General features: G+C 42.0%; 3 protein-coding genes and 3 pseudogenes across 13 annotated transcripts; 3 read left to right on the plus strand and 3 right to left on the minus strand.

The window, feature by feature from the left end:
* Positions 1-3590: 3590 nt before the first annotated feature.
* Fam126a (family with sequence similarity 126, member A) lies at positions 3591-119011 on the minus strand. Of its 6 annotated transcripts, none has more exons than XM_006535822.3 (12): positions 118794-119011; positions 88256-88334; positions 80051-80152; positions 76200-76379; positions 75049-75129; positions 74453-74568; positions 74060-74155; positions 71465-71581; positions 68802-68889; positions 67803-67962; positions 54449-54746; positions 49246-53673 (listed from the first exon to the last, which is right to left on the minus strand). In XM_006535822.3, the coding sequence occupies exons 2-11, from the start codon at positions 88304-88306 to the stop codon at positions 54475-54477; spliced, it is 1263 nt and encodes a 420-aa protein (XP_006535885.1). In that variant the 5' UTR covers positions 88307-88334; positions 118794-119011; the 3' UTR covers positions 49246-53673; positions 54449-54474. The 6 variants fall into 6 exon arrangements, with proteins under 6 accessions (XP_017176677.1, NP_001297400.1, XP_006535885.1 ...); XM_011249798.3 differs by lacking the exons at positions 54449-54746; positions 118794-119011 and adding exons at positions 117971-118074; positions 118229-118615; XM_017321188.2 differs by lacking the exons at positions 49246-53673; positions 54449-54746 and adding an exon at positions 3591-3852.
* On the minus strand, positions 98160-98756 carry Gm6745 (predicted gene 6745; annotated as a pseudogene).
* Positions 173559-174069, plus strand: Gm18038 (predicted gene, 18038; annotated as a pseudogene).
* Positions 188880-251684, plus strand: Klhl7 (kelch-like 7). 4 transcript variants are annotated; one of them, NM_026448.3, is made up of 11 exons: positions 188905-189189; positions 215137-215239; positions 215984-216077; positions 216295-216419; positions 223279-223454; positions 226621-226795; positions 229466-229608; positions 237440-237680; positions 245205-245406; positions 246854-246951; positions 247762-249546. In NM_026448.3, the coding sequence occupies exons 1-11, from the start codon at positions 189070-189072 to the stop codon at positions 248043-248045; spliced, it is 1761 nt and encodes a 586-aa protein (NP_080724.2). In that variant the 5' UTR covers positions 188905-189069; the 3' UTR covers positions 248046-249546. The 4 variants fall into 4 exon arrangements, 3 of the variants coding, with proteins under 3 accessions (NP_080724.2, NP_001155272.1, XP_006535816.1); XM_006535753.4 differs by lacking the exon at positions 188905-189189 and adding an exon at positions 189252-189637 and having other exon boundaries at positions 247762-251684; XR_880834.3 differs by lacking the exon at positions 237440-237680 and having other exon boundaries at positions 188880-189189; positions 247762-251684.
* Positions 206102-207042, minus strand: Gm3724 (predicted gene 3724; annotated as a pseudogene).
* Positions 251685-253277: 1593 nt separating the features above from the next.
* Nupl2 (nucleoporin like 2) lies at positions 253278-272328 on the plus strand. Of its 3 annotated transcripts, XM_030254373.1 has the most exons (8): positions 253307-253518; positions 255658-255880; positions 257611-257705; positions 258093-258455; positions 263769-263845; positions 266315-266401; positions 269396-269480; positions 270223-272328. In XM_030254373.1, the coding sequence occupies exons 6-8, from the start codon at positions 266381-266383 to the stop codon at positions 270789-270791; spliced, it is 675 nt and encodes a 224-aa protein (XP_030110233.1). In that variant the 5' UTR covers positions 253307-253518; positions 255658-255880; positions 257611-257705; positions 258093-258455; positions 263769-263845; positions 266315-266380; the 3' UTR covers positions 270792-272328. The 3 variants fall into 3 exon arrangements, with proteins under 3 accessions (NP_694732.3, NP_001333511.1, XP_030110233.1); NM_153092.4 differs by lacking the exon at positions 258093-258455 and having other exon boundaries at positions 253278-253518; positions 270223-272323; NM_001346582.1 differs by lacking the exons at positions 258093-258455; positions 263769-263845 and having other exon boundaries at positions 253278-253518; positions 270223-272326.
* Positions 272329-288358: the final 16030 nt, after the last annotated feature.

The raw sequence follows: 288358 nt of genomic DNA on the forward strand, positions 1-288358 counted from the left end.
GGAATAAAGTTGCCATATGCCTATGATTCATCAAGACACAGAACAGTCTACAGGCTGTGAGTTATTTTTAATGTGAACTGAGTTCACAGTGAGTTAAAGCTAGAATATTTGTATACTTTGGCAGAAGTACTCTAAGCCCCTAAATCTGTGTTGGGTTGAAATTCTTAAAACTGTTCTATGTAGATTGCTGGTATGCATTTGCTCATTTTCTGATAAATCATTATATTATATTATATTAATTTTATGTTAGAAATAACAGCAGACTGATTTAAATCTGTTCTGTTTAAATGGAAAGAGATGAGCTATTAAAATTAAATTTCATTTTTGATGACTTAAAACTCTACTTTCATATGTATATATATTTAATGTAGTAATTCCTTTGGGAATATACTTTATTTTTCACTAATGTAATAGTTGGTATTGATGAGATGCCTGGAGAATTAGGAAGAACTCCCCTGAGTGAATCCGTGACGGAATGTTCAGAGAGGATTAGCCAAGAGACAGAACCATCGTATGGGTTGGGATACCCAGATAAAGCAAAAGGGGATGAGGAAGCCTATCTGTGTAGGCAGTCTCTACCCACCCCAACCTGACCTCCTCTCTTTCTTCTCTGCTTCCTGGCCACTGTAATATGAGCTGTTCTATTCCTCCATACCCTCTCAGCCAAGATGGACTGACACCTCTGAGACTGTGAGCCACCATGGAGAGAGTCTGATTTACAAAGCACATTTGTATAGGAGAGGTACTGCTGTTGCATGACTAAACCTCACTGTGGCTTGGAGGCCTTGAAACCAGTTTGTGAGAGAATTCTGGGAAAGTCCTGAGAAGCATGCTAGGGAAGCCATCAAGAACACTGTACACTCAATTTCATGGTTTATTATGGTGGGAGTTAAGAAGACCAAAATGCAATGTCTATGTTTGTGAGGTTTCAGATAGAAATGAAAACTTGATTAAGAATTGTATTTAGAGGCCATTAGTGTTAGATTCTGGAAAAGAATTTGTCTACATTTTGCTGGTGTCTTGGAATGGTTGGAGCCTTTGAGTTGAAAGGTAGTGGAATGATTAATCTGGCAAAGCAGCATAGAGGGTGGCCCAGCGTTCAGGCTATGGTTTGGGTTTTGTTGATTGTGTTTAACCAAGTTTATAGTGAATTACTTAGTAGTGCACAACATGAAAGGTGTGGAAACTTACAGGGTTCCAAGGAAGGATAGGCAGGGACAGTTGGGGCCAAGGCAAGTGTGGCTGCTGAAGATTCAGGACAACAGGAAGGAGGCCTGAAGGCAACTGTGGGGTTAACTGGATCCCACACATCACAGGTTCAACGTCATGAAAGGTTTCTGCTGCAGTTGGGCTTATTTTATCTCTGTGGAGGGAATTGAGACAAGTCTCACTATGTAGTCCAGGTTGGCCCAGAACTATGTAAGCTAGCCTTATTTATGATGATTTTCCTGCATCATCAGCATGCCACTGAATGACACATTAGAGGTGTGTGCCAACATGCCTGGCTCAAGGGTGTAAGCCTTTTAGCTCATTTGGAAGACTCCATGGAGAAGAGGGTGCTGGGGAGCCCCAATTGCACGTGGACACCTTGAGAATGTATACACAATCCCGTACCCCCTTCTCCATCCAGGCACTCAGAGGCCACTGCAACACCACCCGAGGGGCCCAAGGATTGCTCAGGCTGATGACAGAACTGGGCATCTGAGTGCTACTAGTCTTATAGCCATGGATACTTCTACTCAAAAGGAGACCATAAGGGTCAGGGAGTGTGTGTTTGGGTCATGATCCTTTCATTAGCTCTTGAGAAGTGGCACAGGAAGTAGACCTCAGAGGCCAGGAAAGTGGACAACTTAACCAGGCAAAGACCAAATGTGAAGCTCCCATCATAGCGCTGTACCCACTGCCCACAAGAAGCAGGAGGGCTTAACTCCTGTCCCACCCAGTTTCAGTCTTGCTCTGGTACCATCTTACCCTTCTCTGCCCTGCTGCTCCTTTTTTTTTAGAATGGGGGTGCTTACTTTGTGTCCCATGTGTTAGAAATATGTACCCCACCCAAACACACACATGTGTACACACACACACACACACACACACACACACACACACACACACAGTGTCAAGGTTAAACATTTGCCTTGAGTCTCAGAGGATATTGAACCTGGGCTTTTGAACAGTGTTGGAGTTGTTTAAGGTGATGGGGACACATTTGAAGCCAGACGGAATATATTTTGCATTGTGAGGCTAGTAATTGTTGTGGATAGCCCTGGGGCTAATCATATTTGATGTCAGTTCTGTTCTCCTGTGAGTGGCTGTGAACAAGGAATGAGTCAGCACTCAGGTGATTTCCTGTAAACCTGCTTCCCACCTTAATTTGTAAAATAAAGGAGAGCTGGTGATTGGGCAGAGAGAGAGAGAGAGAGAGAGAGAGAGAGAAGGTAGAACAGAAAGAAAGAAAAGGAGGTTTGAGAGAGAGAAAAGGCAGAGGAGGAGGAAGAAGAAAAGCGGAGCAGAAGCACATGGCCTAGAGAAACCACAAGTTCTAAGGGGTCTCATAGATGTGGAAGATGGTAGTGTAGCGGTAGTAGATCTGCCCAATCTAAGCTCACAGCATGTATTCATATTAACTGTGTTGTGTTTTCATTGCTGGGGGGATATTTGGGAGGAGGTTTACCGCAACAAGTAATGTTAGGTTTTAAGGCGTGGCTTGTGCATCAGGTTGACATTGGACTGAAAAGGGCCTAGGAGATCAGCAAAGCACAACTCTGAGTACTTCTGTGAGTTTCAAAAGAGAATAAAACTGTTGTGAAAGACTCAATCTAAGTGTGAGCAGGACCACCCTCAAGGCAAAGGCCCAGGGAGGGTGAAGAAGAGAAAACCTGCCAGCTGGGGTGTTCTGGTCACTTCTATGTGAGTTGTTGGGTTCTGCCATACTGCCCCCAACATGATGGACAGAGACCTCTGAAGCCAGGAACCCATCATTTCTCCAGGAAGTTGTCTCTGACAGGTATTCTGTTACAGCAGAAACAAGTTTACATAGCAACCAAGACCATCCTTAGCAACGGCAGAAAGAGCTAAATGAGGATGCAATTTTCTTTCTTCTTAATTTTCATTCCAGCAGGATCAGGCTTTGTTAAGCTCTAGTTCTGTTTCAGGTACTTATATATAAACACTATCCCACAAAAAGATTTCCATATGTGAATGTTAGCAAACAGTCCTGGGGAGGGACCAATGTATACTGAAAACTTGGGTGGTCTTTCAGGCCTCAGGCCTGGGATTCCAGGCTGCTGCATACTAAAAGTCTCCCTTACAGGTTGGGGAATCTATGAGGCTCTTTTAACTTCTCTCCTACACCCTACATGGCTTTGAGCCTTTCCCAACTTTTTCCTTATGTAAACCTTATTTTGCCCCAGGGATTGAGGTAAACAACCTTTTGAAAGATTTTAGAAGCATTGTTTTCAGATAGAAACTCATCCTACTTCAGTTGCTGAAAAGCACTAGTCTCTCCCTGGCTATTGGTCATAACTTAATGCCCCTCCCCCTTTAGATCTCTCACAACATATAGATCGCAGATGCCAGTAAACACCAGAGCGTCAAGGAAGCCATATTTTATTACTGTTTCTTTCTCCTGTCACACCAGGAAACCCAGCTAGATGAGCCCGAGGTTTAATGCAAAACGAAAAGATTCCAAGTTCTTCAAAATTGGCATCCTTAGAGCTGTCATCTTGCCTTTCTATATTTTAGAAACAGACTTCTGGACGTTATGATCATATTTAAACCGGCTCTGCAAATTCCAGCAGGTGATTGTGTCCGAATCGATGGTGGGTCGGCTCTGCCGACTGCCCTTGCTTCCTCCTAGCCAAAAAGAGAAGGCATTTTCATAACTCTATCTTTACTTTGAAAACTGTTTAAACATCCAGCATATAGCTAGCCACATTCCTTGCGAGTCATGGTACAGAGGAGAAAAGGATAAACCATGCAGTGCCTGGCAGAGCTCAAGAGAGACTCTGGTAAGACCCTACAGCAATGGGGCAAAGCACGCTTCAATTGGCGGACTGCAACTGTGGCTACTCTAGAGGCTTTAGTTATTTTTCAACTAGCCTGGGACTAACTTGTTCAAAATGCTTACCACAGAGCCTTTTGAAGACAGCAGGGTACACCTAGTGGCATGAAGTCCTTTCCTGTGGCATCAGACAGCAAGGTTGTAGGTGGACTTAGCTACTTTGTGGGTTCTTCTTTCCCCATCCTTTGTCCCGCCCCTGTTTTCACCCCATATCAATAGTTAGGAGAGAAAGGAGAGAGAGAGAGCGAGAGAGAGAGAGCTATGAATCTCATTTCTCTCTTCTTGTTCTTCATTGCCTTTGCTACTTTCTGGATTCTTTTTCCCACCCTTTACTTCACATCCCCCCACCCAAACCTTTTCACCTTGAATCACTAGAGAGGAGAAAAGGATAGAGAGGGGAGAGGGAAAGAGGGAGAGAGAGGGAGGAAGGGAGGGAGGAAGGGAGGGAGGGAAGGAGGAAGGAATGGAGGGAGGGAGAGTTGTCTCTTTTTTGAGCACAACTACTAACAGACCACATCAACATCCCTGAACAACCAACAACCACCCAACCCTGCCTAATCAGGGCTCTAGCATGTATATACCCTCTGAAAAGTTCACAGAATTCTAAATGTCACACAGTTGCAGAAACTACCTGCAGCTGGAAAAACCATGCCTTACTAGAACATGAGGCAAATCATTGACAACTGTTGAGGACAGTCCCTGGGATTAAAACAAAAACACATTCTTATAATCTCTCTCTCTCTCTCTCTCTCTCTCTCTCTCTCTCTCCCTCTCTCTCTCTCTCTCTCTCTCTCTCTCTCTCTCTCTCTCTCTGTGTGTGTGTGTGTGTGTGTGTGTGTGTGTGTGTGTGTGTGTGTGTGTGTGTGTATTTTAAAGAAGCCAGGATTCTATAATCCTCAAAACTTGTCACTACAAAGAGCTTCACCAAAGAGCTTTTCAGGGGCTGCAAAGCCCAGGAAGAGAAGTGGACTTTGGATCTAGTTCCTGTACATCTTTCCACCTTGTCCAGGTATCTGTGCCTTAGACACCTTTTATACAATTCTCTTTGGTTGTTGCACAACTTTTAAGACAATAGGAACCAATAGAGGGAAGGGGAGGGGAGAAGGGAAGGAGAAAGAGGGGAGGGGAGGGCAGAGGAGGGGAGAGGAAGAGAGGAGAGGAGGGGAGGGGAGGACAAGACAATTGTTCTACTGGGCACTTCCAGACACAGAGGAAAAGGCCTTACTCCATTCTTATTTTGTATTCTCTAACTCTGTCATCTCTTTTTAAAAATTTCAGACTAGGAGTTCAGAATATAAATCTACCCCTTGTTATCCTTGAACTCTGATCTCATTTCTCAAATCACATGTATTCAACAGATACTTATGAAGCTTCTATCTGCCAAGGAGTTTGCTAAAGAATGGATACTTGAATACTTCATGCACTGAATTCTCATCAGAGAGAAACAACTCACAGCATAATAAAAAGACCTGTATTATACCGCATGCCACCAAGTGCTGTAAACATGCTCTGTTACAGTGCACAGCACCAAATGCTATAACATGGAGGGCAGAGCCACAGAAGAGAATATAGAAGGAAGGCTTGGTTTGGCTTGGTGGGAAAGGAAAAGCTCTCCAGGAGAGGAGGTTGGTCAGACTCCAAATGAGGAAAAAAGTTGTATCTGAGGGAGGGACAGCAACTGTAGTATTCAAGGTAAGAATAAGTTTATTCTGTTCCATGACAGTGAGACAGCATGACTGGTGTGACACAGTGTAGGCAGATAAGGTCAGATATGTCTATGAAGCCAGGGAACGTGAGTCCTATTGGGCTGCATGGCTCTTCAGGGTATATTCAATGAAGGGAACAAAGGAACTTATTTATTTGTTTGTTTGTTTATATTTAGTGTGTGTGATCCATATGTCAGCATCTGAGGAAGCCAAAAGAGGGTATGGGGGTACCCTGGAGCTGGAGTTTAAGTGGCTGTGAACCACCTACCATGGTTGCTGGGAAATGAATAAATGATCTCAGGTCTTCTGGAAGAGCAGCAGTACTCTTGAGCCCTGAGCCATGGCTCCAGCCCCACCCAGACAATGGGAGGATTTTAGCAGAGGAACTTCATAGTGCCTTTCTGAAGCTCAATACAGTGATAGAAATGGCTTACTCTGTTTAGCAGGGACTCTGGGAGCATTTCACACTTGTTGTTGTTATGTGGATATGATTCTTTTGCCTGGTGTAGATCTTTTCTCTAATCTTTGCCCACTATAACCCAGCAGCAGTAAAGACCCTTTAAGGGAAAACTGGCCAACAGGATGAAACCCTGGGCGGAGACCTAACTACACATAATCAATCTAGTTGGACCAATCACCTGGCCAAGGGATCACCGCTCAGGAAAATAGAATCACTCCTAAGAAAGCAGTCTCACCTTAAGCCATGGTAAAGAGACAGGTGTGTAGTGACAATTTGGAATTTTGGTTTATTTAAAAAACCAGAAATAATATATGTTTCTAAGGTGTGGGATATGGGGCGGCTTCAGATTGTCTACAGCAGTGATTTGCCTTGTGTTCTGGCAGGGGTGTGATTTTGCCAGCTGCAGATAGTTTCTGTGATTGTGTGACGTTTGGGATTCTGGGGACCTTTTAGAAGGTCTATAAGTGCTAGGCCCTGAGAGGGGTGATGGGTTACTGGGGGGGGGGGAGGGCGTTGTTTGCTGTCGGTTGTTGTTGGTCAGGGTTTGTTAAGTAGTTGTGTGCAAAGAAGAAACAAGAAGAAATTATATATCCTGAGAATGAAGGTTAAACTTGCCCCAAGGAACTTGGCTTCCCTAACTATCAGGTCATAGTCTAACAATATCATCACCCCTTCCCCTCTATCCTTCTATCCTTTTTTCTTTTCTATCTGGTGTTAGGGGGTTGAAAGGTGGAAAAAGAGTAGAGAAGGGTGGAAGAAAGAAGAAAGCACCAAGTAGCCAAAGTGCAGCTACACGGGTGGAATAATGATCGCCTTAATGAACTACTGTGCTTTCCCCAACATTCCTGTCCCCAGTGGCTAGACCCTCTATAATGCTCTGTTGGGCTTGCCCACCTTTCTGAGACTTGACTCAGAAATATATTACTTCTTCCTTCTCTTTTTTTGTCTGCTTCCTGATTGATGGCCAGCACCTAAGTATGTTTTTTTCTGGTAGGTTGGGTTCCATCATTCTTTTTGTCATGACCCCTCCACACCGTGTATATGCTGTCTACCATGTGGCTGACTTCCATGCCAGTATAGCTCAAAACCATGGTTTTTGTCCTCCTCTTCTCCACTCCCTCCTCCAGGAAACTGCTGACATTGGCTGGTTGGCCCGGAATTTCTCTTCTGTTCCTGCACCCCACACCGTGTCAAAAGGATTCCAAATATTTTTTTAGTCACATCCAAACATTTCCTCAGGGGCCACAGAGAATCTTTGCATACAAGAAGGTTGTTTGATCAAAAATGTAGAAAATGTATGGAGCAACTGAGCACGGTGGTGTATAGCTGTAATCCTACTACTTGGGAGGATGAGACAGGAGGATTGCAAGTTGGAGGAATTTTGGAGGTTCTGTTGTTGCTCAATTTCAGGCCAGCCTGGAATGATATAAGAAAACCTCAACACAAACAACAAAAAGCAAAGCAACAAAATGTCCCCAGAGCATTGTGAAGACTTGTGTCCTGTGGCTGTAAGTCTGGCCATTTATCAGAAGCAGCATTGCAGGACTAACTCAGTACTCCCTCCAGGAGGCATCTGGCAATATAGGGGGGAACCTGGAACACACAGTGCAGGGGGCCTGTGCTAGGGTTCTAGGTGAGGCAGTCCTGCACAGTGCATAAGCTGGCGGCTCCACAGTATGGCTAAGGGGAAAGTTTTTATTGTAGATTCGAGGGAGAGCACAGCTATAGGCATGTAGGAGAGTCCAGAGCAGAGTTAGAAAGTGGTAGATTGCATATGGCCATGGGTAAGAGGTCCCTCCATTAGGGAGGGAGAGAGGGAGGGATGGAGGGAGAGATGGAGAGAGGGAGGAAGGGAAGGAGGGAGAGAGGAAAGGAGGAAGGGAGGGAGGAAGAGAGAGAGAGAGAGAGAGAGAGAGAGTGAGAAAGAGAGAGAGAGAGGAGAGAGAACCAAGAAAGGGCAAAAGAGAGAGACCAGGAGAGCTCATAGCTGAAACAGCAGGATTATAAGGGAGTAAGGGAACTGGGGGGAAGGAAGCCCATGAGCTGAAGGAGGGAGGGCCAGGATATCAGCATGTGCTTTGGAATGTGAAATGGGTACTTGTGACACTTGGGTCTGGAGGCCATCATGTACTCTGGTATGCTAATAGGCACTGCAGACAGCCATTTCTCTCTTTCCCTCCTCTCCCTTCAGTTAAAAAAAAGGAAGTGGGTCCTTGGTAGAGAGGACCTTGGCTCCACACATTCCTGAGGAAGGCTGCCTTTTGTCTAATTGCCAGGAGTGTGAGGAAATGGAGTTTCCTTAGGACCCGAGACACATCAAATGCTTTTCCCATCTGAAGTTCCCTTGTCATCTCTCTGGGAAGCATGCAGGTGGCAGGAAGTCCTGCGTGTAGGTTGTTCATGTTCCAACTCTAGGGAACCTACAAAGCCTGGGTCCCAGAGGTGCCGGCATGGAATACCGGACTCAACCCTAACGAGGAAGGATGGGAGCTTGAGGGGTTTTACTGTAGCTATTATTTCTGTCAGCTTCTTGACCCATAAAATATGCACTTCTCCCTCTCAACAGCTCTTTGGAATCCAAGGCTGCAGAAATTCGCTAAGATGTGTACTGTGCGTGCTTTTCTTACACTGTAAATCATGAAGCTAAGCAGCTACCCCTCTGCTCATGCAAGCTGTTAACATGACAAAAAATGCAGTCTATGCCCCAGAGAGTTTGTAATTCAATCAGCAGAATTAAAGAGCTACAAGCCTTTATTAGACAACAAAGTAGGAAATCTGCTTTCCAAATCACAGGGCTGTCTACACACCAAACAACTCAGACTTGACTCAGCTTGCTAAGGTCAGTTCTTTTCTTTTTCTGGCAAAGGATATTTTCCCAATACATTATTCATACTATATTAAAATGCACCAACTCAAATATATCCAGGATGTTTCTTGGCTTTTAAGGTTTTTATGTCTTTTACTTCCTTTTATTGCTGTGCTTTTATTGAGAATATTACTATTTCTTGTACAAAAATTAATTTTATTGGGAGAAATTCTGATTTGCTAAAATAAAACTAAACTAATTCTTTACAAAATATCATGGGAAAGCATTGTTTGTAGGTTTGTTTATTTTATTTTAGGTATACGTGTGTGTGTGTGTGTGTGTGTGTGTGTGTGTGTGTGTGTGTATTGTGTATACCACATGCATGCCTGAAGCCTGAGGAGGTCAGAAGAAGGGGCTAGATCCTCTGAAATTGGAGTTATAGATGGTTGCAAACTGCCATGTGGATGCTGGGATCCAAACCTGGGCCCTTTGCAAGAACGTCAAGTGCTTTAGTCCTGAAAATTCATTTTGTTCACAGAAAATAATTGTGCCTGGGTAGATGTTTTTTGTAGTAAAGGTTTGCTATGCAAGCATGAGGACCTGGGAGTATATCTCCAGGGCTCAGGTAAATGGGGCCAAGATTGTCACCCCAGTGTTGTCAGAAACTGCCAGTCACCCCAGTGTTGTCAGTCACCTGTCAGTCACCCCAGGGCTGTCAGTAACTGCCAGTCACCCCAGTGTTGTCAGTCACCTGTCAGTCACCCCAGGGCTGTCAGTAACTGCCAGTCACCCCAGTGTTGGGAGGCCAAGACAGGAATATCCCTGGGGCTTGATGGACAGCTTTCTAGATGAGCCAGTAAGAACTTTATCTCAAAATATAAGGTGGAGTCCAAGTGTGGTCGCACACAATATTATCAGGAGGCAAATGCAGGAAGACCTCTGAGAGTTCAAGGCCAGACTGGTCTCCACATCAAGACCCTGTAACAACAACAACAACAACAACACTAACAACAACAGCAACCCCTCCAGAAAAATAATAAGTTGGAGAAAGAATGAGGAAGACACCTACAATTGACTTCTGACATCCACATCTACAAACACAGACTTACAAATACACACACACACACACACACACACACACACACACACACAATTTAAAAATTTAAAAAGATACTCTACCACAGATAAAAAACAAGCTGTAGTTTGGGAGTATCTGAGCAAAATATAGTAAAATATAGGCTCTATTATTCGAGGAAGATAGCATTCCTCTCCTTAGTCAATCAAATAAATAATTAAAGTAAAATTAAGATGTCTTAAAACATGATGAGGCTGAAAATTCAGCAACGCCATTGCACGCTCACAGCAATTATGGAACAAGGGCAGGCCAGTCAGCACTTCAGCCCAGATGGGGAGGGGTTTGAAGGGCAGACAAATCTCAGCAAAGATAGGATTTGAGTAATCCTAAAACCTACACTAAGACAGTCATATTTAGTATTACATCTTGTAACTGCATAAATGCATATATATATATACATTCACCAAGGCAGAACATTTATTAAACCATAACACACAACATAATAAAAAGAAAATGAGAATCAAAATAGATATCAGTTTCTTAAAAGATATCCAGGAAATCTTAAATATTTAGAAATTTAAAGAAAAATTCGAAGGGAATTGAAAAATTGTTTTGTACAGAATGGTAAGCACGGAATGTGTGATGTAGACCAGGCAAGGCCTGGAGAGCAGCAGGCAGTGCCCTCCGCAGGGTAACCCACCTGTGCTGTGATGAAACACCATGACCACAAGCTACGCGGGGAGGAAAGGGTTTGTTTCACTGACAGTTCCATATCACAGTTCATCATCAAAGGGTAGAACTCACACAGGGCAGGAACCTGGAGGCAGGAGCTGATGAGGAGGCCATGGAAGGGTGCTGCTCACTGGTTTGTTCCCTGGTGCTTGCTCAGCCCACTTTCTTATAGAACCTAGGACCACCAGCCCAGGGATGGCCCCACCCACAATGGCCTGGGCCCCGCCCTCCTCTATCAATGATTAATTAAGAAAATGCCCTACAGGCTTGCCTGTAGCGCAATGGAGGCATTTTATCAGTTGAGGTGTCTTCCTCTCAGATGACTAGCTTGTTGCCATCAAACTAGCCAGCCGAAGCCACAGCTGAGACTCCCTGTGTGCAGACAGAATGTAAATAAGAAATAAGAACAGGACTGAGTTGGATGTTATATCAAGGAGCTGCTAGCTCATGTCAGCTGTGTGTAGGAGATAAAAGTTGGATGAGCAGCCAGCTCACGCCAGCTCTGCAGCTCATGTCAGCTCTGTGTGTAGCAGATAAGAATGAAGTGCTATGTAATGATGTAATGCTAGCTTGTAGCTAATGAAAGCAGAGGCTGGCAGCCGACAGGCAGAGACCTTGATGCTCGACAGTGAAGAGTGTTGTGCTGTCTTGCCCTCTAACCAGAAAACAACTTGTGGGACAGTGGACCTTGCTAGGAAACTCGGTAGAGTGGGTCTGAGTCTCCGGAAACTCGGGGTACACACCTGAGTCCGTAGGCAGCTCCCTGCCAGATTCCTGGCCTGGAACGTGCCACACTTCCCACATAAGGAAACAGATCTGTGGTCACATTGCCCCAGAACAGAGCTCTACTTGCTAATGAGGTACCTAGAGGCCCTGAGGGTTTAGTCAATAAGCTTCCCTTCCTGGATATTCCTCCTTGCAGAAGGTATTTAATCTCTGGTCCCCCCTGAGAAGGTGGTACGCATCCATTTTCCACAATGAACAACCAATAACTAGTTTGGAACCGAGGACTGTCTCTTTCATCCACCATGGGGAGCGTGGAGAAAGCCTTTGCCTGTAGAGCCTCGGCTTCTCTGCATTTCCAGGCAACTGCTTCTACCTTTGCCAATGAGCTAAGCCAAAGTTCCCATCCCTTCCCCCTCGTCGTGGGTTCCCGCTCCTCTGTGTGGCACTCTAGCAGCGATTAGATGTCTTGGGGTTGGGAAATACCAGCTTTGGCTTCCCACATCTCAGACTGTATTCTCCCACTCCCGGAGTCGGAGTGGTGTCTAGGCTCTTCTCTAAAGCCCAGCACTGGGCTTGGGATAAAAGCAGTCAAGCTCCCTGCATTTCACCTCCCCGGTGGCCATGCCAGTGGTGGAGTAGAACACTGACTAACACAACTGACTGCTACCCTGGCTGCACAGAGATAAGAGGATCCAGAGTAAGGAGTCCCTGCCTGAGACACACAGACAACAGACAGATTGCAAGCCTTGCCTGTGAGGCCCCTCTGCCACCTGCTTCTGAGTCAGCTACCCCACGTGTATGTTGTGAACTGATGCTTATTGTAGTGAATAAACCTTGAGATCTAGACTCTGTCTGTCCTTCCCAGCCTTAAGCTGGACATGACTCATGATAGTTGGCATAGTTGACAGGATTCTACCTTCAAGATGGAACCCTGAGAAGAAAAATGAACCCTCTAAGGACCATAATAGTCCTAATTATTCTAAATTTCAGCAAATTGGCAACAAGCCTTTGGTCATACAAAATTAATTGCAGTCCAGGAGCAGAACTAGGCAGAGCTCTAAGGGAGATAGTGAAAGAAGGGACCATCACTCCAAAGCCAGCTGCTGCCTACGACATAGGAAGAGCCAGAAGTGAGGGACTCATCACTACTGTTACCAACACCTGATGCCAACTGCTGCCTATGCCGTAGGAAGAGCAGAAGGTGCAGGGAAACCCACCCAGGAAAGATTGGTTGGCCACAAGCCTGGTGAGAAGGGCAGATAAATTATTGGAAAAAGTAATAAGAAACTCACCCCAAACTAACTTTGGGTGTTATATAAAAAATTTAAGTTCTATACTCCCTAATGTATGTAACACTAGAATGAAGAAACTACTTACTGGCTTCAAAGCCATGAAAGTGAGTCCAGATGCCACGGATCGCACAGAGAGGAAATGGTTTGGAACAAAGAATAAGGCCAAAAGGAAAGCTGGGTTTAAAGAAGTGAAGATTGAGGTCCTTCTAACAAGTCCACCAATAGTAGAGCCACTCTAGAGCATGCGGCTAGTAAAGAAGTGCAAGCAATACTGATGAAAACCGTAGAGGAACTAAGAAATGGGGGTGGCAAACAATCCTTTCAAAGATGCTGTCCTAACCCAGGGCCTGGGCAAGACAGCCATATCCCTCCCAGTGACATCTTCCAAGATTCACAATATTTGGTAACAATGATGAGGAGCATTTTGAGCAACAAATAGAAATGAGACCATACACTCCTCAAGAACTAAGTCAGTCGAGAAAAGAATACGTCCAGATGGAATGGAGGATGCATCCTTTATGATAAAGCTCAGGGGAAAAGGATAGACACGGTCACGCTGTCAGAGTCAGAGGTGAGGAAAATTAAGAATATAGTAGAAACCCAGCAGTGTATGAAGCTTTAGAGCGAGTCCTAGGCACTGCTCCAGGCGATGTACACCTTCTCCTGGACTGGATAACCACAGCCTGGAGATGCGCATTTCCATCTTTAGACCTTACACAACGTGAGGAAGCAGCAAAATGGAACACTTTCCAAGAGGCCATTCAGCTCATGAGGCAACTAGGAGTACTGTGGTTTATACATAATGAAGTAGACACATCACAGGATGCTCTGATTATACCACAATTCAAAAGAATTTTAATTAAGGGGGTACCGCCACACAAAATTAATTTGGCAGGACCACTTCTAAATTGCAGAAATGTTTCTGAGGTAATTGACTTATTTAAAGGTTAGAGGGAGTTAGACCAAGAAAAAGTAGTATCATTAAATGTAAATAGAAATCCATTTAAATCAAAGAGAACACTCAGATTTTTCAGACCATTTACAAACATTAGACCTTTGGCAGAAAACCTGGAATGCTATTTGTAAACAGAACCCCACAGAGGGGTACACAAAATAAGATTTTTTTGAAGGAACAAACCTAAGCCTTTTTTAGGGACAGAAGGCCATCACAAAGGAAATATCAGCACCTCACTATGACAAGGCAAACACATATCAGCACCTCACTATGACCTAATGCAGGGCCTAGGCAAGACAGCCATTATCCCTCCCAGTGACATCTTCCAAGATTCACAATATTTGGTAACAATAATGAGGATCATTGTTACCAAATATTGGTACCTCACTATAACAAGGCAAACACATATCAGTTCCTCAGTATAACAAGGCAAACACATATTAGTGCTTCATTATAATAAGGCAAACACATATCAGCACCTCATTATAATAAGGTAAACACATATCAGCACCTCATTATAATAAGGTAAACACATATCAGTGCTTCACTGTGACAAGGCAAACACGTATACCTTTCATCAGGAATCAAGTCAGGCACCAGTAACACCATATATTATGTTTCCCATAAGAATAAGAAGATAAATGTTAGATGGCTAATTGACAAAGGCAGTGATATTAACATATATACAGGACTGCCAGACACTATAGAAGGAGTTACAGGAGAATCCATAATACCTGTCTGTAAGTTAGAATTAATGGTATATGACAAAATAATTCCCATGGATTTTGCATGTTGCAGTGCACCAGAAAATATTTTAGGCTTCTTAAAGATTTTAATTTTTTTGTGATTTTCTAAATTTTAAAAAGTAAAAGGTAATCTAGTAGGAGTAACAATAGAACCTATAAGACTACCAACAGTTGAACCCTCATTTATGTCACAATGCCCAATTAAAGGAGGAATGAGCAGATATCTGAAACCATTAAACCCTACTAAAGGAAGGAATAATTGAACCAACGCAAAGCTTCAATTTGAAGAGTCCGATTTGGTCAGTTTACCAAATAGTAAATGGTGAATGATGGTAGATTATAGGAGAATTAATGAATTGTTCTCTAAAATGCCAGGACATTTACCAGCTATAGAAGATATTTTCTTGAGGATTAAGAGAGCAGCACCAAGATGGCTGTCAACTACAGATTTATCAGACATGTACTTTAGCATACCACGGCACCCACAAAGCAGAGAATACACCACATTCACTTGGCAAGCAAGACAGTACCAATTTCTAAGACTACCCAATAATTGTCCACAGTGTTCTAAGATGGTGTATTGGCTAGTTTTGTGTCAACTTGACACAGCTGGAGTTATCACAGAGAAAGGAACTTCAGTTGAGGAAATGCCTCCATGAGATCCAACTGTAAGGCATTTTCTCAATTAGTGATCAAGGGGGAAAGGCCCCTTGTGGGTGGGACCATCTCTGGGCTGGTTGTCTTGGGTTCTATAAGAGAGCAGGCTGAGCAAGCCAGGGGAAGCAAACCAGTAAAGAACATCCCTCCATGGCCTCTGCATCAGTTCCTGCTTCCTGACCTGTTTGAGTTCCAGTCCTTACTTCCTTGGTGATAAACAGCAGTATGGAATTGTAAGCTGAATAAACCCTTTCCTCCCCAACTTGTTTCTTGGTCATGATGTTTGTGCAGGAATAGAAACCCTGACTAAGACAGATGGTCACTGGATAAAGTCATACCAGTCCTAACTATATTTGTATGTTGATGACTTTTTGATAATAAAATGAAAAGGAAATATATACAAAAAATCCCAAGCAAACCAGTAGACCAAACCATACAAGCATTGAGAGATAATGTTGGACCATCCATAATAATAAGCTATCAGGACCAGATACAAAGGTTAAGTTCTTGGGTGGTCCACTCCAGGGTCAAAAAATACCTACTGCAGTCATAAGTGAATTACAACAGCTTAAAACCAGCCAATGAAGCTGATATACAACATCTTATAGGATTATTTGGATATCAGAGATAACATATACCACATTTACAAGTCATTTTGCAACCCTTGTATAGTATTACAAGGAAAGCAAATGATTTTATTTGGAATAAACCCCAAGAACAAGCTGTGAAAACAGTGCCAGAGTATATAAAGGAATAGTCTAAGCAACAATACATCCAACCAGAGGATATAGTATATTTGCACATACTGTACCTAAAACAGTATGGGAACTGGAATATCTTTGTGAAAAGTAATGGTAGATAATGGACAGTAGGCTTCCCTGCTTGGAAAACAAATTCTCTCTAGTTGAGAAAACAATTTGAATAACATAGGAGGCCTTAAAAACTGTGCACCACATGCTGCAGAACAGCCAAGTAATACTCAGAACCACCATTCCGACCCTAGTTTGGATCTAGGCACCAGAGGAAGCATGGGCTGGTCTACCCACGGAAGGGAAAGTACTACAATGGAAATGGTACTTGGCTGAGCTCCCTCGCTCTGGTACCCTGTCTGCAAAGGGGTCGGTGCCAAAGGCGTTGGAGTTGGTACTTGTGACCGACTGCCCAATGACCCCACAGGGATTTTCAATCATCCCAAATGCCACCCCTCCCCAGAAACAGGTACCACTAGGAGAGGGGACAGGAGAGTTCCAGCCATCCCTGGTTAATGCCTGGTTTATGGATGACTCCACAACCAGTAAACAGAACATGGTTTTGTGGAAGGCAGCAGCCTACGGACCTGGGGATGGAATGGTGATCATGGAGCAAGGAATAGCTAAATCTGCACAATACACAGAAGTAGTAGCAGCCATGTTAGCAGCAAGTCAAAGCCTCAAAGAGAAGCAAAAGGTACTACATTTGTTCACTGACTCATGGTGTGTAGCCAATGGCACAGCCATGTGGTCAGGAAAACAGAAAGCGAACTACTAGAAAATTAATGGCAAAGAATATATGGTCCAAGGAATTTTGGGTGTAATTATATGATATAGCCAAAGAAGTTAAGGTATATGTATATTATGTGGATGTCCATACTAATTAATAAAGAAGGAGACCAATATGGACATAACGATACAATGGATAAATTACCCAGCCTAGTAATTAGATTAAAACAAAACTGGAGGGCAGAACAGATAGGCTCCAACAAGTTAAGACTTTAAAGCAAAACGGAAGTCAATTAGAGACTTAGAGATTACCACTGAAGAAATATTAAAAGTACATGAGACCTTGGGCATGCAGAAACACATGCCACATTTCATTGGTTTTCAGGTAGAAACGGAAAAGGATTAAGAATTCAACAAACCAGTGCAAATGTTGCCCAAGAGATGGAACTAGGTTCATACACAAGTATAAGGGAAACAGGGCATAGGCTGAATATCAATCATATCTTATAAATAGACATTATAGGACCATCAAAACGATAGAAAGGGGCATATGCATGCATCTTGGTAGACATATGTACTGGATTAGGGTCTGCCAAAAGTGGGTCACACCCAAATCAATCTTTAACCATACTCACATCATAGGATTGGATTTCCCACTATGAAACCCTAAATAGTATGCAACCCGATCAAGGAATGCATTTCATAGGGAGATAGGTTAATTTTTTTGTAAGATTATGAATATACAATGGGAATATCACATGGCCTATCTGCCAACAGCAGCATGAGCCATTGAAAGATTTAATGGCCTGCTCAAAACTAAGCTAGCAAGTAGAGATAAGCATGAACTGAACATTAGACCAAGATTGAATAGGGAATCCCTGATACAAGAGGGAATAAAGTATAACATAGATCTAGAATACCCAATGGAACAGGATAAATTACTAATTAGGGACTACAAATGCATTCACAGGAATAAAATGGGTCAGTTGCTTAAAGTAGCAGAGGTGGTGATCCAAGGGCAGGGGAACACCATCTAGATTACACAAGGTAAAGCAGACCTAGAACTGTCTAGACTGGAAGATAATGTGTGACATACTGTGTGTCTTAGTAGAACTTTATACAAAAGCTTCATATATATACATATACATACATACATACATACATATATATACATATATGCACACACATATATATGTATATGCACATATATGTAATATTAGCAATAGTTATAGTAGTTTATACTGTAGTGCTGATGGTAAATGCTCCAACACACTGTGCAACCAAATAAGTTAAGGGACAAACATAACCAACATGAAGTTGGCAGGAATAAAATTCACCAATTGGACTATTTGCTGGACCGGGTTCCTACATCATCATACAAGTTAAGGTACCCTGGCAATCCTCTTGGTATTGGTATTCACTTCATAAGCATCATACTGGATAACAGCAATACTAATTATAACCTGAATGTGGAAACATCTCAGCATGCCTATCCTGTATACATTCCTGGGAGCAATAGCAGGTATAGCCATAATTACTATGGCCATGGGTGGTTATGGTTGCAAGCATATTAGCACCATTATTCTTGTGGCTCTTACTGTTTTGGGATTATGTCAGGGAACATCAAGCAACAATACAACTGGGAGCACTGAAACCAGTGCACCAACAAATACAGGAGCCACCAGCACCTTAGGTGAACTTTATACAAAAGCTTCTTATATATGCACAATGGTCAGCACAGGAGCCACAGAAACCAGCAGTGCTAGTACTCACTCAACAAAACCAGCCACCACAGTACCAAATGTTGGAACGCACCCACCCTCCCAACATTTTAATGCCACCAGCTGCTCCACTATTACAGGATCAGATTTTTAAAAATTGCCAGGTTATTGGACAGATGAGAGATACTGGACATGATTTATTGGTAGCACCCATTCCATTTGGTGGAAATATGCTTATTGTTTAAATTATGGATGGTTTAAAGGATATGACCAATTCAGAGAAGCCACCAAACCAGCACATCCCTTTAAGACCTACATGTTAGACAATGCAGATGGAAACAATACTAACATTCATGAGCAAAATCCGCTAAAATGCCATTTTAATGAATTGTATACCAATGCTTCCAAAGCTAGAGCTTCAATAACCATTGGAGAAAGCCCTCACAAAATCTATAAAAATTCAAACGGTTATTCAACCACATATATAGGCATAGATACGGAAGTAACCTGTGACTGTGAAGTGGCCATCCACATTCTTAAAGTTGTGCTTTGACCCATAACCAAAGATGCTCTGGAGAACTTGGTTATCAGTATAACAGGAAGATCAGATTTATGAGTATGATTATGAAGAAGAGGGAGATAAGGAGGATGCTGGTGATATAGATTCAACCACACAACCCATAACCACCATAACCATAATAAATCCATGTAAAGAGATGAACTGGATACACTGCCCTAGCATACCTGTTCAACCCTGGCCTTACGATCAGGGATCCCACCTTTGCCCAAGCCATATGGGAACAGATGCCCCGATTCCTTGAAAGCAAAACTAGGTGAAACTTTAAGACAGGAATGGAACACAGCAAATTGGCTCTTTGTAGTACAATTCCCTAATTTACCATGGTATGGCAACCTAATGCCATTCAGTGAACTATCCTTGGGATTATGGTATTAAACCTAAAAAATTCCTGGGGAGTAACTGGGACCAGTGGGACCCAGGCACGCAGGAACTGCACCAGGCCAGTGGCACAGGTTCCTTCTGGTCTGTCTGGGCCAGTGCCCTGAGCAGACCTTGGGTGCAAACTTCGCAGTGAGTCCCACAATAACCAGAAGAAGCTCTACTCCCAGACACCATAACACACCCAGGATCCCAGGATCCCAGGAGCTTGGTCACACCAGGTTCTTAGGGTCCCAGAGGCAGCTTGACTCCCAGGAGCTCAGACACACCCAGGATCACAGGAAGGACAGGCTCCAGTCAGATATAGCCAGGGCAGATAGCACTAGAGATAACCAGATGGTGGAAAGCAAGCATAAGAACATAAGCAACAGAAACCAAGGTTACTTGGAATCATCAGAACCCAATTCTCCCACCATAGCAAGTCCTGAACACACCATCACACTGGAAAAGCAAGATTCAGATCTAAAATCATTTCTCACAATGATGATAGAGGACTTTAACAAGGACATAAATAACTCCCTTAAAGAAATACAGGAGAAGACAAACAGATAGAAGCCCTTAAAGAGGAAACACAAATATTCCTTAAAGAATTACAGGAAAACACAACCAAACAGGTGAAGGAAATGGACAAAACCATTCAGGATCTAAAAATGGAACTAGAACTACTAAAGAAATCACAAAGCAAGACAACCTTGGAGATAGAAAACATAGGAAAGAGATCAGGAGTCGTAGATGCAAGCATCACCAACAGAATACAAGAGATACAAGAGAGAATCTCAGGTGCAGAAGATACCATAGAAAACATTGACACAACAGTCAAAGAAAACACAAAAAGCAAAAAGCTGCTAACCCACAACATCCAGGAAATCCAGGACACAATGAGAAGATCAAACCTAAGGATAATAGGTATAGAAGAGAGGGAAGATTTCCAATTTAAAGGGCCAGTAAATATCTTCAACAAAATTATAGAAGAAAACTTCCCTTACCTAAAGAAAGAAATTCCCATGACTATACAAGAAGTGTACAGAACCCCAAATAGATTGGACCAGAAAAGAAATTCCTCCCATCACATAATAATCAAAACACCAAATGCACAAAACAAAGAATTTTAAAAGCAGTAAGGGAAAAAGGCATATAAAGGCAGACCTATCAGAATTACACCAGACTTTTTACCAGAGACTATGAAAGCTAGAAGATCCTGGGCAGATGTCATATAGACCCTATGAGAACACAAATACCAGCCCAGGCTATTATACCCAGCAAAACTCTCAATTACCATAGATGGAGAAAACAAGATATTCCATGACAAAATGAAATTTATACAATATCTATCGACAAATCCAGCCCTACAAAGGATAACAGATGGAAAACACCAACATAAGGAGCAAAACTATACCCTAGAAGAAGCAAGAAAGTAATCTTTCAACACACCCACACAAACATAATTCCACCTCTAACAATAAAAATAACAGGAAGTAACAATCACTTTTCCTTTTTAAAAATTTTTTTATTAGAGGTTTTCTTTATTTACATTGCAAATTTTATCCTCTTTTCTCATTTCTACTCTGAAAACCCCCCATCCCATCACCCCTTCCCTTTTCACTAACCCACCCACTCCTGCTTCCCTGTCCTGGCATTCCCCTACACTGGGGCATCGAGCCTTCACAAGACCAAGGGCCTTTCCCATCATTTATGTCCCACAAGGCCATCCACTGCTACACATGCAACTGGAGTCATGGGTCTCTCCATGTGTACCCTTTGGTTGGTGGTTTAGTCCCTGGGAGTTCTGAGGGTACTGGTTGGTTCATATTGTTGTTCCTGCAAACCCCTTTAGCTCCTTGTGTCCTTTCTCTAGCTCCTCCATTGGGGACCCTGTGCTCAGTTCAATGGATGGCTGTAAGCATTTACTTCTGTATTTGTCAGGCTCTGGCAGAGCCTCTCAGGAGAGAGCTATATCAGGCTCCTGTCAGTAAGCACTTGTTGGCATTCACAATAGTGTCTGGGTTTGGTAACTGTATATGGGATGGATCCCCAGGTGCAGCAGTCACTGAATGGCCTTTCCTTCAGTTTCTTTCCCAAACGTTGTCTCTGTATTTCTTCCAATGGGTATTTTGTTCCCCCTTCTAAGAAGGACTGAAGTATCCACACTGTGGTATTCCTTCTTCTTGAGCTTCATGTAGTCTGCGAATTGTATCTTGGTCATTTGTAGCTTTGGGGTTAATATCCATTTATCAGTGAGTACATACCATGTGTGTTCTTTTGTGATTGGGTTACCTCACTCAGGATGATATTTTCTAGTTCCAGCCATTTCCCTAAGAACTTCATGAATTCATCCTTTTTAAATAGCTGAGTAGTACTCCATTGTGCAAATGTACCACATTTTCTGTATCCATTCCTCTGTTGAAGGACGTCTGGGTTCTTTCCAGCTTCTGGCTATTATAAATAAGACTGCTATGAACATAGTGGAGCATGTATTCTTATTACATATTGGAGCACCTTCTGGGTATATGCCCAGGAGTGGTATAGCTGGGTCCTCAGGTAATACTATGTCCAGTTTTCTGAGGAACCACCAAACTGATTTCCAGAGTGGTTGTACCAGCTTGCAATCCCACCAGCAATGGAGGAGTGTTCCTCTTTGTCCACATCACTTTTCCTTAATATCTCTTAACATGAAAATTAATATTACCAATATATCCTAATTGATTGAAATTTAAAAATATGAGGAATTAGAAATTTGTTGTCTGTCATCCAGTGGTCTCTCTAATTTGGTAATTGGAGAGATAGGCCCAATATTGTACAACCCATATACACTTTCTGTGTGTTTGTACATGACAGTGTCTTGTTGTGTACCACATAATGGTTTTGAAATCATGGTTCTCCTATCTCAGCCTCTCTATTAGTAGGATTGTTTATTTGATGCTTTACACAATACTATGGTTTTCAGAACAGCTTACATGTTTCAAAATTATTTATGCAGCCAAAAGAAACATAGACAATTAATTTGAGAGGTGGCTTGTAAGAGAACAACAAAGAGTGAGACTGAATAATTATTGTATCAATTTTGAAGAAGAGGACCTTATAAGTTATTCTTTTTCTGAGATGAATGTTTTTCAAAATCATCACAGCCAATGAACCAGAATCTTACCCTCACCTAATAATGTCTATGCTACCCTCCAAGCAGAGCCATTGTTCATTGAAACAGTTGATGAATGACTTCATGGATAGACAATTTTAATACATATGCCATTTCTAAAATGAATGTAGCCTGTTCCCTGTGGGCTGAGAATGACAACAATCACTCAAGCCAAATAGCTTTGACCATAGCAGCAAATTTTTGCCTACAATTCATTCCTTGGGGCAGCAGAACTGTCAACTCTTAGCTTAGCTACTATGGAGGTAAAATCCTTTGGTGATGTGAAGGACGTTGAAGTACAACCTTATCACAATGAACTCCAATGTCTAAAAATTGTTCTTATTTTGGGTTTGTACCACAATAAGAGCCAAGATTTTAAGCTCTACTAAAAGCAAAACAAACAAACAAACAAAAAGACTTTTTCTATTTATGTTCATTTAAAAAAAACTAATAGTGATATATTATTTTAAAATATCATACAGTTAATTTGGAGTTATTTAAAATTTATATTGAGAAAAACAGGTGTTTTCAGTATTGCTGTAGACAAGTATCTGCATAAGACTGTTCAATTGACTGTTGTTTTATATCAAACAACTTTTATAATACTCATTTTTATTGTTACAATATTTTATAAATTTTAAAGAATATGGTAAAATAAAAATAAATAAAAGAAAACTAAAAACTTCCCATACTTAAAACAACAGTGGAAAACAATGGAGTTGGGTGTACAACATTACAGACAGCCATGAGTGCTTACTGACCCCATTCCATAACCATGGACAGCAACAGCGACACCAGGGAGAAAACCACAATCTTGCATGTGTAGCACTACAACACACATGTGCTACCTGGAAGGAGTAGAAGACAACATTGCAGGGACACAGACCACCAATATAGCTTATAATTGTCTGAGTAAAACAGCAATACTGTTGGTTTCCACTTGCCAATGGCCAGATACCCACTATGTGAGGAACCAGTTAGACAGGCACTCCAGTGCACAGTCTCCATTTTTGTAGTCTATACAAACAAAGGCAATCATTATCAATGTGATCTGTGCAAAGCTGATCGTACATGATGGTGAATCTGCAAAAGCCTTGCTCCATGGAGACTGGTATGGAGCTAAATCTACCATAGCACCCCATTATCCAAAAACATTAGAAGCATATTGAACAAGACAACTGATAAAACCAATTTTAGATGAAATCCTGTTTCAACTTAATGCTTATACTACATGGAACCCTCCTCCCCCAGTCACAATTTTAACAAGTGCAAAAGGTGTAACCTACCACCAAACCTGGAGAGGCTAATTAGGCCACTATTCAAGCTGTGCAAAACTGAGTTTACAGAAAATGTGTCGCATGAGTCAGGTACCCCTGGCCTATGTGCCCTTGTGTGTCCCCATGACCCCTTCGAGTGCCATGAGGATTCAGGGGATGGAATGTAGAGAGCATGTAAATAAGAAATAAGAATAGGACTCAGGTGGATGTCACAGGGAGGAGCAGCCAGCTCATGTCAGCTCTGTGTGTATCAGGTAAGCCTGACGTACTATACAATGATGCAAGAGCGTGACTGACTAGAGTGTGGCTGCCCCTTGTAGCTAAGGAGAGCAGAGGCTCACAGCAGGCAGGCAGAGACCTTGATGCTGTGATGGTGAAGACTGTCATGCTGTCTTGCTCTCCAACCAGGGGACAACTGACTGACACCTTGGCTGCAGAGAGATAAGAAGATCCAGAGGAAAGAGCTGCCACCTGAGACACACCGAGTGATGGACAGATTACAAGTCTTGCCTGTGAACCTCTCTGCCACCTGCTTCGGAGTCAGTACCTGATGTGAGTGTTGTAGACTGACGCTTGTCATTGTAGTGGTGAGCTTTGAGATCAAATGGTACCTGGACTCTGTCTCCCCTTCCCAGCCTTAAGCTGGCTGCTACTTGAGACACTGAGCATCAGTAATGAAAACAGGTTAGTACTGGCAAAAGATTGATACAAGGACTGCTAGATCAGAGAGCCTAGAACAGGCCAGTTAGATAGAGCCCCACACAGGGTCAGTTACATTTATTTTTAACACCAAGCCACTTAAAACTCAATAGGAGTTCAACAGAAGGTGCTTGGTATTTATGGAGGGAGGAGATTAATCACTGATTCCTTAAATCATATTCAAAATTAAGTTGAATTGTATACAACAGGCAACTGTAAAACCTTAAACTATAAAACTTCTAGAAGAAAACATAGTTACCTCAGATTAAAAAGTTTCTTGGGTGAAAACACAAAAATATGCAAAGTCAATGGGAAGAACAAGGTATCGGATTTTAGCAGCCAAAGAAAAGAGAGTCTCCGGTAAAGACTGAAAAATGTCATGCGGACATGCAGCAGAGTGCTGCGCACAGCAAAACCACTTGCAATGTGCTGGCCTCGAGAACAGAAGTGTCATCGCTGGCTTGGCGGGCAAGTGGAGGGACTGCCATGGCCTGGGCCAGTGAGGAGCGGGATGGACACTGGAGAACAGCCCAAGACTTCCCAGAAGGACGTTACACAGAGTCCAGCAGTTCAGTTCAAATGAAAATGCTTGTCCATGTAAAAACTGGCACAGAAATATTCATAGTATCTGTGGTTGCCCCCAAATAGAAACAACACAAAATTGGCAAACTCATGATTGGGTTACCAAGAAAATGGTGAGAAAGCATGAATAACTGATACCGAAAATTTTAAAAATCCAAGTTAAAGCCACATTGAATGTTCTATCCACTATCACACAGAGTGAACTCAAGGCCACATGGTTTCAGTGGTGAATTCCTCAATCAAGGAACAAAGAACACTGATTGCCTGTGGAATTCTTCGGAAAATAAAGGCGGAAACACCAACCCTCACACTTGAGATTCAAACTTGCAGATCCTTACAGAGGCCTCACATCGTGAGGTCCTCCAGAGACTGCTCATTTCCTCTCCTGGGGGATATTTCACAATGTGGGAGCTGACAGGAGAGTGGGAGGGAGCCGGACTGAGTGAAGGTATAGACACAGGAGCCATGTTCCTTCACTGTTTGAAGGGCTTTACTTGACTATAAAATGTTGAAGAAAAAAAAAATGGGCGGATTATACTTTCCATATATTCTAATATAAAAAATTTCTACCTAGATGTAGATAGCTATAAAGATAACTTTAAACATATTAATAAAGCTGATAAGATCAACAGCATGGTAAGGCCAGGAAGATAGAAGGTATAAAAATTAAGCCAGGCATTGTGACACACACCTTTAATCTCAGTGCTCAGAGGCAGGTGGATCTCTGTGAATTCAAGGCCAGCCTGGTCTACAGAGAGAGTTCCAGGACAGCCAGAAAAACCCTGTCTTGAAAAAACTAAAACTAAAACTAAAACCAAAACCAAAACCAAAACCAAAACCAATACAAACAAACACACAAACAAACCATAAAAATTGTCACATTATAAAGGAAAGGTATTCCTTTATTCCTGAAAGGCAAAGAGAAAGAGCTCACTGCAGTTCTGGGTGGAAAAGGTCTCATCTTTAAAAGCAGGGTGTTTTGTTTGTTTTATTTTTTATTTTGTTTTTATGTGTTTTGTGTTTAGGTTTTTTGTTGTTGTTTGGTTGGGTGTTTTTTTGTTTTGTGTATGTGCTTTGTGTTTTTTTGTTGTTGTTGTTTTGTTTTGTGTGGGACTTTTTGTTTTTGTTTTGTGTTTTTTCTTTTTGTTTAATTTTTTTGGTTTCTGTTTTGTTTTTGTTTTGCATCCCATTTTAACCTCCACATCTTCACTTACTTATCTACTTATTTATTTTTTGTTTGCTTATTTTGAGTCAGGGTTTCATACATAGCCTATCTTGGCCTCAAACTCTTTCCTCAGTTTCCAGAGTGCTGAAATCACAGGTGTATGCTGTCTTAGTTGGGGTCTCTATTGCTGTGAAGAGACACCAGGACTACAGCAACCCTTATAAGGACCACATTCAATTGGGGCTGGCTTACAGCTTCAGAGGTTTAGTCCGTGGTCATCATAGTGGGAAGCATGACAGTGTGGCAGATATGGTAGAGGAGACTGAGAGGTCTAAATCTAGATCAGCAGGTAGTGAAAGATCCTGGCAGAATGTAAAAGGACACAGAAGCCCTGAAATTGGCAAGATAGACGTCAGTGTTAGCAGAACTAGCTTCACTGATTTAGAAAAATAGAGGTGCACAATGCTCTGGCCACTCCTTGAACCTGTGTGTCTGCCAATGTTCTGACCAGGTGTGTGCCCATTGCTGCACCTTCATTAGACTCTTTCCTTGTACCCCTCCCATACCCATTTTTTGAGAATAGACATTGTTTAGATCTGGAAATCCCCTACTCTCCCCCTTCTCCTTTCCCCCCTGAGGGCCTATAAAAACTGGGACCTCTTTCCCCTCGGGGCCGACTCCTCTACCCCTGCGTGGGATATGAGTCGTCCCCAGAGCTCTGGCTTTCCCCGAATAAAGCCTCATGTGGTTTGCAACAAGCTGGGTCTGTCGTGAGTTCTTGGGTGTCCGCTATTGTCCTGAGGCGTGAGCGAGGGGCTCATCTCGGAGTCTTTCAGTAGCAGCAGGGAAAAGGTGGGGTGGGGGGAGAGAGAGAGAGAGAGAGAGAGAGAGAAGACAGTGGACCTGGGTTGAGCATTTGAAATCTCAACGCTCACTGTCAAGGACATACCTCCTTCAAAGACCATATATCTCCTAATGGAAACACGCTCCTGTGAGCCTATAGAGGCCATTTTTATTCAAATCACCAGATTCCACTCCCAGCCCCCCATAGGCTCATAGCCATGCCATAATGCATGGACAGCATTCAGTCCAACTTCAAAAGTCACCATAGCCTATCAAAGTCTCAACAGTGTTTAAAGTTTAAAAGCTATTAGACTGATGGCAATCTTTTATCTGTAATCCCTATAATCAAAATCAAAAAGCAGATCACATATTTCTAACACATGATGGTGCAGGATATACATTACTATTTCAAAAGGGAGGAGAGGGAGCCCAGTGAGGAAATAAAATCCAGATGGGAAGACTCCAAACTCTGCATCTCATGTCTGATGTCAAAGTGCTCTTCAGATGTCCAACTCTTTTCAGTTTTGTTGACTGTAACACACTTCTTTCTCCTGGACTGGTTCCACTTGCTGTTAGCAGCTCTCCTCAGTAGGTACTGTATAGCTCTGGTATCTCAACATCTTGGGGTCTCCAAGGCAAGCCAGACTTGACCTTCATAGCTTCATGCAATGGTCTTTTCGGGCCTCCATTCAGAGACACCCCTGACATATGCCTGGTTTTAGTGGTTTTCTTTAGTCTCACAAGGAGATTACATAATCCCTTTTTTGTATTCTTGACACTAAAGCCAGAACCATGTGTCTGAAGCTGTCAAGTTCTGCTGCTTGCTGGGGCTGGAATATGGCCCTTCATTCAAATACATTTTCACCAGCTTTATGTCTTTGATTGTTTCTTTCACTGTCTAAGTCTGGCTAGACAGAAACTTGGTCTGTATACCACACTGACCTCAAACTAACAGATCCACTTGCCTCTGCCTCCGAGGGCTGGGGTTAAGGTGTGCACACCTGGTCCTGAACCCTTCTTTATTTCTTTTTCACAAGCTGGAAGCTTAGTTGGGTGGGCTCTTGCCCTGAGATCACTCCCTTTATTACATTTAGCATCAGGCTTTTCTATAAATTTTTCATTTCCTTGAGCACTGGATTTGACTCCATTAAACTTCCTAATACTCCTTTTCTTCTCAAACTGTACATTAAAATTTTTTTTTCTTATTTGGTTGCTCCTTTTCATTATAAATCTGCATAAGACTGGCCACTAATAACCACACAATACAGACAATACTAGACTGTTTTGAAATCTTCTCTGCCAAAGCTGTTAATCCATAACTTCAATTTAGCCTTAGACAGATTTTTCCTCTACCTCCTTAATATTGGGATTTCAGGTATTTGACCAGCACTTAGCTATTTGTTTTGTTTGGAACACTCCTATGTGTCCCATAGCCCATGACCTCAAACTTGGAATCATCCTGTCTTAGTCTTCTGAGAACCAGGGTTATAGGAATGTACATGACTCCTGGTGTAGCTGCTTGTATTATGAATGTTAATTTTGTTCCTCAAAAACCTGCTTGTGCGAGTGTCTGCATGTAGCTTCTAGGAACCTGCTCTTAGCTGGTTCTGATTGGTAAATAAAGGTACCAACAGCCAATAGCTGGGGAGGACAGACAGGCAGGATTTTAGGATTTCCTGTGCTTGGGACCAGGAGCAGGAAGGAGAAGGAAGAGATCCATGATTGTTGGTGGAGAGTGTGGACAGAGAAGTTACACAGAGGCTGTGGTGGGGTAGAAAAGCAAGGAGAGAACCTGGGCTCTGGGTCATACGAAAGTATGGCCCAGAGAGTGTCACAAGTAGGTCAAAAGTGGCCAAGATGGAATATAGAATTAGTAAGTAATAACTTGGGATTAACAGTATGGAGGTTAGGCGTGGCCCAGCTATTGTGTTGCTTAAGGCATATTAAAACATAAAGGCTGTGTGTGTGTGTGTGTGTGTGTGTGTGTGTGTGTGTGTGTCTTTCATTCAGGAACATAAATTGTTGAGGCAGGGAGCAAACCCGCCATCAGGATTAATCGTTTATTGTTACAACATCCTGGCTCTATAGTTTTCTTGAAAGTTCCACTTCCATTATTTCTTCAATTTAAGAAATATTTGCTGGTTGCATGGCCTGGCCTAGCTTTGGTGTAATCCATTCAGCCCCCTGTTACACCACACAGTACGCTGGGCTGATTCTTCCTCCGTCTTCTTCACCAACTCCCTTCTCTTAAGATTTTGGTCTTATTCTTACTCTTCCTGGTGATGTGCTAAGGGAAACAATTATAAAACCACTCCACAAAAACCCATGTGCTAATTTCATGTATACTTTTGAACTGTCTTCCCTCAGCAGCATTTCCCCTTCTCATTTGTTAGCCCACAGTGTTTTCATCTGGGCCTCACTACCTCTCAGCTTCCAACAAGTCAGAATCTTTGGACATAGATGTGGAAAGAACTCATTAATTATCTCCAAGGAAAGATCAGGCCCTGTCCTTAGCTCCTGAAAGGTGACCCCCTAATCCCTCCATTATGTGTTTTTGACCACAGGGTCAGCTCATCCTCCAGACATGCCAGAGGCTAAAGGTCATATGTGGGCAGTCAACAATAGCTATGTAACTGACTGGTAAAAACTCTTGTGTGCTCAGTTTGAGTGAGCTGTCCTGCTTGACAAGTCTTCATGTTGTCTCACACCAATGCAGGAGAAGTCAGCAGTGTGCTGAGCCAACCTAGAGGAGAAAGGAGGCTTCACAGAGGGACTTCTGGACTCTGTGTCCCTTCCACTGGATGGGTTTTAGTGTGTTCTTGTGCTGGAACAAACCACAGCTGTGTGTGTGAACTCCCTGGAGTCCTAGTGACTTACTGAACCTGAAGTTGGTCTTGAGGCTCTCTCACTCTGTACTAAGACTCTCTAACATCAAGGTCTTTCATGCCCCCAGACCTCCACTCCTATAGCTCCTCCACCTACATCTTCTCCCTGATCCTCCTGTCACCGATTCCATGTCTTTTGTGAGTTCTCATTACACAAGGCCAATCTCATCTACATAGCAAGTTCTAGGCTAGCCAAGAGAGTATAGTGAGATCCTGTCTTTAAACAACAACAACAACAACAACAACAACAACAACAACAACAACAACAGCAAATCACCCCATAAATTGTTGCTTTCTTTCATCTGAAGAAGTCAAGCTTCTTCTTCTTCTTCTTCTTCTTTTTTTAATGAAGGATCTGAACAGATAGATACAGTAAGAACTAGTTACCAAAGAGGCACATGTATAAATACAAGGTTTGGAATGCTAAAATACGATGTGAACATGTTACTAAAAGGAGTTAAATTTCTATATTTATGTTCATATATCTGTTCAATTAATTTTAGTAAGAAAATACATCATTATAGTTTCTCATCCTTCTCAGCCAATTAATTTTAGTTAACTCCTAGTTGGGAGTTTCTATACGAAAATACTTTATGAGCAGGCTTTTTTCTTTTGAGATAGAGTTTTTAGAGGAATGTTTACCCAGTAGCATGGCTTCTCTGGCAAGGGATCACATCCAGAGACCTTCTAGGTCTGTGTAATATGGCTGGAATACAGACACATCTGTAATTCCTCTGTCTGGAATACAGACACATCTGTAATCCCTCTGTCTGGAATACAGACATGCCCTTAGCACACACCTTCAATCCCAAACAACAAAGGTAAAGTTAGTTTGTAGAAGGAAGTACCCATATTTGAAAGGGATGTCTAAGTGAGCGGCAGACAAAATGACAAATCAGAGAAAGAACTGACAATAAGTCAGAGACAGGATACACCCAAAACTCATAAGAACAGACAGGAAAGAGAGGAGACTTAGGAGCAGCACAGAGTGAGTCAGGAGTGGAGGGTAGTTTGGTGAGTGCAGTTTAGTTGATTTCAGGCAAGGCAGGTGAGTTCAGTTCAGTGCAGTTTGGTGCAGTTCAGTTGAGTGCAGTGAGTTCATCCAATTCCATTCAATTCCATTCGGTTCCATTCGGTTCCATTCAGTTCCATTCAGTTCATGCAATCAGTGAAGTCAGTGCAGTTCAGTTTGTGGAATTCAGAGGCAGTTTTTCCAAGTAGAGCAATTCAATCAGTGGAGAGGAGCCAGTTTGTACCAGTCAGCTTGGAGAGGAGTTTGAGCCAGAACAGCTGAGTTAAACCAGCCAGCCAGAGTTCGGAAAGAACTAGAAAGGGTGATGTTATTCAGATGTAAGCCTCTGAGAGGACAGTTACATTTGGTGAATAAAAGTTACTTTTACAAGAGTCTTACATTGTAGCCTAGGCTGGGTGGAACTTACTATATATAGTACAGATTAGCCTTAAACTCATGTCAAGACACCTGCTCCAGCATCCGCAGTATAGAAGTAACAAATGGATAAGCTACCATGCTTAGCTTAAATGCTTCTAAGTACTTGTCACCAACCAACAAACAAAACTTACAGAAATGATGATGCTTTCATTATTTTGTGCTAATGTGTATATTTTGTTGGGGTAGGACTTGTCTTTCTGGTCATTTCTATTTTGAGTACTTGATTTTATTCCCACAGACAACAACGTTTCATAGCAGGAGTAAAGTAACTAGTATATAAAGTGTTTGTTTATGACCATTTGGATTTCAGACAGAGAGTCAGACATCCACAACACACTTTTGTGTGACAGCCTTTATAAGCAGCTATTGTATCCAGATCTTAGTGATTACCAATAATTTGGTGGCTGCTCAGAGGCCTTAACCTTAGAAGGCATCAAGAGATCTTGTAATAGAAAGCAGTGTTGAGAAAGTGGAGTTTTGTGTTTGTGTTTTGGCTCATTTGTTTACTGTTAGTCATAAGTTGGCATACTGGGGCTAGTCTTGTTTCGCTTTTATTACAGGCACTCTTTATGCTTCAGACATAAAACTTAGCAGTGGTTTTGGCAACAAGATCATTCACCACTAAAACCACATATCATCTACTGTTTTTATATCTGCCTTCAACTCTAAGTTCCTGGAAAGCTTCTGGTCCCAGCACTACGTCCTCAAGTCTATCCTAACTGAATGTTTCTGGTTACATAGCCCCATTTCAGCAAAGCAGCCACATCCCTATTGTTTTTGTTTGTTCTTTCTCAAAAGGAGGTTCAGATAGCACCTGAAGACTGGATATAGTGATAGTGTCAAAAAGGTCCATCCATTGGTCTCACAGGAGAAGGCCATTGGCAGCTCTCAAGCCCAGAGTTGATGGCAGTTTGTTTGTTTTCTAATCAGATGATGATGCTTCTTCTAGGGTGACAGCATGAGGAATTCTGTGGACCTCCTTCTCAGAAAACTAGTACAGTTAGTGAAAACTACTAAATACTTAGACTACTGGTTCTCAACCTATAGGTCTTGACCCCTTTGGGGGCTGTGTATCAGATATTCTGCATATTAGCTATTTATGATTCATAACAGTAACAAAATTACAGATATATAATAGCAATGAAACAACTTTATAGTGGGGGATCACCACAACATAAGAAACTGAAATTAAAGGGTCATGGCATTGGGAAGTGTCAGAAGCCATCTAGGAAAGGCTAAGGTGTGCAAATGGGCTTACTGGAGATGGCCTACCATTCTGCATGGCCTGTGGTGGGTGAGTTCTTAGAGACGTCATCCCTGGATTTCTTCTCACTGCTAATATGCCTTTTCCTGTCACTATTACATAGCCTAATGAGATTTTCTGCAGATCAACATGAAGATGTATTCTCATGTAGTAATGCTGTGTAAACAAATCAATGATTTCACAATTTCTGATAACGATTATATAGAATTCTTAAGTTTATACAAGTAATCTCAGGCCCTCTGTAGTATAAAAGCTGCAAATAGAGCTCTGTAAACCTTCATGTGTCATGGGCTAGTTGCACTAGAAACAGAAAGCAGGCTTGGAACAAAATTACGATCAAGGAAAACATTTCTTCTAGGTTGGCTGCAAGACTACTGTCTAGTAACTAAAGTCACAAACTGGGAATGGACAATTTATTGTAGCTGCAGGAACAAAAAAATAAAGTATTAACTGATTTATCTATACAAAAATTTAAAACCAATGGAACACAAGGCAGCTGACTTGTCTCGTGACAAAACCATGCTAACTTATGACATAAAAAATGTTGCTTTAAACTTATAATGAACTTATGGGGGGCTAGTAACAGAGAGTGAATGTTTAGTCAGATACTAGTCTTAATGGAAAGACATGCAAAAAAAAAAGCCAGTTACTCAAAGGGTGCGAAAGCACACCACTGTTCTGTGGAATAGCCATCCTTCTTGGAACAGCTACCAGAGTATCTAAATTGGTGGTTCTCCACCTTCCCTGCCAGAGACCAGCCCTGGCCTTCAGCAGAACTGAGGTGTGAAACAGTATCTGAGGAAGGCCAAAGATTGTTTGAGCCAGAAGACTCTGGAAGATTAACTCTTTCTTGCTGTTCTGTGGCTAAAAGCCACGGGTTTCTAGCAATTATTTCCTGCTGTTAACAGCAGGGGATTATCTGGAGATTGCTCACTGTTTAGGTGAGAGGCTCAAGGTTTGTTAACTCTTTGTGAGCCAGAGAAAGAGAAAAAGAAAGTCATGCACAGAGAAAAAAAATACTCACTCACTCTGGATGAAGCAGAAAAAGAGGCTCCAAGAATTTGATATATGTACACACACACACACACACACACACACACACACACACACACACACACACACTTGGTGGATGGAATAAAGCTCCAATGAGAAGGCTCCAACAACTTTTATTGCCTTAATCATCAGGGAAATGCAAATCAAAACAACCCTGAGATTCCACCTCACACCAGTCAGAATGGCTAAGATCAAAAATTCAGGTGACAGCAGAAAATTGGACATAGTACTACCGGAGGATCCAGCAATACCTCTCCTGGGAATATATCCAGAAGATGCCCCAACTGGTATATCCAGAAGATGCCCCTCAACAGAGGAATGGATACAGAAAATGTGGTACATCTACACAATGGAGTACTACTCAGCTATTAAAAAGAATGAATTTATGAAATTCCTAGCCAAATGGATGGACCTGGAGGGCATCATCCTGAGTGAGGTAACACATTCACAAAGGAATTCACACAATATGTACTTACTGATAAATGGATATTAGCCCAAAACCTAGGATACCCAAGATATAAGATACAATTTCCTAAACACATGAAACTCAAGAAAAATGAAGACTGAAGTGTGGACACTATGCCCCTCCTTAGAAGTGGGAACAAAACACCCTTGGAAGGAGTTACAGAGACAAAGTTTGGAGCTGAGATGAAAGGATGGACCATGTAGAGACTGCCTTATCCAGGGATCCACCCCATAATCAGCATCCAAATGCTGACACCATTGCATACACTAGCAAGATTTTATCGAAAGGACCCAGATGCAGCTGTCTCTTGTGAGACTATGCCGGGGCCTAGCAAACACAGAAGTGGATGCCCACAGTCAGCTAATGGATGGATCACAGGGCTCCCAATGGAGGAGCTAGAGAAAGTACCCAAGGAGCTAAAGGGATCTGCAACCCTATAGGTGGATCAACATTATGAACTAACCAGTACCCCGGAGCTCTTGACTCTAGCTGCATATGTATCAAAAGATGGCCTAGTCGGCCATCACTGGAAAGAGAGGCCCATTGGACACACAAACTTTATATGCCCCAGAACAGGGGAACGCCAGGGCCAAAAAGGGGGAGTGGGCGGGTAGGGGAGTGGGGGTGGGTGGGTATGGGGGACTTTTGGTATAGCATTGGAAATGTAAATGAGCTAAATACCTAATAAAAAATGGAAAGAAAAAAAAAAAAGCACTCCCACAGTTGGGACTCAAAAGATGACTCAGAACTTAAGAGCACCTGCTCCTTTTGCAGCGGCCTATAACCCACAACAGACAGCTCAAAACTGTCTATAACTCCACCTCCAGGAGAATCCAACACCTTGGGCCTCCACGGTTACACACACACACACACACACACACACACACACACACACACACACACACACACACACACACACACACTATGGCACCCAAAGGCTCATAAAAAGCGACATTATTTGACAGGATTAGGAAGTGTGGCCTTGTTATTGGGGGTGGGCTTTGAGGTTTCAGAAGCTCCAGCCAGGCCCAGTAGCTCACTCCTCTCTTCCTACTTTCTGAGGATCCAGATACAGAACTCTTAGTTCCTTCTCCAGCATCATGTCTGCTTGCATGCCACCATGTTTTCCACAATGAGGGACTAAACCTCTGAACCTGTAAGTCAGCCCCAATTAAATGCTTTCCTTTATAAGACTTACTGTGGCCATGGTGTCCCCACAGCAATAGAAACCCTAACTAAGATATATGTAATTAAAGAAAAAAAATTTTTTTAAATGTGCCATCACTATTGGGGGGCATGCGTAGTGAGAGTGGTTCTTAGGAGAGTTGAAGGAATAGAGGGTGAGTATGATCAAAATATGATGTATGGAATACTCAAAGAATGAGAGAGAGAGAGAAAGAGAGAGAATAAGCAGAAAAATACTAAATGAAGTTCATCAGGCTAAAATAAAAAAACCCTCAGATTAATATGGGTAATATTAGAGTCCTGTGTGTATACAGAACTCTTCTTTGGTCTTATATCTGACTTACTAAGCCAAGTATATAAAACTTCATACATGTACATGTTTCAGAGCCTGTACTATGGAGAAATGCCAGAACTGTTTGCATGAGAGGGCCTGCACATAGCTTCTGGGAACATTCTCTCAGTTAATTCTGATTGGTAAATAAAGATGCCATCAGCCAATACCTGGTGAGAAGAGCGAGAGAGATGGGTTTTAGTTTTCCTGGGCTTAGGACCTCGAGGAAGAGGAAGGACAGAGAGACACCATGCCTTAGGGTGTTCAGGACAGAGACAAGAGTTGCCATGGGATAGAGAAGCAAGGTGAGCACCCTGGGCTCTAGGCCTAGAGGGCTGACTAACGAGTGTAGAGCAGCCAAGATGGAACATAGACATCAGTAAGTAGCAACTAGGAGTTATCAGTGGAAGGTAGATTCTAACAGCATGGAGGTTAGGCAGTGACCCAGCTATTGTACTGCATAAGGCATATTAAAATATAAAGGATGTGTGTATGTGTGTGTGCTTTATCTGGGAACATAAATGGTCTAAGGCAGGAAGGAACCCCGTGTCAGGATTTATTAAAATTTTATATTACATGAGGTCCTTAATGTAGGACAAATTTCACCTTTAAAAATTAATTGGAGATTCCTGAGTGGAAAAGACATGCTGTTCCTTTAAGATTAGGAGGCAGGGAGAATTGGTTTCTTACTCAATGTAGTTTCTATCCAACCCATGTGGATTCAGAACTAGAACGAAATTCATGCTATTCTGGAACACATAATTCTGAGGTTCATGGCTTAAAACTAAGACACCTGCACCCCAAGTGGATTCAGGCACGCTGGGCGCTGGGCAGCAGGCTAGAGATTCAGCCTGAGTCTTCCTCAAAAGCTTCTAAGCTGCTCAGGAGAGGTTAAGCCAGGGATGCTGACAGCTCCTGCTGGGATAAGGTTATGCAGAGAGCAGGCCTAAATAAGATAGGAATAGAAAAATGAATGGAAATTTAAGAAGTCAATGCTTTGCAAGCAACCAGATTCTTTGAATGTAGATTCTGCAGGAATTCTGGAATTGACAGCTGATATTGATCCATAAATTGGCCTAAAATAGGCTCATATAGAAAATAGAAGGGAATTTAATGAAAGTTAAATACACAGGAAAGGATGTTAATTCATGTTTTATAAAGAGAAAGGGGATATAATTATATATCCACAGATACTAATCTCTTTAGAAGGGAGGACTAAAGGAAAATTGCATTGTTTTAAGGATAGAAGGGAGAAATAATGGTAATTGTTTTTAACTATACGTGGAAGAATAGAGAAATCCAGGCCTTTGATCTCAAATGTAGGAAACAAAGGAATGGAGATAGAGAAACCCTATCTCAACAAATAATAATAATTGCTTACAATTGTTTTTAGTTGTTTTAATTATCAAAATGAAGGTGGTTATAAGTTTGGTGGTGTTAATGACATTACTGATCCCCTGGGAGAGAGGCCAGAGTAGACCAGCATAAAGAAAAGAGGCTGCTGAACTGACTCAATTGATTTCAGGTTGCCAGACCAAGGACACACTATTTTGGGAGAGAGGCTTTGTATTTGTTTAAACAGGAAAGGAGAAAAGACTTTAGACCTCTTCCAAAGGGATCAGACATGACAGAGGAAGACCCCTTGAAGATCTTGGCTTTAGACAGGAAAGAAAAATTCAAGAAGACCAAACAGGACAGATAACATGAATTGCTGATCCCTCTACATGGGAACATTCCTGAAACTGGCTTAGAAATAAAAATGTCTCTAGCCAAAACTTCAGCTAGAATTAGCCAGTAAATCTTGTTGCTTTCAGAATTCTTAAAATTTATCATGCCATCCTCCACATGGCATGGATGAAGACATTACAAATGGTTATTGATCAAACTAACTCATGAAAAAGACAGGTGCCTTTCACCTGTGCAAACAAGGAGCAAAAATTCATCCTTAACTGATATGTGCACTTTGCACAGTCCATACAAATATCTTTATAGAACTAAAAATTTGTAAGATTCATATGTTATAGAACAAAACACCAAGATGCAGCTCTGACAAGATTCACCTTTGGGGATGCTGAAATGACCTGCTGTTCCAGCTCCCTGCCTGATCCTGCCTCACCTGATGCTGTTTCCAGAGACTTGCTTCCAGAACATTTTCAGGAGCAGCTACTGATCCACGATGGCCTTGGTTCATCCAGCCTTTCAGATGGTTTCAATCAGGACTTCAGTCAAGGCTTGAACTTCCAAGCTACGTAGACTGGATAACAAATGCTAACGCTAGCTTTCCTAAGTCTAACCATTTTTTTCCCTAAGTTTCCTGCTCCTCTCTGCCCCTTAAAAAAAAAAAAAAGAAAGAAAGAAAAAAAAAGGAATTCTTCACCCAAATTCAGCAGGAAGAAGTTATGGAGAGTCACCATCCTGTCTGGTTATGGTTATTTTTATAAATTATTGACTTTTTTCATTTTAAGGGGTAATTTGGAAATAATGGTCATAACTTTGGAAAGGAAGGAAACTAAATAGCTTAGACTCTAGGATTTCTATCTTTCCTTTCTTCTTCTCTATCCTTTCTTAGGTAAATGGAAGGGGACTGAAAAGAAAAATGGGGATAGAGTAACATTATAAGAAATTAGATATATGGAAATGGATTACTAAATTTACTTTTAAAGCATTTATAGCCATAATCCTACACTGGAGAAATCTTTATATTTTGATGCAAAATTGAAGTTATATTTTCTTACATTGGTACAGAATTTGTATATTGATACAAGTTTGTTTTCATTGGCATAAATCTTCATATATTAATACAAAATTTAAACTTAATGTTGTTACTCTTAGATAGGCATTGTGCCTATGCAACTCACTTAAGAACACAAGGTTTAATCCTTAATCATCAGGGAAATGCAAATCAGAACAACCCTGAGATTCCACCTCACACCAGTCAGAATGGCTAAGATAAAAATTCAGGTGACAGCAGATGCTGGCGAGAATGTGGAGAAAGAGGAACACTTCTCCATTGCTGGTGGGATTGCAAGCTTGTACAACCACTCTGGAAATCAGTCTGGCGGTTCCTCAGAAAATTGGACATAATACTACCGGAGGATCCCGAAATACCTCTCCTGGGCATATATCCAGAAGATGTCCCAACTGGTAAGAAGGACACATGCTCCACTATGTTCATAGCAGCCTTATTTATAATAGCCAGAAGCTGGAAAGAACCCAGATGCCCCTCAACAGAGGAATGGATACAGAAAATGTGGTACATCTACACAATGGAGTACTACTCAGCTATTAAAAAGAATGAATTTATGAAATTCCTAGCCAAATGGATGGACCTGGAGGGCATCATCCTGAGTGAGGTAACCCAATAACAAAAGAACTCACATGATATATACTCACTGACAAGTGGATATTAGCTAGATACTAGCTTACCCTGTATTAGCAGAGCTTAGTAGTCAACTATCCTGCATCTGTTTGTCCTTTCTGGACAGTATTCTGTCTGCAGATGAAATCAGGGAATTTTTGCCCAGTGGCTACCTTGCCACAATTGGAGCAACTCCACATGGATGCATTGATGTTCAGCTCCTTCCTTGAAGTGGGAAGGGGGTACTGTCAGGAGCAGACATATCTCCTAGTCAGAAAACCTATTAGTAATAAAATTATTTTAAATGCCATATTCTGAAGATCTCTGGTTCTTTTGACAACCATCTATCTATATATAGTATAACTGAGTTGTTAAACATTGATTGTTCTTAGCTATTTACTATTTTAATTATCTTGAAGACACTTTATTGTAATTAAGTCAGAATCTCATATGACCATGAGTTTACTATATGACTATAACTTGTATTATTTAAACATCCTAAATAGTTTATAGAAGCAGCTATTTGAAGGACTGGGTCTAAACCTTGTGTTCTTCTTCTTCTTCTTTTTTTAATTAGGTATTTTCCTTGTTTACATTTCCAATGCTATTCCAAAAGTCCCCCATATCCACCCACCCCCACTCCCCATCCACCCACTCCCCCTTTTTGGCCCTGGCGTTCCCCTGTTCTGGGGCATATAAAGTTTGCAAGTCCAATGGGCCTCTCTTTCCAGTGATGGCCGACTAGGCCATCTTTTGATACATATGCAGCTAGAGACAAGTGCTCCGGGGTACTGGTTAGTTCATATTGTTGTTCCACCTATAGGGTTGCAGTTCCCTTTAGCTCCTTGGGTACTTTCTCTAGCTCCTCCATTGGGAGCCCTGTGATCCATCCAATAGCTGACTGTGAGCATCTACTTCTGTGTTTGCTAGGCCCCTGCATAGTCTCTCAAGAGACAGCTATATCTGGGTCCTTTCAGCAAGATCTTGATAGTGTATGCAATGGTGTCAGCGTTTGGAAGCTGATTATGGGATGGACTCCCTGGATATGGCAATCACTAGATGGTCCCATTCTTACTTTCAGTTACCTTGCCCTCTTTTCTATCACCCCTGTCCTTCCCTGCTTAGCCCCTCTGCCCCCCGTCTCATGTGTTATGTGGTCTGCTGTACCCCTCCATACTCTAACAGCCCCTTTCTGCCTTTCAGACCTTTACCAGTATTCACTGTTTAGCAGACTACTCTAAAGCATGCAGCTAGGACCTGCCTGTAAAGGACAACAAGCAGCACTTGTCTTTCTGGATCTGGGCTACACACTCAGCATAATGTTTTCCAGACCCATCTACTTTCCTTCAAATTTCATACTGTTATTCTTGTTTATTTGAATTAAGTTCTCTGGAACATATGTCACTATCACTGATGGACAAGGCTTGTTCCGAGTGAACGAAGCCACAGTAAACATGCATATGCAGGGATCTGAAGTAGGGCACAGAGTCCTTGGGCTCTATGTCCAGGAGTTGTAAAGCTGGCTCAGTGGCTGTCTTAGCTTTATAAGGATCCATCACACTGATTTCCATTGTGGTTGTACCAGTTTTGTTTTGGATTTGTGACAGGGTCTCAATATGTAATCCAAGTCCACATGTGAACTCACTCTGCAGCCCAGGCCACCTCAACTCTCTATCTCCAGAGTGCTGGGATTACAGTTGTAATACAACATGCCTTGCTCCAAAGGACTTATTTTTTCCTTTTCTTTTCTCTTCTCTTCTCTTCTCTTCTCTTCTCTTCTCTTCTCTTCTCTCTTCTCTTCTCTTCTCTTCTCTTCTCTTCCCTTCCCTTCCCTTCCCTTCCCTTCCCTTCCCTTCCCTTCCCTTCCCTTCCCTTCCCTTCCCTTCCCTTCCCTTCCCTTCCCTTCCCTTCCCTTCCCTTCCCTTCCCTTCCCTTCCCTTCCCTTCCCTTCCCTTCCCTTCCCTTCCCTTCCCTTCCCTTCCCTTCCCTTCCCTTCCCTTCCCTTCCTTTCCTTTCCTTTCCTTTTCTTTTCTTTTCTTTTCTTTTCTTTTCTTTTCTTTTCTTTTCTTTTCTTTTCTTTTCTCTTTTCCTTTCCTTTCCTTTCCTTTCCTTTCCTTTCCTTTCCTTTCCTTTCCTTTCCTTTCCTTTCCTTTCCTTTCCTTTCCTTTCCTTTCCTTTCCTTTTCTTTCTTTCTCTCTCTCTCTCTCCTCTCTCTCTCTCTCTCTCTCTCTCTCTCTCTCTCTCTCTCTCTCTCTCTCTTTCATTTTGGTTTTTCGAGACAGGGTTTCTCTGTATAGCCCTGGCTGTCCTGGAATTCACTCTGTAGACCAGGCTGGCCTCGAACTCAGAAATCCTCCTGCCTCTGCCTCTCGAGTGCTGAGATTAAAGGCGTGCACCACCACCACCTCGCAACTTATTATTTTCTTAAGAAGTGTGCATGTGTGTTTGTGCATGAGTGCATGCACACTTGTACCTGTAGGTATCCACAGAGGCCAGAAGAGGGCAGTGGATTCCCCCAGAGCTGGAGTTACAGGTGGCTGTAAGGCTCTTAACGTAGGTGCTGAGAACTGAGCTCCAGTCTTATGCAAGGGCAATATGTACTCTTAACCACTGAGCCATCTGTAGCCCCCAAATGCCTTTACAAAAACATATTCAGAAAATAAAACAAAAAATCATACTCTCCTAAAATTCCCCATGTGACATCACTCAAATCTTACAGCACAAACAGTTGGGTCATCTGTGGTTCAGCTTCTTTTTGGTTTTGTTTTGAGACTGGGTCTGGCTGTAAAGCCCAGAGTGGCCTGCACTTTGCTATGCAGCCCAGGCTAGCCTGGAACTCCTGATTCTCTTGCCTCAACTTCTCAAATTCTGGGATTACAGGTATGTACCACCACACCTGGCTTTGTTAATCTGTTTTAATTCTGTTGTCACCTCAGTGATTCTGAGGATTTGTAATTCTCACATAATTCTACAACTGTGTATGACACATTTTACAAAAAGGGATTATAGTATGTCCTAGTGAGAAGAGAGTGGGTATGTGTAGATTGCATTAATCTAATCAATAATTCAGTTGACTTGATCCAGGTTGCAACTTTATAATGCTTAATTTACTCTGACCCATCAGTTTCTAGGGTAAAGCTCTTTGGTGTTCTAGGTCTTTCTGTGACCTTGTTGTGGTCTTCTGGTGCTGGGGATCAAACCCAGGGCTTTGCACACACTGAAGCTGTGACTTAGCACCATGCACCCTCTGAGCTCTGAGTGGAAGTGAGCCTTTGAGATATACACTTGTCTCTTCCTCTTGAGGGGTCCTTAAATACAGACTTTTTCTTTTTGCCCATTCATTACTAGAAGCCTGGTTTTCAACCTCTCTGTCTCTGTATCTTTCTGCTTCTCTCTCCTCTCTCATCAGTCTTTCTTCTCTGCGCAGTTGATGAAGACAGAAACACATTCACTTAAGGGGATCGCTATCAAGGCCACACTCACTTCTCTGAGTCTCCCCCTTACTGGAATTTTGACTCTCTCAAGTACCAGCTGGTTTGGTAGCTTTTCATTTGTTTCGAGTTCTTTGTGATGTTGCCCTAGTATGCTTGCTTCTCTGATATTTCACAGTGACTCTTTTCAGGGGCCCTTTGCCCTAATTTGTGCCAAACCCCAGCAAATTCCAAATGGAAGAAATAGCTATGGAATATGTGCCCCTTCCCCAGACTATCCTCTGTACTGGCAGACTCCCACATCTCACAAAAGGGTTCCAAGGGCTCAGTTTGCAGTGGTGCTCATGGTTATGAGTTATTACAGCAGAATAACAGAGAGTAAGGTCAACAAAGGGAATGACAAAGGGATGATGCACTGGGTGAGATCCAGGGGAAACAAGGGTCCAGTGTCCTTTCCACACCCGTGTGCTTGATTCAGCCTGTATCTTGCCTGGCTAGGGATGCTCATTAGTTACTGTCAAAGCTCGTGTGTGGCTTGTGTACTACCTTACTGTATTGCAGGGTCTGTATTGAATGCCCGAAGAAGGTGCTCAGCATAAACTGCACAGCTGAGTATAAGCAGTTGGCAGAGCAGGAAAGGCAGGAGCATCTTAGAAAGCTAAGTGCTCAGACCAGAGCCAAAGCCCAACTTAAAAGTTCAGTGGCCTCAAGCTTGCTTTTCAAGGAATTGCACGCAGTGTTATTTTTCTGAGTGTTACATTGCTATAAACCTTCAGGCTGCTTTTCCTTCTTGCTAAGCACTGTTTTTGAGAAACTGCTACACGATGATGCACTGCTTCATCTCCCAGAGGAGATGTGTTTTACCCGGCAGCTAGAGGTGTATTTGAACCCAGCTTCAGAAATTGGGACATGGGGAGGGGACTGAGACAGTTCTGCTGTGTATGCAGACGTTGCTGATTGTGAACTCAGTGTCTTCCTGCCTCATCCTCTCAAGTGCTAGACAGCAGCACACACCTTCCCTGGACTGGGATTACTGAAGGGTTCCTGAGTTCTGTGTGTCTGTGAGAGAGTTTTAATTTTACTCCATGCTTACTCCTATGGTAGAGATGTTTAAGGCCCTAAGCCAGTGGCTCTCAACCTTCCTAATGCTGTGACCTCCCCTCCCCCAAATTGTTTACATTTAGATTTTTAGATTTATTTGTTTATTTTATGTATATGAGTACACTGACTTCAGACATACCAGGACTAGACATTGGATCTTATTACAGATGGTTGGGAGCAACTGTGATTGCTGGGAACTGAACTCAGGACCTCTGGAAGAATAGCCAGTGCTCTCAACCACTGAGCCATCTCTCTAGCCCATGATGAGACCCTTTAATACAGTTACTCATGCTGTGGTGACCCCACAACCTTAAATTTCTTTTGGTGCTACTTCATAACATAATTCTGATACTATTATAATCATAATGTAAATATCTGATATACAGGATATCTGGTAAATTACTCACAGGCTGAGAACCGCTGACCTAACCTAAGGCATTTTCTCAGGTGTCTCTCATGACTTGGCAGCTTTGTCATCCAATCTTTAGGTTCCTGGATCAATAAGAAGAGCAACAGTAAGCTACATCTTAAGTGTTTCTTCTAGCCCCAGCCAGCATCCCCAGGAGAGAAGTTGGTTTTAGAACTTGGTTTTTGTTGGGCCAGTGAGATGTGAATGGGCAAAGGCATATGATGCCAAGTCTGACCCAAATTAGATTCTTAGGACTCACATGGTGGAAGAGAATCAACCCCTAGGCATTGCCCTTTGACAAGAGTGCGTGCCACATACACAATAAACAAATGTACAGTCTTTTCCTAAGTTTTTGTTTATTATCTAATGGAAGATTTGATGTTAATTACTGTGATGGTTAATTTCCATTGTCAGGATTAAGACTCACCACAGAAATAGACCTGTGAGTGTATCTGTGAGGGTGTTTCTGTAAAGATATCTGATGAGAGAAGGCCCACCCTGCATAGGGTGGCAGGTTTCCTTTGGCTGGGGTGTCAGACTGAGTAAGAGAAAGCAGCAAGCTGGCACCAGCATCCATTTCTTTCTCCTTCCTGGCTGCAGATGCAGTACGACTTCACAGTCCTGCTGCAGATGCAGTGTGACTTCACAGTCCTGCTGCAGATGCAGTGTGACTTCACAGTCCTGCTGTAGATGCAGTGTGACTTCACAGTCCTGCTGTAGATGCAGTGTGACTTCACAGTCCTGCTGCAGATGCAGTGTGACTTCACAGTCCTGCTGTAGATGCAGTGTGACTTCACAGTCCAGCTGCAGATGCAGTGTGACTTCACGGTCCTGCTGCAGATGCAGTGTGACTTCACGGTCCTGTTGCAGATGCAGTGTGACTTCACAGTCCCGCTGTAGATGCAGTGTGACTTCACAGTCCAGCTGCAGATGCAGTGTGACTTCACGGTCCTGCTGCAGATGCAGTGTGACTTCACGGTCCTGCTGCAGATGCAGTGTGACTTTGCGGTCCTGCTGCAGAACTTGCCTGTCATGGCGGACTGCTTCCCAGTCATGACGGACTGCCTCTGGCTTCACGCCAGGGCCAAAAGTAGCCCTTCCTTGCTCAAGTTGCCTTTCTGGGTTATTGTCTGTTGAGTTGTTACTAGAAATGAAACTCCAACTCTCTCTCTCCTTACATATTAAGGTGAGGTTCTTCAGGGACCTTCGGAGAGAACCAGGATGGCAAACACAGTATCAAATGTTGCACATAGAGACATGACATTTGGGGAAGGCAAACCTAAATCCAGACTGTGTGATCAAACATTTTCTGGGAGGACAGACAACCGTCTCTCCTTGACTAGGATGTATTGATGGAAGGGGGCCCATCTTGCTGACATCTGTGCATAGCCTTGATCCAGCGTAATTGGTAGTCTTTCCTCATACTTATATATCTGTTGAATGAACAGGGACACCAAAGAGCACTGACACCCCTACCCACCCTCATCCTTCACAATGGTGCTTGTGTCTAGCATTTATGTTGCAATTATTCTCACACTCTGTGCCCATTTTCAGAAGTCCAATCATACCTCTAGCTCCCAAATTCCGACACTCATCTAGTCCAGAATTCCAGGTCCCCAAGCACTTGGCTGTGTGTAAAGGATGCAGATCAACACCTGAGATGGCTCCCTGAGACGGCCTGCATGTCTCACTCTGCTCCACTGTCCTCTAGCACCAACCCTGAAGGGGCATTAACACCTCAGCTTCTTCTAGTTCATGCCAGCACTGTGTGCAGTATTGCTTGTATGGTTTCTCCTCTTCAGTGAACTCAAAATGTATTATTTCCTATTGCAGGTATAGCTTGTGGCTTTCTTTTTGGATTGTTTTCTCCTTTCAAAGATTTTAGGAATTTCAACTTGACTGGTGCAAATGAATTAAATGGCTTAGAGAAAGAAGTAATTCTCGAAACAGGATTCTGAACTAGTGTGGAATTAACAACAGGAGAGAAAGTGGTGCCAGATTATGGTAGGGGTCTCATTTTTAAGTGGTGAGACAGAAGAAACTGCAATGGATGATTATGTGGAACTCTGAGAGGCTCAGAGTAGAAAGGAGTTGGATAAAGAGAGAGCAAGAGCCTTCAGAGGGTGTTCTCAGGGCACTGCACAGCACTGTACCTAGCTGCAGCCACTGCAACCCAGGCAAGAAGAATGTGTAATATGAAGACAGGGCTTGCCTATTTTGTTGCCTTTTTGGAGTCTCATTATTGCTAAAGTGCACTAGATACACAAGAGAGAATGATGCTGTAGAAAACTTTAAGTTAATGCCAAACAAACCATTCCATCCCACTATAGCTTCGAGGACAAAGAAACATGATGTCACAATTTATGGCGTCTTGCGCAGATCCACATCAACTGATCACATTTCACAGTCTTCTCCTCCATGCAGACGAAAGGGAGGGACTGGTTTTCTGATTTCCCTGGAATGCATGAGAAGGCATACGGAGCCTCTGGTTTCTGCTGCCTTCCTGGACTAGAGTCAGACTCTGTCCAGTAAAGCACACCTGTAGCATGTGTACTAAAAGCCTCACTAGAGAGACCAGGAGCACAGCACATTGCAAAACAACTGTAGTGGAGCACCCAGTTAGGCCCAAGAGCTGCTGGGGTTGGGGTGCTTCAGATGAAACTGTGGGGATCTTCAGGGTGATCCTGAAGTCAGGAGAAACACATGGATACACTCTGCCTACACACTGACTTACCAGTCCTGAAAAGGAGTAGTAATTCAAGTCCATGAAGAAAAGAGTAGAACGGAAACAAATGAAGTCAAAGCACAAAGACTCTCCATTTCACTTCCCACGCACTAAACAGGTTGGAATAATAGCTGCAGTCCTTGAGTCACTCCTCAGTGCTTGGCTTAGCAAGGGTCTTTAGGAACCCTGCCTGCTGCCACCACAAATTCTAACTATTAACTCTTCCAACACCCGCTTCCCACTAGACAGAGATGGTCATTTGCCATGGACCTTACTCCACGGTGCAGATCCAGCTAGAGATGCCAAGGTGACCCTGAGGGTAGGAAGTTCTGTTTTATTTTGTTTTGTTGACTCGTTATCTGAAGTTAAACAGTAGCAGAGATGCTTAAAAGAGACTGTTAACTATTGGGTGTGTACTCTTTTACGGGGAAATAGTCTTTTTTAAAAAAATGTCAGGATGGTTTGTCTTTCGCTACAGGTCTCTGTCAATAAACTCCCTGACATCCGATCTTTGGGAAGCCTCTCTAAGAATACCGAGAACTCTTCTCCTTGAGAAGTCTTTTCTAAGAACAAGCGGCTACCAAATACCTAATCCATTACTGGTAGTTACTAGGCCAGACTTTGTATTAAACTGAGAAACTTACTAGAAATACGGGCTTCCAAATTTCACATACACACAGTGATTATGATACTTGGGAATTAGCACAAGGCCCAAACATCTCCATTTTCAAAAGCATTGGTTTCTCATAATGTAGGTGGTCATTAAGACTTAATTGTGGGTGGTATCTGTGGGGGGCAGGAGTATCTGAATGAATATATGCCATTTGTGTTTGGGTTTCCACAGAGGCCAAAAGAGGGCATTAGATTCCTTGGAACTGGAGCTGGTAGAGCCAGCAGGTGTAGGGATCAGACACAGGCCCTATAGTAGGCAGCAAGCACTCTTAACTGCTGAGCTATTTCCTGAGCCCCAAGCCCATATGTAAGACCACATTTTGAGTAAAACTTCTTCCTTCGTATCAACAAACACACGTATACTGCATATATAGAATATGCATACACATTAACTACTCAACACAAATGTAATTAAATGGGCTTGCGATGTATATGACATATACACACTTGGATTTTAATGGGTATGCCATATTCCAGTATATGGAATAATTGAGACATTTACAAGCAATACTACAATGAATATCTTGCATTTTAATGTTTATTCATATGGGTCAATTTAATGCAAAAAAAAAGTAGAAGAGCTATAGGGTAGATTTACTATGTCAGGATGCATGGGTAAAGGTTCTGCTCAATTGTTCACTCATTCATTTGTAGCAATTTACTTCCCCACCAATTATTTCAGATGCTAATGATTACTCCAGATAAATGCAAATACTAGTTCCAATCTGTCAATCTGAAAAACTAAAGAACCATTTTATTTTAATTTAAATGAGCATACTTTTAGTATAGCAATAATAATCTGATTACCAATGACATACAATTATATCATATTCTACAAAACATAGCATCATTTAGTTTCATGAAAATTGTACTTTATTTTACTTTAAATTTTAACCTTATGAAATGGAATAAAGGAATTTGAAATACATGTCCATTTGACGGTACTTAGGATCCTATTTGAGTAATCGACAAGCAAGAAAGAGTTGTAAGGCCTATGTTCAGGGCATGCTCCCTAGCATCTGGCGCCCACTGCCCGAGCGTTTCAGTTTCCTATTTTGTAAAATGGGGTGCTGTTTCCTTTCAAAGATTGTTTTGAATGCTTAATTTAAGTCACAAATTGGCCTCTGTATAATAAGGCCTACGGTAATAATCCAAGAGAAATTATAGAATGACTACTTATTTATAGTCCTGATTAGTGGTTATAAAGTGTGCGTGTAGATATTAACAGTCAGACTGTACTAGGGGAGCCAGCTACGTGTCAGGGACTCTGCAGTAACTAGGAGTTCAGATTTCACAGACATAGTAATAATCTCTAAGTCGTCAGGCGCTGGTTTCTACAAATCGTCTTCCAAGAGTACATCAGAAAATATTTCCTAACTTACTCCTTTGATCAGCTGGAATTATTCACACAGATAATCAACTGCCTACTAAAACAGTTCCTTTCTAATGGGGTTGGTTTCAGTAAACACATGCAGACCAGGAATGCCACTGTGACCTCCTATAGCCAAGAAATAAATCCTGTGATGTATCCCACCATCTGGAAACTAGCAGCGACCCAATGTGTTCCCTGTCTCCATGCCCCCACACCGAAGGCCACTTTGCTCATGCTTCTGGTATAAGTCAGCCACCACGCCAGGGCCCTGGGGCTCAGCTTCGGATGGACACCAGTGGGGATGCTCGGTTCCAGTTCCTCATCCTGAGACATAAAGTCAGGAGTGAGGGTAACGGCGGGCCAACCCCAGCAGCTTCCTGTGGCTATGTCCACACAAGCTTTCTTCTGCCCCAATAGCAAGCTCACAGATTTTATAGCAGTTTTTAGTGAATAGAATGATCTAGAAGAACACTTTTTTTCTTTTAGTTTTTATTTCAACAAAACAAGAGGAAACACTTGATGTATAAAGTACTGCATATGGAGAACATTTATACAAATGTACAAAACTTCAAAGAACTCAACTCCAGTTTATTTCAAACCTTAAAAATGTAAAGAGCACATAATGATATCCAAGATTTATTCTTAGGAATGTAAACACTAGGCATACAATGACACGTGTATTTGTGAGAAGAGTTTAGCATCACATGATCAGAAGGAAAGGCCAGAGGCAGATGGCCAGTTCCAACAAGACAGACAACTTGGGGCCCAAAAAACACAACTGAGGCCCATGTCCACTAGCACGCTTCTGCAAAAATACAAAACATCTTCAAATTGTTCACGCTCAGTCTTTTTGGATATGTGCAAGTTACAAAGTACAGAAGGCAGCCCACGAGTGCTCTCTGTGAAGACGAGCAGTATTAAAAAGCACACATCTCCATTTCCCAATGTTCTACCACTCAGCAGCAAATGTGCAAGTGTAAACTCGTGCTCACTAAAGGACTGGGGTTTTAGCCTTTCACTCGGGTTGGGAAGACACTATTGTACATTAATTTCTATCTACAGTGCCTTAGTGCCAACATTGTGCGTTTTCGCATTGTCTGTCAGTTACAATACTTAGCACAGGCTTCCTCAGCGTGCTCTCCTTTACTGAGGTCTCATGTGCCCACGGGTGTAAACATTGAGCTGTCTTACTCTAACTCTTTGCTTAAAATCATGTTTTAGAGTGTATATATTTTCCTCCATAATTTACCATTCAACATTTTAACTATGATACTTCAAAATAGGCACAATCCCTTTAAACCGGGATTTTTAAAAATCTATTTTGATTTAAAGACAGATTTCCCTTTAATTCAACTTTTTTTTTTTTTTTTTTTTTAACAGCAGAGTGCTATTTGCAGAGTTGCTGCTTTACAATCGAAAGGGCAATGAAACACTACCTTTTCAAAACAAGCCAGTCATTCTGGAATTCCTGCTGTTCTGTGCTACAGAGATGGGCTTAAAGGGGTCAGGCCGTGTCCCAGCCATGCCAAGGGGCTTTCTCGAGGCTCCAGGAAGTGGAAGGGTAGCAGCACCCGGGCAGCTGGATCCTCTGCTTCTCTCTTCACTTGGATTGCCGAGGTTCATGCCAGGCCCAGTGTCAGAGGCGTGCAAGGGTTGAGTCAATCCAAAGCCCCTATCTAGAGCTAACTATGGGGTGCCAGACCCCAGTTCTGTGTGGAATCCTCTTGGTAAAAGCTATTCCTCTGGATCCATGAGATGACTACACTAGCATCTTAATAGAAACAAGCCTACAAAGCCACACAACTTCTCACCTTTGAAAGATGAGTAGGAAAGTGACTAGAACAGCTGTTGCCACAGGTGACAGCATCCGGCCTTGGCAGCTGGTATGAAAGCCCCTGATGTACACAATCCTTACTTGAAATAGTATCAAAAGTAGTATAAAAGAACTTTACTGTTCATGTAACACCACACCCCAGGAAATCAATTGATGTAAATCATTTGGAGCAAACTTGAGACTCATTGCACTGTGCAAGCTGTTACAGAATTTGTAAGAGGATGGACGTGTGTGCAACTGTTCCTCTGTGTCTCATCTAACAGCTCAAGAGCAAAGAGGGCTTTCCTGCTTAAACCCGAAGTGTCTGCAGCGCTGGGCTCATTTATTGCCAACAAGAGAGGCAAAAGGTGCTGCATTTTTATTACAGAAACAAATGAGAAGTGGGGATTTGAAATGAGAGTCTCTAAGAAGTCACATGTCAATGTTATTAAAAAAGCTACTTGGTTATCAAAACCTATGACAATTGTGACGACCTAGAATCTAATGCCCATGCTTGAGGGCTGTGAGACCACTGAGGACCCTACATTAGACCAGCAGTTAGCACTCTGAAACTGTCTTCACAAAGACAGATGGATACTAGCATCCCTAGTTTAACAAGGTCAGCTCTGATTTACTAGGTCTGCCCCCGAAATTTTGAAGTTTTATTAAGATACTAGGTGATACCAGTGGTCTTTGGACCACACAAGTAGCAAATGTCTACAACAATATCAAAATGAGGTTTCAATATGGTGGCTGAACATTATTCTGATCTCTTGTTTGTGCCAGCTAATGTTTCTTTAAACTTACTCTATGCTTAAGTAAGCACTTCAACTTGCCTAGTGACAATCTTTAAATTTCTTCTTAATAATATCAACACTGTTAGTAACTATGTTTAAGAAAAGTTCTTAAGGAATTACAAAAAGACAACAGGAAATTCACAGTGACATTTTACAAACATTTCAACTGTATAAAAGATTACTATTAGATTATTCCAATTATCAATTTTACTATCTAGTTACCTTAAAATTGATGAGGACAATTTAAGCCAGCAGTTCGTTCTGTTACTGAAACTAAAATAAAATGTTAAGCTCATTTATGCTAAAAAGCATAGGCCTTGGATAATCAGGTTTAAACTAGGAGGTAAGCATTTAAAAAATGTATCTCAAGTGTAAAAATGCTTTGCACTCTGCAACCCATGCAGCTTTCTCATCTCCATGAGCTGGACCCACGTGGTTTGAGACAGGACCACTAGCATGTTCTGTGAGCACAGCGAGAGGCCACCGGTAAGGAGGCCTCAGTGTGCTAAGTCAGGAAAGCTGAGAAGTAGACAGAGTCCCAGGCCTCCCCACTGACCCTGCTCCTCTCATGCCCCAGTGTAGCACCACAGCACGTGCACCTCACAGGAGCGTCAGCCAACTGAGCAGACCACAGGCACCAAGCCTGGGCGTCCATCTAGAGGACGCAGAGTTTAGCTTCTGCCTTACCACATTTCTTACTGCTTGGTTGGCAGGAATGGGTGATAGCTGAATTCTTTCTACAACATAACAAGAATACTTAAAGCTCACAAACAAGAAGTGCACTCTTTCTTATGTTAAATTCAAGAACAAACACAAGCTAATGCACAAATGTCCTCTGCCCACACCTACTGTTTTCTTTCACCACATTTTGTGGATGAAACATGACCTGGTTTCCTTCATTCACAGACATTTACTATTAAATAAATGCTTCATTCTGGTATCTCGGTAGCTGTGCTACAAGATTTACAGGGGTTTTCAGGACGTCTTCTATGATGTGTGCTCTGACCACTAAGATACAAACTAACTAGGATTTCCAGAGCAGCACAGCCCAACAGCTTTGTGGCTGGTTACACTTTAGACACCGAAAGGGACTTTCATGCCTGCAGTCCAGATCACACACTTCAGAAGGTCACCTACCAGCAATCTCACTTTTGCTATTTAATGTTCTAAGGACTGCAACAGAAATTCTCCCAGCTTCCCCTTGCAACTGTCCTGCCAGGCAACTTGCGGTGTGGAGCACACTGTCCCATCCTAAGCATGATGTGGTCACAGCTCGTAGCATCCCCACTGCTCTCACGTGAGGCTGTTTTCTCACATGCCTGTGGAGCAGCATGGCTTCATGGACTCGCTCCTCCCCCTGGGCTCTACAGCCCAGTCCTCTCACAGACTCTCTTTGACTTCCCAGGGCAAATACACAACCACTAAAAAACAAGGTATTAAAAATAACCTCACTGAGGACGTTAACAGTAACAAGTAACAGGAAAGGAGAATACAAGAATAAAGAACTTAAACCCAGGGGAAAAGAGTTCCCAAGAAATAACACGACCACATCTCAGCTTACTGCAAACTAGACATTATTCCCTTCATAGTCAAAGGGGGGCCTTCAGAATTCAAGACCCCAGGCTCCTGCCAGGACCAGGCATGAAGACTCAGTGCTTTCATAAGGGAGCAGAGCCGTCTTTCCAGCTTCACTGGCTCCAGGAGCGAAGTGACAGTTACTCTGCAGACAGAGTGACGCTAATACTAGGAGGTCCCTGCTGGCCGGCTTGACACTTCACTGCAAGTTCAGTCCTTTCTGACACATAAATAAGCTTTTCTTCTTGGAGACTACAGGCAGAAAATCTATTGGCATCTGCTCCAGCAACACAGCCAATGGCGGGAGAAGGGCTACGTGGGACTGGGGCACCACTGACTTGTTCAAAGGATTTACTAAATACAGTGGCCGCAGTCTTAGCCAGGCCTTGGCTGCTGGGCTTGGGCAGGGACTGGCTGGAGGTTAAGGTCAGTCTCTTCAGAGAGAGAAGCTCAAGGTTCTCGCTCTGGGCTCTCTGGGTTTGCTTGCGAGCAAAGTGATCTCTGCAAGACTCCCCTGCAGTTTCTCTCTCCTTCGCTCCAGCTTTGCTTCCTCCCGACCGTCTCTGGTTCTTTCCTACACTTGTCTTGTTACTACAATTGTGACTACTGTTTGATAGACCCGACTGGCTGGTGCTAGACGCAGCCCTGGAATAAAATCCCTCGTCAACTTCAGTTATGTCCATCAGTTCTTCTTGACCTGTTAATTCTGTATCTCCTAAACAAAGAAATGACAAAGATTAATTAACATTAAATATCTTAAGTAACTTTTAAAAGAGTAATACCAAATCAATTACATTGCAATCAATACCTTAGTAGAATTTCTTAAAGCAATAGATTACAGAACAAAAATCAAAGGATAAGTTGAAATATTTTATAAATGTCAAAACACATTCATTGTAATTAAATGACAGCGATTTAGAATATATTAAACCACAAGCATGCTGTAAACTACCCCACTACAGTTTTATGAAGAGTTCTCCTATATGCATGCAAAGAGCAGAAGCAATTAGAAAGGTCAGACATTAAATGCTGGTGATGACCTCTGTATCGTAGCTCCTACTAATAAACTTAAGTTAAAACAGAAATATATGCAGAGAGGTTTTTTTAGGAAGGTTGTGTTCTCCATTCTAGATACTCTTAGTGTGTGTATATATATATATATATACATATACATACATATATACACTGTAACTATCACAAGCTCAAAACTTGTTAAAAGTCTATATACATTACCCTTCATATTTAAGAAATGGAAAAATCATTTTAGTTCCAAAACTTAAGCAGAAAATTACTTCAGAAGCAAATTTCTGCCTCCGTTTCTCTAACAAATTCCTGCTACTACATAGGGTGACCATTCTGAAGAGCATTAAAGGTCGTCGAGAAATTACGATGCAAATTCATGCACTTTATCAGATGACATGCAAATCGTCTGTGACTGTGCAACTGTCGAGCGCGCACATAGCATGCACGGTGCCCCTGCCTCAAGGTACCTTGGGCTGCGGCTACAAAGCGTCTGCTAAAACTGCACTCTGCCAGCTGTGGACATTCCATCCTCCATCATTTTTCTTACAGATTTTTGCCTCCTGAGTTCGGGCAAGCCTCTGCTCTCACTCCTAGGGTCTGTGGCTGTTTCCTGCACACCCTGCATATGCTGGGCGTCAATGTCTCCTAGAGCTCTGCCTTTTTCCCCATTCCCGGTCCTCTCTCCGGACACATGTGTGACACTAATCTCAGGAATGACAAGGATGCCCGCTTCAGCAGCAGCAGCACAGCTGCTCTCAGGTTGCTCTAGGATTGAAGATGATCAGACAAAATGATGGCTGAAGACAGAACAAAAGAAAATGCCAACCAAACAGCAAAACAAAACAAAAAACCAAAGAGAACAAAACTGGATGATTGAATGGTATAACTTAAGGCAAACACGCACACTGTCAGTCCCTTCATTTACAATCCTGCGGCAGCACAGGAGCCCAGTGAGCATCAGTTCACTTTCTGTATTTTCACACACATTTTACATGGAATATGAAACACATTTTTTTCACAAAGGAAAACAGAATGCCTTTTAAAAATATTGTGACCAACTAAGTTTACATAAACTTTAGGTAAAAGCTCCCAAATTATAGGCAAAAACTCTGTCTCTTGTCAACAATGATAACCAAAGTAATTAGAAAGTCCCCTTTGTACACTTCAAATCTTATTTTTTATTAGACTACATCCAGTCTGACTTAATAATCAACCATGATAATTAAGGTACTGCTTATTCAATCATGCCTTGGTGCTTAGCAACCCTTCTTGTCTCACACACTCAGAATCTCAAATATCAGTAACATTTATGTGCTTAAGGTAGAATTAAGCAGTCCATTTCTTCAGGTTCCTATTGAGACTATACATTTTGATGTGCTACAATGAAGAAAAATGAAAACAAGATATGAAAAGCCAACTGGTTCTCAGTTTACCCTGAAAACAGCCTCAGTAATTCAAACAAATGAACAAAACTCATAACTAGTAAATATCTATCAAGATAACTTTATTCTGTGCCTTAAATATAAAAGGTTTTAAAGATCTTAAGTAAATATCTATAATAAGTAGTAAAAATAACATAAATATGTGAAAAATAGACCAGTGGTGAAATTTAAACTCCATAACAACAGACAAAACAACCAAAACCAAGAACACTGTATACCCATTAAGATGTAGCACACAAATCTGTTGAGAAGAATGATTTTGTTTGCGGAGCTAGAATCGTCAAAGCCTTATGAATTTTGCTGAAGTCTGCTAAACAGCATGCCACAGTAAAAGAACAGAGGCCACAGCTGCACGATCCAGGGAGGCCGAGCTTCACTGACATCTGCCATCCTGGAGCCTTCCAGGTGCCCATTTTCACCACAGCAACCTGATTCATCCATAGGATGAAGTAGTTTGGGCACTACACATCTTGAGCTCCCAGGTGACTAGCATGCAGCTGTTTAGAAATCAACGCTCTGCTCTGAATCCTTCACAGTTTGAAAGTGGATTCCCACCCGGGCCCTGCCTGCCACGGCTAGCCACAGGGAACACTTTCCATCTCCTTGAAGCTCCTGTTGCCCCGCATCCATGATCCTAGCCTGATCATGTCTGATTTGCCTCACATACCAAGTTCCCCATTCTCAGGCAGGCTGAGGCTAGTGGGCTTTGGAACCCCGCTGTTCCTGTGTGTGGAACCAGCTAAGCCTACCCCCACTTTCCAACAGCTATTTTCAAAAGTAAGGGCAAATCGGTTCTTATCATGGTGTGTGGCAGAGGTTATAGCAACACAGAGTAGTCACCATGACACTGTTGGGTGGCAGCCAAGACTCGTTCACTTATACTGTAGAAACCACGTCAAGAAAGAAAATTACAAAGACATTCAGTTCAGAGGGAGAATAAAAAATGTTGGCAGTTACCAGGGCATAAAAACAAAAACAACAACAAAACAAATAAAAACCAACCAACCAACCAACCAAAAAAAATCTCCAAAAGTAACTAATATTTAAGCTTTATAAAAAAAAATTTTTTTAAGATACATATAGGTGTTCTAACAGAATAAGGGATACTCAACAGCACTTTTTTTTAAAGCACATTCTTACATATTACTCTATAATATTCTCAAAACAACATGGTAGTGAGACTCTGAAGTGGACCATTTAATTAATCCCCATTTGCTAAGAGGAAACTGCAGTTCAGAAAGCACTAGGTAAAGAAATGAGACTTTTAGTTTCAAATGTCCATCCATCCACACAGTGAATTCTAACTCAATTTGTCAGAACCAGCCTGACGCAAACATTCTCTAACATCTCCCAACAATGTTTAATTTATCTGTCTAGATTCTTGGTCACTTCAAAGAAGGCAAATAATTTACTGTGGCTGAATAAAGAGTCACAGTAAAAACACTCTAGAAGAATACCTGAAGAATTTATAACTCAAGGTCAGTTTGTTTTTATTTTTAATTGGTTTTATTTGTGAAAACATGCTGATGGAAGTTAATGGTTTAAAAATGTTGATTCGCCAATAGAAATTTGCAGGGAGTCAGAAATGGAAGAAGGGTATTTGTAAAGCGAAGCTAGCAGATGAATTGTTAGTCACTCTCAGGACAGAGGTCAGGGGCTGAGCAGAGAGGAAATCATGAAATTAAATGTAACAATAACCTCCAATTAAATTAAATGTGGTTGTTCTAAGGGAACTGAAATGTCTGCGTACTCAGTAAACTAAACAAAAAGAAAAACATGTTATTCTGGAAACAGCAAGAAAGAAAAGACAACTCTTAGGAAGATTAGACAGTGGAGAAACATGATTATATAACCCAAGTATTTAGTACATAATCCTTTCCTTAATGTCTCTTCAGCATTTTCTACTGTGAGACTCTTGTGCCTGAGTCCCTTGTTCCCCAGCGTGTTGGACTGGCCTCCTGGGCTTCCCCAATAGCTGGAAGGCACATCTTACTTCCTCAGAAACCTCGTCAATGAAGACTTCCCTGTCGCCCCATCAAAAGTCTCAACATCCCTACATTTCATATGCCTTCTCTTCTATTCTGTTTCTTTAAAAATCACTTATAACAAGCTACAGTTACCTTGTCTACCTAGTTGTATATTCTACACAGATTAAGTGTTATTTGGCCACTGTTAAATGCCTAATACAAGCTTAGCAGAGACTATTACTGGTTAGTGTCTTTTTTAAATTTTTAAAATGTTTATTCTGTATGTACAAGTATTTCTCATGTACACACACACACACACACACACACACACACACACACACACACACACACACACATATGCACTACCTTTGTGCCTAGTGCTGTGTGGGCTAGAAAAGGGCTTCCAATCCCCTGGAACTGGAGTTAAAAATGGTTGTACTCCCAACCACTGAGCCATCTCCTTAGCCCTAATAAATGTACTTCTTAATTAACTGAATGAATCTCTATTACACGATTATAAATTAAGATGAAAATATAGAACATAGGAAAAAGGTAAGCTTGGAAAATGTTTTTTCCTTTTAGTCAGTCAAGTAACTCACAGCTTAAGATAATAAATATTTTTAGGTGGTAAAAAGAACAAAAGTTTGCCGGGCGTGGTTGCACACGCCTTTAATCCCAGCACTTGGGAGGAAGAGGCAGGCGGATTTCTGAGTTCGAGTCTAGCCTGGTCTACAAAGTGAGTTCCAGGACAGCCAGGGCTATACAGAGAAACCCTGTCTCGAAAACCAAAAACCAAAAACCAAAAACCAAAAACCAAACAAACAAAAGAACAAAAGTTCATTGTTTCAGAAAAATGACATAGGCATTTCTAAATGTAGGTTTGTTACAATGCTTAGGAATATCAAAAATCTTTTATAAACTAGTTCATTTTTATTATGTTATACAAAAAAACTGACATTTATAACTAGAGAGAGATAATTCTTTCTTTAAGAAAATTATATAGAAGATGTTTTAAGGGAATATAAATTATATAACAAAAGAGTTGCTTTTCCTTGGAACTCAAAAATGTATGCAAAAGACATTATGATAAATTTATATCCATAAAAAGAAATATTTACAATTGATTTCAAATAATTTGAAAAAATTTGAAATATCCAAATAGAAATTTCCCCGAGACTGTTTTATTTTATAATGTCTATGTACATAAGCACTCTTCATATACAGAGATAAAGAGAGTTAAAGAATACTTACTTAGGATGAGCAACGCTGCCTTAGGGAAAGGCACTTGCTATGCAAGCCTAAAATCTGAGCTTGAAACCCAGACCCTATGGTAGGAGAGTCAACTCTACAAATTGTCCTCTGACCTCCACATGGGCACTATGGCATGTAAGTTCCCCCTTCCCTCCACACACATGTACATATATATGCAGGTACGCAGGTATGTGTGCACACACACACAGATACTTTATTAAAATTTAAGAATAGCTAAGTTTTTCTTTGTTGGAGTGTCTATTTTAGGACAAAATCTTGCTGTATAGTTCAGGCTGGCCTCAAACTTATGGTTCTGCCTCAGCCTCTGGAGCAGCTGGCGTTCCAGACCATTTCTGGTCACAGACAAGTTCAATTTTATTCTCAAAGGCAACTCAAATAATTTTGTCCTAAACATTTCTTCTGATTTAAAAAAAAAAAAAAGAGGATTGAATTACAAACATTACAAAAAGTATTCGTGAAAACCATGATGTTTGTCAAACATAATTTCACAAGCTCAAATATCTAGTCTACCTGCACCCAAGAAACAATCTTAGGTCCTGTGCTTATTTGCCTTATGGTTGTTCTATTTATTAAAGGTAACAATTTTAATAAAAATAATTTAACTATTTGTAGGACTTACACATTTTGTATCCAAATTACCTTATGAGTTAAAGTATGTCATGAGGCTCCTGAAACTTCTTTGTGAAATAATGAGCCACCGTTTACAGAACCCACTGAGTCACAGAGCTTTGACAGCAACTGTGACAAGTACTTTAAGCCCCAAAGAGCCATACACATCCTTTACAACTAATGCATATGCAGTCAGAAATGGTAGAAGGTGCCTGAGCAACTCCTACTCTTTAAAACCATCTCTTTTATAAAAAAAGATTTATTTATTCATTTAATGTACATGAGTACACTTTTGCTGTCTTCAGACACACTAGAAAATTGCATTGGATCCCATTACAGATGGTTGTGAGCCACCACGTGGTTGCTGGGAATTGAACTCGGGATCTCTGGAAGAGCAGTCAGTGTTCTTAACCACAGAGCCATCTCTCCAGCCATAAAACCATCTTTAATGATTATAATTTATTATACCCAATGGTGATTTTTTTATGTATTTACTAGGTTATACCTTAAAGTATTTGTCTTAGTCAGGGTTTCTATTCCTGCACAAACATTATGACCAAGAAGCAAGTTGGGGAGGAAAGGGTTTATTCAGCTTACACTTCCATACTGCTGTTCATCACCAAAGGAAGTCACGACTGGAACTCAAGCAGGTCAGGAAGCAGGAGCTGATGCAGAGGCCGTGGAGGGATGTTCTTTACTGGCTTGCTTCCCCTGGCTTGCTCAGCCTGCTCTCTTATAGAACCAAGATTACCAGCCCCAAGATGGTCCCACCCACAAGGGGACTTCCCCACTTGATCACTAATTGAGAAAATGCCTTGCAGCTGGATCTTGTGGAAGCATTTCCCCAACTGAAGCTCCTTTCTTTGTGATAACTCCAGCTGTGTCAAGTTGACACAAAACTAACCAGTGCAGTATTATTTATAATAGGAAAAATTAGAAGAAAAGTATTCAATATATGGGTACAGGCAAGTAAATGACAAGTTATCAACTCAATGTAGCATATATATTAGGTAGCCATTAAAATAACTACAGCAGGATTACCAGAAAAACATTTAAACTTAAACAAAACCAAAGCACCAAACATTTAAAATATAGTACGATTATGAAAACAATATACACATATGAAAGCATAGAATGAAAACCTCAACTGACTGGATTATAGATGAGCAAATAACACCCTTCCTATTTCCATAAAACAATCAGAAAAGGGGCAAATCGCTCACCCTGAAACTTTTCCAATCCTCCACTCATCAGCCATGGATGTACTGAGCACCTATGCTGTGTGAGCCATTGTTTTAGGCACTGAGAAGCCAATGGCAAACATAACAGACTCCAGACCTTCCTACTATGCAAGAATTAAGAAAGGCAAATTTGAAAGGGGCAAGGCTACTTCAGATGGGTGGTTTGGGAGGCTGCTTTGTGGAAGCTGAGACTTGAAGGATGAAGGGGTGCTGGCTACATAGCAACCTGGAAGAAGGGAGACTGCCAACTGGTAAGGCCGCTTGCTATTCAAATTTCAGCCAAACATCCCAAAGAGTTAAGTCAAAGGCCCGCAGGCAGAAATGGCTGAATGTTCAGGGTTAGAAGGAAGGACGAGTGAGTCCCAGTGGAAATGCTCAGCCTCGTCAGCTTGCCTGGCAAGCTTTTTACTACTGAGCTGTTTCCCCAGCCTCTGAATCTTTTTATCATCCCCCCCCCACTTTTTTTTCATCTAAGAAGACAGTACTTAATCACTAAGCAAATTATGACATGGACCACTTTTGCTGATATTTTTGTAACATAATTACAATTCTCTTTGAACTATGTTATCTTGCTTAGCTTTAAGTATCATGGTATCCAATAAATAAAAACATTTTATAAGCCAAAATTATATATAAAAAAAGTAAACTGCTTGCTGTAATAACTTGTGACTGTACTTTCTTTGGGCTCAATATATTTAAACTGTATCAATCTGATTCTTCCATAGAGTACAACATTCTAATACTTTCAAGGTATTTGCTTTTGATAATCATGTTAGAAAATGTAAAAATACATATTACTTCTTATTTATAATTCCTTTTCACAACCTTAAAAGCTTGTAATCTTCTAAAATGTATGTCAAAATAATTTAGAAGTAGTGCTAATTGAAAGTATCCAAATATGTTGGTACCTAAGAGGCTGAAGAAGGGGCCTTTTGAGTTTGAGGCCAACCTGGACTACTACATAGCTTCTTCCTCAAATTTAATCCCTCCCACCTCTGAAAGGAAACTAAACTATTGCTAGCATTAAACATTTAGTATGTGCTAGAGCCACAAGCAGGGTAACGCTCAGAAGCTCCACTTTAGAAATATGATTTTCATTCTTTTTTACTGTCAACACTTTCCTGATGCAAACGGTTTTAAGTGTAAATAACCAAGAACACAAGTGGGATCTATTTCCTATTTTGACATTAACAAGATGAAGTAAGATACGAGGTATTAGATAGTTAAAATATACTCATTCTAACAATGACATGTCAAGTACTAGTGGGCACCTCCCACCTCCACAGGAACAGCAGCAAAACAGACATTCTGTCCGAGCTCTGTAACATGTGCATGCGTTCACGCCTGCTAGCACTCTCAAACTAAGCACATTAATTTCAAGTTGAGAAAATTCAAAATTTAAGTTTTAGAAAAGGACTATTATTTGAATGGCAAATTATCCAATTTAAATTTACCAAGAACACAATTGCTGGATAGCTAACAAAGCAATTCTTATAGAACGAAGTCAACCTTTGGCCGATTTAAACTCAGCCTTTATGTAGCACTTCAAAGTATACAAAATGCTCTTTCCTTACTGCCCCCGTGACTGGACAGACACACAGAGGAAAGGGGACAGAGATGACAACGACTTGGGGGTTCAGTGGATCTTTAGATACTAGCTGACAAAGTTTTCCATGCTCATTATTTGCAACCACTTGCCAGTCCCCTAACTTAATTAGGGGACTTAGATAAAATGGAAGTGTGATTTCAGTAACCATTTCCAAAGAATGGAAAATAGCTTATGTTGTTCCCATGTGGGTAATTTTTTTTAAAGTGGAGGAAGAACGAGTCACAATGGTGTTGGTTGTGGTAAACAAATAAAGACAGGAGTTCCGTTTGCTCTGGGAGAGAGAGCTGTGAGAAGGGAGCCAGGTGAGAAGGACAGGCAGTGAGTGGAATCCCAGTGCCTGCAGCTCTGGGGTCAAGGTTGGAGTTGCACATCTGCCGCTAGTTTCACAGACACTCACATGACCACAGAATGAGGTGCAAAGACATGCTGTGTTTTCCTTTTCTTCCTATCTTTTTTTTTTTAAAAGAAATTATTTCCCTCACCCAATACCAGATCAGGTAAAAGCGTCCTATTATGACTGCCTTCTGAAAGACCCAACAAGCAGCTGAAAGAGTCAGAAGGAGTTATTTGCACCCAACCAATGGGCAGAAGCTGCTGACCCCTGTTGTTGAATTAGGTAGGGAAAGGCTGGAAGAAGCTGAGAAGGGCGATTCTATAGGAGGCCCAGCAGTCTTAATTAATCTGGACCTTCGAGATCTTTCAAATTCTGGACCACCAAACAGACAGCATACGCCAGCTGATATGAGGCCCCCAACACACATACAGTAGAGGACTTCCAGGTCTGTGTCCACTCAGAGATGAAGCACCTAACCCTCAAGAGACTGGAGGCCCAGGGAGATTAGAGGTCAGGTGGGGTAGGGAGGAGGTGTGGGATATGGAGCAGTCGGGGAGTGGATGGGGAACAATGGGGAATGAAATATGGAATGTACAAAATAAATTAAAAATAAAATTAAAACATTTTAAAAGAAAATATTTAAGTAAAACTGCCCTTATTGTTTTTTTAAATAATGCTACTGCTTTTATAAATATCTTAGCTTATCTTTCTTATCAGAATTTTCATTTTTTGACTATTTTTATCATTACAACCTATTTATCTTAAAGTTCCTCTCTTTAAGTGTACTCTTATTTTCCTTCTTCTACCTGCCTTTTATTTTCTACATAGCTGTCAACATATAAGTGCTTTAAAAATCTATGTTTGAAAATATACTTTTGCCTTGAATTACCCATCACCACAAAATCCAGGAAACGACTGGCTTGGAAAGTTACATTATCATCAGATAAATAAGGACATTAGCCATGAGGTTATAAAAAGTCAAAGCAGGAACTGTGCACTCTAAGTCCATTTCCACATTTAAGAGCAGACACAGACACTCATGAGTCATTACAACTTTCCCAGAGACTTGAAGAACTTGAAAGACACAACACTGAACTAAACTGATTCATTACAATATTAAATTCACCAAGTAAAAAATGTGGAGATCAGGTCAACATGCAATTAGTTGTGTAATACATTTCTTTAAAAAGAAATGTTACTGTTACTACTCCACTGTGTTGAAATCAGGAGGAATTATGATCATATGTGAACCCCGGGCCTTCAGGCCACTGTGGTGCTGCTGACAGTGGGTGACTGAAGACATCTGGGTCCTGGAATGCCAGCAAATGTTAAGATGAAAGTAGGTGCTGCCTTCATTAGGATATTTCCCATAGCAATATGAGCCGTGGGCAATTCTTGAGGAAAGAACACCACACTCATTTCAGAGCATCCAGAAGTAATTTAAATGGTCCAAAATAAATAATAAAAAACAGACCATGAGTTTGGACTAGAAGAATAGATTGTACTAATAGTAGAAAAGAATCAATGTGATGAATTGCTTAAATTGAATGTCTTTGTTTGCTATGTGTAATCTTTGATGACTCTGATACACATACAAACCACTATGCCTACACAGCTTACCTGAGTGATAAAAAAGGAAGAAAAGTCATAAAGAAAACCCTGTCTGCCTGCTCAGTGGGAGCAGCCCCCACCCACTCCTTCCTCTAGCCTGATGTAAAAAGAGGGATAGACGGCAGCAAGGACAGGAAAGTGCACAACAACAAGCCAAGGTCAGCCACGAGTCACACGTCCATCTGATGAGCTTGAGAGTCACCTGGGACACTGGCCTCTGATGGATGCTTGTCTTCTAGGTTACAGAGTGGAAACCCACCCACCCTAGGTAGTAGCATGCTCTGCACTGAGGCTAAGTGGTGGAAAGAAGAAGGTGAGCGAGCACTCTCCATATGTCTTCTTCCTAGCTGCCTTGCCTGCACTCCTGCTATGTGATGACTGCACCCTCCAACTGTGAGCCAAAAGAAACCCCCTTTCCTTAAATATGTTTTCAGGGTATTTTTGCACAGCAACTGTGGTGTTTTGAATTGGCGGGATGTGGGTTTATGTATGTATGTATGTATGTATGTATGTATGTATGTATGTATGTATGTATGTATTGTTTTCCTTTGGGGGTTGGTGGCAAGGGTAGAAGGTGGCTAAGAACAGACAGGGAGATAATGAAAATAGGTTCATATATTTGAATGCTTGGTGTCTGGTGGGTGGAAAGGTTTGGGATTATGAAGTGTGGCCTTGTTTGAGATGAGTCACTGGGAGTGAGTGGGCTTGGAGGTTTTAAAGCCCATGCCATTCCCAGTAAGCTCTCTGTCTTCCTTCCTTCCTTCCTTCCTTCCTTCCTTCCTTCCTTCCTTCCTTCCTTCCTTCCTTCCTTCCTTCCTTCCTCCTTCCTTCCTTCCTTCCTTCCTTCCTTCCTCCCTCCCTCCCTTCCCTCCCTCCCTCCCTCCCTCCCTCCCTCCCTCCCTCCCTCCCTCCCTCCCTCCCTCCCTCCCTCCCTCCTTCCTTCCTGCTTGTGGATCAGATGTGAGCTCCCAGCTACTCCCCAGGACCTTGCCTGCCTAACCGCTGCCATGTTCCCCATGAAGACCACGGACTTTTGGAACTGCAAGACCCCAGTGAACTCTATCTTCTATATGTGGCCTTCATCATAGCGTCTCCTCCCAGCAACAGAAGAGAACAAAGCTCAACAGAAAAGATATGCTTTAGTCCTTGTCACATGTGGAAAACAGAAGGAGTCAGGAAGACAGAAGCAGACAATTCCTTACAGTGAGTGCTGCTTTTCCTGCTCCATCCAGGCTCCATCACCACTCGTGCATGGTTACAAAGCCCTAGCCCTTCCTCCCATGGGGATGGCTGTGGCAGAGTGGGGAGATGAGCTGAATGGAGCGCTTACCCAGGATCCCATCAAACACAGGCACTCGCAGTCTTCAGTCATGACCTCAAGTGACCTCGATAGTACTATGCTTCAGAAACATGACAATACAGAATGGCCACTGTGGCTCACGCTGGGATCTACATGTCCTTTCATACTGTTTCTTAAGAAATGTTTTACTTTGATTTTGTTACAGAAAATACAATACATAAAATTTTACATATGAAGAAAATTTTAAATCTACTTTTAAATCGAGATTGTCTATATATTTAAGAAGTATACAATGATAACCATCCTCTCCACAAGAAACTACTGCCTGTTCGAAAGCAGAACAATAATATGTCCAGGCAGAAATCACAGACATGCAGAAACATGGAAACTTCCTGAGCAATGCTTCAGGAACGTGTGGTTTCCACGTGGCTTGGGTGCTGGGTGCTAGGTAAGCCTAGTGTGGCAGTGTGTGAGGCAGGGGACCCTTCAGAAGTGGGGCCCAGTGCAAGGTGTTTAGGGTATTTTGTTACTGCAATAGAAACACAGGAAGCCAGAATAAAGATTAAGACTAACTATCCTTGAGAAGGATGCTGCAGCCTACCTATAAAGAGTCAAGTAAGACTAAGCAAGTACCATTTATTACAGCCCAGTGGATGGGAGTCATTCACATCCCAGAGAGTGAGAACTCAGGCGCTGCAGCCCACACTCTAACTGCTCATGAGTGTGCCTCTTTTCTTTTGATAGTCCATTCTCTTTTATATCCTCAATTATGACACTTTTGCTATCATAAACAGGAGGCACTCAAGTGCAGTGAAGCTGAATAAACATAAAGGAACAGGTAATGCAAGGGCTTCTTTAATGAAGTTGTAGCCTGAGACAGTCTGCAAGGGGCAACCAAAACAGATCCTAGATCCACAAGGGCGTCAGAGACCCAATATATGTAAGGACTCTTTTTTCTTGTTTTGGTCATTTTTTTTCCTACAAAATGTTTCTGAAAAGTAATGTCCATCTTGTTAAAGGATATGTATTTCTTTCTTGAAAATCCAAAACTGCGCGTGTGCGCACAGTCAGTCACACACACACACACACACACACACACACACACACACTCGAGGGAGCTTCAATATTTCTCATGTTTGAATTGTGCAACCCACATTCCCCCACCCACTCCCCATGTAAACACTGAGAAGGAAGGCAGAAGCGCCTGAGAACCCCCTCTTACACGCCTCTGCTCTGCAGCAGTAGTTTGGGAGTGCTCTCGGGGCCAGTGCAGCCCAGTCTGCTGCACCTGCGCCTGCTTTCACACGGTGAGGGGGTGTCCACTAAGTTACTTTCCTTCTATAGTTTATTCTCATTTAACAGCATAACTTCACTGAAGAAATGGAAGGATGTTTGGACTCGGCATGTTTAAATGGATTTTGTATGCATTTTGTAGTTGCCTAATAGCAAATATCACAAACTCTTTTATGACTCCCTGTTGGACCTTGAGGATTCACAGAGTAATTTTAAAAATGAGTAGATCAGCAATGGCCCTTGGTTAAACAGTAACATCACCCTCTTTCCCGGCATATTCTTTCAGAGTGTCTGAGGGGAAGTGGCAAGCCTTCAAGGTCAGGATCAGTTTTCTATGTTACAACCTGTGACATCCTTCCCTTTCCCTTTCCTCTGTGGGCCACCGGAGCGCGGCTATGACGCAGTCTCCCAGGCTGAGCTGCCACTTTCACGGCAGTGCAGAGGAGGAAGAAAGCAGAGTGGGTCTCTTAACCACGTGCACGGAGCACGCACGGGGCAAAGCGGTGCTGACGGTCATTTTTGAGGAAGGTGGCGTTACTCGTCTGACTCTCCTCTTGGTTAGAGAGGAGAGAAGGTATAACAGGAAGAAGGGATGGAATAAGGAGGAGATTAAAGGAGAAGAGAGGGAAGTGGCAAAGCACGGGGATGCATGGTGAATGCACTTAACTTCCAGCAACACTTTAATACAGTAAAATAAAGCAGGTAAGAAAGAAAACTAATATAATCTTGAATGAAAATGAATTTGTAAATCAGAAATGTCTAGTGTATCGACAGCATGGCACTCTTTACCAGGGAGTTCCGACAGAGTGGAAGGTCACTGGTGGGTACTTCTACTCCAACACGAAAAAACTTGCATTGTGATGCCTGACTGAGCAAGAGACTGTCTGCGATTGCATACAGCTACCTAAGATTGGCAACCTAAAGTACCTTCCTGCTCTACTGCAATAAGTAAACTTTAAGTATTCTTCATTCATATGCCTAACACAAGAAGTGTCACACTCTCGACTGTGTCCCTGGATGAGAACCTAGGGGCTTTGTTTACTAGGCTCCGACGGTGCTTTCCTAAGGTTACAGGGTCTACCACCACAGCTGCAGAGCGCCATGGGAAAGAGCCAGCCGTGCTCGGACCCGAGGAGTGCTTACCATGTCTTTTCCACCTGTGACCTCGTATTGACATGCTGGTAACTGCATTTCTTGATATTCTAGAGGAGGTTGGTGTGATCTCCACTTGAATACACCTTGTACCTTCCTTACTAGATTTCATGGCACCATGAGGCAATGAAGCCTTTATTGCATTAGCAACCTACAAGGAAAAAAAATCTTTAAGATTGGTAAATAGATGCATTATTTACTTTTAGATAAAATATAAGGCTAAGCATTAACAAATTCACAAGGAGAATATTTCCCCAAGGTATTTCAATATGATGATACCTAACCCTCCTAAATAGGGGGTAAGAGAGCCAGACAGATGCTTATACTTCAAGACACTATGAAGGAATGCACTTTGTGATTCGTAAATATTAAACTAGGTTTCTTTCTCAGTTGCAAATGCTAACTGACAAAGATGTGTTAGTAAGCTGAAATTCTGATAAGCAGAAGAGAGTATGATCAGTTAAATATCTTAAGTTAGTTTAATTAAATCTCCAAATTTTATACAAGTGCTTTTTGTTTGTTTGTTTTTTGAGACAGGGTTTCTCTGTGTAGTCATGGCTGTCCTGGAACTCACACTATAGACCAGGCTGGCCCCGAACTCAGAGGCTTGCCTCTGTCTCCCAAGTGCTGGGATTAAAGGTGTACACCACAAGCAGCTTATACAAGCATACACACACACACACACACACACACACACACACACACACACACACACACACACACTGTCTTCATGCATGCCAGAAAAGGGCATTGGATTCCATTAAATATGATTGTAAGCCACCATGTGGTTGCTGGGAATTGAACTCAGGACCTCTGGAAGAATAGACAGTGCTCTTAACCATTGAGCCAACTCTAAAGCCCCATACAAACACATTTAAATGTGATATTTCTTATTAAAGGCATTTCATATGCTATGAATTACTTCTCAATGCATAGTTTTAAACTAAACAATTATAAGTTAAAAATTGCATAATTAAGTGCAGAACCTACCAGCAGAGGCTCTGGATACAATTCTAGCTGGGCTCTGTATATAATGTCATCCAGTGCTTTCTGAGCTAGATCCCATTCTCCATTGTATCTGCAAAATATGGGAGTTAAAGCATTATTTTTAATTTATCCTATATAACAAAACAAAACATAATGAGGAACTATTTATCTCTACTAAAGAAAGCAACAGACCACATTTGCACATTGCTTAACATTCTATTCTCCTTAAAAATTATGTTTAAAGTTCCTATTATCTGAACACCTATTAATAGCAAATAAAATTTTATACATGTACGTTTCTTCTCTAAGGAACATGAGTATTTATAGAACAGAAATCAAAGAGCTAAGGCAATTTCAGGCATCTTACACTGTCAAAGTAATTCAGAACATAATAAACTATATACTTTAGAATAATTTTCTGAACAATTATGGACAAATTACCATGTAGTTCCCATGGTTTTACTGAGAACCCAAGCCTACCCACTTTCCTATGTAGCTGCTGCTTTGCCTCCTGAAGCCCATTTAGAAAGGAACATAAAGCATGTTGCAAACACAAGAGATAAGAAATTCAGCATGTGTGTATTACATATGTTCAACTTTCAGTGATATATCAAACACATCCTAAAATCAACTGAGTCATCCAAGTCAACAGACATATAATGGTCTCTGTCAACAAAATAAAGACGCATGAATTACATCAAGAGCACAAGAGAGGCTCAATAGTGAAAGCATTATTCCCATCTGAAAGCCAAGATAAACTCAGGTTATCTTCAAAATGGTAACTTTTAATGAACCCATCACAGAGCCGAGGGAGAGCAACCAAACTTCTGAGGCCAAGAGGGGGAGGCTATAAGCATCAGATGGGAAGTAACTTAGCTCTCCAACAGATTCTAGTACAGCACAACGCTGGCTCTGGAGGTAGCAGAGCTTACAACCCCTGGAGCATATACATGGACTGTTCATGGACTTTCCCAGGCCTCCTATATAGGCATCAGCAAGAAACACGGGAAGCAGAATGGGGACCAGAAAAGGTGGCCTTTGATGGTGCAGGCTTGAAGGAGCAGAGTGGCCACTGCCATGGGAAAAGCACAGGCCTGCCAGACACTTTTTTCATATGAACAAAAGTTGTACAGCTTTTGGGGAGAGATGAGCCAATCCTATTACCAGGCTATCTTTCTTTTTCCTTTCCTTTCCTTTCCTTTCCTTTCTTTTCCTTTTCCTTTCCTTTCCTTTCCTTTCCTTTCCTTTCCTTTCCTTTCCTTTCCTTTCCTTTCCTTTCCTTTCCTTTCCTTTCCTTTCCTTCCCCTCCCCCTTTTGTTTTTCCCTTTTCCCCCCTTTCCCCCCTTTTTCCCCCTTTTCCCCCCTTTCCCCCCTTTTCCCCTTTCCTTTCCTTTCCTTTCCTTTCCTTTCCTTTCCTTTCCTTTCCTTTCCTTTTTTTTTTATGTGTTGATTCTCTCTGGATTTCATATCATGCACTCCAACCCCATTCATCTCCCCATCCCTTCAAATCTGCCCTTGCAACACCCTCCCAAAAAGGGAAAAAAAAACACAGAAAACAACAAAACAAACAAAAACCCTATCACATGGTAGAAGCTTCAGTGTGTCACAGGGTATGTCCCTTTGTACTTTTATCCATAGTCTTCACTTGCAAATGTTCATTACAATGAGTCACTGGTCTGGTTCAAGGTCTCTGGCTTCTTCTACACTAGCAATAGAGGCTCCTCACTGGGTCTCCTCTCAGATATCCTGTTGTTGGCTTCTGCTGTGGAGATCCTGCAGCTTTGCACTCCAGCAGCTCATAGATGGGGTGGATGCTGGGTGGGACAACTCATAGTCCTGGATCTGGGCCTGGGTGGTAGCTGAGTTAGTCAGCCTGCTAGATCTCCCACACCCAAGCCATCAGGGCCAGCTCTCCAGTACTGCCCTGGCTAGCTCTTCAAATGCCACAGCCAGCAAGCGGTAGAGCTAGCTCTCCTGTGCTCATGCCCTCCAGGCTAGCTCACCCATGCCCCCCTCCCACCTCCAGGGCCAGTTCTACTGTACCACCCAGGTGAGGTGCAGGACCTGCTCTCCCAAGTGCTACAGTAGGTGAAGGGCGGGCTAGCTAGCAACAGCGTTCTATTGCTGAAGGAGGGCCTAAAAATGGGAGAGGAGACCCCCTCTGAGGGACAGGCATACAGAGAAACCTAAAGGAGGAAAACTCGCCAGCAATCCAGCTCCCACCCAAATACTAGGTAAAAGTAGGGAAACTTGTAGAGGTTACCCAGAATGTAACTATGGCAACAGTATAACAACCCTGCTGACACCATCCTGGCAAGTGCAGAGAGAGACACTTGTGTCCCTCCCTTTAGCTGTAAGCCCACTGAAGCTGTCTGTGAACCCCAAGAAACTGCAATCTCCCCAAGAGCCTCTCGCTGGCAGAGAAGGACTTGGGCTGCAGTGCCTGCTGGACAGGGAGCTTGTCTTCCAGGAATTCAAGTCAATAGTCTGACAACTTGTCACCACATCTTGCAAGAGAGACTGGAGCAGAGACAATGAATGACAGAGCTATGAGAGGCAGACTGTGGCTATGTATCCCTCTTGTCTTTTATAATTTGTTCCTCTCTTCATATGGCTGCATAGAATAGAACTCCTTTTTTTCTGCTTTTTATATGAGACACACTTACATGGCAAAATACACTCCTGTTAGCATCTGCACCATGAAGCCGGATGAAATCGGTATCCTGCTGCTCACACCTCTGTATTTTCTTACATGTTGTCGGGGATAGCCACAGACACATATTCTGGGAAGATGGAAGGAAACGTATTTGTTAAGTGCAGATGATTCTCTAATATCTATGAACCAACAATAGAAATAACAAATCTAGTATCTACAAAACAATCTTCGGATCAGAATGCCTGTAACATTTCCCTGAATATGATATACTGGTAAGAGACGGTAAAGCCCAAGGCAGGCAGTGTACACAGTTGGTGAGTCACACGCTCACTGGTTGGTTTACTAATTTTGATCAACTCAATTATCAGTAACTCTGGGGACATTACATGGAACTTACCATTAACAGATCTTTAGTATAATCTTTAACTCCTGATTAAATTCTTGGTACAAACTTATTATCGGAAAAATTACTATAACCCAGAATAAAGCTTCATAAAATATCCATTACAAATTTCAGACAGATAAAAAATTGTAATGCTCTTCCCAGACATAGGGATGCACACCTTTAATCCCAGCACCTGGTAGGCAGAGGCAGGTGGATCTTTGTGAGTTCAAAGTCAGCCTGGTCTACAGAGTGAGTTCCTGGACAGCCAGGGCTACATAGTAAAAGTCTTGTCTTGAAAAAGAAGCTAAATAATAATAATAATGCTAAAAAACATATAAGAAATAAAGTACAGGCAGTTTTATACTGTTTACAACGTATCTAAACACAACACCCTTGAGAGAATTCTAAACAGAAATCAGCAGGGTTTGCAAGTTTGTTTTTTTTTCCAAAGAAAATAACTTACATAAAATTCAGGCAAACAAAACACTTATGATGAGAAGCAGTGCCAGCGACAAGTGAGCCGTAGCTCAGAGGCCTGCCTCTGAACTACCAACACAGAACCAGTTATATACACTAGTCAGCACACTATAATGCAATTAAACTGTGCTTTTAAAAATCTCCTTAGGAGCAGGGTGGTGGTAGTGCATCCTTTGAGACAGGTGTATTTCAGTGAGTTCAGGCCAGCCTGGTCTATAGAGAAAGGCCCAGGATGGCCAGGGCCATACAAAGAGAGCCTGTCTGCAAAGAGCCTGTTAAAGGAGTGCTTGCCTAGCATGTGTGAAGCCCTGAATTCCAGCCCTAGTGTTTGTGGGAGTGTCTACCTAAATAATGGGGGTCGTGTGAAATTGCAAAAACAACACATGGAGCATGCATGATCTCAGCTTGTATGCAATTAATAAACAGGCACACAATATTTCTCAGAGAAAGCTAGAGTTATGGGATTGCAGACCTGTTTTCCTTCCTTGTGTATATATGTATTGCCTAAAATGTCTATCATCAACACAAACTTAAAGAGAAACAAGAAGTTTCTATTTTTAGGTAACTTACTAGAAAATGGCTGCTTTCTCACTTTGTGTCAGGAGTGATACAGTCCCAACTTGATAGCACATTAATGAATTAATACGACTGACCTCTATGTGTAGACAGCACTACCACCACAAAGTCCCAGGCTGGAGCTGCTGAGTTGGCTCGTCAAGTGGAGACACTAATCACTAAACCTGGCGACTTGAGTTCAATCCCAGCATCCCAAAAGGTGAAGAGAGGGAGGGAGAACTGACTCCTGAGCATTATCCTGACTTCCACAGCCTACCCTGTGCACCTACACACACACACACACACACACACACACACACACACACACACATATGTAAAAGTCAAAATTTCCTGAAAAACATCTCAAATATTAAAAATATTTTCTTTTTCAGACTTATTTTTATTTTTGTGTATGTGTGTCTCTCTGTGTAAGGGCATGTGTGTCTGCGCCCAAGGAGTCCAGAAAAGTGCTTTGGATCTTCTGGAACTGCAGTTATGGTAGTTGTGAGCCATCCAATGTTAAGAAGCACTCTTAACTGATAAGCGATCTGTCAAGGCCCCACAAATGTTTTCTTAAAAGGCCTTTAATTCAAAGGATGAACATAAGATCATTGGACATTGCAAGAAACTCAAAACTCTTTAGTACCAAAAACAAAATAAGTAGGGAAACTGAGGAAAAAATAACTGCAAGTAGAATAAACCAACTTTTACTGCAAACAGAACACCCATTTACACTCATATTTTAGTGCTGCATAATATATCCCAATAACCAACATATTTACCTCTATTTTTTAAATGAAGAAAAACCATAATGCCATGTTTTCTTATTTTTTTGACATAAAACTAGAACACAGTAAATATGGATAAATAAAGGCAAGCAAGATAAAAAGAAATACCCAATCATATTCCACAAATTAAAAAATGATTGCCATGTCATTGTTGTGAAGGTAACATAACCCCTTCTGACTCACCATTACACCAAACACTATTCAGTTGGATAGTCATGCCTGTGCTTTTTGATGGCTACTATTTCTAAACCACTGTCTATGTGCTCAGTAGGCTGCAGTGTACTTTGACTTATATAATGCTTTAAACCAACAATCACACAACAATAACTTAGGTATGCAACAAATTAGTAGTCTTACATTCATATACCCCAGGATTAGAAAGCTAGGACATCTGGTTTACCTTGAACAAATCTGACACAGTGACTGAAGAGAGACACTGGGCATGTAGGTTAAGGCAGCATTGTAACACAGCAGAAGGAATGTCAATACTTCAAACCTGAAGACAAACCAAAGGAATGTTAACTGACCTTGTGCAGCAGAACCAGGCTTACACATTACAGACACAGTAAGGAAACTCAAAGGAGACAGAAGGCTGCAAGTAACAGTCCTGCATCCTCCAAACTCCAGATAATGCCTGCAGCAAAGCACAGGGCCGAATCTAGGTATGTCTGATTCTTTTCTAAAATGGCTTGATATCCACAGAGTTACATTTAACTCACTAAACATTATAAATTTACTGAAACAATTTTTAAACAACTTGGCATGCTAGGAGAATTGTGCCTTTGCAGTATACCTGTTCTGTGCTGTCAGCATCTCCCGTTGAGGATGGGGTCCACTGTACACGACTTTTGATAAGCCATGCTGGGACAGCGCACTCTCCGTCAGCGCCATAGACCCAATGCTGGAAGGCTAGAGAAGAGATGCTGTTTTGTTGAAGGTGATACTAAGAATGCACAAAGCATGGAGAGTGCCTACTAGGTGTACCATTTAGCTTAGGGATATTCAGACTGCCTGTCACATTTCCACCCCAAGATTTAATAACAAGTTAAAACTAAACTACAAATGAAAATCAAAATTTAAATTTCCAAAATTCAATCACAGAGTACACAATTATCCACTCACCCCACATGCAGACACAAATTAAGACAAGCCTTACTCATTATACAAAGATAAAAAGTGCTTTTGATAAGGCTCTCACTGTCAGATCTTAGTTCAGTTCTTTAGTGATTTTTGACTTCTCTTTTGAAAGAGTAAACACTCCATGTGGTGATGATCAATACCTTTTGAGGTACTAACAATTCACTTCTGTGCACAGGTAACTACACCCTAACTTAGGGGACTATTGGAGCTTAGGACCCAACAAATGTACTTTGATAAAAAACTACTTACTTCATGATATACAGATGGTTTGGATAAAGATGGAATTGTAAAACTCAATACTTTACTATGTCCGTGTTTGTCAACTATTTCCTACAAAAGTAAAAGGAAATATCTTAAAAGTCACCTTTTGCATGCAACATTTTAAAAATAAAATTTAGTTATTAGGACAATTTATCCAGGTTTAATTTTTTGAGGTTATAATTACAACATCTCTCCCTCCCCTTTCTTCCCTCTAAGACAATTTTTAAAGACCAGAATTAAAGGAATTTAAAGACAGTTAAAACTCCATTATCAGTTACCATTAGCATCAGTAGGTAACATGTGTACTGTTGCATTTTCAAAACAAAAGCATAGCAGACCACATAGAAAATGTCCAACGACATTAAAGTCCCACTGTTCTCGGGATGGCTGAGGCACAGACAGTGTAGTGACTGTTCTGTACTAACAAGTTATAGTCTCTAAGTCAATCAAACATGCCATGTGTCTACAGAAGGACCTCACCTCTCCTTTCCATCTTAAAGAACACAATCCGTAAGTATTCAGAATGTCAGTCAGAACTGATACTCAGGCGGAGTCACACAAACTGTTAGATACAGTGCACGTGCTCAGGAGACATGGGACTTCCAAGGTGTGACTAGTGAATCTCATCTTAGGTCTTTCTACTGGCTGTGAGTGTGTGTGTGTGTGTGTGTGTGTGTGTGTGTGTGTGTGTGTGTGTGTGTGTGTGTGTGTGTGTGTGAAGGCAAAAACCAGCTTAAAGATGCACTTAAACAGATGTTGAAATTAAAGATTCCACAATAGCAGTAATTAGGCATGGCAGCACACGCCTTTAATCCTAGCACCTGAAAGACAGGCAGGTCTCTGAGTTTGAGGACAGTCTATTTATTCTAAGTAACATGTTCAAAGCCAGTCAGGGCTACACTGTGAGACCCTGTCTCAAAATAAAATAAAATAAAACCAAACCCCACTGGTGGTGGTATTTTTCTCATTATTATTAAATCACTATTACTATTATTTCATTCAACCCATAAAAATTTGTTTAGATAATTATATGTGTGCCCCAATACCCTTAGGTTCTTTGTTCTTTTAAATGAATAGTAGTTTTACTAAAACGAAAAGCAGTTTTCCAAAAAGCACATGGTTACTCTGTGAATACAAACCAGGTTGTAAACCCCCAGCAGGAGAGCCTCAATGCAGCCGCTGCTGTGCACATCTCTGCTGGCCGACACGGCGAGGTAGCACCACATCAGCTCCGGGAGGAACTGCAGAGTGAAGCGCAGCAGCTGCTCCTCCCCACTGCGGTAGAACTCAAAGAGCTGGTGACACACGGGCTCTAGTAACTGCAAGAAGGGGACACGGTAAACATGGATGTGATGGCACCACTGTAGGAATTAAGCAAGGTTTCTCAAAATGGTTTTGTTTGAAATAGACAAATGTTTTAACTTTCTTGAAGTAAAACCAGTCACTGGCCAGCTATCCCAGAAAGTTTAGATTCTAGTGGCGGTACACTGCAACATGTCAGCAAGATGCTCTACCACTGCGAGCTACTCTCTACTCACAGCTACCCTTCCTCAGGCCCTGTTCTTACATCTTGGCTAAGCTGTTGGAAGCCTCTTCCTTACCGCCTTTCTTCTTAATAGACTAGAAGTCAACATATAAGGGTTTGTCTGCAGGGCAGAAAGAACTAAAACGGGAACAAGCCCACAGCTTGCTCCCATGTGTGTGAAGCCTAGTGTGAAGACAGTTACAGAGCCATTACACCCAACCCATTGTTAAAGCCATGGTTACTGTCCCTGCGTTTTATGCATAAATTAAAATCTTCTATAGCCCTTTTCTTTCACACTATACTCCCAATTAAATTATGTTAGTAGCACTAACTATATCTTTATTAAAGACTCTTAAAAACCAGAAAAGCAAGTTAAGAAACTCTCATATCTGTCAAGCGTTCCTTTAAGTCATACATTTCGGTCAAACACAAAACATGGTCGAACGCGTCAGGAGAGTGGCAGGTAGTGGTTTTCAAGGAAACCTGAACAAACTACATATTTCATTAACAAGCAGCAGATTAAATCAAGACACCAAGCAGCTTTCTATTACCAATAATTACAACAAAGAGAAACCAAATGAGTAGTGTAAATGTTTATTTCAAACAGACTAAGTAAGTAGAGTAAGGAGCAAGTTCAACTATCCTCTTCTAAAACCAGGCCTTGGAATGTGGCTCCGACACAGACTGCTTTTGCCTAGCACACCCAAGGCTGGGGGTTCTATTCTCTGTGGCAAAAAAAAAAAAAAAAGCAAATGAGACAAGCAGACTGTTTTTAAAGTGGTGCATGCCTTTAATCCCAACACTTTGGGAGGCAGATGGTGGGGGAGGGCAGAGGCAGAGGCAGAGGCAGGTGAATCTCTGTGAGTTCGAGGCCAGCCAGTGTGAGTTTCAGGACAATGAAGGTCACAGAGAAACCCTGTTTTTTTTAAAAAAAAAAAAAAATTATCTACCTTCTGGCAGTACTCACTCATAGGGTATTTTTTCCACCTCACAGTGGTGGTGGCATTAGAAAGCACAGGTTCGACTGTCTCAAACAGAACAAAGTGGCTCTGCTCTGTGCTCCAATACTCTCTCTGTGCCCCAGCACTCACATTTCCAAATCCCCAAGCAAGCTTGAATTGAATCAATAACGAAGCTTGTTAAGTTCAACAAGCATTTTCAATTATAAACCTTGCTAGAAAATTCATTTAAGACACTCTGTACGAACACATAATCAACTGTAATCAAAATATACTCAAAGTCTTTATGACCAGTTTTAAATCCAAAATTAAAAGCTTTTACCTAATGAAAGCATAATTAAGTGAAAACAGATTTAAAGAAAAGAAAAAGACCATGTTGCAAAAAGATTAAAATTATTCACTTAAAGCCGATACAAATCAACACCAACATCTGTTTGATGTTTTACAGCTTGCAAAGCACTATTTATACAGAAACAGGATCAATTCCCACTCTACTGTAAGTAGACTATGACTAGCCACACTTTTCCATATAAGGAAATGGAGACAGAAAGGCAAGATCATGATGGACAGTACACATAAGAGCCAGAAAGGAGAAAGAGCTGAAGTTTACAAATGTCAGAAAACAATACTATATAATGTGAGAAATACAGGCCTAGGTAACATGAATGTATTTTACGGTGGTGATTGAACATGCTGGGTTGCTAATGGCTCGGTGACATTTTGGAATATATTTCCCTATGAAAACACAGCTCAAACTTGTTGGAAGTTCAGTGCTGCTTCTAAAGGAAGCCTGGGCAACAAGAAAAAAGAGGAAAGCAGCTTGGTGAAGAAAAGACAAGGCAAGCACAACTCTGACTCAATTACTCCAGATGAAGTCTAATGGCCTGTCGGGAAAATCTCTAAGCCCACTAGAATCTCATTCACAGTGAACGCCACAGCACAGTAAGTAGAGTCTAGGCTACTCTATACTCCTGCCAACACAAATTAATTACTCAAATAACACTAGCTCCTGGAGTGCACAGTCTGGTTGCAAAGGCCCATGGATCCACATATGTTACCTACCACTGAATAGAGATTCGTGGCAGGCCAGCAATGCCAGGGTTCAGGAGAGGCAGGGGTAGATGGCTCTCCATGAATTTGAGGCCAGCCTAGACTATATAGTGAGTTCTAGGACAGCCAGGGTTACAAAGTAAGACCCTGCTGAGAAAGGGGGGTGGGGATGAGAGACAGACAGAGAGAGAGACAGAGGCCGATGACAGACAGAGAGACAGAGGCAGATGACAGACAGAGAGACAGAGGCAGATGACAGAGAGACAGAGATTGAGATTGACTTTAAACCTGTCACATCTTTTCCTAAACTCAAAAACAAAAGGAATTATGCAAGTTATCTCCTTTCTATCTACTCCAGAGCTGTCTCCTTCTAGTCCCAGAACAGGAAAGGCACTAGCAGACCAAACGGCAAAATTCAGCGAATGCTTTGCACCTCCAATCTCCTACACTTCCCTGCTGCTAGGAGTGTTTGTTTTACTTGCTACATGGAAAAGCTGTATTTGTCCCTGGCCTGGTGTTTTGGTTGTTGTTGTTGCTATGACACCTGGTAACTTATAAAGAATGCATTCCTTCCCAGCTCTGCAGATTGAGTAGCCTAAGACCAAAACATCACCTCACAACAAAAGACAGACAGGTAAGAAAGCTAAGGAAGCCAAACTCACCTTGCGAACAGCACCAACCCCATATTCGTCCCAGTGTTTTCTCCTGCTCGTTATGCTAACAACTGAACCCAGGACCTAGTGTATGCTAGGCAAGAGCTCTCCCACTGAACCATATCCCAGGCCCATTTCTTTCTCTCTTTTTAAAAAGATTTATTTATTTTTTATTTATATGAGTACACTGCAGCTGTCTTCAGACACACACTAGAAGAGTGCTTTGGATCCCATTACCGATAGTTGTGAGCCACCATGTAGTTGCTGGGAATTGAACTCAGGACCTCTGGAAGAGCAGTGAGTACTCTTAACTGCTGAGCCATCTCTCCGGCCACCAGGCCCATTTCTTAGTATTTGCTACAGTGGTAAGTACATTCCCAGATGACTCTTAGAGGTAACGACCATGCAAACCATAGAAAGACGCAGTTCTGCATGGTTACTCAGTCTCTCTCACCTTTCTCTTATGATGAAGATCACTGCTCTTTGAGCCCCTAATGTCCACCATAGTAATGGCTTATAGCAGGCACATCAATATTTGCTGAAGAAAAAAGATTATTTGCACGACTTAGACGTTCCAAGGCTATGGAGACTCAGAGACATACAGAAGGAGAACACGGAGAAAGATGGATTTGGGGATACAGTAAGGATTCTAGTTTTCATTCTGGAGAATGATACACTGAAATTAATTTTATTCTTGTTTTGCAAATATATACATTTTCTTACCTTACACATGTATGTTATATTTTATGTTTAAATAAAAATAATCAACTGAATATTATTCATACAAACTGTAATGTACTTACCTCACTCTGTGGCTCCTGGATAACTTTATAGAGAGATGTAACTAAAGAACTCTTGTCTTTCAAATTTGTGGCATAATTTGGCAAAGATGTTTCTGGGAGTGTCTAAACAAATTAAAAAAATTATTTTTATGAAATTCTAAATCAGACAAATTCATACAAAAGAAAATTAGTATATATTGGTCATTAACACAGAAGGAAGGAAACAAAGAAAGACTGACTAAAAGACATAGTTTCCAGAATTCCATGCTGGTGTTTGGTACAACTTTATAAAAATATCAAAAGAACAAGAACAAAAATAAATAAAATAAAATTAACCCTGCATTCTCACTTAAGACAGTGAATTTTATGTGATATAGATTATAACTCAACAATAGCAAATTTAAAAAAAAGTTTTATTCTTTTATTACCAATAGGGTCAATCACCATCAGAACTCGTGATTGGAATCAGGGCAATGGCTCGGTACATAAAGCACTTGCTGCACAAGCGTGCAGAGCAGAATTAGGATTCCCAGGTCCCACATCAAAGCTGGGCCGGCATGGTGCTGACTTTAGTCCCAGTACTCTGGAGGCGGGGACAGGACATTACCAAGGGAAGCTGGCTTGCTAGACTAGCCAATGGTGCGCTCCGTGTTCAACCAGAGACCCTGCCTCCATTAGTTAAGTGCAAAGTAATCAAAGAAGATACTCAGTCTCAACTGTGGACCTACACATGCACTCCCACATGTGCAAGTGCACCCACACACATGCAAACACCCATGAACACACGCATGCAGCCCACACATTTATAGACATTCAAATGAGAAAACTTCATCTTTAACTGCCGGTTTAGATCAGAAACAATATTGAACCACATGTAAAGACAGTTCCGCCTTCAGAGCATCAGGAGTGATAGATCTCCTTAGGTCCATGAGGATGTGCTAATGTGTCTAACATGTACACCACAGGCCACCGGGTCCAAATACTCCTGAGTTCCATGCTACTGCCAGAGATGAGTCTAAACTGCAGGTGGGGCAAAATACATAGACTCCTCAGAACTGGGAAACTCGGAACTGTACTTCCACAAATTAATTCTGCTAATGCCAGTTAAAATACAGACCATCAACCACAGCCTGTTGGCACTACTTCTTCAGCTCAGAGAGAGGAATGGAGACAGAGACTCTCAGTAGTAACTCAAAAGCATGGGTGAAAAGGTGACAGGAAAAAACTGAAGAGAAAATTTACTGTAACAATAATAAAACGTATCCTTTAGAGCTTATCTCATTAGCAGTGTTTGTCTCCCCATCACTGCTCACTCACTCCCACAACAGACAGCATCTCAAAGACTCCTAACAGCCATGCTAAGACACGCACCAGATCACACATATCCCATAACCAAGTATTTCATGATTTAACATGGGCTGTGGCTACAATACACAGTTTTACGTGTGCATAAGTATGCATAGAAAATTAAGCTGTATCGCTTCTTACAGCAGGGTTATTTGATTCATTCTTACTTCACTTTCTTCCCAAGGGAAAGCTGTCTTTTCCCCTCTCCATCCCCATCACTCAACAGAAAGCCTCAGCCTCAGACCTTTGCTGGGAGAGCACTGAGGGACAGAAAGAATTGAAACTAACATTGTCTGGACTCTTTAAAACCAGGTCCTATTTTGCCTGAAGACATGTAAGTGACTAGGTCTTTCTGATTTAATAAGGGCTTTGTTTCCCAGCATGGTGAGTAAATGTGAAGCATTTGGAAGCCTGCCACCATTCTCCAGAACAATAGCAGCAACAGCCACAACAGCAAAAGCAGCTCCCATGCCCTGCTCCGGAAGGCAGAGAAACAAAGACCTCCAGGCCACATTCCATTTCTGTCATGTAATCAAGAGTAACCTAATACTGGAGAAATTTATATAACAGCATCAGCTGTCGAATCTCATTAAAGCAAGCCTAAAGGTATGTGCAAAGCACACGATTTAATCTACACAGCAAGTGAAGCACACTATGGAGTCTATGTGAGCACATAAAGTATGAAGCCACAGGCTTCAGGGTTATTATCCTTCCCATCTCCCTCTCTGACCCTGTCCTCCCATCCCTCACCCCATTTCTTCCAACACTAAAGGCCTTTATGGAAACCTACCATAGAAACCTCCTCAAATGTAAACACATACACCTGCATATATAAAATGAGCTACCTTATAATGGAGAATGACGACAGCCCCCTAAGGTGTATGAGCTACCCCCTTTTGAGCTGTTACTTAATAGGGTCACATAGACAACTCCCCTCCTAATTCCAGGGTTAATTTTTCTGTTCTTGGGTTTTTGTTGTTTGTTGGTGGTTGGTTTGGGGGAGGGGTGATTTTTGTTTGGTTTGTTTTGGGGTATGTTTTTGTTTTTTGTTTTGTTTTGTTTGCTATTGCTCTTGGATATCCTCCAGAACTTAAGGTAAAACCCTACTGCTAAAGATACCAGATATCTACATAATAGGACATGGAAAAGCCAAGCTTGTACCATCCTAGATGCTGCCTTACTTCCTAGTTCTCAGTGCTGGAAGGCTTTATGCATCTTACTAGGGAAGTTTTACTTGTGAACACTGTAAGCACCAACAATGACTGTACGAGCCAGAGAGACTGGATGTCTGCAGTGAAACAATATTTGTCAGACATGATGCCTCAGTTGCACATGGGAACTCACAGCATCTGAGACAGCACAGGATTTGCACAAGATCAAGCAGCTGAAGTCCTAGCAGGGAGAGGGAGGGGCCCATGAAGTCCCTCTCCCATCTGAGGAGCAATTAGTAATTAATGGCTGCGGGGTGTGAGAAAGTGAATTTTCTCAGGGATGCTGGCCCTAAGAGGCTGGCTACCTATGCTCCAGTAGATGGTCCCACATCCTACACATATAGGCACAACTAAATGGACCCAGTGAGTATTTCAAAAAAAATTTTAAAGATTAGAAGAAAAAACATATGAAATTAGGAGAAAAAGTAAGAAGGAAGGATAGGAAAGGAACTGCAGGGGAGAGAAGTGGGGAAGGGTTGATTAAAATACACATGCACATATAAATATTAAGTAAAATATTTTTAAAAGAGAAAAAGAAATAGCCAGAGTTAAAAGTACATCTCTTTTCTAAAATCTCAAACTCTGTGAAGCGCAGAATCCTGGGGCTTCTGTTGATAAATAAGAAAAGAAAGCCTTTAAAACCAGTGAGGCAAAACCAGCCATCATATACAGCTCAAAATGCCTTCACTATCTCATGGTTTGTATGTGAGGAAAGTCACCTTTCTACACAAGGGAAGGGTATAACTACTGCGCTTACGGTGCTACACGAGGGAGACAGAGAGATGGCTTAACATAAGAACCCTGACTGGCCTTCCAGAGGACCTGGGGTGATTCCTACTCTCAGTGCCTACACAGTGACTCACAGCTATCTATAACTCCAGTCCCAAGGGATCCCACCTCCCCTTTTGGCTTTTGCAGGTGCCAGACATGCACATGGTACACAGACATGCATGCAGACAAAACACCCATAGGCATAAGATAAATACATAAAAATTAAAACAAAATAAATGGTGCTTTGAAGAACTAATCTTAAGGACCAGATGAACTCAAGAACTGTCGGCCTTCTCAATTACCATGTTTCTTACGCTGTTGAATGCAGAATGGAGACGAAATTTTAAGAAAAAAGTTGAATGCTTCATACTTAAGTACCATTTGGCAGATGGCTTTTAAAATGTAAGGAGGTGACATGGATTGGGTGGAAGAAGACAGGCAGATGGGTGAAGATTCAATAAAGAGAACAATCCCATTCAACAGCTTCATACATGAAAATGGATTTTTGAGCCATATATTGAGTATCAGAAAATTGAAAAACTTAGGAGCCTAGAATCTGCTACATAAAATACACAAAGCAATCTGAAACTTTTTTTTTACAAATAAGTCATTGAAAATATTAATTATTCATGAGACCCTAGTTTAGTCACTTTGTTAGTCTACTTAGAGAATAATACCAACAAGTTAGCTAGTACAGAGACTATGAGTGTCTACTTAGAACATACAACCAACACCTTAGCTAGTACAGAGACTGAATGTTTTTCTCCAATCACAAGATTTTATTTTAAACTCTTACATTTACTTATTATTTATTATTTAGTGTGTATGTGTGTGTAGTCACTGAACAATCAGTGAGAGGAATTAGTTGTCTCTGTGGGTTCTGGGCTCTAACTCAGGTCATCAAATTTGGTGGCAAGTACCTTCACACCCCCCTACCCTCACCCTCCCCCCAAACTATCCAGCCCACTAGAAAAAAATTTACAGGAGTTTATATTGTGTGTACATTTTCGGATAACGTTTTACAGGAAGCAAACTACACTGTCTCTGTGTTTTGGAGGCTGCTGAGTTCGATTACGAAAGGAGGAGTTCAAACTGTGACCAGGGCACAGCACCTACGGCAACCTTTGTAATGCTACTGACTGAGCTGTAATGATTTACTCAGTAAACTGCTTCTAGAACTGAGAACCCATGACCTGTTGCTGACTCTCTGCCCACTCAGTCAGTTACAATGATGTTGCCAAAGATGTGCTACTCAAACAAACAAACAAACAAACAAACAACAAAAACCCCAAAGGGCCAAAAATGGGATTGTCTTTAAAAAATAAACAAAACACAAAAAGGAGAGTGGGCGCTGGACAGACAGCCAGCAGTTAAGAGTTCTTGCTATCCTTCTAGAGGAGCAGAGTCTCAGCCCAGAATCCACACCGGGTCCCAGGAGCCAGCGGTGGCACAGCCACCTCCAAGGTATAAGAAGCTTTTTTCCGCATGTATACATGTACATGAAAATTAAAAATCCAAACAAAATTCCTGTCTTAAAATGTTTAACTAAAACACATAGTATCACATCACAATAATTTGAAAAGGTAGCCTCATTCCAAGAGCACTTAGAATATTTGTTCCCTAGCCGGGCATGGTGGCCCACGCCTTTAATCCCAGCACTCGGGAGGCAGAGGTAGGCGGATTTCTGAGTTCGAGGCCAGCCTGGTCTACAGAGTGAGTTCCAGGACAGCCAGGGCTATAGAGAAACCCTGTCTCAAAAAACCAAAAAAAAAAAAAAAAAAAAAAAGAATATTTGTTCCCACGCATTCTTGTACCTTGTGTTACTTGGTTTACTGCTGATAATCTCGATTTCTTTATCAAACCAACAGCTGAGTGCAACACACATTAACATACTGCAGAATGCTCACCAAATTAAGCAAGGGATAGGAAACTCCTTGACTTGGTAACAATACAAATTTGAAGGCATTTAAACATCATAGCATCACAGAAACAAACTGATTGGAATTTTGGTGAATTTAATTTGAGGAGGGAAGAAGGAATTACACCATTGCTTTTTGTTTCATGTGGCCTAGGATTCCATCAATCCCTCTCCCATTGGAAAAGTTTCCTTATCTTTATATTAAATTTTTAAACTTTACAAAATGTTGATATGCCACAGCAATGCATCCTAATGACAAAGCATTACTTAGATGAAGCCTTTATGCTTTCATACTCTTAGTTTCTTTTAGTGGAAGACAGTATTTAGTAAAGCAAGACTTGGTGCTTGCTATATTGCTATGCGAGAGGGTGCACTACCTACAAGGTCCTCTAAGCACAGCACCAAGAAATGTACACATGCACATGCGTATCTGACACATCTTTAGAACCCATGCTTCCCACCCAGTCTTCCAACTCTGGTCTAACCCCACTCCTTGATTTCTTATCGACAATCTCCGTTCCAGGTTTTGCAGTGCCTTTCTCAGACAAAGCAAAATCAAATTCTCATATCCTTAATATATGTACTTATGTATTCGATGGCACTAATCTGCCAATGAAGCCTCTCCAGCTAGCTCTTGTACAAGTCACCTCTGCATCTTCTTGCTAACCAGACAACTACTCTGTTCCCTCAGACACCAGAACACACAACTGCCAATACTGCAGCCTGCCCTCTCTGTCCTCCCTAGTGCATCCCCTTGATATCTCAGCACTACAGGAGGAATGGGAAAGAATTAGCAGATAGGCATTATCTTAGGGTTTCCTATCTCTGTGATAAACACCACGACCCAAAGCAAGTTGGGGAGGAAAGGTTTATTTGGCTTACACTTCCAAATGGAGGCAGGAGCTGATGCAGAGGCCATGGAAGCATGCTTCTTACTGGCTTGGTCCACATGGTTTGCTCGGCCTGTTTTCTTATAGAACCCAGGGCATTCAGTCCAGAGATAGCACCACTCACAATGGGCTGTGTTCTTCCCCATCAATAACTAATTAAGAAAATTCTCTATAGACTGAACCACAGTCCAATTTTTTTTGTTTTGGGTTGGATTTTGGTTTTTGAGACAGGGTTTCTTTATGTAGCCCTGGGTATTCTGGAACCCACTTTGTAGATCAGGCTGGCCTTGAACTCACAGAGATCTGCCTGCCTCTTGCTTTTTGAGTGCTGGGATTAAAGGCATGAGCCACTAGGCCTGATTCAACAGCCTGATCTTATGGAGGCATTTTCTCAATCAAGGATTCCTCTACTCAGATGACTACATTTGTATCAAAGTGAACTAAACAGAACTAGCACAGGCACTATGGTTTTAAACATTTGTCATAATCATTGCCCCCTCCCCCATGGCCAGTATTTAACACTCTTCTCTGCACACTCCCCTTAAGTGATTCTTAAGGAATCAGTAACTGGCTATGTTGGCTTTTCCACCTTTGACATAAGAATGGTCTACAAAAAAAAAAAAATGGTACTCAACAGTTAAAGCAGAAAAGTTCCATCAACTGGCCCTCACTCCGAAATCATGACAATGTACGCAAAACATATAAACACCTTTGAAGAAGAGGAGAAGCTTAAAAACTCCTTGAATGACCATTACAAATTTGACAAGAGGGATGTACATATTATATTTAATCCAAATATTAAAATTTGCAAAAAGTGTCAAATAGTGTACTTTTCTACATTCCACACTGCTTCGTGGTGAATTGAGAAGTCCAAAGAAGCACACTCAGTTGGTGGCAATAGATTCTAAGAAAGTAACAAAGCCTATCTGGTGTTCACGAGGACTAGACAAAAGCTGCAGATAAAGCCAGCAGTTAACCGGATTCACAGCTTCTCCCATGGTTGCTTAGCACCTGGAGTATAGGAACAACTCCTCTGAGTGACTACTACTGTACTCTTACGTACTGAGAATCCCTGTCTGAAATCACAGACTTTGTCATCTGAACGTGTATCAGTAAGAACGACACATGCCCCTCCTGTCCAGAGTTTAAATCACTGCCGAGGAGGAGAAGCCTTGGTTTCCATCACAGATGAAGGCTTCAGACCAAGACAGCAGGATCCTGAGTCCACTTGCAAGTCCAGACTAGATGTAAAACTCATTACATTACACACAGTCCTGCTTTGGTATGAAACTATCAAAATATGGCTTTATTTAAATTTCACCTAAAATGCCTCTTCTCCAAATGCTATCCAAATTTTATCTTTTCCTTTGTTTGGTGATGTCACTGTTGTTGGGCAATCATCTCCTTCCCTGCAGAAAGCCAGGAAACTTAGTGCTATTGGATTGTAAATCTGTCCCTGATGTCTGGGCTCATTAGTCCAGATAAAATCCACAGGACATTTGCTGCCCAATCTCTTCATGTCTGTGCTTTAGGATTATGAAGTGCCCCACGAGGACAGGAGAAAAAAGCCAGCTGGTTTAAGGAAGACAGTTTAGCTACCATAGAGAAGAGTTCATGAGACCACAAAGCTAATCTTATTTTCTTCACCAATGAGTCAAAGATTAACTCTACTCTCACAGCTCCTAGGTCAGCCTTCTAGAAAAAGACCTCTTGGTGAAGATTAAGGAAATACCTTGCTGCCTTCTACTATCTGTCAACCATGTCCAGTTCCACTACTTCCCTTCATTTCTGACAATGGGTCACTGATGGCCACTAGGGTGACATCAACATTCATGGCCATGGTAATGTCACATGGAAGGAAGAGAATAAACAGATGAATAAGCTCTTTGAGTCACTTGGGAAAAAGGAATTAATCGTCCACAAAAGATTACTATGCAATAAGTGCTCCCTACTGCGACACAGTATAATATTCTTTCCCCACAGATGATTTAGCATGTGGGGCATATAAAATATAAAAACACCATTAGAATTTAAACCCAGACAAAATTTGTTTAGGATAAAATTTCTGTATTAGAAGAGTTGTTATTACCTTAAATTCTGACAGCCATTCTTCCACAACTCCTATCTCTGAGGTGAACATCTTTCCACATTTGTTTCAAACCTTCAACCTGAAAATGAACACAGAAAAGTATGAAATATTTGAATTAATTTTATTTCAGTCTTAATACTTTGTACAGAGTTGTTCCTGCAGCTAGTTACTCCTTACTTGGGAAATTAGTTGCAATGCCCATAGGCAAACCTTAACGCAAAATTCTAACAAAAGTGTAAATAACATAAAATAATAAAACTGCCTCTACAATTTTCATTCAGCTTTCAGAAATGCCAGTTGTAAAATATTCAAACATTCTTTACTTTTGATTGTATAATTTCAAACATGATCATCTTAAACTTGTGAAAAAGACTTCAAAAGATTTGTTAACTACACATCCTATTGCAAGGCACTGTTTCTTGGATTAAATTTTATTCTGCAACTAAAAACACTTATTATGGAGCCTGGCAATAGTGTTCTTACTCAGTAATAAAGAACACCACAAACTCGCATAACCTGGGTCCCACTGTCTTTCAAAGTCTATAGACAACCCTAAAGGAAAAATACATGTTCTTGCCAACAAATAAATTAATCCATGGTGACTTGAGTGATGCATAGCTTATCTTTTAATAAAAAGAAGCCCATTATCAAGTCAAGAGTATCAGAAAAACACACATTTGTACTGTGCCTTGTATTTTATAGAACTGTCTAGATAAGCGGGTTTGGAATTATGTTCAAATATTACCCAAAGCACTGCTAGATCAGATACTGCCTTTAAAAGTCAACAGGGGGCGAGGGGGAATCACATCTTCAAATGTCAAGACTGGGGAAAATTCTCTTTTGACTCTAATAAAGTTGATAGCAAAGTTTCTGCTCTGTCTACCAAAAAGGCAAGTCTCCATTAACTTTATCCTTTGCTTTAGTTAACTACACCCTTTCATGTTGTTGCTGGGCTGTTTTGGTTTTGTTTTGCCTTAGGTGGGTGGCTGGCTGGCTGGTTGGCTGGCTGGTTAGCTGGCTGGTTGGTTGGCTGGTTGGTAGGCTGGATGGTTGGCTAGTTGGTTGGCTGGTTGGCTGGTTGGCTGGTTGGCCAGTTGGCCAGTTGGCTGGTTATTTCTCAGAGAGGGTTATACTCTATAGACTGGCTGCCCTCAGATGTACAACCTTCCTGTTTCAGCAGTGCTGTAATCATAGGCTTTAAGCTACTTTACATTCTTACTCATTTTCTTCCCACCTCTACCTACTGACATTATATATCCATTATATAGCCTTTTGTATTTATTTGTGAAACAGAGGATATGTAGATACAGATGTTTTCTTTTTATATTCTACTGCTTAATAAATAATAAAAAGGTATCAGGAATTGGCCTCAATATAGCATTGCAAATAATAGGGATGGTAAGATTTTCATGAAAATTCAAAAGAAATGCAGTTAAGATTAAGATCAATTTTGATGCTATTAAGAAGATATCAATAGGATGTGCAAAAGGTACAGGATAGTCAAGGCCTTGAAAACAACAGAGCTGGAAGACCTGGACTTCAGATAGCAGAATTTACTGTAGAACCTAACAAACTCAAAATTAGCATAGTGTTCTCTGAGGACAGAATAATATGCTAACAGAAGCAGACCTACAAATACACGGCCATTTGTGAATATCACAGAACACATGAGGACCACAGAATACATGGTCTCAATTCTGTGAGGGAAGGACAATCTCTAAAATAAATGTGGCTAGGCCAACTGGACAGCTGAGTGGGCAGAAGAAGGAAAGAAAGGGAGGGAGGGAGGGAGGGAGGGAGGGAGGGAGGGAGGGAGGGAGGGAGGGAGGGAGGGAGAAAGCCAGTCACAGCTAGCCATGATGGCCTAGATCACATTACATGCAGAGCCCATTTCTAGTTGAACTATAGATCTAACAACAACAAAAGTAAGAAAGGACCTTTATAATGTTGGAATAGGGATAGATCTCCTAAATCAAAGGCACAAAGGACTATCATAGGTGAGAGAAGAATACATTGCATATCACTAAATGTAACAATTTTTTATTCTAATTGAGCAGTGGTGGCAAGCCTTTAATCCCAGCACTTGGGAGGCAGAGGCAGGTAGATCTCAAGGCTTGATGCCAGCCTGGTGTACAGGGTGAGTTCAGAATAGCCAGGGCTACACAGAGAAACCCTGTCTCAAACAAACAAACGAATTATTTATTCCTCAAAAGATACCACTAAAAGGCTCAGGCAACATTATAGAGTAGAAGAAATTATTTTCAACTCAACTCATAATGTACATACGCAACTGAAAGTCCCATATCAGAATATAATAAAGACCAATTTAAGAAAAAAGCAGAAAACCCAATAGGAAAAAAAGACCACCACTTAACCAGGCAGAAACTTAACAAATGAGAAAGGAGTATTCAACTTTGCTAGTCATCAAGGAAGTCTCTCTCTATCCCTCTCTCTCCCTCCCCCCCTCTCTCACACACACACACATACACACACACACCCCAAATATAGCTAGAATGAAAGACTGATAATACCAGTGTGAGTTTGAATAAGATGTTCCCCATAAATCTCTGGCATTTGAACACTTGGTCTCCAGTTCATGGCTGTTTGGGGAGAACTAAGAGGCATGGCTCTGAGGAAGGAAGACTCCTGCCATTTTAAGTTAACTTTCTACTCTTGTTTGTGGATTGAGATGTGAGCTGTCAGCTATTGCTCCAGCACCATTGACTGGCCGCTGCCATGTTTCCTACCATGACTGTGATAAGAGTCCTATATGTCTGAGACCATAAACCCAAAGGACACTTCCTTCTATAAGCTTTTTTCCCTTGCTGTTTATTTCTAAGACAGTGTCTTGCTATGTAGCTCAGACTGGATTTAAACTCATTATGTAACACAGACTGACATCAAACTCTTAGCCATTCTCTTGCCTAAGTTTCCCAAGTGCTGAGATTACAGTGTGCATGACAACACTCAGAACCCATAATAGTTTTATATTACAAAGTCAACCCAGTGCCTGGAGGATACTATGTTAAGAAATAAGCCAACCTGAAGATCAGAAACAGAGTAGCATGGAAATGACCAATGAGGATGCTGGACAAGGAGAGTGCATTCCATCTTTCCACTCGGCATACATGAAAACTGTCAAGAGAGCAGGTATGAAAGGTTCTCACCACACATACAAAAACAAGTATGTGAAGTGGTGCAAGTCTTAATCTGTTTGATTTCATCACTTTACAATGTGGACATGTCAAAATATATTGGTCAACCCTGTAGTACCAGCACTTGGGAGGATGAGATAGGAAAATTCAAGGCCAGCCTGGGTTGCATAGAGAATTTAAAGTAAGTCTGGGTTACATAGCAAGACTTTTTCTCAAAAATAGGAAACAAACAAACAAACAAACAAAAATCAGAAACATAGTATAATAATAAACATGCACATCTTTTTTTTGAGACAGGGTCTGGTCTAGACTGGCCTCAAACTCATAATCCAGCTGCCTTTACCTCTGGAGTACAACATACACAAACTGTATTTGTCAATTGCAGCTTAAGTAAAGCTTTGAAGAAACCAAATGTATACATGGTCAAAAATAAAAAAAAATCCTTTCAAGGTGATTATTTTTAACTTTTGAAAAATTTTGAAATTATAATTCCAGAATTTCTTTTACTTTCCTTCCTCCAGACTCTCCCCTATATCCCTTTCCTTCTTCAAATTCATGGACTCTTCTTTCATTAGTTACTGAATGCATGGATGGATAGATGGATAGATAGATAGATAGATAGATAGATAGATAGATAGATAGATAGATAGATAGATAGATAGATTCTTAAATATAACCTGCTTAGTCTGTATAATGTTACTTGTATGTATGTTTTCTGGGTTCACATTTTCACACTGGACAGCCAATTGATGTGCTCTTCCCTAAGAAAGATCATCTCTGCAGTTCCCATCTTTCTTCAGTTGCCTATAGCCCTTTGTAAGGTTCAGTGAGGCCCTATGGGCTTTTCCCTGCCCACACTGGCATGTCCATTGATGTCATTCTTTTTCAGATCATGTCTGAGCAGTCATGTTGGTAAGCCTTATATGAATGTAGCTTCTGATATTATTAAGAGACACCATCTCACAGCAAACTTCCAGATCCTCTTCTTAAAATCTTTCTACCCTTTCTGCAAGTTCTGTAAGCCTTGGGTTGGGAGTGTTTTGTAGATATATCCATTGGGACTAGGCTCTACAATCTTGCATACTGATGGGTTGTGGTTTTCTGTAGTGATTTCCATGTATGAGAAAGAGAAGTTTCCTTGATGAGAGGTGAGGACTACACTAACTTTATTTGAGTATAAAGACAAATGTTTATAGATTGTTGTTGGTGATTATGCTGGTTTAAGAAAGTAGTGGTTGTGAATCACAAAAGAACACACATGATATGCACTCACTGATAAGGGGATATTAGCCCAGAAACTTAGAATATCCAAGATACAATTTGCAAAACACATGAAACTCAAGAAGAAGGAAGACCAAAGTGTGGATACTTTGTTCCTTCTTAGAATGGGGAACAAAATACCCATGGAAGGAGTTACAGAGACAAAGTTCGGAGCTAAGACAGAAGGAAAGACCATCCAGAGACTGCCCCATCTGGGGATCCATCTCATATACAACCACCAAACCCAGACACTATTGCATATGCCAGAAAGATTTTGCTGACAGGACCCTGACATAGCTCTCTCTTGTGAGTCTATGCCAATACCTGGCAAATACAGAAGTGGATGCTCACAGTCATCTATTGGATGGAAAACAGGGCCCCTAATGAAGGAGCTAGAGAAAGTACCCAAGGAGCTAAAGGGGTCTGCAACCCTATAGGTGGAACAACATTATGAACTAACCAGTAAACACCCCCCCCCAAGAGCTGAGTCTCTAGTTGCATATGTAGCAGAGGATGGCCTAGTCGGCCATCAATGGGAAGAGAGGCCCTTGGTATTGTGAAGATCATATGCCCCAGTACAGGGAAATGCCGGGGCCAGGAAGCGGGAGTGGGTGGGTTGGGGAGCAGGGCAGGGGGAGGGTATAGGGGGCTTTGGGGATAGCATTTGAAATGTAAATGAAGAAAATATCTAATAAAAAAAAAAGAAAGTAGTGGTTGTGGATTTCCCTCTAACAACTGTGGAGTCACTAGTACTTAGTAGTTAACTAGGTGTCCAGTACCAGGCATAGTTTCTCTCTTGCTGAGCAAGTCTTAAGAACACGTAGAAGACTGTTGGTTACTGCCAAGGTAGTGTGTCAGCACTGCACCCTTGGGGTTATCTTGCCATGCTGGTTGTTGATGTAGTTCCTGGGCATTATAGCTGGGTAAGACTGTTGGTTGGGTCCATTATTTAGAAGCTTACATGATGCCTACTGGTTCCATGAAAGATAGCCCTCAGAAAAAGGAGGGATTCAGGTCAGCTGAAGTTCAAGGGTCTCTGGGCTCTGTTTCTGAAGTACATGGTGTCTTCAGCAAAAGAATTTACCTTCTATCTCTGGGAAACAATCAAGGACAATAACAATAGGTTGAATAGTTTAGGAGTGTCTTGGACAGTTCTGGTCAACAATTCAAAAGAGTGTTTCTCATGCCTGATATTTGTGAGGTGGTCTTTGACTCTTGAAGGGAGCACCATTAACCCATATAAGAAAAGTTCATTAAAATTATAGATGATACTAATATACACAATTACATGTATTATAGATTTTTTCCAGGTGAATAGTTAATAGTATGTTTCTGAGTAGCTTTTTCAGTCATCCTTATTGTTATTTCACCTTCCTTTTATATTACTTCCTTTTATATTACTTCTTCCTTTTATATTACTTCCCCCTCCATAAAGAGCGTCCTTTCAGATCATTTTTATCCTCTTCCCTTCCCTCTTGCTAAAGAGCCCTCCTTTCCTATTTCCCTGATCAGATGACTTGAATCCCTGCCATTCCCTCTGTTGTTCCCCAGCCTCTCTAATCTGCAAATGGTTCTGTTTTACTTTCCTGGTTTCTGTACTTACTACAGGTAACTTGCATCTGAAGATTTGGAGCTAGGGACCTCCAGTGAGAGAACTTATCTTTCATGTATCTTTCTAGGTTACCTGGTTCAATATCATCTTTTTCTAGTTCTACCCATTTACCTGCAAAGTTCATTTTTCTTTACACCTGAATAGTATTCCATAGTATGTATGTACCATATTTTCATTATCTATTTTCAATTGAAGGAAAATGAGATTGTTTTTATTTTTTAGCTATTGTGAATAAAGCATTGGTGAAAATGGATGAGCAAGGATCTACAGAACTGGGTGTCTAGTCCTTTACATCCCAAGAATGGTATGGCTGGACCTTGAGGTAGATTGATTCCCAGCTTCCTGAGGAACCACCATGCAGGAGACTCATATTCTGTCTAATGTGGGCCCCATGGAAATTTTGGGTTTAAATTCTGACATGACAAATTAGAAAGGCCTAAATAGGCTAAAATGTGTGTGATTTTGAGTATTGTGGTATTATTGTTCCTCTGGGACAGAGGGCAAGCCACAGGTTTTCCTGGTTTCGGCTGAAGGATATGTGATTTGGGGAAAAGGTTTTGTCTTAGTGTTTTTGGACAAGGTGATTAAGGTATTTACACCTTCCAGAGTTCTATGGATCAGATCTGATAGAGGGAGATCCCCTGAATTAGATTCCAGAGAATCAAACAAAGTTTATCTTGATGATACTAAAATTTTGTTTTGAGATTTATATGTTACAGAATATACAGCCTTGGTGAATTTCACCGTCAGACATACTGAACTGACCTGCCTGAACTCTTGATGTCTTGGTTTTTCATCTGTATCCAGTCAGGACACGGACATCAGAGACTAATACAATCATTGGTGTGGCCTTCTTAAGGCCAACTAACTCCCACATTTCCCTAACCTTTCCCCTCCCTTCAAAAATATCTCAACGCCCATATTCAGCTTGAAGAAGTTATGAAGAGTTATCATCCCAGTTCCCTAAGCTTTGGGGCTAGGGGTGATTATTATAGGTTGTCTTTGATACTGAAAATTTTGAAGTACAGGGCTTAGACCCAGTCCTTCTATTGCTGTGATTATAATAGTTCTGAGATGTTTAAGCCTGTGAGTTAAGAGCCAAATAGGAAATTCATGGCTCTTAGTTTATTGTTAGGGTGTTTTCAGTTATTTAACTAGAAATGGCTGAGTGTAGTTAGATTACTTCACATAGATGGTTGGTTTTCAAAAACATCAGAAGTCCACAGAATGTGACGTTTAATAATGATTTATTCAGTTGTTGTTGAGACAAGTCTGCTCCTGACAGCTTTCCCTGTCTTGGATTCAAAGAAGAAACTGAGCATCTTTGAGTTACTCCAATTGTGGCAAAACAGCCACTAGGCAAGAATTGCCTCTTTTCATCTACAGACATAATAACTGTCCAAAGAAAGGATACAATTACAGGTTAGGACAGCTTGATTCTGCAGAGACAGAGTAGGCTAGTCCTTAATATTCCCGTTTCTCTAAGTCTGTCAGATGACCATGGCCAGTAGGCTGAAGACCGATGCTCCATCATGTTGAAGTAAGGGACTGTCCATGTGATCAGTGGTTTCTATAAATTGGCTAAATTTTGGAAGCTGTGTTAGGCTTCCTATATATTTTCAGTTGAAATCAGTCATTCTTGGATTTCTGATGGGGTTGAAAAACTACATAGTCTCTTAGCCAACCCAGGCTTTATACTTTGAGAGAAACAGATTTGAGAGGATGGTTTCAGATGGCATTCAATCTAAAGACAAGACATAGCCAGGTATAGAGGAGTCTTTAAGTAAGGATAGATGACAGAGGGTCTATTTAATAACAAAGATGATGGACTGGGTGTTAGGTCTCTTGTACTTTATAAATTACAAAATAAGAACAGTTATGTTCAATTATATCTGAGATAAAATCGTCTTTTAATTGGACAGAAAGGGGGAAATGTTGTGGATAGCTCTGGGGCTAATTATATCTGATGTTAATTCCATTCTCTTGTGAGTGGCTGTAAACAAGAGTCAGCACTCAGGTGATTTCCTATAAACCTGCTTCCCACCTTAATTTGTAAAGTAAGGGACAGCTGATGATTGGGCAGATAAAAGAGAAGGTGGAGCAGAAGGTATGGAGAGAGAAGAAAATGGAAGAGGGAGATGTTGCAGAGGAGGAGGAAGACGAAGAAAAGCTGAACAGAAGCACATGGCCTGGAGAAACCGCAAGTTCTAAGAGGTCTCATAGATGTGGAAGATGGTAGTATAGCGGTAGATCTGCCCAATCTAGGCACACAGCATGTATTCATAATAACTGTATCGTGTTTTCATTGCCGGGGCATATTTGGGTTGGAGATTTACCGCAACACCACCAAACTAATTTCTATAGTGACTGTACAAACTTGCACTCCCACCAGCAATAAGTAAGATTTCCCCTTCCCCCACATCATCACCAGCATGAACTGTCATTTGTGTTATTGATTTTGGTCATTAATTTGGCCACTCAATCTCAAAGTAGTTTTAATGACAGTTCTCTAATGAGTAAGGATGTTCAATATCTGTGTTCCTCAGCCATCTGTGTTTCTTCTTGAGAACTTTCTGCTTAGTTCTGTGGCCCATTTTTAAAACTGGACTATTTTTCTTGATGCCCAGGTTTTTTTTATTTTTAATTCTTTATATGTACTTTATATATTCCTATTGCAGTGTATCTCAAACTTCCTAATGCTGTGACCCTTCAATACAGTTCTTTAGGTTGTGGTGACCCCAAACATGAAATTACTTTTGTTGCTATGATCATAATATAAACATCTGATATACAGGACGGTCATAGGTGACTCCTGTGGAAAGGTCGTTCAACTCCCCCAAAGGGATTGCAACCCACAGATTGAGAACCACTGCTCTATTGGATGTACAAAGATTGTTTCCAACTCTGTAGCCTGCTGCTTTACCTAAAGGATGATACCATTTGCCAAACTGAGTATCTTCAGCTTCATGAGGTCCTATTCATTAAATGTTGTTCTTAGTGCCTATGTCATTGGTGTGCTATTCAGAAAGTCTTTTCCGTGCTGATGAGTTTAAGACTAGTCTCCATTTTTCCACCTATAAGATCTAGGGTACCAGGTCTTACGTTGGGATCCTTAACTCATTTGGAGTTGAGGTTTGTGAAAGGTGATAAATATGGACCTATCTGCATTCTTCTACATGCAGCCATCCAAGTGTACCAGTACCATTCAAAGAAGATTCTGGTTTTTCTCCAGTTTGTTTGTTTGTTTGTCTGTTTTGCATCTTTGTCAACATTCAGGTATCCATAGGCCTTCTGTCTGGGTCTGCAATTTGAGTGGATTGATCAACATGTCTGTTTTAATGCTAATAACACACTGGTTTTAATACTATAGTTAGTTCTGTAATACAATTTGAGATGAAGAATGGTGATCCCTCCAGCAGCTCTTTTATCATTCAGGGGCTTTTAACTACGTTGGCTACCTAGACACAACTGTCCTTTCCATCTCTAGGAAGAATTGTGTTGGAATTTGGATGGCCTTTACTAACACTGCAGACTGTTTTTGACTAGATGCCCATTTTCACTGTATTAATCCTGCCAATCCATGAACCATAAGGGATCTTTCCATCTCCTAATGCCTTCATTTCTTTCTTTAATCTTTCTTTCTTCTTTTCTTTCTTTAATGTCTTAAAAGTTTTTATTCTACAAGTCTTTAACTTGGTTGGTTACCCCATGATATTTTTTTTCAGGCTATTGTGAAAGGTATCTGGCTTTTTCTCAGTCTGTTCTGTTTGACATTTGCATATGAGAAAACTAGAGACTTTTGTGTATTAATTTTGTATCCTGCTCCTTTGCTGAAAATGTTTATCAGCTGTAGAATTTTCCTGGTGGATTTCTTTTTTTCCTGAGAAAATTTTATTGGCTTTTTTGGATAAAGTTTATTTTTCAGGAAGGATGATCCCATCATACTCCCGCTGGAGCCAGCTCATGGCCTCCTCTTTGCTGATTCTGAGGCCCCAATGCAGCCTGCTCTGCGCTTCTTGTCTGCGATGCTGAACCCTGGCCTACCCAGCACCACATAGACGTCCAGGATGTAGATCCCAAAGCTTGGGTTATATTTGATGCCCAGGTTAATGTGTTCTTGAATTCCAAAACCAAAGTTTCCAGTATCCGAGAAGTTATTTTTCCGCAACTCATACTCCCGCACCTTCAGGCCTTTCTCCAGAATTTCCTCTGCCTTGGCTCCACCAACTGTGCAGTGAACAGCAATCTTCTCATTTCTCCGGATGCCAAAGAACCTGACAGTGTATCTAGCTTTGGAGAACACCGGGGTCTGGCCTGTGAGCTGCTCCAACACCTTGGCTGCCCGGGTCAGTCTGTCTCCGCTCTCCCCGACGCAGATATTGAGGCAGAGCTTGCGGATGCGCAGTTCCCGCATGGGGTTCTCCTTTTCCCCTTGATCTTGCGCCATGGTGGAGAACAGGAAGCGGTGGACTTCTTTTTTAAGGGTATTTTATGTATAAAACCATATCTGCAAATAGAGATACTTTGACTTCTTCCTAGTTGTATCAAAGTGATCTTTAAAAAATTTTTCCATCATAATGGTGGCGCATACCTTTAATCCCAGCTTTTGGGAGGCAGGCAGATCTCTGAGTTTGAGGACAGCCTGGTCTACAGAGCAAGTTCCAGAAGAGCCAGGGCTACACAGAGAAACTCTTCTCTCATTAAAAAAAAATTCATAAGAAGAAAGATATATTAATACTAAAAATGAGACCTGAATAATTAATATATTTTATAGGAAAAAGTCTAATGTAATTCTATAAAGAAGAGGATAGATAAAGAAACAGAAAAAGAAAAGTCACCAGTATTGGCTGGCTGACTGAAGCTTTTTCTTGTCCCTACCCCACATTTATAGCATTGCTACATCCACTCTAGTAGTGACAAGTGCGACAGGCCCCGAAAACCTGGGCGCTGTCCCTAGGCGAAAAGTTCATGGAAACTTAGTCTCCTGGAATCGTGGCATCCTGTATAAAGAATGCTCCAATGTCCTTGCTTTAGTTAGTCGATGGATCTGTGTGCTTTCCCTTAATATTGCTTTATTACAAGTGCTCCTAAGGATTGATATTTTGACATATAGCTAAGTTAGATTCTAGGCAGTCCTTGATCTGACCTTGGGCATGGATAGCTAAGTCACTGCCCTACACAAATTTACCATTATCTAGGAAGAAGGAAGTTTATGACCTAAAGAGGAACCAGAGTAGATACTTAGAACTATAGATAGCTGAGTTACACCCATACACAAGTATTTAAGGGGGAAGGTGAACTATACAATAGACTAGAGTAGGAACTATGGCAAGGGCATGAAGCCCTTGCTCCTGGCTTCTAAGATCAAGTGGACCTTAGGTGGAGCTGTTTTTGATCCCAGCTGTTAACATTGAGTTTTATCCCAGTTGGTTCCTGCCAGATCTTCCATGTCTGTATTCCTCTGTTTTGTTTAAGAATCCAGTAACCTCTTTGTACCTTGCAGGTGCAGGTGTGTCACCAAACTTCCCTATTTTCTTCTGTATAAAAAGTTTGATGCTCGATTTGACAAATTACATTCAGATCCACACTCTCTCGTGTGGAGTCTGTCAATTCCCACCGACTCCTTGCCCACCTGTGACCAGAACCACACAGACAAGGGACCAAAAGGGTCTGCAGCATAACATTATCTCATTGTTTTAAACAATGTTTTCCACCAGGCCCTGGCTCCAAGATGAGCCATAGTTACAATTAAAAGCATCACTAAAGACTAGGTAGGGAAAAATGGAAAGTGACCACAGAATAAAACAATGGCTTAGAGACTTTCTGTCTACCACCAGCAGCAAGAGACTTTGCACAGTCGCTACTCCATCCACCCCTGCATGTCTACTGACTATGGAACCTAGTGACACCACAGCAAAGCCTTCATTATATAACTGTTGGCTTCCTACAAAACTGGTTATAGCAAGAAGTATTCAAAAATATACTCTTACATTTTTTTTAAATGTTTCATTCTTTTCAAAGGTGAAAGGAACAAAATTAAAATACAAATTCCCTGCTGGGTAACTAATTTCCTATTTTTCTCAAATATGTTCTGGAGCACAGCAGTTAAGATTATATTAGACAGTTCAGTAAGATTCTAAGTAGCATTTAACAAGTGTAGTGTATGAAATTAATTGCTATATTTCTAACAAAATAAAATATTCCCAAATATATCATTGTACTGTATTCTCACTCTATGACCAAAATTCATCATTTAATCTCCAAAAGACATACTACATTGTAATTGTTTTTGCTAATCCCAAAGATATAAGGAGACTAACCAAATCATCATGGCCAAATTAACTGTAGCAAGGAATTAATTAAAGCAAGCTTTAAAAAAAAATAGTGTGCACAGGCTGCCTCCCCCTGCCTTCAAGCATTGAACATGTGTAAGATGTTCATCCAAGGGCTAGAGAAGGTCTAAATGGGGAATTGGGGAGGTGGGGTTACAGGACAGCACAACCAAGTAGTTCTAACAAGGTAGTCATAACAACTTTTTGAAACTAAGACGTGGTTGTCATTTCCTGGGACAGGCACTACAGAACCATTGTTGCTGTTTCCTGCAACAGGCACTACAGAACCATTTGTAGCTAAGGTTATAGGTGGGGCATACATAGCTCAAACCTTGAGAAGCAAAGATTTAATCATAAACAGAAATGAATCTACTTTCTTTTTACTATAAAATGCCTTTCAAGCCTAGGATGGAAGTAGACTAGTTCATCCATCTGAAGAATACAAAAACATCCTGAACTATAAAGCTAATATTTTCTTTATTCCTACTCTAGTTTCCTATAACCCTCATATATAACATCATCAGGTGTTCATTACAAAGTGAAACAAAATCTTTATTTATAATCATCTTATTATTTTGACAATCAATTCATGGACAGTGATAGATAATGAATTTTTAAATTTATTCATTTATTGGGGCATGGGTACATGTGAAGGTGAGTGGACAACTTGTAGGAGTTAGTTCTCTCTACCGGCCTTGTGGGTTCCAGGGATTGAGCTAAGGGTGTCAGGCTTGGAGCACATTTACCCACTGAGCCACCTTACCAGCCCCACATCATTACATTTGAACCGTCTCTCCTGTTAGAAGGGCCAATTGTGACAGCTAATTAAGTGCTGTCAGAATGTTCTCACAGTTACAAGGTGAAATTCGGGAAAACAGAGTAGAGGTAACTGTTCAAATTATGTCACAGAACAAAACTGATTCCAGCTCTGGATATTACAGGTCAGAGTCTGAATAAAATGTATAAAGAAGCAGAGGATGCCATGAGGCTAGCTGCCCATAAAGGAACTGTTCAACACCTAAGGAAAGGCAGGGGCATTCTCTCAGCATCCATTGTGTAAGCCTGGTTTCCCTGTAAGTCACAAATCACCTATCTGGTTACTGAAATTTGAGCATTTTTTTTTAACTCAAGGAAATATTTTTGAATAAAACATTTGCCTAATCCAAGGACAAATAAGAACATGTTGGAACAGCTTGCTATGGCAACCAGCCCTAAGGGTGCCTGTTGGGAAAGACAGGACAATAGAAGGAGAGATGGCGATCCTGCCTCTCATTTCCATCCCCTATTCTTTTCAAATCCTCCAGAACTTCAGAAAAATACCTTGTCCAGGAAGAAAATATCTGATATGAACTCTAAATGAGAAATTAGAAAGAAGTATTTTTCAACAACCATGTTGATATCTGAACTAGTCCTGTAGCTACTTTGACCAAGCCAACACAGTGAACGTGGTACTAGAAGCCCTGCACTTGTACCTCCTCCTGCTGCAACTCAGGTAGCACAGTTAATGAAGCCCAAACTGCCATGAAGGCTGTGTGGGTAGAACTGGAGCCCCTGCACAGCTGCAGCCTTGAGACTTCCACCAATCGTAGATGTCCTCGCCCTGTGAAGCCTACACAGAAGTCCTGCTGGGCTAAGCCAATAAACTTGATGGTGGTTTGACAGGGACCAACAGATAGAGAAATCACTCTCCCTCTCGGTGGCTCTACCCTCCCAGCGAGGACCCCCACTCCTCTCTTCTGTCTTGCTATGCAGCTCAGGCTGGCCTCAAATTGCCAAACCTTCGGTCCCTGCCTCCCAAATGCTGTCTGACACCATGCCCAGCTAAAACACGAGCTTTTAACATTTAGAGCATACCATCTCTGTACAGGAGCCCCAAAACAGACTTTTCAAAGGTCACTACAATATGGAATTCAGGGTTCAGAGTAATTAACAATCATTATTACTGTGATATTTGGTAAAAAAAAAAAAGGGGGGGCATTAGAAGGCTAGAGATGGCTCAGCAGTTAAGAGCACTTGCCTTCCAGGTGACCCTAAGTTCAGTTCCCAGCACCCATGTGAGATGGCTCACAACTGCCTGTAACTCCAGCTCCCAGGGGAGCTAACACTCTCTTCTGCCCTCCATGGGTACCCATGCATTTGTCACACAGAGACACAGAGGGGGGGGGGAGAAGAAGGAAGAGGAGGAGGAGAAGGAGAAGGAGAAGGAGAAGAAGAAGAAGAAGAAGAAGAAGAAGAAGAGGAGGAGGAGGAGAGAAGAAGAAGAAGAAGAAGAAGAAGAAGAAGAAGAAGAAGAAGAAGAAGAAGAAGAAGAAGAAGAAAAAGAAGAAGAAGAAGAAGAAGAAGAAGAAGAAGAAGGAGGAAGAGGAGAAGAAGAAGAATTAGTTTAAACAGCAATTTAAAGAAAAAGTTCTCTTACAATACAGTGAGAGATTTATCATCTGTCTAGTATTGACTAAGTATAACTCATAAGAAAACAGGAAATAAATGAGAAGGTTCTTAGTATCTTCATATTCTATGTGCATCATTAAAATGAGTTGCATAAAATGTGAAATGTAAAAATTCATCACATTGTCTAGACATTGTCAATTTTTAACATCTTAGTGTTTCAGAAAAAGATATATGTGAAAGACTATAAAATCCATATCTCAACTCATACTATCTTAAAAGATGAGTATACAGGTAATTTTCAAATGTAAATACTTTTCCTTGTCTTCTGTTAGTCCATGTTGTTTGCTGTGTTATATTTGCTGTGCTATTTTCTCACTGGCTTCCTAACTAAAGTGTTATTCTATCATTGTGTCTACAAGCACTTCCACATCAAAGCTATGTGTCTCAATTTCCTAATTCTAAACTCTAATTTCCTTATATTGGGCCTGAATACAACTCCTTGCCATCTCAGAGACTAGCTCCCTGGAACAGATAGAGGTTCAACCATGATCCAAAACTTGAGACCAAGGCAAAGACTTGGGTAAATAAAAGTTTGTTTCGAAGAGTCCTTTAAAGTACAGGAATGGTAAACATATCTAGTATTTGTGTAAATATAGTAACCAGGAAAAATCTAACAGGATTCTATACTTCTATCAAGGAAACCTAAAATTTTATAACTTTCCTTAGCAACCAATGCTTCATAGAAAAAGTTCATATTAGGATTAGAATCAGTAAAACCTTGAAGTCTTTAAAAAGAAAAACAAAGGCCACTATTTTCTTATACTTACCTAGTCATATTTTTAAAATTTAAGTTAAAAGATGGCCTTGTTACTGGCTCACACATAATAGGTACATAAATACTTGTTTCATGGATGAATACTTAAACTTTTTCTTTTTCTTTCTTCCTTCCTTCCTTTCTTTCTTTCTTTCTTCTTCTTTTTTTTTTTTTTTTTTTTTTTTTACTAGTTTTGGGCATGGATTCTGTTTTCAGGCTGGCCTCCATCTGGTCTTCCTGTCTCTACCTCCCAGATGGTGGGATTATGGGCTCAAGCAACTACATCTGGTTTATGCTGTGCTGGGGAACAAGCCCAGAGCTTCATGTATGCTCAGAAATCAGTCTTCCAAATGAATCATATTCCCAGCCCCATTCTCACTTCATTAACTAACCATCCCAAGATAGGTGACACCATTGCAAGCAATAAGAGTCATCCTCAAAAAAGGAAGTGTTGCACACATGTGCACTCACACGCATATGCCTGCAATATATGTATGTGACAGTCACAAAACAACTTGCTAGAGTCAGTTCTCTCCTTCTACCATGTGAGTTCAGGAGATCTAACTCAGGTCACTGGGCTTAATGGCAAGTGTTTTACCATACTGAGCCCTATCACCAGCACAGGAATTTCATACTAAAGAAAAAGTAGAGATTATAATTAGAGACACAGAAAATCATCTAAAAATAAGTGCTAGTGTAATAGCAGTAAATGATTTACCCAAACTAGGTGTAGTCCAAGGGAAGGAGGTATCAAACTAAATAAATACTCATGTTAAAAATCCTTATCAAGGGCTGGTGAGATGGCTCAGTGGGTAAGAGCACCCGACTGCTCTTCCGAAGGTCCAGAGTTCAAATCCCAGCAACCACATGGTGGCTCACAACCATCCGTAAAGAGATCTGACTCCCTCTTCTGGAGTGTCTGAAGACAGCTACAGTGTACTTACCTATAATCAATAAATAAATCTAAAAAAAAAAAGAATTTAAAAAAAAAAATCCTTATCAAGCCGGGCATGATGGAGCATGCCTTTAATCCCAGCACTTCAGAGGCAGAGGCAGGTGGATTTATGAGTTCGAGGCCAGCCTGTTCTATAGAGTTCCACGACAGCCAGGACTACACAGAGAAACCCTGTCTCAAAAAACAAAACAAACAAACAAAAATCCATATCATAGTATTGTTAATATAGAAATTAAATAGGGTTTTGTGCTGATGAGAGATCCAGATAGCAATAAAATAGAAATCTCTAAATGAGAAAATAGGGAAAATGTCAAGAGGAAAGCATTTACTGAAAGGACTAGTTCCCTGAAGTTGACGATGGTGATGGCCCAAGAGCATACAATAGAACAATGACAATGGGGTGGCATCAATGGAAGCCAGGTTTTCACTGAGCTCTAATGAGGGACAATAGAAAGCAAGTAAGTTGGAAGTACAATTACAATTATGAAGGTTTATTAGGTACTTTTCTGTTGCTGTGATAAAACACTATGTCCAAGACAGCCTATAGAAGGAGGGGTTTATCTTGGTCTTACAGTTCTAGAGAGATAGCAGTCCATTACTATCATGACAGGGAACATGGCAGCAGGTAGGCAGGCCTGGCACTGGAGCAGTAACTGAGCCCCCAAATCTTGATCCACAAACAGGAAGCAGAGACACTGGGAACCAATCCAGTCTTTTGAAATCCAACAAGGTCACACCTCCTAATCCTTCCCAAACAGTTCCAACAACAAGGGAAGCTCTATGGAGACCATTTTCATGCAAACCGCCACAGAAGGTAAGAAGAATACACTGTTTTTATAGTACTACTGTACTACTGTAAAATGTTCATGATTAACTTTCTCATCAACAAGCCAATATACGTGATTTCTCACATGATGATTGATAACTTCTTGGCCTCATTATGTCCATACGTCTATATCCCAGCATGCAATGATTATATATAAATCAACATTTACTTAAGGTAAACACTTTTATAAGAATGGCTAACACCATTAAGTGGACTCATCCATTTTTTATGTCATTGACTCTAAGCAGAGAAAATTACTTTAAACTTAAAAGGACTTTTAAGTTTTTTTTTAAACTATCCCACAGCTTGCTTTAAGTACTACTCTCCAGGAAAGAACTTCCTTCCTTTTTTCTTTTCTTTTTCATTCTTGCCAGAAGACTTCTTAACTGATTAAGTAGCTGCCTTCCCATTTGCTAATCAAATAAACTATTAAATATTCAGAGAAACGTGTTTTGCTTTCCTTTTTAATTTTTATTTTTTCCTGTATGTGTTGGGGAGGTTGCTCTCAGAGTGAGAAAAGGGCATCACATTCCCCTGAATTGGAATTATAGGTTGCTGTAAGCTGCTAATTTGCATGCTGGAAACCAAACTAAGGTCTCTGGAAGAGCAGCAAGTGTTTTCAACTGCTGGGCTGTTTCTCCAGTCCTTGCTTTTCGTTTTTGAAGGACCTATAGCCTTCATCTAAAAGCACAGGCCTCCAGGAAAAAGACACACTGAGGTTCTACCATAGTGAGTTGTTATTATTATTCTATCAGAGTGAGTTGTTATTATTATTCTTTCAGAGTGAGTTATTCGTCATTTCACTCTATTGTGGATTTTCTTTCAGATTTTTCTGAGCCAGGGTCTTATGAAGCCCAGGCTGGCCTGGAGCTCATGGTGATTCTGTTGCCTCAGCCTTCCAAGTGCTGATATTACAGGACTACAAGTGAGCACTACCACACCTAATTCATAATTTTATTATTTTAATAACATTTTATTTCCAGTTGTTGTTGCTTTGTTGGGTAGTTGAGACAGGGTCTCACTATATAGCCTCAACTGGCCTGGAACTTGCTATGGGTGGGCCAGGCTAGTATCAAACTTACCTGCCTCTACATCCTGAGAGTGTGTTCTCACACTGAGCTAACTAGTACGTCTTCAAATACAAATTATGTAACCATTTTGGGTTTGTGATGTAGCTCAGTTAGGAGACCACTTGCTTGGCATGCACAAGCCCTGGTTCTGTCTCCAGCACCACAATAAAATAAAAATATAAATATAAAATATAAAATTATGTAACAATTTTAGAGCTTAAAATTGTGTTAGTAATTATAGGAAAGTAGGCTCAGATATTATTAGCACAAATTCATACAGTATCTAATAAATATCTGCTGAATAAAGGAGTAAATTTCACCCATCACAATGATGCTTGTCAAATTTGCCATCTGCTCTCCATCTCCACAGCAACTCGGAGAGCCTGTGCTTTGTTGTCTCTGCACAGTTGTTCAAGCAGCATTCCTGCTCCTGGACTCCTCCCTGTGCAGTGCATCATGCACTTGCTGCCATATTGATCTTCCTGAACCAACATACTATCACAGATGGCATCGTATCTCGGGCCCTACACATCAAACTCACCCTACAAGACAGGCATTGTCTACTTCTCTCAACTTCCCTTATCCACTGCGGCCTCTGTGCGACAACTTCTCTCTGCTCTGTCTCTTTTTTGCTCGTTAGCTTTTTACAGTGTGCCCAGAAAAACCTCGGGGCTCATGCTGATGAGGTGTGTGTGTGTGCAAGGAAAAAATGTTAGGGCAGTGTCATGGCACTGTATCTGTGAGCCTCCAAAGCCTTGCTTGATGACAATATAGACTGATTGATTGATATATTTAACCATTTAGAAGATCTCTTATTAGAAATAAAATTCTGTACTTCATTAAACATAGGAACACCATAAATAACATTTTCAAGTATACTATTAGGCAGAAATCTGCCAACATTTTTTCCAAAATATTTGTATCATCTTTCACAAAATATAACTGTTGTACATGTTGGTGATTCAAGTATTGCCTCAATCAAACAAACTTCATTTAGCTCTAATGATGAAGACATAAAAATCTTAAAGGCCGCTGACAGATTTTAAGAGACTGCTGAAAAAAAATGAGCTTCAACCATTATCTGAAGAGCACTCATTGTCATGACTGCTGTGTGGATGCACAGTGAGCAGCACAGTCATTAAGAACGCTTTTCATATATTTACTAGACCAGAGTCTCAGGCTGACAGTTCAGTCATTCAATCCCTGCCCAGCTCACGCAATTTATGCAGACTATAGGCTGGCAGCACCAGAGTAGGAACAAAGAAAGAGGCTATGAATAGGCAAAAACAGACAGCCAGGGGTGTCGTGTTAAGGACTGATGCATGCAATATGTTTATAGCTGCAAAAAGTCAATATTACTATATATTCAAATTGTAACATTAATATTCAACAAGCCCTTGATAGCTTACTGAGTGTAACGCAAGGCTTTTCCATTACTTTGCACTATTGGCAAAAAGACCATAAGGTTTGCTCTGTCTGCCCTTAAGGAGCATACAAAGCAGGCAGCTAAGAAAGGGAGGGGAGTACGTGAGGAAAGAAATCAATTGATGGCCATTTTGTGGCAGGCTAATTACAAGTTCTTAGCACCAGTATCAAATGTTGATCTGTGTATGTGCTCATGTGTATGTGTGTCTGGCATGCAAGTACACACTTGTAATCCCAGCACTTGGCAAGAGGACCCTATCTAAAATACAAAAACTGTTGGCCTTCACCAATGCCTTCTTTGTTGAATGATAAACACAAGTGCGTTCCCTTGGGGACCAAGACTTCTATTGCATTCTGTAGTAAATCACATTCACTTCAGAAGGCTCATAAACTGCCTCCACATGATGAAAGAACTCCTGGGTACATATGCAAAACCAGGTTTTCAGCAAGGAATCTGTAAAATCTAACGAGACACAGCACTATCTGAATAAGACTTAACTAAAAATAGTAAAGAAATAGTAAAAAAAAATTTTTTACACAGCTTTACATAGCATATAGCTAACAATATGTTAGAATGGCGGGTTACATCTCAACAGCACACTAGGTCAAGACAGTTCCACGTGGAAGAGGTTTTATTGGAAGGGAGAGACAAGGTAGTGGCAGAAAGAAAAGAGGGGGGGAGAGAGAGAGAGAGGGAGGGGTGTTCTTATTTATAGGGAGAATGACATACAGGTGAAGGTGGGAGGTGAGCCAAGTGGATGTTGGGAATATGGTGCCTGTTGCCTTGGCAACCCGTCTGCAGGTCGCAGGTCTTGCTGTCACTTATGTGATGTCATAGGTTTGGGAGGTCCTGATGACAAAAGCTAAAGTATGTAACAAAAAATTGATACATGGCTGTGGCAACTTAGTATGCTTGGTGACCAGAGGGTCACAGTCTTCAAAGAAATGGGCCTGAGCCAAAAGACACACCGTGCTGCCTCTGCTGGCTGCACCACAGGCAAAATAAAGCAGATAATACTGAGCTGCAGTAGTAATTACAGTAATGCAATTAGCTCAAATTACCGTCATACTAGACACCACTGCACTGGGTCTTCCTTTTTCTACCTTGAAAACACAACCAGGTCTGTTGGTTGCTGCTCCTGTGCCCTTGCGAACTTAAAACTCCTTAAACACCTTCTCTTTGTCAAACCAAACAAACTCAATCAAACAAAATTTAGCCATTTGCCACTGTAGCACTATACTGGGGAGCTGGCAGAGGAGGCAAATAGCTACTCAGTTTCTCTGCCATATCTTGCCTAGAGGAAACATAAAATGTCTAGGGGGGTTCTTGGGAATAAGCAAGTGACAAATGAAGGGATTTAAGATGTTGCTGTGTACAAGAATATAAGCCATCTCCATTATTTCTTAAGCTGTAGTAACAAAGTAGAACAGACTGCAGGAATTTACATTCTCAAGGTGCTCCAGGCTAGAGTCTGAGATAAAGGTGGGTTCCTGCTGAGAGCCAGGAAACAGGACTCTGCCTCCAGCTTTTCTCTCTGACATGGAGGTAGCAGCCATCTTCACATCATGCCCCTCTTTAATTGCCATGTGCCTGGCTCTTCTTTTTTTGTATTAATTCTTAAATATCATCCACTTATTCAAATTTATTAACTGCCCACTAGGTCCTACTTGCCACAGAAAGGATATGACATAGTAGCTGACTTAAGGGATTCAGTCTATTAGTGCAGACAGTAAACCTAAAACAGCAAAATCGAGTACTCCTTAATCCCTTTTGAAAGAAGTCAAAACAATCAGGGTGAAAGCAATGAAATAAAACAATAAAGGTAAACGCTCGTTATATAGGTTAAGAATAGGAAACACAGAGCAAGTATGTTCCAATCATTTTGCCATCCCTCCCATCCTTCCTCTTACCCAAACATAACAACATACAAAAATGCAGTCTTCAAAGCACAGTTGTTTCAACTTAACGCTTTTTACATTTTAAGTGGCGGTTTTCACTGCTGGGGACAAAAGCAAGAGGGAAATATCAAGAGATCCAAATTCCAATTAACTCGTGGGTTGAAGCTTTGGAGTGAGTCACTGCCCTTTAGTAACTTGGAATGGGATTTAACCATTACAGAAGTCAGCCAGTGGAGCCCAGATGTTCAATCAAAAGTGTTGAGCAATGAGGCAATACAATGAGAAAATGCAAGGACACACTGTTAATGGCATGAATGCCTACAAACGAAGCATAATTTTAAAACACAGCAGATCCAGGTTGCCAGTGTAGCTTAGGGGTGCAGCACCTACCTAACACGTGAAAGACCCTTACCCTAGATTCATTCTCTACCACGTCAGTAGAAAATAGGAGACAACATATCTTTCCAATCAGAAACTTGGTGGTGGGTCTCATTAATACAGATGTTTGTCTTAATAGTTATAGTAATCAAAGCACTATGGCTGTGTTGACAATCAATTTGGTTTAATAGACAAGTATAAAATAATTTAAAAAATAGTCTCCAATAATATTAAGTTTTATATTAATAGAACAAAATGTTGCTTTATCACTGCATAAGAAGCTAAAATTGGTACAGCAAAAGTTTTTATGTTGGCTCCACTCAAAGTGCTTGAAAGTTCTATAAGGACTGTTAATCTCCAAAGTATTTTAAGCATTTCTGTTGTTTCTGAAGGAAGTGATTTTTTTAAAAAAAAATTAAAGCCTGCTCAAATTTTTTTTTACCAATAATTAATTTGTGGTTGGTAGAATTCCAATTCAATAAATCAGGCTATATTATAATTAATTCTTGGAACGTCTATACTATGAAGACATGGAGAATTTCTGTTCCAATTGCTGTTTTACAACCAACTCAGTCTTATTTCCATGTTGCTGCTGACCTTTCTAAGGAGTGACCTAATACTGCAAAACATATTTATAGCTCTCATGGAGAAAACAACATGTTTTACTCTTAGTTTCTTAGTCTTTCTTGGCTGATCCTTTTTCTAAAATCTTCTCAACCTAGCATTAACTAGTGAACTGGCACACTGTAGATGCTCAAGAAAAGATGAGTCTATAAGGTAACTAATATGAAATCAACCATTTGGACAACCAAGAATGTGGTCCAGCATTTAACAGCATCAGAAGACCAACTCTTCCAATTCCAAGGCAACTTCCATCCTAAGTCACTCTGTACCGACATTCTAATGCAGCAGCCTCATCTATTGCATCCAGCTACTTGCCATCAGTTGCTCCCTTAATCAACCCTGTACCAGCTAACTTTGGTTTTCAGCATAAACTCCCACAGCCTCCGAGGTAGCCAGTCAGCCAGCTCCTCTTCCAGGTTCATGCTTTAACTTTGCACCGTCTCCTCCTTCCATGCTGAACTACCTTGACCTCACAGATGATAACACTCTGGTTTTTATCATCTATGTGACTGTTTTCTGTTTCCTATGCATGACTAAGTAATCTGTTTGACTTGCATGTTTTGTTTTGTTTATTAGATTTTTTTAAAAATTTACATTACAAATGTTATCCCCTTTCCTGGTTTCCCCTCTGACAACCTCTACCCCATCCTCCCTCTCCCTGCTTCTATGAAGGCGCTCCCCCCACCTATCCACCCACTCCTACTTCTCCAGCCTGGCATTCCCCTACACTGAGGCATCAAGCCTTCACAGGACCAAGGGCTTCCCCTCCCAGTGGTGTCCCACAAGGCCATCCTCTGTTACAACTGCAGCTGGAGCCATGGGTCTCTCTATGTATCCTCTTTGGTTGATGGTTTAGTTCCTGGGAGCGGGAGCTCTGGGGGGGGGGGGCTGATTGGTTGATATGGTTGTTCCTCCTATGGGGCTGCAAACCCCTTCAGCTCCTTCAGTCCTTTCTCTAACTCTTCCATTGTGGACCTCATGCTCAGTCCAATGGTTGGCTGTGAGCATCTGCCTCTGTTTTTGTCGGCTCTGGCAGAGCCTCTCAGGAGACAGCTATATCAAGTTCCTATCAGCAAGCACTTTTTTTGTTTGTTTGTTTTCTTTTTTTTTCTCTTATTTTTTTTTATTACGTATTTTCCTCAATTACATTTCCAGTGCTATCCCAAAAGCCTCCCACACCCTCCCCCCCCCCCAACTCCCCTACCCATCCATTCCCATTTTTTGGCCCTGGCGTTCCCCTGTACTGGGGCATATAAAGTTTGCCTGTCCAGTGGGCCTCTCTTTCCAGTGATGGCCAACTAGGCCATCTTTTGATACATATGCAGCTAGAGTCAAGAGCTCAGGGGTACTGGTTAGTTCATAATGTTGTACCTACAGGGTTGCAGATCTCTTTAGCTCCTTGGATGCTTTCTCTAGCTCCTCCATTGGGGGCCCTGTGATCCATCCAATAGTTGACTGTGAGCATCCACTTCTGTGTTTGTTAGGCCCCGGCCTAGTCTCACAAGAGACGGCTATATCACGGTCCTTGCACCAATCGCTTGCTAGTGTATGCAATGGTGTCATCGTTTGGAGGCTAATTATGGGATGGATCCCTGGATATGGCAGTCTCTTGATGGTCCATCCTTTTGTCTCAGCTCCAAACTTTGTCTCTGTAACTCCTTCCATGGGTGATTGTTTCCAATTCTAAGAAGGGGCAAAGTGTCCACACTTTGGTCTTCCTTCTTGAGCTTCATGTGGTCTGTGAATTGTATTTTGGGTATTCCAAGCTTTTGGGCTAATATCCACTTATCAGTGAGTGCATCTCATGTGTGTTATTTTGTGATTGGATTACCTCACTCAGGATGATATTCTCCAGATACATCCATTTGCCTAAGAACTTCATGAATTCATTCTTTTTAATAACTGAGTAGTACTCCATTGTGTAAATGTACCACATTTTCTGTATCCATTCCTCTGTTGAAGGACATCTGGGTTCTTTCCAGCTTCTGGCTATTATAAATAAGGCTGCTAAGAACATAGTGGAACATGTGTCCTTGTTATAAGTTGGAGCATCTTTTGGGTATATGCCCATTAGGGAAATACAAATCAAAACAACCCTGAGATTCCACCTCACACCAGTCAGAATGGCTAAGATCAAAAACTCAGCAGATGCTGGCGAGGATGTGGAGAAAAGAGGAACACTCCTCCATTGTTGGTAGGATTGCAGACTGGAAACCAGTCTGGCAGTTCTGCAGAAAATTGGACATAGTATTCCGTGAGGATCCAGCTATACCTCTCCTGGACTTGCATGTTTTAGGTTCTGCTTCTTGCTCCACCCATTTCTAAACCACTGTCACCTTCCCCTCCATTCCCTTAGCAAGGCCAACCTCATGCTTCAGAATCCCCCAGAATGGTCTCCCCTCATCTAAGTCTGTGTGCACTCTCAGGACAATGCCGTCACTCCGCCTAGCACTCTGTCTGCAGCACCCAGCAGCTTACAGATCACTGTGAACTCTGACATCCTGGACAGAAGGGTAAGCAACACATGCAGCTGGCTCAGAGAAGTCTGAGTGGGAACTTCCTACAGCAGATGGGGAGATGGGCGTGGATACTGTCAGAATCAACACTCTAAACTCTTCAGTTATATTTCAAAGTCAGGAGTTTAAAAAGTTCATAACTGTTTGCCCATTAAGCACTTTTAAATCTTAAATTCTTCTCTTAAATTTGCTAGCCGACACATTCCATCATTCTATTGTTTTTGTTTTAAGACAGGGCGCCTCAGTATGTGGCCCAGGCTGGTCTGATAGGCTCAAGTACTAGCTTCCACCTCAGCCTCCAGACTAGCTGAGACTGACTACAGACATTCATCCTAGTGCCTGGCCCTTACACAGACATAAACAAAAATAAATATAAATCTTTCAATAGCTGAAACTCAACAAGATTTTCATAGAATAAATTTAAGAACTCCTACATACTGTGTTTATTAAGTCAAATACAAATTACTGGATAAATTCTTAGCATGAGAATGAGAAACTAATAATGTTCATCAAGTAATCAAAAGATTCATTGTTCAAGAAAACGCCAAACAAATTTAACATTTACTACTGAATGCTACATTGACACAAAGCTCGAAGAGAACAGACATTTGGACCATAGTGAAAAAGCACTATGTTTTCCAAACTCATAGATCTCTGATGTACAATACTTTAACAGTAACCTTCTTAACAACATACAAACAGGACTTGGGAGTACAAATTAATTTTGGGACCCAACAAGTCTGGGTCTTAAGCTTTACTTTTGTCTGGGCACATGGTTTAAACTGTTAAACATATTGTATATGTTGTATACAAATCAATCTTAGTTTTCCCATCTCACCTCACCCACTTCAGAGTCATCTACTACTATCACTGTATTAGGCAATACTCATTAAGAGGAGCAGAAGAGACAATATCGACACAGAAGAGACGAGGAATAATTATGATGGGGGTACAAAAATATAATTATACAAAGAAGAGAAACAATAAGGTTTCACGTACGTGATCATGTTTATTTTTCAATAATAAGAAAAGCAAAAGGTATCTAGTCAGAAACATGCTAGGGAACTGATGTAAAGTGCAAGGACTGGGCAGATGGATGGCTCAGTGGGTCACGTGCTTACTATATGAACTAGGATGAGGATCTGAGCTCGTCTCCAGCATACTCAAGTAAAGACTGGCATGCCTGCGATCTCAGTGCTGGAGGTGGAGACAGGAGAATCTCGAGGGCTTTGCTAGCCTACCCTAATGGACTAGCAGCAGATTCAGCAAGAGACCCTGACTCAAAAAGTAACATAGAGAATGACTAAAGAAGCCTACTGGTGCTGACATCGAGCCTATGGGGGGTTGGGGGGACATATGCAATGCACAGACAACAGAAGCTGTGATTTTAGACAAAAATTGTCTTTCAACTCCCTACACTTAACTTTAGCTGAGACTTAACATCTGAGTCCTATTTTAACTGTAAAATAGGAATGATAATCCCTATTTCATAGAGTTTACAATTAAATTTAAAGTACTTAGAAAAGACTTAAGCCCAATTTGAGATCTCCACAAACACATTTATACAGCTCAACTATTTTCAACCTGCCAAGGGCAGAAGGAAAAGCTCCTCATGTCCTTTGCTCAGACTCTCTCTGTATTCAGAAAACAATGCACTACAAAGCTTATGGGCCGGGAGAATGGTGCACTATGAGATCATCCTCATACATGTCAGAAACAGGCGACTATCAAGAAACTTTATCTCCAGAACAGCACCAGAGTCTACTGGAGACGTCTACAACCACCCATCAACAGGTTAAAACAGCGACACATGCTCATCTCAACATTCTGAGGGCATGTGATCAGATTTAATATCACACCTCAAAAAAAAAGACAAAAGAGCATTTTAAAAACAGATCTTAAGTAAAGTTTTTGAACGTCTGACTATGTAGCCCTAAAGGTTTCTTGTGCACCACGGATTGTCGTCTTGGGATTGTCTAGCCTACCACAGGGTTCATTCTTGGAGAAAACAGATTCCTCCTCTCACAAACACCGACTAATGCCTGTAGCTCTTCCTTCATGGAAGAAACCTCATGAGAATTCCCCCATCCACACTTGACATGTCACTTGGTACAGTTATGTTTTGGTCTGGTTTAGGAAACCATATTGTTGCGATTTCCTGGTGCACACGTGATTTCCATCATATATGGAAGACACTTGTATAGCAGACATTCCAGCTCTGTCCTCTGACTCCTAGCAATCTTCCCATCCCCTCTTCCATGATGTCCTCTGAGCCATAGGTGTGGAGGATATGTTGAAATGCATTAACTGGGGCTAAGCACCCGGGTCATAATCAATTGCTAAATGTCCTTCCTCCATTCAGATAGGCAGCCTAACTCTGGAGGACTAAAAAGAAGCCTTAGCAGCACTTGCATTTCAAAAAGAAGCAACAAACTGCTAATTCCCGTCCAACACAACCCCGCCCCCCAAAAAACCCCTGACAAAGCCTTCCACAGTGATACCACAGGTCTTCTTCTGAAGAACCTCTGTTCTCACAATACTAGGATGCTCTCTTCACTTTTTTGTGGACCTTTAAAGGGCACTTTAGGAAACCAATCTTGGTACTACTGATAACTGACAATTAAAACAAAGAAATACAGTCGTCATTATCTTGTTTCTTATTAGAGATGTTGCCTTCAGAAATGTATTTCTTACTGATCACCGTTGTCTCCGGCTCCCCAAGGACTAACTAGGATTAATCACCTCATACCCACCGGCAGAGGTTTTGCCTTGACGCTGCTCTTTATTCATGCATGCACAAACATGAAATTCTTTCGACCTATGCTCTACTGTGGGGGGCTTCTTATAAAAGACTTACTTTACATGTCTGAGTGTTTTTTTCTGCAAATGTGTGTGAAAAACACGAGTGCCTGGTGCCTCTGAAGGTCAGAAGAAGGCATCTAATCTGGAACTGGAGCTAAGAATGGTTGTGAATAGCAACCATGTGGGTACTAGGAACCAAACCAGAGTCCTCTGCAAGAACAAGTGCTCTTAATTACAGAGCCAGTTCTCCTGCCCCTCAAGTGGTTTTTCAACCATGTTCACACATTAAAAATATCTAGGAAATCAACAATATGTTTAAAAACATAAACTTTACAGGAAAGTATCCAATACCAACAGAAAGTGTTCCCTAAGAATCAGAAGGAAACAAAGGATACAAACAATCTTAGGAGGTGATATGTGGGTTTGTTATTTTAATTGTGGCAATGATTTTATAAATATTAACATATTAAATATTAAGTGTCACAATTGAAATATGTATGTATTATACTTCAGAGAGTTCTTGTTTAATTAAATGCTGTTGTCTAGGTCCTATCCTGCCCTTGCTGGAAACAGGGTGGGGAAGGTTCCTTCTGAGAGTAAAAATTTTAAGTTCTGCAAAATACTATATGTGGCCAAGACAGAGAAATGCTATTCCATAGCCAGCATTTTCTCCTTTCTTTCCTTCCATTTTCTTGAAAAGTCTCACTCACACATCTCTACTTTATTGCCATAAGTAATCTTATGACTGGTTTTGGAGCTACACTCTTAAAAGTCACCTATGAAGATTTCTTAGGCTTGATTACAAATAGGCAACAGGATGCTGAATAAAAGTGAACTAGAAGATATACTTAAACTTATTGTCAAAATTACACCATTCTTTAAAAATGTAACCAAAGGGGATTTTATAAAATAGAAGAATAAAAACAAACAAAAAAGTAGAAAAAGGAAAGCAGGGTCCTTCAGTATGGCTCTGGTGGTAAAAGCTCTTGCCACCAAGCCTGATGAAAGGAAAGACAGAACTCTGTCTGCATTGACCCAACCCAGTCTCCACCTGGCATGCATACCCAGAGACTGTAGCTACTGATTATTAACGGGATTTCTAATTTGTTTCTGGAAATAATGTTAATAAATCAAATGACTGTAAAATGAGTCAATTGTAGAGTCTGGTTTCTAAATACATGCTGGGCTTCCCCCTTACTACTAAAGTGAAATTATCTGAATACTTGATTTTGATACCACTCCTGACAAAGAAACCTTTCCCCTTTCTTGTCCTTCAGTGTACTTCAAAAACGTGATACAAAGAGTCATCTTATAAACCTTAAAATGTATTCACCTAAAGGGGAAAAGTGGTCACAAACGATCGGGGGTGGGGGTTGGGGGGAGGAGGCTGGTGCCATTGGCAACAGAGCAGTCCTAGGAAAACACACCTCCCAGAACTATCGCATTGTTTCAAGGTTACCCTAATCTTTGTGGCTTTATGTAGATAAAAGTTGTAACAACTGAAAACCTCAAACTGCAACGCGTGGCATGAACCACAGGGCTGGCACATCTCCTGCAAAACCTACCTTGTTACCCAAAGGACACCCAGTGTACAGAAAGCCAGTGTTACCCTGCATGCAACCAGTAGCAGTCTCTGTATCGCAGCAGCACTCCCCCTACCTGAGCAGTGGAGCCGCTGCCCGCGTGCAATAGCGTTTTATCCCAGAAGCGATTCAGTGCAGTGCAAAACCACTAGGGCCAAATTCTTCAGGAACCTCTAAACTCTAAAGGTACAAAGCAAACACATGCACGCTGCAGGGCAGAGACCCAGTTTTGCTGAAGCTTGCAAACCTGGGGTGTTTTCGTGCGGGGAGGGGGGGGGCAAGGAAGGAAAAAAGAACGAAAGGAAGAAAAGAAAGAAAAAAGAAAGAAGCTTACAAAAAAACAAAAACAAAAAACCGTTCAGTGGACAGAAAACCCTGTCGATCCTCGAGGGCGGTCACAGCAGCCGCAGAAGAGGCAGAACTCCAGGGTCCAGCGCGGCGCAGGCAGAAGAGGAGCTCTCCTGGTGGTGGACAGACAGACCGGTCTGGCACTCCGAACCCCCAGCCCCACGGGATTCAAGACCCGAGCGAGCACCGCTCTGAAGAGCACCGGGTCTGCGGAGCCAGCGTGGGCGGCGAGGCCAGGCTTTGGGCGGCGCGGACGGGTGGGCAGTGGCCATAGGCTACGGTGGGCTCTGTGCTAGGCCGACCCTGGGGCACCCCCAGCTCATCGCCCAACCGGGAACGGAGCCTCGTTCACAGCGGGCAGCCGGCCGCGGCCAACTTAGGGTTCTCGGGCCGCGCCTCGCGCGGGAGCCGTTACCCGCAACGGGCCGCCGCCCCAGGACGAAGTCCTACCCGCCGCCGGCAACAGCTTCAGCCCCGCTCCTCCCAGACCAAAGAAAGTTCTCGGTCTCCCGGCGCCTCAGGGGCCGGCGTACGGCTCGCGGCAGACTCACCAGAGCAGCTCCGGACCTACCGCGGCCTCCCCCCACGACCACGGCGACCACGGCGACCACGGCGACCGGGCGACTGCGCTCCGCCGGCAGCCGCGCCACCTGCCCCTCTCCTTCTAGCAGCACGAGTCCGGGCGAGCCATCTTCCCTCCTCTCTCTGACTGACAACCCAGCCCGGACAGCCGCCACTGCCGCCAGCCTCTCTGACAGGCACCACCAGAGACCCGTCCCCAAGCAGCCAACCACCACCGTCCCACACTGGATCAGCCTATCACTGACCCCCAGGGTGGGCCCAGAACAACTTCTCCACCAATGAGAATCTGAAACTATTGATGGGGGGGGGGCGATTTGAGTGGGCGTGGTCTGCGCGATGGGCGTGGTCCGGGAACGCCCAGGGGAGACGATTGACTGTGTGGTTAGTGGTGACAACTAAGAAGTTCCATGAAGGTCTCAGGATCTCTCTGAGCCCTTTAGACCTTAAGTCTTACCAGATGCTTTAAAACGTAATCAGAAAAGGACAGCAAGCTGATATTCAATTACTCGAATCATTTCCCAAAAGTATATCAAAATTTGACCGGATTCTGGGGGGTGTGTGTGGGGTGTGTGTGTGTGTGTGTGTGTGTGTGTGTGTGTGTGTGTCTGTGTGTGTGTGTGTGTGTCTGTCTGTCTGTCTGTCTGTCTGTCTGTCTGTCTGTGTCTGTGTGATTTCGGAAATAGCAATTAAAATACTACCTTTTCTTATGTTCATTGCTTTTGACTTTAGCCTTGAAAATTTCAAATATGGTGTCTAAAAGACAACTGAAGAGTTAAAAAAAATATTACTGCTTTTGCACCCATGTGGAAGCTCACAACCTCTATAACTTCAGTCTCAGGGGATCAGTAGCCCTCTTCTGGCCTCTGCCCTCATCCAGGTACACATGCACCTAACACACACACACACACATAAATTAAAAGAATTTTAATAGTAAAAGGGAGGATGGAGAGTTGGCTCAGAGCTTAAGAGCACTTGCTGATCTTCCAGATGAATGGGGTTCAGTTCCCAGCACCCACATCAGGACTCTAGTACAGCAGATCTGACACTTCTGGCCTCGAAGGTATCTGCACACATATGGTACACATACATACATACACACTCAGCCATACATATATACACATTAAATAAATAAATATTTTTCTTTAGAAAAAAATTAAGTATATTTCTCTACTTTTTTCCATAAGCCATTTTTCGTCTTCCACACCTACTTATCCTACAGATAACGTTTTATATATATATATATATATATATATATAGCCAATACAGCATATGCTCCGAGCTCCCCCTATTACAACCCTCTCAACTCAAATCTGGTTGAATTAGAAAGAAAGAGAGAGAGAGAGAGAGAGAGAGAGAGAGAGGAAGGAAGGAAGGAAGGAAGGAAGGAAGGAAGGAAGGAAGGAAAGAAAGAAAGAAAGAAAGAAAGAAAGAAAGAAAGAAAGAAAGAAAGAAAGAAAGAAAGAAAGAAAGAAAGAAAGAAAGAAAGAGAGGAAGAAGGCAAATTTCAACCTGGAAGAAAGGAAGTCATTCTAAGTTAATGCTAGAGATGACAAAATGTCTCCCAAAACACTAAGCAAGTTTTTAAAACATACCAAAGAAATAATAAGCACATATTATATACATATACACATACACATATACATATATATATATTGAACATTGTATATACATATGTATATACATACATGAAGTCAACCAGGCCATGTTGTTAGGCTTCATTAAGCACATTGCAAAAACAAGATGATGGTGTTAAATCCAACACAACCATGCCCAATGGGCAAAAAGAACACAAGGCAAGAAAAATGAAGAGTTCCACAGGGAAGATGTCTGAGTCTATCTGAAAAGATGGGTACATCTGAGATGAAAGGGCAAGCCTCTACTCCCAGCTACCAGCACATGTTTGAGGCTAGCCTGGGCAACTTGGTAAGAGCCCATCAAAATTATTTTTACAAAGGGCAGAGGGTAAAGTTCAGCTGTAGAGCACCGGCTGGTATGTGCTAAGCCCCAAGTTCAATATTTAGTACCAAAAAAACCAAATGTTTTAAGTCAAGGGCCATTTCAGAAAGAGAGCAGCATGCCCTAAGTCACAAAGTGGCCAGGAAGCACAAGAACGAGTGTGGCGAAGGGTGAAAGGTCACACACCAGCTTACAGCAAAACTAGCTATAGGCATGATAAAAGATGCTTACACCAGCACCATTCACAGTGGGGCCTGCAATGCTGGGAGTGGTCTCTATGGCATTGTCCAAAATGGCAACAACTCACTAAATCTGGGTATTGAGCACTTGGGATAGGGTATGGTTTGGGTTTTGGTTTCTTTTTGTAGAGAATCTCTTCTAAGCATCATCTGTCAATAAAAAATGTCTATAGCCAATGAGTTGAGGCAGGAAATAGGAGGTGGGGCACTGGCAAGATGAAAGAGGATTCTGGGAAACAGGAGAGGTATAAAGAAGAGATTCAAGGGAACCGCTGAGGAAGATGCTAAGGAAGAAGCAGGTCTGGCCTGAAGGAGAGGTAACTAGTCATGCAGATAACATAGGATGGTGTGAATGGGTTAAATGAGTTATGAGCTCGTTAGAGAACAAGCCAAAGCATATGGCCAAGGCATTTTATAATAAGTAATTAATCTCAGAGTTGACATTCCAGGAGCAGAGGCTTCAGGAAAAAAAAAATGGATTTTTTTTTTTTTTCAGAAAGGGGAGATTCACCTGCGAATATGTGGTGAGATGGATGCCTGGCACCTGAGCACAGGTAACCAGCCATGTGGCAGAATGTACATTCAAGTAAATGGGTTAATTTAAGTTATATCTAGCCAGAGAAGAGCCTAACTATATGGACAAGGTATTTGTAAATATATTTTGTGTCTGAGTCTTATTTCTGGGAGGATGGGACTAGGAAGAAGAACTAGACCTAACTTCTACATCTTAAAAAATTTATTGGTGTGTGTGTGTGTGTGTGTGTGTGTGTGTGTGTGTGTGTGTGTGTGTGTGTGTGTGTGTGTATGTGTGTGTGCATGTGTGTGTATGTGTATATGTGTGTATGTGTGTGTGCATGTGTGTGTATGTGTGTGTGTGCATGTGTGTGTGTGTGTGATACATGTGCATAGGTGTGTATGTGCTGTGGTATAGAATTGTTTCTCTCCTTCCCTCTCTATATGAGTTCCAGAGATCAAACTCAGGTGGTCAGCCCCTTATGGCAAGTGCCTTAAAGCAGTAAGCCATGATGCCAGCCCAGGAGCTCTGGTTTTAATATAATTTTAATAACCTAGGGTTTATGTTAAGTGTGGGTGGAGGTATTTGTTTGAGGCTTTTAGGAAACATGGTTTCACTGTGTAGCCTTGAGCTGGCTTCCTGCCTCTGCTTCCAGGAGTCCACTCCCCTGTGCCGCTCAATGTGGCCAATATAATGTTGCTTTGAAGGTAAGAATTCAGGCCAAGTGTGGTGGCACACGTGTTTAACCCCAGCACTTGGGAGGTAGAGATAGGTAGGTCTTTGAGTTCAAGGCCAGCCTAATCTACAGAGTGAGTTTCAGCAGAACTGGGGCTACACAAAGGAAATCCTATCTCTCCTCTGTTCCTCCCCCCCCACATTAATTTAGAAACAGTTGTGTCTATTGTGACAGGAATCTTCACAGACCAACCCTGTCTCTGGCAGAGAACTGACATGATCATTTCTGTGACCCTGGGACAGATAGACTGTGGTGAGCCTGCCCAAGGCACAGAGACAGGAAGATCCTCCTCCTGAGAATGACCTCATCATCAAGGCCTGGGGAGTGGGGGTGAAAGGTCAGAGAGAGGAAGAAATCCAAAGACTCAGCTAGGTCATCAACTAGATGAACAAGACAATGTATAAGACACTCATTCCATCAGTTTTACTGCCCATTGGTCATGCTGGTCACTGATGCCCTGATTAAAGGAACCTACGGAAAGAAGGATGGGAAGTGGGAGGAGATCTTAGCTTCTTGAACTGTCCAGGCACTTGATACATCACACACAACTGAATGTTAGAAACCTACAGCACAGATAGCTAAATAACAATCATGAAGAGTCGATGGTAAATGAGATGACACAATCAATTCATTGCTTCCAGCAGAAGAGGAGCAAGCCCTTCAGTGAAAGATGATGAGGGAGGAGGGAGGCTTGTGCAGGAGGTATCAGCTGGGCTGGGTCCTGAAAAACAATGGGAGGAATTTGAATCAGGAGAAAAAGTCAGAGGAGGAAACTCCTGATATGTCTGGGAAACTTAAGAGAAGTGGGCCAGCACAATCAGCGTCTGAGGGCACTGGGTTCAGTACGGCACATTGTACCCTGAGTACAAGTATAAGAGTGAGAAAGATAATATTCTCCCTCTGGTCTCTCTCTCCTCACTAGAATCACTTAGGATGCTTTCCAAAAATACTAATGCTCAACCAACCCAACTGGAGAATTGGGGAGCAGGGATGAGGTCAAGGGTATAACATCGGAGCATCTGTCTAATGCTAAATTCAGACTGTGTGGATGGACTGACCAGAGAGACAATGAAGTCTAAGTATACTTTAAAGACGTTTGTTTTCTTCCTTCAGGAAGACAGGACATAGTATGCTGCCAGACTTCACTTCCTCTTCTACAGTCACCAGCCAATACACAGTCAGCATGTGCCTTCCTCTAAGTCAAAATCAAACCAAAGAACACATTGCTGTTTGCATCTACTTTGCACCACAACTTGTACACATTAGTTTCTAATAATAAGAGTCTGATAATAAGTTAACTGCTACACAGAACCATTTGTATTTTAGTAGCAAAACGGCAGAGGGGAGGAAGCCTAAAAGAACATTCTGTTTTAAAGGGGAAATGCTTTCAACCCACTATATAGAAGTCATCGTATTTCAGGCCCTTCCTGCTCATCTCACCCAGTCTCCAGTGTCTGTGGGGACAAGTTAAGACTATTAAAATGGTTTTACCATCCTGACAGAGGGTCTCTGAGAAGGCCAGTTGAGCATTTCCCTATGGTACTATATCCCAGGAACTTCAAGAAGAGGGGTATCTAAAATATATTTCCATTAAAGTTGCCTGGAAACAAGAAAATGATGTGACTTTTTTAATGAAAAGAAAGAATTTTATTTTGAAAACTGTGGGAAAGCCAGGCATGGTGGCACACACTTCTAACCTCAGCAGGAGGGGGAGGGGCAGGAGAACCACCAGAACTCAGAGCCACTGTGAGTACCAGGTCAGCAGGGGCAGCAAAGTGAACTACTGCATGAAACAACCAAACAAACAAAAGGCAGTAAGTTTTGCTTCAACAGTGTGTTAAACATATTACAGTCTAAAACTTAGTGTGCCTAAGAGGTAATTCAGGGTCTTTACAGTGTCAGAGGCTGAACCAGATTCCCATGGGACCATGTGACCATATGACCTGGGGCAGCAAAACTTAAGAGGTGACTCTATACTTGCACCTTTTAAGATCTTGAATTGACAATTGGAAGTTAAAAATCAATCACACCGTGGGGAGTTAAAGCTAAAACATCAGGGAGTAAAGACTTCAGAAGGCAAAAGAGGGACAAATTAATGAACAAAGTGATGTTGGGAGGGAGAGACGGACCTGTGCAGCAGAGGGCACAGAAGACAGGCAGAGCAAGTCACTGTCATGAAGATGGGGGCACCTAAGACCTGTACCCAGAGACCCTGAGATAGTCTGTTTCCTGTAGCTGTACTGGATCAGTCCACACAGTCCCACCCTGTCTTTGCATCCCACATCTGGGAGGGCCATCTGCAGTTACTCACACAGCCCCTAAGATTCCCATCTCCATCATGTACAGCCCTCAATACAACTCATCCTGGTTGCTTTGGGAGAAAGCAGTAAGTGGATTCCCAGAACTGTGGCCTGTGATATGAAATACATCTGGGGTTTTTCCTCATTCCTGGTTAGTAACTCTTATAATCCTGGTATTTGCCCTTTTGATTTTGGTTCTAAGGCAACTTTGAAATGACATGAGAGGGATAAAGGAGAAAGCCAGTCCCTTGTCATGCTGGTGTGGTTCCCTGGGACTAAGTTGCAGGCTTCAGCAAAACCATTCTTTCTGACCTCGTAGCTTTCATTCGCCTGTTCCTTTCCTCCCAAAGGCCAGCCATACAAATTAGAAACGATCTCTAGTCTTTCCCTGCTTTTCAGTCCTAGAGCTGGCCGTAGGGACATACTCTTACATTCCCTGTCTCATAGCAGACCCTTAGACCCCCATTTTGGAAGGATGTTGTCATACACCTGGGAGAAAAGAGTGCCGCCCAGAGACACCAAGAGGAATCTGAACAGACAGGCTTTGCTGGGTTCCCCCCTCTGTCTGTTAGCAGTAGACCATGCCTGTCCAGTCACACTTCTACATGCCATGACTTCAGTCCATGCTTCAGTCATGCTTACGCAACAGACTCCCATGAGAACCCAGAAGGGCAGGCTTCGGGAACGTCTGGACTGAACGTGTGGAGGCTTGCAGAAGTCTGAGAGAACTCATGCACCCAACTGCAAGGCACAGAGGCTCCTGCCCTGGAGACCAGAGACACCTCCCATCCAGGCTCGTGCATCTCTTTGTCTACCTGCTTATCTGTTTGGCTTTAAATATTCATAGGAAACTAGTAGGCATAGTAATATTAATGTTTCCCTGGGCTCTATGGGTCTTTTAAAGCAAATTAGTCAAACCTAGGAAGAGGTTATGAGAGCTCCAAATGTAAGTCTGATAATCAGAAATTTTGAAGGCCTGTATTTTTTCCTGGCATCTGAGCCTCTCAGCCTTAGGGAGGAAAAAAAAGTCAGAACTGAGGTATAGTAGAAAACGCTCATCTTGTATTTGTCACACAGCTGCTTGCTGGCTTGCTGGCGGGGAGAAGTCCTCACACATTTTGGGATCATGGGGGATGATCTGTGTCATGGGTGTGTAGAAGGAAAACCTGAGTTGTTCTGTCTCTTCAGATGGGTAAGCTAGATGGATCTCATTTTGCAAAGAGAATTTACTCTTCAATGTTCCTTATACATATTCCTAGAAATAATATCCCAGGGAAGAAGAAGAGAGCAAACTCCAAATCTTAAATGGAAAAGAAAAGACCAGTGCTAGGGTGCAACTCAGCGGCAGAGCATTTGTCTGGCACACGTAAAGCCCTGGGTTAAATCCCAGGGCAGTAAGCACTCTTAAGTTAAACTGTCATCATAGGAATTTGAAAGGGAAGAAATTACTTTCTCTTGTCTTTTAGGAAAGGAGTTCACCTCTGTCATACTTATTGATAAGCCATAAAGATACGTCTGAGAATTCAAATGACTCACTCCTCTCAAGTAACTGAAAATGAAAATACCCTTGTTATCTCCTAAGATATGATATTAGCCAGTGTCTCCCAAAAGAATTATTGTTGAAGGAGGACTATCATGTCTCTTTTGTAAGTTGTCTCTTTGGAAATATTTTGTGATCTAGTAAAAAGACATTTTCTTCATCACACTAGAAAGGTATGAAGCTTTATAATAACAGTTATAATAACTGTGACAATGTCACAGTTTCACAAGAAGACAAACCAGCATTGCACAAACATGGAGAAATCACAACCTTTGTTTCTTCATACGTTTTCATTTTACTAAGTGTTCTAAAAGATGTCTCATAAAAGATTTATTTTATTTTTAATTATGTGTATACATGCATGTATGTGTCTGTGTGTGGATATGGGCATGTGTGTGCAGGTGCCCATGGGGGCACTGAATGGCCCTGAAGCTGGAGTTAAAGGTTGCTGTGGGCAGCCTGTGGGTGTGGGAAATAGAACTCAGGTCCTCTGCAAGAGCAGTGTGCATTCTTAACCACTGAGCCATCTCTCCAGGTCACAATGTTAAGTTGTATAATCAAATAAGAGGAAGTACAAATTATTTTTTTTAAGATTAGGCAAAATCAGACTGTACATTGCTGGTTGTTAATTCTTCCTAAGTGAACTTCCATTAAACATTCTTCCTTTTTACTCTTAGCCAATGCATTATTCAAACTTCTCTAAAAGGCACTCCTCCAGCACTCCGGAGGCAGAGACAGAGGCGGGAGGATCTCTGTGAGTTCCAGGACAGCCAGAGCTACATACAGAGAAACCCTGCCAGAGAAGAGAAGAGAAGAGAAGAGAAGAGAAGAGAAGAGAGGAGAGGAGAGGAGAGGAGAGGAGAGGAGAGGAGAGGAGAGGAGAGGAGAGGAGAGGAGAGGAGAGGAGAGGAGAGGAGAGGAGAGGAGAGGAGAGGAGAGGAGAGGAGAGGAGAGGAGAGGAGAGGAGAGGAGAGGAGAGGAGAGGAGAGGAGAGGAGAGGAGAGGAGAGGAGAGGAGGGGAGGAACCAAGGAAGGTGCTCCTGAATCCTACAAAGAAGCTCCTGTTGGTGCATGCAACCAAAAGACCTCACTAGGGAATGTTCAGTATAGAACCGTGAGCCTGTCCATCAGTTTGCATTGCCAGATGAGATCCCAGGCAACAGAAAATATGCTGGTAAATGTGATAAACAATGACTGCCCCAGAGGAAGTTGAACTGTGGTTTGTCTTGAGTCCCCTGCAGTAATAAAATGCTTGGCCCACAGAGGAAGTTCAGAAACACAAATTAAAGGAGCACATAAAATGACGGCAAGCTTTCTTCCCCCGCCTCATTTTGGTTTATGGTTTCTTTTCAGATTTGCACACTTCTCTGCATAGCCACGGGGTACATGTTGGGAAATGGGAGGGGCCCCGTTTCCCACCACTCGCTCTGTTCACAAGAACAATATATTGCAATTATGTTTAGCTTCATATTTCGTTGGGTGCCACCTTAAATATCTCCAAAATACTTAAATAAATATTTCCCATGTATCAGAAAGCAGGAGTAGCAAGGAACACACATCTTTGGTTGCCTTGCTGAGCTCTTTTTAATGCCCAAAGCAACTGAATAAGACAGACACTGGAGGAAGGGTGGGTCATGAGCCCAGCTGCCCAGAGAGGGATGAACAGGATAGTGAGGAGAGGCACACCCCACAGCAGCTCTGGGTTTTAAAGGCCAAGGGAGTCCACCATATGAATAATACTTCCATGTTTTAATTCCGTTCTCATCTGCTTAGTCATCACCACACCCTAATACTTATGCCAAGGAAGTGTCCAAAACAGGGCAGAACATGGCTACAAAATCAGTTACAAAAGCCAGCTTCCGCTTCTCCTTCCACCTGTAAAAGTGACCCGGTTCATCATCACGTGATGTCTCTCAGCCTCTGTCCTGGCAAAGCCAAAGCACACACAATCTTTCACTTTCTCTTTTTACCCCAGCAGAGACATGGTCTGGCTAGCTACTCTGTGTTATTCGTAGGGTGTCATTCTTGAAACCTCTACCCCATAGGCTAGACCATGGCTCCAAGCCTTAAAGTCACCCAAAGATTTTGCTTATGCAGTGTTGGATTTTTTTAGCAAGATCATCTGCCAAAAACTTACAGGAGATTCAATGGTTATTCTTAAGAAAGAATATTGGAAAGAAAAGTGTAGAAATCTGCACTGGATGGGGCTAGAGAGCTCTGAGGACTGTGGACAAGAAGACATGACCCAAGACTGTGAAGAATGAGGGAGACCATTGAAGGAAAGCAGGTGAAACAAAGGATGGAGGTGCGGCAGGCTGTACGGAGCTGGGTTAGTCCCACCAGCTCTGCTACTGTAACATTCTACAGTAGAAATGCAGGGGCTGCAGATGTGGCTTAGTGGTCAAGAGCACCAACTGCTCTTCCGGGGGACCCAGGTTCAAGTTCTAGCACACACATGGCTGCTCACGACCTTCTATAACTCACGTTCTGAGCGATTTGACGCTCTCTTCTGGCTTCTGTAAGCACTACATGCATGTGGTCCGCAGACAAGCAAGCAAGTAAAACACCCATACACATAAAAACAGCAAAAACATCTTTAGAAAATAAGATAATTTTGAAATGCAGTAGTGTGCTGTTCCCTGACAGAGAACGTATTCCAAAACCTTGCCACAGAATGCCTGGGTATATGAGCCCAATATCAAACCCTATACATACTATGGGTTTCTCTCAATATATGTATACCCATGATGAAGTCTAGCTCATAAATTAGGCAAATTGAGAAATAGACAACAATAATCTAATAAAAATAATTTCAGTATATTCTGTAATTTTACTACCACCATCACTATGTTTATACATTGGGGATTATTAAGTAAAATGAATGGTGCTTGAACAAGGCTGTGATAGTGAGACAGTCCAGATTCTAAGACAGCTCTAGGGGCTAATGGGCAGGCAGCACACATGGTGCTGAACAAACAAATGCTTCCTGTTCTTGGTGGTAACCAGCAGACCAGCCTAAGATTTCACTGTGCTGTTCAGAGTGGCTCAACATTTAAAACTCATAGTGACTCATTTCTAGGATCCCCACTAATATTTTCATACTACTATGGACCATGGGCAACTGAAAAGTTAGGAAACAAAATCTTGGGTGAGGCAGGGGGACTACTGTACAACATATATGTTAAAAAAAGTAAAATACCAAAACTACAGTTTACTCAACAGTATCACTGGGGACACTCTGCAACCAAGTTAAAAACCATGCTGACCAACTGCGATCCCAGTTGGATCTATTGCCAACCACCGTCCCGTGTCACCGTCCCCAACCCCACCCCGCCAAATCACTTTAGTTTACCTCTACCTGTTCAATTTCATGAGGTGAAATCATATGGGACTTAGACTTTCAGCTCTGTCTTTGTCTCTCAATATTGTTTTTGCAGACTCCATATGCTTCCTGTAGCTCTGGTTGGTTCATGTCTATCCCTGCATACTGCTTTCCTATATGAATATGCTTTGGCTTCTTGGGCCATTTGAGGGGACATCTGTGTGACTTTTCATCCTTGGGGAAGGCACTGTGACAGAGAATGTCTTTGGGAGCATCCTGTGCACGCCTCTGGCTCACATGTACTTGCACTTTCCTGGTACACGGCTAAGAGTGGAAACACTGGCTGGGGGATCAGCACAATCTCTCCTTTACCGATTCTGCCAAATCACTTTCCAAACTGCTTGTACCTCTTACACACCCACAGTTGCTCCACATTCTTGCCAATATTTGAAGTATCAGTCTTTTAAATTCTAGCTATCCAAGTGGGTGTGTATAACACTATCTCATTGTGGGTTTAATTTGCATTTCCTTGATGACTAATTTCTACCTTTTCATGCTATGCTGTTTTAAAGTATCTCTGCTTGTCTGTGTTATTGCAAATCACTGCTCAGCAGCATTTAGATGCAGAAGCAATAATTATTTATTAAGTCCCAATGGAGAGTCATAGTCTACATGTGTTTAATGCCTGCCATCCGTGAAGCTTCTGAGTGTTTCTTCTTGGTTGGGTCTTGGTTAAGCTGCATGGTATATCATCATGAACATTGTGTAGAAAGTGATTCCAAGTGAAGAATGTCCTAGTAGGGGTGAAGGAAACAGGGTAGGATGGGATTGAGTGTGGAAAGTGGATTTTCAAACTTTATAGGTCTAAAAGAGTGGAGGACAGTTTGCAAAAGCCATAACACAAGAGGGTAATTAATGGTGTTACCAAGAACACCGGTTCTCATAAATGAGAGAACGTTGAACTGGTGTAGGGTGGTACTCAGAGTAAGTGTGGCCTGGGAAGCCCTTGATGGTGAATGACTCCGACAGCTCTGTGGGCAAATCCCTGATAACATGACATACTTTGAGAGCCAGATGTGGTTAACTGGCCTTGAATTCCACCTAGTCGTTTTGTGTAGAGGTGATAGGGAAGCCGATGAGCGGCTTTTAATGGTTTTAGAAGATGCTGTAAATTTCCTTCCAGGGCATCTCAATAGAAAGGCAATACCTCTCTATCCGTGGGGCCTCTCTATGCTGCTTCTAATCCTGGCTGAGCGTGACGTATGAATATTCCATCTAAGATCAACTGACCAGACTGGGATGGGGTCAGTGTGGAAAGAGTAGCTAGAAATGATAATGAAGGAGAACATTTAGGACTATACACTAAGCAAAGGTGAACAGTTAGCTACACCTCCATGAGTGGCCCCACGCATCACATGAACACCCACCTCAGTCAGACAGGGATGGTTTATTGAATGCTCACCCTAAGACTCATTGATCAGGACCATAGCTCACACAGAGGCTGAGCCACAACATTGAACATCTTTCTCTGTCAGCTTATAAAGGAAAAAAAAAAAAAAAACATAAAAGTCACAGTGAGCTCAAATGCAGGTGTAGGAAGTGCTGCCTGGTGGTCGGCTCTGACTCAAGCCATTTTAGACAAAACAGTTCATATTGACCTTAAATTTGATGGGTCTTACGTAAAGCTTTGTGGGATTTCTTAAGATTAACAAACCTTAGAACATACCCAACTTAACAGGGTATGTGGTCAGGATGACCCTGTTCTGAATCAAGTTATTTTTCTGTGTCAATGACTAGCAGGCATATTACAGCCACATGGAACAAAATGGCTACTGCTATGCTGGGGCAGGGGGCAGACCTGAACACCTCTCTTTAGCAGATCCCCTGCTGAAATCTCACTGAAAGGAAAACCCTAAAGACAGGCAGATCTTGACTGAGCAGAGGGCCAAGGGCAGGCTAAAGTGTGAGGGGAAAAGGAGGGATGGACTGAAAGGGAAGAAGGGGAAGTTGGAAGGAGATGAGCATAGAGTCACCCACAGAAGTCATGCACTCCTTGGTTTCCCCTAAAGCCAGCCTTCAACCTAAAGGTCCTTTCTTTCCCCTTGGGCAGCCTGAGCTGTGACCCGTCCTAATGAAACCAACATTTTGCCATCCTTAGCACCCATTCAAATTGCCACAGAGCACCCCTGGGCACATTTAAATGAATCATATTGATCAATCTTGGTGCACCAGTTTGTCAGACGCCCCCAGCTGGATCAAAGAGTAATATTTAGGCTCATGCTGGTCAGATTTGTAGCAGCAAACTGAATACCTGACACAGGCTACTTCAGAAGTTGGGGTTCATTTGCTCATGGATTTGGAGTTTGAACTACAAGCGGCATTGTGCAAGTTCTCATGCTGTGGCTGACACCTGTCTTCACTGCCTCATGACACAGATAGCAATGTCAAGGACAGGTGGGAGCAAGCCATTGCATCAAACCAGGAGCAAAGGCAATAGAGCAGCTGTGTTCCTTCGAACAGTCTCATGACAACTGCCAGGACTGCCTCACTTGTATGGTGACCTGAGCTCCTCTTACTGAGCCACATAGCATAATGACCCCACTCCCTCTGACTAGTACTACACTGGGGACTGAGATATTAGTGAATAAACCTTTGGAGGAAGACAAATAGATCATACACAAACAATAGCTGGCACATTGTGACTTCTGTGGAACGTGTGCCCTGTTATATCTGTAGGAACCGAGGAAGCTGCCCCGACTCCTGTGAATCACTCAGTGATGGTGACTTACATCTACTCGAAGAGGAAATCTGTATCTCTGTTTTTCCTTCTGTAGGGAACAGAGGATCTGAGAGAGTGGACTTTGAGGACAAATAACGACAGGAGGAGGCCTGGAAGGATTTAAGGCAAAGTCAGGTAGTGGAGTAAACTATAGTCAAGACATCACACTCCAGTGTGAGAGTTTGACCATGTGACTGTGCCATGCACAACTCAGCCTCCTTGTCTATACAAGACGTGACTGGACTCTAGTTGGAAAGGAAATAGTTCCTCAGTTGACACATAGGGGTTTTCTCAGAATTTCTCTGAGAGGTTAAAAGTGTGGCAAAGAGGAGACCTGGTGGAGCTCCCTGGGCTCTGGGAGCTGTTTACTCTGTCCTGTGAGGGTCCTCTGTTCTCACTTCCATCTGGCTTTTGTCAATGATAGACCCTTGCCGGAGAGTTGAGGCCCATAGAAGAGGGAGTAAGAATGGTTTCTTTGATGTGAATGCTTGTGTCCCTTTTAAAATCTATTTGTTCAACCCTAATTCCCACTGAGGCAGGAATGAGGTTGTTCTTAGGTAATTAAGTTATGAGTCTGTCTTGCTCTCCCTGCCCTTCCACCTCCTGCTATGTGAGAACACGTCATTCAAGACATTATCTTGGAACCTAAATCACCAATCTGGCTGACCTTGACATTGAACTTCCCAGCCTCCAGCAATATGAGCCAATCAATTTCTGTCCATTGTAAATTACACAATCTGTGGTGTTTTATTACAGAAGAACAATGAATCATGGTATTTGTCCTCTGCCTCCTTCCTGCATTGGTGTCCTACATCTCCAAGGGCAGCATCCATGCAGCCTTTCCTTTCCTCCCCTTGATTGCTCAGCCTAGCAGTAACAACCCCACCTGCTTGTCCTCGGGTACCTTAGCATCCTGACTTGCTCCTTGAACTATGTCCTAACTTCTACAAATAGTCAAGAAGTGGAATCTACTTAAATGTCTCTCCACAAATGAATGGGTTAAAACTGTGACCAAGAGGGGATAGAGGCAGAGAGCGTTCATGCACACACAGGTGCAGTTCAGCATTTACAAATTACATGACCCTGTCATTTACAATAATACAGATGAGCTTGGACAACAGCATATGAAATAAATGCAACACAGGAAGGCAAATACTGCACGATTTCCCTTGTATGTGTAGTGAAGTACTATCACAGACCTCGAGAATGGTAGACTTGGCTATTGGTTACCAGGCAGTGCTAGGGTCATGTGAAAATGCTGGTGGGGTTGGAGCCAGGCTACAGTCAAGTTACAGGGAGCGATAAGTTCTGATGCTCTGTGATACAGTAGAGTGACTATAGTTTAACATATGATTATTTCAAAGTAACTAGCCTTTGAATGTTTAACTAGGAAGAAATTATAAATGTTTAATAATAGATATGCTAATTCCCTTGATTTAATTATTGCACATTGTGTACATGTGCCTCACACTCACCCTGAGCCTACAGTTAATGAAATCAAGTGGGGACTTTGCTTCCTACGGACTCTTAGTGACACAAAGGTCCTTCTCAAAAAGAAAACTTTACAAAGAAACCTTTAGACACCCACCCAATGTGAATGCATGTGTGCACACTCGCATACTCACACACTCACACACACTCATGCAGACACATGCACACTCACACACTCTCACACACAGAGATACTCACACAGAGTCATGCACGTACACTCACATACTCACACAGACACATACACTCACACACTCACTCAGAGATACTCACACACAGACAAATACACACACTCATGTACACACACACACATACCTTAATGATGCTTTCTTTTTGTAGATTGCAATGAGATCTAGAGAATCGTGATGACTTGAGAAACAGAGAAGCACATGGGATTAAATTCCCCTTTCCATTCCTTACACTATTGATTGCTCCCCCTTTTTATTCCTTACACTATTGTCTTCTCCCCTTTCCATTCTTTACACTATTGTCTTCTCCCCTTTCCATTCCTTACACTATTGTCTCCTCCCCTTTCCATTCCTTACACTATTGTCTCCTCCCCTTTCCATTCCTTACACTATTGTCTCCTCCCCTTTCCATTCCTTACACTATTGTCTCCTCCCCTTTCCATTCCTTACACTATTGTCTCCTCCCCTTTCCATTCCTTACACTATTGTCTCCTCCCCTTTCCATTCCTTACACTATTGTCTCCTCCCCTTTCCATTCCTTACACTATTGTTTCCTGCGTGGGATACTTCAGGCAGTAACTGAGGACAGCACAGCCTTACATTTGCACAAAAGACATCTAGGCATGAAAATGGCTGATTTACTTAACTATTAGGAAGGGCCAACCTGCAGGGTGCAGCTTTTAAAGGACACTCCCTTTCCACACCTCCTCTAGCCAGAATTATTGGATACAATTACAAAACGAAACCAGATTAAGCCAGCAGTTTACAAGTTCTCCCTCCCCTCTGCCTCCCAAGATAGATGTGATCCATTACTTTAATCTGAATACATTTGGGCTCAGTCAGGAGTTGGCAGTTTTTCAGGAGGACTGTGCCAAGTTTTCATTTCTCTGCTGAAATTTACATTTTCCATTTCTGGGCCCAGCCTTCCTCATTATGCCCTCTTCTTCTGCCCACCCCCACCCCACCCCCCCAGCCACTGACTGCAGATGGAGGAATCTTAATCGTCTGTGAACCAGAATGGAAATGCCGATCATATGCATCCCAGATCTGACCAGAAACCTCAGTGATATTTGAAACTAGAATCGCTGAATCTGCAGAAGATTGGTGAAGAGTTTGCGATCGTGAAGACAAAAACTGGGAGCTTTTGGAGACTTAAAGGACTTGAAAGGAAAAGGGGAAACAGTGAAAGGAAAACCATCAGAGACAGACATTATGATTCATGCTAACAATCTCATGTCTTCAGAGGCCGAGGCAAGGGGATTATTGCAGGTCTGAGGCCAGTTTGGGCCACTCAGAGAGTTTCAGGCTGGCTTGGGCCTGAATAATACTTAGCTTCAAACATACTTTGCCTTCCACACCATATACTCACATTTTTTAAGAGGAAAAAATATCTTGTGTTTGTGCCTTGATACTCCAGTAGCCTGGATGGCCCTATGGGGACACTGGTGAGGTTTGAGAAATAGTATCATGACTATCAGATAGTCCCAAAGCCGGTTAAAGGCACTGAGAACCAGTGGTAAGGAATCTTCTTTATACCGCTGTAATGTCACACTCCTGTCATCCCAGCACCGGACAGGGAAAAACAAAGAGATCCAAAGTTCAAGGCTAGTGCTTCAGTTACATTGGAGCTCGATGCCAAGCTGAGCTACATGCGTCCTTGTCTTCAAGCAAACAAGTGTGTCTCTTTTCCCACATCTATCTACTTATCTGTGGGTTGGGGCTTGTGCCACTCAGAGGACGACATAAGGCAATGGGTTCTCTCACTCCACCATGTGAGTTCTGGGAATCAAACTCGGGTTGTCAGGCCCCCATGGCCAGCTGAGCCAACTCATAGTCATCTCCAAAATGCTCCTAAATGATTGAACTCTTGCATACTTTTCAAATAACACCCATTTTCACTATAAAGATACAATATGTATCACACCAGAAGCAGAAACTATGGGGCACGTGATTTCTAGCCTCTCCAATGTCTGTCTCCCTGGAAAAATGACTCTTGACCTGGAGTCCCAATCAGACAACTCTCCTTTCTGTCTAGGGGACACTGTAGCAGAAGATATCACAAAGAACACCTCTAATAAATGGGCTGGATGAAATGAGCTGACTGAAATAGTTAACTCAGTGCCTGAGAAGGAGTAATGTCTCAGTGAATGTTATTGCCCGTACTCACCGTGGGCTTTAGCTTAGAAGAAATAGAAAAACTTCAAACGTACTGGGCTCCTTGTAAATGACTTAAAGGCCTGGTACTCTAGAGTTTTCAGAGAGAACCAAATGCTGACAATACAACCAAGTGACCTTTCACACAGAGAAGCCTTACATGACAAGGAACCACAACCACAGGGAAGAAATGTTTGCTCAGTCATAAACAATGAAAGGCAAGTTTCTACAAGAAAGAAGTGACTGTATTCTGATTGGCCTAGTGTTGGCTCCTGGGTAGAAGGCAGATCTAACACGGTATGTGACTCCCCTCATTCCTTTTGATAGCCTCACCATAGATGCATGTGCTTGCAGTTAACAATAGAGACACACCAGCAGCTGGGGAATCTCTTTCACTTCTAATCCTACTTGGACTCATACAACAGAAGAGTTGTGCTAATAAACTGGCAGTAGCTGGTGAGGTGCAAATCAACTCCCTTGGAAGGGATGGATCTCATCCGAGAATTTCAAGTGTTTCCTAATTTAGTAATGTACTGGGCTAAGTTTCTCGCTGACATCTAATCACACTGAATCTTTTGAAAGAGACTTGTTTTTCCTACCTACAGCATATCAAGGAAGCATTAAGAACAGGGCCTTGCCTTTGTAGAGCACGTTTTGTAATTTACAGCAGCACAGAAATAGACCTGCGTTGATACATGCATCAGCTCATTAGTGAAAGATGAAGTTGCCAGTTATGCTAAGAAAAAAGGCTGATGTTATATTAAAATAATACTTATTTTGAATACATGTACCTTTCTTCAGTTAAGTCTTAGGAATTTATCTGACTTTAAGTAGTTACATTTAGCCAAAATCACTGAAGTTCTTGTTTGAACTATTCAGACGACAAGTATCCTTCTACAGTTTATCATATGGGGAGGTGTGCAAGACAATGAAGCCTTCATCCAGGGCTATTGCTGGTACGAAAGATGTGGGCTCTATCCATCTCTCTGCTCTAGCTTTAGTAGCAGCAGCTTCACACTGTCAGGCGGCCACCAGCAAGCTCTAGAACAGTACTGTGCACTTGTCAACAACTGCAGGACAGAGCACATCCCCCAGTAAAGAAATCGGCATCTTGATGGTGAGTTCCTAGCTATCCCTGGACTACATACATCCAGAGTAAGGACTTATTAAAAACATACCTTTATGCAATGCTAGAATCAAACCCAGGGTCTTTGCATGCTAAATGGGAAGTCCACCAATTGAGCTATGCTCATTCTGCTTGCTGTTTTATTTTGAGCGATGGGGAGCAAGCAGCCACTGAATTATAATCTGTTCCCTAAATGGTAATGTGCACTTCTCGGGAGACTTAGAAGGCATTGGTTATAGAGAAGAACATTCTAATGTGAAAACAAAGTGCTGCTGCTGAAACCCGGGTCCTAGATCATCCCTAGCAAGCACTCTTCCAACCAGCCATATTCCCTGCCTGTGAGACTTCCTTTTTTATTTACTTATTTACACTTAATGTTGTCCTCCTTCCTTTCCCCCCCTCTTCATGACTCCCACCCCATCACCTTCCCCTTCACCTCTAAGAGGGTGCTCACCCACCCAACCACCTCACCCCTCTAGCATCCCCCTTCTCTAGGGCATCAAGCCTCCACAGGATAAAATGCATCCCCTCCACTGAGACCAGACAAGGCAGTCCTCTGCTACGTATATAGTGGGGGCCACAGACCAGCTCATGGATGCTCTTTGGTTGGTGACTTAGTCCCTAGGAGCTCTGAGTGGTCCAGTTAGTTGATACTGTTGTTCTTTCTATGGAGTTGCAATCCCCATCAGCCCCTACAGTCCTTCCCCTAATTCTTCCATAGTGTCCCCAGGCTCAGTCCAATGATTGGCTGTAAGTATCTGCATCTGTCTCAGTCAGGTGCTGTCAGAGCCTCTCAGAGGACAGCCATGCCAGGCTCCTGTCTGCAAGCACATCTTGGCATCAGCAATAGTGTTGGGGGTTGGTAACTGTACATGGGATGGATCCCAAGGTGGGGCAGTCTCTGGATGGCCTTTCCTTCAGACTCTGCTCCAATTTTTTGGCCCTGCATTTCCTTTAGACAGGAACAATTCTGGGTTAAAATTTTTGAGATTGGTGGGTAGCCTTATCCCTCAAGTGAGGGCCATGCCTATCTAATAAAGTGGTCTCTTCAGGTCCTATCTCCCCGCTGTTGGACATTTTGGCTAATGTTATCCTCTTTGGGTCCTGGGAGCCTCCCACATCCCTGGTGTCTAGGACTTTCTAAAGATTTCCTCTGTTCTCCACCCCACACTCTGCATATTTCTATTCATTCTCCTGACCCTCTGGGCTTCTCTCCTGTCTCCTCCTATACCTGATCCTGCCCCCCTTCTTTCTCTCCTCCTCTCCTCTCCCACCCAGATCTCTCCCTCTTCCTTCCTCCCATGATTATTTTGTTCCCCCTTCTAAGTGAGATTGAAGCATCATTACTTGGGCCTTCCTTCTTGTTATGGTTCCTATGGTCTGTGAGTTATATCATGGGTATTCTGAACTTTTTAGCTAATATCCACTTATCAGTGAGTATATACTATGTATGTCCTTTTGGGTCTGGGTTACCTCACTCAGAGATATTTTCTAGTTCCATCCATTTACCTGCAAAATTCATGATGTCCTTGTTTTTAATAGCTGAGTAGTATTCCACTGTGTAAATGAACCACATTTTCTGTATCCATTTTCCATTGAGGGACATCTGGGTTGTTTCCAACTTCTGAGGATTATAAATAAGGCTGCTATAACATAGTGGAGCATGTGTCCTTGTGATATGGTGGAGCATCTTTTGGATATATGCTCAGGAGTGCTGGGTCTTCAGGTAGAACTATTTCCAATTTTCTGAGGAACTGCCAGAGTGATTTTCAGAGTGGTTCTACCAGTTTGCAATCAAAGGGCTCAAAGTGGCAAAATTCACTGAACACTTTTTCTCAAACAAAACACACACACACACACACACACACACACCAAATCCAGCACTCAGGAGGCAGAGGTAGATGGATCTCTGAGTTCAAGGCCAGCCTGGTCTACAGAATGAGTTCTAAGACATCCTTGGCTACCCAGAGAAATCTTGTCTCAAGAAATCGAGAGAGGGAGAGAGAGAGAGAGAGAGAGAGAGAGAGAGAGAGAGAGAGAGAGAGAGAGAGAGAGAGAGAGAGAGAGAGAGAAAGAGAGAGAGAGAGAGAGAGAGAAGGGAAAATATCAAAGACTATTGGGAGCCTGCTAGAGCCAGAGAGATCTGAGAACTTTACCTTCTAACTGGCACAGCCATGCCAGCAATTGCCAAAGCATTTTGCTTGTTTATTTTCTTTTGTTTAGGGAGCAACAACTGGACTCTCAGACTTTATTCCTGTATAGCATTTACATTTGAAAAAAAACCAATTGTAGATAATATAGATTTATGTCATTCTTGTCCGCACACGAGTTGGCAAGATTCAACTTAACATGATACTACTTAATTCCTGGATTGGCCCTAGGGTGCAGATAACTCACCCAGGTCTGAGTAATGCTGGTCCCTGCTCTCAGACACTCTGCTCTGTGCCACACTTTCCCACGGTCCACATCAAACCGACGTCACAGCTCTCACATCATGTGGCTCGGCTAACTAAGCCTTCTGTCATGAGGCAGAAGAATAACGGCAAGAATATAGAATTTGATTTCAGGCTATCATTTGAATCTTGAATTAATTAATCACTGTGCATGATTTTGGACATGTTAACTAGTTCCTCTGCAACTTTAATCTTTAATCTGTGAAATAATGTGTTCATGATGTCTGTAATGGTTAAAACATGTAAACGAAGTAGGATGAAACACATAAAGGTATTTCCCACAATGCCAATGAGATGCCAAAGCTTTTAAATTCAGACTCCATTTTAGAGAACCTGACCTAAGTGTGAACTCAGGTAAACTATCAGGCTGGTATCTAGCATTAGTTTCTAAGTTGCCCTCCAACAAAACCTGAGCTTAGCTCCAGTCTCTAGGCCCTCCAACAAGACCGGTGTCTCCAGGTTATTCCCCCAACAAACCTGCACCCCAGGTTACAAGCCCACCTTCTACCTAACGACCATCAATGCAGAAGGGAGCGGAAGTTAAGTTTATGACATGACGCCCAGCACCAGCCAATCATGTTAAAGGCCACAAGAGCTTCCAATTAGATGCTTGCTCAGGTACTTCCTGCTTGCTGCTTACTATAAAACCTTGCCTCATAGACATTCGGGGCTCCACCACCACCAAAACCGTCCTGCATGACAGCAGGCGGGGCACTGGGGTGGGTGGGGTGTGCGAGCTAGCTCGAATAGAATAAAGCCTCTGCTGTGAGTTGCATCAGATCCGCTCCTGTGTGTGTTTGGGGGATCACTAACATTTCCCTGGCTTGACACACAGTTGCTGCTTGTTCCCTCCCTGCCTGCCGCCCTGTGGAGAGTATTATCTGTGAGTGAAGGGGGAATATTTTGGAAATTTTATTTATCTCCCCAGTTAAGTATTTTCACTTGTAAGTGACCTTGTAAAGTACAACCAGAAATAGGAAAAAATAAAACAAATCTGCCTGTGGCCTTTTCCAGACCTAAAACGCAGACAAGGACAACTCTGGAAGCTCTTGTCCTTCTCCCCATGTCTGTCCCTTCTCAACCATTTCATCCCACCGTCTTCATCCAGGAGCTTTGAACCTCTCCCGACCCCTGCTATACCTTTGCCCATGTGGATCAGCTGATCCTCCAGAGCAGCGGGACAAACTGCTGTGGTTTCCCTGAACACTGCTGGCTCTGAGCAACCATAGTAAGGAGGGAGGTTTTTACCACTAAGCTCAGCAGAGTGAAACTGTGGCTTCATGGTTCACTCCGCGGCTTATGAAGAACTGTTTAGGACATTTTTTTCTGTCTCTTTATCATCTTTAACAGTGAGAAATGACAGCATTAGGAAGCATTCACTTTAAACTCTTGGACAGAAGTTCCTAGGTTTGCTTTGAGTTTTAATGTTATAGTTGGTAGTAGGTTATTTAATTTTGTCATCTTGAAGACTAACAGGTACTTTGGAGAAAGTTTATAATAAATAGCTTCTGAAGTTATTTGATGTTCTCTCTCTCTCTCTCTCTCTCTTTTTTTTAACTTTATTTGAGCACAGTGGATGTTTATGGTTTTGTGCTTTATGGGGCTGAGGCCAAAGGCCCTTACAGACAGTTTTTGAAGCAAATATTTGCCATCCACTTAGAGAACGACTCTATAAAATGTTCTTTATTGTAATTGAGATGCTCTACCAATCACAACACTGAATGTATATTATTGCATTTCTGATTCATTGAGAAAACACAAAATAATAAAAGTTTGGTTTATTCCTTCTCTACCACAATGTCAGGAATACCCATGGCAATTTATATTGTTCTTCACGAGCAAAGGAGATTATAAAATTAAGAAAAACATCCTAAATCCCATTTATTTGTGGTCATTATTAATCACTATACTTGAGCTGTTATACATAATTATAATGTATAATTATTCTAACTGCTGCATGAATATATTTTTGATTACTAGAGCGAATGCTGGCTTAATGCCAAGGACCTTGACATTCCATGGGCTGAAGGCCAAGGACACCAGCGGTTTGTTTTGTTCTGTTTTTCAAGACTTCCCCGGAGACTGCACTGAATAGATTCTACTGACCACAAATGAATGTTATATTTTTAACCTCCCTGGAAAGATATGAATATTTCTAGTAACAGGAGTCAAATTACAGACGAGCTCAAGGGCCCTGCTGCCCGTCCCATGATCCCTCGTTAGCTTCCCCTTAAACAAGCATTTGCATACGTGTGGGTATCAGAGCTCTTGGTAAAATTAACTTAGTAAACTAAAGATGTGGAGCAAAGCAGAAACATAGCTGCTAAGGGTCTCTGGAAAGACAAAAGGAAAGAAGGGCGTCACCCACCATGAGCTGGAAGGAAGGAGAAAGACCTGAGGCAGCATCACTCACTTCAAGCCTTGCAACACCATCAGACTAGAGTCTAGATATGTACTCTAAGTATTTCTGTTATAGGAAATATTAAACGAAATATGTACAACACTTAGATTTCTTATTCTGTAGCATTCTAATTATTCAGGTCTATATGCAAATTCTGTATTCATTTGATCCTTTAGCTTGTAAGCAGTCAGCAAAGGATACTGAACAAACCTGCTTAGTCATGGTGCTCAAATGCTGCAACCTTTGCATACATGTTCATGAAATGGCATTGAGATTGACTCCTGCCATAGTGCCCTGGTGGCATAGTCACTTGTTAGTTTATCTACAATTTGTTACTGAAGGGTTACTAGCTCCTGTGGCCCTGAGTGTAGTTATAGATGTTACCAGTGAAACATTTTCCTCCTTCTGTCTTCTCAAGGGAGAGAGCACAGCTAAGAGACACACACAGTCTAAGTGGAGTTTACTTAGCAATGCAAAGGGTATACACTCTGGAGAGAGAAAGCGCAGCAGGTACACCCAAAGGGGGCAGTCGGTAGCCCTCTGGTTCTTTGTGGTGGATTTTTAAGACGTTGTTGTGAATGTTCATGAGACGTGCAGAATATTTATGTAGGAAGGTGGTCCTTTTTCCTTCCCCACACTATGATGGACAGATCTCTCTCTACTAGGATATTTCTTCCCATGATTTTCTTAGAAAGGGAGGAGGTCAAGACCTCAATGTAAATATGGAAACTATATCATAATGAATTCCAGGTCTTTTGCTAGTGCATGTGTGTGCCAATTTCTGGGTTTCTAATACAATAGAAAGAATATAACTGGGCTGGAGAGATGGCTCGGTGGTTAAGAGAACCAACGGCTCTTCTGAAGGTCCTGAGTTCAAATCCTAGCAACCACATGGTGGCTCACAACCATCCGTAAAAAGATCTGCTGCCCTCTTCTGGGGTATCTGAAAACAGCTACAGTGTACCATATAATAAATAAATAAAGAAAATTTAAAAAAAAGAATATAACTGCAACATCAGAAATGCTTAACAGCCAAAGGGCTTTCAGAGGATGTAGAGACACAATTACCAACACACAAAATACAGCTACAGTTTTCTTAGTTCCCTCAAGCTTAATTTGCTGTGTAGATAGTCCAACATAAACCAAACAAGATTTTTAAGTAAGTTAAACATCAAACAAAAGTAAAACAGAAAGAAAATTGGTTCTACTCATCCTTATTCAAGCAACAAACTGAATAAAATAATGTATAAGAGATGGGTGGATAGCTCCATCCATACGTAAAGTGTCTTGCAGACACACGGACTTCAGTTCAAACCCTAGAATCCACAGTAAAAAACAAAACCAGGTGTAGTGGTACATGCTTGTAATCCAAGAGCTGGAGAAGCAGAGACAAATGGTTTCTGGTGTTTGATATTCAGTCAGCCTGGCCTTCTTAGAGTTTACATCCAATGAGACACTCAGTCTGAAAAACAAGGTCAATGGCCCCTGAGGAATGACACCTAAGGCTGTCATTTGGTCTCCACGCACACACATGAACATATGCTCACATGCACATACATATATACATAAATAACATATAAAGAAACACATAAACATAACACATAAAGAAAGTAAAATATGAATATGGATGAAATGTTAAGAAATGTATAGCCTATTTATTTTATTGCAATAATAGTATTATAGTTAGTCACTGTGTTAGAATGTTGAAATGAAGTGACAAGATAACCTGATAACTTAAGTGAGAAAGATGTGTTTTAATTTAGTAAGAGGTTTCAGAGGTTTCAGCCCATGTTGCTTCTAGATCTGTAGTGAGGTAGAATCTTAAAACAGAAGGAACATGAACTCCCCAGGACAGCCAGAAAGCAGAAAAGAGACAGACAGGAAGGGACCAGTAAAAGTACATATTTTAAAGACATACCGTTAAATAACATCCTATGTCCAACAAGGTTCTACCTAATTTCTATCACTTCCCATCAAATTGTGAATTTGCCGATAATGAAGTCAGACCCTCCATTAGCCAGTCATTTCCCAAAAGCCCACTTCCAAACTCTGCTGCAAGGGAAACAAGGTTTAAATGGCACTGGAGAAACACTTTAATACCCAGCTGTGATGGCTAGCTTTAGTTTTCAATTTGATATAATTCAGAAATCAGCTGGGAAGAGAGTCTCAGTGAGGGATTGTCTACACTGAGTTGGCCTGTGGGCATGTCTATGGGGGACTGTCTCAACAAAGTTAATTGATATGGAAACCTCAGCCCACTGTAGGGGGCACCTAGGCAAGGGGTTCTGAACTGCATATGCATGAGTGTTTTGCCTGTGTGTATGTATATACACCGAGTTCATGCCTAGTAACCTAGAAGGTCAGGGAGGGTGTTAGGATCTCTGATACTGAAGTTATGATTGGTTGTAAGCCACTATGTGGATGCTAGGAATTGAATCCAAGCCCTTCAGAGAAACAGCAAGTACTCTAAACAGATAAGCCATCACTTGTGGCCTTCTTTTGATCAGAGTATTTTATAACAATAAAGTAAATGAAACTAGGATGCCAACTATGACAAATATTTTTGTTTGTCTAGAACATTTACCTTTTGAAAGTACATATTTTTTTCAAATGAAGTAACATCATATCTATTTCTACTGCAAAATAGATGAGTAGAAGGAGGAGATGTTAAAGAAATAGTAAGCCAGTAAAAAGGGAATAAGATTGAATGAATTAGTCATTGAAGATAAATGAGGGATATATAGGCTTCATTACATCACATTGCTTTCCCTTTTGTTTATATTTAAATTTTCCAGTAATTTCTATTTATTTTTCTAGGTATGTCTTTAGCCAGAGTGATGAATGAAAATTTCAAAGGCTTTGGAGTCAAGTAAAACAATTACAAAACTTGTTCTTTTCACAAACTAGTTAATAAAAGTCCTGCCTGAGGAAAGATTAGTAAAGTAGTGATTGTTGGGGGTCCAAGAATCACCCCACAAACCACATGAACACCCATCTCAGTCAGACAGGGATGGTTTATTGAATGCTCACCCTAAGACTCATTGATCAGGACCATAGCTCACACAGAGGCTGAGCCACAACATTGAACATCTTTTTCTGTCAGCTTATAAAGGAAAAAAAAAAACATAAAAATCACAGTGAGCTCAAATGCAGGGGCAGGAAGTGCTGCCTGGTGGTCGGCTCTGACTCAAGCCATTTTAGACAAAACAGTCCATATTGACCTTAAATTTGATGGGCCTCACATAAAGCCTGGTCAGATTTCTTAAGATTAACAAACCTCAGACCATGCAGAACTTAACAGGATATGTGATCTGCATGAGTCTGCTCTTAGTCATGTTATTTTTCTTTGTTAATGACTGGCAGCCGCAATATGAAATAGCTGGCAGGCATGGAACAAAATGGCTACAGCTATGCTGGGGAGAAGGGGGCATACTCAACAGTGATACTGACTTCTGCTTCATAGGTATCATGGGAATGAGAAGAAACCACACACAACCCCCTGCAGAGCAGACAAGGAACCAGCCTGCCCCCATCTTAGGTTAAAAGCCATTGTATAGTAAAGACAAAGAAGGTCTAGGCCTGTTTATGATTAATCCTCTATTTCTCAAGAACTGAGCTATGCCCCATTTGTAACCTAACTACAATGGGTCTGGAACGGCAACCATGTCTTTGTTTCAGGAGTTAGTTTGTTTGTTATATCTAACTAACATGAAATACTTATGTTCTGTTCCTGTAACCCCACCTATTTTGCCGGACAACTATTCCATTTGGAAAGTTCCTACCCCTGAGCTATATAAAATTAATGTTTTCCTTACATCTAGGGCTGCTCTCAAAAAATCCCAACTTAAGGTAAGACAGCCAGCCCCAGATGTACCTCTAAAATACAGCTTGCTCTAATTAGATATTCGGGGAATTGGTCTTTCTCCTTAAAACGTTCTGGTTTAACACAGGCATTTAGTAACTGCTGTCACAACTGTAGAAGTTATTGAAGATGTGTGCTTCTTTAAATGTATTTATTTTTATTTTATGTGTATGGGTGTTTTGCCTGCATGTGCATGAAGTTCCCAAGGAGGCCAGAAGATGGTGCCAGATCCCCTGGAACTGGAGCTAGAGACTGTTGTAAGCCATCATCATATGGGTGCTGGGAATCAATTAGTGCTCTCAACCTTTGAGCTAGCTCTCGAACCCTAGAAATGGACTTGTTGAATAAATGTGGGCACCTTAGTTTAAGATTGCAATGAGATTCTCAAAGCAGAGAAAAATAAACTTAGAAAAAGAAGTGGTACCTATCCTTGTACTCAGAGCCTGAGGTTAGAATTTTTCTGCCTAGGCAGCAAGACAATTATTCACACCAAACTAAACGACTCTGCATCTGTCTCATTCCCCAGGAAACCACTGTAGCACTGGGGATGCACTCCGAGCAAGAATTGGTCATGGTCTGAAAGATCTCAGATCCCATCCTGTTTCAGTAATTGAAAAGTAACAAAGAAGGGTGTCCTTGGCAGGGAAAGAGAACAGGATGCAGAAGGTGGGATTTTATTGACTCTAGTTTTCATCTGTTCTGCTTTTAGTCTCTTGTGTGAAAAGTGAATTCTTATTAGACAGCTGTATTTTAATCTTTCCTTTCTACATAACTGAAGAGGTTAGAGGCATCACCATCCAACCATCCAAATCAGAACTCTGGGAGACAGCCCATCCCCTTATCTCCCTGGGCAGATAGATCCCTCCCACACATTTTCGGCTGATCACATCCAGGTATCTCTGGCAAGTGCCTTTTGATCTATATTCTCATAAGCATTGCCTTAAGCCAGACCTCAGTGTACCATATGATAATTTCCATAGCAAGAAGCAGATTCATTTCCTTTATAGTGTCTCCCCTTTTAACCAACATTCCAGAAATGCAGGCAAAATAATCATTTTAAAATATAAATCTAAACACATCTTTACTCTGAGTAAAGCATCCCAGTAGCCCATCCTGTCCACAGAAAAGAGTCCAAAGCAGATGTGCAAAGGCCTTATGGTTTTCCCTTCCCTACCATCCTCAGCCTTTGCTTGCCCGCTCTACTAAAGAAGTGCTTTTTCGGGCTGGTGAGATGGCTCAGTGGGTTAGAGCACCCGACTGCTCTTCCGAAGGTCCAGAGTTCAAATCCCAGCAACCACATGGTGGCTCACAACCATCCGTAACAAGATCTGACTCCCTCTTCTGGAGTGTCTGAAGACAGCTACAGTGTACTTACATATAATAAATAAATAAATCTTTAAAAAAAAAAAAAAAAAAGAAAATGGATACTTCTCTGAGTGTTTTAAAAAAAAAAAAAAAAGAAGTGCTTTTCTCCAATGACTCCTGATAGTCACAAGCTATATAATGCCAGCACCTCACACATTCAAGTTTTCAGGCATTAAAAATGTTTACATGGGCCCCTGAATTTCTTCTACATTAAATTCCTTTTTGGGAATGGTGCACACACCTTTAATCCCAGAACTGGGGAGACAGAGACAAGCAGAGCTCTGTGAGTTCAAGGCTAGCCTGCTTTACCCAATAAGTTCTAGGCCAGCCAGAACTACACATTGAAACTCTTTGTGTTTGTTTGGTTTTGAGTTTTGGAGACAGGGTTTCTCTGTGTAGCCCTGACCATCCTGGAATTCACTCTGTAGACTAGGCTGTCCTTGAACTCAGAGATTCCCCCTGCCTCTGCCTCCTGAGTTCTGGGATTAAAGGCATAAGCCGCCACCACCTGAAACTCCTGATCAAAATAAAACAAGGCAAACCCAAATGTTGTGTTAGTTAGCTTCCCAAAATATCACCCTCTGCATGGCAAACACGGAGTAAAACAATACTGGCTTTATAAAATGCTGATCTTCCTGGCACAAACCATAGCTTTCCAATTCCCCCAGTTACTTGATAAGCGTTTACAAATACTTCTCTTGAGTGACTGAATGAAGAAGGGCCTGCACTGGTGAAGACTATATGGGCTGTGGATGCCTGTAGTGAGCTACCCTTCCTAGAGCAAGTGACTATATCCAAAGCAACAGCTCCTTAGGAACAAGAAAACCCTTCTCAGCCTCAGCATGGTGTAGCTGAGAACAGCTCATTAGTTTATTGGGGTGTTGAGACTAGAGAAAGCATACTGTGTCCAAGTGAGTCTGCTTTTATCTGTGTAATCATTACTTGAAGTTTTGTTTCAGAAAATTCACCCTCACTGAAATATGATCTCATTGTGAACATAATATCAGCACAAATCATGACAATTTAAGGAGCATTAGAGATCTGAAATGCATCTGAGCAGTGAGACAGCTAAGAACCCAGTGGAGGCTCTTCAGGATGCTCAGGCTCAGAGCACAAACAGTAACACATGCTGGGGCAGGAGCTAAGAAGCCAGAATGCTCACTGAATGAGTGCTCACAGAAAGGAAGGTGGTGCAGTTACTTGGGAAGACAGTCTGTTAGCATCTCACAAAATGGTCAGAGGACATGCTCATGGCATGACATTTAAAGCACATCCATCCACACAAAAATATACACAAATATTTCTGTCTGCTCTACTCATAATCACCAATATCTGAAACAACCAATATGCCTTCAAGTAGGTAAATGAGAACAAAAACTGGGGTATATACATCTCAAATGTAGCTAGACAAAGAAAAGAAACCACAAAGTGTTGGAAGAACTTGAAGTGCATGAGGCTCCATGAAAGAGCTGGTCTGGGAAGGTGCATACAATTCTAGACATACACATTCTGAAAAAGACAACACCATGGAGACAGAGGAAAGTCAAGTCGGGAGCTGCCCGGAGCTGGGGGGGGGGGGAGGATGGTGAATGGTGGAGCACAGGCATGTGTGAGGCAGCAAAGCTGCACTGTGTGGGACCCTAATGTGGACACATGTTCTCATACATCTGCCGAAACTCAGAACACCTGCAACACAGCCTGAGGCCTAAGGTGACACTATTAATTACAATACCAAGGTATTCATATCGGTTCATCAACTGTAACAAATATACTGTGCTAACTCAAGATGGCAACAGTGAGGACAACTGAAATGCGGGGAGAACCAGGGATCTATGGAAAACACCCTTTCTTTTCTCTATCTAAATTAGTCTATTAACCTAAAACTAAAAGAAATTCATTCTAATTGCATTGGCTATATTTTAGGGTTTGTTACATCTCTTCAAAAACTCCTGTCAGCTCATGAGTAATGAACTCAACAGATTTACACTTACTTAAATGTTTTCCTCTGTAACAATTTACATGGTACATCGTCTATCACAGGAGGGACTCAAGGCTCCAGCTGCATATGCAGCAGAGGAGGGCCTAGTCGGTCATCAATGGGAGGAGAGGCCCTAGGTCCTGTGAAGGTTCTATGCCCCAGTATAGGGGAATTCCAGGGCCAGGAAGTGAGAGTGGGTGGGTTGGGGAGTAGGGGGAAGGGGTAGGGGATTTTTGGAGGGGAAACTAGGATCTGGGGAGTGCTCCTGTAGCCAAGCCTCTAACAGAAGGCTGTTTTGCCTGAAGGAACTGCAAGGAGAAAAAACTTTGTACTTATTCTTGGATTGATAAAATTAAACGCTTCACTTGGTGAGCTCTTCATTGTGGCATCCCTTAGGACTGGAACCTGCCAGTCCCAGAGAGGGCTATAAATCAACTGTGAATTGCTAGGGTGTTGGAGGACGACTATTCCCTTACAGCTCCTGCCAATAGCTGTCAGAAGCAGCCAGCCAGCTACTGTCAAGAAATGTTTAATGGTGTGGTGAGGAGTTCTACTCCCCAGATGCTGGTGAAAACCAAAACTTATTTCTGGTTTGCCAATTCAATTCACTAGGTAAAAGTCTCAGGCTTTGAAATTGATGACCGTTTCATCCTAGGGAAGACTGGCAGCTTAGTATGTTGTCATGGTCCCTGAAGGTCTCTGTGGGAACCCCAGGCACCTGCTTTCTTACTTTCTATTGCTGTGGAGAGACACCATGACCAAGGTAACTCTTACAAATGAAAACATTTCACTGAGACTTGATTAGAGTTTCAGGGGTTTAGTCCATCATCATCATGACGGGGAGCATAGGTGTGTGCAGGCAGACATGACACTGGAGCCGTAGTTGAGAGCTAAACTGAGGATGACAGATTTCCAATAAGGCCACACCCCTTAATCTTTCTAATCTTTTAAAACAGTTCCACTCCCTGGGGACTAAGTGTTCAAATATATGAGCCTATGTGGGGGTGGAGGGCATTCATACTTAAACCACCACACGTACTAATGCTGAAATGTTGTTAGGCCATCTCAATAAGCCCAAAAGGAAGCAGACATTAGGGTGATGCCTTAGCCATCTTGGGACAGCATTCTATTGTTCTGACCAAGCTATTTTCATGATAAAAATTCCACAGAATAACAACTTTATGGCTTCACTCCTGAAAAGGTCTAACCTTAGCTATCAGGGGGACAAAATCATTGTAAGGTAAGATTACAAACAGGATTTTTCATATTAGTTAGGTGAAACACAGGGATGTTTGGGGCTGTGAAACATTTGTTTAGGTCTAATGCAATTAACGTGTTTGGTGTATGGCTAAGGAAAGACTCTGCTATGGATGAGATCTAAAGCAAAGGGAGTGAGTCCTGGTATCCTCATCATAGTCCCACCTTGCATTTAGCTTGCTCAGCTCCCCCCACCAGAGCATCTGATAACTCTCAACCCAGAGAGCAAGAAGTACCAGCTGTGAGAGTCCTTAGGAGACTCTCCTAACAAAAATCTCTATCATTCTCATATTAAGTATACTTCTTCACCTTAGTTTGAAATTTTCTAACATTTTTAGACATTCATTATAAATGGCAATTATAGAAATCACTTGTAATTTTGGGTGAACCCATTTTCAGAATTTCTTCTCCTGTGGTATCTGGTTAAGAAGAGGGCTCTAGAGAAGCCAGTAGCATATGCTTATAGTCCCAGATACTTCAGAGGCTGAAGCCGAAGGATCATTTTAGTTCATAAGTAAGAGCTAAACTGGGACAACATAGAGACTCCATCTCAAAACCAAATACCCAGGAGGCTTACAAAATAGCTCAACCCACAAAAGAACTTGTCACTAGGAATCACACTGTAGCAGGTAGAAGGAGAATACTGACAGGTGGCCCTCTGCCCTACACACACACTCACACACTAAATAAATAAATACATGTGTCAAATTAAAAACAAAAGTTGAATCCAGAAGCCATTAGTAGACAAATTCAAAGCCCAGCAGTCAGTGTTGTGTTGAATCTCTCCCCTTGAGGTGTTGGTCAGAGGTGTTCCCAGAGACCCTCAAGACAATACAGACTATTGTCATGGCTCTTGGTTACCCATCAGAACTTGATGGTAAGTTAAGTCCCTAGAGATACCACACATTTTGGTCCCAGGATGTGGACAGATCAAGCTGCGACTGCACAGGAGGCTGCCCCCCTGACGGTTGGTTTTCACGGTAGCAGAAGGTGCTACTCAGGCAGCTGAAGGAGAAAATCAGCAGCAGCCATACTGATGCGAACCGTGTGAGCTACAATAATGACTCCTGTGGCAAGATAGGCCTATGGGTGCAATGTCACACAAAAATGTGATTGACACAACCACCTGCTTTCTTCTGGCATTTAAAGCCCAATTCACAAAAGAAAAAAAACCTGCCTGCTACTATAAATGTACCAAGAACCAGTGGCTGGGGAGTTTACAGACCCTATGGGAGAACCTACCTCTATTTTCTAAATGGACATCGTATCTATATGGTGTACTTCTAACTTCATACCTTTGCATCTGCAGATTAGTACAGTTCTCAACCCTCATTAAAGGAGTTTCTTTGTACAGTAGATAGCAGCCAGTGCACAAGTGGTCAAATTTCAGAGAATAAGTGTCTGTGAATGAATTCATGGGGTAGCATTCCACTCCATATATGGGTCATGTGTCACACACCCTAACCTGAAGGCACAGGAGCCACCAAGGAAGAGAGGGCAGAAAGACTGCAAAAGCCACAGGTTGGCAAGGGCTAGACACAAGCAGGACGTAATAGGACCTCTGCATTCACGAACCCATAGCAGCTGTGACTGTCTGCACGAGATCAAGTTAGTCACCATGCTAGCATGCAGGGAGACAAAGTTTACAGCCCTTCCCCCTGAGCTGAGGAGCTACTGACAGTTGACAGGTTCTGTGGGGGGGAAGAATCAGTTTCCTTCTAAGGTCGTCAACTCTGCTCCAGTGGATAGATATCCCCATGTCTTACTTAGGGTTTCTAGTACTATGAAAAAATCCCATGACCACAACTCTTATAAAGGAAAGTGTTTCACTGTGGCGAGCTTACAGGTTCAGAGGTTTAGTCCGTTATCACCATGGCGGGAAGCATGGTGTCAAGCAGGCCTACTGTTACCGTCGTTGCTGCTACTATATCACCGTGATACACTAGAAACTTGCGGCATGGTGCTAAGAATGGTTGCTATTTTAGGTTGTATTTGTGTGGGAAGGTAGTAGTCCAGTACCACATGAGAAGACTTCTTATTCTGCCTTTGAAATCTTTTGAGACTGAATAGTAAGAATTCGGAACAACAGCACATTCTGTGTTAAAACACCACGAACCACAGAACAGCAGTTATCTCTCACAAGTGAAAAGACAAAATCTTTTGAGCCTAACCCTTTCATATGAGACTTGGGGCAGATGACAAGGTCATTGGTTTCTAAGGAAAATTCTCTTCAAGCAAGGTGACTCAGTGCCTTAACTGGCCCACACAAGCCTGCTGCAGGCCTCCTGGGCTCAGGCTCCTGACGTAGACGTTGTAGGCAAGGTGCTACCACTTTCAAATTCCATTACAATGGCAAATTTGTTCAAGGAGCAGGCAGCAATTTGCACAGGGAAAGAAGAGTCTGCCTTTAGGAGTGAATCAGTTGGCTGTATTTGCACGGTGTGATCACATGACCAAAGCTTTAACCAGGGAGAAGGGTGTAAGGGGACAGGACTGCAGCTTTGTGGTAGAGCCTGTCATGAGACCCTGGATTCAGCTCCAACATCGCTAAATACAACAAAAATGAGCTTCAAGCCAAGACAATTTTAAACTGGAAGATCTGACTCTTAACAAGCAATGTGACCTTATGCAAAATATTTTATCTCTATGCCTCGATTTTTAAAATGGGATAAGTAATATTACTTAGTAGCATTTGTGGCAGGGATCAAATATGCACATACAATACATACTCTTTCTTAATTTCCATTCAGACATGTAGGCCCAGGCACATAGGGAAGGTTTAGTGGCCATATATCGTGTATGACATACGGGAGATTGAGCTGGGTAACAAAGGCTGCCTTATGTTAGGGTTGGCCTGGTACTGCTACGTATTCAAATGCTAAATACAGTACGGGTTGCCCCAAGACCAGTGAGTTCTCACTTACACCAGCCTTAGTTGTATAAACCTTACTTCCCAAGTTAGTTGCTCATTAAAAGGCCTGTGATTGGGCAGTAGATGGAAGTAGGTGGGTTTTCAGCTACCTAACTGAGGGTCGCTGGAAAGGAGGAGGAAACAGGAAGAGAGAGAAGAAGGGGGAAAGGAAGCCACCATGAGGGAAATGAACTGTGAGCTTGGGGCCAGGAGAAACAGCAAGTAATAAGGGACATATGGCTGGGAGGTAGTTAAAAAAGCTCCAAAACCTGCCCAATCTCGACTGACAGCTTTTAATAAAACACCTGGATTCTGTGTCTTTTATACGGGCTGATGGAATTTATAATTGCATTCACAGCCTTAGTGCTCCTCCTCTTCCTCCCTCTCCCCCCTCCCCAGTTGAGACATGATCTTGTTCATATCTGCTTTGCACGTACTGCAGCTCACCTGGAGGAGATCCCAGCCTGCCCCACCCCCATCTGGGAACAAAACACCCTTGGAAGGAGTTACAGAGACAAAGTTTGGAGCTGAGATGAAAGGATGGACCATGTAGAGACTGCCTTATCCAGGGATCCACCCCATAATCAGCATCCAAACACTGACACCATTGTATACACTAGCAAGATTTTATCGAAAGGACCCAGATGTAGCTGTCTCTTGTGAGACTATGCCGGGGCCTAGCAAACACAGAAGTGGATGCCCACAGTCAGCTAATGGATGGATTACAGGGCTCCCAATGGAGGAGCTAGAGAAAGTACCCAAGGAGCTAAAGGGATCTGCAACCCTATAGGTGGATCAACATTATGAACTAACCAGTACCCCGGAGCTCTTGACTCTAGCTGCATATGTATCAAAAGATGGCCTAGTCGGCCATCACTGGAAAGAGAGGCCCATTGGACACACAAACTTTATATGCCCCAGAACAGGGGAACGCCAGGGCCAAAAAGGGGGAGTGGGCGGGTAGGGGAGTGGGGGTGGGTGGGTATGGGGGACTTTTGGTATAGCATTGGAAATGTAAATGAGCTAAATACCTAATAAAAAATGGAAAGAAAAAAAAAACAAAAAAACAAAAAAAAAAACAGACTACTCCCACCAGTGAAAGAAATTCAAGAGCCTAAGATTTTGGTGAATTGTGGCCACCAGGTCCCCTCAGCTCTGGTGTCCTCAGAAGTTACTTCTGCCCCACACCTCTTCTTCATGTCAAACTTGGGACTTTCAAGTGAATGGCCACAGCATCAAAAGCAAAAGCCCCCACACCTACCATTCCTGAGCATGCTAGATTCTCCTTAGGACCTCAGGTAGGACAAAAGGGCTTATGTTCAGTAGGCAGACATTGCCATTCCCAGAAGACCCACTGACTGAACCGTGGTGGGCCCCACTGGCTTTACTTAATTACAGTCTTGTTTTAGCTTTTGTCTGACATTGTATTTATTTTAAATTTTTAGTGTGTGTGCTTGTCTGTGTGTGCTTGTGTGTGTGTGTGTGTGTGTGTGTGTTTGCGTGTGCGCGTGCACATTCTGAGGTCAGATGACAACCTGTAGGAGCCTGTTTTCTTCTACCATGTGGATCCTGAGGGTAGAACTCATGAAGTCATGTCTGAAAAGGGCCTTTGCCCACTGGGCAACTTGAGGGCTTCAGCCTTGTTTCATCTTCTTGGTTCCTTTTTCTCACCAACTCTAACTCTCTCTCTCTCTCTCTCTCTCCCTCTTCTTCACATTTTTCAAGCATGTTGCATTTGTCCCTACTCAGCCTCTCTGGTGTCATATCCAACCCTCAGTCACTCAACAGAACTCGTTCCTCTCCCATGTGTGACAGTCTCTAAGATGCTCTCATGGGCCACATCTCATAGTATCTGTGCCTTTTCTCAACCCTGTGAGCAAGCTCTGAAGCTTGTTTCTAATGAATAAAATAGAGAAAAGATAATGACATGTGCATTCTGTGATTGGATTGGATTATACAAGACTCTGTCTTGCTGGCAGACTCCCTCACAAGACTCTCCTTGCTGGCCTAATGAAGTGATCAGCCACAGAAGTCCCACATGCTGAGAAACTGGATGTGTCTGCTAGGAACCGACTGGTCACCAGGAACCAAGGCTAGTTTACCTGAAGTAGGGCACCCTCAAGGAAATGCATCCCCGACAACAATCTTTAGGAGTTTGGAAATGTCTTCTCCAGTGAAACTTTCAGATGAAACCAACCTTTAATTTGCCATCAGGGGAGACTCTGGGGAAAGAACTGACTAAGCTGTGCCTGGCTCCTGACCCACAGAAGTGTGAGAGAATGAATGCTTTAAGCTGCTAAGTTTGTGGTGAGCATTAAGCAATAATAGCTAGCTAATATACTTTCTGTTTATCTAGCAAGATTTTTTACCAAGTAAGAACATTTTTCTCCATAAGAAAAACAAACAATGACAAAATACCTAGAATGTGTTGTGATACTACAATAATAATAACTTACCTATCCTGTGATATACAAATTTAGAAATGGGAGCCCAGGAAAGTTAGTGACCATATTAATTTAAGTGGTAATGAGTGTGTAACTAGAGTATAGGATAAAGAATAGACCAGCATTAATGAGGAAGGCTCACCACTCCAAGCAATGGGGCAAGAAAGCAAACAGTTATGGAAAAAGGAAACAAGGACTGCGTGAAGGGGCTGACGGCCCACGTTCACGTGGGATAGAGCAGAGAAGGGGGATGATCACCTTCGCCATCCTCCTGCCTCCTCCCAGTGCCCTCCTCAAGTCCTTACCCCAGGGGCCTTCCAGGCCAGAGTGAAGCAGAAGAAGATAGGAAGTACTTCTGCTGGGACCTTCAAAGAAGTCTAGCCCATGGTTCTCCAAGGCTTCACAGGGAGCTGGGAACCAAAATGGCACTGGACTCGATGCTTTTCACTTTAGCCTCATCTCATTTGACCAAGAGTAGGTTGGGGACATTAGGGCTGGCAGAGTGACCAGGTTTGGGAGCACATATGTTACTTGAGGAAGCGTCTCCTTTTATGTAGTGCCTAATATGTATTATATCATCACTATAATTTTACCAAATGAAGAAGCTTATCAAATAATGAGAGTCGCTATTCACAATAATGCAGCCATACAGGCTCCCAGGCCCCACTGTCCTCCGCTGTAGTCAGAGCTATGCAGTAAACACTGTTTCTACACACTGATGATTAGGAGGCTGTGGGACTAGAAGCAAGTCGATCTGGCTCCCAGAATCCGTTCTGCCCTATTTTCTACACCTTCAAAAATCATTCAACAAGCCTCTGTCTAGGAGCTACTCTATATCAAGCACTGTGCCGTGGCTATTGTGCCATGGAAATGCTATGTCTACCCTCAGGGGCTTTTTACTAAGCTCACTGACAGACTCCACCAATTCACTCACTGTGGCTCCCTTACCTAAAAATATGGAAAACACCCATGGTATTTCCTTTTGAAAATTTATTTTATTTTTCATTTTATTTTTCATGTGTATGGGTGTTTTGCCTGCATGTGTGTCTGTGCACCATGTGTGTGTGTGATGTCTGTGAAGCCAGAACAGGGTATCAGAGCGCCTGGAACTGGAGTTATAGATGGCTGTGAGCCACCACATAAGGACTGAGAGTGGAATTCCAGCCCTCTGGAAGAGCAGGCAGTGCTCCCAGCCACTGAGGTATGAACTGGAAATGATGATCAACTATAGCAAAACAAACAGCAAACAAAACCAAAAGTGTAAAACCTTGAAGAGCATGATTCCATGGCTCTGCTAAGTTCATACACACAGGAAAGATCACACCAGCTGGACCCAAGCTGTGCCGATTTCATGTTGGTCAGTCCTTAGCTTTCCTTGTAACCAGGAGCCACTTATTAAGTTTGAAAACTGAGCATCAATATGTCTGCACTATGGGTGTCTGAACACATAATCTCAGCCCCATGGGGTTCACATAGCAGCCAGTGAGATTAAGTCTGCAGGGAGCAGATGATATGTGCTGTGTTTCTCCTGTCTGGATGACCACTCAAATGAGAGGACAGTCTAGAGCGTCCACTAAGGTTTGCATCAGCACAATCGTATTGCTCAATGCACAGTGAAGGGTCATGGAGACGTCTGTGTCAGCAGTCAGAGTGCAGAAACAGCAAGCAGTGCCCGGCCTTCTCGTCACAGAGGTCAGCTCATCGCCCAGATTTCAGCAAGTCCTGATGGGATTTTAGATCAGTTTGACCCCCCCACCCCAACCCCACCCCCACCAGATATATATGAAGCACTTTCAAGGTCTTAGGAGCCCAAAGAGCAAGTACAGCACTCATTCTAAGTTGCTTCTGCTCTTACAATTGCTATCTTTTGCTGTTCTTTGTTTAAGCCAAGGTCTTGTCTGAGCCTTCCATACTCCTGCCAGTGCTGGTGAACTTTTACCCACAGCGACATCTCCACAGGCCTGCTTTGAGCTCTTTTTTTTGTTTGTTTGTTTTTTAAAGGTGTGTTAATGAAGAATTTTTAAAAACCACCACTGCCGTCACACTGACAAGTTACATTTGCTGAGACTAAAATGGAAGAGTATTTTAGAAAATCACTCAGCGATCTTCCTGCCTCAGTCTCCAGAGTGGAAAAGGTTGATTATTATTGTTAAGGCCCAGATAATTGTTGCCTGTCTAGCCAGCCATTTTGTGCCATTACTAATGTTATAAGGAGATCTTTTCATGCCTGCACGAGTTGTTTGCATATTCTGCCCTGTGCTATTCTTTGGTGTTCTTGGAAACCAATCACAATAAAAGTCAGTGTGTAATTAGCCACAGTAAGCTTGAACCTGAACCATCCACCCAGCAGCACTTCCTGCACCTGGATATGAGCTTTTATGGTCTTTGCCTTTACAAGCTGCCCCTGGGACAGACCTCAACCTAAGAAAGACACTGCACCAATATAAGAAGCCATCTGGAACACAGCTTCCATTTTGAATAGGGGTTGAATAACATTTAAGTTCCCAAGACCTCCCTGGGAACAACATCTTGCTTGACAGAGAGAAGCATGCAAATCCATGCTGGCAAGTGAAGTCATGAGTGTTAGGCAAGGCCATAGTTGTCTACCCCAACCAATGAGAACAGGGTAGATGTACAAAAAAGACACGTTCTGAAGGAAAGTCCCTATCCCTGAATCCTGACTGGTAGAATAACTTGTCACAGGTGTTTGTGGATTTCGGGCTTAACAAGCTCTGTAGGATTCTAGCTGAGCATTGAAGTTCAGCTCCTGAGTCTGGACTGCATCTCTGACTGTCAGTCTTGTGGTGTGCATTCAGTAAACCAGCCCTTTGACTGAGATCGGTGTCTGAGTGATTTGGGTGGTGATTCCCAGACTCAATGATTAGGGTTCAAATATGAAATGCCCCTCACAGGCTCACCTGTTGAACACTTGGTCCCCAGCTGGTGGCACTATTTGGGGAGATTATAGAAATGTTGGGAAGAGGGGCCTGCCTGGGGAAAATAGGGCCCAAGGGCATGTTCTGAACATTAAGTGTCACCTTCTCTCCCAATCCTGCTACCTGAACACCAGAAGCAAAGACTGCCCTAATCCTCAATGTGATATTTGGTCCAATCTCAGAGAACCAAGCAACTACAATCTAGATTGTCTAAGACCATGAGCCAAAATAAAACCTTTTCTCTTTCAACATGTTTGTGTCAGAGTTTTGCTGCCCGAGAAATATGATCTTGGCTGTGATGCCCGAGAAATATGATCTTGGCTGTGATTTGGGATTGCGGCTTGGAATTATTTGGGGGAGAAATTTGGAAGAGCCTAAGGATATGCTAGCATGCTGTCTGTGAGCTCACAGGATAAGAAGAGCAACAGGAACGAAGACATTGAAGGTGTGCTCAGTGGTTTCAGATAGGAATTGCATTTGACACTATCTGTGAATGGTGCACTGTGGGAAAGAATTTGCCTACACTGTATTTCTGTCCTGAGACCTTATCACAGAGGAGAATCTTAAGCAGACCAGTATACAAGCTATGGCACTGATGCTGCTGGATGCTTCCAGCCAGGTTTACAGAGAAAAAAATAAAAAAAGAACCAACTTGATGCCACAGACCCTCTGGATCCCTTTGTCTGCGTGGAACGGGTCTCTGGAGCAGGTGAGCAAAGCGTTGGATGGAATGACAGACAGATGCACACAGGAGAGGTTGTGTAGAATCTGAATGTAATTTGTCAAATGGAGCATCAAACTTTTTATACAGAAGAAAATAGGGAAGTTCGGTAACACACCAGCAAGGTACAAAGAGGTTACTGGATTCTTACACAAAACAGAGGAATACAAACACAGAAGGTCTAACAGGAACCACCTGGGATAGAATTCATTGTTAACAACTGGGATCAAAAAGAGCTCCACCTAAGGTCCACTTAATCTTAGAAGCCAGGGTCAAGGGCTTCGTGCCCTTGCCATAGTTCCTATTTTAGTTTATTGTATAGTCCACCTTCCCCCTAGACCATTGTAAATATGTGTGTATGGGTGTAACTCAGCTATCTATAGTTCTAAGTATCTATTCTGGTTTCTCTTTAGGTCTCAAACTTCCTTCTTCCTAGATGATGGTAAATTCCTGTGTAGGGCAGTGACTTAGCTTTTATTCAAAGTGATAGTGTAGTACCAGAGGCAATTCTGAACGTCACTGAATAGGCAACATTCTTACTGAATTCCAAGCCCATAGTCTGCTCAAGGACTTTCTAGGACTGTTGGAACACTGGTGAAGGCTTAGCTGTGTCAGAATTCAATCTTAAAAGGCACTTATAATAGGATAATACTAAAAGAGAGCACGTGGATTTATACACCAGACTAATTCGGGAATAGGGTTTGAGTATATGAGTTAAAGAGAACGCCAGACTCCAGGAGGTGAGTTTCTGTGAAATTCTTTGCCTCGTGAGTGGCTTCCAGGCCTCTCGGCCTGTCAAGCTGACTCGACCGGAGTGCGTAGCAACTTGAAATACTCGTAATGTTGGGCCTAACAAAGTTACAGTTTCTGAAAGGATTAGTGCTGTAACAGAAGCTGAGGACTTCACCCTGGGAAGAAAGTTGCCTTGAGGGGGCCTCAGGGAGCAACCAGAGCCCAGCCACCGTAGGCTTGGAAGAGCGAATCCTCTCCTTGAGTGGCCCCCAGGGTGCTCTGCTGATCCAGCTGCCCAGGACTCAGAGGACAACCCAGCCGTGGTACAAAGGCCTGCCTACTGCTTGAGCTGACCTCGGCAATGTGGTTTTGCAATCATGCAGGATTTAAGAGCTTTAGAGTCATGAGGACTCTCCAGAACCACACAGGCAAGCCTGAGAGGGTGAGTGAGCAGTGTGACAGTCAGGTTGCCTGTCAGAAGTCCCTGAGGCGACAAGACGTAAAGATGTGAGTGTAAAACTTAAGCTTCAGTGGTGAGTCCAGGAGGGCAGACACACCAACAAGATGGAGCTTCTGTTACAAGAAGCCACAGAAAACAAACAGAACCAGCCCATGATGAGAGACAGGCCTTGTGGACCATAGCTACAGGGGCAGGGCTGCCCAAGTCAGCTGGAGCTTCCAACAAACCACCACACACTTCAGACGCTACACACAGAATTGGAGGATTGAATGTTTGCCTTGTTAGGTTTTGGTCTCACTTTGGTCCAGTCCTTTCTTTCTATCCTTCCCCTTTGTGATGGAATCACTTACTCTCGGCTGTGTATCTTAGAAACATGTAGCTTTCATTTTGATTTTACAGAGGCTTATAGATAAGTACTTTGTCTTGAATCTCAGTAGAGTTTTCGGACTGACTTTTGAACAATGTTGGAACTGACAAGAATTTAGAGACTCTTAGGGTAGGAGAGATAGCCCAATGGTTAAGAGCACTTAGTGCTCTTACAGGGGAACCCAGGTTTACTTCCTAGCATCCACAGGGTGGCTACTAGATACCACAGTATCTGATCCCTCTTCTGACCTCTGAGGGCACATAAGGTATGCATATGTACACTCACACGCACATACACACTCATTAAAAATAAATATTTTTCAAGATCTTAAATAAAAATAATTTGGAGACTTCTGAAGTTGAATTAAACATATTTATTCATTATTTATTATTATGAGATGGCATGGGTCTGCAGATCCGAGTGGGTTGAATGGTTTGAATATGCAATGCTCCCCACCACACCGCAACAGAGGCAGCAACGGAGTCACGTAGTGACTGTTCCATCTCCACCTGGTGTTCTAGGAACGTTGAAGGCCAGGATAGTGTTGGCAAAAGTAAATTTCAGGAAGGATGCCTTTTAAGGTTAGCTTGGTTACCCTCCTTTTCCCTCTTCTTCTCCATCATGAAATTTCTTCTCCTGTGCCACAACTACCACCTCCCATCCTGTTCTGCAGAGCACACTGAGCCAAGCAATCATGAAGTGAGCTCTGAAAACCTGAGCCAAGTAGTCTGCCCTCTTCTAAACTCTTTCTGCTACACCTTTAGCCACAGCAAAAGTAACTGATACAATTGTATTTTTTAAATGCTTAAAAGCCACAGCTTTGTTGTATTACAATCTTGTAAATATTTTAGATAATTCAATATATACCAATATTATATTGATTATCAACTCTGCAAGATTTAGGTTGTTAAATGATTACATCTCAATTGAATTTGAAATCTGATCACACTGCCCAGAATTATCTAACTTCAAACCACTAGTTATTAAATTGAAATATTATAACTGAAATTCAGTTTTGCTTTTAATAAATTGCCTTTCAAAGAGACTTGAACTTTTAATGTTTATTTACTTTGTATTTTATGTGCATGTTTGTGGGCACATGTATGGAAGTCAGAGTACAACTTTCAGAAATGGGTTTTCTCTTTCTACAGTGTGGGTCCTGAGAATTGAACTCATGATCTCAGTCTTGCTGGCAAGTATCTTTATCAATTAGCCAACTCACCAACCTGTAGACTTGAATTTTTGATACATTGTTTTTCTGCACAAAATAATTTATACTTTCATGTTTTCCATGTCCAACAGTACCAAACCTTTCAGGCAGAATATTCTGGCCTAACGATATGATTAGAGACATCCAGCCCCTAACTAGTCTATAGTAAATAAAGAGTGTAGATTAAGGTTTTTTGGGAATTTACATTCAAATTACCTGAGCATCTTAACAAGCTGTAGATGCTGTCTTAGTTGAACTGGAACAGGGCCTGATATTCTACATGTCTAACAAGCAAATGATGTCAACCATATGTATGTTGAACTACAAATTGCATGCAAAGTTGAAAAGATATTTTCTCTGTGTGGTCAATCCTCTTCTTTCCTTCATGGTTTCTGTGTGACAATCAATTTCTCACTTTCTTGAAACAATGTCTACTTGTGATATTTCTTCCCAGTATGTGTTTTTCTTATAGACAGACAAAGAAATAAAGATAATCTACATTTTAATAATTAAACTGTCAGGGAAAAATGTGGAAAACAGAAACAAGATTATTGGAACCCTTATTCACTATTGATGGGAGTGGTAACTAATACAGTCATTATGGTAATCAACATAGGGGTATCAAAAGAAAGATGAAACCCAGAACTTCCATAGTTATATATATATATATACATATATATATATATATATAGCTATACCATTCCTCAGCGTATAAACAATGGTCTCTATATCCTACAGTAGAGATGCTTGCTCATCCATGCCCATTGCTGCTCTACTTACAAGAGCAAGAAAATGGAACCAGTGTAGATGTCCATCGACATAGGGATGGACAAAGAAATTGTGATTCATTTTTTAAAATGGAAATTTTGTTAAGCTACAAAGATGAAATCATTTAATTTGCTGGATCTGGAAATTATAATGTTAAGCAAGATGACCTAAATTCAGAAAGAAAAAAAGCACATGCTATGTCTCATATGTGGATACTAGATGGTAAAGCATGCACGTGTGTGCACATGTGCAAATACACACATGCACACGCACATACACACGCACACACATATATGTGAGTGCACCACACTTATATATAAATGGGTCCAAGTGTGGGAAAAGCAAAAAAAAAAAAAAAAAAAAAAAAAAACTATAAAAGAGTCTAAGAAATGGTAAAATAGAGATTGAGGAAGAGTGGGAGTAGACAAAGGGACATGTAAAAGAGGAAAAGAACTTAGGAGAAGCAGTGATGTCCGGAGCCAAGGAGAATCATTCAAACACATTGTTCCAAATGCCATCATGATGTCTAATACTTGATAGGCTCATTTACGAGAGAGAGTCTTGAGTGCGCCCTGGCTCGCCAGCAAGAACAACGCTGCAACAGGATCCTTCTGCACATGTTTATTGGGAGAGCTTGATTGCAGAGGCGAAGAGACCCCAAGCCCAGAACTGGTGCTGCTTATATAGGCCTAGGAAAGGCGAGTCTCACACCCGGATTGGTTATGCATGGGTTATGCTTACCACCTCATTTGCATGTCTCACATCTGATTGGTTAACTTGTCTCTCATCTGATTGGTTAATTCTCAAAACCTCATCTTGGCAAAAAAAACTTTACTGCCTATGTATGCGTGGTGGCCAGCGGTAGCCAGCACCACCCTGCAACAGCACAAGTGGCTTCCCACAAGAGAGAGAGAGAGAGAGAGAGAGAGAGAGAGAGAGAGAGAGAGAGAGCGAGAGCGCTACTCAAGCCTGCAGATCAGCCAGCACTGAACAGCTCCCTGCACCCAGCGCAGCTGAGAAACCACAGCCAGCATGGGTAACACAGCCAGAAGCTGGAACCAATGTAACCCAAGGGACTGCGATCCAGATCTAACAGGCATCTGGGGTTCCCTCATTAGCAGTCGGCTCTAGTTGCTCCATTTGACACTGACTGGCCTCCAAGATTCTAGTACAAGCTTGGATGTACCCAGAACAAGTTAGCTCTAGAGACATGAAGGGGAATAACTCGTTCTATCATCAGGGCTGCTCTGCCAAAGGATTTCAACCAAAGAGGGAATATGAACTTTAAGAAAAGGTTGGCCAGAGAGATGGCTCAGCTGCCAATTTATATACATGGCAACTTGAGTTTGATCCCCAGAACACACAGAATTTATTCCTGCAAGTTGCCTGCTGGCCTCTATATGTGAGCTATGCCATCACATATGTGTGATGGTGTGATGTGAGCACACACACACACACACACACACACACACACACACTAAAGGAAGGAAGGAAGTCAGAAAGGAAAAGGTAAAAAATGAAATTCTTAAGATTTTTGGCAGTCTTGTCTGGCACACTTTTCAATGTTTTACTTGAAATATTTTACAACTTGGTTAAATTTTAATGAACTAATAATATTACAAATGATTCTTCTGTGTAGAAATACAAATTGCCAGTGGAATGCAATTGATTATTGTCTTTTGAAAAGATGTATTTTGCACCTATTTATAAATTCATTTCAACATGTCTTTCTCTCTCTTTCATAAAATTCTAATGAATCACTATTTTTTCACTAATTAGTTAAATAAAATCTTCCACATTGATTTTATACTTACATAAGAAGTCATATGGTTATAATAATCCTTTTTAAATTACTCTTTAGTTAGACATGCAATTAATTGGAAAGAAATTTCTGTCTTAATTCCTAACTGCAAACATCGTTAAGAGAAAAATCTGTTGTTCTTCATTCTTACATTCTTATACTTACATTTTTATGCGTAACTTTTTCCTTTTCATTAACCTTAGGAACTTAATAAGGAAGTCACAGCTGGGTGTGGTGACCCATGTCTTTGATCCCGGCACTCAGGAGGCAGAGGAAGGCAGAGCTCTGTGTTTGAGGCCAGCCTGGTGTACAGAGCAAGTTCCAGTACAGCCGGGGCTACGCAGAGAAACCCCGTCTGAGAAAACCAGTCAAACAAACAAACAAATAACCCACAGTCACTTCATTATTAACTGTCAAAACCTTGCGTGGGAACTCCTTTAATCTGGTCCCACGGCCCTTTCAGCGCTCACCCTCAAGCACATATCAAGAATCCCTGTTTTCTAGGATTTCAATCCTTCAGGGGACAAGAAGTTTGCCTTACCACATGAGGTCCTGAGTTTGATTCTCAGAACCTACTTAAGGGTGTGTGTATCTGCAGTCCAAGTGCTTCTCCTGTGAGTCAGGAGGTGGAAAAGGAAAACTCCTAGCAGCTCAGGGGGCAGCTAGGCTGGTGGACATAGCACCAAACAACAAGAGATTCTTCTCCAACAAGGTGGAAGGGGAGGCCTGATAACCTGAGGTTGTCCTTTGTCCTCTGACCTCTACATACAAATTGGCAGGTTAGGGGCGGGGGTGGGGGTGGGGGCGCTGTACTTGTAACCCCACCCCCACCCCCATTGTTGTTGTTGTTGTCGTCGTCGTCGTTGTCCAGGCATGGGGTCCTTGTTTTCCAGTAGTAGAAAGCAAAGGCTATTTTACAACGCATTATTTTTCCCCTGTCTCCTGTCTTGAAAATTGCTGTTATCTAAGGCGTAAAGCTCCTTCTAGTGGAGACAAGCCGCACAGCCTTGGGGCTGGGTGTGAGCACCAGAAGCCAGGGCCTCTGGACAAATCCTGGAGCTGGAAACGGTCTCTTGAAAGGCTGAGCTACGATGATTTTCCCAAGCATGTTAAATATCAGTGCCCTACATTTCACGTAATCTGAGGTTTCACTCGCCTCTACGACTTTAATATGCTTATTGTTTAAACAAAAGGCGTTCTCCGCCAGCGAAATGAAAGGGGAAAGAGAGAGGGGGACAAGGGAGGGAGGGAGGGAGGGAGGGAGGGAGGGAGGGAGGGAGGGAGGGAGGGAGGGAGGGAGGGAGGGAGGGAGGGAGGGAGGGAGGAGAGGAAAGAAAGGAGGGAGGGAAGAAAGGAGGGAGAGGGAGAGCGCGAGAGAACAGAGGGCAGGGACTATAACAGGTAGGGACTGAGGGATGCTGGGAGAACCTGGAGAGACCAGGTCCGTTTTAGCAAATAGTTTTAGTTAAATAGGCACCTTAACAGAGAGAGAGAGAGAGATCGAGTTTGGGGAGAACTATAAACACAGTTTGTTTGAATTCCAATTCGTTTCCTTACTCCTGTGTATGTTTTTGTATAAACAGAAAGGGGAAAGGTCAGAACACAGATGAGACACAGCGTGGGAACAAGGTACAGACCATAAGCAAATAATCTCTAGTCCTCTGGGTTTGAACTAGATTTTTGGTTTTATGTGATACATAAAATATTAATTTTAACTTCCCATTTGGCAGTGACAGAGATGTCTGTGGTCTCTAAGGACACTGGAATCGTTATTACAGTCCCCAGGGCTTTCTCTAAAGCAAGAGGCAAAATTTTCCCACTGTGAGCTTTTCCTTCTGATGGAAATCAGGTATCACTAGATTCTAAAATTGTTTTTTGTTTTGTTTTGTTTTGTTTTTTCCCCTTCTCCTTAGCTGCAGTTTTTGTAGACACAAGATTGCATCCCGTGCTACCCAGGGAACTAAAAAATAAAAATTAAATTTAAATTAAAAACAAAAAAAAATGATGACTAGTACTGGATCTTTGGATCTGCAGGTTCTGATTAGCATGAACACAGAGTCATCTGAGTTAGAGGGCTCAGGCATCCTCCCAGTTCTCCTGTAAGACAGACAGAGGGCACCAAAGAGGGATTCCTCTCATGGTGGTCACTGGCCTGAGTGTAGAACTTACATGATCTCTAAAATCCCTAGACTGTTTCTCAAACAGGCGCAAATACCTAAGATAGTGCTCTCTTTTACATGTGCACAGACACATGCATGTGAACGTACACACATATGCACAGACAGTAGGTATGCTATAACTATTATGTTATAATCAGACAATGCCCAGATTATCAATACAAATATACTTACTATTCATATGTACTTTATGAGACTTAGGTAGGCAGGCACAGTGCTAACTTAGCAACTGGGACGCCATTTGGCTTGAGGTACGCAGGCAAACACACCTCTCCTAGCAAAGCACTTAGCAACCTGAGAGTGGTACTTACAAGGATCCAGCCGCATGCACATCGCTCTCCAAACAAAGCAATCTGGTCATTCCTAGAGCTGCCTAGCAACCTCTTGGTATCTCCTCATTTGTGGCCAAATGCATCCTGGAACATATCTAGGAAGGAGGGGCAGTGTGCCAATCCAGCCTGCACTGGTTTGGGGTGCACACACACAAGGCAAACCATGTCCTCTGAGTGAACATCAAGAGAAATTCATCTACTTACTATCTTATGCCTTTGCAGGACTCCATATGCATATGGTTAAAATCAGATGCATCACGGCAAAGAACTTTACACAGTGAACAACAGATTATATACCCATGCCTGTCAATCAAAACGGAAAACTACCCACACTCCATCTCCCATTTCTTGGGGATTCACAAAGGGAAACCCCTAGCAATAAGCAGGTGTTCTTGGGCGCCCTAGCTCAGGGAGCTGAGGGCTTCCCACCCCAGCTTTGTCTTACCATCCATTGCTGCTCTGTTTATGTGCACTCCTTCAATACTTTGAACAAGACAGCAAGCCCATGGGAACATTCAGTCCAGACAAACACCACTGCCCATAACTGAGAATTTTTTACTTCAGCCTTGAAGAATGGCTTCCTCCTCCCTTGTCTGAAGCAAGCAGCCACCAATGTCAAGTGAGTCTCGAACAATGGTGTGCTCTAGTCATTGCTTCTCATTAAAGAGTTCATGCTGTCTCTAAAGAGAGGAAATTGTTCTTCCAAAAGGCTGAGTGGCCTGAAGATGAGGATGTTGATGGTCCAGAGACAAATGGTCTTAGGTCCATTTTTTGTTGCCTCTCTAACATCCTTTGGTTCTTAGGTAAAAATCTTAGATATGTATTCTTTGCAAACCACTGGGTTCCACCAACCCTAAAATTTGCAATGCTATTAAACAGTATCTAAGACCCAGAGCTGGGTTTTCTCCACTTTTCCTTAACCTTCCTTTTCTAGCACTCCCCAACAATGCATTAAGCAAATGCCTCACAATTTCTTCTGTGACAGAAAAAAAAAAATCCATGTTACCACTTCTGTGCTGGAATCCGTTACGCCGAGCAGCCTAAGGTCATTTCTGGGGTCGTGATCAGTTGGTGCATGTTTGTTTGGTGTTCGTTTGCTTCAAGGCAGTTTTTCTGTGTAGCTCTGGCCATCCTGAACTTTCTCTGTAGCTAGGCTGCCCCCAAATTCGAGATCTCTTGCCTCTGCCTCCCAAGTGCTATGTTGAGGGCTGGAATTAAAGGTGTGCCTTGTTTGTGAGCAATTATGTATGGCTCAGAATAAGCTCTCTCTTATGCTTTTTAAAGTGAAAACTCTATTTTGCATCAACAATCACATTTCAATGCTAGAAAAGCACTACAAAGAATTTATAATTTATTCATATGCCTATATCTTTTACTGAATATCTACTATTTGCCTCACAGACAGAGTCCCCTTGGCCCTGCCACCAAGATTGCTATTAATCTTGGAAAAATGGACAGTTCTGACTCATACTGGTTGCAAAGACGTCTAAAGAGGGAATGGCCATTCTGCCTGAACAAAACATAATCCAGAGTTATCTGGTAAGCCAAGGGTGTCGCCAAACATTCAAAACAGATTTCACACATCCCAAGTCCTAAAAGTCGCGTAGAGTCTGGACATCAGACTCTGGGAACACACATGTTACAACTTTGCATGCAGTTGTAGCAGTTGTGGTATGTGAGATACTAGCTTCTTTTCAAAGAGAAGTTTGGAGAAGTTAGTTCTAGAAAGAGCAGTTGAGTGGGGGACATGGTGAATCCTAGGAGTCATGGTTTACCCACCTCTCCTCATGATATTGTAACTAGGTTTCCAGAGTTTACTTGGCTGCCAATTTGTAACTGATAAAAGCCTAAATGGGGCTGTAGCTGTAAAGCTGGAAGTCACCTCAAGCATCTGAGAATGTGACACTGAACAGTCTGTGGAGAAAGATGCTACAACATTGTTGCCATGCGGAGCACTTGCCAGAAGCGGGAAAACATCACACGGTTTAAGCGTCTGGAGTGTTGCTGTCTCTCTGGAGAGCCAAAGAGCAGGAAGTTGATGAATGAAGTGGTAGGAGAAAAAAGTGGATTCTTCGTTTACTGTTTCCAGTGGTTGGTGGGGCAGGATAGCAGATGCTAGGGTAAGCGCAAGCTGGATTCACAGTTCCCCCAGTCTTGGCTTGAGAAAGAAGCAAATTGAGAAGTTTATTTTGTTCCCCTAGAATGTAGAAGAAAGAGCTGGTAAAGCGACTCTCATTGCCAGGCACAAAAGATGCCAGGGCATGGATCAGGGAGAGCTGCCTCTGAGAGGTGGGAGCTGCCTTGGGGGCAGCTGTCTCTCAGCCCTTTCAAGGCAGTGTTTTCTAGAGGCAGAGAAGAGGAGGTGGAGCAGCGAGGTGGCTTAAGAAGGAAAGTAAGAAGGGTGAAGCCTGTGTGGTTGTCAGTCTTCATTGTTAATTTGACTGGATGTAGAATCACCATAGAAACAGCACTAGATGTGACTATGCAAGTGTTTCTAGAAAGGTTTTGAATATGGGCGACACTATTCCATTGGTTTGGGTTCTCCACTGAATACAAACAAAGCATACGGAGTACCGTGCTTGTTACCCTCTGCTTCTTGTCAGTGGATGCATTGTCCTGCTTGTCCTGCCACCACACCTTCCTGTCCACGTTCAAACTGAGAACCAAAATAAAACCTTCTTTAGGATGCTATTGTCAAGTATTCTGTAACAGCAGTGAGAAAATAATACAGTCTGTTAGAGGGGTGCTCTGGAAGTGCCAGTCCCTGCAGCCCCTCCCCCACCCCTGGCTTCAGCCTGTGATCAGCACTCTCACAGATATCTCCTATGGACAGAAGCTGTAAGTCCCACAAGTTTGCTGAGCCTCTCCTTAATGGCATCTCCCAGAGTGTCTCGTACAGTTTCTGTTTCTTCATGGCTTATGAGGAACATGTTTACTACATGGTCCTCAATTCTTGATAGATTTCACATGCTCACTCGGGCAATATGGCTATGTGAAGTCACTGAGGTGCAATTCCAGTCATCACTGGTTCAAGGAGGAGGAGTTCTAGGTCTCAGGGGCTTGCTTCCCTAAAGGAAGATTCGGCTCCTTGTGTGGTTCTTAGCTTCATCATCAGTTTCTAGCATGAGCCTAGCAAATAAAGCACCTGGCCAAGTTCTTCAAAGATGGGCATCCACGCATAGAGGAGTAAGGCAAGGACCTTTAGATGTGGACATGGACAGAGAAGAGGACTCAAGAAATTGAAGGTTTTCTGGCAGTCCGTGGCCTCCACAGTCTGTGATAGGGATTGGGGGGTAACCATCATGGCAGCAGTTGAGAAGTGTTTGGGAGGTAGCAAGACTTGGGGTTGTAAGAAGGTAACCATGGGTTGTCAGACTCCGATCTGCCCTGTTCAGGTTCACTCAGTCAATGAGTGTTTGATTTTACTGGGAAAAACCTACTTCTGTATTCAGGATTAGTAGAGTAGGAAGGTGGGTTTCCAGGCTCAATTTGTCTGTGCTGTTCACCCCCCAACCCCCCAACCCCCCTCAGGCCCCTCACCCCCCCCAAAACACTGCATGCTGTCCATTTTCCTCCTGTGAGTAAACTGTAAAAACAACATCAAGCTAGTGTCTTCTCTCTCTCTCTCTCTCTCTCTCTCTCTCTCTCTCTCTCTCTCTCTCTGTGTGTGTGTGTGTGTGTGTGTGTGTGTGTGTGTGTGTGTGTGTGTGTAATAGGATCTCATTGTGTATCCCAGGCCAGCCTTGAGTTCACAGTTGTACTGTGTCAGCTTCCCCAGTACTAAGATTAGAAGCATACACCCTCATGCCTAGCTTCCACTCCAAGATCCTTTTGAAAAACAAAATATCTCTAATTTACTTTGACAATTTCACACATTCATATACATTTATACATATATGAATATGCAGATAAATACATTCAGTTCTGTGGCCGTGTGTCTGTAGTGATGATGGTGAGACCTATCCAAAGCTCCTGTGCTTGGATATATCAGGAGTGGATTGTCAGGGCACAAGAATGTGCCCCCACCACGCCTGCTGCCTATCTGACACAGTCTCGGACCCAGGCTGGCCTCAGACTTGGTGTATAGCTGACCACCTCCCAAATGCTGGAGTTACAGGCATGCACTGCTACATGCATCTGTGTGGTGCTGGGATCCAAGCCAGAGCTTGAGAATGACAGGTAAACAACCTTGTCTGCCACTCTCTGTGTCCTAAGGTGAGTTGCTTAAGCTCTCAAAACCTATTTCTTTACCTGCAAAACGAAGCTAGTAATATTCCCTCTGCCGTCCTGTTGTTACCGTAACTGTACTGTTGTTCTCGTGAAACGAGGCAGTGAAGATAGATGCTATTCACAGTGGCTAGCATGTAATGAGCACTCAGCTGCTGCACTATGTCTTTATTCTGTTCACAAGTTTCAGTCTTCCTCAGGAAGTAATCTATGCCCTTCAGTGGAGCATCGCAGAGCACTCTCCTGCTGGCTTCTGACATCAGCACTGGAAAGTACCCGGGAGCAAGAAGTAGGTCTTGTACATTCAGAATTCCCTCAGGTACTGAGCTACTCTCTATAATCCACTTCCAAGGACGCCTGGGTTAAGTACTGTAAGGCAGTAGACACTCGCTCTTATCTTTATGTGTGTTGCTAATAAATGACTTTGAAGGAAGCAAAATAATCATAAGTGTTTGATAATTTATATAATGAGAAAAGATTGTGTTTACAGTCTTTCACTCTGCCCAAACTAGGCTTCACATACATACTTGTACATGTGAATCAAGGTGGCTGTGAGATGCGCTATCTATCAGAGCCCACATTGACTTTCCTCTAACAGATGTGAGGCACAGCCAAATGCCTTGGACTGAGATCCATTCGTAGCATGGTTTATTGTCATGGTGTCTTTTTAAACTAAAAATGGCCTTTACAATTTCACAAGTTATGGTTGAGATAGATTGGTGTATGACCCACAGGCAATCAGCCAATTATATAATTATAAGAAATACATCAACTTTATTGGATTTCCACTTCTTGAGGATACTTGAGAGACTGCTTTTCACTCCTGACTCTTTAGAACTTATACACATGCACATACAGACACACACCAATCTTTTTAGATGAGGATGAGGTTATAACTAAATTCCACTTTTTTTTTTTAGTTTAAGAATCAGCTTAAAGTGGAAGAGTAAATATATTTGTTTGTATGTTAATTGGATGAGGAAAAAGAACGACCACATTCCTGGATGCAGCCATGGAAACAGATAGATCTGGAGTGTAAACACTGCTACTTTAGGTTTTGTTTTTGAGACAAGGTCTCATGTAGCCTCAGTTTCTCTCTCTCTCCCCCTCTCTCTCTCTTTCTCTCTTTTCTTTTCTTTTTTGTTTGAGCATGTGGACATCTTTCTTGGTAACCACTCCTTCCTCAAAAAGAAGTTGCTAGGTGGCAATCTGGTTCTTCTTAGGCATCAACATCAAGGCAGCTGCAGGGTCCGAGTCGGAAGCTGGAAGGGAAGAGGCTTGTGTTTCTCTGTGTAGCCCTGGCTGTCCTGGAACTCACTCTGTAGACCAGGCTGGCCTTGAATTTAGAAATCTGCCTGCCTCTGCCTCCCAAGTGCTGGGATTAAAAGCTTGTGCCACCACTGTCCAGCCAACCTAAGATTCTCTACATAACCAAGGATAACCTTGAATTCCTGATCCTCCTGTCTGCACCTTGCACGTGCTGGGATTATAGGAACGTGCTGGTGGAATGGCTTACCATCTTGTTTGAAAGAATGTTCTCTACATTACTCTTTCAATGTCATGGGGAAACATACGGTGATAAAGGCTCATGGTCTAGCCTTTTCTACCGACACTGAAGCCAAGCAATCCTCTCCCTCAGAAAACCTTAAATTGAAGAAATGCAAGAAAAAAAATAGTGCTTAGTGATTGCCTAAATCAATCAAATTCAGAGCCAAGCCCACTTCTGGCTTCCTCTTCTTTCAAATTCAAGGTTGTGTTTGGGAAGTTAAGCCTACTTCAGAGGGGGTAGTCAATAGCTCTGTGGGAACCGTGGGAGCTGAGGGAGTGCCTCCAAGGTAATATCTTTACAATTAAGAAGACAATAAGACCCATAACAGGATTTGACCTTTCATGTCAATCACTAATTAAGAAAATACAGTCCAGGAAGAGACACTGAGTTACACAAGCCCCTTCCCTTCCAGCTTCCGACTCGGACCCTGCAGCTGCCTTGATGTTGATGTCTAAGAAGAACCAGATGGCCACCTATCAACTTCTTTTTGAGGAAGGGGTGGTTGCCAAGAAAGATGCCCAAATGCTCAAACAACCCAAGCTGGGACAAGAATGTGCCCAGTCTTCATGGAATGAATGCCATGCAGTCTCTCAAGTTCTGAGGCTATGTGAAAGAGTAATTTGCCTGGAGACATTTCTGTTGGTCCCTAATGAACAGGAGCATCCAGTATCTCCAAGATTACTTCAATCTACTCAGGAGGATTGTGCCTGCCACCCTGCGCAGCAGTCGTCCTGGGACTGGCAGGTCTCTGCCCAAAGGTCCAGAGGGTGAGCAATTCACAAGATTCACAAGAGGGGAGGCAGACAGAGACACCTATAGAAGGAGTACTGTGTCCCTGGAGCTGACAAGAACGCTGAGGCTGGGGCTGGCTCCACAAGGAACTCCAGTTTAGAGACAACTTTGGAAATGGATGTGGTCAGCCACCTCACTGAAGATGGTGATTGTGTTGTATTGAATAAACATTAAAGGAAAGAGAGAAAGAAGGAAGGAAGAAAGGAAGGGAGGAAGGAAACAAAGAAGAAAAAGAGAAAATACACTGCAGACTTAGGTACAGGCGAATCATCTGGATGCCTTTTCTCAGTTGAGAGTCCCTCTTTCCAAATGACTCTAGTTTGTATCAAGTTGACATAAAACTAGCCAGCACACAAGCTTTACGTTGCAGTTACCAGGAAGTAGAAGCAGGGACGAAGTCAGACACTTTGATTCTGTTCCCCCACCCTGCCACTTAACAGTTAAAAAGAAGTTAAAAAGGCCCAATGGAAACACTTCTCTTGGAGTTTTGCCTGGAATCAGGGGTGGCTTCAGGTTTTGTGGATCCTAAGTTAACAGAATCGGGGAGAAAGGCAAACTTGCTTAGGAGGAAAATATTAAAATATCCTATTTTGCAGATCATGTAAAAAGTCTGAGAATATGTGAGCAGCACTTGAGGACAATGGAGAGCAACGCTGCCACCGTCTCTACGGTGGCAGGTGACCCTACAGACATAAGCCACAGCTATTTACCTTGCTCTCCTGTGAGAGTAGCCCTGAGGCTTGCAGTCTTTAGACAAGACTGAGCAAGGCAAGACTGAGCAAGGTCATCTAAACTCACCTTGGGTTTCAGAGGCACCGCGCCAGACTGCAGAAGCAGCACATTCCAGATTTCCCGTGCGGAGTCGGCTCTGCGGAATCCTGTAGTCTTTTTTTGGTTTTTCGAGACAGGGTTTCTCTGTATAGCCCTGGCTGTCCTGGAACTCACGTTGTAGACTAGGCTGGCCTCGAACTCAGAAATCCACCTGCCTCTGCCTCCGGAGTGCTGGGATTAAGGACGTGCGCCACCACACCCGGCTGGAGTCCTGTAGCCTTAAGAGGCCACACAGAATTGGAGTTCGCCAAGAGCAAAGAAAAAAACAAAACAAAACAAAACAAAACAAAAACAAACAAACAAACAAACAAAAAACAAAACAAAAAAAAACCCACAAAACAAAACGAATAAAAAACCCAACCACAACAGCCAGAGTAGGGCAGACACTTTGATAAACATCAGCGACCTGGGGACTTCTTGCACGCATTTAGGCCACACTAAATTGGTTATTGCAGGAAGTCTGTCTGGCTAGCGTTACTCAAGGACATGTTTTTCCAGGTCACTCACTCCTCCCCTGGATTTTGCCTTCACTGGATCCTTTTCATTCCTTTAACTTTCATTTGCTTTTGTTCATTTGTTTTCTTTCCCTTGGAGACCCAATACTACATCTGCAATGACTTACTGAACAGTTTTACATGCAAATGACTTCATGCTCAATTTGACTAAAAGCCACCTCAACAAAGACTGCATACAAACCAAGAAAGAAAAGTCCCCAAGAGAAAGCGAACCAAGACAAATAGGCACCACACAAAGGAAAACCACAAAGGTACCGATAAACACACAGAAAGATGTGCTACCTCATTAAGGCTTTGAAAGTAATACTAAAAGATAATCTGCTCATTCATATTGATAATTTCCCAATGCCCATTTGTCCCATTGGCAAGACAGATTTCAAGAACAACAACAACAAAAACAAAAAAACCTCCACCATTTTAAAAGTTAATCATGGACTGGGGCTTCTTTTCAGGAGCACCAGAGTTTGCTTCCATGAGTTCACATGGCAGATCACCTACCTCTGTAATTCTAGTTCCAGGGCAAAAACAAAACAACATCTTTGGGTCTTTATAGGCACCAAGCACGCAGGTAACGAACAGACATATGCACAGGCAAAAGACACATACACATAAAATAAAATTAAAACTAAAATAAACAAAATTAAATTAAAACTTAAAAAAAAAGTCAACTGCACCACATGATTCTAGCCATTAAGAAGTTACACAGGAGAATTTCAGGTTTGAGGTGAGTCTAGGCTACATAATAAAACCCTTTTGCAAAATAAATACATAAGCAAAACAAGCAAAAAAAAAAAAACCTCAGCAACAATTTAATTTAATGTTAACTACCATATTTCCCAGTGTTTTTTTTTAATCAGCTTAAATGTGTTAGTTAAAGCCAAGTACTAAGTTTTTCAAATAATGAAGTGCCATGTCACAAATATGCAAAGGCCACCATGGACTCATGTTTAACAGTTTAATTGAGGTATAATGGGCATACAATTAACTACATATACTTGAGATGTGTGATTTGGTTATTTTTGCCACAAATTGACAAAACCATCATTACAGTAAAAACGGTGAAGATTACAGGGGACTATCACCCCCCCCACCCCCCCCCCACCCCCGTGTTCCTTCTTGGTCCTTCCTCCCTGTCTGTCATGTATACAATCTGCATCCCAGTTGCATCCCAGTAGTCCAGTGATCTGTTTTCTGTCATCAACTATGAGTTTGCATTGTTTAAATCCTTATTTAAGTAGAATTATGCTTTGGGTACTGTTTTTCTCTGTACCTTAAGTACACATAGCTAATTCCTTTCTATTACTTCATGGTACAAGTTGATTATCCCTTGTCTGAAAGGCTTGGGACTTGAAACATTTCAGATTTGGGAATATTTGTGGTATATTCATGTGTGTGTACAGGGTATAGGACCCAAGTTTAAACACAAAGTTAATTTATATTTTGAATACCTTGTACACATAGCTTGAAGGCAATTTTATACCGAATTTCAAATATTTTAATATCTAAGTATTTAAAAACTTCACACACACACACACACACACACACACATATACACCAGGATTCAAGGTAAAAGACAATTCTTTTTCATCTAACTTGGGCCAGAGAAACCAAAAGGTTGAACATTCCTACTTATCTTATGTATATGAGTGCTCTGTTTGCATAGATAGAATCTATACAGCATATATACATATATACCTTTATACCAGAAGGGGGCATCAGATGCCATTATAGATGGTTGTGAGCCACCATGTGATTGCTGGTAATTGAACCTCTGAAAGAAGGGCCAGTGCTCTAAATCCTCTGAGCCATCACTCCAGCTCCTAGGTTGGATGCTATTTTAATACAGACCTTATGGTATCGTGTTAGTGCTCAAAGAGTTTTGGATTATGCAGCTGTTTGGGTTTCAGATTTCCAGATTAAGAATATTCTACCTGCCTTCCAGTGTATGGATATATCATTTTTCTCAAACTCTTCACCTGGTAAACAATGAATTGCTTTCAATTTTAGGCAATTTTAAATAAAAGTTTTGTCATTAGAGCATATGTCTTCATTTACTTGTGTAAGCATCTAGAAACAGAATAGTTGGTTCATGTAGCAGGCAGTGGACAATCTGTTTTCCTGGGTCCATGTTTGTTTCATATCCTCAGTGCAGTGTACACACTGAGCTCTTCCATAACTTCACCAACACCTGATGTGGTCAGTCTTTCAAAGATAGGATTATTTGAGGGGTATGAAGTGGTATCTTACTATGTCTTTATTTTTTTTACTTCTCTGATGGCATGCAGATATGTCTTTGTATACACATGTATATTCCTAAATATAACCTCTTGAGCCCATATATTGTTACTTGTATGCATGTTTTCAGGGCTGACCATTTGACACTGGACAAAACATTGGCATGCTCTTCCCTAGGGAGGACCACCTTCCCCACCCCCAACTTTCTAGATGGCCTGGAGTTCTCTGAGTAGGGTTAAGGTCCTTGAGCATGTTCATTGGTGCCATTCCTGTTCAGCTCATATTTGGGTGAGACTGTATTGGTAGAGCTTCTAATGTTACTAGGAGATTCCATCTCACAGAAATGTCCCTGATTCTCTAGCTTGTCTGGTTTTCAACCCCCTTTTCTATAATGTTCTCTGAGCCTTAGGTGCAGGAATGTTTTGTAGATGCATCCATTGGGACTGGATACACATTACAACTCTGAATATGTGGATACATATCCACAACTCTGCAGATTGATTGGCTGTGGTTTTCTGTAGTAGTTTTCCTTTGTTGCAAAGAGAAGTTTCATTGATGAGAGTCAAGAATTACTGTGAATAAGGACAAATGCTTATGGATTATTAGGGATTTTGCTGGTTTAGTAAAGTAGTGGTTGCAGACACTCCTCCAGTAACCATGTGTTCACTAGCATGGATTAGTAGTTAGGTAGGCATCCAGTGTCAAGAATGGTATCCCTTTTTTTGGACAAGTCTTATGTTCAATTAGAGAGCAGTTGTTTACTACCAAGGACTGTGCGCCACTACTGCACCTGTAGGATTATTGTGCCATGCTGGTCATTGACATGGTTCAGAGATATCATAGCTTGGTAGGCTGTTGGTGTCCTCCTCTTTTGCAAGCTTTCATGATGCCTTCTGTTTCCATAAATGTTTCCTCCTTGGGGAGGGGGCATTCAGGTCAGTCCCTGCTTGGGGGCCTCTGTATCATGTATCTGAAATACATGGTGCCTTCAGCAGTAAGGACTTACCTTACACCTCAGGAGAGGCAGAGGGAGTAACTAAGGGCCTCCGCAATGGGCTGCTCAGGAGTCAGGCCTGGCCAGCAACTCAAAAGAGAATGCCATTAATTTTTTGAAATGTCTTGCTGACAGGGTTATTTGTGCAAAACAAGCTGTAAATTGGGTCAGCTGAAAGCCACTTCTAGCCACTAGAAAGTACCAGACTCCAGGGAAGTGAGAGGCTTCCATAACTTTAACTGAAATACCCAACATAGGGAAGATACAGCCTGTAGAGAGAGACCACCTCCAGTAGATAGGCATGACCCTCAGTTGAGGGATGGAGCCACCTATGCAGCTCAAAAATTTTAACCCAAAAATGTTCCTGTTCAAAAGAAAGACAGGGACAAAAAAATGGAACAGAGACTAAAGGAAAGGCCATCCAGAGACCACCCCACCAAGGGATCCATCCCATCTGCAGACACCAAGCCCCTACACTATTGCTGATGCCAAGAAGTGCTTGCAGACAGAAGCCAGGCATGGCTGTTTCCAGAGAGGTTCTACCAGCACCTGACCAGTACAGATGCAGACACAGCCAACCATCGGACTAAGCCAGGGGACCCCAGTGAAGGAGCTGAAAGGGATTGCCACCCCATATGAAGAACAATATCAACTAACTGAGCCATCCAGATCTCCCAGAGACTAAACCACCAACCAAAGAGTATACATGGAGGGATCCATGGCTCCAGACATATATGTAGCAGAGGATGGCCTTATCTGACATCAATGGGAGGGGAGGTCCTTGGTCCTGTGGAGGCTTGGTGCCCCAGCATAGGGGGATGCTAGAGCAGTGAAGGAGGAATGGGTGAGTAGGTGGAGGAGCACCCTCATAGAGCAAAGGGGAGGGAGAAGAGAGAAGATGGGGAGAGGAATATCATTTGAAATGCAAATGAATAAAATGATTAATTAAAAAAAGAGAAACTCCAGAAACTGGCTTTGGTGGAGCTGAGGCAGCAGGGCCTTATCCTGCCCTGCTCCTCCAATGACTTCTAGGCTGTTGGTGGCCTTGCCACTACAGTTGTTGTATTACTGATTTCCAGGTAATCTGGGGACAGGCAAAAGGATTATTGAAAGTTGAAATGTCATGTTTCATTGTTCTTACAGAGATTAAACCAGTTATATTGAATACACACTCCCTGGTGGCTATAATTAGTTAATCTATAGCATTCTAAAAAAGTTAATTTTGACAATTCCCAGTGTTCTTGTTGGTATCACAGAGGGAGAGGTTTCCAGAGGCCCTGCTCTGCTATTCTGGAAGTTGAGCTCATCTTTACTATGCATGTGGTATGCTTTACCATATAAGCATGGCAACTTTATTCCCTCCACTCTTGACTGTAGTGCCAAATTTCTGCCTTGTAGTTTCTACACAACTGATGACTTGAGGAATTTACCATAGAACAGCTTCCAAACCTGTTTCAAACTTCCTCCAGTGAGTACTGCAAGGCATTGTGGTAATATCTCTGGTCCTGCACCTTTGGTTGGCATAAGAAGATCTGAAAGGAGCTTATGCAGACCTCAGTGTGATCTGCAAATAGATAGCCCACTAGGCAACAATAAAATGGACTTTCAACTCTGTATTGGTCCTTAAGTTCCCAAAATACCTATGGCTACTTCAACTCACCCTGAAAGTAAGAAGTGTGTTAGGGAGGAAATTGGTGGAATGAGACTCTGTTCAAACTATTGTAATTAACATCTTTTATTAATTTTACAAAACCAAATGATGTGAACACATTACTAGCCCCACAACCTTGCAAGTAGATTTTCTCAAGCTAGAGACAACGAATTTTGAGCTTGGTTAACCTCAGCAAATTTCACCCAATGCTTAATGTCTCCTCTGAGTCTTCTAGGGTTTCAGCTTTGCTTTGTTTTCCTACAGTCTCTACAGATTGCCTTTCTTGGCTTTTTATATAAATGGTCCAGACCATGAGTGGCTCAGCCCCTTGTACCCATTCCTAGATGAATTGCAAAACAGCAAAATACCATGATCCCTCTATTCAAGGTCCAGAGAACACTTGATGCCATATACCAAGGTTTACCATTTGGTGTGTGTGTGTGTGTTCAGCCTTGGCCCAACAGCTGAAGTAGTTAGAGGTCAAGTCCCATAGATCAAGTACAGCTTTAGCAAGCTACACCATAAATGGATACAGGAGTAGGTAATTCATGGAAAAATGGAAGCCAGCTGAGCTGACATTTCAACTAAGTCAAATAGGTTCACACAATAGGTGCCACCAATCTCCAATCCTGAAATATAAATATATGTGAGATTTTCTCCAGGAAGGTTATTTTTTAATACTTCTTGTAGTTGTTGGCAAAGGCTATCATTTTTCATAAATCCAATGAGACAGACCAATCATTCAAGAGGTCAGACAAAACAGATTAATTACTCACAGATAGGCAGCAAAAACAGCAGCCTGCGAGCCATGGCTCCTCCAAGGCTCAGAAAAGTAGCCCAGGCAGATGGCATCTCATCTGTTCATGTCTTATGTGCTATGACGGTGGAGAAACCATGAAAACACCCTGTTCTGGGATTTCTATTGCTGGGATCATGAGCATAAAGTCCTTACTCTGAAGCAATGAGGTGAGGACATAGCCAGGCTTGTTACAGACATTACTTTCCCATGTCAGAATGCTGCATTACCATCACTGTGATGACAACGAGCAGAGAGGGGCAAAGCAGGGTTGGCCAAGCCCATCTGGTCTTCAGGTGTGTTCCTAGGGAGCAAACTATGGAAGGAAGGGGGAGGGGGAGGGTTGTGAGATGAGAATTCTGTTGGACACATTTAGGGAAATTATTGGTTAAATAATTCTATTATTAACTCAGAAAGGTAATACTCAGAAAGGTAAACTTTGTACTGATACCAATCGAACAAAACTTTTTATTGATTCTTGGTAAGGTGTTGAACCCCAATTGCACTCATCTCCCCTCCCTTTATATCTACCCTCTGCCCTTGTAACCTCCCCCCCTTAAAAAAAAACAAAAAAATTTAAAAAGCATAAAAAATTTCACCGTGGAGGCTGCAATGTGTCACACAGTATACCCCTTTGTCCACACATCTTGACTTGCAAATATTCACTGCAATGAACAGTGGTCTGGTTTGAGACCTCTAGTTTCTGCTACACTATCAGTCCTGCATCTCAGGGATATCCTGTTGTTGCCCTGTGTCATGGAGATCCTGCAGCGTTGGACCTGCAGGAACAGCCCTTAACACACTGCAGCAGTTCACAGATGAGGTAGATGTTAGAGTGGACCACTCAAAGCCCGGGCTGTAGCTGAGTGCATCAGCCCCCCAGCTCTCCCACAACCACAGCACCCGTGCAAGCTCTCCAGCACTGTCAGGGATAGCTCACCCAGTGCTGCAGCTCTAAGGGCAGGGTCAACTCTCTCACTCTCATGCCCCCGGGGCCTGGCTCATTTGCATCCATACCACCAGAGCCAGCTCTACTGTGCTGCCTAGTTAAGGTGTGGACCTGCTTTCCCATATTCTGTAGCAGGCAAGGGGTGGGGCCAGCTCTCCTAAATGCCTCAGGTGGCAAGTAGGGGACATCATCTCTGCACCCATGCCACCTCATGACAAATGAGTGGTGGAGCCAGCTCTCTCACGGTCATGCCCTGGGGCCAGCTGGCCCTTGCCCCTGCCACCAGGGCCAGCTGTACTGTGCTGTCAAGGTGAGGCTGTCAAGGTGAGGTAAAGGGCCTGCTCTCCCGAGTGCCTCTGACTTCTCAGCTGGTAAGAGATAGGGCCAGCTCTCCAGAGTGCCACAGTCAGTGAGGGATAGGGCCAGCTCTGAATAGCCCTTGGACATCAACATAGTCCCAGGTGGCAGCTTAGACCAGGGATGTCTGCATGGTCTTTAGTGTGGTAATAGGAGCCAGGAACTGTGGAGAGCCGTGCCGCGAGCAATCGCGGGCGTGCAGTGAGCAATTGCCATTATAAGATGGCGCTGGCTTCCACTGCGCCTAACTAGTAAACAAGCCTTATGCACAAGTGCAAGAGTGAACTCACGCCTAGTCACTGCCCATCTCGCAGCATAGTAATGGGGTGATGGGCGAGCAACGAATCAGGAGCTGTCAGGCCACATCAGGTGCTAAAACGTCACTCTGTGAGCTATATAAGCAGCACCATTTTCCCGGTTCGGGGGTCTTCCCTCCTGATAAGTAAGCAATAAAAGCTTTGCCGCAGAAGATTCCGCTTGTCCTGAGTGTGTTCTTGCTGGCGGGGACAAAAGCCCGGGATAAGGAACAACAGCACAGACCCCTGCTGCTGCATGACCATGAACCCTGATGTGGCCCTCAGTGGCAGCATGGGCTGGATTTCAACGTTGCCTCAGGTGGCACTGCAGGCTATTTACAACATGGTATTCCTCTTCACGCTCCACTCTCCAGTTCCATCTTCATAATGCTCAAACTGTTCCACCTCTCTCTCCCATCTGCCCACCTTGTACTTGAAGAGTGCAGTGGCTTCTGCCGTGGGCAAGCAATATGGTTAGTGGACCCCTGGGTGTTTCCCTATGCTGGAGCCACAAGGCAGACAGGCCGCTGGGTGTCCTCCTTTTCCACAGCCACATGGCATCTTAAGCATTTTTTAAAATCCTCTTGCCAGTTTGGTATCAAATTCTACTTTAACAGATAAGGAGAACAAGACAGGGTATCTTGGGGGTGTTTATTTTATATCCAAGCAACACTTAATGTCTGTGCTGTGTAATCTCCCTACTGTCTATGGACTCTAAATTCCATGTTCTTTCCATGAATTTCTGTGTTTTGTGATATGTGAAAGGGCTGTCCCAACATCAAGCACTTAGCTGCGATGAGTCGAAAGGAAAAGTAAAGGGAAAAGAACTTCATTTCAAGCTGCTGAGTTGGAAGATGGCAGGCCATAACCTACAGTGAGCACTTTAAACCCGTTAGGGACAGACTTTAGGGTTTAAAGGGCATGTGGGAACCTGACAAGTGAACATGTTGGTTGTCCAGTGTTTTTGGTTTTGTTTGTTTTAAGGTTTTTGTTTTTGTTTTTAAAGACAGAGTTTCTCTGTGCAGCTCTAGCTGTTCTGGAACTCACTCTGAAGAGCAGGTTAACTCAAAGATCAGCTTGCCTCTGCCTCCCAAGTGCTGGAATTGTTTTTGTATTTTTAAAGCCTTTCTCAGTAAAGTCTACTGAGTGTGCAGGCTGAGTGTTCGTTCACCTTAGGTCAGCCAGAGCTTCACACAGGAAATTCAGAGGACCTAAAAGAGACCTAGACTGTCGTACTTGAGTCTGTCTCTCTCTGGGGGACGGGGTGGGGTTGGTGTCTGGACACCTCTGGCACACTGCCGGAAGGAGGCAGGGCAAAGTCTGAAACAGGGGTCCATAGTTGTTCCCAGTCTCCTCTCCGGGTACCTAGGCGCCAGGTGTACTGCTGAGAGAGGAGTCAGGAATAGGGGTCTGTGGTCTGCCTTTTCTCTTGGGGCATCTATGTGCCAGGCAGGAGGGGGAAGATGGAGCCTGGAACTAGCAAAATCCAGTATGATTAATAGCAAGGGCCGAGAGTATCAGAGGGTCTGGAGGGGAAAAAAGCCTCCCTTGGGAGTCTTAGGCAAGGCTCTTTAATCAAAGGCCTTCCCTGTGGTGACCCTTAATGAAGCAGCTCTGAGACGACCCTTGCTTGTTCATATTGGTTTATTTGATGGTGGCTATGAATCCATATACTTTATTGAGGGTGAACCAAGTATTATATATCTTTTGTGGGAGAAAATACCCAGGAAGGGAAGCTCATTGGCTGAAGGCACAAGGCTATCTAGATACCTTACTAGCATGGAGAAGAACTCCAGGTATGTGTGCTATGTGATCCCAGTGCCCATAGTCCTCATGGGGCGTCATGGTTCAGTTGTAGCAGAGCAGGGAGAGGCGGGTAGGGAATGCCTCCACTCTTGCCGTTCTCAGGTCTGAGGTTCCCGGGGTATGAGCTCATTCAGCCTCATGGGTTCTGATGCCTGCCTTATGCCGTATGACTTAGTGTAGGTCCCACATGCCCTACAATAGACCATCAACTTTTCTGTGCCCATTAAAGTAGCTTGTGTCTGAATTTTTTATGGTCGATTTTTTGGCAAGCATTCTTTCAGGTGTGACCTTGAGGAAAGAAGGATTTGTGTGTTTCTAAGGTGAGCTGATTTTTAATATAGATAGATGTATACAGATAGCTAATGTCTTAGTCACTGTTCTATTGCTGGGAAAAGATACCACGGCTAGGGCAACTCTTATTTCTTTTTATTTTATTTTTTTAAAGCATGTAGTTGGGCTTACATACAGTTTCAGAAGTTTAGTCCATTATCCTCATGGTGGGGATCACAGTAGCATCCAGGGAGACGTGATAACTGAGAGTTCTATATTCAGATCCAGGCATCAGGATGAGAGACTTAGTGGGCCTAACTTGAGCATTTGAAACCCCACAGCTCACCATCAGTGACATACTTCTTCCAACAAGGCCACACCTCCTAATCCCTGTCAAGTAGCATCATAGCACCATTTCCTAACAACTAGGCATTAAAATATATGAACCTATTGGGGGCATTCCTATTCAAACCACCACAGACAGACAGACAGACAGACAGACAGATGATAGACAATCTCTCTCTCTCTCTCTCTCTCTCTCTGTGTGTGTGTGTGTGTGTGTGCATTTCTGTCTACCCAGCAGTTTCAGAGATCAAACTCAGACCATCAGTCTTGGTTGTAAGTCTCCTTAAACACTGAGACATCTCGCTGGCCTCAAAAAGTAGATTTTATAGAACAGACTGAGACAGAAGAGAAGAGCAACGTCAGAAAATCAGGTCTTGATGGGAGGAGGGAGTCATATGTGCTTTTTTTCTTGTTTCTTTTTGCCTTTTTAGAAATAGCACTCTATCTTATCACCTTCACTTCTGACTTTGAATCATGGATTCTTGCTGTCTCCAGAGGTTTAGAATTAGGTTTTCATTCTCCAGCATTCTGCTTCATTTAATAAAGTATATGGTTTTATTTTGTTTTGTTTTTTTTTTCTCAATTTCTCTGCTAAGTAATTTTGGCTGTTAACACGCCACATTTGTTAAGTCCTCAAATTATCAACTAGCTAAAGTAAACAGACATTAGAGAATCCCTAAGTTTAAAAAATCATGTAAACAGAAACACATCTTTCTGGTTTGTAACAACAGACCCTTACTTGCTATTTTCTCTATTACCCTATTGTTTGTACTGATCAATCAAGAGAAAGCATAATGCTTCAAAATGTGCGCCAAAGTTCTCTGGAACAGCAGCATCTCCTCTAAAGACCCTGCAGACTGCATGGCTGCTGGGAATGTGGAGGGACGGAATGATGTCAAGAGAGCCAACACAATCCTGGGCTCAGTTTATCCATTTACATCAATGTTTGTATCTGCTCTAACATTCTCATAATCAGAATGTAAGCTTAGCGACCCTTGGCTTCTACCTTCCTAAGGTTAAGAGTGCAGAAACTTCCTAAAATACATACACATATGAAGTTGATCTAAAAGAAATCACCAAATGACAGGGGACACAGAGTTTCAGCTGGCCTTCTCTTGTCATCAAATTAAACTTCCAGGACCACGATTGGGTTACATCTCATTGAGCTGTTGGCCAATGGGGCCTTATTGTAATCCCCAACCAACCCAGGCTGTTACCTAGATGATAGGCTGCTCTCCACAAACTGACAGCAAGACCCTACTGCTGAAGACAGCATCCATACAACTCATTGAACATGGGAATGTCAAGCTGGAACCTACATAGAGCTTTTGCCCCTTTGTGCTATGTACAGAAAGTATTCTTCACGCTACCAAAAGAGAAACATAAACACCAAACCAGCAACAAACTCTTTATCTACAATGGTGTACTGCCTACAAGTTATGCTAGGGTAATGATGGCACAAAGCTTCTGGAGTAAGCAACCAACTCTGCTTGGGTGGTCCATACTACTTGGGTGGCCAAGAACCAGAGACTAGATAGTTCAGGGACCTAGGATAAAATCAAATAATACTAGTCAAAAAAAAAAAAAGAGAGAAAAGAAATCAGTGTAGTAATAAAATACAAATAATATTTATTATTCTAAAAATATCCTGTTGTACTCATAAATTAGTGCCTTGGTCAGCCATCATCAGAGAAGCTTTCTCCTGAAGCAGATGGAAACAAATATTGGGACCCACAGCCAGGCATTACAATGAGAGTGAGAGACCTTGGAACACTCAGCTCTAAATAGGATGTCTCCAACAAATCCCTTCCATCAGAGCTCAGGAAACTCTGCAAAACAGGAGGTAGAAAGAGCACAGAAAGAGCGCAAGAGCCAGAGGGGATGGAGGACACCAAGGAAACAAGGACCACTAAATCAGTATGAGCAAAGCTCACAGGAACTCACAGAGACTGACACAGAATGCACAAGGTCTGCATGGGTCTGCACCAGGTCCTCTGTATAGACAGTATGGCTTTTCAGTTTAGTGCGTTGCTGTTGTTGTTGTTGTTTAAATTCCTGTCTGTGAACAAGTGGGTCTCTTATTCTTGTGTCTTCTCAAGGGTTTTCTTCCTTTTGTTAGGTTGCCTGGTCCAATCTCAAAGTAATGGGTCTTGTTTTATATTTTATTTTGTTGTATTTTTAAAAAAGTGAATGCATGAAAACCACTAGGATGAAGGTAAGAACTAAACTGTCATTTATACCCGCTGGGAGAGGGAAAAACAGTTTTGTTTAATGGCGTGACACTGGTGTATACCAATCACTCCAGAGAAGGTCTCATTTTCAGGAATAGTTGACAAACATATAATAGACTCCAGCTTTGTGTGTGTGTGTGTGTGTGTGTGTGTGTATGTGTGTGTGTATGTGTGTACACTTGCATGCACAAGCACGCATGCACTTTTCTTTAATTACAACTTGATGTTTGTTTTTCTTTTGGGGTGTCATTTTATATATTTTCTTGGTTTTGTTACAGTATTGGATTTGTTTGTTTGACAAACAACTTAAAAGTTGGGTGAGGGCTGGTGAGATGGCTCAGTGGGTAAGAGCACCCGACTGCTCTTCTGAAGGTCAGGAGTTCAAATCCCAGCAACCACATGGTGGCTCACAACCATCCGAAACAAGATCTGACTCCCTCTTCTGGAGTGTCTGAGGACAGCTACAGTGTATTTACATATAATAAATAAATAAATATATTTAAAAAAAAAAAAAAAAAAGTTGGGTGAGCAGGGACAGGAAGATCTGGAAGGATCTGAGGGAGAGGAAAAATATGATTAGAATATATTTAATTTAAAAGTTATCTTAAATAAAACATGTTGAAAGGGGGCATCATATATATATGACGTCTAAAACTTCCAAAAGGATTTTCTCACTGTGCTGTGGTCCACCAACTTGATGCTCCCACCAGTGTATCTGGTAAACGCCTTGATTAACTTTCTTCCCCCACCTCCTGCAGATAAATATATTTATCTAATCTCTTTTATAAAGAAACATACTGTCCAGGATATGTTCAATCCCTTTTTAGGCCATTGCTGACCCTATGCAGCTTAAAATAATTTATTTAATTTTCTTTTAAGCAGTTATTGTTTTAGATCAACAGCGGTCTAGATCATTTTACATAAAACTTCTGTCTAGTTCTTCATACATCTAGGTAGAAAACTGAGGCTATGTAGAAAGTTCATTACTAGAAATAACGACTTCAGTCCTGTGTATTCCTAAACAGCAAAATAAAAAACTCATTATGAACATGTTTCTGTGAGTTCTAGGACTGAGTTCTGTATTCCAGTAGAACTGCCCGGGGAAACCTCAATAAAGTTGGCTGGAACTAACACCTGCTCTCTAGTTTTTTGGTTTTTTTGATTTTGTTTTTTTCCCCAGACAGGGTTTCTCTCAGTAGTCCACCACTCTCTGCCTCCACCACCACCATCACCCACCAGATCTGTTTTAATGAGAAAGACAGCCTACTAAACAGGCAGGCATGTCACGGAGAGGAGAAATCGACAGGACAATGGTTTTGCTTTCTGAATCTCAAACAAGTAACTCTTGTGCTTATCCTAAATAACCTTTGCCTTGCAGTATGCAATTTTCCTGTAATAGTTACTGAGCGCCTACAATGAGCCCCAGTCTGAAAAGGCAGTGAAGAACTGACCCTGTTCTCAGGGAGCTTACGCCATAGGGAGACGTCTTAGTTTGTTCTATTACACAATTATCCAAAATAGATCATCACGAAATCTAAACCTGGGAAGTCGGCCTTTGGTAGAAGAAAAGCACACGCGAGCTTGGATCAGGCCGAAGGGTACCCACTGTTGAGGACGCCGCACCGCGCGACGCAGCCGGTTGCTAGGGCGTCGCGTGGCTGTGACGCACTGCCCCGCCCCCTCCTCCTTAGAGCGCACCCCCCCCGCCCGACCCAGTGCGCATGCTTGGGACTCCCTTCGCTTGCAACCGTGGCCGAGTTGGCTTCGTCTCGTCCTCCTTCGGCTTTCCCGCAGTTCTCCGAGCTCCGCCGCCGAAGCCGTGCTCCAGACTGCCGCGTGTGGCGGGCAAACTGTCGCCGCGAACCCGCAGAGGGCAAAGAGAGGATGGCCACCTCCGGCGTGGAAAAGAGTAGCAAGAAGAAAACTGAGAAGAAACTTGCGGCTCGCGAAGAAGCCAAGCTGCTGGCGGGGTTCATGGGCGTCATGAACAACATGAGGAAACAGGTGCGGGGCGGTGCGGGGTGGTGCGGGGCGGTGCGGGGCGGTGCGGGGCGGTGGGCAGGGGTCCGGCGGAGGCTGGCGGCGGGGCCGGCGCCTTGGCTGACGGCCTGCTCCGCCACGGGGCTTCCGAGGCCCGCTCGACGGGGACTCCTGCGGCGGGCGGGGGGCCTCCGGGGCGGTTGTGTAACCGGTCTCATCCAGTTCCCCGTGAGGCCTGGAGCCTTCCCTTACCGTGCGGTGTCATCTGGAGCTCTCGGAGGGAGGCTCCCGCCCCGCCGCCCTGTCACCCAAGTGGCACGAGTTGATAAATCACCTGTCATTTAGGGCGACGCCAGTCACCAGTAAATAGCAGTTTTCTAAGGGTTCTGGCGCCACTGTTAACCAAGAGGATCTCTTTGTGCTGTCTTTGATTTTGCCGTGTATTGGAGAAACCGCAGCATTTGGTTGAAAGGTGGGTTATGAAAGGCACGGCTTAACGATGGAGACGGTAGATAGGTGTTTGATAGAATTAACTAGATTATAACCTCCAATAGACCGGTAAGCAGGGGAACACCACTTGGTTGGTTTTTGGTTCCGTGAGTTTTACTTGGTAGAGAACACATTATGGATTCTGGGGATGTTTGTCAGTTTGTTGACTCTGAAATCTGTTTTTCAAGAGGACAAAGCACTACAGATAAGCTTGAGTGATTAAAAAACCTAATTCGGCTTTCTGACGCTTTTGCTGTGAGTATGGGCAGCAGAAGAATCTTAAGATTTATTTCGGAAGATACCAACTCCTGATTTCTTAAGGCCAAACACTGGTCGCAGCAGTCTTCTCTTTGTTCACAAGATGGCACACTGCTCTGGTTGTAGCGGATAGATACTATGTTTTCAATGCCTATATCTTTCCTGGTTTTTATGCTGAAATAGCTGTGAATGGCTGGCTTCTTTATTAAAATGCATCTCTTTTCATATTTGTGTTCTTTTTGTGTAACCTTTTTGAGATCTACAGAATTGATGATTTGAGATTGCAAGTGTCTTTGATGTGTACCTCTAGTGGTAATTAAATCGAACTCACTGGTGCTTAAATTTGTTTAAGCTCATTCTGGTATACTCCTACTGTCCCGAACTGTGGCAGATGTGGGCTGGAGCTTTGCAAAGCATTACCTCATTCCTTAGATAGGCTGCAACAAAGTCACAGCATCCATCAGGTGTTACAAGAAGATGGTCTGAACCAACATGTTATTTAGTTCTTTGATTTTAAAATTAATTCATATTTCTTAGACTTAGCTTTAGAATATTGTGACATCTTTTTTGTTAAAATAGAAATACAGTTATGAGATTTACTGAAAAATCAAGGTTATGCTATTGAATACAAAGAAGAATATGGATATTTGGTGAGCACTCAGGGATCTGACCCTTCTACTGTGGCTAATTTAATCTGTTTTATGGTGTATTTCAGACTCCTGTAGCATTTTTATCAACTTGGAGGATTCCTGCATTTAACAAAGATGCATAGTACCATTTTGTACTGATTCACATAGTTTATTTTTGTTGAGCTATTATAGACTCCTAGAGCATTTTAATCACCTTAATGGATTCATGTATTTTTCTTTGTTTTATGGTTTTATTGCCAAGTTCTGATGCTTGCTGGGGCTGGAACACGGACCCCTTTTTTTTTTTTTTTTTTTGGTTTTTTCAAGACAGGGTTTCTCTGTATAGCTTCTGCCTCTCAAGTGCTTGGATTAAAGGCGGAACACGGACCTCTTATTCAAAACATTTTCACTGTAGTTTCTTTTGTTGCTTAATCTTGTCTGTCCTAGAACTTGGTCTATAGTTTAGGATGGCCTTGAACTCAGAGATCTGCCTGCCTCTGCCTCCTGAGTGCTGGGATTGATTAAAGGTGTGTACTAGTGTGTCTGGCCCTAAACTTTTTCACAAGTTGAAAGATTAATTGGATGGAGTCTTGCCCTGAGGTCACCACCCTTATATTACAGTTAGAATCAGGTTTTTACAACTTTTCATCTCCTTGAGCACAAGGACCATTACACTTCCTGGTGCCCCTTTTCTCCTCAAACTGTACATTTTATATATTTTCCTTGCTCATCTTCTTCCTTTTTATTATAGATCTATATAAAAATGGCTCTGATAACCACACAGTTAATAGTAGGATATTTTGAAATCTCTGCCAAAGCTGTTAATCTATTACCTTCCAATTTAGCCTCAGGCAGATTTTTGGACAAGGGTAGTGCAACAGACTATCCCCTTTTTTTGTCTTCTATCTTCGTGGAACGGGTCTCTGGTTGCAGGTGGGTGAAGGAGTCAGCAAAAGTGGGTGACAAACAGAGACGACAGGAGAGAGCATGTTGAATCTGAGTATAATTTGTCAAATCGAGCAACCTACTTTTTATACAGAAGAGTAACAAGAAACCAGGCAAACACTTCCCTGCTAAGTTACAGTGACACAAAACAAAAGGAATGCATACATCAAAAGATGGCGGAGACCAGGCCACATTTACCTCTAAGAAGGGAGCCAGGTGTAATGCTAGTCTATTGTTAAGCCCACCACCAGGGGGTTCTGATCTAGCAGACCTCATGAATAATGCAATACCAGAACCCCTATTTCCTAGGCCTTGGTAAATTCTTGCATATGAAGGTAACTTGGCTGTTCTTTTAAGTGTCTGTGGGGAATCTCCATTTGTCAGAAGAATTCACCAACTTGCTTCTAATAGCAATGTAGCCTGCTATACCTGGCTGTAGTGAAGATTCTAAGTATACTTTGCTAAGCTTGCCCTGAGATTTCTAACTCTTATCCAGTAAAATACTGTAAGAAAGCATGCAAGACCCTCCACAACATTGCAGGGACAAATCTGATGCATTCTAGCTATGGGAATGAATGCCAAGGTTCCAGGAGGCTGAGTTTCCTTGAAACTCTTTGCTAAGGACTGCTTCCAGGTTTCCAAACCTGTAATGTGAGTCACTCCTGGAGTGGATGCAGCAGGGTAGAAAGCAGCTACAATCTTCACCAAAATATCAAAAGCATCGTCTTTAGCCCACGTACTGACATTCTTCTCTGGAACCATTTGAGCCAGCCCCACCACCTCATTAACCTACTGTTGTCCCTGTTTCTACTATTATGGCTCATTAAGACCTTAAAACATTCAACTGCTTTACTAGTCCAAAGTCCCAAAACACCATGGCCAAGGCAGCTTTTACAAAGGAAAACATTAATTGAGTCTGGCTTACAGATTTCAGAGGTTTAGTTCATTGTCATCATTGTGGGAAAGATAGCAGCCTGCAGGCTGACATGGTGCTGAAAGAGGTAGCTGAGAGTTTTGAATCTGGATCAGCAGGCCACAGAAAAAGGCACTGGGCCTGGCTTGAGCAGTGACACACTTCCTCCAGGAAGGCCAAACTCCTAACATTGTCACCTTCTATGGGTCTGTGGGGGCCATTTTCATGAAAATCACATTTTAAAAAAAGATGTATAGTTTCATTTTGTAGTAGTTATTGTTCATATAGCGTTGCTCATGACACAGGAAAGATTTAACTAAGAATGACTGACAAGGGCAGTTGATGGGGGTAGGTTGAAGCAGAGGCCAAGAAAAGGCTTGAGTTTTAGAAGTGTTCTTGTTCTTTGGTAAATACTTTGTATCTCAAATTTGGGTTATATTTTGTTTCAATTTAAACCTTATTCCATTGCCAATGAAGGAAATGAGTGCTTGGATGACAATAGCCCTCTGCACAGACCCTGAAACATTCTTTTAAGATTTCCAAACAGGTGGAGGTTAGCATACCACAATTCCAGTCCCTACCCTACCTGCTAATTTGTTTATGGATTTAGGTAACACAATTTTGGTCATTTCTTTTATATACTGCTATGAGGTCATTATTTTGTTTCTATAACAAAATAATCAAAGGTTAGTAATTATGAAGAAAACAATTATTTAGTTTTTGATTTTGGAAGTCCAAGACATTACCAATATCTGTTCAACGTCTGTTGGGTACTATATAGTGCACCATGAAAATCAGAAAGGAATCGGCCTTGTGTTAGAGAACAACTGAGACTGCGGGGGAAATGACAGGCATTCTTATAAAAATTCACTCATACAACTAAGCTACTCATTTGTTTTTAAAGAGTTTTTTTTTTTTTTTTTTTTTAAGAGTATCGTGTACATGTAGATAGTAGATAGTACACATGACTGCAGGTGCCTTCAGGGGTATCAGGTCCCCTGGACCTGAAGCTACAGGCATTTGTGAAATATCCCACGTGGTGCTAAAACCAAACTCGGGTCCTCTGCAAGAGCAGTATGAGCTTTTAACCACTGAGCCATCTCTCCAGCCCCTAAGTCGCTCTCATAGGAACCATACTGTGTTCCTGAGGATGGATCCCTTTATACCTAGTTACTTCTGAGGGGCCCGCCTTGGTCCCATTGTTTAATTACCAGTGTATGTAAGCTTTGGCATTAGCTTTGGTACAGACTGTAGGAGTATCGTTGTACACTGACAGCAGCTTTAGCTTTTTGGGGTTTGTGCTTTTTCCTTCATCATCCTGGTCATTTCTGTCTTTCTGTTTTTAAAGTGAACTTTCTGATTAAGTGTAAGTTTTACAAATCAGAAACTCAGTAATTATAAAGTGAATACATTCTTAACAATAGGACTAAAATGTGACCAATACAAAAATGGTTTCTTGTGCCTCTCAATCTCTTTCTCCCATGACAATTACCATTATCTTATGAATTTATTTTTATAGGTAAGCATAGAATCATGCAGTGTATGCTTGGGTTTATTTTGCTTCCATTGTTTTCTTTTCTACCTCACTGGAGATTAAACCCAGGGCCCTGCACATGCTGAGCAAGCTCTACCCCACACTGAGGTATGCCCTGGCATCATGCTCCAGTTTCTTAAAAACCAGTATTAGTGTGCTTATCTGTGTTACTATGTAGACTAAGTAGCTCATTCCTTATGGAATATGGTATTTCTCCATTATACAAATATATCATGATTTATCCAGTGTATCATTAGTTATGAAATGAGACTGTTTCAAGAGAAAAAGAAAAAAAGGAAAGGAAAAGGGGGAAAAATTCTAAACACTGAAAGAACATGAAATTGGGGAGGTAGGGAGGTTCTGGGAGGAGTTGGCGGGAAGAATATCATCAAAAACATAAGAAATTCTCAAAGAATAAGTAAAAACATTAAAAAAGAGTACTGCTTTGAATGTTTTTTATGTCTTAATGGTGTGTATATGTTTATGCTTTTATTGGCAAATGCCAAGGAGGGAAGTTACTGAGTTATTACAGAGAGGATACCACATTTGATTTTAGCACATAGCTCTCCAGTTTTCCAACATAATTGTACCAAATGCACACAGCTTGGTATTGATGGCATTTGTTACTTTAGCTCTTCTAATGAGTGAACAATGGCATCTTATTTAATTAGATTGCCACTTGATTTTCCTAACCTTTTGTTTTGATTAATTTCATTAACTAATATAATGAGAAGGCTCTACAAGGCTGGATCATAATCACTGTTATTCATATATAGTTAATGCACCTTTTTATGTTGATGTCTATGTATTTCTTAATATATTGAAGGGCATGTCTTTAGAGTATCATAATTTGCATTTTTTTTTTACCATGAAATGAGTTCAAATATATTTACCATTTAAAACCTTATGTTAAACCTCTTATTGGGAGTTCTGTGAGAGAAACACAAAGCCTATTTGAGAATTGGATAGGCTTGCTAGCTAAAATTATAAGTGTTTTTGCTCAGATGGAAGGGTATCCTGGGACTTGGACACCCAGGAACCACACAGCTCTGGCCTTAGCAGAGGTCTTGCAGCTCCCTGGAGAGGACATCCCCAGCTGAGCTGAGGAGCCTCAGCCCCACTCCACTTCTGCCATCCTTCTCTTCTCTTTATTGCTCCTTGGCTTCTTCCATGAGACAGTTACACCAGGCAGCAAGTCTCATAAAAGAGATTTCTTGGAGTGTTGCAGGATATTTGAACACACTGTGAACCCCAAGATTATGAACTGGCCAAACCTTGTGGTATGGCTTAGCCCCAAGACAGACTGTTAACCCAAGAACTTTCTTTTTATTGTAAACAAGTACTTGTGTGGCTTCACCCTAGCATACCTCTTAATCCAAGAGTAAAGTGACCCTAGGTCCAGGGACAGAACAAGCAACCAGCTGAGAGGGAGTAAACATAAGCAGAAAAGAGAGACAGAGTTGGAAGGTATTTAAAACAGTGGAGAATTCTGGAGAAAGTCTTTTCCTTCTGGGACATCTGTGGACTAGGAAGGTCAGCTGGGCCTCTCTGAGCTCGCAGGCTTTCACCACAGCATCTGGCTCTTGAGTCTTCATTTGGTAAAATCTGATGATTGGAGAGCGTGGAGGGATGAGTCCAAGGATGGCTGCCCTCTGCTTCCAGGAGTGCACAGCAGGGAACTGAACAAAATGTAGGGCTTGCCAGGGCGTGGTGGCGCATGCCTTTAATCCCAGCACTTGGGAGGCAGAGGCAGGCAAATTTCTGAGTTCAAGGCCAGCCTGGTCTACAGAGTGAGTTCCAGGACAGCCAAGTCTACACAGAGAAACCCTGTCTCGGAAAAAACAAACAAAACAAACAAACAAAAAAGGCGGGGCTTATATAGGATTTCATAGTAGGTGGAGCTTTTCAGGGCAAGAGATTTCCAGATCGAGGATTGGTGAGATTTCAAGTACTGAGTTTAGGAAGCTCAGGGATTGGTGGAGTTTTGTGGGAAGCTCAGGGATTGGTGGCAGTTTTTTACCCCTTCCCCTTGCATTAGGCCCATGGGTTAGGCTGGAAAGTCCTGACTGCAGGTGGCTTTGGCTGAGGCACCATATCTGTGGAGCTGCTTGGGGAGGCTGGAGAGGAGGTGGTGCCTGTGATAGCTCCTGTGGGTCAGCTCCTGCAGTGGTATTTTATGAGAACTGTTTGCTGAGGCAGGAAAGTCAGCTCCCGTTGAGGCAAGAAAAGAGACTTGCCACTGTGGACAGCTCCTGTGAGCTAGGTCCTGCTGGAGAGGTTGGAGAGGAGATCTGCCACCGTGGACAGCTCCTGTAACAGATATAGGCTGAAGGTGTTGCGGTGCCTTCACTTTGACAGGAACCACCATTTCAGCAGCTCCTGTAGGATTTCCTTCTGCAGCTGTGGGGTAGGCTGGGATGGAAAGGAGGGGCCAATCTCTGATTTGATCACATTTGAGGCACACTGCTCAGGGATTACAAAAATGACTATGATTCTGGAGTTTCCTGTGTTGTGTTTTGTAAAGAGCTTTTTTTTAGTTTAGTTTTTTACATGAGCACATTTTATTTGATCAAATCAATTCTTAACTCTCCCCTCCAACTCCCGATTCTCTTGTGCCCCCTTCCCTATATCAGCCTCCCACCAACATAAAACTTGCAGGACAACACTGATTGGACTTGCTGTAAGGCTAACTAAATCAGGGCACCCATCCCTGAAGACACCTGACTGTTCCCTGGCATCCATGCAGCAGCTCATGGAGGAAGGAGTGCAGCTTTGGGTAACATCTAGAGTTGTTGAGAGGTTGTGAGTGCTATTGCCTGTTGTGCTCTGAGCTCGGTGTGTGGGTGGGTTCCATTTGGGGATGAGTCCTCCACAGTGACTTCATCCCTGCACTTTGATCCTTTTCGGTCTTCTGTATTAACTTCCATCCACTGGCAGAAGAAGCTTCTGTGAGGAGGTAAGCTCTGGACTAGTCTCGGGCTAGAAACAAGTACGTAGGAGGCACTTAGATATACTAGGTCAGTTTAACAAAAGGCTAGGAGTAGTTTTTTTCTAGCTACTAGTTCTTGGCCAAGTTTATAGTATGGGTCATCAGTTTCCTGGTGTTAAGCAGGCATTAAATCTAACATGCCATGATAAAAGCAATTTATTTATATATGTGAGTACACTGTTGCTGACTTCAGACACACCAGAAGAGGGTACCAGATCTTGTTATGGATGGTTGTGAGCCACCATGTGGTTGCTGGGAATTGAACTCAGGACCTCTATAAGAACAGTCAGTGCTCTTAACGGCTGAGTCGTCTCTCCAGCCTGAAAAAGTTTAGTTTAAGCTGATGGTTCCAGAGGAATAGAGTCCGTTATGGTAGAGAAGGCATGGCCACAGAAATTAAACAGGTCAATTTTAGTTTCAGCTACTTGCAGGAAGGAGAGAGGAAGGGAAGGAGAACAGGAAGCCGGGGTAGACGGTACCTCTTGTATCTAAATAGGTCTCCCCTTTAGTTTTGGGGAGTTATTTGAAGATCTGTTCTGTATCTGTGATCTGGAGTTGTTCTCATTTGTCTGTGCCCATGATTCATATATCAAGTCTTTCATGACGTTCAAAGTTTCTTCATATTTATTTCTTGGGGGGTTTTATTTTGTTTTTGTTTTACATAATCATCTTCTATAGTTTAGTGGGCAATAGTCTACCTTGTCTGCATGTCCAGTCTGTCATCTAGGTGAGCTACATGTTGGTGTGGCTTTCCTCTGAATTTTCTGACAGGCTGTTGAAATTTTTTTTCCATCTTTACTTAAGCCTTGGTTTTCTTCAATATTTCAGACTCTTTGTTGAATTCACTCTTTATATCCCAACATATTTATATTCATATAATATATATTTATACCTCAAGTATATTTATATTTGTATCATTATTTCAGTCAGTTGTTTGTATTGCCTCAGGCTAAATGATAAGTTTATTCCTGCCCTCTTTACATTCATTCAGCTGTTTGTGTCCCCTCTTACACTCTTAGACAGTGTTTATAATTGTTCTTTTCAGTTCTGTCTTGAGATTTATCTGGGTTCTCTTTGGGGATTATTACTGTAGGATTGGTGATTTTGGTGTTTGCTGAGACTTGGGCATCTAGAGTTAGGGTTCTTGATTATATGTTTGATACTTCAGTTGTTGAGTGGAGTTCCGGCAGGTTTCAGATTATGTAGGAATACAGAGCTGCTCAGCACCCTCAGAGGCTTGGTGTTGATTTGTGAGTGGGGAGGCTGGAGTGAGTGTTTCTAACTCCCTGGCTGTCGAGAGGTCAATGGGGATGAGGTGGTTGTGTACGAGCTTAGTTAGGTGAGATCTCTGGATAGATGTCAGGAAGCGAGACCAAGATGTACTAATACTAATGGTGACTAGTTGCTAAGGGAAGGTACTGGTGCAGGTGGCATGGGTGGGTGAGGGAGGGCTTACTGCTAGCACCATGGGTGAGGCTTGATGCTGGGACTGAGTGAAGCCCCTGAGCACCACATCGCAAAAGCTGTCAAAGTGATGGCAGATCCCTCCTTCCCGCCCCAGCCTAAGGCCACAGAGGTAAAATGTCCTACAGGAGCTGTCCAAAATGACAGTACCACATCATCATCTCAGTCTGCAGCCCTTACAGGCTCTGCGGGAGCTGTCCATGGTGGCTCATTGCCTTTCCTGCCTCTGCCTACTCCCAGCATGAGTAGCTGTCCGCAGTTGAGACCTTCCTTCCTCCTTCAGCTTTCCTGAAACACCACTGCAGGAGCTGTCCACAGTGGCAGCTCTTCAGCCTCCTCCTCAGCCCCCAGTAGCTCCACCAGAGATGGCGCCTCTGCAAAAGCCAGCTGTAGCCAGGAAGGACTTCCCATCATAACCAAGGCCTGATGCAGGGAAAAGGGGGTGAAAAAATCCCTAAGCTACCCCAAGCTCACGACTTGAAATCCCTCCAATCTTCACTCTGGAAATCACTCCAATCTCTGCCGTGAGAAGCTCCATCCCTCAGAATTCCTATATAAAATAGCATTGTCCCCTTGTCCAGTTTCCTGCAGACTACTCCCAGGAACAGAGGGCAGCCATCCCTGGATTCATCCCTCCACACCGTGGACCCTCCAATAAACCTCTTTCGTGAATTTTCTGCCTGGTGTGACTCTTGTAGAAAAAAGCCAAGAAGAGGCAATAAAAAGAAGAAGGGAAGAAGGGAAGAGAAGGAGCAGGGCTGAGGCTCAGCTGGGGACACCCTCCCCTGGGGGCGGCAATGCTTCTGCTCTCAGAGCCGTAAGGTTCCTGAGCTTCTGTGTCTCAGGATGCCCTTCCACTGGGACACTGTTCCACTTGAGAGCTGTGTGGTTCCTGGGCCCCCTTGTCACAGGATGCCCTTTTATCCGAGCAGAAACACTTACACTGAGTCCAGGAACAGTTCACTGGGAGATAGATGGAGGAGCTCTGGGGACTTAAGTAACAGAGTCCTCAAGTGCTGCTCAGCCAGGGATTAAGTCCTGGTAAAAGCAGCATGGGGGAGGAAGAAAGGAGACCTACCAGACTTAGCCACCAAACCTTAATCATTGCATTGTTGTCCTCATAGGTTCCACAGATCTATCATGTCCTGCCTATAAAAACAGTATTACTACAGCACTAGGTTCTGCCACCAACTGCAGCTTGAAACAGTAACCAGGCACTTACAGACTTAAAACTGCCATGATTTTTGAGTGATTGAGCACAGTGAAATGAATCTTGAGGAAACCAACTTCCTAGGAAGCCCTTTGGGAGCAGGGTATCTTACAGGTTCTCTTTTCTTAAGAGGAAGTCATTCAAGTGACTTTAATACACCCAGATCTTTGAGCCTGGAGTGGTTGGAGCTTGGCCAGTCCTTGAGACCCTCTCAAGGCATCTTTCCTGTTGTCCTGATGCTAAGTTTCCAATTGCTTCTTAGCAATAGCTCTAACTTTTCAGAAACCAGGTCTTCTTGGGCTTCAACTCTACACAGGCTTTTCTGGCCAAATTGCAAGTCTTTCTGCTTTAATTTTAGTAAACTTGGCTAAAAATATTCTGCCTCCCTGTCCTACAGTCTAAATGCTATTCATTCTGGCAACAGAGAAACCATTCTATAGAAGTTATATGGTGGCACATACTTTTAATCCCAGCATTCTGGAGCTAGAGGCAGGCGAATCTTTGTGAGTTCCAGGTCCGTCAAGTCAACAGGTTCTTACATATTGTATGCTTTCTCTCCAGGAGAACCAGGGTTAGGTAGAGAGACAGTAAAAAAACAAGATAAAATTATATGAAATTAGATCTTTCTTCTTAAAGGAAATCAACATCAGCACATATTGTATAAATTTTTTTAAACTTTTTTTTTTAAGATTTACTTTTTTATGTAAGTACTCTGTTGTCTTAAGACATTCCAGAAGAGGGTGTGGGATCCCATTACAGATGGTTATGAGCCACCATGTGGTTGCTAGGAATTGAACTCAGGACCTCTGGAAGAGCAGTCAGTGCTTTTAACCACTGAGTCATCTCTCCAGCCCATGGATTTCATTCTTACATTCTTCTCCACGCATATAGTGTTCTTTGGTTGTTTTCACCTACTCCTATCCCTACACATTACCCCCCTTTTGTTGTGAGAAATACTTAAAAAGGTGGACAGACACGTTCCCGTGCTTGTGCCTCCAACACTCTGCCCTGGCGCCTGGCTGGCCATGCACTGGCGGCCATTGGCCGACCTGTTTTAACTCGTGGGGACTGACTCAGAACTCCTCAGTCTCTCCACCCAGCTCGCTAGGTTCCCATTGGCAGGTCGTTGCCATACCAACCCTGTGTTTCACATACCCCACAGCCTTTGTGGTGCATTTCAGGCAAACCCACGCTTTGCCACCTGTACCTTTCTCTCTTGAACCCAGATGAGCTGTCTCATGAAGGAAAATGCAACACCAACTTAGTTCAGAAACAATGGTAACTCAATCTCTGGGTGCAACAACTAAAACCTAATCTTGTAAGCCCTATTAAAATCTGATTCCTCTGGTGGTGAATCATTGTGGATCCACCATGATGCCGGTAAACTCTAGCAGTCACAGCTTACCCCTCTGCTGTCCCATTTCAAAATGGACCCAACCCCCTCCTGCTTCCTCTCTTCCTCTGTCCAACCCAGAAGTCCCGCCTATTCACCCAGTGATTGGCTCCTTTACTCATTAGGGGATTGGTTCACAAGAACAGCACCAGGCCCCTCCACAATACCCTTTGTCTCCCTCCATCCCTCCCTGGTCCCTTCCTCTTCCCAAATGAGATTAAGACCCTTTGAAAATAGATTCTGTTGCTTTAAAAAGAAACTATAAATCTACTGGAATGTTCTATTTCTCTCTCTTTGTCTGTCTGTGTGTATGTACATGCACACATTAATATTGGGAGCAGAGGTAAAAGGTCTGAGGGAATTGAAAGAGAACGTATTTTGATTTTCACTTCATTCAAAAGAAAAAAGGGCATGTTGAATTCATCTATCATACTATAACTTTGCACAATGAGAGAGAATAAATAGAAAGTAAAATGTAAAACATCGCTTGATAGAACAGACCATATTTTGTTTGTTTTCAAGACAGGGTTTCTCTGTGTAGCCCTGGCTGTCCTGGCAATTGATATGTAATCCAGGCTGACCTCAAACTCAGAGATTCCCCTGCCTCTGGAATTAAAGATGTGTGCCACCACACCTGGCTCAGCACAGATAATTTTCAAAGGAAAAAAGTCTTAGCTTTGGCTATAACAGGTTGCGTGCACCCCCACCCCACCTTCAATCTTTGGTCTTTAGGGTGTCAGACAAAACCCAGATGGGAGGAATTATCCCTCCAGGGGAACCATTTATCTCTTAAAGTAGAGATGTTTGTCTGTGTACACTGCTGCTTCTCTAGCATATGGTTCATTCTTTCTTCTTGTGCAAAATGTTAGAAATTTGCCAAATAGACTCAGTACTTTGGATTTCTTTTCTTTGTCTGATGTTCATTCTGCATATTTAAGGTTCAGTGTTTTTGTTTTTGTTGTTTGTTTGAATGGACCTTGTGTGGCTGAAGGGTCCCAAGTTCTCTTGAGTGACAGAGCTTCCCTCCTTCATGGGAGAAGTTACCTACCCATTTGCAGCCAATGGTTGTGCAAAGCAGATTGTGACCTTGAATCTTCTGTACGTCTGCATCTCCTGACTGTTCTGCACCTTGCATGTGTCTCTTCTAAGCCTATCCCATTGTGGAGTTCCTCTATCTGTAAATCTATTTCCTGAAGGAGTTTTTCCTCTTCATTCTTAATTGGTAGTAGCTGGAGAATATAACAGATGTCTTTAAGGCCCGTGGTTCTATGGGGATAAGTGTCACCTTTACAGGGTGCCCCTAAAACTTTATCTTTCGTGGATATTTGAATTTTCCAGACTTTATGAACAAAGGAACAGCAAACACATTCTTACTCATTTGTAACAAAATGGGCAGTGTCTCTAGTGCCTTTTCCCCTCTGTAGCACAGATGTATTTCAAGCAGCCCCAGCTTGCTTGTGTGTTGTATTTGGTAGGTAAAGGGACATTGATGAGGTATGTGTGTGTGTGTGTGTGTGTGTGTGTGTGTGTGCGCGCACACACACACACACACACACACACACACACACCTCTTTTGATTTTGGTTCCAGATGATTGATCTGTTCATAGTTGTTCCTCCATTGCTTTTTTAAAATTGAGTTTTTCCATATTGGAAATTATAAGAGGTCTATGTTTAGAATTGAGGAGTTCTAGAGTCTTATTTCCATAAGTTCTTAGATACATCCCACTGTAGCCTATCCCACTCCTGTCTTCCCACTATTATTGACTTTTAAAGTACTTAATAATGCAGGAAAAACTCCTCCTTAGCCTTTAAAGGAAGGGCCTTAGCTCGAAGGAAAAATCATTTAGCTTTAAAAAGAATCTTATAAAACTCTGTAGTTCCAGGCTCTATTTCTGAGAGAAAAAGTTTAGTCTTCAACGGAATTCTTCTTTTCTTAACTTTTTTTTGGTCTATAATGTTGTCCTTTCTTTTAACAAATAACAGAATAGTGTGTCTTGTCCTCCCTTCCCTCAGGTAGTTAAACTATTTCTTTCTCTTTCAGAACCATTTGGTCTGAAAAATTGAGGTGTGGGTGTAATCTTGTCAGGCTGTGCCAAGTTGTACCCCTGAGAAATTACACTACACAGCAGATACAATGTAAGAGGTTTATTGCTCTAGTGTAAAAAGTTGATTGGGGAAGAGGAGAATGAAAGGCCATCTAGAAAGAGGCGGGGAGACAAGGAGGCATGAGAGAGGACAAGGAGAGAAGGCAGAGAGAGAGAGAGGAGAGAGATCTGGCTTGGCTGGGGCCCTTCTGTGCAGGCATACACCTTTTGTGCAACTGGTGATTATGTAAGCAGCTACTGGGTCACCAAGAGCAAGACAGTAGAACCCGCCTTTTTGCTAACTGCCTTACTTTTCTTTGCATTTTGGAATTACCACGATTCTTTGAAAGGCTTTAAAATTTATGTCTTCAATTTTTCTATGGATTGAGTCTGTTTTACTAACAACCCAAAAAGAAGGTGCTTAATCTCTGTGGTAAAGACACTATTTCCCTTTGTCGTCTTCCTTCCTTCCTTCCTTCCTTCCTTCCTTCCTTCCTTCCTTCCTTCCTTCCTTCCTTCTATCCCTCCCTCCTTTCTCCTCTCTCCTCCTCCTTCCATTTTCCATGCTGTGTAGTCTGGTGTGCATGTGTGTGCATCTGTGTGTGCTCACAGGTGGGAGGCCCAAGGTTGATGTCAGTATCCTACTTCTTAGATAGCTTTTCCACCTTATTCCTGAGGTAGGATTTCTCAGTGAAACTTGGGTTTGTGAATATTGCTGAATTATTCTCTAGCCAGCTTCTTCTGGGGCTCTCTGTCTACCTTGGAAGGCTGGAATGACAGGCAAACCCATGCCCATCCAGCATTGCCTGTGGGTTCTGAAGATCCAGACTCTGATCCGTAGACTCAGGGAGCAGTTTAACTACTGAGTCATCTATCTCCCCAGTCCCAATTGTCTTTTTATTGATTTATCTCATCTATTTATGGTTGAATCTACAGTCTACTCAGGAATATACCCATGACTGACCTTTAAGAACAATGGGGTAACAGTTGTGGTTGGGATTAGAAAGGTCCTCAGTTAGTGGCATTGTTTGAGCATGATTAGAGGTTTGGCCATATTGGAGCAGCTGTGGCCTTGTTGGAGGAGGTATGTCTCTGGAGGTAAGCTTTGAGTTTTCAAAACCCCAATGCCAGCCCTGTTCCCCTCCCTCCCTCTCTCCCCCCCTTTCCCCTTCCCTCCATCCCTCTCCTCCTTTCCCTCCCTCCCTCCTGCCTTTGGATTACGATATAGCTCTCTGCTACTTCTCCATTTCTATGCCTGTCTGCCTGCTGCCATTCTCCCCACCATGATAATGGACTAACTCTCTGAAGCTGTAAGCAAGCCCCCAGTTCTCTTGTATGAGTTGCCTTGGTCTTGGTGTCTCTTCACAGCAACAGAACACTAAGACAGAAGTTGGTACCAGAAAGTGGTGTATTGCTGTGGCAAGTCTGACCATGCTGTTGTTTAGACTAATATGAAATACTGGGACTTTGGACTAGAAAAATGGTTCAGTGTTTTAAGTATGGCTTAATAGGCCATCCTAGTAGGAGCATTGAGAACAGTAGTAATGAGGGCAGTGTGGAGCCCTGCTCAGGAGGTTTCAGGAGGGGATGAATATTAGCAAGTGGCCTAACAACTATAGTGCTGTTTTGGCAAAGAACATGGCTACTTTTTGCCATTGTCCTAAAATTTTATCAGAGGTCAAATTGAAGTGTTTTGGATCAATGTCATTGGCAGAGGAGATTTCAAGGCAGCTTAGTGTAGTGACTGTCACAGAGTTATTAGTAATCAGTCTTATTCAGATGTATTATGTATTAAGTTTCAGACTTGGGACAGATAGCTGAGGTGTTCCTATTTAATGTAAAATTGGACATGGCCTCCAGATTCTCTCAGAATCTCTCAGACCTTGTTACAGTATTTGGCAGGACCAGACAGGACTGCTCCTAGCTATGGTGGAGGAGAAAGTTTATTGTAGCTAAAGAGAGAGTATAGCCAGAGGCAGATACATCTGGGAGAGTCCAGAGGGGTTATGACCCTGAATCATGTTGGGAGAAGGGTAGGAGAGCCTCTGGAGAAGGGCAGGGCCCCTGAGCTAGATTATTCAGAGTAAGAGGGTAAGCTATGCCAGTCATGCCCTTAACAGGTAGGGACTGGGGGATGATAAGGAGAACTTGGAGGCCAGGTTCATTTTCACATTAAATGGCAAGCACATCAGCCATTTGTCCTAGTTTTGAAACTTAACAAAATGAAAAGAAGCAAACTCGGCAAGAGAAATACAAAATGTACAGTTTGAGGAGAAAAAGCGCAGCAGGAAGTGTAATACTGGAACCAAGTCTTGTGCTCCAGGAGATATGAAGTTTAAAGAAAGGTTGGATTCAAAATAGAATACAGGAATTGGTACCCTTAGGGTGAGGCTGCACCCAGTTAATCTTGTAACCCGAAAGTCATCAGCAAGTCAAATGTAAGTTAAAGAGGGGATTCCGCTCCTGTCCCCAGCAAGCAGAAGAAATGGGCGGGATCAGCCACCTAGTTCTGTTTTTTTTCAAGGCATATACATGAAAGTGGCGTGGAACCTTCTTCTGCAGTTCAAGAAAGCTGTGAAGGCTAGGCTGGTGGCAGGGGGAGTTTGAGCATAGAGACCCAGAGAGGCCATTGTATGAAGCCATGAAGATGAACCGGATTGCATTGAAGACCCCTAAGAAAGCTCTCAGAGATGCCAGAGCCAGGGAATGCTGGCTAAGTAGGGGTGCAGACAGGATGTAGAACACGAGGGAAGTGTGCTACAGTCAGCAAAGCTGGAAGAGGCATCTAATATACACTTTGACATCAGACATAGAGATACTGGTTTGAAGTTTACCCTACTGGTTTTCAAACTTACTTTGATCCAGTATTTCCTTACTATGCCTTTCTTCGCTTTTAGAATTGACTATTCTGTGCCATTATATGTTGGATGTATATGATCTGCTTTTTGATTCTACAGGAGGTTACAGTTAAAAGATTACCTTGAGTTTCCGAGAGATTTTGGACTTTTAAGCAGTCTTTTTTTTTTTTTTTTTTTTTTTTTTTTGCCTTTATAAGGAGGCTTTATTGTTAATTATTTACCTTAATAGTCTCAGAAAGAAGAACAGATTAGCTCAGTCCAACATGATTTGCAGTTGGCAAAATCTAGTGAAGCAAGTGTTCTGATTGCTAAGGATTTAATCTGGGTGCTTTTAATACTTAGCCATCTAACACTTTCAACATAATCCAGAACTATGCATCAGCCCCTCCTTTTCCCTTTACCACCACACCTACCTCCCTTCATTACGGAAATATCTTCATTAAATATGATTCCCAGAGGACAGGTTCCCTGGAGCAAATAGCCATGAGGACAGTGCACAAAAAGAAAACTGAAAATAAAACTCTGTATGATAATTTACTAATCTAAGGAAACAAAACCTTCCAATATATTAAGAAATAAATCCAGTTACAAATGCACTAGTAGGTCTGTGTGGAGGCTCTGGCAGAGTAACTGAGAACAGCCAGTTATTTACAAGAGACACAAGCAGGAAGGGCGCACCTAGCCCAGCAAGGGCCTCAGAAGCCAAAAGTGTTCTCTCCGCTGTAGGCCACATACAAGAATCCATCTTCCTCTTTTTCCTTCTCGTAAAGCTGTCCCATAGTTAGGCTGGACTGTGGGACTGTCTTGTCCACAAACAGGAAGATGGCCTTCTCGGAGGGAAGCTGGATCCTTTTCCTGATGATCCACATGAACTGAGCCACAGTGATGTCAGAGGGGACCAAGTACTTCCTCTTGTCTATGTCAACAATCTGAGAGCCCGAGACTTTTTCCACGATCACCGGAACTCGGTCGGGGTACTTCGCTCTGATCTTCGCGGATTCCACGCATCTGTGTTCCAGAGAGTGGTCCTCCTTAAACATCCACTTCATGGCGACGGGAAGCGACGGAGCCGGCTCTTCGAGCCGCGGACTTCGGCGAAGCGACCACAACCTTAAGCAGTCTTAAAACTGAAAGACTGTGGGGACTTTTAAAGTTCTACTGAATGCATTTTGCATTATGATAGTGCTACAAGCCTATGGGGGCCAGGGAGTGGAATGTTTGAAAGATAATGGTCTCCATAGGCTTATGTTTGAATTCTTGGGTTCCCTGTTGGTAGAACTATTTGGAAAGGATTACCAGGTATAGCTTTTCTGGGAAGTAGTTGCCCCTTTAATTCCAGTACTCGGGAGGCAGAGGCAGGTGGATCTCTGAGTTCAAGGCCAGCCTGGTCTACAGAGTGAGTTCCAGGACAGCTAGGGCTACAGGAAAAAAACAAAACAAAACAAAAAAAAAAACCTCCAAAATACCCAAAACCCATAAATGAATGAATGAATGAATGAATGAATGAATGAATGAATGAATGAATTGTATGGTTTTGTTGGAATGGGTGTGACCTTGTTGGAGGATAGTGTCAAAGGGAGTGAGCTCTGAGATTTCAAAAGCCCACACCAGGTCCCATCTCTGCCCGCCTGCCCCATGCCTTGGCTGTTGTCTTTTTAAATAAAGGGCTAAAGGACTAATCCTCTGAAACTGTAAGCAAGCTCCCAATAAATGCTTTCTTCTCTAAGTTGCTTTAGTCATAGTATCTCTTCATAGCAGTGAACTGTAACTAAGGTAGCAATTTATTTTAACAAGTGTAGTGGTTTGAATAGGTATGCCTCATACACTTGCGTTTAAATGCTTGGATGGTAGAAAATGGCACTATTGGAAAGTGTGGCCTTGTTAGAGTAGGTGTGGCCTTGTTGGAGGAATTGTTTCACTGTGGAGGCAGGCTTTGAGGTTATATATATTCAAGCTACACCCAGTGACACACACAGTCAGGCCCCTTCTGCTATCTGTGGATCCAGATGTAAACCTCTCAGCTCCATCTTCAGCATGGTGTTTGCCTGTGTGCCACTATGTTTTCTACCTTAATGATAACGGACTACACCTCTGAACTGTAAGCCAGACTAAATTAAATGTTTTTATAAGAGTTGCTGTGGTCATAGTGTCTCTTCACAGCAATGAAACTCAAACTAAGACAACAAGCATAATTCATATCATAACTGAAGATAACATAGGTCAGATGAAATGCTATAATAAATATGAAAGAATAAACTAAACCCTCTAGAATGTCTTAGGGGGGATTTAAACAAAGTTACTATTTCAGTCTGCTTTTTGCTGTGGTAAAACACTGTCATGAACTGGGTAGTTAATAAATAGTGGAAGTTTTGATGAAACAGCAGTTGAGGCAGTATGTGAGGCTGGATCACCTGGGCTATTTGTTTTGTCTTCATTGGTGTCTGGTCCTTTTTCTCTGAAAACACATAAACTTTCACAAGTAATACACATTTCTACATTAACACATATGAAATGTACACTATGCACATATCAGTTAAAGATAGTTCTCTGCTCCATGTTTGAGATAGTGAAAGATATCTTTCTTAAGTTAGTTTGGAGTGTATAAGCAAGCTTCAATATAAATCTCCATCCATGCGATATGAAAAGATGGCATGTAATAAAAAGTCATGAGGATGCTGTAGCCAACAAGATTTATGGAAATATATGGACATTTAAGTCTCAGCCAGTCTCAGAGCTATTCCCATGTAGAGGAGCCAGCATATAAATCACATGCCTTCTTGGTCTTGCTGATTTCTTTCTTCTTGTCTGCAGCCAAGATCTCCAGGGGGTTTCCTCCTGTCAAATTTGGATTTCTAACAATTTAGATGTGTCTTAGGATTTTGTTGCTGTGAAACAATAGTATGAACAGACACTATAACCAAGGCTGCTCTTATAAGGACCACATTTAATTGGGGCTGGCTTACAAGTTCAGAGGTTCAGTTTTACAGGTTCAGGTTTACAGGTTCAGAGCTTGGCAGTGTCCAGGCAGGCATGGTGTGGGAGGATCTGAGAGTTCTACATCTTGTTTACAAGGCAAACAGGAGAAGACTGGCTTCCAGGCACTAGGATGAGGGTCTTAAAGCCAACAACCACAGTGGCACACTTCTTCCTACAAACTACACCTATTCCAACAATCCTAAATCTGATAGGGGACTAATATCCAATATATACAAAGAGCTCAAGAAGCTGGACTCCAGAAATTCAAATGACCCCATTAAAAAATTGGGTATAGAGCTAAACAAAGAATTCTCACCTGAGGAATACCTAAGGGCTGAGAAGCACCTGAAAAAATGTTCAACATCCTTTATCATCAGGGAAATGCAGATCAAAACAACCCTGAGATTCCACCTCACACCTGTCAGAATGGCTAAGATCAAAAATTCAGGTGATAGCAGATGCTGGTGAGGATGTGGAGAAAGAGGAACATTCCCCCATTGCTGGTGGAATTGCAAACTTGTACAACCACTCTGGAAATCAGTCTGGCGGTTCCTCAGAAAATTGGACATAGTACTACTGGAAAATCCAGCAATACCTCCCCTGGGCATATACCCAGAAGATGTTCCAACTGGTAATAAGGACACATGCTCCACTATGTTCATAGCAGCCTTATTTATAATAGCCAGAAGCTGGAAAGAACCCAGATGTTCCTCAACAGAGGAATGGATACAGAAAACGTGGTACATTTACACAATGGAGTACTACTCAGCTATTAAAAACAGTGAATTTATGAAATTCTTAGGCAAATGGATGTATCTGGAGGATACCATCCTGAGTGAGGTAAACCCAGTCACACTCACTTGATATGCACTCACTGATAAGTGGATATTAGCCCAGAACTTAGAATACCCAATATAAAATTTGCACAACACAAGAAAATCAAGAAGAAGGAAGACCAACACGTGGCTACTTCATTCCTCCTTCTCATCGGGAACAAAATACTCATGGAAGGAGTTACAGAGACAAAGTTTGGAGCTGAGACAAAAGAATGGACCATCCAGAGACTGCCCCACCCGGAGATCCATCCCATAATCAACCACCAAACACAGACACTATGGCATATGCCAGCATGATTCTGCTGAAAGGACCCTGATATAGCTGTCTCATATGAGGCTATGCCAGTGCCTGGCAAATACAGAAGTGGATGCTCACAGTCATCTATCAGATGGAACACAGGGCCCCCAATGGAGGAGCTAGAGAAAGTACCCAAGGAGCTGAAGGGGTCTCCAACCCTATAGGTGGAACAACAATATGAACTAATCAGTACCCCCAGAGCTCGTGTCTGTAGCTGCATATGTAGCAGAAGATGGCCTAGTCGACCATCATTGGGAAGAGAGGCCCCTTGGTCTTGCAAACTTTATATGCCTCAGTACAGGGGAAGGCCAGGGCCAAGAAGTGGGAGTGGGTGGGTTGGGGAGCAGGGCAGGGGGAGGAGGCTTTCGGGATAGCATTTGAAATGTAAATGAAGAAAATATCTAATAAAAAAATTGAAAAAAATTCAAAGGCAACAAAACATCATTTAATTTATCCCTAGAAGAATTTTTTAAATTATCTTGTTCTATGAGTATCTCTCTTAAATTTTTGTTAGATCTCTCCATAATTGCTTGACCGGTAGGAGTATAGATTATATCTACAACAGGTTTCATGCTATAATATAAAAATGTTTGTTGTTTTTCCAGTGGGTGCATAAGCTGAGGCAGCCTCAGCTTCCATCTGTCAGTGCGTTGCCTTCACAGTGTGATTGGTCTTCTACAGCTACCAGTGCTGTAGGACTGTGTGCCAAAACCACACATGCTCTACATTGGAATATGTAAAGAACTGTTTCAGTTTAATAGAGACTTATGTTGGAATAGTGTCAGTCTCTATTTGTGCAGGCATAGCTATAATTATCATAGTTTCTATTAAATGTGCAATCTCAGAATCCCCTTTTTCAGAATTCAAGGCAGAAGCCTATTGGGATTCTGAATCTACATCAAATAGTATGATGCATCAACACATATATATCTTAATACTCTAAATTCCATTGAGTGAAACATATAATCTGCTGTATGGCGTTGTTCCCTTAAGTAGAATCTAGATTCTTAGCTCAATGTGTTATCTCTTTATGGGCTGCCATTTTAATTCTTTAAGCCTTTGTAGATTTTTCTCATCTGGAACTGTCTCTTTTGATTTACTGTGAATTCTAGATTGGATTTCTGTGAGTGTTCTCTATTTTGATTCAAAGAATCCTCCATCTGCTCTGTGGTCTCCAATCTAGTATCTAGTTTTTCAGCCTCTTCTTTGAGAAAGTCTGCCTTAATTTTTTTCCCTCCCTATTGTAAGACCCCTGATGCTGGGCCTCAGCTCAAGTCCCGGGATGAGCTGGCCAACACCCCAACATCTGGAGAGAAAACCACACCTGATGCAAACTGCAAGAGGTTTTATTATCAGCTAGCAGAGGAGGAAGTCCCTTCTTGGTGCAGGGCAGGGGAGTTTGACCAGGAGCGGTGACAGTAGGGGGCTTTTAACAGCTAGTGAGGAATTGGGAGGAGTTGGAAGAAGTTGGGAGGAGAGTTGGCTACAGCTCCTTTCTGGTGAGGGGGAGAGTGAGCTGCAGCCTCCTCTCCTGGTCTATCTCCATGTCCTTGTAGGTCTTCCTACAGTTATGGAATCTCTAGCTGGAAGGCACAGAAACAAAAGCTTTTTGCTGGCTATAGAGAACAAAGAGCTTCTTTCTGGCTGTATTTTTAGAGATCAGGGAAAATAAGCTTGGGAAACATCCAGGGGCATTACCTTCTAGGGGAGAAACGCTCTAAGTTGGGGTCTCACACTATGTTTTATCTCTGATATCTTAGCAGTGTGATTATAAGTTAAGAATTTTTTTCTAAATCTTGTTTCCAAATGTTACTTTCTCCATTTTACTTCATCGCTGATGTTTTAGGTTTTTTCTTAGTCTGATTTATAAATTTTCAAAATTTTTGTCTAAGGCTTTATCTCTGAGAAGGCAATAGTACTGTTAAGGTGAAAATGAGGATTATTAGTATGATAATTGTCATAATCAGTGATATGCTACTTCCAGTTTAGATGTATCTGTTTCTCTTATTTGTGTCTTTGAACCATTTAAAAGAGATCAGATAAGCTAGACAACCTCTGTCATTGTTCATCTTTATAGTTATCAATTTTGGATTATTTTTATATATGTGTGTGAAATTTAAATCCAGTTTTCTTCCCTTTTCAGTCTTAAAACAATTTTTTTACCTTCTCTGAAAAGAAGTTTTGGTTCATTTGGATTCTTTCTGTGTGTCCTTTTTTTGTCTCCCTTTATTGTTTAGCTCAGGACACTGCCACTGTCCTTGGCCCTCTGGTTAACAGGAAAGGGTGAATTGCAGAAAAACCGCAGTTTTGTCTTATGCCACTGCAGTCCTGGGCCCTTGTGTGTGCAGCATATACTCACAAATACCTCCTATGGCTTTCCCCCACTCTGAGAAGGTGACTGTAGTTCAGCACTCTCAGGTTTAACTGAGAGCTGTGTTTTGAACTTGTGTGTTTCTGCTCTGTGTTCATTAGAGGAATGACCCCTCAGACTCTGTCTCCCTGCCCCTCAGCTAGCCTAGCTGTACTGAGTTGAGTTCTCCTTTGACCTGCTAAAGTCCTGCTTCCATCCTACTCTTAGAAGTGCTGCCTTTGTCTCTTGCTGTAGCAGCTGGGGCACAAATCCTGTCCTGGGGCAGGATTTCTGTTAGTCTGAGAGAGAATGCAGGCTCAGGGGCCTCAATCAAGTGCTCTGTAGCCCAGCAGGGCCCTTTGTTTCCTGCTCTTTACCCACTACTCTGTCTAATACCTGAATATGAATGAAAAGGTTTAAATTACATGCCTTCCATGTTGAGTGCCATCAGCCCCGCCCCCTCCCTAATAACAACTCTGAGACTCAAAATATATTTATAAACACTTTTGGCCTTATGCTTTGGTTGATTCCCTGATTAGATCATAACTTAATATCCCATTCATTCTAGTCTAAGTTCTGCCACATGGCTAGCCCCCAGGCTTCTGTCCTCCATGTTCCTGGGTGAATTTCCCACACGTCTCTTTCCCAGAATCCTTTTTTCCTACCAGATGTCCCTCCTTCTATTCTACCCCTTCCTATATATAGCCCATAGGTTTTTTTTGTTTTGTTTTGTTTTTTTTTTTGTTTTTTTTACTGACAGGTGCTGTGTCTACACAGTACATCAGAGATTCTGTGTGCACTACTTTGCATATTTTAGTATGGCATATGGCAAGTCACCCGAGGACTGTTGCTTGTTTGCACCCTACTCACATAGGTCAGACAGTGAACCTTTAAAAGCTCAGCTTTCTATGGAAGCAACAATAGCTTTAGGGGCTACCAATCTGCATAAGATTCTAAGTACTGGCCCACAAAACTTAACAAATCTTGAAATAGACTAAATGTAAAGTTCTGTATCTCTTTTAGTCTGCTTTGGGTGGCTCCTTTCCTTTTTCCTAAGTATTAGCATCTTACTTGGATTTTTATTCGCAAAATAAAGTAGGATTGGTGGAATGGCTTAATGGGTAAGAGCACTTGCTGTGTAAGCAAGAGGAGCTGGTTTCAAATTCCCACAGAAAAGCCCCACAAAGCAAATGTGTTTATAACCGAGTGGAAGGTGGAGAGATCTGGTCCTGAAAGCCCTCTCGTCCAGCCTCACAAAGACAGCCAGCTTTATGTTCATTGAGAGATTTAGTCAGTTAGTGGAGGTAGGTGGAGGAGGGAGACAACGGGATAACCTTTTTTGACCACTGAATGCACAGGCCATGTATGTATACTTATCTGCATATATGTGGTACACGCATACGCATGCATGCACGCATGTGTGTACTCACATAAACAAAATAGCTAAATAGTAGGAAATGTCAATTTTTCAAAAACTATTAGTAAAATACTTATTTAGGAAAACACTTAAAATTTGCAAAAACTGTATCTGCTAAGCTACTAAATTATTGATTTGCAACAAGATTTACAAACCACTTAATATGGGGCTGGAAAGATGGCTCAGCAAAGGACCCAGGTTCAATTCCCATCACTCACATGGCATTTAAAAACCATCCCGATGCCTGGGGATTGACATCCTCATCTGACTCCCTCAGGGGTCATGTGGTACACAGACATACTTACAATCAAAACACCCATACACATAACAGTTAAAACTTAAAATAAAAAAAAAAAAGAATAATGGAATATGTTACCTCCCAGTGGTTAGAATATCTTCAGCTTCATTGTGAATATATTTTTTGATGTGTTCCCCCAAAGACATTTCTTTTTCTTTAAAAGTCATCTGTAAGGTGCTAACCCTTGATGTATTTTCAGTACTCCTTTTTTTCCCTATCCTTTTGAAGTTTAAGTTATTGCAGGCCTACCTTCTTTGCACAGCCTAGAGTGTCACTGCTGTTGTCTTGGTCAGGAATTAGTTTAGAAATGGCTGCTATCCAGCTTCTATTTAAAGGATGTTTGTGAGACAAGCTATTTAAGGGAAGATTGCTAAAGAGTCACTTCATTTACTCTGTGTCTGAGTCCTTTCTGGTTCCCACTACCTTTTTGGGTTATGTGCCATATTCTCTGGATTTTACCAAGCATTGATAACTTGCACATATTATATCATTTAATTGTCCCCTTCCCTGTTGAAAGCTAACAATAAAGGCCTTAGAATTTATGACAGGAAAAAAGTTTTGGCTTCCCTGAAGGATTAGCAGACTCTTTTTCTATTGACAGTCAAAGCAAGATAGGATGTCCTTATACAGCCCAGACTGGCCTCAGAGTGATTCTCCTCAGCCTCTGGGCGGCTGTGTACCACCCATGCAGCTCTGCAGACTTTTGTTTTGTTTGTTTCTCTTTTGTTTTTCAGGATAGGGTCTCTTTCTATAATCTTGGCTGTCCTGGAATCCCCTTTATATACCAGACTTGCTTTTAATACACTAACTTGTGTTTCTCTTGACTGTTGGAAGTATAGTACCAAATGTTGATACTATCTAACAGGTACTCTAAGTCTTTGACAAATGCTCTCTAAAGTGTGTGGAAAGGATATAAGTAGAAAATATGTACAGGCATTACAGCATTTGGTAGGTTCCTACTTTGCTATACTTACTATTGCTGAGCTCCAACCAGTGAGCTCCTTTTCATATACTTTTCTCCTCTACTAGAGAACACTGTGTGACGTGATCCTCACTGTCCAGGAAAGAAAGATCCCCGCTCACCGCGTTGTCCTGGCTGCAGCCAGTCACTTCTTTAACTTAATGTTCACAAGTAAGTGTTTTTAGGTTAAAAACTATTGTTTTTTTCTATGAGAATTGGGTAGAGTCTAAATAAGCATTTTTTTTTCTAGTTTTTAAAGCTTTTTATAACTTAAGGCTACAAGACAGTAAAGAGAATGAGAGTGGTCAGCTGTGATGTCGGTCACACAGTGAATGCTCCTTCATTAGCCCCAAGTGGAGGACGGAGGGAAAGGAGACATACTGTCGTGGAAAAAAGTCTATTTTTAGCTGAAACCTAGAGCCTGATTACACCCTTCAGTATTGCCTTATGAGGATTGGTTTGTTGATCTCAGACAGGAGCCAGCCAGGACGGGGCTTGGAACTTTGAGTTGTCCTCTTCCCTCTGCCTCCTCCCTAGTGCTGGGATTGCAGGTGTGCATCATGACACCTGTCTCTTCTCTGTGATCTTCATCAACTTAAATAGTGAACCTGCCTCAGGTGTTGACTTTGATGCCCTACCTATCTCTGAGAATTTGGAGGATATTAGAGAAGAGTGACGCTGAATTATTTTAGGTCTTGGAAGGGAAAAAAATCTAGTTTTCTGTCTTTCCCATTTATACTTGAGGAAGCTGTTAGCTCAATTCAACAGGTGCTACTAAGATAAAGAGTTTTTGTATTTATTCCCTCTAGAAATAACAGTCCTAGTGGTCACTGTGTTTACTGTAACCTGGCATGGCCGGTTCCTCAGTTAAACCTGTGATAGTGCTGGTATCATTCATGTTTGTTCTTCTTTTAGCTAACATGCTTGAATCTAAGTCCTTTGAAGTAGAACTCAAAGATGCTGAACCTGATATTATTGAACAACTGGTGGAATTTGCTTATACTGCTAGGTGAGTTAAAAAGAATCATTCTTTTGGGGGGAATAAAATTGGGGTCTGACACAGAAAAACATCATTGTGACAAATTGGTTTGCTCCTGACTTCTTAGAACAAAAAACTGTAATGGAGGAATTAGAGGGATCCTAATGTCATAGGAGAGTACACTTCACAGTAATATTATTTAAGCAATTAAAAATTGTGTGAAATTAATATTCCCTTTAACTTACAGAATTTCTGTGAATAGCAACAATGTTCAGTCTTTGTTAGATGCAGCAAATCAGTACCAGATTGAACCTGTGAAGAAAATGTGTGTTGATTTTTTGAAAGAACAAGTTGATGCTTCAAATTGTCTTGGTAAGAAATACCAGATTCCTGGCTTTTTTTTTTTTTTTTTTTTAATCCTCATTGTGTATTTAAATAAAGAAAAAAACATATTGGTAAGACTTTTCATCTAACCTTAAACTAGTATCCAATGAAACTTTTTTAAAAGGCAGCAATAAGCTCAATAAATACAGTGTTACTATTTTCTAAAATTAATATGGCTTTTACAGTTAGTTTTTACTTATCGAAGATAAGGAACAGGAGTGCCATCCATTTGTGGTAGTGTTATATGAAAAACACGAACATTTCTCAGTGAAGATTGTCTATAACTTCTCTAACCTAAGTCCTGGAGTCATCTGTTGCTTGCTTGGAGCACCATGCTGTCTCTCCACTGTCACTGTAAACAGGGACATCATAAACTAAGGTGCTAGTTGAAGCACTGCTGTAGTTCTTCATTTGAAGCTATTGCCTCCAGTAAATAAGTTGTCCTTGAGAGAATCGGAGAAAGTAATCCAGCTGTCTTAATTTTAGTTTGCATTTTACTGTGGGATGATCCTTAGTGCCAATCCCTAGTGTAATTCCATTTTCCTACCCTACTGCAATTCACAGGCTTCAGGGAAAGAACAGGCTAGAGATCCAGGGCAGAACAAAGTAGAATCAAGGGAATAGAGAGGCCTGGAGCTGAGTTAACGCTGAGATTTTTGATTCAAGGGAAAGACAGGAAAGTAAACCCTGGGCAGCGGCCTTCTCAAGATGCTTGGGCCTCTTGGGTCCCACTTCTATACTTTCTTTCCTCAGGGCACTTATACTCCTGCACACATACTGTGAACCCGGGAGGGAAATGTGGAAGGCAGTCAGAAAGGAAACAGGATAGATGTAGAAGAGAATAAACATCAGATGAAAGGAATAAAAATGAGACTGCTCTAGTGTCCAGAAAAGGAGCTGTAGTTGATGGATTACATTGTTGTTACCCTGGAGTCAACATGGAGAAGGAAGTCAATACTGCCTGCTATTGAGCTGTGTGTCAGGTGCTCTCTGGCTGAAACCCCATTTCTGTACTGTAGCTTACAGCTCTATTCTTGTAGCTTTATTCCTAATATTAAATTATCTTTCCTTGTATAAGTAAGGAATCTGACACCATGTGTTTACAGAAGGGATTTACTTTCAACCCCTTGGGCGTGAGGAAGCTAGAGAGATGAGGGCTTGCTGTTGTTGCAGAGGTCTCAGGTTTGGTTTCTAACACTCAGCATGTCTATAACTCTAGTTTCAGGGTATCCTTCACACATACACACAGTTAAACATACATGTGCAGGCAGACACACAGATTAAATAAATAAAAATTTTCAAAAAACATTTTTGGAATAATTCCTTAGCATTGTAAATTTATTGGCATGAATCAACTGCAAACAAAAATGTCTTTTTAAAAGTCCTAGAGATAGGACAAAATATAGTGTGTAGAACCTGAGGTGAGTTTTTGTTGTGTGTTGTGTCTAGTGCTTCTAAAGGGAACATGCTGACATTTGCCTATTTCTTGCTACCATTTTGTGTGGTGTCTTAGTCAGGGTTTCTATTCCTGCACAAACATCATGACCAAAAAATAAGTTGGGGAGGAAAGGGTTTATTCAGCTTACACTTTCCACATTGCTGTTCATCACCAAGGAAAGTCAGGACTGGAACTCAAGCAGGTCAGGAAGCAGGAGCTGATGCAGAGGCCATGGAGGGATGTTCTTTACTGGCTTGCTTCTCCTGGCTTGCTCAGCCTGCTCTCTTATAGAACCAAGACTACCAGCCCAGAGATGGTCCCACCCACAAGGGGACCTTTCCCCCTTGATCACTAATTGAGAAAATGCCTTACAGTTGGATCTCATGGAGGCATTTGCTCAACTGAAGCTCCTTTCTCTGTGATAACTCCAGCTGTGTCAAGTTGACACACAGAACCAGCCAGTACATGTGGTTTCTGTTTGTTTTTGTGGTACTTGAAATTGAATTCAGGGCCTTGTACATGTTAGGAAAGCATTCTGCTGCTAAGCTGCCATCACTGTTAACAAAGCTGATAGATAACGTGACCTCAGTGACCTAGAAAAGATTCTGGGCCTAAGCCTGTAACAAAGACAGAGGCTTCAGCTAGGCATGGTGGTTGAGATGAGAAGATAGCCCCTAGTTCAAGGCCAGCCTGGCTACAGTATGAGACCTTGTCTTACAGTCCCTCAGTGACTTGGTAGAGGTGGGATGAGAAGACCTGCTTCTGTCTGTTTTCTCTGTGGATCTGAGCATAGCTATCACGCCAGCCAGCTAGAGAACTCCTCCCTAAGATTTCCTTTTGTTTCTCCACTGCTCAAGATTCCTATACAATCTAAATTCCACAGTGCTAAAGGAACCCATGGAAACTGAATGAATTGGGCAAAATTCAGTCACACATGATGATGCATATGTCTGTAATCCAGTACTGAGAGAACAGAGGCACATTCAAGACCAGCTTGGTTCATATAGCTAGTGCAGGTTAGCCTAGGCTGTATAGTGAGACCTGGACTCAAAATAAAACAAAATCGTACAAAGTTCAAGGAAGCCTAGTAGCTTGAGAGACAGAAAATAACATTCAACAGCCAAAATGAATAGCTCCTGAGGGAAATTTTAATGTAAGAAATAGGAAGAAAATTAAAAATAGAAGATATTTGAAGGGGCATAGCCCTATGCTTTTTCAGTCTTGACATTTAATTAAATTGAACAGTAAAGTAGATAACCGCTAAAATTCAAACTAAAGATCAATTGGGAAACTTTCTCATGCATGGTACAAAACTATAACTAAAAGAAACCCATTACTGAAAGATGAAAGAGCCATTAAAGGAAGAAGCAGGGCAGTGGTGTGAGACAGGAGCCCCGGGATCATGGAGGGGAAGCAATAAAGCTCAAAGGAAAAGTCACTGGGACCTTAAGGACAGTGTCAAACCAGGTACAGGTCTGCCTCATGAGCCATGGTCTCTAAAGACTGGGAACTTGGATCTGAGGTGATGAGGATGGCTTGGAGCTAGAGAATGATCACACTGGAGGGCAGGGGTGTGCTGAATGTGACTGCTGGGAGATTGGTTCTATGTAGTTACATGTTTTTAGAGATAAGTGGTGTGTTAGGTTACAGAAACCAAACTGCTCTTTCTGTCCTAATATGGTTGAGTATGAAGTGTCTCACATAATAACTTCTATGTTTAAAAGTTTGGTCTCTAACTGTCGAGGAATGATTATGTCATGAGAGTACCAGCTTCATCAGTAAGATTATCCTGGCTAGGGTTTTTAGTGATGGCAAAATAAGCTGACATTTTGTTTTTGAGACAGGGTCTGTGTCCTTGGCTGATTTGGGGACTTGATATGTATTGTACACCAGGGCTAGTTTCCAACTTAGAGACATTTACCTGCCCCTGCCCCTGCCCACACCCACTGAGGGCTGGGATTAAAGGCTTAGGATACTGTGCCCAGTAAAATAAGATGGCTTTCCTTGTTTTAAGCAAAAAACAACGGAATTTGAGAGGCTGTGATAGAGAACTCATAATTGCCCAGATACCTCAGAAAAAAAATCAGGCTTAGGAAAAGTAGAATTTGACTAACAAAACTTTAGTTATCACAGAAGTTTATACTATCATCAGAAGAATGAATCCAATTGGAGAGTTTATATAGACTGACCCCCAGCAATAGAAAACATTGAGTCCTAAAAGGAAAAGTGCACAGGGCCTGACCCCCGGCAGCCGCACAGCAGGCAGGCAGGAGGTGGCTTCAGAGGGCCGTCTGTTTCAGCACCATTTTCAGCACTTGGAAAGTTAACTGAGTAAAAGAAACCTAGAGAAATATTAGAAATTAACTTAAAGGCTTATTGAAAAGCATAATAACACAGTAAATCAAACACTTTAGAATGTAACCAAAGAATTTTTTTTTAAGATTTATTTATTTATTATATACAAGTACACTGTAGTTGTCTTCAGACACACCAGAAGAGGGCATCAGATCTCAATTCAGATGGTTGTGAGCCACCATGTGGTTGCTGGGATTTGAACTCGGGACCTCTGGAAGAGCAGTCAGTGCTCTTAACCGCTAAGCCATCTCTCCAGCCCCCAGGATTTTTTTTTTTTTAAAGAAAGAAATTTACTTTAAGTCTTTCTTGACTTAAGCATCCTGTGCAAAGAGATAAGAAAAGTTCTCAATATTTAATAAAAGTACAAGTATTCCTTTGTAAAAATATTTGTGTGCATGTGCATATATGTATGTGTACCAGGTGTGTGCCTGGTACCCTCATAAGACAGGAGAATATTGGATCCTCTGGAATAGGTGGTTGTAAGCTTCTGTTGTGGGTGCATGGAACAGAACTCAGATCTGCTTCAAGAACAGCAAGTTCTTTTAGCCACTGCACAATCTCTTCAGACCCAGTATTCCTTTTGTAAAACTTTCTTTTGGAAGTTAAAAAAAAAAAAGCGGGCTCTATATGTGGTCAGAAAGACAAAAGCTAATTAGAAAACTGTGAAAGTCTGGTTAAGAAGGAAAGCTGAAAGAGTAGTACCGGGATCAGACTGTAGCTGGGAAGTCAGGAGACAAGACCAAAACTGTCTTCGGAAGCAGAAAGCCTGGAACTGGAACTTCAGACAGCTGCAAAGATTCTGGGTGGGATGTCTTCATCAGTCAATGCTAGTGAGCATCGAAAGTTGAGATTAACTTTTATTATTTACATTTGATGTCAGTAAATAAGGTTCCCAGAAATAGGATTAGCATAATGCCAGCTTTGAACAAAGAATGTGTAGATATAAATGTGCATAAAACTCTTATTTCCCTTGTTTTTAGTGTAAAATGATTTCAAATCCAGCAATGAATATCTTTTCAAAAAGAATTCCTCCCTTCTCCAATCTAAAGTGATGATAATGGGGCCCAGAGAGACGGCTCAGTGGGTAAGGGCACGCGTTGCACTTGCAGGAGACTTGTGTTCAGTTTCCCAGCTCCCATGTGCTGGCTTCAAACTGTCTGTAACTCCAGTTCTTAAGGTCTAATGCCCTCTTTTGGCCTTTGTAGACACTGCTTGCATATGGTATACAGACATACAGAAGCAACACACATATACAGTAAAAATCCTTTTTTAAATGATGATAATAGAGAAGATTAATTAATGTGTGTGATGATAAGTTTAGGATAAACCTGAAACTATCCTCTAAAGTTTATTAGTAATAGATTTATTCAGAAATTCCATCCTTCAAGTATTTCACTGTCAAAGATTACTAATAAGCTAAAGTAGGAACATACTTAAAGTCATAGCAATAGTCCTGCAATTATAGTATCTGTGATATTTTTAAGCAAATGAAAAGGTTTTAGCTTATTATGGTAGCACATGGCTGTAATCCTAGCGCCCAACAAGCTGAGGCAAAAGGATTATGAGTTTAAGGCAAATCTAGACTACATATTGAGAACTCATTCACAAACAAGTTAGAAATTAAACCATAAAATAAACCACAGGCCAAATCTAGTTGTCTCACTGGTATGAGCAAATATATATAGAAGGAATATGCTTTTTCCCATGAATGTTCAGAATGCCATGGGAACAAGTCAGTTCATTTATACAAAGGAGATGAAAGATACCAGCTACCTTAGCAGATTGGTTTGTGGTGATGAATGTAATTATGAAAACATCAAAGCTCTGTACTGGCCTGACATGGCACCTTTAATCTCAGCATTTGGGAGGCAGAGGCAGTCAGATCACTCTGACTTGAGACCAGCCTGTCAAGTTCCAGCCAACCAGGGCTACAAAACCAAAATAACAACAACTCAGCTCATAACATTTTAATAAACACTAATTAGCCATGGCAAGATGGTATACCATCAGATTGAGGACTGACTAAAGTTGGCTTGCAGACACTATACTTTGCCTCCTTATATAGAATATAAACTCCGTTTTTTAAAATTTTATTTATTATTATATGTAAGTACACTGTAGCTGTCTTCAGACAGACCAGAAGAGGGCGTCATATCTCACTACGGATGGTTGTGAGCCACCAAGTGGTTGCAGGGATTTGAACTCAGGACCTTCGGAACAGCAGTCAGTGCTCTTACCCGCTGAGCCATCTCACCAGCCCCTATAAACTCCTTCTAAAAGTAGAAAAATTGGGGAAATGCTAAATAAAAAATATGCAAAGCTTAGATGGGAGAAAAGGTGTATTTATATTGGAGAGTGTAAGATAAGCTGACTGTCATGAATAATTTACAGCGGGATAAAGTTAAACTGTCAAGTTCTTTTTTCTTTTGTTAATTGGATGTGTTGTGGCTCGTTGTGCCCATTACCAGGAGACAACTTGCAGGAGTTGATTTCTTTCCTCCACATGGGTCTCAGGGATGGATATCAGGCTTGGAGGCAAGCACCTTTACCTGATGAGCTGTCTTCCAGCCAATGCCAAGTTCTCACTTGGAACTCTTCATCTATGTTGCAGAAGTCAGCTATCCCCCAAAAACAATCCAAAAGTTTAGTGTAGTCCTAATAAAAATCATCTCATTTTTATGTAAAATGTGATACTTTAAATTTATTTGTGAAAGAAGATATTTAACAATACCTGAGAAGAGTTTGGAAAAAAATGATACTCTTATTATTGTTAAACATAAGACAACCTCAAATTGCCACAAAAATAGACAAATTATTGGAACAAAAAGGATCTAGTTTTTGAGATCCACTTAAGTTTTCCCTAAGCCTTGCTTTCTCTCCTCCCCTGCATCCCCTGAAACACATAGTACTGTTTTGTTTTGTTTTTTAAAATCGGGGTCTTACTCTGTAGTCTAGACTGGCCTTAAGTTTGAGATTGTTTTCCAGCATTATCTTCTCGATTTCTGGGAATATGTTTTATCTGCAAGCAGTGTCTTGTCTTTCCTCTGTGTGTAGGTATAAGTGTGCTTGCAGAGTGTCTGGACTGTCCTGAACTGAAAGCTACAGCTGATGACTTCATTCATCAGCATTTCACTGAGGTTTACAAAACAGATGAATTCCTGCAGCTTGATGTCAAGCGAGTGACACATCTTCTCAGCCAGGACACCCTGACTGTGAGAGCAGAGGACCAGGTAACTGAAGTGTCTTCTTAGATGTTTCCTAGTAAGCTCCTTAACAGTTCCTTGTGCCTGGTGCTTTAATATATGACAAACAGTCTTGAAATCAGGGAGAATGTCTTGTTTATAATAAATACATCATCACAAAGCCTTTTTCATTGGAAGAGTCAAGACCATTTGAAAGACAGATTGCATGGCAGAGATAAAACTTATCCGGTGCCATGTTAGCCTCCCCAAAAAGATTTCCTGAACTTGTAAGCTTACATGTTGATGGGAACTTAGAAGATGTGACCAAGATGTGGATGAGAAGGTGGGTAGGTCCAAAGTGCAGATAGGTCAGAAGAGACTTAAAATGTATATAAATGTTTACTATGTAAATTGTTGTACTGTGTACCCTCCAGGTAGCCCTTCTGGCATCTTGTTTAGCCCAGCATCTCTTGATTTACATTCTCTTCTCTAGAACCATCAGTTTAAGTGTTAGATGTGTAAATTGGCCAAAGTTATTTAGGAGCAGGTTGTGTAACTTTAATATGTAGACTCACTCAGTCCTTGTATTTTAGCCCCACATCCTCCTCGGTTTTTGGTCACTAAGTCTGTAGTGATTTGTTACAGCTACAATACACTCAGTGAGTGTACTGAGATAAGATCACAGGTTTTGAGTTGCTATTTTTCTTTAACCCATGTTATTTTGCTCTATGTTGTCCATAACATAGATTTTCCAGTTGGAGAACTTCATCAGATAATAAGAAAAAAGAAGCTCACATCTATATGTCAGGCACAGGAGTGTGCCTGAAGTTCAGTTACCTAGGAGGCTAAAGAAAAGGAGTTACTTGAGCCCAAGATGTTGAAACCAGTTACGATGTAATGTGACCCTGTGTCAAAAGAAACAAAACAAAGATAGAAATATCAGTTCTCTCTTCAATTAACTGGCTTGCATTTAGGTGAAACAAAAGTGACTTTATACTGGAAAACCTGAAAGACACGGTCTGCTGGTGGTCATTACTGAGGCCATAGAGAGTACATGTTCCCTTGATGGAATATTAGTGATGTCCAAGCACTTGATGGGACATAGTGAGTACATCCTCCCTTGATGGGACATCACTGAGGACATAGTGAGTACATCCTCCCTTGATGGGACATCACTGAGGACATAGTGAGTACATCCTCCCTTGGTGGGACATCACTGAGGACATAGTGAGTACATCCTCCCTTGATGGGACATCACTGAGGACATAGTGAGTACATCCTCCCTTGGTGGGACATCACTGAGGACATAGTGAGTACTTCCTCCCTTGATGGGACATCACTGAGGACATAGTGAGTACATCCTCCCTTGATGGGACATCACTGAGGACATAGTGAGTACATCCTCCCTTGGTGGGACATCACTGAGGACATAGTGAGTACATCCTCCCTTGATGGGACATCACTGAGGACATAGTGAGTACATCCTCCCTTGGTGGGACATCACTGAGGACATAGTGAGTACATCCTCCCTTGATGGGACATCACTGAGGACATAGTGAGTACATCCTCCCTTGATGGGACATCACTGAGGACATAGTGAGTACTTCCTCCCTTGATGGGACATCACTGAGGACATAGTGAGTACATCCTCCCTTGATGGGACATCACTGAGGACATTGTGAGTACATCCTCCCTTGGTGGGACATCACTGAGGACATAGTGAGTACATCCTCCCTTGATGGGACATCACTGAGGACATAGTGAGTACATCCTCCCTTGATGGGACATCACTGAGGACATAGTGAGTACATCCTCCCTTGATGGGACATCACTGAGGACATAGTGAGTACTTCCTCCCTTGATGGGACATCACTGAGGACATAGTGAGTACTTCCTCCCTTGATGGGACATCACTGAGGACATAGTGAGTACATCCTCCCTTGATGGGATAAAATAGCAAAGCATCACTGTTCTGATTGAGTTTTATCGATTTGACACAAACCTAGACATATCTAGAAAGAGGGAATCTTACTTAAGAAAATGTTCCTATAAGACTGGCCAGTGGCAAATCTGTGGGCCATTTTCTTGATTAATGATTGATATGGGAAGGTCCAGCCCACAGTGGGCAGTGCAACTCCTGGGCAGGTGGTCCTGGTGTATATGAGAAAGCAAACTAAGCAAGCCAGCAAGCAGAGTACCTCATGGCCTCTGCTTCAGTTCCTGTTTCCAGGTTGTCCCTGCCTTGAATTCCTGTCCTGACTTCACTCAGTGATGGAGTGTGACCGATCATAAGCCCTTCTCTCTCCAAGTTGCTGCTTGTCATCGTGGTGTTTAACACCACTAGAAACCCTAAGCTGATCACTGTGGTCACCCTCTCCAGAAACCTAATATTAGGTTAATGCACAAGCAAGCAAACTGAAATTAGAGCGTTTACCTGACTAGAATTCAGAACTGTTAAGGTTGTCAGAAAGAAGGAAAGTTTGAGAAGCTGCACATTCTAGAAAAATTCTTTAGATGACTTCTTAATTGAATATAATGTGGTTTCCTTTACAGAATACTAGGAAGGGGAAAAATGCCAGATAAACATTAAAGAAATATAAAAATACTACAGTATTCATATAGGAGTATTAGCTTATTGGTTATGACAGATGCTTCATACTACAGTGACTGGGTACAGAGAATACTAAATTTAAATCTGTTCTGCACTTGATCTTAGCCAAAAGTCCAAAAAGCAATCTAAACCTGTTATAAAATAAAATGCCTTTCTTTAAAATTCCATTTCCCATAATTTATTAACAAGCTCAAACATGTTTGATGGGTAGCCTGAATGAGTATATGAGTATAGTAGATGAGTATGTACATGAAGTAAGTTGTTGATGCTGTTCTATGACTTATAAATTAATTAAGGAACTTGAAATTATTCGGTGCAGTTAAATGAATGCTACAGCAATTCTTATAAATATCCTACATTTTATTAATATAGAATTTGTATATCTTAAATTTCCTAAAGCAGGTAAGTTTGTTAAGTCACACTGTAGAAATACAAGGTTAAGATAAACAACTTTCATATCTTCTGGAATGGAAGCCATCTTGGGAAGCTTGTGTTCCTGGTCCTGAGCGTAAGTAATTGTCCCTTTTTGCTGCGAACATGAAAGTAGATGTTTGGAATGTTGCTTCCACTTCAGACCTCTGCTGTTTTCTTTGTCCCCCTTAGGTTTATGACGCTGCCGTGAGGTGGTTGAAATATGATGAGCCTAACCGCCAGCCATTCATGGTTGATATCCTTGCTAAAGTCAGGTTTCCTCTTATATCGAAGAATTTCCTAAGTAAAACAGTACAAGCTGAACCACTTATTCAAGATAATCCTGAATGCCTTAAAATGGTGATAAGTAAGTTCCCGTTAGACCATTATGTTGATAAGTAAGTTACCGTTATACCGTTATGACCTACATGGCCATTTTGCATGGACTAAAGACTTGTTCAGTGCTCACTAGTCTGGGAAAACATTTAAGATTGTGTCTTCTTATTGTGGTAATAATCCCTTAGGGTCTTCAGTCCCTGGAAAGGGTTGGCCTCAGCCCTTACCTTAGAGTGAAAGATAGTGAAGTTTGGTTCAGTGTTTCCTTTTTATTTAGTCTGGCAGCATCCCATCTTAACATTTCTTTTTCTTAAACAGGTTTTCTTTATTTGCCTGGAGCTAATAATATGCTCATGTCTTTTTTCTCCTGACTAACCTGGAAGCCTTATATGCTTTCATAAAATGCCACAGTTAATGCATTGCTTTTGTTTCTTTAAAACATCCCTTTCAGTGCGTTCCTCCTGCCTCCTCCTTCTGCTGCTGCTTGTCCTCTAGGCTGAGTTCTTGTCCTGGGACTTGCCTTTCCTGGAATATTTCATAAATCTGTTCTCTTCTGAGTACAAGGTTTTCCTCTCTGTGTGTTTTGTTTTTGTTTGAGACGAGCTTCTCAGTGTGAAGCCAGGCGTGCCTGAAATTCAGAATCCTCCAGCCTTTCCTGAGCGCGAAGATTACCAGTGTGCCCTACCATACTTGATTCCCCTTTCTTAATTCTGTTTGATGATGGAACACGTCTTCTCAAGGGTTCCTGATAATTGATAAATACTTGGAGATTTGATAAGTCTCATGTTTATTTCTCTATAAAACACTGAAGTTAGTTAAACTGCACATGCTGAACACAGTCTGTGGTCAGACTTTTGAAGGCACTGCTCCATTATCTACAGACTGTAATAGTCTTGAGAATCCTAGTGCCAGTTGGTTTCTTGGGTTTTTGTTTGTTTGTTTGTTTGTTTGTTTTTGTTTTAATCTTATTAGGTTAGTATGTTGTTTTATTTAATCCTGGCATTTTGAAATGTGTAGTAATGTATGTGTATATATATATATATGTGTATATATATATATACATATATATATATATATATTTAAATCAGGTTGAGCATTTTCTCTTTTTAGCCTTTGACTTCTTAGTTCTTTATTACTAAGACTGTGGTTCTTTAGCCATTGAATGCTCAACTTTGTTTGTCTTTTTCTAGTTCTGTCTCCATTTTGATCCCATTCTGAGAGTTTACTTTAATTTTTCTTTTTAAACCTTATATTTCAGCTATTTTTAATTTTTATGAGTCTGAATGTACTTTGACTTATTTATTGGATGCAGTACACAGCTGTTCTCATGTAGTCATTTTAATGCCTTTGAGCCTACCTATGTTGCCTGCGTTGTCTGTATTTTTTTTTTTGAGTGTTCTTGCCTATTATTTTTATTGTTAGATCTTCTTGAGTATGTAGCTTTGCAAGTGAGTTAAGAGCAAGTCCTTACAAGTCCAACAAACAGAAGTGTGTGGAGGGAACAGGCACTTTAGTTTGAGGATTCATAGCCCTATGTTGAGCTGTTTAATTTCAAGAAATCTGATGAATTAAAAAGTGGTAAAGACTAGTCAGCTATCTTTTATATGTTGAAAAATTGTTTTGTTTTTCAGCAAACAGTGTCTAGACATTTACCCTACTCTTTTGTAAAGTTGCTGAACTTAAGCTTACTAATAAGATAGCATTGCGATTTTGTTTTATATAATAAACATTTGCATAGCTTATCACTTTTCCTTTGCTGCTTTTATGAGATTTTTTAAAAAACTCATTTCAGGTTGTATTGAGAAGAATATGTGAGGTAGAGAATATAGTTTTTCCTGTATTGTCTAATAAGTAATATTAGATAGTGTGCGGTTTCCCCACACTGCTTAAGTAGTTTTTGAGTATGTGACTCTTGACCTCAGTAAGGAAGATCCACAATATTTGTGAATCCTTGTTACACTTCATCTAAGATCATCCTTCTCAAAGTCTTATGCAAATCTGGGCTAACTTAGAGTTTTAGTAAATACATGATCTTTTATTAGGCTTTCGATTGTGGGAGCCAGCCTTTCTAACAAAGTTCCAGGATCTGAAGATGCTATTATATATACCACATTTGAATGGAAAGATGGGTCCCTTTAACACAGCAACTTCCCAGTGCCTCCACTAGAGATTTTAATTGGTCTGTGATAGGAACCAGGTATAAATAGAGATTTCTTATGTGATTCTAATGTGCACTTTAAACAGGACTGTTAATAGTGGCATATGTTTGTAATCTCAGTAGTAAGGAAGTCAAGAGGCTTACTAGTTAAATGGCAGCTTCCTCCATTATATATAGTGAATCTTGTTTCATGAAAAAAATTAAAGTCACTGGGTTTAAGGGATCTAGATTTCAGTAATTTTTATTTTGACAACTACTACTCTTAAGGAACTAGAGAATTCATTGGTATGCAGTAGGTGGGTGACATAGTCTTAGTAATATTGATCTCTGAGGATCATAAATTCATTAAGAAGAGGATTCTTAGACATTCTGCATCTTTCCCCCTTTCTTTCTAGAACACTAGAGAGATCAAAAAATCATTTTAAGCTACAGGACAGGGGGAGAGGAAAGGACTACTTTCCTTTTCAAAGTGTTGACTCGGCAGTTCCTGAAGCTCTCTGTATTTTTGTATGTATGTAAGTGTTGCTATGTATTTTTGTACAGGTGGAATGAGGTACCATCTGCTGTCTCCTGAGGATCGAGAAGAACTTGCAGGTGGCACACGGCCTAGAAGAAAGAAACATGATTACCGCATAGCTCTGTTTGGAGGCTCCCAACCACAGTCCTGTAGATATTTTAACCCAAAGGTAAGTAAGTTGGTACCAGTTTTCATTCTGAAGGGACTGAGCACACACAGACACAGACATCTCCCACATAGTAAGTAGTAATTGGCTGCCTAGTTATTGTTGTTTTATAGGGTAAGGAAATTGAGGGCTGCATTTCAAGTTTCCCTATAACTGCTCTGGGGTACTTTAAAAGGAACCACTGCAGAGAAAAAGAAAGCTCAATCTTTGTTGGCAAGTCTATACACTCATGCGGATGCCCTTGCTTTCGTGAGATGATCATCTTCAGGGGAAATCGGCTTCTTAGGCTAGGCATGTTTTCTTTCTTGAGTGATTATAACACACATTGTCATTCTAGAAAATTTCAAAAAAATGTAGTCACAAAGAAATAAAGATAGGTATCTTAATCCCACAATTTAGAAACAATGAACACTTTTAGTCTGCTTTCCAGTACATTTAATGCCAATTGGAGGAGCAGAGTGTAAGTTACAGGTCTAGGGACACAATTTTTAAACTATGTAGATGTTTAGTTATAGCCTTGAGAGGGCCCACTCATATTCTTCTTGTGTCTTTGTCCTGTATAGGGGTATGGCATGGGGAAATGCCATATTTTTCTGATACTGCATGCATTGCTGGGGTGAGAATGTACCAAAGTCCTAAAAGATAACATTCAAGACTTGTAAGGTGGTATTCATAACTCATGCTGAATCCACGCATAACAAGTTATCTCTATTTTTAATCCCTTTTTAAAAATTGATGATTAGTACTTGAGACCAAAGCATCCTATTGACATTAGGATATTTTTTTAAGACATCCATGAAGTAATGTAGTGTTGATATGCCAAGACAGAAATGGACAGTTCAAGTCCATACTAAGTACCAATTACGTGAAGGCAAGAATTGTCTCTTCATGAGTGAATGTATCCCACCCAGTATTATTGGGTACCCAACTGGTTCTCTCAAATTATAGTAACAAATCAGGATTTAGAGTTGGCTTAGGGAACTGTAACATATGACTCCAGGCTTAGGAAGTCTGTCAGTAGCCCTCACACTCATTAGGCGTGACTCAGGTTGACTGCAGTGGGAAGACATAGATGCAGGTTTGTACACAAGAGATGAATACTCTGATAACAATTCATGTGGTGCACACATTTGTATGTCCTTTGAGCACCACCTCTCTTTGTCAACAGTTTTGCATTCTTTGTCCTTTTTAAGTTTCTCTTCATCATAGTAAACCATTAACAATGCCTCAAAATTGATTTAAAACAAAACAAAAAAACCAAAAAAGACAGAAAGCAAAACAAACAAACAAACAAAAAACCCTGATCTTTGACACCCCGCCCCCAAATACCTAAAATGGGCAGATGGCTCAATCACTACCGTGTTGTTGTGAACACTTAACACTCCAATCCTCCATAAAAACGCTGGGCATGATAGTACAAGTTTATAATCTCGGTATTGTGGAGATTGAGACAGGAGAATCCCCGAGATCGGTGGTCAGCCTGACTGATCACTGAGAAACCCTGTCTCAAAGGAGCTGTTCCTAAAAATGACAGCCAAGGTTGTCCTCAACCTTCCTCAGTTATGGACACACTGATAACGTGAACTTACCTACGCAAGTGTATTGTAATACACACATGTGTACATATACATATACACTCTCTTTTTTTGGTTTTTGTTTCAGTTTTAGAGTCAGGGTTTCTGCATGTGACTTTGGCTGTCCTGGAACTCACTCTCTAGACCAGGCTGGCCTTGAACTCACAGAGATCCTCCTGCCTCTGCCTCCAGTGGGTTGGGATCAAAGGTGTGAGCCATTACTGCCCAGTCATACTCTTTTTAAAAGACAATGAACACTAAAGCTATTTAAAATCCTGCCAAATAAGAATACTTGAACAATTTCTAGAAGGGCTATATACTGCCTTAGCAGCTCAATCTTGGCAAAGTCTCTCAAGTTTACTGGCTGATAGGGAATATGGCCGTGTAGGCAATGGTCCTAGTTGATGGGAAAAACAGTACAGTAGACAAAGGGCTGCTGTTTGTGCTTAGCCTGTGTGGGTATCTTGTATATTTGAAACCTCCATAAATCCAGCCTTGTGTTGTTTGGTGCCATCTTAGTTTTGTGGTTAGATCATATAGCCATGGATATGGGCTAATGATATGGTTGGCTACCTAGTGTCAAACATTTACTCTCTGTTTGAACAAACTGTAGAACCAGAAGACTGATACTTACTTAAAAATAGTTGGCTTTAATGTGCTCCAGAATTCTGGCTGTGTACTGTGGTCATATTGGGACATTCCAGAAACCATGTGAAGGAAGCCATACTGGCATATGGCTGGGCCATACTGCCATAACCTGTTCCACTTATTAGAGGGTTCTTGTGCTCTGGAGTTTAAAAGAGACATCTAGATATATACCTTTAAGTAGGTATCGGTCTTCTGGTTCTACAGTTTGTTCAAACAGAGAGTAAATGTTTGACACCAGGTAACCAACCATATCATTAGCCCATATCCATGGCTATATGATCCTATATATCTAATATGTAGGAGGAGCTGGGGCATTAATCTGTCCTGCATACACCAGCCTACTATAGACCAGGGGCTTAGCAGACTTCTATAAAAAGATCAGAGGAAATTAGTTTCATCCTTGCCGATTGTTCTCTTCACCACCACAGCTACTCAGTTGTGTTGCTGTAGAAGGTAAATAGCCATAAACAGTGTATAAGCAAATGGGCATAGTTTCCTTCTCTGCGGCTGGACAGTTACACAGTGTAGGGTAGAATGGAGTGCTCAGTTTCCCATCTGGGCGTCTGCATGGCCATGACTCAGAAGGGAATCAGTAAAGCAAGGAGGTTTGCTCTTAAAATTGTGTAGTCTGTGGCAAGAAAGGCTGACTAGGACCAAGGAAGGCAGGATGTCATGCTTATACATGCATGATGCTTCAGTTGTGTGCACACTCGTGGTTGCTGTGTGAGAACTTACATGTGCTGTCCACACCCTTTCTAGTTTGCCTGTTTTCTCAGCACCTAAGCACATACCTTTGCAATGAAATACTCATTAAAAATACTGAAATACTTTTCTGGGCCCATAGTTACCTGCCTACGTATGACGTTAGTGCCTTTATCCATTTTATTGACTACATGAAAGCTACATGTTCCTCTAACTTTGAGAGAACTAAAAATAATCCTCCTTCCCCTACATGGCCTAAGTTAGAACTGGGTCCTTCACCAACGTTCATACTTATGAGCTTACAAGCCCAAAACATTTATCAAGAGTGGACATCAGATAACTTTCTCAGTATATTACTTGGGGTGGCAGATTATAGGAATGAGATCGACTTCCCAGAGATGCTGAACCATGTGCTTATTTAAAAAAAAAAACAAAAGTCATCTCTCCCTCTTTCCATTTATATACACAAGCATAGCCAAGGACATTGAAACAGGCCTTTTTTAAATAGGCTGAATTTAAGGCACAAGATGGTAGCTGACATGAGTAGTTTTGTACTCATAGTAGAAATGCTTATAAAGGACACTTAAATTACCTTCTGAGCAATGGGAACCATTACATTACTATTTGTAGCTCACAGTTATTAACATAGTGTCTGACGTGTGCAGTAGCAATGGACTTTGAAATGAACTCTCCTGAAATACGTTCCCGAGGATGAGGTCCAGGCACAGTGGTGTAATGTGCCTGTAATGTGCCTGTAATGTGCCCCATTGCTCAGGGGGCTGGGGGGAGAATCACCTGAGAGCAAGAGTGTGAGTGTGACTCTACAACTTAGCAAGGTCTTCATCAAAACCTAAAAAAAAAGGAAGTTTCTTGAGAAACAATATAACTTATACTTATAGGTCTGTAGGATTAAATTCAGGTCATCAATTTAGACATCTTTATCTTTGAATTATCTTGCTACCTTTAAAGTTCTTTTCATTCTTAAATTTGTAATGTAGGAAGGTCCCACAAAACATCTTAATATTTATTTGTAATTAGGAGTATGAGCATTTATTTGTCTGTGTGGGAGTAAAGGTTCACGTGAGTCTCGTTGCCCATGGTGGTCAAAGAGGGTGTCAGATACTGTATTAGGGTTGCCACACTCCTGCTACCAAAAGCTGTATTGCTTAGGGTTCTCCAAAGCACTGGTTCTCAGCCTTCCCAATGCTGCAGCCCTTTATGTTTCTACACAGTTTCTCATGTTGTGCTGACCCCAACCATGAATGTATTTCACTGCTACTTTATTACTGTGATTTTGCCGTTATGAATTATAATGTTAAGTATCTGTGTTTTCTGATGGTCTTAGCTGACCCCTGTGAAAGGGCCATTCGATAGACACCCCCTAAAAGGGATATTGGCCCACAGATTGGGAACTGCTGCTCTAGAGGAACAGAATTGATAGAGTGGGAGCGCGCGCGTGTGTGTGTGTGTGTGTGTGTGTAAAGGGGATATATTAGAATGGCTTACAAGCTGTACTCCAGCTATCCCAATAGTGGCTGTTTAACAATGGAAGGTCCAAGAATCGAGGAATTGTTCAATCCATGAGGCTGGATATTTCAGCTGGTCTCCAGTATAGACTAGAATCCTGAAGAAGTAGGCTCTACAGCCAGAGAAGGAATGAACAGGCCTGAAAGAGCAAGCAGGCAAAGAGACCAAGTGCCCTTGTTCTATGTTCTTTTTATAGGCTACCCACAGAAGGTGTGTCCCAGATAAAAAGGTAGATCTTCCAACCTCATAGGATCTGGATTAAAAGTGGGTTTTCCCACTTTACGTTTTTTAATTAAGAAAAAAATTCCTCACAGGTGTATCCAGCCACTTGAGTTTATAATTGCAAATGTAGTCAAATTGATAATCAAGAGTAGCCATCACAGATACCCTGGAACTGAAGTTACAAGCAGCTAGGAGCCACCTGACCTTGGTGCTGACAAGCTAACTGGAGAAGTATGTGCTCTTAACCACTAAGCCAATTCCCCAGCCCCGACCCCCTGAGTGGCTATTTTTAATTTGAAGACTAGCAGGTGCTGGAGAGCATCTAAAAGAACAAGTGACCAATCTTTTCAGCCTGACTTTAGTTGAAGCTCATAGAAGCATAGTTACTGATACCTTACAGTTTCAGAACGTTTCCCACATAGCTTTCAGTAACTTATGTGAAGAGTGATGGGACCTTGACTGAGTTTGTATTTCTCTGCTCTGTGGTGGATTTGTGCAATAGATGAGAATCTTGTAAGTTACCTTGGGTTTTTTTGTTGCTTTTGTTGTTGTTTTTAAATGTGTATCATTTAGAGTTTAAAGTCCCTTCAAACGCTTTCCTAGGAGTTCAAAACAGAATAGAAATTCTTAGGGTATATTCTAATCTAATAAAGTCTGACATAACAGATGCTTACAAGATATAAATACCAACTTGATATTCTTATAGGGACTGCAACAGTAACATTCACACAGAGTGCCTTACTCAGTGAGTCTGGGAATCGCTGGATCTGTTGCCTGATCTTGATTGCTTTTTAGCTATCTTGGAAAGCTATAGGAACACAGTGTCAGTATGGTTGACTGTTGGAGTTCCCAAAAGACACTCACTCACAAAGACCTCAGAGCCTGAGATCGCTGCAAACTGCAAGAGGTTTATTGATCCAACGCATTGCCCCCCCCCCCCCAGCATGCAGGCAAGAGGAGAGGACCCCCCCCCCAAAAGAACAGAGAACACACTTTTTATACCTTGTAAGGGGCAGATTTAGGCAATAGGGCTAGCTGGCTTATTCTAATTGGTGTAGCAAGTAACCCTTTCAGGCATTGGTTGGTTTGCAAGGGGTGACTATCTCTGGTCTCTCACTCCACCTGCCCTTATGGTTTTTCTCAGCATCGTGTAGTCGGCCAGCTTTCTTATCTGGCTCTGCACCTGGCCTGCTAGTATAGTTTGGAAAGTCCCTTCAGAGGGGGACGGGACTGGGTGGTCTTGAATTTATTTTGGATTCTACAATACATTTAGGGACTTCCCCATGCATACACAAGCTAGGTGGATAGAAGCATTCTCGGATGCCACAAAACAGAGAAAATGGTAAACCAGACTTAGACAAGTATCGTGTTTTCTCATATGTGGATTCTTCTTTTTTTAATGACATGAAATTAGAAGACAAGGGCTGGTGAGATGGCTCAGTGGGTAAGAGCACCCGACTGCTCTTCTGAAGGTCCAGAGTTCAAATCCCAGCAACCACATGGTGGCTCACAACCATCCGTAACGAGATCTGACTCCCTTTTCTGGAGTGTGTGAAGACAGCTACAGTGAACTTACATATAATAATAAATAAAAATCTTTTAAAAAAAAAAAAGAAGAAATTAGAAGACAAAAGGACCCAAAGGAAATGGGAAAAGAAGACAAGAGTAATTGGGGACATAGACATAGTCAAGAACTTTGTAGGCACGTGAGAAAATGACACAATGAACCCCATTGTTTTCAACATTTAATATACGCTAAAAAGGGAAAACAAAACATCCTGCAAAGCCGTCACTACATAAGAAAGGGGTGAGGGTTGGCTAGAGGTCAGCTAGAGGTCAGCTAGCCAACCTGGGCCAGGAACAGAGCTGGTGAAGGGACAGAGGGACACACTAGGTGGTTAGGTCTAGTTTGTTTTGCAGCTGCCCGTTGAGTGAAAGCAGATGTAGCCAGTGTACACACTAGAATATGTTGCCATCTGCCAGTAAGGCTTTATTACAATAAAATTGAGAATTTAGAGTCAAAATGATACAGAATTTTATTCAGGACACCACCTTCAATCTCTTTTCACATAAAAAAAAAAAACCATAACATTATAGTAGTTTCAGTGTAAACAGAGACTTGCTTACCCTCCTCCTAGGCCTGCCAAAGTGGTGACGGTTACTCATCATACCTAAGTAACTTGTTAGCTTCTCTCATTCTTGTTCTTCCAGGGTCTTATTTGATATTGAGTTAGTCATTATTTTGAAATCATAGAACTTTGAGTGTAAGTTAAATTTCTATTCAACAATTATGTTCATGTCTGGTCTGCTAATTGGTGGGTAAGTTTGTTTTATACATGATTAAATAGGTTTTAAGCTGATTGTTCTTGTTATAATTGGAGTGGTAATAATAAGACAGAAGAAAAAGCACATATAAAACAAACAAACAAACAAAGGCATCTTTTGATGGGCAGGAGTGGCACACGCCTTTAATCCCAGCACTTAGGGAGGCAGAGGCAGGTGGATCTCTGAGTTCAAGGGCTGCCTAGTCTACAGAAAGAGTTCTAGGACAGTCAGGGCTATGCAAAGAAACCCTGTCTTGAAGAAGGAAAAAAAAAGGAAAATGAATGGATGGATGAAAGGAAGGAAGAAAAAAGGGAAAGGAAAGGAAAAGAAAAGGAAAGAAAAAGTAAAGGAAAGAGAGAAAGAATGAATATAAGAAGCAGATTTAAGGAATTGGTTGGTTTTAAGGAGCTGGTTGGTGCTTGTAATCATTGCAGAAAACAGCTACTTGAAGCACATAATATTGTCTAAAGAGTCTGCACTCACATGCACATACCCACATACAGACACAAACACATAAACATAATTAAAAACAATAAAAAAGTACTTTTAAGATAGCAATGGTTTTATTTATTTTAGAGTTATCTTCAAGCTTTAATGACAGAGAAGACAGAGTAGTAGTAGTCTATTCAGACGTACATACCCGTCTCAAAGCCATGGGGCATCCAGTCATGTTTTCTCCACCTCAGCTAGCCAACACTCTGGAGAAATCACTCAGTTTAAACTGGGTAGTAGATGTGCAGTCTAGGAAACAAAAATCCATTCTCTTTGTATTTTCTTTATCTGTACGTTGTCCTTTATGCTTTCTGTTTCTGAAAGCTTCTTGCCCTTCCTTTCAGGATTACAGTTGGACAGACATTCGCTGCCCCTTTGAAAAACGAAGAGATGCAGCATGTGTGTTTTGGGACAATGTAGTATACATTTTGGGAGGTTCTCAGCTTTTCCCCATAAAGCGAATGGATTGCTACAATGTTGTAAAGGATAGCTGGTATTCCAAACTGGGCCCTCCAACACCTCGAGACAGCCTTGCTGCCTGTGCAGCAGAAGGCAAAATTTATACATCTGGAGGTTCAGAAGTAGGTAAGACCCTGTTGATATTTTTGTTTAACAGAAGTATTTTAATCCAAGTTTCTTGACATTCATAGTTTTCAAAAATTGGGAAAATTTGTCCCAATACTTCAGTAATTTAGGTGTACGTCTGTTAACATTTTAGAGCCTGTTTCCTTATAAGTTTTCCTTTGTCCTTTAAGTTATTAATCAACAAGAGTACCAGCACTGGGGCTAGAGAGATGGCTCAGTAATTAAAACCTTGTACTGCTGCTCCAGAGGACATGAGATGGTCTTACAGCCACCTGTAACTCTAGCTCTGAGAGACATTCAGTACCTCTGGCCCCTGGACACCTGAATGGATATTCATATACTCATACACAGAATTTAAAATAACAGAAAATTATAATGCCATTTTTCTAGATGAATTGCTTTTTTACTATGGTGAACTGATCGTTGACAGTGTGTGAATTTTACTTGTTTTGAGTAGGTGATGTTATTTCCTTTGAAAGTTTTAGAATTTTATTTATTCACTGACCCATTTAGAACATGTTATTTGGAAGATGTTTTAGCTAGGGTTTCCATTGCTGTGAAGAGACACCATAACCAAGGCAATTCTTACAAAGGAAAACATTTAATTGGGGCTGGCTTACAGGTTCAAAGGCTGTCCATTGTCATCATGGTGGGAAGCATGGCAGCCTGCAGGCAGATATGGTGCTGGAGAAGGAGCTGAGAGTTCTACATCCTTTTTTTAAAAAATATACTTCCTAATTTTTTTTTTTTTTTGCAGTTTGATTTGAGAACTTTATTTTTTTAATTAAATTAATTTATTTTTAATTGAACTAATTTTTTTATTATATTCAACACAAAATATATTTTTATACCAATCATAAAAATGGTGGAAATGTTATTAAGTGAACATAAATAGATAAAGTCTGTTTGTTTGTTTGTTTGTTTTCAGTAAAGCTTTAAAATCTTGGCTCTTACTGTGGTACAAACCCAGAATAAGAACAGTTTTTTGTTTGTTTGTTTGTTTGTTTTTGTTTTTCGAGACAGGGTTTCTCTGCATAGCCCTGGCTGTCCTGACTTTGTAGACGAGGCTGGCCTCGGAACTCAGAAATCCACCTGCTCTGCCTCCCGAGTGCTGGAATTAAAGGCGTGAGCCACCATGCCCGGCTATAAGAACAATTTTTAGACATTGGAGTTCATTGTAATAAGGCTGTACTTCAATGTCCCTCACATCACCCAAGGATTTTACCTCCATAGTAGCTAAGCTAAGAGTTGACAGTTCTGCTGCGCCAAGGAATGAGTTGTAGGCATGGTTATTTGGATACAGATTTCCTGCTGTGGTCAAAGCTGTTTGGCTTGAGTGATTGTCATCATTCTCAACCTGCAGGAAACAGGTTACATTCATTTAAGAAATGGTGTGTGTATTAGGATGGTCATTCATCAACTGTTTCAATGAACAATGGCTCTGCTTGGAGGGTGGTACATTAGGTAAGGGTAAGATTCTGGTTCATTGGCTGTGATGATTTTGAAAAGCATTCATCTCAGAAAAAGAGTAACTTATAAGGTCCTCTTCTTCAAGATTGATATAATAATTATAAATATCAAGCAAGACATTCAGTCTCACTCTTTGTTGTTCTCTGTCAAGCCACCTCCCAAATTAATTGTCTACATTTCTTTTGGCTACATAAATAATTTTGAAATATATAGTTTTCTTCTATAATTTTGTTGAAGATATTTACTGGCCCTTTGAGTTGGGAATCTTTACTCTTCTTCTAGACCTATTATTCTTAGTTTTGGTCTTCTCATTGTGTCTTCATATTTCCTGGATATTTTGGGTTAGGAGCTTTTTGCTTTTTGCAATTTTCTTACACTGTTGTGTCAATGATTTCTATGGTATCTCCTGCACCTAAGTTTTCATCTCCTGCACCTAAGTTTTCTCTTCTATCTCCTGTATTCTGTTGGTGATGCTTACATCTGACTCTTGATCTCTTTCCTAGGTTTTCTAATTCCAGGGTTGACTCCCTTTGTGATTTCTTTATTATTTCTAGTTCCATTTTTAGATCCTGGATGGTTTTGTTCATTTCCTTTGCCTGTTTGATTGTGTTTTCCTGTAATTCTTTACGTGTTTCCTCTTCAAGGATTTCTACCTGTTTACCTGTATTCTCCTGTATTTCTTTAAGGGAGTCATTTATGTCCTTCTTAAAGTCCTCTGTCATCATCATCGTGAGATGTGATTTTAAATCAGAGTCTTGCTTTCCTGGTGTGATGGTATATCCAGGGCTTGCTATGGTGGGAGAACTGGGTTCTGATGCCAAGTAAACTTGGTTTCTGTTGCTTATGTTCTTATGCTTGCCTCCCACCATCTGGTTATCTCTAGGGCTACCTGCCCTGGCTATGTCTGACTGGAGATCCTGTGATCCTGGTTGTGTCAGAACTCCTCAGAGTCAAGCTGTCTCTATGGTCCTGTGATTCTGGGATCCTGTGATCCTCAGGTTCCGGGTATGTTAGGGTGCCTGGGAGTGGAGCTTCCTCTGTGTGTTGTGGGACTGGCTGCAGACTTTGCACCCAAGGTCTGCTCAGGGCACGAGCCCAGACTGTTAGGAACCCAGGCCACTGGTCTGGTGGAGTTCCTGTGTGCCTGGGTCCCACTGTTCCAGTTACTCCCAGTGTTCGGACAGATGTTGTGTCCTCCTCACCTCTGATCCTATGTCCCTGTGAGTGTTAGAGCACTTGGGAGTGGAGCTTCCCCTGCCTGTTGTGGGACTGGCTGTGGAGTTTGCGCCCAAGGTCTGCTCAGGACACCCTCCTAATTTTTTTAAAAAAGATTTATTTATTTATTTTCTATATGTGAGTACACTGTCATTCTCTTCAATTAGATCCCATTACAGATGGTTGTAAGCCACTATGTAGTTGCTAAGAATTGAACTCACAACCTCTGGAAGAGCAGCAGTCAGTGCTTTTAACCTCTGAGTCATCTCTCCAGCCCCAAGAGTTCTATATCTTGATCCACAGGCAGCAAGTAAGAGGCTGTGCTTGAGCATTTAAGACCTCAAAGCCTGCCTCCACAGTGACACAGCTTCTCTTACAAGGCCACACTGCCTAATAGTGCCACTCCCTATGACCAAGCATTCAAACACATGTATTTATGGGGGCCAAACCTATTCAAACCACCACTGGGGGAAGGAGAGAAGGAGGGGAAACTACATTCAGGATATAATATATAAAGAAGAATAATAATAAAGGAACAAGTGCTCTTTGTTCTTCTTTCTACTCTTTTTGATAAGATCTTCATAGACCAGTGTGTCTTAAACTCAGCATTTGCCTGTCTCAGCCTCCTGAGTGCTACAATCATGTATATGAGCCATGATATTCAAGGACAATTGGTCTCATTTGCTTTTAAAAAAGTAAACATAGGAGCTGGTTGGTTGGTTGGCTGGCTGGCTGGCTGACTGGCTGGTTGGTTAATTTGGAAATTGGATCTCATGTAGCCCAGGCTATCTTCCTACTTACATTGTAGCTATGGATGATCTTGAACTTCCAATGTCCCAAATGCTTTGACTACAAGCTTGTGCTACCATAATCATTGGTTTGCAGTGTTAAGTGTCAAGCCTAGGATTTTGTGCCTAATAGACAAGTACTCTACCAACTAAGATACATCCCTGGTCCCTGCTTTAAATTTTGTTTTCATGGATCAATGTAGGGTATGGGTATAAGTATAAATACCTGTCTAATAATTTTTTAGACTCAGTATTTTTTCTTTTCCTAAGTACAGCATAGGATTAATAGTTTAAAGATTAATAGACTAGCATAGAATAGTTTTTTTATGCTTTCCTCTTTTCAAGTAAGTTTTCAAGTAATTTCTTTACTTACATACTGAACTTTAAAAAAAACAACAACAACAACAACAACAAACTAGGGAGACCAAGTCAACCTAAGGCGGGATTTAAGTATTTTTCTTTGTGGCTTATATTAATTAGCCCATAGAACGTTTTGACACAGCATGCTTATCTGTTGTAAATTTATATATATATAATTTATTATTTGTTTTGTTTGAGGCAGTACCCTGAGACGGGCTCCCTCACCAAGTGGAGATGCCAGGAATCAAACCCAGGACCTTGTGCAGTAGAGGCGGGCGCTCTACTGTTGAGCTACAACTGCACCCTTCTGTTGTAAATTTTTTATTTTTTGTTTTTCTAAGTTTTTACCTCCTGCTACATATGAAATGAGGATAAGAAAAAACAGGATTTTTAAGTTACATTTATTTCTAAATGTAACTTAAAAAACAATCTCTTACTATTTTTAAAAGCATTCTTATCATATAATATATTTCAAATATACCTAAAGCCAATAGAAGCAACTGTTCTCTTGATAACTTCATTTCTTTAACACTGAGTTAGGTTTTTAACTTAAAACAGGATATTTGGATTTGGGGTTTTTTTGTTTTGTTTTGAGTTTGTTAGTATATTGTTTTGTTATTGTTGTTGTTTGTTTTTTCTTTAGATTTTTTTATTACTTTATTATGTGTATGAGTGTTTTGCCTGTATGTATGACAGAGTACCATATGCATGCCTAGTGCTTGCAGAGATCAGAAGATGGTATCAGATCCCTAGCACTAGAGCTATAGATGGTTATTAGCTGCCATGTGGGTGCTGGGAACTGAACCCAAATCTTCTGCAACAGGAGCCTGTGCTCTTAACTATTAAGCCATCTAGCCAGCCCCTTAAATGGTATGTTTTTAGTATCTGCTAAATACTATTTTCCACTAAATTTTCCAAGTTTAAATATTTATTTAAAAGTGTCAGCCAGGAGTGATGATGCACACACACCTTTAGTTGCAGCACTTGGGAAGCAGGAGCAGGTAGAGCTCTATGAGTCTGAAGCCAGCCTGGTCTACAGAGCAAGTTCCAGGCCAGTCAGCACTATATAGCGAAGCCCTTTCTCTTAACAAACAAACTGAAAGTTATCACTAGTCATGACTAATGCTTCTTTTACTTGTTATTCTCAATGATCTTCACTTCTCAGTTTAGAATTAGGTGAAAGTGTTACATCATTTTTGAAACATTTAATTGGGGCTGGCTTACAGTTTCAGGGGTTTAGCAGCAGACATGGTGCTGAGAGTTCTACATCTTGATCCTCAGGCAGCAGGAGGTGACTGTCACATTGGGTGTAGCATTGATCTCAAAGCTTTCCCCCATAGTGACACACTTCCTCCAGTAAGGCCACACCTCCTAATAGTGCCACTTCCTGTGCCCAGATCTTCCACACACGCACCTGTGGGGGCCATTCCTATTTACCCCTCCATGTTTACTCGTTTCCTAGTGTGTCACATTGGAGCCTGTAATGTCTAGTTGTAAATTAAGTATCTTGCATTGGAAATAAAGTCATTCAGCCCCTTTGTTTTACTAATTTTTTCAGATGGAAATTTTATGTGTATTTGTGGCTCCCAAATTTTAAAGCCTGTCTTTTCTGCCCAATTCTCTTTAGATGTAAAAATCATATCCTATGTCTTTATTTAAATGTAAAACAGTGAAGTAAATGCATATTAATTTAGAAATACTTCCCTGTGAGCTTGCCAGAATCTTAGAGACAGTTACAGAACTTGCAGCAGTATGACTAGGGTCTAACCTGTTTCCTCCTCATTCGCTGGTGTATTGAGAGCTCCATAGCCTGGTACTGATTTAATGAGAGTGATTCGGGTTCTGCCTTCTCACATCTCACACCTCACTGGGGAAAAGGATCTTTCAGGCAAAGGGTGTTGAATGAATAGAGGTAATGTTGTCTTATGCATCTATACTCTGTGGTCTGAATTCCTATGGTTATTGTCCAACGAGGTATAACCTGGGTCTGAAATAATGCTTCTAGAAGGAAACTGCAGTCACAGTGAGGAATAATTATATCTATCCTCTCTACACTGTAGCTGAGTGCCAGGTATGGAGTCTCTCAGAAACCTGTCCATGGTGATTTCAAATGAACTCAATGACCGAGGATCAAAGAAGCAAACAGGCAGAAAAGAGAAAGCCATCCATCCAAGCTGCCTTCAGCTTCACACTGGGCAGCAGCTGCCAGTGGAGTTGTTTCTGGGCCTGCCATTGCTAGTTGTTTATACGTGGATTTAAAATGTAGCAGAATGTGATGCTTCAGAGTTGTGAGGTCTTAGGTTTGAAGCATAGATAGTACATACTCCATTTTATCCCATAAAAAATGTGGAAGTCAGCTTCATACAGTAAGTTCTGATTTGTGAGTGAAAACTATGTAAAACTAGATAAAAATCTTTCTTTCTAACAGTATTTTAAATTAACATTTTTCCATATTGCCTTACAAGAGAACTAAGGTAGAAATTTTTCTTATAGAGTGTTCTAGACAATTTTCAAAATCCATAGAATATTATTAAATATTTAGGAAGACACATATATCATGTTTTTAATCATTTGCATTTACTTTCCTTCAAGAAGACAAGAAACAGTCTACTGTCAGGCTTCACTTCCTATTCAATAGTAGTAGCTAACATAAAGTCAACTTAAGTCTTCCTCTAAGTTAGAATCAAACCAAAGAAGAAATTTCTGAGCCAGGCGTGGTGGCACACACCTTTAGTCCTAGCACTTGGGAGGCAGAAGCAGGCTGATCTCTGAGTTCAAGCCAGCCTAGTGTACAGAGTGAGTTCCAGGACAGCCAGGGCTACACAGAGAAACTGTGTCTCAAAAACAAAAACAAAAAAACCCCAACAACAATAGCAAAAGAAAACCTGAGAAATTATTATAAAACTTAGTGCTAGTAACTGTGCATGGTGATATATATCTTTAATCCCAGCATTGAGGCAGATGCAGGCATATTTCTGTAAATTCAAGACTGAATTCAGCCCTATTTTGAGTGCTATGATACAAGAACTGAAAGTCAGCACCTACATATTAAGGTCCATAACAGCCAAGGTTACCTAGTAGGATCCCTGTCTCAAAGAAAAGAAAGAATTTGATAAAAGTTCCTCAGGACAAGAAGCACTGCTCTTTAATGAGATTATTTCTAAATGGTCACTGAGTTCCTATAGTTTACACAGTTGCAAAATATACTGAATGTGTGTTTGCTCTTAAAATGTATACTTAGTGTACAGACAGAAATACACCTTGATACTCAGTGTACAGTCAGAAATACACCTTGATACTTCGATGTTGTATTCAAGTAAGGACCAGGATGACTTTAGGACCCATCTGCACATTGTCTCATTAATAAACAGGATACTAGATATATAATAAATCTGCCCCAAAGATCTTTTTATAATGCCTTCCAAGATCCATACAAGATTACTAGCTTTTTTAAAAATACTATTGTGATAAATAGAAAAACTGTTGTCTACAAACCTCAATTCTTCCCTCTTTTCATTTAGCTGTACAGTGATTTCAGTTCAAACCACTCCAAACCAAGTATGAAGAGTGGTAGGAAGGGCCCTTTCTTTGCAGGGTGGGTGTTGAAACAGGGTCCCACTATATACCCCAGACTGGCCTCAGTCACAGTCTTCATGCCCAGCCTCTTACTTTGAGTCCTTTTCTTTTACAGGAAACTCGGCCCTGTATTTGTTTGAATGCTATGATACAAGGACCGAGAGTTGGCACACGAAGCCCAGCATGCTGACTCAGCGCTGCAGCCATGGGATGGTGGAGGCCAATGGCCTCATCTATGTTTGTGGTGGAAGCTTAGGAAACAATGTTTCTGGGAGAGTGCTTAGTTCCTGTGAAGTGTATGATCCTGCCACAGAAACGTATGTATCTATTTAAAATGATTCATTCAGTGCTTTTGCATTCCATAAGGTCACCGAGTAAAAATGCAGAAAGGTAGAAGGAACCCAACAGAGATGTAATTCTTGTTTTCAGAATAGCCATACACTTAACTAGCCTGAAATCTTAGGAAATAACTTGGCCTTGTCATACATGGGAGCCCCTCTCTTTCTGGTCCTGCTTGTGCAGTAAATAAGAATGAGATACATACAATTGGTCCATCAGACTCATAAAATATTGTTGTTTGAGAGGCCAAGAAATGTAGGAAAGAAGGGGAGAAAACTTAGGATACTTTTGTCGTTAAGTAGCAATATTACAAAGTGGTTCTTGTCATTACATTTCACTAGTTGTGTCTTGGGGATCATATCTCCCAATAAAACCTATGCTCAAAATAAGCACTAGCATTTTAATTGGGAAACTGTGATCTCCTCTTCATCCTCCTTGTCCTCTTCTTCACTATTGCTTTCAATTCTAAAAAACATTTATGAAATGTGTCTTAGGTTTTCTGTTGTTGTGCCATGACCATGGCAACTCTTACAAGGAAATATTTAATTGGGGCTGACTTACAGTTCAGAGGCATAGTCCATTGTCATCATGGCAGGAAGAATGGTGGCATGCAAACAGACATGGTGCTGGCGAGGTACCTGAGAGTCCTGCATAGAGATTGGCAAGCAGCAGGAAGAGCAAGTGACACTAGGCCACTTTTAAGCTGTCAGATTTCAGAATGTATGTACATGAAGGCATGAACTTTATATTATTGACATATTTAGAAAAGAAAGAATGTAAACAGAATTTTCCAAGCCTTGTATTTTTGTAATACATGGGGGCAGCTTACTATATAGAAGCAGTAAAGAAACCATACTTATTGTTCCCATTTTCAAGCTACAATATTGTTATTTTACTTGGGTAAGCACACACATAAATGTGTGTGTGTTTCTTGTAAAACAGGGCCATACTGACATCTATAGTAGTAGCTATTAAAAAACAAACCAAAACATGTATTTATTCCTTCTATGGGGTATATTATGTATTCTTGTCACTTGAGCGTCAGAGGTAGGAGGAGCATCCCAAGTCAAGGCCAGTGTCATCTACATGACAAGTTCTAGGTCTCTGGTTACACAGAGAGGCCCCTGTCTCAGAAGGCAGAAGAGGATGTGATTGACGCTTTACATTCTTCCTCTGCACTCCTGTTGCCATTTCAAGAATTATTGGAAACTATGGAAAATGGATTTCTTCAAAAGACATAAATTGTTTCCTCCTGTTTTTATTTCCCATTAAAGTCTCCAATTTACCTTATCTATAAAACTATTATCTAAAACCCCTTGAGGTTTATTTACATGTATGTACATACATGTATGACCATGTATGAAGCATGGCAGGAAGCCTTTCACTCCTTGTAAATGAGCGCACCAAAACCTTCTTTTCTTCCAGATGGACTGAGCTGTGTTCAATGATTGAGCCCAGGAAGAATCATGGGCTGGTGTTTGTGAAGGACAAGATATTTGCTGTCGGTGGTCAGAATGGTTTAGGTATATGCTGTTAACTTACTTGCAGTTTCTCTGGGTTTGCTGATAAGTTCTTAAATTACTGGAACATTTTTTAAAATTGAATCAACACAGCATTATGTCTAAGTGCTAACAAAACTTTATGAAATGTCAAGTGACTGTGACTACCTCAGACAAGTCTGTGCTTTCTCATGTGCCCATAGGGAGTACTGTCACATGTGCCTGAGAAATAGTGAGCAGTTGACATGTTTGACTACTAAGCCATCTTAGCTTTCAGCACTTTAGATACTGCTTGGACGCAGCCTTGCTTTTCAAGATTGACCTTCTCACGTTCCCACGTAATGCTAGTAATGATCTTAACTAATTAGTTAAATAGTGCGATAGAGGAACTGACTCGAGAATAGCCCTTCATTTTGTCAGGTTTTAAGTGTTAAGTAAAACAATAGCTTCTTTTCTGTTATTCTCATTCACTGGTATTTTTCATAAATTGCTAAAAGATAGAAAAACATTTGAAATAATTTATAATCAAAGCAAATCACTGATACTTTTTAATTTTCTTTTCCAGGATGGAACATTTGTAGGAAATGTGTAGGGTTTATTTTGTTGTTGTTGTTGTTGTTTGTTTTTTTTACTTTGTAGAAAAAATATTTCTGAAAATTTCTCAAGAATAAATATTTAGGTAGTGGGCGTGTGGGTAATGATCATAAAGCTCTTATATCCTTTCTATGTGGTTAACAATTTTATTTTGAAACTAAAATATAAAACTTTTAGAAACTATGAAGAGATCCAGCAATCACTAATAAAATAAAGTTCTCATATGTTGTTCTTTTGAAGGTGGTCTGGACAATGTGGAATATTACGATATCAAGTTAAATGAATGGAAGATGGTGTCACCGATGCCATGGAGGGGTGTCACGGTGAAGTGTGCAGCAGTTGGCTCTGTCATCTATGTCCTGGCAGGTTTTCAGGGTGTAGGCAGATTGGGGCATATCCTTGAGTATAATACTGAAACAGATAAGTGGATCGCCAACTCAAAAGTCCGGGCTTTCCCAGTCACAAGTTGTCTAATTTGTGTTGTTGATACTTGTGGAGCAAATGAAGAGACCCTTGAAACATGAATGGTGAATGGACTTCCACTCATCTGAAACTTAGAGATATGGCCACCAGTGGTTTATTCCAAGAGTTCGGTTATGAAGTTCTGATCTGGTATTTTGATAAAGTAAGATTCCAATAAGATAACAGTTTATATTATCTGGATCTCCTTACTTAATTCAAAGATCATATTTTATTTGGCCATCCAAGAACCTATCAGCCAGAAAACGTGAAAAGTTACAAGCACTTCTTGAAAACGTGAATTGCAAATATATAACTGATTGTGGCAGAGTGGGGCATGCTCATCAGAGAAAGAGCCCCAGCTTAGCTCTAGATTCTATTTTCCTAATTGTGTAAGTGCTGTGTAGTTAGGGCTTTTTGTTTCTGTTTGGTCAAGAACTAAGTAATCGTATGAATTATAGTCGGAGATGGTAAACTCTGATAGAGTAACTGTAATAGTGTTATGTATTTTGCTTGTCTTCATTATTTCATTTAGTGCCAAATTATTCCATTTTAAAGTAAGCAAAAATGGCTTAAACATACACACTTTCTCACAAAACTTCTCAGATTTTTGGGACTTAACTGTACCCAGTTACTCATGAAATAATATATTCAGTCCAATTAAATGAAATATTATACATTTTTGTATAAAATATTAAGCTTAGCACCCATCATTAATTCATATGGTTTTACTCAGCAGTGTAAAAAGCACTCTATGTCCTCATTCTCTATGCGAGAGCCAATCAGTAGGAACGATTGACCAACAGAAGAAAAGCTGTTGGAAGAAATTTCTAGATTACTAGAAAAGCACTGATAATTGTAGCCCAGTAGCATATGGATTTTAAAAAATACAGTTTTCTTTTCTCCTAGCAGAACATGTTAGAGGTAACTGAGTTTTCTCTAAAAGTTTTGTAATAATTGGCATTAAGTATATCATTATTCATTGCTTTTATGTGGACAACAAATTACCAAACGGCCTATTAATTTTTCTCAGTAATGTTTTGCCCTTTGACTATGTATGAAATGTGCCATGTTAAACTGTCAATCAATGTTTTTATCTGATATTAAATATTTTTAACTTAAATAGATTTGCTTTGTTTATTCATTCTACGTGTGTTCATTAATATTTCTTAAATTTGTGAAAGTTTCCATTTAAAATTTTTCTCTGAATGGAAGTTAGAACAGACTCTAAAATGTTTAAATTAAAAGTGAAGTTGAAAAGTGACAGGATTTATCTGTCAAGTTCTTATGTATAGACAGCTTTATTGAGATGTAATTCATAAGCATACAGTTCACCCATTTAAACTGTACTAATGTAGTGGCTTTTAGTATGTCTATATGCGGGGCTGGTGAGATGGCTCAGTAGTTATGAGCACTGACTGCTCTTCCAAAGGTCCTGAGTTCAATTCCCAGCAACCACATGGTGGCTCATAACCATCCGTAACAAGACCTGACGCCCTCTTCTGGAGTGTCTGAAGACAACTACAGTGTACTTACATATAATAAATAAATCTTTTTTAAAAAGTATGTTTATATGCACTGTGTACAGTCATCATTGTATTTTTCAAGTGTTTTCATAACTCCTCCGAAAGAAGCCCTGTACTTACTGTAGTCACTCCTATTCCCATGTGCTAGCTTGCTACACTGCTACAAACTACTGCTTGCTTAATGGATTAAACCAACCAATATATTTTCACTGTTTAGGAGGCCAGATGTCTCAAATCTGGCTTTTGGAGGATTGGGCAAAACCGCCACACACCCCATTCCCACCCCTGCTGCTGGTTGCCAGTAGTCCTTGACATTTACTTCTTAGTTTATACCTAGAGCTGCACTGCAGTCTTACACCTTCATCTTCTCATGGTCATTTCTTTCTCTTGTGTAACTATTTTCACTTAGTTCTTTTGTAAATAGCATTTATTTGAACCATTCTTTTTTTTAACTTACATATGAATGAATATATACCATCTGTATGCCTGGTGCCCACAGAAGTCAGAAAATGGGGTCAGATCTCCCGAATCTGGTTGTGAACCACCACGTGGGTTCTAGAAACTGAACCCAGGTACTTAGAAGAACAGCTAGTGCCCTTAACCTTGGAGCCATCCCCCGCTGGCCTGGAGTTAAGATACCCACCCTCTGCTTTCTAAATGCTGTGACTAAAAGTATGCACCACCACATCAGAAGGATTCTAGTACTTTGTCTTAAACCACTTACATCTGCAAAGATCCTGTTTTCAAGTAGAAATGCATTCTGGAGTTCTGGATAGATAGGAATTTTGTGAGGAACACTATTTAACCCAGTACACTCTTACAAACTCCAGCCTTAGACAACCTCCACCTCTAGACTGTAAAATGATCTTTTATTCACTTGATGTAATTGTCATCTCAGGCTCACTGCCTCTGTCTGCTAACCTAGGTGAGGTCCTGGAAGCTTCCAGCCTCCATACAATCTTATCTAGGCCTAGAATGTTTTCATCTTTTGAGACTTACTGCTGAACAAGCTCACCCTTTCTAGCTCTTTCTATACTCTGGCTGGTTCAACTTAGCTGTTCTGGCTCAAACTGATTCAATCTGGCTTCTCAGTCTCTGACTGTTGTAAATATTTTTATGTAAGATGTTGAAATTTGCACTATTTTAAAATGTGGCTATTTGAGCTGGGCAGTGGTGGCACACGCCTTTAATCCCAGCACTTGGGAGGCAGAGGCAGGCGGATTTCTGAGTTCGAGGCCAGCCTGGTCTACAGAGTGAGTTCCAGGACAGCTTAGGGCTACACAGAGAAACCCTGTCTCGAAAAAACGAAAAAAAAAAATGTGGCTATTTGAAGCTGGAGAGGTGGCACTGTATCTTGCAGAAGGACCTGGGTGTGGTCCTTTGCATCCACTCGGAGGCTCACGATCATCTACAACTCTAGTTTAGGGGGATTCAGTGCCCTCTTTCTAGCTACCTCAAGTACCAGGCACACAATGAAGCACATGCATACATGCAGGAAAACATGAGAAAAATTGTTAACATAGCTAAATTTTCTGATGACAAAATACTCATTTATTACACTGTAATCACACTGATAGAGCAGTTACCCCTGTAGAATAGGCAGCACTGTTAAAATATTTTGACTATATTAGCTGTTCTTTTTAGGCTGCTGATTAACTAGAACACATAACATTTTATAAAGCTTTCTATAAAGTTCCTTTACTCCTAATAACCTGTATCATGTTCCTAATAAGAACACGTCTTCCCCCAAACCAGAACTATCATTCACAATTCTAAAGGATAATGGGTAAAAGTAAACTATTCAAAGTATATTACTTCATATACAAATTGCTTTGTATTCAAATTTCTTTGTATATAAAGTACATTTCATTACTTTTTCAAAAAGTTCCTTTCCTATAATGTACTCTGCTTTCATTTCAGTAGATACTGGGTTTGTCAGTGTTCTGTCCTTTGAAGTGCTTTATTTTGATGATACATGGGTTTTACTTTTGAGAATCACAATTTGAGTATGAATGTTTAGTAGACAAAACTTGTTCCATATTATAACAGTAACTGTGGCTCTGTGGTCTAGTTTTTAAAACTTGTCATTATAGTGTCATGAAAATGTTTGAGTCATGAGGCATTTTAATACACCAATATCAAAATGTGCCATTTAATAAAGTTATTCAACTAAATCTATATTCTTTTTTGACTGTTTGCATTAGGTAAAATCCAATTTACTCCATCCAATATGGCACCAAACCAGTTCTCATTAAACTTCAGTAAACTGGTATTATGAAAGAGCATTTTGTGGGTTGCAGCATTAAATCCTGATTGATCCTTTTGAACCCCTTAATTTTTCCTCCAAAGATTTTTAAGGTTTCACTCTGATATTACCAGTTTTACTCCTTTTAAACATAACTCAATTTGTTGTGGGCGGGTGTGAAGATTCAAAATAGTGGCAGTTCTCACTTTGGTAAGCTGAGGCAGGAGGATGACTGAGACCATGCTAGATTACACCTACATATAGAGCTATCTAGATTGTGTTTCCTATTACTATGACAAACCCTGGTAAAAGCAACCTCAGAAGCATGTGTTGATTCTGGCTCACAGATTAAGGTACAGTCTAGCACAGCTTGGACGGGATTTCAACAGGAGCATGAGACAGCTGGGCACATTGTATTTGCAGTCTAGCAACAGCAATGGATGTTCAACTTGAATTTGCCTTTTTATTCAGTGTGTGCCCACTCCTTTGAGAATGCAGTCCTCATTAAGGGTACATCTTTCCAGTTCAACCTTTGTGAAAGCATCTTCACAGACATGCTCAAAGGTGTGTATCTATGGGGATCTAAGTCTGACCCTCCAAGTCCAGAGATTTGTGTCTATGGTGATTCTAAAAGTAATCAAGTTGACAGTATTTACCATCACAAGTGTTAGGATTACTAGTTAGAGTTTTGCTTTTGATCTCTCCATCCTCTAGCATAACCAAAATATAAAATGAGACTCAAGGTATACTTTGAGTCTGAGGAGTCTCTAAGCTGCCTTCAACTCTTAGTTTATCCCCATTCTCCAATTTTAATTTCCAAGAGCAATTTCATTTCATTGTTATATAATGTACTTGTTTTATACTGATACAGGGTCCTGCATGAGAACTGTAAAGATAATAAATGAAACGTAGTGGGTGTACGGTTTTGATCTTAGCACTAAGGTAGGTGGATTTCTGTGGGTTCGAGGCCAGCTAGTAAGACCGTATCTCAACAAAACAAACAAAACAAACAAAAAACAGTAAATTGGATACTTTCAGAAAACCTTTATCTGAAACTGCTCCTGAGGAAAATCGGGCTGCTTCTGTGTCGGTTTTACTCTTTGTCATTTTTCCTGATGAAATTTCAAAAGGCAACATTTACGTGAAATTTTAAGACATTACCGACTAAGAAACTAATAGATGCTTTTCGCCTGCATTGAGTCCTGTTTCCTGGTTACAGCTGGCTTTCTGTAAATAATCTCTCTTGATAAACAGATTTTTTTTCGTTGTTAAGCCCATTTTTACCTCCCCCCCCCCCAAGTAAATGTAAAGAACGAATGAGTCTCGCAGACTGTATACAGCCAACTAGAGGGTTGCTGGTTGTCTGCTATATCTGGTATTCTCTAGATTCGGGTCCGGGTTCAGGTCCGGGTCCGGGTCCGGGTCAGGGATCCAACGACCGCGTCCCATTTCAGCATACCCGAGCGCTGACAGCTCTGCTCTTCTTAAATCCCATTGGCTAAAGCCCACGCGGCTCACGGCACACTGGTCACAGAGCCTCTGGGCGCGGGGCGATGACGTCACACTAGCCGGGCCTCGGTTGCTGGAGCCTGGGCCCTCGCCGGCGACCGCGAGCAGGGTCGAGCTGGGACGGCGCTACCATGACCATATGCCAGTTTTTCCTTCAAGGCCGGTGCCGCTTCGGAGACCGCTGCTGGAACGAGCATCCCGGCGCCCGGGGTGCGGGCGGGGCTCGGCAGCCGCCACCGCAGCAGCAGCCACCCTCAGGTGACGGTCTGGGAGCCTTGAGCCAGGGCCACTTGCTGCGGACGCACACCTCCACCCCGGGCCCCTGCCCTGGCATGCGACGTCTCACCCCCAGTAGTTTGACAAGTCGTTTCTGATCGTCACACGTGGACAGGCGTTTGGACTTGGGTGCTCCTGTCAAACACTGCGTTTTTAAATTAGAGATATCTTCATCAAAACCTCCTTTTTGGTGAATGGCAGTGGTAGGGAGAATTCACGTGGGTTCATTCAGACCCCTTTCTCTACTCTTTCCCCTTCCTTGTCCGTGATCACAAGCTCTTAAAATCTGGGCTTTAGTTAGTAGCTTCCGACACTGGGTCAAGAACCTTACAAGTTTTGTGGAAAGGGTATTCAGGGGTTAGACATTAAACCAGCACAAAACAAGGTTTTAGAAGTCAGATAAATACGTTTTGTTCTCTTAATTTTGGAACCTAGTTTTTTGTTTGTTTTGGTTTTTAGGTTTTCAGAGATCGGCTTTCTCTGTGTAACAGCCCTAGCTGTCCTGAAAAACTCTTTGTAGACCAGGCTGGCCTTGAACTCACAGAGATCCACCTGCCTCTGCCTCCTGAGTGCTGAAATTAAAGTCATGTGCTACCACTGCCCAGTGGAACCTAGTTCGTGACGTTGTCAGTGGGTGCTTCTCTTTCCCCTTCTCTTTAAGGCTCCTCCAGCCCCTGTGTTCATGCTGGTTTCATATTTCCAGTCTTTTCGTGGAGGAGACAGATTGTATCATCTACAATGCTTCTAGTGAAAGACTCCAAATTAGGAGTCAGGTTCCGATAGATACTGGTATACTCCCAGGGACTGCTGAGAGGAATGTTTGCCATTTGGTCTCTGGAAACCTACTTTAAATGTAGTAATTTGCAAGTAAATGTTCAGTAGATAGATAATTAGGGGAAAAATACAAATAAAACTTTAGAATGAAAAGAAAGAAAAAGAATGCTTTGTAATTTTAAGGCCCACATTTGGGCCTTAAATACCTCTCTCTTTCCCTCTGCTCTGCTCCATCTTACGTAGCTTCCTGTTCCTCCTCCTGTGAGAGCTGGGCATATCCTATTCTGTCAAATTTTTCTCTGATTTGTCACTTTGTCTGGCACTCAATTAGATACCACTTTCAAACATAGCTGCTTCCTTCTACAGACTAACTTTACTTTCGATGTCTGAGATTAAAGCTGTGTACTAAAGGCATGTCTATTTCAGCCAGAGGAGTACTCTATCAGTCTGTTTTTAGTATATATTAAGTGATATATTTTCTAAATCCTAAGATAAATTACCTTTATCCTAGCATAAACTAGGAAGTGATAAGATTAAAAACAGTATCAAAACCTGAAACAAGTCCTATTGGCTTATTATTATTATTTTATGAGTTGTTAGAAATCTACGCTATACTTTACCTATTAGTAAGCTCTGCGATCTCTATATGAAGGATAGGTTGTGGGCATTGTGTCCACAAAGTAAAGACAGAGGCAAACACTTTTTAAATACCTATTTAAGGACAGAAAGTAAAATTTAACCCTTTTTATTATCCAGTTTATTCATTGTTCTCTTTCATTCATTGTCTCTATGGCCCAGTGCAGAAGCATACACACACATCCAATGATAGGTCAAATGAGGGCCTTGACCGAGCTGGGCTCACCGCAAAGCTTTTAGAGATGTTTAGAGTATTTTTTATTTATTCCCTCATGGTCAATTTAATAGGCTTAACACTGAACTCACCGATATGTCTTTATATTTCTATGATCACATTGATCTCACTTTGTTGTTGCTTTTTGTCAGCTTGGGTTTTGGGGTTTTTATTTGCTTTTTGAGATGAGGCCTCACTATATAGTTCTGACTGACCTGGAACTTAGAGACCTGCCTGTCTCTCCCTCCACAGTGCTGTGATTAAATTCTTACACCAACACACCTGGCCTTGATCTCATTTTTTAATATAAAGAGAACATTATGTGACTTGTTATAACATATAACAAACTATAACTCATAAAGGGATTGTCATTTAAAACTAGTAGAAAATAGCACTGTGTATAATGTCAAGACATAATAACATAAAATGTAATAGAGATCTTCAAGATTGGAAAAATTTACCAATTTTCTGATTGTTTGTTTTCTTGATTATTTTAGGGAATAACCGTCGAGGGTGGAATGCCAGCAGCCAGAGGTACTCCAACGTCATCCAGCCTTCCAGCTTCCCCAAGTCCACACCATGGGGTGGCAGCAGAGATCAGGACAAACCACCATTCGGCTCTTTTGATTCTGGGGCTTCTACCAGCAGAGGCTTTGGGTCATCTCAAAACCCTTTTGCTTCACCTCTCTCTGATGAGCAGAAAGATGAAAAGAAACTTCTGTGAGTTAAAAGTGTTGTAGAAAATCAATTGCTTAGCTTTTCCAGAAGCAATTACAGTGTTTTCAGTAAGCAAAACAAGAAAAAGAAGTCACCCGTGGCCCTGTGGCTCAGCCAGTCTGTTCACACTGTGAGCTTCTCAGACCTCATCACTTAGTGTGCGTTCTTAGGTTTGTCTGCTCTGGTCCACTTCCTGCTGTACTAGCATATTTCAAAGGTCAGTCTTGCTTAAACTAAAGTCGGTGTGCTCTGTGCTCTTTACAGAGTATCGGGTAACTCAGAACAATCGCTATCCTCAAGGGTACTGATAATATCACATATTTTTCTTTGTAAAACCTTTATTTCAGTTTCCCTATTTGAAGTTCCATAAAGAGTGAATTTTTAGGTTAGTTTGGGGTGTATTTTTTTTAAGGGGACAAGCAGGCTTTGTTTTATTTGAAAGCAGGGTCTCCCTATGTAGTCCAGGCTGGTTTGTAACTCAGGTCTCACTGCCTCTCTGTCTCCAGAGTGTTGTCACTTCACCAGCCATTTGTTTCTGAAATGCTGAGGACTGTGCCTAAATCTTCAAGCATCAATTGTGTGTGTGTGTGTGTGTGTATGTGTGTGTGTGTGTGTGTGTGTGTGTGTGTGTGTGTGTAACAAGGCAAAGTTCTATTGTGATCCTAAGTGTAATAGCATCCTTTGTGATACCTATCACTTTAGTAGTTAATGGTCACATTCGATATGAAAGAAACATTAATTTAGAGTCAAATGTATAACTTTGTTCAGATTTGCTGTTAAGTGCACAGATCTGAAGGCTGGAGAGGTGGCTTAGCAGTTAAGAACATTGGCTGTCTTTCCAGGGGACCTGAGTTCAATTTCCAGTACCCACACAGCAGCTCACAACTTTTGGTAACTCCAGTTCCAAGGGATTCAACACCCTCACACAGACATACACCAAGGCACATAAAGCTAAAAATAAATTATTTAAAAGTATATGTTTTAAGTACATGGACCTGTTTCCTATATTACAAAGTAGAAAATTTAAGTAAAATATATCTGAAGTCCTATAACCCACTCTTAAATTTTAATGATTCTCTATAACTGGTAGTGGTACTTTTTATTGTTTCCAGTTAAAAATACTGTGCATTGTATTTAGTTCTTTAAAAAATATTATATTTATGATAATTCTTAAGTATATGGATTAGTTTTTCTATTAATTAAAAAGATAGCACTATTAATTATTCTTTATTATTTGTAACTACAAAATACAAGGTGTTTGTTGTTTTGGAAACAGTGTACAGCCCAGATTGACCTTAAACTCACTGTGTTACCTGCCTGGCCTCAAAATTCTCCTCAATCACCCAGGTGCTAGGACTGCAGCTGTGTTCCACCATGCTCAGGTTGTCATTCATAGTTCTGTGAACTTCTGAGGTAGAAAAGAGTCTTCAGAAAAGAAGATGGTGGTGGCACACGCCTTTAATCTGGCACTTCGGAGGCAGAGGCAGGAGGAGCTCTGAATTGAAGCCAGCCTGGCCTACAGAGTGAGTTCCAGGACAGCCAGGGCTACAGAAAGAAACCCTGTCTCAAAAAACAAAACAAAAACAAAAAAAGAAAAGAAAATTAAAAATATGTAAACTTATGTATTTACTAGAATTTAAATTTTTAGTCACTTAACTTCATAAGTAACAAATTTTAATGAGCAAGTAAAATATCCATTACTCTCATTTTTCTTTCTTTTCTTCTTTTTCCAGGGAAGGAATTGTTAAGGACGTAGAAGTTTGGGAGTCGTCGGGACAGTGGATGTTTTCTGTTTACTCGCCAGTGAGAAAGAAACCCAATATTTCAGGTAACTGGGAAACGTGCTTGACTTGTTGGCTGTTTTTTGGTGAGGATGGAACCCAGACCAGCATACATGCTAGGCAAGAGCCCTGCCACTAGGCTATGGATGCAACCCTGTACTTGTATGTGTTTTTAAAATATAAAATTTCTACTGTCTAAAACTAGGCCATGCTAAATAAATTTATTCCAAACTTAGGCACAGCTAGAATTTGATCTTTTTTAAAGTATTCAAGTATCCCAGCTAAATGATTCAGAGACTGAAAGCCATAATGTAATTCTTTTAGTTTATATTATTTATTCTCAAGAAAGAATAATAAAATCAGGATCTACACAGTTTTAATTCAGTCAACTAAGGAGAGGCCCTGCTTTATGGATTCCCTCTGTAAACCCTCAGGATGCCCTCAGTGCTACCTTGTGGCCAGGAGGGTCCCACGCTGCCCTCCATTGGAGCCCTGGCTGCTGCCTTGCCTTTCCTCCTCTTCCCCACCAAGAATCCTGCTTCTTCATAAAGCCTGTCGGAACTCTCAAGGAGCCATAGAGATGGCATCTCTTTAGAAGACTCCTTTCTTTCCATTTGGTTTTTCCCATGATCCCTATGACTGCCAAGTTCTTCCAAGCCTCTCATGGAGAGCCTAAGTCTCTCCTGTTGAGACAGCAGGCGTGGCCCAGCCCAGCCCAGAAGTCAGGGTCAGATTCCAGGAGCGCTGCTGGGCCTCACCCCTCACCTCTGGCTCACCACCACCACTCTCTTATTCAGGTAAAAACTCTTTACTGACTTTCATTTGTCCTGCACCCTGATCTGCATTTGAGGGACACATAAACCATGAGCGGTTGGGGTTCTTCCCGGAACCTTGTATCCTGGAGGAAAGAAAACAAGAAACCATGACAACAGACCGTTTAAGATAGTGGTAGTTTCTGTAAGCTTTGTAAGCCCTAGATATTTAAATTTAAATATTAGTACTTAAGTACTACCAAGTATTAAATCTTAATTTACAAATGGACCTAAAGCCTAATGTCTTACATCTCTGGTTTACATTTCAAAATATGAAATATAGAGAGTTCTCCATAGGGTGATCATGTAAAATATAGGACATGCAGTTAAATTTAAATTTCAGATAAGAAAGTAGTATTTTCAGGCTGGAGAGATGGCTCAGCGGTTAAGAGCACCAACTGCTCTTCCAGGGGTCCTGAGTTCAATTCCCAGCAACCACATGGTGGCTCACACCCATCTGTAATGAGATCTGATGCCCTTTTCTGGTGTGTCTGAAGAGAGCACTGGTGTACTCACATACATAAAATAAATCTTTTTTAAAAAGAAAATATTTTCAATATATGTATCCTATGTAATATCTGGGACATCCTTAAATTTGTTTTATATTTGAAATTTTAATTTATGTAAACATCTGGGTTTTTTGTTAGTTAAATCTGGCAGCCTATCCCTGAGATATCTGTAGGAACTGGATATATTCATAAATGTTTTCATAATAATACTAAGACACTAATGGCCATTTTGATTGAAATGTGTAGTATTGGTATAAAAGTATTGTTGAGTAAAACTGATGGATTTAGCATAAACCGAAACAGCAACAAGCTGCTCGTAGACTGTAGGAATCATGGGAAGAAGGATTTGGAATAGCATTCGAACTCGAGGAGGTAAAATTATCTCCGTTCTTAATGAAATAACAGTCTCTGATTTTACACCCTCTTAGCCTTTGACTATGCACTTTACCTACCTCAGACAAAGCAGGGGTGCATGTACTCCGTGCTTCTGCCCTGTACCCACGTGTGCTGCTCACGCGAAGGGATGTTTGCCACCACCAGATGGTATTGGAAAGAATAACAGCTCTATGGTTATTCACACTTGGCTTTGGTAGATATTTTCTGAATGAGAACAGAACAGTGAATGAGATAAACCTGTCACCTGGGCGATTGTGGCAGAGAATGACAGGGTTACTGCCAATAGTAAAACTGAAATTCCCTGGGAAAAGGTAGAGTGATGGAAACCCTTTCTGTCACATGAGGACAACAGCTTCCCAGTCTTTAAAAATCTCTTCTAGTAAGGCTAGTGGTGGTGCTGGGCATGGTGGCAGAGGCAGGCGGATTTCTGAGTTAAGGCCAGCCTGGTCAACAGAGTGAGTTCCAGGACAGCCAGGGCTACACAGAGAAACTGTGTCTCGAAAAAAAAAAAAAAAGAAAGAAAAAGAAAAAAAAAACTGTGTCTCGAAAAAAAGAAAAAGAAAGAAAAAGAAAAAGAAAAAAGAAAGAGAGAGAGAGAGAGAAAGACAGACAGACAGACTAGTCATAGCATGAATATGTGTCGACTTCAGGGTTAGTTTGTGTTTTTGTTTTTGCATTCTAGAGGGCCCTGTGTCATGTATGGAAGTTCTCTAGGGCTTGTTCAAGACCAAAGTGTCTTGTTACAGAATCACGCTGGCTGAAATCCATTCTAAGTCCAAGATGAACAGACAGATGAATTGTAATCTAACTACTCAAAAAGTTAATTGGCTTTTATATCTGCTTTATAACTGGCCTTTAAAACCCTCCCACTTGTCTGGGCATAGTGGCATGCACCTTTAATCCTAGCACTCGGGAGGCAGAGGGGGGCTGATTTCTGTAGTTAAAGGCCTTCCTGGTCTACAGAGTGAGACCCTGTCTTGAAAAAACAAACAAAATAAAAACCTTCCACTCTCTAGCCACATTTATCTGAAAAAGCCATTGAGACTTGTTTTTCCAGTGACAAGTCTTTGGGATGTAGTTTGTATACAACAGCCAATAGCAGGATAAAAGCAGAAGCACAGAGAAGCACAGACAGGAACTGGCAGACAGAGCTGGTGAGAGCCACTCAGCAACTCAGAGCATGTCCTGCTGGTGCAGGGTATGTGGGTTCAGCTTCCAGTCTTCATGGTGGCTGCCTCACAACTTCCTGTAACTAGTTCCAAGGGAGCCAGCACTGCATTCTGACCTCTACAGACATCAGTACTCCAGAACACACACACACACACACACACACACACACACACACACACTTAAAACTAGTATTTAGAAAAACCAACTAAGCTATCTGAGAAGCCAAACATTAACAAGCTCACTAATGTATGTGGATACATTTTCATTATAAAGACCTAACTTTTGTGTGATGTTGGAGCACAACTAGCACTCTAGCACTCTAGAGGTAAAGGCAGGTGGATTTCTGTTGAGTTCCAGGCCAGCCTGGCCTATAGACTTAGTTCCAGGATAGCTAGGCCTATACATAGAAACCCTGTCTCAAAAAATAAAAAACAAACAAAAAAACAAACTTCTCTGTAGCTAGAATATTTCTTTTGTACCATGTCCTAGTTTGCTTTTCTGTTGCTGTGATAAACACCATGACCCAGAAGCAACTTGGCAAAGACCGGGTTTATTCAGCTTACAGGCTAATGGCCGATCATTCAGGGAAGCCCATGCTGGAACCAAAGGCAAGAAGAGTTTGAAGCAGAACAGAGAAACACTGCTCGCTGGCCTGCTTCCCCAGGTGTGCTCAGCTATCTTTCTCACACAGCCCAGGTTCAGCTGCCTAGGGATGGTTTTAATCGCGGTGAGCTGGGCCCCCAGCCCTCATACATCAATTAGCAATTGAGAGACATCCCACAGACATGCTCACAAGGCCAGTCTAACAGGCAGTCCCCTCCCCTGAGGTTCTCCCCCAAGAAGGGAGTGCCACTGACAGCCAAGATTAGCCATTACATACTATCCTTTTAAATACTATCCTGAGAAAATAGCTATTCAAATAATTCTGTATTCTAACTTCTGTATTCTGTGATTCAGATAAGAAACTAGTTGGTCACAGCTTGAATGAATAGAGATTGGGGTGAGAGTTCCATGACAGAGAGTTGTTACATTCTTAGGAGACCCTTTTAAGAGTTAAGCCTTGAATGAAGAGAAAGCATCTGATATAAGAAGCTTGGAGGAAACACTCCCAGCAATCTGACAGCTGGTGCAGAGGCCTTGAGGTGAGAGCACTGAGCTTGAATAATAGAAGAAAGAAAGTAATGATACAGGCAGGGTAAAGCCAGAGCAGCAGCCAAGGCTCATATGATGCTGGCTCTCATTACATCGGATATGCAGCTATTGAAGAGCTTCAGCAGAAGCATGTGGTCTGACTAGAAAAAGCTGACCCAGTGATGCAGGAAGGGGGAGAATGAGCTCTGGGAGTGAGCACAAGACAAGGAGGCAGGGAGACAAGTTAGGAAGTGATGCTGATGACCGACCTAGAGCTATTGGCAGTGGACACAGAGTCAGTCAAAGTTGAGTTCTGTTTTGAACCAGCAGGATGCTAATACTTTAGATACAGAAAAACAAACAAATCCAGTATGATTCCTGAGTGCTTTTTGCAGTGGAGTAAACTAAATGGTACAAGGGTTCCAAGGACATTTGTGTCAAAAATAAGAACATTGCCTTTGGAGCTAAAGGGATCTGCAACCCTATAGGTGGAACAACATTATGAACTAACCAGTACCCCGGAGCTCTTGACTCTAGGTGCATATGTATCAAAAGATGGCCTAGTCGGCCATCACTGGAGAGGCCCATTGGACACGCAAACTTTATATGCCCCAGTACAGGGGAACGCCAGGGCCAAAAAAATGGGAATGGGTGGGTAGGGAAGTTGGGGGGAGGGTATGGGGGACTTTTGAGATAGCATTGGAAATGTAATTGAGGAAAATATGTAATAAAAAATATTAAAAAAAAAAAGAACATTGCCTTTCTTAGGGTTCTCAGTGCTAAAAGTAGAGTCATTGGTTTAGACAATAAAATCACTTGGTGGTATAGATAAACTGAAACATTTTTGGTATTTCCTTTAAAGTATATGCATATTAAGAACACCAACTGTTCTTCCATATGACCTGTAATCAATTTTAGCTTCTATATGGCAGCTCATTAACTTCAGTTCCAGGGTATTGATCTGACACTAGGCACACATGTGGTGCACATGCATTCATGCAGGCAGAACATCCATGCACCACATTATTTATGAATTTATGTCTTTATCTATATAAAGTGGCTGTGTACTTTTGTTCTGCATGCTTGCTTTTTTCATCAGGGCCCCAGACCCCATGCATGCCAGGCAGACATTCTCCACAGAGCTACATTCCTAAGCCCCAGTATTCTACATTTATCAATGAACGCACTCGAATAAGCATCCTTTTGCATAACACAAGTATCTGAAGTTAAATCCTAGAAATTTAGGTCAGGGCTGGTGAGATGGCTCAGTGTGTAAGAGCACCCAACTGCTCTTCCGAAGGTCCGAAGTTCAAATCCCAGCAACCACATGGTGGCTCATAACCACCCATAATGAGATCTGATGCCCTCTTCTGGTGCGTCTGAAGACAGCTACAGTGTACTTACATATAATAAATAAATAAATAAATAAATAAATAAATAAATAAATAAATAAATAAATAAATCTTTAAAAAAAAGAAATATAGGTCAGAGTCTAAGCATTTAGCACTTGTGCTTGTTTATGGACAGTTTGCCCCAGAAAATTCCTTAGTGTGTTCAGAACAGCATCCATCACCACTCCTGAGTGGCAGTGATCATCTGTTCTTAGTGTCTGCCAGTCTGTGAGGAGAGCATTTTATTACTAAGTTGAATTTTTTTAAAGTTTTCTTTATTTACTTGCCTTCTGAAATTGTAGTGAGCTGTTTGTATTTTCTGTCTTTGCCTGTCTCTGTACTGACTTAGAAACAATGTTTCTGTATTAAAAATGTTACTCATGTGTATGCAGTTGTGGTTTTCCTGGTTTCTTGTTTGCCTTTTCAATTTGTTTATTGCAGATGTAACAGCATTGGTTTGAATGTGTCTAATCAGCTCTTGTTTTCCTTTCACTCTTTATCTTTACAGAATTCTTCATTCAAGGATGAAATAACTATATTTTCTTCCAGTTAATTTAAACATTAGTGTATATAGGGTTTGATTTTTTTTTCCTTGATCTTGAAATATTTCTGACAACCAGCATTATAGCATTTTGTCTCAAACTCTAGCTTTACTACCAGAATCACTTACTGTTTAAATTCCAACTGATTCCTCACTTCAGGTTTCACAGACATTTCACCAGAGGAGTTGAGGCTTGAATACCATAACTTCTTAACCAGCAATAACTTACAGAGCTATGTAAGTTTGTTTTCTATTCCTCTACCTCAGCAGCATTGGCTGCCAGTTACTGCTTCCTGTGTTTGTAGTGGCTTGCTTATGTTTTGGTATGTTTGGTGAAAGTGGTGGCTTGAATATGCTTGACCCATAGGGCATGGCTATTAGGAGGTGTGGCCTAGTTGGAGGAAAAGTGTCACAGAGAGACTGGGCTTTGAAAGTCTCCTGTGCTCAGGCTCCACCTAGTATGGAAGAAAGCTTCTTCCTAGCTGCCTGCAGGAAGGAGTCCTCTCCTGGCTGCCTTTAAATCAAGACATAGAACTCTCAGCTCCTCCTCCAGCACCGTTTCTGCCTGTCTGCTGCCATGCTTCCTGCCATGATAATGGACTGAACCTCTGAAACTTTAAACTAGCCCCAATTAAATATTTGTCTTTATAAGAATTGCCTTGGCCATGGCATCTCTTCATAGCAGTAGAAACTCTGAGGCAGGAGTTGGTATCAGGGACTTGGGTATTGCTGTGATAGGCCTGACCATGTTTTGTTTGGAGGAATGTGAATTTTGGTACTTCAATTTGGAAAGCTAGAATGCTTTAAGTGGGGCTTAATGGGCCACCAAGTAGGACTATGGGAAACATTGGTGCTGGGGGTGATTTCAACTCTGGAGAGTCTTCTGATGTTTTGGTGAAGAATGTGGCTGCTTTTTGCCCTTGTCAAAAGAGTCTGCCTGAGGCTAAGGTAAAGAGATTTATGTTCATTGCATTGACAAAGGAAGTCTCGAAAAAGCTCAGCATAGACTTTGTCCTCTGGTTTGCTCTCATGAAGAGTATTTTCATCAAGCATAGCCAGCTTAGAAAGGAAAAATACAAAATGTGTGGTTCACAGAGTAAAGGGGCAGCAGGACGAGGAGTGGAGCTGAATGCTGTGTTCAGGAGAGTAAATGGAATGAAGGGAGTGGTGACCTTGAGACAAGATCCCACCCAGCTACGCTTGTGCATTTGCAGTTGCATGAGAGAGAGTTATATTATGTTAGGCATTACTATGACCTGCTTGTTTTTATTTGGACATAAGGAGATACGATTTTGTGTCACATTGACAAGGGATGGATCATGATGGCTATTCTCAGTTTTCAAGTTGATTAAGATCAGTAATGAAAAACTTAGGTCTAGATCAGTAATGAAAAACTTAGGTCTAGGCATGGTGGTACATGCCTTTAACCCCAGGAGACAGAGGCAAGCAGATCCCTGAGGTCAGGCCAAGTACAAAGCAAGCTCCAGGTAAAGAAAAACTGAAGGCCAGGCATGGTGGTACTCACCTTTAATCCCAGCATTAAGGAGACAGCTATGCAGACTCTTGACTTCAAGGTCAATCTACAGAAGTTGTTTCAGGACAGCCAATCTTAGACACTGAAGGAGTTGGAAACAAAAGTTGGCTGGTAATATAAGAGAACAAGGGGGCCATAATCGAGCCCCAGCAAGCAGCAGAACTTAGCAGCTTCGGCCATGTGGCTCTAGCTTTAAAGTAAAGAATAGAAGGGGTTACTGGAACAACTGATGCTAGGTGGCTGGAGCTAAGACGTTAATAGTGCTTAAGAAAAGACCAGCATCACTGAGGTGAAACCTGGGAAGTGTTTTCTGAGAGCACAAAGAAGCTGTGTTCCAGAGATAGCCAAGGATGTACCTTGTGCTGTAGCTGGACTTGGTAATGTGTAAGAGTCACCCAGGTGGTACTGGTTTGGAAGGCATGAAGGGGTCATGGAGAGCAGCTGGAGCTTGGCACTGTGAGAGGTCAGGAGAGGCCACTGGTGAAGATGCAGCCTCAGTGGCAGTTGAAGGCCTAGGACTGGAGGGGTCATGCAGAGAAGTTGAGGCTTGGCACCTTGAAGAGAACCTACGAGAGGCCATTGGTTGGTGACACACTTCCTCCAACAAGGCCACACCTCCTAATAGTATCACTCCCTCTGGGCCTAGCATATTTAAACCACCACAGTAAGAACTGTTAATTTTTTTAAAAAGGTCAATGTCTTTTTAAAATTGTTTCATTGTCTAAATTAATAATGATGTGCTATTGTGATAAGGGATATTATTTTATAAGTTATCCATCAACCAGTCCTACAACTCAGACCTTCTGTCATCTGAAAGACATTACTGCTTCCATTGGTGCTAGTCCATGATGGAGACCAGGAAAACAGAGTTCTGCCTCACACATTAACACTCACAGAGCAGACATCCGGAAGAAACCAGAGTGAGTGGGCCAGTGAGTAAGCTGGGTGCCTGAAGGAAATAATTTCTGTTGTCTACAGTCAGGACTGTGCATTCCAGCTACTACACATAATTCCCTCCTGTCCAGATATCACCAGTTCTGCACTTCTAGGTGATCAGCAGTGAGGTACAGGGAGTGAGAGAACAGAGAGGCAACTAGACCTGGATGATCTCTGGCAAACAGGAGCAGGGCTTAAACAGTCAGTCTTGAGTTAATTTTGTTTTCTCTCTCCAGCTAAACTCTGTTCAACAGCTTGTAAGTCAGTGGAGGAATAGGATAAATGAACTGAAAAATCTAACTATGTCGACCAAAGGAGCTCTGGTGAGTACTGAAGAAGTTTCTTCAAAGAAGTGTCTTATCTACCCTGTTTTGTTTTGTGTTGGTTTTTAAGACAAGAGTAAATAGACTAGGACGTCCTGCAACTTGTCATGTAGCCCAGGCTGCTCTTGAACTCACAACCACCTGTCTCGGTCTCCTCCATGTCTAGCTTCCTGTTGCTTTTTGTGTGTTTCTTGAGACAGGGTCTCATCTGAAATGGTCCTGACTAGCCTGGAACTCAGAGACCCCTGTGTCCACCTTGAGTGCTGGGATTAAAGGTGCACACTGGCTCTATTGCTTTTATTTTTTAATTTCCATTATTTTATGTGTGTGTTTTGCCTGCATGTATATCTGTGCACCAAGTATGTACCTGATGTAGCAGAAGTCAGAAGAGGGTGTGTAATCCCCTGGAATTGGAGTTATAGTTAAGAATTGCCATGTGGTGCAGGGAATCAAAATCAGGTCCTCTTGAAGAGCAGTGTTGATAACCTGTGAGTCATCTTTCTAGCTCCTAGTGCTTTTTGGTAGAGGATGTTTCATTTATAACTTGAAGGGCAAAGTAAAGTCTCTGTAAATGATTATGGCACACACCCTCACCCTGTGCCCACACACCCTCACCCTGTGCCCACACACCCTCACCCTGTGCCCACACACCCTCACCCTGTGCCCACACACCCTCACCCTGTGCCCACACACCCTCACCCTGTGCCCACACACCCTCACCCTGTGCCCACACACCCTCACTATGTGGTCATCTAGAGCTGAAGCTCTAGAACTTATTCTGTTTCTCAGAAAAGTGGGGACAGTTGTGCTTTTTTTGTTTTTGTTTTTGTTTTGTTTTGTTTTTTGGTTTTTCGACACAGGGTTTCTCTGTGTAGCCCTGGCTGTCTGTAGACCAGGCTAGCCTCGAACTCAGAAATCCGCCTGCCTCTGCCTCCCGAGTGCTGGGATTAAAGGCTAGTTGTGCTTTTTAGAACCAGTTTTCAGTTAGCCACGGTAGACTCCTTTAGTTCTTGCACTAGGGAGACAGAGATAGACAGATCTCTCTGAATTTGCAACAACGGATCTACATACTGGAGTCCAAGACAGCCAAGGAATGCTTAGACCTTGTTTATAAATAAATAAATAAATAAATAAATAAATAAATAAATAAATAAATAAATAAATAAATAAATAAAATGTAAAACTTTAGCATAAGGTTTTAAACTGGGGTAGGACTAGTTTTGAAAGTTGGAAACTATTACAAATTCAAGGACTTAAAGATGTGCTTATTCCACCTGGCAGCTGTAGAGCTCCCTTGGCCGCACCATTGCTGAGAGCTGGGAGCACAGTAATGCCTAAGTCTAAGGAGCTGTAGACCTTCCGTCTGGGATGAGTGCTTCCAGGTCATTGTGAACGTTGTAAGGTCCCTGGAACAACCCGTCCTCAGTGGCTTAGCACGTCATCGTTGTTACTCTTTTATCATGAGCATAGATGCACTTACATTTGTTTATCCATTTACCTATTGGTGACTATTACTCCAGTAAAAAGAAGCAAGGAAAAAACAAAACAAAACAAAAACCCTGTATAATTCTGTCGTTATGAAACTATGGAAGGGACAGCACCTGTCTGTAGTGGTGAGCTAATGATCAATTGTGTGGGACCAGAAGTGGAGAAAGGGCTGTCTGCCCAGGAAGGTCATAGGAAGCTCTTAAGGGCAATAGAAATTGGTTTGCGGTGATTATAAGTGTATTAGGAGTCACTGAAATATGTCAAAACACATCATCTCTGCTCAACCTGAGGGTGATGACCCTTTCACAGGGGTCACATATGAGACATCTATATGTCAGATATTTATGTTACAGTTATGTAACAGTAGCAAAATTACAGTTTTGAAGTAGCAACTAAAATAATTTTATGTTGGGGAGGTCACTGCAACATGAGGAAATTGTATTAAAGTGTCACAGCATTAGGAAGGTTGAGAAGTAGCTCTATGTGAACTAGATGAAATTGTCTAAGATACTTCTAGGAAAGAAAGCTCAGCTTCAATGGTTTCAGGCTTGGTGCAGTGGTATGCAACTTTAATCACGGCACTTAGGTAGAGGAGAGGTGGATATCTGTGAGCTCAAGATAGCCTAGTCTATAGAGAAAAAAAGAAGAAAGACAAATGTCTTGGAGGGAAGGAGTCGGGATTGGTGGAAGGTTCCTTGAAAAGGGCATCCATCAGTCAGCAGAGTAGGTCAGTCCAATGGGTTTTAGTAGGAAGCGTTTTATAGCACTGTGACTGCAAGTTGAGTTGAAGCATTGAGGAGGTAGCCTGGGCATACTCTGACAAGAGACCTCCAAGAGAAAGCTCTGAATGGCTTTGAAAGCCCTGTTTTTATAGTGCTGCAGATCAGGCTGGGCTTACCCAGGCCAGGCGGATTCTACCTGACCCATACTCCTCCCTAACTATGGCTTCTGAGATTGACTTGAATACGTTTATATATATATATAGCTTTCAGTAATTTGAGGGATTTTAAAGTTTAACTTTTCTAAACACCCAGTTAAACCTGTACCTGGAGTGACTAACAAATTCGGGTGTAATTTTATAAACACTGACATGTGTGGTTTTCTAGAATGCAATTTTATTTATTCTTGAAGGTTTTTTATATGGATACAATGTATATTGATTAAAAAATGTTTTTCTGATTATAATATGTTGTTTTTAACAAGTTGAATTCTAACAATTTTAATTAACAAATTGAATTTAACAACTTGAACTTTAACAAGTATAAAATTAAAGTTGTCCCCAGCCAGAGATAACTGTCGTTCATTTCTAGTGCAGTTTTATATCAATGTGCATATTAGTTGATTTTATAGTTTGTGGAGTATTATATCCTTTCCTTCTCTTGATCACATAATGGACATTTTATATATTAAAAGTGCATATTTAAATAATACATTTTTAAAATGTACTGTATAGCAACAGTCTATGATAACTACTCATGAAGTGTTGTATTTGTGTTGGTTTTTCAGCTCTCTGACGTAAAAGATGGGGTCAGTCAAGCAGTGCCTGCGTTTGGATTTGGAAGTAAGCAAGCAGGGTCGTTTGGGTCACCAGGTAAGAGAGTGTGGCTCAGAAAAGTGGGATGCTATAGATTGCAACTTTAGAAAGCCTGAATCACCATTTTAAATAATTCTCACAAATTCCTCCATAATGGAGCCTTGAAGAACTTAGCTCCACAAATGCTTTGGGAAGGTAGGCTGGTGGAGTGGGAGTAAGGGGGAGTGCTGGGGCTCAGCTTATAGAAGTACTTTTGTCTCTGAGATAGGCTATTACTGTGTAGCCCTGGCCTGGAACTCACTTTGTGAACCAGGACTTTTGATCCTTCTGCCTCTGCCCCTGCAATGGGAGTACAGATGGGAACCACCATGCCCAGCTCTAGAAGAACATTTTAGGAATGTCTCTCTGCCTCATAGGAAACTGGGCGTGATGATTATATATATATATAATTCTAGCCTGCAGAGGCTGCAGTAAAGAATCAAACATCTAAGGCAAGCTTGGCCTTCATAGCAAGGCTCTCAGGAATTTGATAGGAGCACACCAGTGTGGCAGGAGTGTCATTGAGACCTTTGTCAGCACACAGCAGTCACAAGGCTGCTCTGCTGAAAAGCATGGCAAGCCGAAGCGCACACCCACTCTGACTCGCATGGACGCATGAGTCGTGACAGGGCAGTGGGACTCAGAGGGTCGGTTTAACTTTGTTTTCATGTGTCCCTAAACTCTTCAATATCTACACATGTCTGAAATAAGAGAAGGGAGCGGCACGGCCACATTTTCTGACTGTAACCTATGTTTGTAGGCTTCCCAGTGAATAACAGCAGCAGCAGTACTGTTCAGAACTTTAGTTTTAAAACAAGCCCTGGACTTGCCACTCCTCCTTCCGGAAGCACTTCAGTATTTGGAAGTCACCCAGCCTTTGGGGCTGGGCCCTCTGCGGGCTCCTCCATCTCTTCCTCCACTCCAGCCTTTGGACTTGGGAAACCTGAAGCCACGTCTGCTGCATCATTTTCGTTCAAGAGCCCTGAAGGTTCCAGTTTTGCATCACCTGGGTTTTCGGGATTTCCAGCCTCCATGGCAGCGAGTCCCTCTGGCTCTACAACAGCCCCTCCCTTGAGAAGCGGCAGTTCTGTGGCTGGTTTTGGCAGTCCTAGCCCACATTCTCAGGCTGTATTTGCTAAACCTTCCACTGACGTGTTTGGAGGTAGCGGCATATCTACCTCTGTCCTAGCCTCCGGTGCCGCTGATAACGCACTGTTCACACCCAGGGATCAGCTGATGAAGGAAGAACTGGAGCAGTTTCAATCCCAGAGATTTACCCTGGGAAAAATTCCACTGAAGCCGCCACCGGTCGAGCTTCTGACTGTATAAAGGTCAGGTTTAAATACAGAAAGAATGCCTTAGCCAGGCATGTCCTGCATGCCTACAGTCTGGGAAGCTGAGCAGCAGAACACCACAAATTCAGGCCAGTGTGGACAGCACAGAGTGAACAAGAGACCTCCAAGAGAAAGCTCTGAATGGCTTTGAAAGCCCTGTTTTTATAGTGCTGCAGATCAGGCTGGGCTCACCCAGGCCAGGCGGATTCTACCTGACCCATACTCCTCCCTAACTATGGCTTCTGAGATTGACTTGAATACGTTTATATATATATATAGCTTTCAGTAATTTGAGGGATTTTAAAGTTTAACTTTTCTAAACACCCAGCTAAATAAAGGATAGCCAAAAAAGTCAATAAGCAAGGGACTCTTTTGTACTGTAATTACGAGTGGAACTAAACAGTACAGTGTACTGAATAAAGTAATTTTCTCATTCTACTCCACTTTCTGTCCCTTTAAATAGGGATGTGAACAGTGGTTTCTGGAGATCAAACCCAGGTACAGTGTCTCCTGCATGACAGGAACTCCGTCTCCCAACTCTGACTTGTGCCTGCATGTGTGTCTGTGCACCACGTACATGCCTGGTTCCTTTAGAGGTCAGATTCCCTGCAGCTGAGGTTACAGTTGTGAGGCACCATATAAAGGTGCTAGGAACTGAACTCTCGTCCTCTGAAGCAGCAGTCCTCCTAACCTCTGAACTATCTACCTCTCCAGTCCCAAGCCCTCACCTTTTACATGGGAGAAAATCAAACGTGGAAGGAGCCGCTGAGTGGGTGGAGCAGTGGCTGCAGAGATATGCAGATGTGAGGACCCAAGCTGATGCCCAGCACTTAGGCATGGGAGTGCGTGAATCTGTCTCCCCAGCACTCAAGAGGCAGAGACAGGTAGATGCCCAGAACTTGCTGACCAGCCATTTCCAGAAACCCTGTCAAAAGGATGGAGAAATGATAGGGGAAGACACCTAACACCAACCTTTGGCCATCACACACACCTGCGCACAAACACACATGCGTATAGTAGACCAAAAAACTCAAGCAAATGGCTTACCTATTGAAGGATGGGCACTCCAGGTGTTCATGAACAGTGCGGAGCATTCTTTCCCTCGGGATCCATATTCTGACCCTTTTAAAGTGTGATTCCCATCTAACATCAGAGGCGTTGCTCTTCTATGGAGTCCAGCAAATGCAGATCAACTACACAATGACAGGCGGACCAATACATGCGTGTCATTAACAAAGAATCTTCCATCACGTGTCCTTTCACGTGCTTGCTTTAGCAGAGCATCCTCTCTCCTGTGTCTGCTTCAGCGAAACATGCCGTCACGAGTCTGCCTTAGCCTTTCACACCTGTGTCCACTTTAACAAAAACGTTCCTTCATGTTTGCCCCAGCAAAACATCATCCAAACAATTTTCCAAAGAACCCTTAAATTTCCACTTCATTATTTAATCTGGAGTCCACCCTGAGAAGTGGGTATGGTACGGTATGCATCCACTTTCCACAATGAACATCCAATAAACAATATAGATAAACATGGACTGTCTGTTATCTACCACCACCATGGGGAGCATGCAGGTCTTTGCTACAGAGCCGCTGCAGCTAAATCTCAGGTAGAAGGCCTCTGTACTTCCAGCCTCCTCCACTGAGCTAAGGACAATCACCCCTGAGACAAGCTGGCACTTCCCTTCCTCCCCAGGCTCTCACCTAGATGCTGTCCCCAGCCCGTGCACACACACACACACACACTCCTCCGTTCTCAGCTCTTCTGTGACTCCCAAGAGTCCAAGAACCCCACTGCCCCAGCCTTGTCACAGTCCTGGGGACCGCCGAGCCAGCTCCAGCTTTCCCACATCTCAGACTCTGCTTTCTCACCCTCAGAGCAGTATCTAGGTGCTTCCCTGAAGCCCAGCACACTGCATGGAAAAACAGTCAAGCACATCCCATGTCTTACCTCCCCTGTGGCTGTACCCTGAGGCAGGGTGGATGCAGACCCACATTAAATCATAGCTAAAGACACCCCTGTTGATTCTTGGGTGCCTCCCCTATCCCAGGTCTCTGTCTCTTCCTGGAGATGCCCCCTGCCTCCTCACCCTCAGATTTGGGGAGGGGCAGGGGGATGGTTGGATGGCCATGAGAATTAATGGATATCTACACCATACCTCTCTCTATTTTTTTTTCCGAGACAGGGTTTCTCTGTATAGCCCTGGCTGTCCTGGAACTCACTCTGTAGACCAGGCTGGCCTCGAACTCAGAAATCCGCCTGCCTCTGCCTCCCGAGTGCTGGGATTAAAGGCGTGCACCACCACACCCGGCTTTACACCATTACCTCTTAATCCTAATCTTCAAACAATTTCACTAACTAGGAACCAAGCATTACAACAATATGAGTGGGGGGCAGGGGCCCAGAGCATTCTCATTCAAACCACCACATGCGCACCCCTCCAGTGGTACTCTTTATACATATCCTGATAACTACACTGAGAAATAGTATTATGAGGAATCATATTTTGTATCTTATTTACAAAGCATCCTGAAGAACTTTCCATATTAGTAACTATGAGGGTTTGAATAAGTTTGGCCCTATAGACTCATGTGTTTGAATGCTTGGCCCACAGGGAATGACACTATTAGGTGTGGCCTTGTTTGAGTAGGTGTGTCACTGTGCTTTGAGGTCTTCTATGTCTAAACTCCACCCAGCCTGGAGTCAGAGTCTGTCTGCAAAAGACAGGCTGCCTTCAGGTCAAGATTCTTGGCTCCTCCAGCACTGCTTGCCTGGACGCTGCCATGCTTCCCACCATGATGATAATGAACTAAACCTCTGAAACTGTAAGCCAGCCCCTGTTAAATGTTTTCCTTTATAAAAGTTGCCAGGATCATGGTGTCTCTTCACAGCAGTAAAACACTAAGACAATAGCAGATAGATTTATCTGGCTATTGCCCATTGCTAACTGATTTAACTATAGCTCCAATTGTGAGTAGACAATACTAAATTGGTGGATTCTAAGACATAGGTTTTTATACCATTGTGAGTATAACTGAAAATACTGAGTAGAAACTGGATGGCTAGTCCTAGTCTTGTTAGATGCCCCCTGGTCCAGCTTCCCCACAGTATTGATCCCCAGCTGCTGTTGGTGTGGTAGGAGGTTGTGGGACCATGAGGCAGCAGGGCCTAGCTGGAGGAAGTGTCTCGGTAGGGTAGGCCTGTGTTTGTTGGCTGCCCTGATATGAATGACTCCACTGTGCACTCCCTGCCATGCGCTGATACTGAAAGCCAAAACGTCCCACTTACGTTGTTTCTTGTATCTTTTAATTCTTTCAAATCTTACTTTTAATGATGGTTCTTAAACATCTTAACCTCCCTTTTAGCCCACCGCCAACCAGAGTTAGTGGGAAAGAAAGGATATGGGGGAAGTGGGCCTGCTTAGAAATGGTTTTTTTTTTTTTTTTTTTTGGAGCAACTCCTGTCTATGTTGTCAGCAGTTCAGTTCACAGGTTAGCAGTGGCAGCTCGATGCATTCACAAACACTTCACAGATATACAGGCAGTCCAGGTCAGTAGTGCCAGGTTAGCAACAGCAGTGACATGACCCAGCAGAGACAGCCAGCCCTCACTCTTGGCACAGGTCAGCAGGAGGGACCCAGAGGGATGCCAGGAGAAGTTCACCTCTGTGCCTTTCTCAGTCAAGCGAAGATTAGCAAAGATGCAAGACCCACAAGTGTTGCACAGTGAGCTCTATAAGCAAGCCTAGCTCAGCCTCTGTCGCTGTCCATCGAGTCCCATTTATACCCTCCAAATATCGCGTGACCTCCACAGCTCTTGCCTCAGCACATGCGTCTGCCTCAGCTGACATCACTCTGCTAATCAGCTGGAGTCTACAGAAGCGGCAAGAAACTGCAGCACACCACAAGAAGTATTTTGGTGTGTTTCTCTCTATGGAGTCCCCACAAATGCAGCTCAATTATGCAATGTAAGGCAGACCGATACATAAATGTTGTTGTAAAGAATTCCTCATGTGTTCTTTCACATGCTTGCTTTAGCAGAGCATCCTCTCTCCTGTGTCTGCTTCAGGGAAACATGCCGTCACGAGTCTGCCTTAGGCTTTCAACAGTGTCCACTTCAGGAAAGCACTCCTTCACGTGTTTGCCCCAGCAAAACACCATCCAACACAACTGACTTTCCAAAGAACCCTTAAGTTTCCATTTCAGTTTCTCTCGGGTATTCAGTCACAGAGCTACAGTGGAATCAACTTGATTCACAATGCTGCTTTTATAGTATAGAGTGTGGTCTGCCATGTTTTTTGTTTTTTGTTTGTTTGTTTGTTTTTTAATAATTTACTTTTGATACAAGATTTCACTTTGTAGCTCTGGATAGCCTGAAACTCCCTCTGTAGACCAGGCTGGCTTTGAATTCACAGAGATCCATTTGCCTCTGTTTCCCAAGTGTGCTGGATTTAAAGGTGTGTGCCACCATGCTCACCACCATGATAGCCTAAAACCTGCACCTATGTATGCGCCAGTCTTTCCTTAAGCTGCTGACAGTTTACCACCACAGCCTGATATGACTACTGTAGCTGGCATGGATGCTGCCCTGGGTGTTGCGTTCATCTTTGTCAGCAGTGCTAGGGAAGAAGGCTGCCAGACAGGATGGCCAACACCCTGTGGTTGTCATCAGGCACCTCTCTGCTCTGCAGACCAGTGTTACAGCATTTGATGCTGCTGAACCAACAAGCCCAGAACTGCCCCAGAGATGAATTTCACAAGACAGGCTGGGGATGGAGAGGCTATAAGGAGAAATGCCACCTTGGTCAGTGATAGGAAAGAGTAGAGGTATGACTCTAGAGGAATTCCAGCTTTCAAAGTAGCTACAGAGCTTCTCGCTAGCCAAAAATGGGACCAAAATAGGCTACTACAGGGAAAGGAAAACTCAGGATGGGGAGAAAGGCTGTCCCAAATGCTTCTCTCTCTGAACACACAGATTCTTTGTCCAGCTTAGAGACCACAGCCATCAACACCTCTTTATCACTTTGCCAGCCCACTCCTCTATCCACCTTCTCCAAGTCTAGCCAACCTGCAGCCCTCTTGACCCTCAGGTTCCACCCATGGACTTAACACCTCCTGGTCCAACCACAATGTTCCCTCCCTACTGTGTCCTTTTTGAAGCATAGTCCTGTATCCCAGTGTGTCTTCTGCTCATACTGGTGACACCAGTCAGCAGTAGTCCTTCTGCCCCAAGCCTTTCACAAATTCACTCAGGCTGCAGAAACTTCTTCCAGGAAGAGGTTTATGCCAATGGTCCTTGGCCTCATGGTCTAAAGTGTACCCTCATTCTGCTTCTTTGAGGACTCAGACTTCCTCAAACACAATGTGACATACACACATGAAACCAACAGCAGCACCAGCCATCTCTCCATCCCAATGTATCCCTGGGAGCCTGCAACCATCGGCCCTTCTCTGCAGCCTGAGCAGCTGCTGACCACTGTCTGACACTAGAGATAGGGCTGTTTTTCCCAGGACTCTGACTTACATCACAGTTTTCACACTTTTAGATGGAGTCACTACTTTAATCTTTTTATTAAATTTACTTTTTATGTATTTTTGCCTGCTTGTATGTATACCACATACATACATACGTGCGCGTTGGGCACTGTTTCGGGAAATATTAAAAAGAATGGCAAGTTCCCACACTATGCTGGGTACTGGCAAGCCACATGGCTCCAGCCGGGTGTTCTCATCTCAGCAGACTCTCTGGCCCAGGGCTCCTGAGACATCTCCACCTGACTTGCTAATTTCCCTTGGCGAGTCATTGCCATGCCAGCCCCATGCAGTGACTGCCCACTTCATGGTTAGATATCACAATACCCAGTAACCCAGTAAAAATCAAAACTCTTGAAGCTTATAATTAACCAGTCAGATTTATATAGCAATAGATTCTCAATTCACAAGATGCCCACAATAATTTCAGAGCCAATTGATAATGATACAAACTGCCCACCTAGATTGGACAAGTTACACTAATTATTCTATTCCTATATGGTATTATAGCTACCTGTGGTTATTTAAAGCCATGTGGGATCTGAATCATCGTGGTCATCCTCCATATTGCTTCCTCTCCTCTCCTGTCTCCTCCAGCTCTGGCTCTGCAACTCTTAGCTCCGCCTCCCTTTTCCCTGTCCAATCACAGGCCTCCTGCTGCACTAATATTTAAATTAATTGGACAGGAAAACTCCTACCACAGGGCACCACGTATGTATGCGTGCTACATGTGTGCTTAGTGCCTATCAGGGTCAGAAGAGAGCACCAGACCCCCTGGAACTGGAGTTAAAGATGGTTGTGAACCATCACATGGGTGCTGGGGTTGATCCTGGTGCTCTGCAGGAGTAACAAGTGATTTTAACTGCTGGCCCCTCACTCAAGTTCCACTTTTTCAATTATTTATTATTATTGTGTAAGGATGTGTGTTTTGCCTGCATATGGTTGTGCACTGCGCGTAAGCAGTGCTGTTACACACCGGAAGAGGGACTGGTCCCCTGGAACTAGAATCACAGATGTTTGTGAGCTGCCACGTGATTGCTGGGGATTAGACCTGGGAAGAGCAGTTGGTGCTCTTAATTGCCGAGCCCTAGCTCAGCCCCTGGAGTAGCCATTTAAAGGTCACCTATGTTCCTCTGTCAGTGACTTGCAATTTTTTAATTGGAAGTATCATTCATTTAATGGATTGACTGCACTTTGTTTACTCATTTTTAGATAGAAAATATATTTTTCCAAGTTTAAGCATTTTTTTAGTTTTTTTTTATCTTACGTGTATGAGTGTTCTTTCTGCAAGTATGGCTGTGCACCCTGTTCATGCCTTATCCATACATGTATAGATGTGTACCACGTGCAGGCTTCATGACTTCAAAGGTCAGAAGATGGCATCAGATCTAGTACTGAATTATGGATGGTTGTGAGTTACCATGGGAGTGCTGGGAACTGAACCCATCCTGTGTTTCGAAGTCATCTAAGAATTTAGGTACAGCCATCAGTGTGGAAGTCTTTGTGCAGTCACGGATTCTTTTACAAACTTACAGAATGAGAAAGAAACCCCTCTTACAGCAGACCCCATATCCCCCAGGCCCTTCAGCGCCCTCCCGATTCCTCCTTTTGTCACAGCGACCTGCTCTGACTATCTCCCACTTAGACGTGGACCTCAATACTGGGGCTTTATAGGATGTGACTTTGGAAGATGCCACTGGACGGTGCCAGGGCCAGGATTTGACTGTAGTTAGAAACTGCTTCAGAACTCAACCCAGTCCAGAGGGCAGAGCTGAGTGACCACAGAGCATCCCTTCTCAGTGGGCAAGAGACCAAGAGAGGCCGCCGAGTCTCCTTACACTCTTTCACAATCATGATGCTTACATTTCCTTGGGCGTTTATGTAGTATCCGACCTAACCCCGCCCCTCAATGCTCAGCTGTCAGCCTCCTGAGCACCCCTACAATGTCTGGCCACAGCCTGCATAAAGTGTGGGCAGAGGGGACAGTTAATCATTTGTTGGCTGAAAAGGGCGTCCTCACTGAAAGTGGGTCTTCCCTCATTGTCAGGGAATAAGTCGGTCACATAGATTTTGTGGGCTTCTTAGCCTTATGCAAACATGACTGAATCTAAAAGGCAAAGAAAGAAACAGCTTTATTAGAAGAAATAACCCAAACGCTAGCACCATAAGAGAATAAAAATAAACAGCCTTGGTGATAGCTCCACATCAAACAAGAATGTGTTTGCTGTGACCCCCAAACCCAGGCTACAAGTTCACGGCCACTGGTGCGCGGAGCAGTTTCTCTCTTGAACTGCCATTGTGCAGTATTTAATTACATGCAATGAGATGAACCTCCTTCTAGTGGGTTCTGACAAGCATAGACCTATGTGAACACCACATCCCCCAAAAGTCCAGGGCCTTCACCTCAGAAAGTTCTTGCGCCCTTTTGCCAGCAGCCCCAACCTACCTTACCCTGTAGGTAGACTGCTGCCTGTTGGGAAGCTAACTGTGTAACTCCCCACTGTCTTATTTATCCATTTGTTGATGCACTCCCTTTTTTGAGCGTGTGAGGGAAAATGCGTTTTCATGTATGTGCAGGTGCACATGTGTGCGTGGGTGGGTGGGTGGAGACCAGAGGACCATCTCAAGTGTTGTCCTCAGTAAACCTGTTCACCTCCCAAACAGCTGGATGCAAGTCTTCCCAGACTGCAGGTAGCCTTCTGGTCCATGGGAGGAGATATGATGATAGGGGTGGGGAAGAAGAGGAAGGGACTAGATGACCAGGTGTGAGGGAGAAGGGAGGGAGTCCCACTTATGTGTCTATGAGGAAGCCTTCATCCCTGCTGGCTTCCAAAGCAAGCCCTTAAGTCACCTGTTCTCCTGCCTTCACTCCCTGCCCTGTAAGGAAGCTGAGTGTGCTTACTGTTCCCTCTCCTGGTGAATCTTAAGAGTTGGAACCTTAGGAGGAGGAGGAGCATCGTTTAAGACATTCCCCACAGGAAGGGATTTTTGGCAACAAACTCTCATTGGCCTGAAGCTCCCTAATTAGGCTGGAGAGCCCAGAGAGCCTCCAGGTTTGCTGTGAACATTTGTGTGTCAGTCTGTGAGGAAGGTTTCCCCTTCTCCTCAGGAAGAGCTTAGAAGTGGGATGACTGTGGCCAGACCATGTCTCACCATGGCTGTTATGAGAAGCTTTTCAACTGATACTCATTAATTGTACAAAGTAAAGGCACTCATTGTGATGTCTCCATGCAGACCGAGCCCATACAATTCAACCACTGCCCCCACCACACACACACACACACACACACACACACACACACACACACACACACACCCTATGCTTAAGTTGCATCACTGAGCAAAAACAAAACCAAGATACAGTTCACTGTGCATCTCAGACAATAACAGAAAGTTTGTAGTTTAAGTTTAACATTGAGGGCATTGTTTCCCTAGCAAAGCATTTTGTCTTTTACCTGAAATTTGCATTTAACTGCCAGTCCTGCAGTTTTCCTCTGACAATTATAGACATATTTTTAACTTTTTATGGATTCTTTGTGTATTCCACATAATGCACACCAATCTCACTCATCTCCCCCTCCCTTCTTACCCACACTCCACCCTTGCAACCTCCCCCTTGCAAAGAAAATTAAAATATAAAACAAGACAAAAACCTCATCAAGGAAGCTGCTGTAGTATGTCACTGTGTGTCCCACAGTATACCCTTTTGTCCAAATAGCTTCACTTGCAAAAGTTCATTGTAATGAGTTTGGTTCAAGGCTTCTGGCTTCTGCTACACAGTCAATACTGGGTCCTCACAGGGACTCCTCTTCGGTATACTGTTGTTGCCCTGTGCCATGGAGATCTTGCAGCTTTGGTTCTGCAGGTTCGGCCCTTTCACATGCTCCAGCAGGTCATAGATGAAATAGATGTTGCAGTGGACCAACCCAAACCCTGGATCTGGGCCTGGGTGGTAGCTGAGTTGCTCAGCCTGCCAGCTCTCCCACACCCACACCACCAGGGCAAGCTCTCTAGCACCTCCTCAGCTCTTACCCAATGCCTCACTAGCAATGGGCAGGGTTCATTCCCATGTTCCCCTGCTCTCTCCCCTGCTCCTTTACTCCCCTGCTCTCTCTCCTGCTCCCCTACTCCCCTGCTCTCTCCCCTGCTCTCTCTCCTGCTCCCCTGCTTCCCTGCACTCTCCCCTGCTCCCCTGCTCTCTCCCCTGCTCCCCTGCTCTCTCCTCTGCTCCCCTACTCCCCTACTCTCTCCCCAGCTCCCCTACTCCCCTACTCTCTCCCCAGCTCCCCTGCTCTCTCTCCTGCTCCCCTGCTCTCTCCCCTGCTCCCCTGCTCTCTCCCCTGCTCCCCTGCTCTCTCTCCTGCTCTCCTGCTCTCTCCTCTGCTCCCCTACTCCCCTACTCTCTCCCCAGCTCCCCTACTCCCCTACTCTCTCCCCAGCTCCCCTGCTCTCTCTCCTGCTCCCCTGCTCTCTCCCCTGCTCCCCTGCTCTCTCCCCTGCTCCCCTGCTCTCTCTCCTGCTCTCCTGCCCTCAGGGCAGGCTCCCAGGTTCCCACACCATCAGGGCCATTTGTTAAAAGTTTTAGTGCTCTGAAGAAAATTCCTGGAGCAAAATAGAAGATCTCAGACAGTCCTCCCGTGATGTAGAAAGTGTTTGATAAAAAAAGTTAAAACGCCATCCATCTATTCAGTCCTCCAGGGAGGAGTAGAGGTGGGTGTCATTTGTTTCTGCCTCCACCTTATCCTTCTTCTCAGGGAGATCAGCAGCCTCTGTAGCTGGAGCAGGGCCAGGGGCAGGGTCTGCTGCAGGGACACGGAGTCACCAAAGAGCGAGAATATTCCAAGAATCTCTTAACACATCTAGATTGGGACTTCATCACCACTAATGATAATGAGAAACTCTCAGTCTGCCAACAGGCTCTGTTGGCAGGTCTCAAGGAGGCTGCAGGACAGCCCACTAATTTGGCCAAGCTGTTTACTAGTGTTTACATTAGTCAGGAACACAATGAGAGCCCTGCAGTCTTCTTAGAGAGGATTATGGAGATACAACTCCACGGATCCTGCATCACCAACAGTAAAAGCAGTAGTAGCTCTAGCTTTTATCAACCAGGCAGCACCAGATTTTAAGAGAAAACTCCAGAAGGTTGAGAGATTTAGTGATAGTGATAGAGAAAGAGAGAATAGAGAAAGGAGAAGAGCGGAAGCAACAGACGCACAGTCTAGCAAGGATCATACTGGCAGCCGCAGCTGAATCAGAGAACCTTAGGAGACACATGAAACAGATGGCTTCCAGAAAAGAGGTAAAGGGAGCCCCAAAGATAAAGAGTGCTCCACTTAGAAAACCCTAAAAATAGAGGGGAAACCCAACAACTTCCTAGCTGATAGTGGAGCCCAACATTCTATTGTGGCGAGCGCTTGGGCGAATTTGACTTTGGGCTAGGACATGGAAGAAGGCTCAAGGTGAATATAGCTGAGAAAAGTGTTCTTTGAACCTTGGTGGGTCCTTTTAAGACCCTGAATACAGTAATCATGGGACCTTTGTTTATGCTTTGTTTGTTCCTTAACTGTTTTGTTTATGCCTTAGGAGTGACGTATTCTTTGTACGTACCTAGAGTGATATAAAAGCAGACTGGAAAAAAATAAACCCACTTCAGCCTCAGCACTGGCTGGGGTCATGCTACACAGTGTTGTCTAACCGTCCTTTTCTTTTCAATCCGTGCTCCCTCCCTTGAGACCCTGTTGACTAACTGAACTAGTTGGCTTGGTCAGATGGCGCCTCAATGTTGGAACTCAAGTAAGAGAGGTACAGTGAAGGACACCACAGGTAAAGGGAGCTCACACAAAGGAAAATTTGGGTCACCGGTGAATATACCCTGTGAGAAGGGACAAGGTAATGGTAGAACACTTTCTGTGTATGTATTTAGAGCTATGCTAAAATCTAGAGGAGCGAAGATAATTCTTATATAGCCTTTTAGTCTTTGGATCCTGATTAGATAGTAGAGATAGTTTAGATCCTGGATACGAGAGAGAGAGAGAGAGAGAGAGAGAGAGAGAGAGAGAGAGAGAGAGAGAGAGAGAGAGAGAGAGGGAGGGAGGGAGGGAGGGAGGGAGGGAGAGAGAGAGAGAGAGAGAGAGAGAGAATGGGTTTGAGAAAAACAGTCCTCCTGCCTACTCCTACCCGGGGATGCTTTGGTGAAAGCCAAGGAAAATGAACAATGTAAGCTGTCCCAGAGCTCTCCTAGGAGACGTCCTGCTTCCTCTCTGGCTCCTACTGGAGGAGTGCTTAGTTCTGGTTCTGGGTCCCTTTGGGACATCTAGTTCTCTTCCCTCTGTCTATTATCTATCCTTGGTGCACCAATCTGTCCATGTCTGTCAGTTTATGTCCGTGCTTCTGTTTTGTTGTTTGATTGTTGCTCTGTGTTTCATATTCAAAAGGAAAAAAATGGTTAAAACTTTATCCTCTGCTTATTCACTCCTTGATTTAGTTTTAACTCATTAAAAAAAAAAGGCAGGCTCAATTACACAACAAAAACTGATAAACTGCCTTTGGAGCACTGCACCTGTAGCTAGGAGCCTAGCACAGCTGGAGAAGCCCTTCCAGGGGCTGATTGTCTGTTCAAGCTGCTTTTAAAGGGACCAGCAGTGTCTCCGCTTCTATAGTAAGGGAGCTACTTGTGGGTTTTCCTACAAAAATCTCTGTGACTGTATTTATTGAGTTCAGTGGGTGACAAGGTGCTCCTTTCTTGAAATTACAGCTAGAAAAAGTAAGACAATTTTGTCTAGTCTAAATATATAAGAAGTGTGTGTGGCCACTTCATGTTTGTTTCTGACTGTTCTGCATGTCTTGGTTATAGATTATTTGCTTATAAATTATTGAGTATGATTAAAAATTTGTAATAAACTGGTAACTCGGGGTTGGAGTAATTTTGGACAACATGTGGCGTGAGCCAACCTAGGAAGGCAGGTCTCTAAAGACACTCTAAATTGGAATAATATTTTATGTAATTCTTATCCTAGAAACCAGACTTACAAAATATAGGATTTAAAGCAATGTTTCTTTAATGTTGTATTAAAAGCTGCACCGTCATACCCTTATATAAAAGAACTGGCAGTCAAACTTTGAATAATGCACTTGGTTTTGATTTTAGAGCGAATGTTTACACTGTTAAACATAGGGTTTTGCTTTCCAAAATTGTGGTTATGCTCTGATATTGCAAAAGAAACTGCCTGAGCCCAGCTACCCTGTTGCCACAGGATCAGATCTTCCAGATACCCTCTTGATGGATGCTGAGGTGACGTGGTTCACCGACGGCAGTAGCTTCATCCAAGAAGGATACAGGTACACAAGGGCAACAGAGGTATCAGAGACTGAGACTACATACATTTGCTACAGTCCATATCCATGGGACCATCTACAGAGAGAGAGAGCGAGTGGCCTCTGGACAGCTGAATAAAAGACTATCAAAAACAAAGAAGAGATTTTCACCCTTCTACAAACATTAAAAGGGCCACCAAAGCTGCCCATCATCCCTTGCACCAGCCCAATGCCTCAGTGGATGGTAGAAAATGATGAATGGAAAATTCATCCTCCCTGAAGAATTGGGTATTCACATGCTGAAAAGATTCATTGTTCCTCCCACATGGGTATCCAAAGAATGAAAGACCTGAGGAGTCAGGCAAATGTCAGAATAAGAGATGCCAACTCCTGGGGGCTGGAGAGATGGCTCAGTGGTTAAGAACACTGACTGCTCTTCCAGAGGTCCTGAGTTCAATTCTCAGCAATCACATGGTGGCTCACAAACATCTGTAATGAGATCTGATGCCTTCTTCTGGTGTGACTGAAGACAGTGAGAGTGTACTCACTCATTTTATAATAAGTAAATAAATAAATCTTTTTTTTTTAAAGATGCCAACTCCAAAAATCACTGAAACTGTTAAAGACTACAAGGCTTGTCAGCTCACTAACACAGTGGCCAATAAAAAGAACTCTGACAGCAGGCTTCCATAGAAGACTCAGAGCCTACTGGATAATTTACTTCGCTGAGGTAAAAGCAAGAAAACGTAGATGTAAACACTGACTTATGTTTATAGATATCTTATCAGGCTGGGCTGAGGCTTTCCCCACCAGGTATTAAACTACATCCATGGTGACAAAGAAGCTCTCAGAGGACATGCTGCCAAGGTATGGCTTCTCCAGATGACAGGGTCAGACAATGGACCAGCATTTGTGTCTCAGGTAAGTCAGGGACTAGCCAGTAGTCTGGGGATTGGTTGGAAACTTTTTGTGCATATGGACCCCAGAGTTCAGGACATGTAGAAAAGATAAATAAAACCCTAAAAGAGACCTTACTTAAATTGACCTTAGTGACTGGCAATGACTGGGTGACTCTCCTTCCCTTCACTCTCTACCAGGGCCAGGGTCAGTAGTCCAGCCAACCATCTTCAATAAGCCAATAAAAAGAGTCTAATTAAAAGTAGAAAGCAGAAAAATAAAGCAGAGATGTATTCAATGTGGCCACATTGGGAAGAGGAACAAACAGATCCGGCAAACCTCTCATGTCTATCTCTGGTCCTGAAGTTTAAGCAGAGTCCAGGATTTTCATAGCTAAGCAGTCCTGGTCAGGGTGTGGTCACACCTGGGAAGGTGGCCTGCTGGGGGCCAGACCTGGCTGTTCTTTCTTGGTTCTCTCTTGAGAAAAGCTGAGGGAAAGGGCTTTGGTGGGGGCAGGATTTGGTCTTGTGAGATACTAGGGTTTCCTTTTCTATAATGAAATATTTTATCTGTCTTAAGTCTAAGTTACTTGGCAGTGGTAGCTGACCTGCCTGAGTTACTCTGAGACTAGAAACTGCAGTTTAGCACCTCAAAGCAAAACCTTTCTCTGATGAATCAGCCAGAAGCCTCACTGGCTAAGCTGGCTAAACTGGCTAAGCTGGCTAACTCTTTGTGAACCAGAGAGGAAGAAAGGAAAATAATTAAGATGCTTTATAAAGGCAAATATGTACAGACATGTATACATTCAAACATTCATACACTCCTACTCTGGCCGGACCCGACTGTCTGCACAATCAACTCCACAGTATTCATGTAGGCTTACATACATGCACACATACCTACACACAAACATAGAGACATATATACATTTGGATGGATGGATGGATGGATGAATGGATGGGACAAAGCTCTCCAAGCCAAACCATTCAACCAACAATTTTATTTCTTTTCACTGGACTTTTTATACCTTCTTATACAAAAAGTTCTCTATAAAATTACCTCAGAAATAAAATGATACATAGAATGAGAGTTACAGAAAGTTGTTGATATTAAGTTCAAAGCAGTGTTTCATTATAATATGCTTATTATACGTTCAAAGCAACAGTTTTCACATGTCCTTGCCTTATCATAGTGCACACCTGTGGCTTTATCCTTGGACCTCAATGTTTTTCCTTGAACACAAATTTTCCCCAAGTCTATTTCTCTTTTCAGGGTAATTCTAAAAGCTCATTGTACTTCTTATTACGCAACCTGTTCTTACTTTATGAGGAGTGGGCACATTCTATTGGGTTTTGTTTGTTTGTTTGTTTGTTTTGTTTTGTTTTTGTTTTTTTGGTTTTTTTGGTTTTCAAGACAGGGTTTCTCTGTGTAGCCCTGGCTATCCTGGAACTCACTCTGTAGACCAGGCTGGCCTCGAACTCAGAAATCCACCTGCCTCTGCCTCCCAAGTGCTGGCATTAAAGGCATGCGCCACCACTGCCCAGCACATTCTATTCTTGATTCTAACTTTATTTCATCTTTCTAGCAACTCAGACCATGTCTAAACACTTTCTTCCTAAAATTATTTGAATCAAATCAGGAATTCTATAGAATTGTGGGCCTGTGTACTGGAGACTTTCCATGGAGATCTCTGGCCCAGCTGGGTATGAGATTTCTGGCAAAGGGAAGTGAGTGTGAGCAGGGAGGGGAAGTCGTTTACATCACTTCTGCTGCTGCAGTTGGCTCTCCCTCTGCCTCCACCTTGCTGTGCCCTGTGCTGAGTTGGGTCAGGCTGGACCAATGAGAGGCTGACTAGCCAGTGAGGAGTGCAGTGGAACTTCATGTGGCACTTCAGGAGAGCAGACTTCTTCCCAAGTGTTACAGCTCTTATGACAAAAGCTGTCAGACAACGGAGCAGTTCTTGCACACATTTAATCTGGGTATAATTCTTAAATACAGTTTTGGGTGGGTCAGGGTTTGACAACAGGTGCTTCTCATTGGTTTGGTCTGAGAGCTTTGGGAAAACCTTATTTGCAGGTGGGAGGGCTTGGTGCTGCTCCTACATGACTGATGGCCACATACCTCTCTGCAGAGGGCTGTGGGAGGCTGTAGCCAGGTGCCAAAGGGGCATGGCGGAACACCTGCAGTCCCTCATAGGCAGAAGTCACCTACTGGGTCTCTCGGATTCAAGGCCCAAGCTTGCCTGGGGACCAGGCTGTCTGTGTACAGCTCACCACCCCACATAGAATAATCATCTATTTGTCTATATAGTATTACTACAATATAGTACACCTTTGTAGGTTTATTGTTATATATTTAATAATAACAGGGAAAACATATTAATAGCAGGAATCTTCCCTTAGATTAAATCTTCTAGGCCTTGCCTAAAGAAGCAAAGGATAAACAGGCTGAGAAAGAAATTAGGGAAACAACACCCTTTTCAATAGTCACAAATAATATAAAATACCTTGGCGTGACTCTAACTAAGGAAGTGAAAGATCTGTATGATAAAAACTTCAAGTCTCTGAAGAAAGAAATTAAAGAAGATCTCAGAAGATGGAAAGATCTCCCATGCTCATGGATGGACAGGATCAATATAGTAAAAATGGCTATCTTGCCGAAAGCTATCTACAGATTCAATGCAATCCCCATCAAAATTCCAACTCAACTCTTCAACGAATTAAAAAGAGCAATCTGCAAATTCATCTGGAATAACAAAAAAACCTAGGATAGCAAAAACTCTTCTCAATGATAAAAGAACCTCTGGTGGAATCATCATGACTGACCTCAAGCTGTACTACAGAGCAATTGTGATAAAAACTGCATGGTACTGGCATAGCGACAGACAGGTAGACCAATGGAATAGAATTGAAGACCCAGAAATGAACCCACACACCTATGGTCACTTGATCTTTGACAAGGGAGCTAAAACCATCCAGTGGAAAAAAGACAGCATTTTCAACAAATGGTGCTGGCACAACTGGTGGTTAACATGTAGAAGAATGCGAATTGATCCATTTCTATCTCCTTGTACTAAGGTCAAATCTAAGTGGATCAAGGAGCTCCACATAAAACCAGAGACACTGAAACTTATAGAGGAGAAAGTGGGGAAAAGCCTTGAAGATATGGGCACAGGGGAAAAATTCCTGACTAGAACAGCAATGGCTTGTGCTGTAAGATCGAGAATCGACAAATGGGACCTCATAAAATTGCAAAGCTTCTGTAAGGCAAAAGACACCGTCAATAAGACAAAAAGGCCACCAACAGATTGGGAAAGGATCTTTACCTATCCTAAATCAGATAGGGGACTAATATCCAATATATATAAAGAACTCAAGAAGGTGAACTCCAGAAAATCAAATAACCCCATTAAAAATGGGGTACAGAGCTAAACAAAGAATTCTCACCTGAGGAATACCGAATGTCTGAGAAGCGCCTGAACAAATGTTCAACATCCTTAATCATCAGGGAAATGCAAATCAAAACAACCCTGAGATTCCACCTCACACCAGTCAGAATGGCTAAGATCAAAAATTCAGGTGACAGCAGATGCTGGCAAGGATGTGGGGAAAGAGGAACACTCCTCCATTGTTGGTGTTGTACAAGATTGCAAGCTTGTACAACCACTCTGGAAATCAGTCTGGCAGTTCCTCAGAAAATTGGACATAGTACTACCGGAGGATCCTGCAATACCTCTCCTGGGCATATATCCAGAAGATGTTCCAACTGGTAATAAGGACACATTCCCCACTATGTTCATAGCAGCCTTATTTATAATAGCCA

This window comes from Mus musculus, chromosome 5 (assembly GCF_000001635.26).
Source record: "Mus musculus strain C57BL/6J chromosome 5, GRCm38.p6 C57BL/6J".
Classification (NCBI taxonomy): Eukaryota; Metazoa; Chordata; class Mammalia; order Rodentia; family Muridae; genus Mus; species Mus musculus.

Bases quoted from the DNA above. Each gene is read 5' to 3' on its own strand.
- Nupl2 (NM_153092.4), top strand. From the start codon at position 253,392: ATGACCATATGCCAGTTTTTCCTTCAAGGCCGGTGCCGCTTCGGAGAC. The intron at 257,706-263,768 runs GTAACTGGGAAA...TCCTCACTTCAG, and splicing joins AAAGAAACCCAATATTTCAG to GTTTCACAGACATTTCACCA. The intron at 269,481-270,222 runs GTAAGAGAGTGT...CTATGTTTGTAG, and splicing joins AGGGTCGTTTGGGTCACCAG to GCTTCCCAGTGAATAACAGC.
- Fam126a (NM_053090.3), bottom strand. From the start codon at position 88,306: ATGTTCACCTCAGAGATAGGAGTTGTGGAAGAATGGCTGTCAGAATTT. The intron at 80,153-88,255 runs GTAATAACAACT...TAATTTGTTTAG, and splicing joins AATGGCTGTCAGAATTTAAG to ACACTCCCAGAAACATCTTT. The intron at 76,380-80,050 runs GTAAGTACATTA...CCCTTCTTGCAG, and splicing joins TCCAGGAGCCACAGAGTGAG to TTACTAGAGCCCGTGTGTCA.
- Klhl7 (NM_026448.3), top strand. From the start codon at position 189,070: ATGGCCACCTCCGGCGTGGAAAAGAGTAGCAAGAAGAAAACTGAGAAG. The intron at 215,240-215,983 runs GTAAGTGTTTTT...TTCTTCTTTTAG, and splicing joins CTTTAACTTAATGTTCACAA to CTAACATGCTTGAATCTAAG. The intron at 237,681-245,204 runs GTAAGACCCTGT...TTTCTTTTACAG, and splicing joins ATCTGGAGGTTCAGAAGTAG to GAAACTCGGCCCTGTATTTG.